Genomic DNA, 288358 nt, shown 5'->3' on the forward strand with positions numbered 1-288358 from the left:
TCGTAATTTGTCCCGCGAACTCATTGTCAAACGCCCAAAAAGACTGATCGCTCAACCTGTCCTCCATTTGGTTTCAGTCACACTTGACTCTTCCGATTTTGTCCCGCACTCACAAAAAGAAAAAAAAGGGTGTTATTTCACATCTTTTTGTCCTGTACCTCAAAATATCAGTTCAATGTACAGCGCACTATAGCAGAACAGACGGCCCTAAATTTTACGAGGGGCTTGATAACGGTGCAATATAGCTTATTAAATAGCTAAAGTACGTGTCAAAGACCACAGAAAGAAAACACTCAGGTTTTGCAGTTAGGTAGTAATACTTACTACAAAAAAAAATAGTCGGGTTTTGTCGGCCAAGAAAACCCCGACTATTTTTTTTTGTAGTCAGTAACACGTATATTAGCTATTTTATTAAGTTGTACAACACGGCTATCAAGCCCCTCGTAAAATTTGGAGCCGTCTATTCGACTATAGGGCGCTGTACACCGAACTGAAGTTTTGCGGTGTCTTTTATGGGGCAAAGGATGTAAGAATACCCTCTATTTGTCTGAGAGTACGGAACGTATACATTTGGCGCTGAAATCAGCATTATCTTGGCGACAGCTGATCCAGTGGGGAGTTACGATATAAGTTGAACAGCCGCTGAAGCCTCGATAATGTTTGAGCTTTCTGGCTGAGATTGTGCGGCAGGCCTTCTAAGACACGAGTTCGCCGGAGCTTTTTTATACCGTACGCGAGTCTACCTGGACTTGCGAGACGCAGAAGTGAAAATGTTGAGAATTATCCTATTCCTGTTTTTGCAGGATACTTTCGAGACAAGCATGGATCCTACGACGGTGTAATGCTAATCATGGCAATTTTATCTCTCATCTACGTGCTCATCTGGGAGGCAAGGTTCTTTATAAATAAAATAGCGCAACGCAGAAGAAAGGCCCAAGTGCAAGTTGAATCGGGAAAAGCAGCGGTCACTACGAAGACTTGATTTCAAAATAAGCATTGGTGCTATAACTTATGATCGGTTCCGTCGTGACAATTCTACAGCTCATGTCATCGCGCCAGTATCAGCTTGACCTAGGTAGCATCATCCAGCTGTAAATATTTCTAGACATACATGTGTCAGACTCTCTGTCACTTTAGTGATCCGGTACACCACTGCAAGTCGCGGCAGCGGCATTCCCAGTTCTGTAATAAACTTGCACATCCTGACAGTTCCTCCTGGTTCATTTTAAACCTGTTCTCATATAAGGGCCGCAAGGAGACACGGTTGCATTTTTGACCCCTCAAACTTTTTTTCAAATTCAAGAAAAGCAAAGCAATCCTAACTATAGTCTGCCCGTCCCAACGCTTGGAAAATATTGCCGCGAGCGCAGCTGACCAAGAAGGTAGCGCGCTCGTGGTCTGATTCCACTTCCGGCCTCATTCCACTTCCGGCCTCTGCCGAGTACGGACGTGTGTGCCATGAGCTCCGACGGAGCGGTAAAAACGGCCGCGTAAGGCCGTGGTACGTCTGTCGTTGATAACGCTGAAGATTACAAGATTATCCTGCCCCAACTTCCCACTGGTTATGTTGTGACGAACGCTGTATTTTTACACTGTGATGTGAAAGGAAGGCCGTATCGCGTGCAAGACTTTCGTGACGAGCTGCAGCGGCTGCAAGTGCTGAAGGACCTGGCCTCAGCCGGTCCACATCAGATGAACCACGTTTGGATGCTAAGGCTGCACTCGCTAGCGACGAAGCAAAGGTTGTTGGACGTGAAGGAGCTGACCATCAAGGGGGGGGGGGGGGGGGGGCGTTGCCTCGTCATCGACCCGGCGAACACTGCAGTGAAGCTCAAGCTTCACTGGGTACCGTACGACGTTCCCAACGGCCAGGTGAAGAAGGAGTTGGAGCGCTACGGCAAGGTATCTGAGATAACCAGGGACTTCTTCCGGGAGAAGGGGTTTGAGGCTGTTGAGTCTAACACCCGAAGTGTACGCATGACCCTCAAGGAAGGCTACACCGTGGACAGCCTCCCCCACGAGATGCGCCTGGAAGGGTGTAAGGTCCTTGTCGTGATGCCCGGACCCGCTCCGCTCTGCCTTCGCTGTCGTCGTACGGGCCACATCCGCCGGGACTGCCGCATTCCCCGCTGCTCCGACTGCCACCGCTACGGTCATGAAGCAGAAGATTGCGTCAAAACGTATGCCTCGATGGCCCGAGACCGTAAGGTCGAGGACAACTCCGACTACCTGATGGACGGTGTCGAGGCGGAGGAAGCCGTAGGAGGGTCGCCTCCAAGCGACGTGCTGCCGATAGAACAGAGTGGGGCACCCACAATCAAGGACGACGACAACCAGGACGCAGCGTCACAAGCGCGAGACTCTGAGAGGACGACACGAGGTCAAGACGCGCGCCAAGAGAGAGCCAACCACTGCCTGCCCGAGGAACAAACGCTGTCCGCAGGCGGACAACCTGCAACAGTGAACAGCAATCCCGGGTGTAAGAGCGGCGACGCAGGAGCGGCAGACGAACAGGGCTCCAAAATGGACGCCTGCCAAACGGTAAAGCGACCGAGGGAGCCAGGGGCAACACCTGACGGCACTGGCCAGGAGGCCAACCTAGCGTGGCCTACGCTCGAACCGCTCGGACCCAGGAAAGGTCGGGTCACGGTGAAGCCGCGTATCCCGCCGGATGATCGCCGGAGGAAAGACTCTTTGTGAGTGGTCTCGGTAACTACGGCATTGCGGATATACGGTTTCTTTTTGTTTGCGTTTGCATTCTACGGCGCGTACGGTCCAAAGTATTTTTTTCTGCTAGCCTACCTGTTTTTTTTTTGTCTAGCCTCCCGCTCAATCGTTGATGAACCTTGAGCGATCATTACGTGTAGGCACGTTAAACGTGCGAGGCTTATGTGCCAAACGTCGTCAGTACCAGGTAAATCGCTTATTTATAGAGACCTGGACGTCGTCGTGGTTCAAGAAACGAAAATGGAGAGCGAGGCCCAGACAGAGACTCTGGTGCGACTTTTTGAAGCAAGGTACGACGTGTGCGTCAGCCACGCTAAGGGGACGTCGGGAGGTTGTCTTTTATTTCTAAAAACGTGTAGTGGGACCGTTGAACAAGTGATTAGCTGCGATGCAGGCCGACTTGTGTTATGTGATTTTGTTATTTCTAATTTCAAGTTTCGTGTTTTGTGCATATATGCCCCTACAAAGGTGAAGGAACGCGTAGTTTTTTCGAGCATATTGAAAGGTACACTCTAAAAAGCAAGGTAGCCATAGGTGACTACCTTTGGGGTGGTAAAAAGTTGTCCCATATATAATGACCCCTAGGGTAAAAGTGACGACCTCACACGTAGTTAAAAAGGAGGTAGTCAAATTTGACTACCCCCAAAAGCAACATGGTGGACGGTTAGCGAGGCTCGGATTCCCCGGTAAGGCCTAGCGAACAGCACGGCTTTTCGGCCGAGTTAGAGAATAGGGCGCATACGCCTATTCGACGTCTTCCAGGCGCCACCAGACACTCTAAACATCCGCCCTTAAACACCGGTACCGTACCTATCAGCGGGGAGGACGGCAGCGTGTTTGCCGGAATCGTCGCGATTGCACCCGACGGCATCTCGCTAGATTGACTGTATTTCTACCGCCGGCGGAAAACGGTCAAAAAAGAAATCGTAACGCGAGGAATGGGTATGCTGACTTTATTGAAGACAACGTATGCTTGTCGTTTGCGGCGATGAATCGCTGGGCACCTTCGTCGACACGACGGGAGGCGTTCAACTCGCACCAACGCCCCGCTTTCTTTTTTTTCCCTTATCTCTTCTTGTTTGGGCCTACCTCAACCGACGTGGTTATCCATTGCTGCCTGCACTTCGCAGCTCTTCGACACAGAACAATAATTTAGGTGGCCGAGTGAAACAATTATTACGATTGTTTTCAATCTGAGAGGCACGTAGGGAGCCCAGTGGACCGCAGAGCCTGGACGGCTGGACCGTAGCCAGCTGTTTGTAATCAATAGCTACAGGACTTCACAACACTTAGCTTATTGAATCAGGCGGCAGCTTGCGCCACCTAGGAGGTGTAGTAGTAACCGCTAGATGCACTAAAAAAATGCTCATTCACTAACTCTCCTGAGGCTCTACAGCTGCACCTATGACAACTCATGCGCCAACACACACCAACCTCGATACCGAACACTGTTACGGGCACATACATATCAACAGTACAACAAGGCACAAGCAACTGCAACACCACACCACCGCGACTCTCTACTCTGACCACCCTACCGACCCGATTCGTATATATGCCCTACCCGGTTCTGACAAGGATTAGGCAAGTGACTGCCGCTGTTTAGTTGATGAATACAAAAAGTATCTGCAAGTATTATTAGTGTACAGTTGTTCTGAGTATTTAAATTGGCCGGCTAGACACCTCTCTTAATCTAACGCTTTGAAAGGCAACATGATATGAAAGTAATCAGCTAAAGTAACACCACATAGCATGCTCTCGATCAGTTTCGGTTTCAGATTCACGCAGTGATAAGCTTACTAATGCCATGTTGCCCCATGCTCGTTCCGCGCGTGTAATAGCAGCAAAGGTTACAATAATATCTGCATTCCTAGTCAGTAACCGGCTAAAGGTAACATAATTCTTAGTCTTGTGTTGTTAAATACCCCACAAAGCCCAGCGTATCATATTTGCTACGTGGAGTTTGATAACTCAAAAAGTGACAATAAATTGCGTGAAGCTGAGACCATAGAGTTATTATTGTAATAACTCTATGGCTAAGACCAAAGCCTGCAGTATCGGTTTTAATACGCTGACAGAGTTTTCCGATTTGGGAAGTTCAGCAAGGCCCCGCCAGGCTGCCGGTGGCAGCTAGAGCAAGATGGCCGTACGCAGCAGCTCGCTCGAAGGCATACCGTCGGCGTCATTTTACTCGAAAAACAGTAAGCCGTCCTATATTCGGCACTTTGTTTTTTGCTCAGAAAGTGTTGCGCAACCAGATTATTCCGTTCGCTGTTGTTTTTGAGTCCCGTCCGCTTAGTAACATTGCTTCAAATTTCTGCGTATCATTTTCGATACAGTGGATCATAATTGATGGCACAATTTTTGTACCAATTCCGATACGTTTTCTTTGTAAAGCTTTGAATGGCACAGGTTTTAACCGTTCTTTTTATTGATTTTTTCCTTCTAATTTTAGGTTCCTAAGTTAGGAACATATTGAACAACATCGTCGCCGGCGAAGATGTCAGCGATTTTAGTGATCTGTCGGAAAGTGACGAAAATTAGTCCCCCCGCCGCGGCTGAGCCCTCTGAGACAAGTGATGATGAAGAAACTGTAGAAAATTCCTTCGGACCATCTGTAGCTTCGTCTTCTCGTCCATACAACAAATGGCGAAAGGAATTGCTCCAAAACAGTCATGCTGAATTTTCCAAAGTATTCTTTGAGCCGGATGCCATAGATTCACCATTGTTCCTTTTCCGCCAGTTTCTAAGTACTGACATGCTCACTATGCCATTGGAGCAAACAAATGTGTACAGTACGCAGAAATACGGCAGCTCCTTGACACAACTCTGCAAGAGCTGGAGCAGTATATTAGAATATACTTGAAAATGGGGCTTACAAAATGCCGAACGTCATGTGCTACTGCGAGAATAGGACAAGGTATTCTGCTATCGCTGACAAGAGGTCGAGAAATCGTTTCTTGAAGCTGATTCAATGCATGCATGTTGTAAACAACATGGAAACCACCAAAGAAGCGAAGGAGGACAAGTTGTGGAGTATTACCCCTTGGATTTTATTATTCCAGCACAACCTCTAGAGCATTGAACAAGAAGAGTTCAATGCGGTGGATGAGATAATGGTGTTATTTACAGGAAGGAGCTCGCTAAAACAGTACGTCCCAAACAAACCGACGCCGTGGGGTTTCACGCTTTGGGGACGGGCAGGCACAACCGGTGTCCTTTACCAGTTCGAGGTATACCAAGGCCACTCCAAAGAAAACTACATTTTTGGACGTGGGGTGATACTGTCCTGAGCATCTGCTCTGAAATACGTTCAAATGAAGACTTCAAGGTTGCAGCTGACAATTTTTTTAGCTCTTTGAACCTTGTTGAATGGCTAACGAGAGGAATACAGTACGTTGGAACTCTGAGGCAAAATCGGTTGAGAGACTGCAAACTCCAGGATGTGAAGACTCTGAGAAAAGTTGGCCAAGGCTCACATGATTACAGAGTTGACAATGACAAAGAAATTGTGGTAGTTCGCTGGTTTGACAGGAAAGCTGTCACCCTAGTGTCAAACTTCGTCTCTGTTGAGTCAATTCAGCAAGTAAAACGGTATGACCGTAAAACCAAACTCCACATTGACATCACACGCCCGGCAATTGTTGGTATGTACAACAGTTTTAGGGGGGGGGGGGATCAACCAGCATAATTATCAGGTGTTGCTGTACAAATATACCATTCGGTCGAGGCGCTGGTACACATACCTCATATATCATGCTATCTTCATCTGTGTCGTGAATGCGCGGAATATTGACAGGCGCCAAAGCCATCAGTCAGCTGAAGGAGCGGCCGCTCAAGGTGAGAACCTTCATTGCCAGTTTATCAGAAAGCCCAATCTCTACTGGAAATGCGCCAAGAGGACGGCCGGTCAGTCTGCCTTCGCCTCCGATGAAGAAGAGGTAGTTCACGTCAATCATCCCCAAGATGACGTTCGAAAAGACGGGGTTGGGCATCTTCCAACTATGGCGAGCAACCGACTTCGATGCAGGAACTGTGTGCCCAGCGTGAACACATTTAGCACAGTTGTGTACGCGAAATGCAATATAACTTCGAGTCTGAGCAAGCGACGCAACTGTTTCTTTGAATACCACAAGCCACGAGACTGCAGCTGGCAAGGACGTAGGAGAAAAGCCCAGTGTATCATATTTGATATGTTCAATAATTTTTTACTGGTTTGAAATTTTATTGTTCTTTTTGTATGAATCTACTTACCTTAGCCATAAATAAAGGCACACAAGTTTCTACAATTTTAATTTGCCTAGAAATATGTTTGGGCTTAAATTTCTCAAGCACTTAAATTTAGTGCTTGAGAATAGGTGACAATTGTAGCGGGCAAACGCTGGCGGCACGCTTTCCCGTGTTGATCCAGTGACCGATGAGTCGCTCTACTCGCTCCACTTTAGAATCCCCTGAATTATATTCATGTGAAAAAAAAAAGGATTGGGGTACCTTTAAAAGAAACAAAAACAACTAGCATAGCCAAGGTTTTTTTTTTTTGTGCTGCTTTTGGGGAACATGTACACCGATATCAAATTATTTTAAATCTCAGTTTTCTGTTGACAACAAAAGGTTGGCACTTTTCAAGTATGGGGACACTTGATATAAACAGTGTATTAAGCTCAAAACATTAGGGCATTACAACCAAAACTATACTGTATATATATATATATATATATATATATATAAAGTGGCTATAATGAAGACAAAGTGCTCAGGTGGCAATTGTTTGTATTCTTTTATTTTCCAAGCCTGATTATACAATTTTATATTGAAAATATTTTCCTCTAAAAAATAAATAAAACTCATAAAACAACCTTGTAGGTACTTTTGACACATTGTGGAAATGGAAATCTGAAAAGGAGTCTTTTTCCAGCACCGGACTATCGAACTATAATAGTTATAGTAATGATACTTTCAAAAGCCAGAAACAACCCTTTGAATATGAAACAAACCAGAAAACGTACATGGAAACAGGAAACGTTTAACCAAAAAACAATGTTATGTAGGCATTACAAACATATTAAGTCATCAAAATATGCAACATCACAGTCACTTCACCATTCTAAAAAACAAAAATACCTGAAAATATGTATAACACAAAAAGGGATATGATTTACACCAAGCAAGATACTGGGCCATAGAACCAAAGTTTCAACAATAAAATAAAGTATGAGTGGGTACCCAAAAATAACCAGAATGAATTTTAAGAGGCCGGGCATTCGTAGTACCAGCATCCACCTCTTGCAGCACCCTTCCCAAGTTAGTTTGCCGACCAGCGTCGTCTGCTAAGGATCTAGTGGCATGTTGTGAATTTTTTCCCCAAGCGCTTCAAAATCATTCCTTGTTTTTTGCAATGTCTGACTTGAAGGACCTTCCACATCCATAAAATGATTTCCTTTCAAGACTTTTCATGCGGGTGAACAGAAAAAAGTCACACGGGGCGAGGTCCTGAGAATATGGGAGGTTGAGAAGCGGTGTCATGCCAGGACAGTGTCTGCTGAGGCATTGTTGTGATGAAACTATCATTCCCCCTTTCCCTCATATCGGGGCATTTCTGCCTTACTGAGTTTCGCAAGTGTCGCAAAATTCCCCGATAAAACACCTGGTTAACAGATTCACCAAGAGGAACAAACTCTGAGTGATCAATGCCCAAATATTTTTGTGTTCTTCTTCAGTTGAGGAGGTTAAAGGTCGCCCAGAACGAGGTTGCTCATCGATCAAAAAATCACCAGTCTTAAAGCGAGAAAACCACTTGCAATTTCTTATTAGCATCTTCCTTGTAAGCTCTCTGAAGCATTACAAGAGTTTCTGGCACAGTTTTACCTAAAGCAATAATTCACAGCCCCATGTTGTTCTTTCATATCAGACATTGAAAAAAAAAAAAAAAAAGATTTTGAAGTGCTTGGAAAAAATATTTGCAGCAGACAATGCCAGTCGGCAAACTCGCTCGGAAGGGGCGCTGCAAAGCGCCGCTAGCGCCGGAAGCTGGTACTACAAACAGCCCGCCTTTCAGAAATTCATTCCGGTTACTTTTGCATTCAACCTGGAACGAATCACTGCACCAAAAGCTTTCGATATATGCCATGTTTAAAAAAAAAAGATGGCAACCAGTCAAAGAGGCTCAATAGACCTTATGAAAAATTGTTTGGTGATCTGACAACACTGAGAGCGTCGCCATTTTAATGTTGGCAAGCGTCGTCGGTACCAAAGCACGGTGGAGGCATCAGAGAGAGCCGTACGGGCAGTGTACGATAGCGCAGCAGCTGTTTTCCGCCTTCTGACCATGTAATGTGGACAAACAGTTTAAACAACCTAAAACAACTGTCTGATGAAGCTCTAGGAGGCCTGTGCACGCTGGCAACAACCTCATCAAAGCAGCGGAGCAAGTCCTACGCCTTTGCTGTGGAAGCTTACACACTGCGGGTTGTCACCAGCATGTGCACAGCCCTCCGAAAGTTTCATCAGACAGTTGCGGTAGGTTGTTTAAACTGTTCGTCCCCGTTTCATGGTCAGAAGGCGGAAAACACAGCTGCCGCGCCATCACACACTGCCCTCCACCGTGCTTCAGTACCGACAACGCTTGCTAACATTAAAACAGTGACGCTCTCAGTGTTGTCAGACTACCAAGCAATTTCGCATGAGGTTAATTGAGATGAGGCAATTTTCTCTGTAACATCAAGCAACATCAGCCACTGTGTGTGCCCAAATAATGGCAGACTTCGATAATTGGTGCTGCAGCTACCATACTCCATTCATTTCTAAGCTGAGACTGCGGTGGAAGCTACGTCCTCGTTAGATTAGTCATACGCCTCTCTTTTGCCACATCATCACGCTCCCGGCCATACCCACGCGCAAAGAGTTGGGTCAGGTGATAAAAGCAGTGATGTGATTGGTCATAGCCATTTTGGAGCAGCTGTTTGAGCAGCCAAAAGTTCGTTTTGGAGAAGCAAAAAGAGCTCTTGGAGCACAACCGCACACTTCATTTTTATTTATATCACTGCAAACGTGAGGAAAGATGGCAAATATTAGGAGAACAAACACCAGCTGTTTAGTTGCTTGTGGAAGCACCAGACACGGCAACAAGACGACGACTGATGAAGAACAGCGCAAACGGCTGTGGGTGATTATTTTAGGTACGACATCCCACTGAAAAAATGTTAAAATACAATCATTTTGAGCACCAAGATTTATGTGTCCTTCAAGTTCTAAGCGGGGTTGTAACAAAACTGCAACTCTTAATTCAGACAAAAAAAAAACATAAAAAATAAACCTACAAGAGTCCATGCACCCCTCTTCTTGCACCCCGTCTCGCTCTGGAGGAGTACCTTTCCCCTAAGTACGCGGCTGTGCTGCGGCGAAGCAGGACACGCAACATAGCGACGCCTAATTTGCAATGGTTGCTTCACTGCAGTACACCGCGCGGTGAGAAGCGCACTCAACAAAGCTAACTAACCCACCAGGACAGACCACGAACACGAGACTTGTTGTGAAACTCCTGAGCACTGTCAGTGCTTGGTGCGAAATCAAATCGAATAGTATGTTATTTGAGACGATTATCGAAAGTCCTGAAAACCCACACGAGCCTACACTAACGATTCGCCCCGGCAGCGAGGCCTGCAGCTGTAATATTTTCAGTATTATTTAATTGAACTTAAGTTCTGGTGCAATGTTGGTGCAAATTCCTCACATTTTGATCAAATGTAGCAAGTGTAGCAGAATAAGCACTTAGGCACAGTTTGGCACAGCAATCACATCACTGGGTGATAAGAGGGAGGCGGCTGATTGGTCCGGCAGGGTGAACATAGTATAGCTGGTGCACACTTTTGAAAAGGGTCTATTAAAGGGTAGCTGACAGGCTGTTGTTGGCTGCAATACAAATAGCAGAAGCGCATACTGCGATGTTCACTCGTCTCCTATGATTTTGATATAGCCTTTGTTCTTCTCATGGGCAACACTGGATCCCACCGCTGCCGGCATGTCGTGGTCGAGACAGGTTAACGACGACAAGTGATTCATTGCATACAATACGTGGTCCTGTGGGTTGTCGGGCTGGTGGCATCTATTACATGGTGAGCCTTATCTGCTAACCCTCTTTCGTATCTTTTTGCTGGTGCTTGCCACATGAGGTGCTGCGCTCGGCGGTGGGCACTGGTGTTTCCCACAACAGTTCTAAATCACTATAAAAAACAAAACAAAAAAACAGGGTGACAAACCTGTAACAATGTAGCAAACAGATTTGTTTTAGGCTGGCTTCACACGAAAAATCTTTTTCAACATTTTGACGTTGCAAGGCGAACAGAATTCTGGAAGTTTCACGATCTAAACCAACAAGCACGCCCCCCAAAGGATTGAGGATCTATTCCACCGCCTGGCCATGGTCTGACGAGCAGCTGAAATCTCGTTACATCTTGAAGTAGCAATAGCTGCAATTCCAGTCTCCTGAGTTCACGAGCAGCAACCGCTGAAATAGCAACGTGCTATTTCTGGTATGATCACTATCCAAAAATACAATTAGTTCATGCTGTATAGACCCAAACTTTCGGAGTGATCACTTGCAACTACGCCTATGTCTTTTGCTGATGCACCTAGAACCATAAATTACAATACTAGAAAAAATAAAACAATCAAATTTTGTTGTCAATTAACCTTCTGACCCTGCAATAATAATGAAATTAAACTACAAGCATATACAGGTTTATTAAAAAATATGTTTAATATCTATCTTGAGTGAATTGCTATATTTTTATTGTGAATGTCCCATTCTTGCAAGCACATCTAATGCAGTCATTGAAATGCGACAGAGACATCTTGGGACATTTGGGATACGAGTCACCTTACCACGGCCATTGTTAGCCTGGCTACAAGCAAGCCAGTTGACAGTGTCACCAAATACTTTACCAGGAAAAATACATTTGTCTCCATTCATTTACACCAGCGCACCCACACTGCCAAATGTTGCTCTCCTAACGGTGTAGACACCACGCATCTGAGAGAATGCATGAGGATCACACCGTCCACACTGTACAGCAGTCATGCCGCACCAAGGGAGAGGGCTGCCATGGGCACGCCGAGATACCGGGTTTGCCGAGACAGCAGAGGCAGCTGTCTCGACTAGTGCTCCAGGTGTCCACAACCATAGACGGGAACAGTCATCTATTGTTGCCATCAACTGTCCCAATAGGCAGATTTCACTAAGCGTTCCACGCATGCGTGATGCCGCCATAACTTTAGTTCACAGGAGGCAGTGCACGAGACGGCTCGTGTCGTCTCGTCACGTGCAAAGCTCCAGCGAGTTCTCCGACATGCAGATTAAGTTTCTTTGATGCATTGTGGCAGCGGCGGCTTAATGAAACTGGCTGGTGAGATTGGTCTATTCAAAGGCAAAAACCCTGAGGCTGCTGCACATCCAGTCGTTCCAACCATGCAAATCCTCTTTGTGTCTAGGCCATTGGATTCTCATGGGGTGAGATATTTTGATAGTAAAGTATCTGGTGTCGTCATGTCACACCCTGGTGGTTTTCAACACCCATGGGCTATATAATTCCTCTTCACTTTCAAAGAATTATGTTACATCAGAAAGATGAGAGGTTGAAAACAGAGATGGAGAAGAACGTCAGAGGAAAGGAGTGGTGAAGCAGAGCAACTGACCGAATCGTCCTAGGCGAGCCAACGCGGGGCACCTGTTTGTGCAGGGCGTGGGCTGGGGTGGTGTGTTGCCTAACCTGGGTGGCCTTTGAAGGAAACCTAGCCTGGGCTTGGCTCAACTGCCAAGACCCCAGTTTCATCAGACACGGGGACACCTAGCACAGCCAGGCTTGCAGGGGGTCTGAACCCTTGCTGGGCTCGAGGTTCATGGTGATTGGTGACACCACTCACCAACCACCCACAAGCGCACAAGTCTCCTGTGTCAACGCAACCCTGTAAAAAGGCATTCGGTACATGAAGTAGATACTGATCAAGCCAAGCGAGAGATACACTTCAGCTGAAAAAAAAAGAAGGCTCAGCTCAGACATATGATAGATGCCCAAGTGCGGTTGTCTGTCAAAACCAATGTATTTTACATGCTCCAAGTGAACTAATAGTTATCATAGATAAACCCAAAGCTACAAAGAAAAATGTACCCAAAATACTGAAAGCTGAGCTAAAGTATGCACAGCTTTCTTAACCGAAATACCTAAGAATGCTTTTCTTTCACTTGTCTTTCTAATTAAGTGACACCTCTTTTTCAGCTACAAATGGAATGCGCTCATGTGAAACCTATAACTTCATGCTAAATCTGAATCATTCCTTCTCTGCAGTGTGCTGGCTTGCTCAAAATAAAATCAGGTGGCCTTATCTTGGTCTCAACAAAAAAAAATGTAAAGGCTAGTGCTGCCTTAGCAAAGCTTTTTCTTGAGGCTTCCTTACATAGACCGACTGAGTTACTTTCGAACAAACCAGCCAATAAATAGATTATGGACAAACAAAATCAAGATTACACATTCCACTGAAACGAGTACTAGCCAAGTGAAATCACCAATTAGCTGAATGCTCAGGCGGTTGTAACCTGCCAACTCAGTAGCCTTCAACAAAAACTCTTTTCATTGCATCAGTTGGCAAAGTAGATTTGAAACACGTGCACGACAAAGACAGGCATTGTATGATGGTTCCCACATCAATCGTAGCTGGCGTCCTACGAAACTGTGACATGGCACGTCCCGATGTCGCATTGTGGGGAGCTGGCCGACGCAAGCAGAAATTGCAACCGCATATTTTGGTCATTTCACTGCAGTGTCAGGTGTATGGAGTTTGAATGCTTTCGTGTTCTGCGAAGCTACTGCAACCACCATGAGTGACAATTAAGATGTTGTGATATCACCATCTCATCTACAAACAAACAAAGCATTGCAACAACGACAATGATGCCGAGAAGCGGTGCTAAAAGGCTGAAAGGTAGTGCATGCTTTGGTTTTGCTGCATAATTGGTTTTGTTTTAAAGTTCAGAAGGTGAGGAGGAATTGCAACAGCCAGGGTCCTCTGGTGTAACAACCGCTACAAAGTCACATAAGCACTGTGGAAGGTGTTAGCTGTGCCAGGGCTCACGTTTCGTAATGACGCACTGTGCCTGTTGTCAGGCGCCCGTCACTATATTTATTTACCTCGAGCAGTGCGAGAAAGATGTGCGTAGGTAAACAGTAACAGCCAGTCAAGCAGCACCAAAACAGGACCTGGAAGGGTACATGGGCTCATCCAGCTTTGACACCAGAGAGGCCTGAGCCAAGCTGGGCTTTGAGTGGAACCTCAGCAGAATCCACGAAGGAGGACCAGACAAGCCTTCCTTCATGTACGTCACAAAAAGGTGCCTACCACGCACTATTAAGTATATAGGAGGTCGAATTTGGGACGCAGTCTTCCCTCAAAATAAGCTTTAGTCACTTTCCATGATCCCGAGTGTTGCTTGGGGTCTCGTGAAATGACAGCCCCGGCAAGGTCTTGCCCACAGGTACCACGACAAATGCCAAAAACAGCACCAAGAATACAAGAACGCACGAGAGGCTTATTTTCATTCACATTTTCTGCCTTGTATAGGAAGGCGACACACCCTTGTAGTGATAGCTGGCAACTGGCAATTGAGCAGGCATTATCAATATACAGGAGGCTGTGCTCCATGACGCCTATCCTGGGGCCCTATGTTGCGCTTTTTGGACTTCCACGGCGACTAGGGAGAAGGAAGTGACGTCAAACACGCAGCAAACGCAGATTGGATGTTGATTGGTGAGAGTTGCTGATGACGAATTTCCGCAGAAGAAAACAAAGAAAAAGTGAGCTTTTTTTTCTTCTGCGGAAATTCGTCATCAGCGACTTTCACCAATCAACACTTAATCTGTGCTTGCTGCGTTGTTGACGTCACTTCCTTGTTCCTAGCCGCCGTGGGAGTCCACAAAGCGCGACATAGGGCCCCAGGCAGGTCAGTCATGAAGAGCTTGGCACAAACCATCTTGTGGTACCCCGGTGTTGACAAAGACATTTAAGACCATGTAAGAAGGTGTGAAACATGTGCCCAGTCCTGTTAAATGGCCCTGGTGCAGGTTCGGCTCAACTGATTGGATACCAAGCAGCGCTGAACATGGCTTATATTATGCCGTACAGCTGGAGAGTTACGTGATACTGATCGACACAAAGCAGATAGAAGCATCGGCCGAGACCACAGTGGAAGAACAGTGCGACATCTTTGATCGATTTGGACAGCCAAGGACATTTGTGTTTGACGACAACAAACCCAGATTAATAGTACTGTTTTCAAACAGTTTTTACAACAGTCATGTACATCACCCCACCACCCCTTTGTATCACCCGCAGTTCATCAGGTTATATCCGAGCATGCAATATTTGGAGACAAGGGGGAATTTATGAGGTTCAACCTCACAGTCTTGAAACCAGGCTTGCAAGCACTTCCCCGCTGTTGTTGAAGTTCCACTGCTGCAGAACCTCAGCAAAAGATAGGAAGTATTCTTTTTAACTGTTATTTGGCTACCACATCAGATCCCGGATTGATTTTTGTCTATATGCATTTGGACTCGTCCCCGCACATGGGAGGCAACCATCCTTTTGGTGTGGGACAGACTGTGTGGGCGCGCAGTTTAGGCCTATGGTGGATTCCTGAAATTGGCTTCTCACTTGATGGTATACGAATGACAACAGTAGGCACCTCAAGAGGACCGCACCAACACCAGGCAGATCAGCTCTGGACACAGCTTCCCCACAAGTGGGCCAGTCTACCTGCAGTAGTTTTTTGACGGAGAGGTAACAATGTTGGAGGTTCGGTGGTTCAATCATCAGGCTGCTCCTTGGCAGCAGGAGACATCCAAAAAGGGCTGGTAGAGCGGCCAGGTGATGGGGTACCCTGATGGGAGACGAGTAGCGGCGGGGTTCACAGTCAGCGCGAACCCTGCCAACGACAAAGCAGAGGTGATTGACTTTTAGGTTTAAATTTAATTAATTATAGAGCAGAACATCAGAACTGAAGAACAAGAATGGCAAAGAGGTGCAAGCTCGGACTCGAACTTGCACTCATAATAGTGCAAATAGTGTCTGTGACGACGTAACAAACTAGTAAAAGCCAATTATTAGATTCTCCTTTCCTTAAATTTTTTTAAACAAAACCCAAAGAAAGACATTAAAAGGGTACAGAATCAAAAATTGGAATATTTCCAGAACACTTCGAAATAAGTGAAATATGATCCACGATATCCGTAAATGATAATGGCAGGCTTGTATTTTTAGCAGATGGCTATATTTTTTGTTCCAACCGACAGATTCTGGCGAGCGCTTCAAAAACAGCCATCGAGTCGGCACGCAAATCTCGGGATATTTACCAGTGACGTCACGCTCGCAACGTCAGGGGCCGATACGAGGCCAAGGGTATAGTAATTACGATCGCCGTCACTAGGTGGCGCCAGCTTTATCGTCAGCGCATTACAATTCTGACAAGTCGCAATGCCCGAGGTACGGTGTACTAGACCTGAGACGTGCGCCAAGCGTTGCTCGCTCCCGCACGCCTCCATCGGACACGCCACACCATGGCGTAGCTCCTGATGGCCCCGTGACGTGAGTCATTCCAACAAAGCTCAGACCTCAACTACCAGGTGGTATTAGGACATTTTTTTATTTGTTTTAAAATTGCTTTTCTTGCATTTATAGAAGAAAGACAGCTGTTTGTGAGCTGCTGTCATGAAGCAGACCATGTCTACACAAAGAAGTAGGCGCTAAAATGTTGCTTCCGTACCCCATTAAAGCAGAACGAAAAACTACTGCTCTCCCATTCTTAATATTTTTTTAACAGTAGCTATAGGGAGACTACAATAATAAAAAATCCAGAACACAACACTTATCTTCTAATACACACAAGTGGTCAATGAGAAATGATATTGGAAAACCTTCCTATCCGAGGAAAGTTTGTCATATTTCAGATAGTCGCAATCAAAGGAAAATGTTGACTTAATGGCGGCTGTTGTGGTCACAGGAATTTATGATAAAAACGTTTTCTTAAAAGAAAAATCGAAAGAGAAACAATTAATTTGACAGCACTGCGATTCACCGAAAGCACCCTTTTAGAACGGAGGAGATGCTAGCTCGTCCGCGTACGGGCAGCCGTCGATAAAGCTTCGTGTCGCATGCTGGTGCACGCTGGTTCTTCAGCATACGGTTTCGAGCAAGGAGGCCAATGAAGACAGCGGCCGTCTTGTAAACACCAACTTCTTGGGAGGCCGGAGCTGGGTGGCCATCCTGCGCGCTGACTATATACTATTCATCCCTAAGCTGAAACTGCGGTGAAAGCTACGTTCTCAATGGACCAGTCATACATCCCTCTTTCGCCACGTGATCACGCTCCCGCTCATATCCACAGACCGAGAACTGGGTCAGGTGATGAAAGGGAGGTGATGAAAGGGTGGCTGATTAGTTCGGCGGGCAAGTAGTTCCCACTGCAGTCTCAGCTCAGAGCCGTGTTTAGAGAGTGTTTGGTCAGTGCTAGGCGCAGGCAGAGCCTGGGCGTGCCCCAGAAGCAGAAAGTGGGCTTGACATTCTCTCTTGGCCAACCAGAAGCCTAAAAGAATCCCTAGCGGTAGTAGCGAGAAACTGTTTTCATCATAGGTATATGTTGGTGTATGGTTTTAATAAGCACGTAAGTGTGAACTGTAGTGACCCTTCATGGTTTAAGATAGGGTGCAGAAGATGTTACAATCATGGTCGTGCAGAAAGATGTAAGAAACAAATGTGCCATCCAACTCTGTTTTTCTCGGGGAGAGTGTGACCGCTCAGACGGTAGATTCCCGGCCTTCGGCGCACGGATTATGTTGATCGTTCTGCCAGTCGCACTCTTTCACCATAATTTCGGATGACCGTGATTGAAACATCACATGCACCACATTTTCAGTCACCGAGAGTTACTCCGACGCACTTATGAATTTTGTTTCTCGCAACCACCGCCAAGGTATTATTTCCGGCTTCTGATTGGCCACATTCGAATTTGTGAAGACGCCCTGGAACACACCCAGCCTGCTTTCGGCCAATGGCACTTCCTCATTTGTCTCCTATACTTCCCAACGAATGGCCAAACTTTCTACATATATGGCTCTGTCTCAGCTTAGGGGTGAACGGAGTATAGGGCAGCATGTCTCAATGCAATGAAATTTCGTAAAGTCCAAAACCAGGTACAGCAGAGCGACCGGCCAAGGGGAAAAGATAAGAAGGTTTGAAAGGCCACCTCTTGCAAGGCAGACTGGTAAACTGAACAATCGCGAGCGTTGGAACACTGTGAAGAACATCAGGGGCTTATTTACTGTCCTAAAAGAACTGAAGGAACACAAGTGTTGGAACACTGCAAAGAACCTCAAAAGCTTACATACTGCCCTAATAAAAGAAAAAGAAAAAAATTAACGAGCACCAACGTAAGAACGTTGTTAAAAACCGCGGGGGCTCTTTTTGTGCCCAGAAAAGAGTTAAACAGTCGAAGAAACGGGACGGGCCGACGCACCAAAATATAGCGGTAGCTGACGCGCCGAAATATAGTGGTAGCTGAAGCACCAACATGTAGTTATCCTCTGGTGGAGAGGCGACGATGATGGTGATTCGACGATCCGGCTGCTACTTGGCAGCAGGAGACATCCAGGAAGGGCCGGTAGGGCGGCAGCGCTATGGGGTGTCCTGATGGGTGACGAGGCAGAGGCGATTGACCTTTAGATTTAGGTTTAATAAATTGTGGCGCTCTCCTCACCGCCAGTCACATCGAGAAGCAAAAAGTGGGGTCCGCGCGGCAAGACCAGCGCGGCCCCTTCCCTCGCGGGGTGAAAATAATGAGAACGCGGCAGCCCCAGCGGAGGGTCATAAAACAGGGCCCCGCGGGGGCTCGCCGCTCGGTCCCTTCCGCGCTGCCGCCTGAGAGGACAATAAACAGAACCGTTTTGTACAAACACGGAGTCAGACGTTTTTCCTTCGAGTCCGCAAAAATTTCGCAACACTGCCCCACAAAATCATAGAGCAGAACATCAAACCAGAAGAACGCAAACGGTGAAAGAGGCGCAAGTTCGGGCTCGCGCTGGCGCTTGTAAAAGCACAAATAGCGCCCGTGACGACACAACAATCTAGTAAAAGCCAATTACTACGCTGCCACTGAATTTCCACCTGCTACTGAATTGGAAAGTTCACGCACTACGTACGTACAGCCAGGAGATCACAACCACGACGGGTGCAGCTCAGAAGTTCAACCAGTCCGATATTTATGAAAACAGTACGGGCGACACAGTCACATATCTCTGAGCATGTTTACCCTGCCGATCATCGGTCCCAGTGTTCAATGGTTCAACACGATCAGATATACAACTAATCATTTTTTTTAAATATTATTTGCAATAAAATAGGGCAGAAAGATATCCTCACCTTAGTTTGGCAAACACCCACGCCGTTTGTTGTGTTATGTTGCCACAGCTACACCCCACCACGGTCCACGGCTGTCGAGACCAGTGTTGCTGCTCGCGCTGACAAAATGTTTATTCCACTAATTTACGCGAATTGCACAACATATGTGATGTTGGCGGATCTTAAAAGATTACGAAAGCTAAGGAAGCATATCATTTATAGTCTTCCAGTAGTTATCCAAGTTACTAATATCATTTACGACTGCCTGCACGTGAATATCGGATTCGAAAGTGACCACACCCTGTCGTCACCTGCAGAAAGGCGGTCATTCCACAGCGGTTTGGGGTCGCCACTTTGCCCAAAGGCTAGTAACTCGCCTTGTGGGGCAGTCAAAGCCTCCAAAGCGCCATTTGCCTACCCAGGGTAGTAATTTTTTCTTAGAGTGTAGGTCAAACCCACGGGGGTTTACATGGGCTGTCTAAGTCGTGCATGCCCGTTTTTCTACCGTTAGGCCCACACCCTTTCTAGATTGGCCCCCGAGAGCCGAGGCGGGACCCATGGAGGTTTTACATGGGCAGGCAAAGTTGACCATGCTCGCGATTTTCCGCCATGAAGCTCCTATATCCGTAAACTTGGCCCCCGCAGAGCCAAGGCGGGACCCACAGGAGTGTTACATGGGCAGCTCATCTTGCGCATGCCCATGCTTAACCGCCGTGGAGCCCACATAATCGTATTTGGCCCCGTAAAGCCGAGGTGAGCCCCATGGAGGTTTTGCATGGACAGCCCAAGTCGGCCATGCCCATGCTTCGCCGCCGTGGAACCCACATTATCACAACTTGGCCCCCCTACGACCGTGGAGATACCCACTGGCATTTCACGTGTGCAGCCAAACTCGGGCGTGCCCACATTTTGCCCGTATCTTCGATAAATCTGCCCCCGAATTGCTGAGGTGGGACCCACGCAGGCATGGCACCGGCGCGTGTTGGCCATGTTGGCCATGCCAAGACTGCCTCCCCGAAGCCCACATTGGCCCTTACTCTGCCCCCACAAAACCGAAGTGGTACTTACTCCGGTATTGCACGGGCAGCCCAAGTCGTCTTCGCCCGTGCTCTGCCCAACTTTGCCTTCAATATCACTAATATTGAAATATTTTTGGCTTTGGCAGTTTCATATTAACCAGTTTAGGCCAGCGTATATCCAATATCGGACAGCCATTGGCTCTAACAGTCCAATATTGTACAGGTTGTGCCGGTGTATATGGAATTTTTGAAATCCTTTGGCTTTGACAGCCCAATATTGGGCAGCTTATGCCGGCGTATAGCCAATATCACAAATCCAGTGGTTCATAGAGTCCAATATTGTAGAGCTTATGCCTGTGTATATCCAATATTGAAAAGCTATTGGCTTTAACAGTTTAATGTTGACCAGCCAATGCCAACGTATCAGCAATGTTAGAAAACCATTAGCTTTGATAGCCCATTATTGGCCAATGTGATTCTAATATTGGTAAACATATATGGCTCAGCCACGCCATTGTTGGGTCATTTTTTTCCACATGAAATTCAATGTTGGCCCAATACTGTGTGCTGCCTGAGTACCTACAGGGTGCGGCCGTAAAAACTCACATTTGACACGCCTAGAAAAATCGAATTTCAAAAGTACATACCAGAAATTGGGCACACGACCGTCGTTTATTCTAAAGTTTTTTGCCTATTTTTTTTTTCAGACCTCAACTCAAGAGTAGCGAATTATTAGAAAGATAATAAAAATGGCAGACGTGCAATTTCTATGGCCTATACCCGCCCGTTCGCCATCTGCGATCTGGTTCGCGACGGCGCTCCCAGGTGGCGCACTGAATGCAAAAACGCGGGAAACGCCGCACGAAAGCCTGGCGTCGGGCAAGATTATCGCGATAAAAAGCGATTTTAACAAAATACATGAGCGATTACGCCCTTTTACTTGAAATTTTGAAACTGGCGGACGCCCTCGTTTAATAAAAATATATTTTAAAGCAGACGAACGTGTGTCTTCATTTGTAGTCTGCTTATCTGTTGACGGGCCCGTTCCCGGTGAAAGCTCAACTTTGGAATCAAGAGTGCCGCTGCTGAGGCTTCTTGACTGCTCCTATTTATTGTTTTTGTTGCAGTATCGGGTGCAGTTATTATCAAAATCTTTTCCGCGCCGCCCTGCGACGCCGTAATACTCGGCAAATGAGTGTGGCCAGGCAGTGAAGTGGTACGTGGAACGGAACTCGGTGGCCACAGCACAACGAAAATCTCGCACAGCATTTCATAAACGCCCGCCTTCACGCCCGGCAATTTTGACTTAGACGGATCGTTTTGCGAGCGGAGAAGACTTTAAAAAGAAGAATCCAGTCAGTGAACGTAAGAGCATGCTGAAAAATGATGATCTCATTGAAGCGGTGCTTGCTGTCTTCGAGAGCGACCCGCTATTGTCAGCAACACGAGCAGCCAGGTTGTTTGGAATTGCGGAAAAACGCGTACAGCGGATTCTGCGGAAGAATAATTTGCGTCCGTACAGGATGCAAGTTGTCCAAGCCCTGCACGACGGCGACAACGTCCGACGTTCAGAATTTTGGAAGGCGGAGTTGTTGCAAAAGAGCGACCCGGGGCACCTGCAATTTCTTTTATTTGGTGACGTAGCAAACTTTCCCCTTGATGGACGTGTGAACCGCGAGAACAGCAGGATACAGGCTCGCGATAACACTTATGCCGTGGACAAACGGCATCTCCATTCACCGAAGGTGACAGTGGGGAGTGGGATCGAGCGTGCTCGGACATGCTGAAAACAGAAGTGCTCCCTGAGCTTGAAAAACGACAAAAGAAAACTGTATATTCACGCAGGATGGGGCGGCTCCCCATTACGCAAGGAGTGCGAGGGCATGGCTCAATAACACGTTCCCTCGGCGGTGGATGGGTCGGAGATAAGACTATATGAACCGGCCTCCACGATCCCCCGACTTTAATATGTGCGACTTTTTCGTATGGGGATTTATAAAAAAAACTTGTGTACAAGAAGACGATCCCCAGCATGGAAGAGCTGAAAGAAAAAAATTGAGGGCGAGTTCCTCGAGATTGACGATGGGATGCGGGAAAGGGCGTACGAAGCTCGACTTCGGCTTTGCGTCTGTGAACAACTGGCACATCGAATCGGCCAAACCTTAGTCGTTTAAAGGGCCGCTGCAGCATCAACATTGTTTCAAATCTACGTGACAGCAGAGCCGTATCAGAAGATGTATTTCTCAAGAATAAACAATTGAATGAACGCACAACTTCCGCGGAATTTAAACTATTAGTTTCCCTCTTACTTTTGTCTCTCGTGCTGCTTGCGGAACGCGGAGAGCAGAGTAGAGGCTGCTGAGGGAACCAATGGTAGAGCAGCAAAAAGACGACTATCTCTCTCAAATACCAGCCATTTTATCAACGGCCCGCCGAAATGACTCTAGCACCGTAAATATTGCTCCAATTAATATGATTTATATTTTTTTTACAAACACGTCTTGCGACATATGTATTAATTATACCCAAGCTGCATGAAAAAAATATATTACTTTATGAGTTACAGCCGCCCTGTAAAAATTAGAACGAACTTTTCTGCAACGGTAGCAGCACCACTTGCTATTCCAGGCTGTTAATAAATGATCTCGTCACATCATGGTGCCTTCTTGCTTGCATGAAGATCTGTCAAAACTTGACTTGAAAGAGGTAATTTCAACAATCGTTCATACATTTCGTTAAAATCACTTTTCATCGCTATTATCTTGCTTGACGCCAGCCTTTCGTGCGGCGTTTCCCGCGCTTTTGCGTTGAGTGCGCCAGCTGGGAGCGGCGTCGCGATTGCAGACGGCGAACGGGCGGGTATACCGTATAGGCCATAGGAAATGTACGTCTCCCATTTTTGTTATCTTTCTAATGATTCGCTACTCCCGAGTTGACATCTGAAGAAAATAGTAAAAAAACTTTGGAATAAACGACGATCGTATGCCCAATTTCAGATATGTACGTTTAAAATTCGATTTTTTCTAGGCGTGCGAAATGTGAAAGTTTTTACGGCCGCAGCCTGTATATCCTGTAAGGACGGCAGTCTGCGTGGCGGAATCGCCGCGATTGCCCCTGACAGCATCTCGCTATAGAATGACTATTTCTACAGCCCGCGAATGCTCGAAAAAGAAATCATTACGCGAGGAATGTGCATGCTGACTTTATTGAACACAATTAACGTATGATTGTCGTATGCGACGATGAATAGCTGGGAACCATCTTCAACACCTACGAGAGGCTTTTAGTTGGCACCAACTCTACCACTACTTCTTCTTTTCTTTTTTTTTAGGGGGGGGGGGTAATTCTACCGACGTGGTTATTCATTCGTGCGCAAGTGTGCCCGCACTTCGCAACTCTTGGACACAAAACGAGCATTTAGGTGGCTGAGTCGGCCGAGTGGCGCAAATGTACGATGTGTTATCTAACTGTGAGGTGGCTTGACCCCGACAGCGATATGCTGTCGGGTGCGATCGCGGGCTGTAAAAATAGCTACAGGGAGACTACAATAATAAAAATATCAAAACATGACACTTATCTTCCAATACACACAAGCAGTCAACGAGGAATGATATAGAGAAAACTTCATATTCGTGGAAAGTTACGTCATATGTGAGATTGTTGCAGTCGGAGGAAAATGACGGCTCAACGGCTGCTGTTGAGGTCACGGGCGTTTATGATGAAAAGTTTTTGCTAGAAGAAAACACCGAAAAAGAAACAATTAATTTCACAGCACTGCGAATCACCGAAAGCACCCGTCATGAACGGAGGAGGTGTCCACCCTTCCGCGTACGGGCAGCCGTCGTTGAAGTTTCGTGGCGCGTGCTGGTGCGCGCTGGTTCTTTGGCATAGGGTCCAGAGCGAGCAGGCCAAAGAAGACATCGGCCGTCTTGTAAACGCCAGCTTCTAGGGTGAACGTAGCATGGAGGCCATCTTTCGCGTCGACTACATTTCATTCATCCTTAAGCTGAGATTGCGGTGGAAGCTAAGTCCTCGTTGGAAAAGCCATACATCTCTCTTTCGCCACGTGATCACGCTCCACCTCATACCCACGCGAGAGAACCGGGCCAGGTTATGAAAAGGAGGCGGCTGATTAATTCGAAGGGCACGTAGTTCCCTCTGCTGTCTCGGTTTAGGTGCGAACAGAGAATGGGGCAGCACGTCTCAATGCAATGAAATTTCGTAAAGTCCAATATCGGGTACAGCAGAGTGACCGGCCAAAGACAAAATATCAGATGATTTGAAAGGCCATGTGTTGAAGGGCAGGTGGGTGAACTGAACGACCAGAAGCGTTAGAACACTGAAGAACCTCAGGGGCTTATTTATTGCCCTGAAATAACTGAAGCAACACAAACGTTGGGAAAATGCAAAAAACCTCAGAAGCTTGTTTACTGCCCCAAAAAGTATGAACGAGCATGAGCGCGAGAACGTCGTGAAAAAACGCATGGGCTCTTTTTCTGGCTTCGAAAGAACTAAACAGTTGAAAAAAAAAAAAAAAAGGGATGAGCCGACGCACAAAGACGTAGTAATGGCTGACGCGCCAAACATTTTGTGGTTGCTGACGCGCCTTAATATAGTGATTTTGTGATGGAGCGGCGCCAATGCTTGTGGTTCGACGATCAGGGTGCTACTTGGAAGCAGGAGACATCCAGGAAGGGCCGGTAGAGCGGCCGGGCTATCGGGTGCCGTAACGGGAGACGAGGAACAAGTGATTGACTTTTAGGTTTAGGTTTATTGAATCATGCAGCTGAACATCAAAACTGAACAACACAAACGGCGAAGGAGGCGCGAGTTTGGGCTCGGGTGGGCGCTGGTAACAGCACAAATAGCACCATTGATGATGCAGCAATTTAGTAAAAGCCAATTTTGCTATACTGCGACTGAACTAGAACCCGCTACTGAATCGGAAAGTTTACGCGCCACGTACGTACAGCCGGAACATCACAACACCGACGGGTGCAGCTCAGAAATGCAACCAAAGTACGAGATTAAGGAAAACAGTACGGGCGACACAGTCACATACCTCTGAGCACGTTTACGCTGTCGATCCTCGGTATGAATCTTCACTGGCTTAAAACAGAAAGATATACGAGTAGTGATTTTTTTTTTTTTTAATATGCTCCACAATAAGATACTGCCAAAAAAAATATTCATACCTCATTTCGGAAAACACTCACGTCAAACCAAGCGCACGGCCATTCGTTGTTATTATGCTTCGCGCTCAGCTGTCTCCAAAGGCTGTCTAGAAACAGTGTTGCTGCTCGCGCTGATAAAATTAATATTCTACCAATTTACGCGAATTGCAAAGCAGATGTCACTGACGGATCTTGAAGGATCACGAAAGCTTAAGAAGAACCTTTTTTTTTTTTTGTCTTTTTGCCAGTTATCTAAGTTACTAATATCATTTACGATTGCCTGCCATGAATATCGAATTCGAAAGTGACCACCCCCCGTTGTCACCTGCAGAAAATGTGTTCATTTACACGGCTTTATCGTCGTCCCTTTGCCCGAAGGCCAATCGCTCGCACTTTGGGGTAGTGAAAGCCTCCGAAACGCTACTTTGACTACCCAGGGTAGTCATTTGTTTCTTGGATTGTACAACACATCAAGAAAAAATGCCATTTTCTTTAGTATCGTCTAAAAAGACCACACGGCAAACATTCCGATGTAATTCCGCATAAATGTTGGTTAAACTGGCAAACAAAATTCGAGGTGCCCGAAATTACAAGAATCTGCTCAATCTAGCGAGCGAGCTGCGGCCAACCCATCAGCGCACTCAATAACACCTTGTCTGCGCTGCCCACCCCGCGCTACCTACGTCATTTTCAGGGCACTAGAAGATTTTTTTGTTTGTCTTGTACTTTATTAGGCAAAACCTACAGGCAACGCTAGCAGCAGAGTCGTTGCTGACCACGTTATTCGTGGAACGCGCGTGCGACTGTGGGCTCCCGTGGGAGCATGCGTCATCACCAGCAGCGTCCGTCGCATGCGAGAGAGCCCATTTACGACGTTGAGCACAGCATACAACAAATCCGGTCCAACGTATTCGCGTGTGGTTTACTGAACTTCACTTTGTATTAATATTTTCTTTTTCAATATAAGCCCTTGAGATGGATTGCCTTTCTTAGCGCTAAACTACAAGCCGCAGCCAGCCGTTGTCGGGTGTAGAAGACTGACGATCGTAGCAAGGGACTCTTTCACCGTCGTAGTGCCATATTATAAATGTTGCTAAAAAATAATTACAAGTTTACCCGTTTTTACCAGTTTGAATCTTTATAATAAAAAGCATACTATATCTTCGTTTTATTTCTAAGGCTGGGATTGCAAGTTTGTTTATATTCTACAACGAAAGGAACGAAATTCTGCCATCACCCAGAGGGCGACTGCCAATTGCCGCCGCCATTGGGCTCGAAAGTTGAAACCGCATGGGTGCCGACATGTCAACTCGGGGTACTCAATCGTTCCTTTCGGGGTTTTTCTTTAGTGTGTTTGCATGGTTCGAGTGTCGACGAAGAACATCAAGACGCTGCAGAAGAAGAGGACGCTCATAAAATTCACCGGAGACCTGAAGCACATCGGCGACGTCTTAGGTTATGTAACGCGCTGTCCGGATTTATAAGTGTTTTCAGTTATGCAGCAATTGCGCGTTGCTTTTTTCGCTAATATCATTTGTTCAGATTCTTCTGTGATTTTGTTATGCTACGGCTTCTTTCTTTTGTTTCGGATGTGGCTCGAGATATTAAACGAAGTTTCTCGAGCGATGTCGAGAGGCATCAATCGGCCGTTGTCTGAGGTGCTACCTAAATTTACTTCTAGAGGTGGCTTGAGTTCATGCATACATTTAAAAATAAAGAACTATTTATGCCATTTGTTTTTGTCATATGGGAATCCACGCAATGGGATCACGCGTCCCTATATCTGTTTTTATCAAGACCTTCGCTCTCGTCGGAGCTACTTGCTCAGGAAGGTTGTGCTGCTCTGTCGACGTCTCGGTTGCGGTGCAAGCTACCCATTAGACTCAAAACTATGCTTTTCGGCGGCACGTAATAAAATATTGAGTGTTCAGAAATGTCTCAGCAGTAAAGCCGCGATAAGCTTGATATTAGCAAGAAGCGATTTATGTGTAAAAAAATTGCGTTGTCCAATAAACGCATATGATCACATAAGATATCATAAGAGCACACAAGAACCGTGTAAGAACCGTAACGATATACGAATATATAAGAATCTAATAAAAACTTCTTATCACTTTCTTATAACTTGTTATACAATCGCACTTTGTTCTTCTATGTTCTTATATAGTTCTTGTGTCCTCTTATAAGATGTTATTTGATTATATGAGTTTATTGGACGAAGAAATTTCTCATACATGTAAGATTTTTTACTAGGGACTTCACTGAATTTACCTTGACTAAATAAACATGGAAGGCTAAGGTAGATATCATTTTTTTTTCTTAAAAAATAATGTTTCCCTATTTCTATTTACTGTCATTTTTCCTCCCACCAATAAAAAAAAAAAGCTTTAGGCTGTTTTATCTTGAAACAAATATCCTCAAAAACTCAGAATTGCTATTGTAGGCAATACGTTTTGGGAGCGCTTGTTTCTTTGTGTTCTACTTTGGTATATGAACGGTCTTGCAATGTCGCATCATTCGGTTTCGTGCCATTTTATGACAAATATTCTTTATAAAACCTCTCTGTTAACGAGGCATATTTTTACATTACCAAAGACATTTCCTTCAAAGCAAACCCATCTTTCCCGAGGCATCATGGTACACGTATTGCTCTTACACTGCGCCTTAATATTTATATTCGTGATAATTTACCTGTGTACAGCTTTCTAGCTTAAAGGGCAACTCCGCTTCTTTTCCAGTAGTGCAAAACTATACAGTTCTCTTTGTTATCATCTACAAAACCCCCATGGCAAATATTACGACGGAATTCCGCCTAGAAGTTCATTAAAATCGCTGTCAAAGTTTGACAAGCACGAAGCCGCTGGTTTTGGGTGAGACGTGCGGGCCAGACAACACTGCCCGGCTGCATTTCCGCTTCCTCCAAATTCCTTCTCCCGGCACGTCCGCGACGTCATCAAGCATGTACTGTTTTTTTTTTTTTTCAATTTTGTTTTTTTTCCGGGGAGAGCACGGGTGGCGCCAGCGCCGTGAGAGATGTGAGCGACGCGCTCGGCCGGCCCGGCGCTCGACTATTGATACTACTGATAAGCCGATCGCCTCGTTGAGCGCGGCTTGTGTGTTCAGTGCGCATACTTTTGAACACCAAGTAAAAGGAGGAGAGGGAAGCTGCTTTTGTAAGAATTTTGAGTGACAGGTTAATCTTCTATAATCTTCTGGGAGGAGAATAGCGACGCCTGTGCTAATCCAGGAGGCACAAAGGAGGATCCTGATAAGAGGGGAGCTCCTTCTTCCCCTTGTATATCACGTGGGTGTACATGCCTAGTGATGCCGAATATACAATGTTGTCCGGCTTTGCCACCGTATCGGTTTCGGTTTGTGATCATGGCTAGAGTAAAATTACACTAAAAATATTTTATTTTTCGCGAAACAAAGGCTTGGGGGTTGTTTTTGAGTGCTTCAAAAAGCAAAATCGGCCACTATCTCAAAATTTTTGAAATTAAGCGGAGTTGCCCTTTTGAAGGCTGAACCACGTGTAAGCGATTTAGGAAGCAACGAGACGAGCGACAGCGACAAGAGTAAGCGGCGAACGAAGGAGATTTCTCAGTGTCGCTCGTGCCGTCGCACGGTTTCTGGATTTCTAGAAAACGTCACTCATCGCCTTGGTCGCTTGCTTCCGTCGCTTTCATGTGGTCTAGCTGCCCCGTCGCGCGACCGACCCAGCGACAGCGAAGCGTGCCGCCGTCCTTTGTCTCGTCTTTCTTCAAACCGTTTACATCCGGTTGATAATTTACTGCTGTGTGTAACTATCATTTACGGTAGAAAGCGTGCCTGCGTAATAAAAATTCGTAGCTACGAATGTAAATCCACTTGTAATGCTCACATGTCGGAGCTGTTCCGCGGAACCCTATCGTTTCCCGCACTACAATGTTCGTTTAGTAGTTCATCTGATCCTTCTAAGCTACTTTATAGATAATAAAGAATGTTTGAATCAACAAAAACGTGTTTTGACGTCGATATATTCGCGCCCAATGCCTTCATATCAGAGCTATTCCGACGCACAAGGCCCGATTCCATCGCTTCATTGCCGTGACGTAATATGAGGAGAGCTCCGGCCTTGGAGTCCAGGTGGTGTTGGCTGCGCTAGGCCGACTGGTGTGGGACGTCACGCTTTGTACCGCCTGGTTGATGACGTGGGTGACGACACAAAAGCTATGTTGCCCACCACCCGCAAGCGTTCCGTTTCCGTTTGTTGTGAACTTTAACTGAAGATTGGGCAAACATATTAGACTTTTTTTTAAAGAAATAACGTAGAACCGCTTATTACTGTGTCGATATATAGAGTCCATCATTAACTCAAATGTATTGAACTTAAACGCGGTTGCCCTTTAATGTGAAGCTGAAAAACTTCTTAAAGAAAACAAAAACGATAAATGTTGATTAGAGCGTAGTTTTATCTCCCGATTCTGAATATGACACCACTTTGGTTCAAACAAAGCCCCTAAACGCATTAAAAAAAAAAAGCAAGCGCAAATCAAAAACGCATTTTGTTATTGGCGCAATCGGTCGTGACGTCACACTCCGAGCGCTTAATGATCATCTCGTATCGCTAAACGCGGCTGGGCTCGGCTCACGTTACTGGTGCGGGCCTCTTTGTCAGCCAGAATGACAAGACGGCAGAGAGTTGGGCGAGTTGGTTAAGCATCTTAATAGGTGGGAACAGCGCAGGAAAAACCGACGAAGGACGAGTAGAAGAAGTGCACAAACACAGCGCTAACAACTGAATGTTTATTTTCAAGCGAACCAGAAAGTAAACACTGGGTGTGGAGAGGAAAAAACACAGAAGCCAAAACAAGACACTACCACGCCATATCACTTTCACACACGTCTGCCACAGTTCTTGATGTGTGTGAAAGTGATATGGCGTGGTAGTGTCTTGTTTATCAAGAACTGTGGCAGACGTGTGTGAAAGTGATATGGCGTGGTAGTGTCTTGTTTTACCGGGTTCCCTCCTTTTTATTGGCTTCTGTGTTTTTTCCTCTCCACACCCAGTGTTTACTTTCTGGTTCGCTTGAAAATAAACATTCAGTTGTTAGTCAGCGCTGTGTTTGTGCACTTCTTCTACTCGTCCTTCGTCGGTTTTTCCTGCGCTGTTCCCACCTATTCAGAATGACAAGCTCCGAGGATCGGCAGGCAGAAAGTACTCCTTTGGCCAAGCCTGAGAAACACTTCCGTTGGGCGACTGGGAGTCCAGGGGAGCTGCCAAAGCTCCCAGCCCCAAGCAAGCTGCGTTGCGTCCTCCGGCCTCGTCGTCAACACGAAAAAACAAAATTCGTATGTTTATACAACCTGAACCTAGTCTGCCTCCACAGGCGACTTGTTTCCCGGCTGTAGATGAGGAATTTAGCAAGTGCGGTACGACTGCTAGCATAGGGTCTTTAACCTGCCCCGCGCAGTAGTGATACACGACCGGACGCCGGTGCAATGCTCATTCAGATCGAAACCGGCAGGGGTGGGGATTGAAAGCAGTGTTCCTGGGTTCTGCAGCGCGAGCTTCCGCTCCAGGTGCTGCAAACTGGCTTGCGTCGGCAACATGAATTGATACGTAACGCTGTGTTTTTATGTTTCGTTAGAACTCACAAGAGCAACAATTTGAAATGCGAGGCTCCACTGAATGAAGTGGCAGTAGTACTGTAATTTTATTCAGAAAATCGTGGCACCGCGCTGCGGCACCATGACAGTCCCGAGTGCGGGAGCCTCCCGTTTTGCCCGCTTGTGGTGGGTGAGCCTGGAATGTCTGACAAAAGTGTGCTCATTATACTTTTTTTTTAAATGGGGTAAATATTGCCTATGAACCCGTCGCAAGCATTTACTTTTATGGGTCTCAAAATACTGATCGCATGAATAAATCCACGTACGATTCGCGGTCGACTTCTTCCCGTGGCCCATATTACACAGGCATTATCGTGCCTGATTTATTCGCGTCAGTAAAAGAGCCAAAACCGTTAATTTTATTTAACTAATCTCGGATTATATTTGTAATCCGTGGAGAAGGGTGAGCCGGTGCAGCCTGTGTGGTGGCGGGAGGTCCCTGTGTGACGTCACGATCACCTCTGGGTCTTCCGTTCTAGTTTCAAACCGCTATGAGAACTGATCAGAGCATTAAATAAAACAAAGTTTGTTTCCATATTCGTGGTTCCGTTGGCCATTTGAAAAAAAATCAAGTTTTGTCATCTTTACAAAATTGCTTCATTTTTTCTTTAAGAGCGAACGCTACTTGCCGCTCAAGCCAATGAGGGCAACAAACGTGAACTACGTGATATTCTTTAAAAAACGAACACTCTAAAACATAGCGGGTGTAGGGGGTACACCCCTTGTCCCACATGTAACACCCCAAAACAACAACGCGACTTTCAGTCCCCAGATGTCCAACCGACGAAACCAACTTTCACTAGCGGCTTGATAGTCGAGAGAAACAACTTATAACAATAGCTAATGTACGCATTAAAGGCTAGAGTAAGACAATTAAGGTTTTTTCTTGCCTTGCTGCAAAACCTCAGTGATTTTATTTGTAATCCTTGATACGCACAATAGCCATTTAGCACATAATAGCCAACAGCTATCAAGCCGCTCGTAAAAGTTAGAATCGCCAGCTTGACGTCAGTTAACTGAACGTCGAAATGTAGTTTTGGGGTGTTACATGTGGGACAAAAGGTGTACCCACCCTACATTCTTTATTTATGAGAGTGTACAGAACCGAGGACGCAACCAAAGCAGTTGGAGAAGAGAGAAATAAGAAACTCATTTTACCCGAACCCTGTTTTGTCTGTCGCAGACGTCGCTTCTCTCCTCTGTTTCCTCTCTCTTTTCAGTACGTGGCTTCCGCAGGACTGCGCGCAACTATACTCGGAATCCACTTTCTGTGACAAGGTGATGGAGCTGACGATTTTATGTTACCTCGCTAAGTAGTTCCGGTCTTGACAAGCATTTTTGTTACCGTTCATGCCTTCGTAGTTCGTACAAGGATCTCGGTTGAGTGTGCGGATCCACGATCCTCGACCGTGCATGCATGATTGGTGGCAGCGGTTGAGCACCGTTATCTGCGATCCTTATCCGAAGGGATGAAGGGTAACAAATGCGTGTCTACACAGACATGAATATGCCTGCAGGCATATCGGCGTCTCTCCGTTCGTTTGACCTGTTTAATACAAGAGCCGACACTGAGTCCGATTTACAACTAGATTACACCTTGGTCGATCGCGTCACATTCTACTGATTTTGCGACCTACGCAGATCTGTGTCGTCGATTTGAAATATACGGTTAATCTCATCAGTGCAGCAGTTTTGGGATCATTGATACGTATATACTCAACTTTTGTTCAAAAAACTAAACTCGGGCGCGATACTCAAATTGTAGATAACACACGCTACGGCGCGAGCTAAAATCCCCTTTGGGTCGCGCTCAATTACCGCTGATGCAAGTGGAGGGGAGTCAGTGGCGCACCACTGCTCGAAACACGTGTAGCAAAAGCTCCCGATGCAGAAGTCAGGGATCCTGGACTTAATCCCCAAGAGTATTGGGAAGTAATCCGTTACTTTTTAAAGTAATTTTGTAATGCCACGTTACTTTTTTTCGAAAGTAATTTGTAACATAATTTCGTGACCAAATATTGGTAACGAATTCTTTAATTACTCGTTATTTTTTAAAAATATGAGCATAATACAGTAACTGGAGCAATACGAGCGGAACATCCAGCAGCATAAAGAAAGCAAGTTCAACAAAATGGAAAACATCAGGAAGGGGAGAATATTTAAAAAGAAAACACGATTTTTGTATGACGGGTCACTAGAACCACTAGGAAAACGGGCAAGGCATGTACAAATATACGAAAGACAAAGATCAAGTAAGATGACGCCGAGTAGACTCTCCGCCGCCCTTCAATCGTGTTTTTCTTCTTCTCCCGGGCAGGAATAAGCTGCTCGGGTTTATTTGTTTTTGTCTTTTACATCGTTTTCACCCTTTCCAACTTCTTCGACATCACTCGCCACCTGCACAAACTTCAAACGCGGGTCCCTACCCCCTCGATGCGCGGGTCACAACTCGCGTAGCCGACGATGTAGCCACTCGCGAGGGAGTCGAATTATCTTTGTCTTTGACGTGCGCTACTGTATTCTAGCACACTCTTGAGGCACGGCTAAATAGCGCCCGGCGCGAGGCTAAGAGCATCGTCTTTGAGGGTGAGGACTTAGTTTACTTGTCTGGGCATTGTGATCGAGTCCACTGCTCAATTTAGTCGACTGTCAACATAAGGAGGGGGGGGGGGGGGGGGGGTTGGCCATCTAAGGAGCGCTGACAGAGAAAGAGAGTGAGAGGGAGAACTATTAAAGGTTGTGTGATCCTCTGTTGTTTTGTGAGACCGATGGCCACCGCTTCTTTCGCTCTCTATGCCCTCTTCTCCCCTGGTCTTCACGAATATTGGTGTGAAAGTGAGAACCGATGAAGGATGGATAACCCGTAACCGTCACTTTTTTTTCTGACTGGTCGAGTTTTCGGTCATAAAGTGTCCGTCGTCTCTATGTTCATCTCTTAATGAGATGTTCAAAATTCAGGGCATTAAGGAGAACGGAAACCTAGAGTTTCAGTGCAAACTTAAAGAGCAACGAACTCTAATCTACGGAAACACATCAAGGTAAGCTGGGACTGCTGCAATCTGCATTTGCTATACATAGGATTCCGTGTTTTCGGAGATGATTTTTCGTCATATTCGGGGGGTGTTTGTCGGAGTTTATTTTCTTCCGAAAATTCGGAGTTTATAGGAGTTTATTTTTGTTTGATTCCAAAATCTCCGAAATTCGGAGCTTAATTTCTCAATGTCTTTCAATGAAAATTAAATAAATAATATCCGGGTGTAAACGCACGCAAGATAATTCAGAGCTTAATTTCTCAATGTCCTTCAATGAAAATTAAATGAAGAATATCCGTGTGTAAACGCACGCTAGATAAAGAAAAATAAAACGCGCTTATATGAATTAATATTTCTTCAGCTAGATTTGGTGTTGCTGCCACTGCCATTGGCAACACTAATTTGTCCCACGGCAAAAGTTGCACACATCTGTGGCTTCGATAGAAGTCGATACCTTAAAAATAACCTCCTGAAGGTAGTCCCTTGGAAGCACGTAGCCATCCCTTCCTATTCCATTCTACCCCGCGGCCGCGCGAGGTGGAGTGGTAATGGATATAATAGGGAATGACGAAAATAATCCAACGGGACACAGGAAAAACACAAATCTCCAAACACAGCTAGGTGTTTGGAGATTTCTGGTCATTCGCCATTCTTGTCCAGCTCGCTTGCACTTTTGCATTTTAATTGAATTATAAATATTAGAGAAGCTTCAACTGTTTCTCTTCCAGTTTTATGTAATCTCTATGGTTCGTAGCTTTAACTGTTACAAAAACACAACCTCTCCTTCCTCTTAAAACACAAATAGTATGACCCAAACTTGAAACCAATACCGAGGCTTTTGTCGCGACCCGAAAGTACAATGATATGTAGTCCTGAACATTGACGAGATAAGCGGTAAGACCACTTTTGTTAATGATTCGATATTTGAAAGATAAATGCGGCGGCATTTTCCCGGCACCATTGACCCTGTGCGCTGATTTAACTTAATCGTAAAAAAAAAGTATATTTAATTTAATGGGGGGGGGGGGGCATTGGCACATCAAAATTCTAAGTTACTCGGATAAATTCAAATTGACCAAATTTTATCGGCGGGTGTTTTTAGGAGTTTTTCGAATTTATCCGACAACATGGAACCGTATGCAATGTCACGTTAGTAGCAAGTTTTTCTTTTCTGGTGGATGATCGGCGAAATACCCGAGTCAAAACGGAGCTTTCGTACATCACTTCTTTGGCTCCGAATCTCATGGCGGAGGTAGACGCTGCTACTGAGCATGCGCACCGCCAGCTTTGTTTGCACAATTCCCGGGGCTATTTCCGGAGGCCGTAAGCTAGCGAAATGGCTAGTGTGGTCGCCGCTTTCGGTGCCTTATTGTCAGCTTGCCGGTGAACGGAGTGCACCTACACTCTTTCTCTTAAATACAATATTTTATTTTTACAAAGACTACCATAGTACGGGCGTATGAAAAATGAAAAGAAGTGTTGCAGAATTTTTTTTTTTATATCAGAATTGTTTTGAGAGTTTCCTGGATAAGTGTGCGGAAAAAGCAACGTGAAAGTAATTGGTAACGTAACGAGTGAAGTAATCTGTTACTTTTCAGCAAACGTAATTTGGAACGGTAATTCATTACATTTTAGGCTCGGTAATTTGTAATTGTAATCCATTACACTTTTTGAAGTTACGAGCGCAAGTCTGATCTCCACACCTATTCCCTTACGTTGGTGAGCTCGTCATCCCACCTGTATACGGAAACAATGAGCTCCCGCTTCCCCCTCTCCCCGCTTGTGCGTATACGTTCTTTCTTGTATCCGGAATTTTTTTTTTTCTGTATGAAAAAACGTACTTTGTGAATTGTTTTATAATATAAACTTGGCGATGATATGTGAAATATCAAGTGCATTAAAAATATCCACTATTTACCCAATCTTCAATATAATCTGAAATCGCCCAACGGTGTAAGGTGCTTTTAGCCTTCAGTTCTGTAGTGTAAACATCACTCGATGAAGAATGGCGTTACAAACTCCAAAGGCATCACTTCCGGGGCGGCGCAACGCCGGTTCAATGACTATACCTACCTTTCTTTCCGTCAATTTTGTTTCTTTTTTTAAGACGCAACCTTCTATTGTTCCATCCTCTCCACGGCCGGTATCGGTTGGGCCATAATATTCATTAACGTTTCCTGTTCATGTGCTCAGTGTTACCATAGGACGGAATACAGAGTACGCAACAAACCATACTAGTCAATCCAATGCCATGTGTGTGTTACGGGATCTCCGAGAGGGGTGCAGGGACGCGTTTTATACGATGATTTGGCTAAAATAGCTCGTAACGTTAATTATACTCTATCGTAATGGGAGACGGAGTAAACTGATGTCTAGGCAAATGAACAGAACCATTTTGTAAGTGGTCTGCCCACATTAAAGTAGTACTTTCGGAAAGTAGCGCAATGCAGTAATATCAACCAAGTACAGCGCACTGACGGCCGAACTTGCCGCAATGTTCAGATTTCGAAGCCAATATAAGCATCATCACTAATAAATATAAGCCCACTTTTTTTTGTAAAATGCTTTATGGCGTTTGGGAGATAACGCGATTAAGTACGGCCACCGTGGATGCCGTGCTCAAGTACCACTAGTGGTTGAGACAGAAATCTCCCATCCGTAATTGGCCACAAAAAGATCTGGCTAACCGTTTATTTTTTTATAATCTAAATTAATATAATGCAACATGTTCTGCAAATTTTGAATTACCAGTTTTCTATTTAAGGGTGCATCGAGACAGGCCTTCAGGGAATCGATGAAGATTACTTTTTTTAACTGCAACCTAAAACTACAATTGTTGAGCACTAACGTTTTGTAAAAGTAAACAAAGGATAGCATACTCTGTACAAAAAGTTTGAACTTAACCCTGTAATCCCTACAACGTGACTAAATATGCAAAACATTACTGGAAGATGGATTCATGCTTAAGACACTTCCATAAGTCGAACAAAAAAGTTTTCTTTTTTTCAAACATTATTTGCCTATAATACAGATCGTATCATATGTGATACACTAGACACTACTGTCAAAACTTTCAGCTGTGGTATGCGATAAAACAATTTCGATCTTTGTTGTAACAAAGGTGAACATTGCACTTAGAGCAGTATGTATATAAAAAATTGTTCAGTCTTGGTGGGCAGGATTTGCATCGGAGCCTGCTGGCACCCCACATCGGCATGTGGCCGACTCCATCCCACCGCACATCATCTTGAGGCTTGCTGACAGAGAGCTTGCGTTTTAGCAGCTGGGATAATGGACGATGGTGGCCACTTAACAGGTCTTTTTGCTACTGCAATCAGGCACTCCGCGATGTCAGCTTGGAATCGTCTCAGATTGATGTGTCTCTCATCCAGTTGGGCGCAGTGCCTCTGTACAAAAGTTATGCGTTGAAAGTGGCAACACTAAGTGTGTGGTAAAACAAGTAGATATACCATCTTCGGGATTTTATAGGAAACTTATAATGTTCAGTCAGGTAGTTCAGCAGGTCTACCCCTCCCTTGAAGGAGTTGTAGGTTGAGACAACTCCTGATTGTTCTACTTGCGTAAACATTTTTTTCCTTTTCGTCCTATCGTGGGACTGTGCAAACAGGCTCCGTGGGTGCATAATTGGAAACCAGTGTTACTGCTCTGTTGTCGAACTACCTTATCACCGAAACCCTTCTCGTGTTGTCCACAGCATAGTCAAAGGCACCACAACCCTGTCCCTTCAGATTACTTTCGGTCTTGAGGCGGCAGTCCTTCAGCCTGTTATTCATCAGCGTTCCTACAAATCCAAGACCCTTTTTGTGAAATTCCGCCGCCAAAGTTATAGAAGCGAAGAAATTGTCGGCGGCTACGTTATAGCCCTTCTGTTGCGGAAGGTGCCCCCACATTTTCGTTGCCACGTCACCACCCAGCCCAAACTGATATTGTATTTTGTCTTGGCCTTGATAAGCACCACATTGTTAGAGAAAGCCTGAAGACCCTACACGCCCCCACAATTTTATATCCCATGGGTTTGGGTTTGCTGGCATATACTGTTCTATTGGGCACCTCCTTGTAAACGAAACTATTATTTCATCAACACTGTTGTGCTGTTCAGGCTCAATCGATAACAAGTTTTCTTGAAGTGCACTTAGTCAGCTGCGTATCTTCCATGCCTTGTCACCTTCTGTCTGGTCCGTCGCTTGACTATTGTTTGTAAGGTGCAGGAGCCTCATAATCTTTTCGAACCGAATTCTCGGCATCACATCAACAATCGCTGAAAACCTAGTGCCATTTCCCAGTAGGAGCGCACACTCGGCATTTGTACGAGGCCTATCAACAGGCACATGCCGATATACTGTTTTACTTCACTTTCCGTCACGTTTAGTGAAGCTCCCGTAGTTTGAACACTGTAGAGGTTCGTCTCAGCAGCCAGAGTTGCGGTCATAATCGGGCTTACAAACTTCTGAAAATACAAAAGTGGGGACGCAATGGCGAGCGGCGGTTTAACAAGTCTTAAACTTGTTAAATAAATCGCTGAAAAATGCCTCAATATAAAAAGAACGCGCAAAAGTTAGTTTGTCATTTTATTTCTGATCGAAATATAAAATAAAATTAATATAACTACTTTATATATATGGCTTGCATTGACGTCCCATGAGCCGCCATTGCTCCATACCATGCTCCTTTGCCTGAATCTTCTGCAGTACTAATTTGGTACCGCCGAGTTTGTTCTTCTCGGCAAGGCTTGTAGAGAAGAACAACTTCGATGGTGCAAAATGTGTGCTGCGGAAGGTACCGGCACGGCAGCATGGTAAGGAGCATAGGCGGCTGGTACTGTGCTATATGACGTCACTTTCAAACATGCCTTTCGTATTTACGTTCTGGAAGGTTATTTCGAACTCCTCAGGTCCTCCAAGTTGCGTCTAAGCGCAATAGGGAAAATCGTTGTTCTACATCCCTTCAGGTGTGTTGCTTTAGTAAAACATTGAACTGTCTTCCTAAAGTAAGGTCTATTTTATTGTGTGGACATAATTTTCTGCCTCATTAAAAAATTATTAAAACAATTACGCGTGACACTTGTATGATTGTTCTTGACTGAATACGTCCAATAAGAGATGCCAAGAAGCGACAAAAGCGATGATCATCTGCTGATATCTCAGCCTTTCAGGCCGCGTTCCTCCTCGTCCCCCAACAGCGCGCAAGCTTGCAAACTTGGAATCATACGGCTCAGGAGGCGCTTGCCATTCAATTGAAAAGACTCCTCTGTGCTTAAGTTACTCACTCTTTTTAATCTAGGTTCTCTTCCCACAATCTCGGGATTAGCGGACGACATTTCAGAGCCAGGAGCAATTCACGATTCTTTTATTCTCGCCAATTAAACATAAAGAAATTACCAGAAAATGGAAAAACGAACGAAAAAGACAGAAGTGCGATTTCGTTTTTTTTAAATAATTTATTTTTTGCTGCATGCCACCCCTTCTTTTTAATTGCACGAACTTTCATTCGTGCTCTTTTGGACTCTAAGCTATTTTCGTGGTGGGCTTAACTCCCAACAAGCGAGTAAATGTTGCAACCCCCCCCCCCCCCCCCCCCCTTTCCTGATACTTGGAGTGCCAGAGGACGAAATTTGGTACGCCGAAGATTTTGGACGTCGCTTTGGCAGCGATCTTTAACATCGCCAAAACTCTTACGCCGGGTGAGGCGCTTTAAATCAAACGGAAACCTCCAAAAGATGACGCCTAAAACAAAAAAAAAAACACTGTCATCGCCGAAGGCTGACGTTGAAAAATGCGGTACTCGGAGTCTTCGCCGCCGACGTCCACCTTTCGATGCGGAGAGCACTACCGACGTCGGTCGGCTGTTATACCAATCAGACGCCTTTGGTTAGCTGACGGACGCCGTAAGTTGGGATTTCAAGTTTTTTCTATTTCTAACCTGTTACTCAGGTTCGTTTGTTCACTGAAATTTTGACCACTTAATGTATTATTTCCAGCCACCCTCGTAGAAAAGTTCAGCTGGAGAAGTTAGAAATACCCTTCGTGCGATCCTTTAAAAAAAATGAAAGCCGCTTACAACTCCCTGTAACGCCGAATTAGAGCGCAGCTCTTGAGGAGGAGGAGGGAAGGGCACTGGGGGGGAGGTTAAACTAACCAGGGGGGGGTCACGTTACCTTGGGGGTCACGTGACCCCCAATGCCGATGATGTCATCACTGACGTCACTGATGACGTCATCAGTGACGATGACGATGCGGGTACCGATGACGTCATTAGTGACGTCACTGATGACTTCACCAGTGATGATGACGATGACGATGCGAATGTCGGTGACGTCATCAGTGACGTCGCTGATGACGTCATCAGTGATGATGACGATGACGATGCGGATGCCGGTGACAACATCAGTGACGTCACTGATGACGTCATCAGTGATGATGACGATGACAATGCGGATGTCGGTGACGTCATCAGTGATGATGACGATGACGATGTGGATGCCGGTGACGTCATCAGTGATGATGACGATGACGATGTGGATGCCGGTGACGTCATCAGTGATGATGACGATGACGATGTGGATGCCGGTGACGTCATCAGTGATGATGACGATGACGATGCGGATGCCGGTGACGTCATCAGTGATGATGACGATGACGATGTGGATGCCGGTGACGTCATCAGTGATGATGACGATGACAATGTGGATGCCGGTGACGTCATCAGTGATGATGACGATGACGATGCGGATGCCGGTGACGTCATCAGTGATGACGATGACGATGTGGATGCCGGTGACGTCATCAGTGATGATGACGATGACGATGTGGATGCCGGTGACGTCATCAGTGATGATGACGATGACGATGTGGATGCCGGTGACGTCATCAGTGACGATGACGTCATCGGGGGGTCACGCGACATCGGCGGGGGTCACGTGACCTCGAGGAGGGGGCCACGTGACCTCAGGGGAGTCACGTGACTTCGGGGGGTCACGTGACCCCCCACGAGGTCACGTGACCTTGGTGGGGGGCTCGCGCGGTGCATTATGGGACATTTCCCATGATGCACCGCGCGGTTACGCCGACGCCGACGGCGACGGCGACGGCGACGCCGACGGCGATGGCGACGGCGACGCCGACGGCGACGCCGCTCAAGCCGGAAACGGGCCCCTAAGAGCTGCGCTCTAAAAAGCTTAGGCTCTCTTTAACTCAAGCTGTACGTTGTTTCCTGGTAACAGTATTATAATTGTAATAAATAAAGCTTCAGTCAAAAATTTAAAGGCCCCGTTTCCCGTTTCCGCTTGAAATATTTAACGTAAGAGAGATTTCTTTGCCGTCTTAAGTTACTACAATCGTTATCGACAGCTCCCGTGAATATGCCGGCTACAGGACCGCTACAGGCCGCTACAGGCCAGGCTGGAGCTGCTACAGGCCCAGACGGCATACCAATGAGATTGATAAAAGTTCTAGGCAAAACAAGCAAATTGAAACTAAGGCAGGTGATTGACCAGATACTTATGGGAGGGGAGGTACCCAGTGACTGGAAATTGAGCAGGATGAGATTAATATATAAGGGCAAGGGAGACAAAGACAGTATCAAATCATACCGACCAATAACAGTAACTTCAGTAATATACAGGCTAGCATGCAAATTGTAAAAAGAAGAATGGGCAGAGAGAAAGCAGGTTTTAGGGGAGCCTCTAAACGGTTTCAGGAAAGATAGACGACTAGATGATAATTTATTCATAATCACTCAGTGCATTGTCACTCAGTGCATTGTCACTTAGTGACAAGTCAAAGGCCCTTATGGGCAGTATTTTTAGACATCAAAGGGGCATATGACAATGTGAACCAGGAAAAACTTTGGAACCAACTGAAAGGATATGGACTAGATGGAACTATGGTTAAGTTTCTAGAACGGGTTTATACGGAGAATATGGTGGTTATAACATGGGAAGCCGAAACTACAAGACCAGCAGCAATAAAAAGATGTCTTAGACAGGGTTGCCCATTGTATCCCTTGCTCTTCATGATATACCTCAGTGAGATGGAAAAAGATTAGAACTGTGCAACCTAGGTTTTGACCTGACTTACATGGAGGAAGGACATAAAATAAATCAAGTATTGCCAGGGTCAATGTATGCAGATGACATTGTACTCGTATCAGAAAGTTGTGAGACAATACAGACTCTGATTAGGATTTGCAGCAGGGAAGGGGACAAGTTAGGACTAAAATTTAGTAGGGACAAGTCTGGTACAATAGTTTTCAACGACGAGAAGGGGGAGCCCCTGGAGATACAGGACACATTGATAGAACACGAGAAAAGTACAAATATCCGGGAGTATGGTTAAGTGAAGGAAGACAGTATCTAAAAGACCGTGAAGATATTGTAATAAAGGAGGCGAAACGAGATTCAGCTATTATGAAACACAGGGCACCCTGGAACTATAATAGATATGAAGTCATTAGGGGTGTATGGAAGGAAGCCATGGTGCCAGGACTGTCATTTGGGAGTGCGGTATTATGTATGAGGTCAGAAATCCAGGCAGGTTTAGAGATACAGCAAAGGAGTGTTGGTAGGTTGGCATTGGGGGCACATGGGAATACACCAAATGAGAAAGTACAGGGGGATATGGGTTGGGCATCGTTCGAGAGTACACTGTTAGCAAAAATAACACGCCCAGACGTGTAAACCGTTGTCCCATAGCGGACACGTCGAAACGTGTTCGTTTTACACGAGGCCATCTGTGTTTTTCGTCTACACATGAGTTGCTGTGTAAACTTAACACGCTACACCGTGTCTGCCTTCCGCAAAACCGTTTCGAGCGTGTTCCTTATGAAGCATGGCGGCCAGCGGCCGAGAACAGGCGAGAGACGAGCCCAGCGAGCCGCGCTCCTTTCAGCCGATTTGAAAGCACACAGGGCGCGTTAGTTCTCGTTCGATGTCTTTTATACACAGTAAAGTCTCCAAGCGGCGGACTTGCAAAGGTACGTACGTGTGTTGTCGGCGGTCGGCGGCGTCAATAGCTTCAACGAGCCGCTAGACAAAAAAAGAAAAAAAACGAATGCCGAACTCACATGGATAAATAACTTGAGCAAACTATTTAGAATCGGGCGGTAACTTGCGCCACCTATCGAGATTTCTAGCAGCCTGTTTATAAAAAAAAGACGAGTCTGTTAACACTGGGAACGACCACGGCCACACAGCAACCCTACATATAACGCAGGCAACACAGCACACAGCTACACGGCACCGACATATACACAAACACAACAACCGACACAACGCCCGACACTTCCTACTTGATATCCATTTCTCCCCGCGGCGCATATAAGCTTGACATGTGCGGGTGAGCTCCTTGGTCACTGACCATTACAGATTTATAGAAGAATACACAAAACACGGCGCAATGGACAGCCGTGTGTTAGAACTGTTTGCATTTAAAAAGTATGGAGGCAAAATCTATAATGCTAGTCCGTTGCAATAAATAATGATATGTTAACAACAAATCTTAAACCGGTCATGAAAAAGTTCAAATTTTTGTTATTTTCTTGCTTGACCAGTGTTATGAGCAGTCCGACTAGCATGAATCAGATAGAAAAAGAAATTATTGGGATTTTGTCATTACGTATACAATAATAAATGAAAATGATCCTTGCGCAAAGCATTTTTTATATATTTTTGTGAAGGACATCCGGACATCCGCCCAACACTTCACTTCCGCTAGTTGCAGCAGTTGCAGTACGGGAGCAGACGCCTTCACTTTCGGGGCGTTTTGATGCAGTTTGTTGTCGTATGTCGCGTCGGTGTCGAGAAGAGCGGTGGTGCTTGGGAGTTTGTGACCGGTGTTATTCGTGAACACTGGTGTGGGGCGCTGAAGCGTCTTTTTTTTATACTGCCACCACCCCGAACTTTGAAGATACACGGGCCCGTAGCAGCGTATTATGCTGAATCGCGAGCTCCTTCTCTGTTGACGTCGCTTTCCTGGTGCCACTCGTGGATACTGCAAGCGTTTAAACAGTGTGCCCCGTCTCGCCTACATCCCCGGTGACGTACTCGACCTAAACTTATTGCTTCCGTCATTTTAGAGTACGCAAGGCAGTTATCTCGTTATTCTGGTTTCGGTTATAAAAGCAAGGCAAAACGCTCGTAGTTCCCGCCCTCAGTACACGTTGGGCATCTTCCACACTTTGACACCGGATAACTGAATGAACGAGGATTTACATTCACTTCCGAGGTTACTCTCGCCACTTCCTCACCGTTGAGCAGCAGGATGAGCTGGCGACAAGCCGCGGATGAAAGGCTGGAGCATCAACAGCCCAAGCGCACTCGGTGCCGATGCGGGCGACGCGGGTTTCTGTCAACCGGGAGGCCAGCACAAACCGTGACCATTCCAGCTCTTCGTCATGACACGGTGTTGCAGAGAGCAGGGTAAAATACAGCTACACGGATCACCGAAGCAAACGACTGCTATCTTAAATCTTGGCTTGTGATTGCGTCTTTGTAGTAGATCATCTTATTCGTTTTGCTGGAGAGACGCAAACGACGGGCGTAACAAAATCGCTTCCATATTCCGCATATCTCACAAAAGCATTTACCCTGTCACCTTGCGAAAAGCGCGAAACACGGAGTCCGCACCGTCCTAAGCTTCCCGTTTTTTACCTGCTTTAGAGCAGTTTGTACCTGCTAGTAGATATGCCTACTGAAACTGAAACAGGGCAGTGCCAGAGAGAAAGAGACAAAGTTGAGAAAGCTTGCTCGCTCTCTAATTTCTCAACTCTCAAGTGATTGTACCATAATAAATGCGCCAACGCGTCTTCCAAAATAAAGAAAGAGCACTACGTTCACAACATAAAAAATGGTCTCAGTACATGCATCTGTGGGCAGGTAGGAAACCTTGCCCTTATTTATTCACGCCGCATGATTGCCGCAACAAACTCGTTGCAGGACCGAATCATACTCGAGCGGTGTGCGTTGCTACGCAAACGCAGTCCAACACGAAGCATAAAAAACGGCAGATTTAAGACAACATTCCGGAGTCCATTATTCAATTAAAACAACGTAATTTTGTTGAAAACGCCCGCTGCTTCTTACTCACGGTATGTGTCGGGATACTTCCACAGTTCGAAACGGAACGAGGGAAGATTTACTTTTAAAAACGCTCGCTGCGTCCTCCCGGACCAGCTGGACCGGATCAGCTGACGACGACGGGACTGTACCCGTTGAACCTCCACCACGCAACAAACAATTTGCGCTCCGTGTTAAAAGCGTGGTTCAAACAGACCCGGAATACAAAGCACCGCACCACGCACGACGAATGTTTCAGCTCTTTTTCGCATCGCCGGGTTGCACCAAACAGAACGAGATCGCCGAAGTCAACGCCGCGCTGTCGTGAACCTTGGCTTGTGGTTGCGAACTCGTGGACCCTGTGACTCCCTTCGCTTTCAAAGCACACACGACGATTACGAATGCTACTTTCCGTCTTCCAGGAACATCACTGGGGCACTTCTCCGGTCACGTCTTCACTATGTGCTCGCAAACGCCGAAGCTCTATGCGAAGCTTCTCGCGTCCCGTCAAACCCAGAGCCGTATGCCAAACAAAAACAACGAAAGCCAACCGGCGCTTGCTTCCAGCGTACATCGGCGTTGCGCGGTTGCGCTTGCGCCGTGGCCAGATCGCCAGATCGCTTGCAGTTGAAGGTTGAAGCAAAAACGAAACCAACTGCAATGTCACGTGTTCACATCGAGGACACGCTTTTTATATCCATTTTAACTGTTTGGAACGAATAATTAGACCCATAACTTTATTTGTGGTTTCTAAGAAACTGTTATCAGGACCCCTAAACTAAATACAAACATGGGTGACATGAAGCGAGCCGCATTGCTATCGACCAGAAGATGGCGGCGAGCCCGGTAAGCGTGGGTTTCGCCAACGTCCTGCGACATGGCGCAATTGCTTTTGGTGCATATCTGTCTCCGAGACATGTTTCTTTCCGCGGCATTTGTCTCGACGGTCCTTTCTAAGTGTGTCCCCAAGCATTCCGGTGCTTCGATAGCCGGCAATGCCGCGGTCGTCGCCGGGGGCGATGCGTGTTTTCGAGGTCGGCTACACGGTTATGCGTGTATGACCGAACCAAAACACGTTTTTTACAACCTCGCATGATTTCTGAACGAATTATGCGTTACTCATCGTGTAAATTTATGGTAATTTGTGTAAATGGCGTGTTTTTCACCCCAAATATTCGCCAAATACACGGGACTTGCTAACAGTGTAGAGAAGCGATCAGTAAAGTAAAATGTGAACAAAGACTAGCTGAAATGGAGGATACACGGTGAACAGCGAAAGTGTACAAGTATCTATATATGAAAAGTCTAAACACTAAGTGGACAAACCGAACCCGCAAGCTGAGATTTAAATACATTCAACGAGATGGAGCCAATCAGAGGATAACAGTAGAAAAGGGAGTAAAGGAAACAGAGGAAATTGTGGGAAAAGAGAATGCAGGGTAAATCAGCTTTAACAATATACAGGGCACAAAAACAAGAAATAAAGAAGGAACAGCTGTATGTTAATTCAGTGGGGAGCTCTTTGTTGTTTGAAGCTACAACGGGGGTGCTACGAACGAAAACGTATAGGGCTGAATTCCAAGAAGTAGACATTCTGTGCGACGTATGCAACCGCGAAAGGGAAACTATAGAACATGTAATTTTAAGGTGCACGGGGCTTCGTCCCACCCTCTTGGGGGGATGACTACGGATTTCGAGGGGGCACTGGGTTTTCCGGACATGCATGGACGAACGGATAGGGAAAGAATTGCGGTAACTAAAAGGAGATTGGAAGATTAGTGGAAGAGATCTACGGAAGGATAAAAAAAAATACAGATGAAAATAAGCAATAAAAATAAATTTAAAAGAGAAAGGGGTCTGCCCATAGAGTTATTACAATAAACGCTAGAGGCTCAGCTCGCACTAGTGTGCTGTTGCATTTTGAAGCAGACAGCAAGCAGTCAGAACTTTACTTCCTGTAATGCATTTCTATGGGAAAAAGCGAGTGCATTTTCTCTCTGCGCTCGATTATAAGAGCAAATGTCACTAATAATTTGTACGTACTAGGCACATTGAAACATTTCTCAGTCACGCAGACGAAATAATTGATCAGTTACAGTATTTTTACTTGAAATTCGTGGTACGAAAAACGGTGTTAAAACCGCTTCGTACGTATATTTATGTGCACTGTCGGACACTGTTAGCGCGAACACGGCGTCGACGCTTTCCAGCATGGGGGATATACGTGCCAAACGATCGAAGGATATGTGGAAAACCAAGAGAGACGGCAAGAACTACGCAGTAACACTGGATAAGTAACTCCTTGTGCACGTAGACGATCAAAATAAATTGAAAGCCACGTAATATAGTCAGATTTGAAATAAATAAGTACTTATTTATTCTTTCTGCTCATGAATATGTGCGAAGATGCTTGTTCTGGGTTCAAATCATCACCCGCACGCTCCAAATTTTTGCAAATATGGAGAAGCCAGAGAGCAGGTGCCCGTTAAAACTGCCCGACAAAGGTAACAATAAAAACACACACCTTTCGTAGCTCACGGGCTTTATTTTTTTGCGTTCGAATGCTTTTTTAACCGATCGTAAAGGCGCACGACGTAGTCATTTTCATCCAATGACAGGACGGGCATATTAGCAATATATAAGCACCACCGAAATGCTAGCAAACCTTGAACACATTCCTTTCGATCGTTAGTTTGCTCAGAATCGTCGCTCGTTCTTACATACCTTCCTTGCAACAGAGGTTTCGGCCTGAGATAGAGCGAAGTTTAACATTGTTCAGTAGTAAAGAACAATGTTGTAACTAAAGCAATTCCACTCTCACAATACCAATGAAGGTACATACTATCCGGTACAACCGAAATGGCAAAAGTTATTCATGTTATTTTCCGGCGAAGTGACAAAATTCACGCGCGTTTTCCCATAGGAATACACAGGAAGACTGGAAAAGTAGACTGCATGCTGTCTGCTTCAATTTGCAACCGGAAGTCCCATAGGCACTAGCGCCAGCTGAGCCTCTAGCGTTTTTTTGTAATAACTCTATGCGTCTGCCATAACAAAATTCATACAAATTTAAAAAAAAGGGATGACGAAATGTTAGGCTAGGTGACGCAAGCTGCCGCCCGTTACAAAGGGTACAGCCATTACCATCCATCCATCCATCCAGCCGTCTAAAATTTGTCCCAAATGAAAACTAAATAGATACAGCCTTATTAAAATTGCGTTGTTTGAATGCAAACTCGACATGCTGCATGACCGCGCTCGACACCGTCATTAATTTTCTTTTTTTTCTTTTTTTTTTTCATTTATCATCAAAGACCAATTTAATCATCCATAATCGTTGCACTTTAATCATCCAATGATCGCTGCAATTCCAGCTCGTTCACTGCACTCAAGGCGTTTTTTTGTTTTGTTTTGTTTTTTTGCACTTTAGACATTTTATTGAGTGCAATGAACGAGCTGCAATCGCAGCTTGTTGATTGCGCTCAGTGAGTTGCTCAAGAAAGAAAATTTACCAGATGCTATTCGCGAACTCCGGAACTGGAGATACGCTTACAAATATGATTTGTTTTGTATTCCTACATGGGTAAGGTTTCTTGCACCGTGCAAAACCGTACATGCAGTCGCGGAGAAACTAACTAGCTTCAAGTGAGCGGGCGTTCTACCCTTCATTCAGACCACGCTGAGAAGGCGGATGGGAACAGCAGTTTATTTGCGTTGATGGGATCCCCCTGTCTGCTTCACATGTGCCAATCCTGACGTCAGCAATTGTACGAAGGAAAACCACCAGGATAGCGCTCTTCAGAAACCAAACGTTCGCTCGCTTGTAGCTATTTGTTCTCTCCGTGACTGCACATATTCACAAGCCATTTGCAATCAACACAATATCTTCACAGTACGTATAAATCTTTTAAAATTTCAACTTTTCTAAAACACGTGTCATGTATAAGAATGCGTTTATGAAAACAGCCGGTCCCAATTTTGGTATGGAATTTGCCACATCAGACATGCTCTTTCGAAACATATCTTTCAAGTGATGAAAAATAAGCGTTTCATGATTTTTTTGAAAAAAAAGGCAGGATTAATATAGGGATACCTCAATGGTCTACTTATAAACTATCAACTAGAATAAGACTTACTTTACATTTAAGCTAGATTCCCTTTGTATTCATACACAACGCAGTTTCCTGGTGACTACCCATTTCTTTTCATTTGGCATATATTACTTGATATACGAAAAGCATCATGCGAGCGTTGTTCCCTAAGTGGGTAATGTCGTTTGACATTAAAAGTAATTTTAACTGGCACTCAGAAATCTCCCAGATTTCTCCGGTGCAGAAGCTTCGTTTTATATCTTGATGTGCTAAAAAGAAAAAAAAAATTCGGAAGGGACACTTTAGACTACTTACCTGTGGGAATGCGAAAGCATGACGTACGGACTGGGCACAACTTTAGTCAGCAGGAAACATAGACCCTTCATGTCGTCGGGGAAGTGTGCTCGTCTCGCACCCCGGAGGCCCGTGTTCGATTCCCGCCCAAAACAAAATGTTTTTTTATTTATATTAATTTACTTTGTGCCCAGAAACCTCCTAGAGAAATTTGACTTCAAGCCGAATATTTGTGACGTGTTTTTACTCTTTGGGCCGTCAGCCATTTTTCGTATCATCGCTCGGACGCCGCCGCCGATGCCGCCGCCGCAGTTTCGGTAATAAGTCATATTATGCTTTCGCGTTAATAAAAACGATGACGCCGTTGCTATAGATCCAAACGACGCGTCGCAGCCAAGGAATTTAGGTGCCGTTTGCCTGCTTGACTCTATGGGACAGTTAATGCTTTCGTATTAATAACATTGTGAATATTAAAGATGGTTTTAATTCGTCTCTTTTCGCCCTCCTAGTATTACTGAAATTTCTGAACCACGGAAGAGCTTAATTAAATCCACATGTTACCATCGCAACTTCATATAAAGTGATCTTAATTATTTCGTTAGTCACACCTTCGTGACCTTTATCCTAAAGTCGCATGCTTATAATGCGGTCGCTGTGGTCGCCGCGGAAACGCTTGAACACGCTTGAACACGGGTTAAAATTTCATCTACGCACCACCAACCTGAAAGCACGTGACATCACCGGCACTCTCCACCACAGTACTTGCGCCTTCTAAACATTAATGCCAGAAGCATAATAAACAAAACTGTGGAGCTTGAAAGTGTAATGCTTTGTCATGATCCTCACGTGACAGTATTAACTGAGACGTCGCTAAGCGATGAAATCGATGACCGTGATATAGTTGCTGGTTCGTACAATATATACCGAAAAGATAGACCCTCCCGTGGTGGCGGTGTAGCCGTCATTTTAAAAAGCAGCCTATCTGCTGTAGTGCTAGATCAAATGACTGATCATGAAAGCCTGTCTTCGTGTTACTTACGGGAAAAAGTCATTCATCTTGATCGCTGTATATCGCTCACCCTCATCAAGCAATGAATACCTGGCCAGGCTTTATGATTATATACTCAAGTATTCCAAGGGCTGCATGCTATTGGTTGGTGATTTTAATTTACCTAACGTTGATTGGCATAATTTATCATCCTCCTCACCCTTTGACCAAACCATTTTCGACATTGCGTTTGCCTGTGACCTTTCTCAAGCAGTTAATGTACCCACACGCGTCCAGGGTGATTCATCGTCCATTTTAGATCGTGTCCTTTATAGTAGGTCTCTGTCTGAGGTACAGGTATCAGTGGAGGATGGTTTGTCCGACCATAAGCTTGTTTCTTTCTCCTGCATCATGGGCAGCTTGGATGATTTTGTGGCCCAGAAGCGCAAAACTATTAAAGACTTTTCTAGGGCGAATGACGAATCTGTTCTAGATTACCTTGAGTTATCATTAGATACATTTTCTGGGAACGACGTTAATTATTTGTGGAATAAATGTAAATCAATCTGTCATTTTTGTCTTCGAAACTTTATTCCTATTAAAAGTAAATATGTGCGCCGCAAAAACCCCTGGATGACACGCGAAATAATTCATCTAGTACGGAAAGTAAAAAGAAACCGTAGAAGTCGAGTTCACAGTTCCTCCCTCCCCTGCCTAAAGCGAGCACTAGCAGCTAAAATTCGCACAAGTAAACAGTTCTATGATTCCAATACACTCACACGATTCCTTAAGACAGATCCAGCGAAGTTCTGGCGACACCTGAGCTCAAATCAACAAAAAACTGTCGATTATGTCAAAGTTGGGGAAATGTTGGTTCACGACAAACAACAAATAGCTACGGAGTTTAATCTTTTCTTTCAGTCAGTGTTCTCGAAGTCTTACACTAGACATTCCTCCTTTAACGAAGAAACTGAAATAAGCTCAGAGTTCATCACGTTTAAAGGTATCTTTTCTATGCTACTTAACCTCAAACCTAAATCGTCAAATGGTCCTGATGATATACCAAATGCATTTCTTCGTCGTTACGCTAAGTGGATTTCTAGATTCCTTGTTGTTATCTTCCAGATGTCATTTTCATGTGGCGTTGTTCCCTCAGATTGGCGAATTGCTCGGGTTGTACCCGTTTTTAAAAAAGGAGACCGTACAATGTTAACGAATTATCGCCCAATTTCACTCACCAGCTCTTCGTGTAAACTACTGGAACATATAATTTCTAATTACATCAATGATTTCCTCGATAAACATGAAATAATCTCGCCTTTTCAGCATGGGTTCCGAAAGGGACTTTCTACTACTACTCAGCTCATTTCAACTATTCATTCTTTTGCTTCTACACTCTCAAGAAAAAAGGGTGTCAAAAGGTGTATTCTTACACCCTTTGTCCCATATAATACACCCCCAAACTTCAATTCGACATACAGCGCCCTACAGTCGAACAGAGGGCCCGAAATTTTACGAGGGGCTTGATAGCCGTGTGGTACAACTTATTAAAATAGCTAATGTACGTTTTACTGAACACGAAAAAAATAATCCGGGTATTCTTGGCCCTACTGTAAAAACTCGGTGTTTTCTTTATGTGGCTTTTGATACTTACTTTAGCTATTTAAAATGTTGTACCACACGGCTATCAAGCCCCTCGTAAAATTTCGGGCCCTCTGTTCGACTGTAGGGCACTGTACGTCGAATTGAAATTCTGGGGTGTATTATATGGGACAAAGGGTGTAAGAATACACCTTTTGACACCCTTTTTCTTGAGAGTGTATAGTAGATAGGCCTGGTCAAGTCGACGTCATCTTCCTTGATTTTAGCAAAGCCTTCGACAGAGTTCCTTATTCCGGTCTTATATACAAGCTATATGAGATTGGTCTTCCCAGCACAGTTGTTCAATGGATTTCAGCTTATCTTCAAATGCGAAAACAATTCGTCGATGTAGTCGGTCACCATTCTGATCCTCTTCCTGTAATTTCGGGTGTTCCGCAAGGGAGTGTCCTTGGCCCTCTTCTTTTTTAAAATTTTTATTAATGACCTCACTTTTTGTATAGATAAAAGCGTGAGTATTCGTTTATTTGCGGACGACTGTCTATTGTTCAAGGATATTAACTCTACTAGGGAGCAAGTTGTTCTGAACGAAAGTTTTAGTCCAGTTTCTAGCTGGTGCGATCGTTGGGAGATGAAGCTTAACCAAGAAAAGTCCTTGTACATGCGCATCACTAACAAAAAGTCCTCTTATCAGTATGAATACTTTATTGGTGATAATTACATCTCTCGGACGATGAGCTTTGAATATCTTGGTATAACAATTTCTAGCAACTTATCTTGGTCCTCACACATTGAACACGTTTGTGCAGCTGCCCGTCGAAAACTAGGTATGATAAGGCACAAGCTTAAGCACGTGCCTTCTCATGTGAAACTTTTAGCCTATATAACACATTGATAAGAACGAAGTTAGAATACGCCTGTACAGTCTAGGATCCATTCACAAAAAAATATATCAAGATACTGGAAGATGTTCAAAAGCAAGCAGCTCGTTTTATATTTAATCGCTACCACCCGCATGACTCACCGGCTGCCTTAATTCAAAGTAACAACATCATCCCTCTTGAATCACGAAGGAAGCTAGCTAGACTAAAATTTCTTTATCAACTCTGGTTTAAAAAACTCCGGCTTGAATCGTCGTCCTTTCTTCACCCATCCTCGACTAGGCGCACAAGGCATGACCATCCGCATAAAATAACTCCAGTATTCGCTCGAACAAATGCATTTAGATAGTCCTTCTTTCCCAGAACCATAACAGAATGGAAAAACCTACCTCATCACATATTTATATCTGGCAATGTTTTGGAGTCGATTGAGCGTTTGTTTGATGTGCAACTCTTTGCATTGTGTTTTATTTTCCTGCTCTCCACTACCGCCAATCCTCCCAACTTTGTCGTGAGCTATTACATGTGCTTTATTACAATTTTTGCATAATTTTCCCCTGTTCCCCTCTCCCATTTTACCGATTACCGGGTGTTGCGTTTTTTTATTCCACTTTTGTAACCCCCAATCCTGCTTGGGCCGCAATTGGCCTGCAGTATTCCCAAATAAATAAATAAATAGATACATATTCATCGAAGTGATTGCCTCTCGGTTTTTCTAAACCAGGTTGGCTATGAATTATTGACGCAAGATATGACAACGCCACTATGACTGGCGAGTTCAACCTGACGTTTAACTTCCAATCCATGAAAAAAATAAACCTATTTATATTAATCTTGCTGTCAAAATTTAGTAAATATTCTAAAATTCTCGGGTTAGAATACGACCAGCTGTAATATAGGCTCGTGAGGAACGGCTACAAACACGCTTATGTTGCCAAGAATTTTAACTGTGTTCAAGCAACTTATTTGACACTAGTTTAGTTTAATAAGTCATGCCACTGCTTATTCGCCTGCGTTTAGTTCAAGCAGAAAAAAAAAATGAAATTTTCCACGCGTTATTAATAAACGGCACATGGTGCGCCGCAACGCGTTACAGGCTGAGGAGACGCATTCTTGAACAGGACATTGACTAACATGATGAAAAATGCCTCGCAGATCAAGGGCGCGTCAAATGGGACCGTGTGTCAAATTGATGCAACAATTGGCGAATAGAGCTGAATGCAAAGAAATGTAAAGTAGTTAGATTTTCGAGAAAAAAGAAAGACAGATGAAGTATCGGCTATACATAGGTTGCATTGACGTCACCGCGCATACTTTTGACCGCCATGTAAGAGGAGGAGAGAGAAGCTGCTTTTGTAAGAATTGCGAGTGACGGGTTAATTTTCTATAATCTTGTGGGAGCAGAATAGCGGTGCCTGAGTAAATCCGGAAGGTACAAAGGGGGGTCCTGATAAGAGGGGAGCTCCTTCTTGCCCTCGTCTCTGGTGGTCACCGGAGCCCCCTTTGAATGACGTCACGTGCAACCCATGTATAGCATTGCCAATCAACAACTTGATAAAACGGATTCAATTTGTTTTCTCGGTGTTATTTTTTCAGGCGACTTACAATAGAATAGTCATATTAATTTCATAACGAATAAGGCAAACAGCATATTAGGAGGTTTAGGTCGTACTTTTCATCATTTCCCAAAAGACTGAAAGAAAATTTATATTTTTCTTTTGTTCGTTCAGCTCTGGAATATGCATGCATAGTTTGGGACCCCCAAACTTTAAGTTTATCGGAAAGATTAGAACGAGTTCAAAGTGGGTGCGCCAGATTTTTCTTGAATAATTACACGTTCAAAGCAACCTATGCAGCATACCGATGTTGGTCCGACGTTGGCCTAACATTGGCAAACACCGGCCTCAATATTGGGCAATATTGGAAGTGATACCCCATCCAACGTTGGCCCAGTCATTGGTGACAATGTTGGGCCACTGTTCAGCCATCGTTCCAGCCAATGTCGGTCCCATCGTTGGTGCCAATGTTGGGCCATTGCTAAACCATGCTTCCAGCCAATGGTTGTCCCACATTGGCAAAGACCGGAGTAATATTGGACAATACTGGAAGTGCGACCCGATCCAATGTATGCCGTCATTGGTGCTGATTTTGGCCATCGTTGCACTCGCCCAGCTGTTTGCAAGTGCACTCGCCAAGTTGTTTGCAAAAAGGAAGGTAAACAGACACATGGGATTGTTTTGAAATCTCCTAACAGTTTATTACACACAGCCTATTCTGTAGACAAGTACAAACTAAGCAATTTGTGATATGTGACGAGTTACTACTGAGCTGTTATGCTACTGAGAAGATTGCAAAGCAAACAACAACCGGGGTAATTGTTGGGTAGTGTCCAGTCTCCCGACAGCTGGCAGAATTTTTTCCCCCAAATTCTACCGGCAGTCGCCCCTCATTGGCGGTGCAATCAGTTTATCGAACGACATTTCATCGACAGATCGTGTCATAAACACGCGATGTTTCTTAAAAAACCTCAGAATAGCCTTTGTTTTTTTCTTTCGCAAAGAATTGTTGCAGACTTACCATGAAGCGGCGTGAAAGGGTGGGCTGGTTCAGTGAGCACGCGCCCCAGGAATACGCGCGCGACGAAATGCCCCCTTGTACAGCGTGCAATTCGTGTAACGAATGTTCGAGGAAACGTTACGCCTCGGGAATACACGCGCGACGAAATGCCCTTACAGCATGCAATTCGCGTAACGAATGTCGATGAAACGTGAATGTCGACGCAACGTGTATTTACGAAAAGGTGGCCACGAAACGTGTTTTTGCGAAACGCAGGGTGAATAATGAAGTCAGTATTCTACCTGCAGTTGTGACATTATTTCAGACAGATAATGACAGGCGACCGTCGGTAAGATTGCGGGAAACTTATTTTCCCGGCTGTCAGGAGATAGGCCCTGCCTAATTCTAGAGGTTATCCGGAAGAGTACCCGTAGAAGAACGGACAATGAACACCAAGCAGGTTGCAGCACACTTACGTTGAAAATACCGGACTTGAAAGATGTAATACGAGGCAGATGTCAACACGGGCACTGCAGACCAACCACTCCAAAACAAAATCTAGCGCACGCTGCCGTTTGCCGAACCGAACAGTATACGATTCACAAGAATGTCTTGTGCTTCTTTGAACAAATCGATACGGGTAGGACTTTTCGAACGAGATACCATTTACCACAGAAGCGAAATCCACAGTAGGCCCGCAGGCCGCATCGCACGCGAAACTAGGTCCGGTCTTCGCAGGCATTCCGGGCTTGTCAACCGCTGATGAGTCATCCGTCAAACCACGTGATCACGCTTCTGCCATTTTTCGGGCACAGAGTGTCTACCACGCCTTCAGTTTAGGGGGAGAGAGAAAACGACAGAAGGAGTAGAAAGGAAGCAGGCCAGAACGGAAGTGGCGCTTACAAAGGCTAATCTTCAGGGGCGTCTCAAAAATAGACACAGGAGAGGATTATTCACTGTACCAAAGGTTGATAGTGCAGTGGATGCTATGCGTGGCTTTGGGCTGGCAGATTCCGTGCTCTGTCTTATCACCAGCTTCGAGACTGTAGTCACGTGACCCTAACCGGAGACACGATTGGCTTAAAACACGCAGAGCGTCTACCCTGCTGTCAATACCGATTGAACAGGACAGCTCTTTGAAGGCCAGCTTTTGAAGTTCTAAAGAAGCTGTCCAGCCCAAAAGTGATTCTAAACGGGGCAAGTTTGAAGACAGTATGTTTTACGCCGTACACCCCACATTATTATTTAGAATGAAGAACTAAGCGCGACTATTTTTTTGCGCACGATGTCCACAAATAAATATATAAATACATATATATATATATTTTTTATCAATAAACTTAAAATTATGTGTACAGTGTTAGGTTCGCGTGTTTAAACTTTAAAATATTTCTCGAACGAGTTACACATAAAAGACACCACGGACAGCACATCATCCGACTTCCAACACACGATGAATCGCCGACGCTCGCCGACAGAAGGTTGCGATGCTGCGCGAGCGGTTTCTGAAAGATGCTTCGTAGGGTACGCCGGGCGCAACGGCTTCGCGACCGTTCGAAGGGCAAAGGATTCGTGACGACAAAGTAGCGTCTTGCAACTTCAGTAGGCTAACGGGGCTCGAGAGTCCCACGCTCACATTTCCGCAGAGCGAGCGCGGCCGGCCAGATCGAGGCGCAGTATGCTCTCGCGTCGCGATGGCTATGTCGTCGCTCTGCCTACACTGATGACATGTGCACTGGCAGACAAAGCAGCCCTCTCGAGACTTCATTCGAGTCCAATAGACGACTTTATAGCGCTATAGACTCTCGTAAAACTAAAAGTAGGAGTCACTTCAGTTGCGGCGTAAGCGGCGGCTTTATGTTTGTTGACACCTATGTCGACAATGACGAAATATGCACAGAAACGTAAGATATAAAAAAATAGAGCACGCAGAAAGAAATACAAACATGGCAGGGGCACGAACGAAGTAGAAGACGTTAACGCTACGTAATGCATATACGTACAAAATACACTGGAAAAGACCAAAAAAAAAATGAAATCTAAGGAAAAACGGAATTAAGTTGTCAACGCCGAGGTAAGGCAATGCGAAGGGAGAGCAGCCGGCAAAAAACTGCAATAGTCCTATAGGCAGCTAATTATGTATTTGTGATCCCGGTTACAAAGCACCGGCGACGTACACCACATGAAGTTGGCTAAATAAAATTATCGCCCTGAGCGAGTGCATGAATGACTTTTTTCCACTTTCCTACCTCTGCAATGCAAAAAAAGAGGGTCCCGGGTCTATAGCCTAGAGGACACAACTATCGAAAAGCCATTGGCTATGGCAGTACAATATTGAACAGCGTATACCAAGACATCACTAATATTGGAAAACGCTTGGTTTTACAGTTTAATATTAACCAGCTTCAGCCAGCGTATATTCAATATCGGAAAGCCATTGGCTCCGACACTCCGATATTGTACAGGTTATGCCGGCGCATATCCAATATTGGAAAGATTTTGGCTTTGACAGTCCAATATTTGACAGGTTATGCCGGCGTATAGCCAATATCAGAAAGCCAGTGGCTTCGACAGTTCAATACTGGACAACTTATGCCGGCGTACCTCCAATATTGGAAAGCTATTGGCTTTGACACTCCAACGTTGACCAGCCTATGCCAACGTATCAACAATATTGGAAAGCCATTGGCAGGGATGGGCAGTATTTCAAATACAAGTATTTGAAATACGTATTTCAATTCTTTGTGTATTTTGCATTTTTATTTAATTACAAATTGGGTAATGTATTTGACGTGTGTATTTAAATACTAAAACGTGGGTATTTCACATACAGTTGTAATTAAATACAATTTTTTGGGCGAAAATACATCCCTCAAATTTGTTGTCACTGTCCAGATCGGGAAGAAAACTGCGTTCTGTACCGAATGCAGTGTCTCTCAATCAAGCACACGCGTTTAGTGACTGTGATTACGGCGCTAGTCCGGGGCAAGAGTAGTGACGAAATCGACGTTCACAGGCAGACTGGCTAAATAAGTGCCTGTGACAACTTGTGATGCTTTCCAGCCTGATTTTAATCCATATTTTCGCCTGGAACATTCTAAATGCGCGGGTCGTCCAGATTTTCGTAACTGGTGCGAGTTGCAACAATAAAAAAATCTCTAGCTAGTGCTGCGCGTCTTGGTCGTATCGGTTGCTTGTTGGCCTATACCAAAATGTAATCAACAAAAAAAGGTGCTTGAAGCTCTGTACTTTTTTCACCTTTACGTCCAAGCTTATTACATTTTTTGTGATTATATTTCTGTTACATTACTAGAGCCTCCCACACTAACTCCCGAGTGTGCGGTGCAAAACTAAAATGAGATACTCAGAAACCCTTTGCAGGTGCCCTGAAGTCGCTAACGCAAACTTTGAGGAATGTATTTGGAAAAGTATTTGGAGGAGACCAAATACATTTGGCTGTATTTGTATCTTGCACTTAAAGGCTTTTTTGGAAATGTAATTAGATTTTTTATTAAATATATTTTGACCAAGTATTTTGTATTTCTTTTTCGACACATATTTGCATGTATTTTGCCCATCCATGGCCATTGGCTTTGATAGTCCATTATTGTCCAATGTGATTCCAATATTGGGAAACATATCGCTCAGTTGGGTCATTGTTGGGCCATTCTTTGCCTCATCAAATTCATTGTTAGCTTAATACTGTGTGCTGCCTGGGAAGCGTCACGGCTATGAAAGAACAGTTACATTGGCAATTGCACTCATGCAGACAAAAAAATTTAAATTTAAAACGATTTATTGTGTATAGAATGATAAAACTTGCATCAATAAAGGAAATTACATCCGATGTCCTTTCTACGTGTCAGAAAGAATTGGCCATAAATACAAATTTGCAACTATAAACTCTTGTTGTAGGTCATTTTTTATTCGAACTGCTTTAGAATGGAACATGCTTAATGAAAATGTGTTTCCCTCTGTATTTCATCTGAAATGTTCTTTTATAACGTCTGCCTGCAATAACGCCTCCAAGGCGATAATTTAAAGTAAATAAATAAATAAATAAATACATCATGCTCTATTTTACTGCGCACATATCTTATAGTGGTATATTGCTTATCATTGCAGGCTAAGGTTTCTCTTACTATGATATACGTAACAGTTTTACCGAAGGGGCACCATGAAACTAGTAAAAAAATAGCAAACATGTACCTACAAATATTTAGATGTATTTTGCTAGAACTTCAATTTAGTGTAACTTCTGTTTGCTAATTTTGTGCACTATTACAAGAAATATGAAATTTATCTCATGGAGGTTAGTAAGAGTTAAAGCCCGAATATTAGTCGTTTCATTTCGCCTTGTTTCTTGTGTTGCAGAAAATGTATTTTCACATGAAATTCTTGAGTTAATCGTCCCTCTAATTGGCGTAGAACAGTGGTATATCGAGCACACTTCTACAGCATTTTACGAGAAATCTCTCAGCCAATTCAAAACCTCCATCATTGAAGGGGGCATAATGTTGGTAATGGTTTCAAAGAAACACGCCGACGGCAACAGGCGGAGACGGTTCATTGTTTGGCGGTTTGACAGCACCCGCCTTATTGAAACCTGAAGGACACCGGTCTGAAACATTGCGCTTTGGAAAGTTAGAATTGTGATATCAAAGTAATAAAGTTGTTTTAGGCCTCACGCTATATTTTTTTTCAACTGAACAATCGTTAGAGAACGTAGTATGTTACTATAAATCGCGGTGTATATGTTATCATATATCTTCTTGCACGTCCCTAGTGCTCGGAACTGCAGTGCACCAACAAACACTATTTATTTATTTATTTATTTACCATAAGGGCCCTTTCGGGCATTACATACACTCTCAGAAAAAAAGGAACCAAATGAGCAAAAAAGGGTTCTTTTCGCTAAAAAAGAACCGATTTCTGGGAAGATTCCTATGAAGCGTGCTTTCTCAACCAAAAGAACCCCATGCAAAATAAAAAAAGAAATGCAGAGCTAGTTTCCGGCCTGGAGAGAGCGAAAAAGGTGCTTGTTGCAGCCAGGAAAGAGATAAAGCGATCTTTCGAAAACGAAGGTCACTTAAATCTTCTACCGGATAGAGGGACACAATGACCAGGCTCGAAAGGCTTTGCACGCGAGAAATTGGGTGTGCCATTCTGTGGAAACAAAGCTGCCCGTTTGAGCTGTCAAGTCCTTGAAAGCTTAGACAGGTGGAATGCCGTAGCTATTTACCAAGTCGCGCGCAATTTGAAGCTGAGATAATCTTCGCCTCCGACCACAGATGAAACAGGCTTCGATGCCTTTGACTCCCGGACCACCTGCTTCAGCGGTCTGAACGCTGGCGTTCGTTTGCAAACGTAACTGCTCGCCGTGTTTTATTTAGCCAGAAATGTTAGTATAAAGCAAATTTTTGGTACTCATTTGTATAAACTAAACGGGTCATTGAATTAATGTTTATTTGAAGAAATCTGTACCTGCGGAAATCGCATGTGTACTTTATTCCCCGCCCTCCCCCCCCCCCCCCCCCCCGAAAAACACAAAAAAACTGCATACAAATTTGTAAAGGCGCAAAACTTCAATGAATGAGCAACACACGCACACAAAAAAAGTGCGTGTCGTGTTGAATGAGTGATACGGTGGTTAAGCGTCGTCGTGTTTTTTTAGTAACAAGAGATATTTTTTAACTTGCTTTCGTGTTTAAACAATATACGTATATTTGCGCGTATGAATGAAAAATGAATAGAACAGAGGAACGTTTTTTTCTGTTTTTTTTGTTTAGTATAGAATGCAGTTGTCCTAGCTTGTGGTCATGACACCGCCCGTCTCTAATTGTTTCGCGGCACGCGTCAAGCCGCAAAAATAGAGTTGGGACCCATCCGCGAATGGCATCAAAAATCCTGATGCGCGGAAAGTTAGTGTCATTTGCTGCAGTCATCTTTATTTTCAGAAATAAATCAGTCTGTAAATGGTGGTTTTTCGATTTCAAGGAGCAGTTATGTCTAGAAGGATACCCCGAGATAATTCCATAGGCATATTCTATAAGTGCGTTTTGAGTGAAGCGTTTTGAGTGAGTGCTCCGTCCGCCGGTGAACCCCGCTCGCTACTTTGAGGTCGCCCACCAAAAGTTAGGAGAATGAGATAGCAGAAGAAAAAAAAAAAAGAAAAAACAACAGAAACGTGGTCGCTGCTTTTCTCACAGTTTTCGCGAGCAATATGGCATGGTAGGATGCAGAACAAAATGGCCTCGGACGAAATGGCTCTGGACGAAATGGCCCCAGACAAAATGGTCCCAAGTGCAATCCCGGAGAGAATAGTCCCAAGTGATATTTAGACACTCATCCTTTAATGAGGTGCTACTCTGAAGTTCTATTAAGCATACATTCAATGCTCTTATAATCCAACTTTTGTAGAGACTATAAAAAAAAGAAGCTCGATATAGACGCGACAATGTTGAAGAAACACACACATAGGGCAGGCACCTGTTTCGTGTGTGTTTTTTTTTTTCGACTTTGTACGGTTTATTTTGCACTCGTTTTCATTATGTCAATCAACCGACTAGCCCCAAAGTCTATCTTACTGCTTGATACAACTCTTTCCCATCTCCCGCTCGAAGCTTTAAATTGATGCGGTACAGTTACATTTTGTGAACTTAATGTTTTACTTTAAAGGAGTTCCCTCGTTAGTTCAACAGAGCTACAAGAAGACGTTTTGATTGAAGCCATACGTAGCGCACATTTAAAACTAGTTTTTTTGTGTAATAAAATGTTTATTTCACAAAAAAAAATGTATTGCATTATGCGAATATTTATCTTTTTATATGTTGGGATTGTACCAATTAAGCTAACAAAAATAAGGAACAAGAAAGAATACGACAAAATTTATTTTTGTCCGAGTTTACTACTCGAACAATTTTGTCCGTGGCCATTTTTCCGCTTCTCGGGCTTGTTCTGTTTTCGATTCCAATTTCTAGTGGAAAAGGGGTAAGCGCCGACTGCACGCCCAAGCATTTGCGTGACGTGGCGCTTAACTGAGCTAATATTTGTTCAGAAGCGGCAATTGGCGGATCGGATGTCGCTCCCATTGGAATAAAAATTATTTGTCAACGACATCTATTCCCTCTGTCTGATTGTTTTATTACCTATCAGTTCTCTTTCCAGTTCCAAAATAGGCTCGATTATCATTCAATCCTGTTTTCCAGGCCTCTATTTTGGTAAATTCCTATAAAAAAACACGTTACTGACCGGACACTGAATCATCGAATCTAGGTGCGTTGTCGTATTGCCGTCACAAAAGTCGCTCAGCCACCAAATAGGCCAACACGTGTTGCTCAACACAATTTGTTGCTTCTGTCCGTTGCCGGAAGGTGTCACACCGAATCGAGAATTTCGCTTTTGTTTATTTTGTGTTTGTTTGGGCAAGAGAGTGAACTGCCAACAATTTTACCGGCGGTTGACGGACATGCTTGGTGATGTGATCGCCGTGTTTCCTGGCAGACAGGGAGGGAAAAACGATGACATGTGCATATTATCTTCGCCAGCGAACCATGGTTCGGACAGCTCAACGGCACCCCAGAAGATAAGCCATAATGTATTCAAAAGCGACGTTTCGGGGGCTAATCTGCTCACCACCGGGCTGACAGTTCGGTGGAATCGTCATGCTCGTTTGACCAGTGAACCTTCTGTCTTGCACCACGTGATCACAACCGCAGAGAAAGGTGTCAGGTGATAAAAACCAGGCGACTAATTGGTTCGGCGAGCACGTAGCTTCCACCACGCTGTCAGCTTAGCGGTGAACAGGGGTGGGTCGCTGAAGGTCACTAGAACCAACAGGATCTAGCTTCGTTGCTCGAGGGAGTGCAAGCGCTCGCTCGTCCGAGTGGTGGATCGGAACAATGCTTGACCTCCTCTCCCTTTGGGTTTGAAGGTCTAGAAGGAAGTACCTCCCTCCCTTTCCTCTTAGCCATCACTTGCAACATGTCAGGGGACGTGAGCACATGAACGATTGGAGACGTCTGCAGGTGGCCTTTTGAAAACTAAGTGCAATCGGCCTGTTCATTTCAAGGTAAAACTTCTTCTTAAGCAGGCAATATTTATAATTTCTCTTAAAAATTGCTATAAGTACAGTAGCGCTCAATATGGCCATAAATTGTTTGATGCATAGGCAGAATAAGTAGGAGAGGGGGCGGCCTCTTATTAATTAAGCTACTTGTCGATTGAAATTTGTTTTTATGCTATTTTTTGCTTGGAGTTGTCCAAACAAGCACGTTGCAAAAAAAACAAAACATTATTTTGATACTCTCGTGCGTTAAACTGCACAAGAGAAAAACTTTTTTGCAGCGAACACTGATCTCATTACTGCAATACTGACTTTATATAAGATGACAAAATACTGAGTTCAAGCTTTCCGCCAGAAAGATCTCAAGAACAGAACTTCGAATTTACAGAACTTCGAATTTACAGCGCGAATGAAATGAACAAGGATATCTCTTCGTAAATCTAAAAAAATTATGTTACCGGGCTTTAATTAGCTAATGTATCCGTATTTATAGCCGCAATACACGCGAGCGAATATGTGCTGTAAACGTTTCCGTTTTTGACCGGACATGACACTCCGAGAGCCAATCACTGCAGTTTACGGCACCGCTCAACTAATGACGATGCCGAACATTTGGTTAGACCCAAATATGCAGTCTGCGCTGTGACATTAAGGAATGCAAAACGTCACGCTTGCATCGCTTAATGTAACAACGCAGACTGCATTCCTTGGTCGAAACGTATGTTCCGCGTCGTCATTCGCTGAGCGGACTTCGCAGGTTGCGACGATTGGCTCTCGGAGTGTTGTGCGGAAATCAACAGGCGCGAACTTTTTGCGCATTTTGTGTTTGCACAAATGTGGATGTATGTTTGATGAAAAGAACTGTTTTACTTGGTCCTATATCCAGTGCCGCAACTATTATGTCAATAGCTTACATGCGTAGACGGCGCCATAAACGTAACAAATTGTTTTTCTTTTAGGGATTCGTTGATACTGACAAATGTGAAGACGCCGGGAGCGTTCGCCGTCATGTCTTGCTCACGAAAAAAGAGATAACTACAGTGCCCCTGAACGTCGACCTGATGCAAGACCGCATGATGCGGACGTTTTAGTATTGCCAAGAATTGACCCTCAGCGAGGCTGGAGTCCGCACAGTCCTTGAGGAATTTCTGGCAATGACGATTCCCGGAATGGTAATTCAACATTGTCTTCCTTATATTTAGTCTTAAAGTTTTGAGATTTTTACAGGTCATCAGGACTTCAAAAGTTTTTTACTACCCGTTTTGTCGCCTGTGAATGAGATAAGGGCTTTTGATACGTGATAAATGATAAAAATTTACCTCGTAATAAGGCTAGGCAATGAATTAATTAACATTACGATTAATTAACTATCGTTTTACTCTCAATCAAGCGCGTTTAATCGGCATATTGGTTGAATTACCAATATGCCGTTGAATTATTATATCTTATAGTTGAATACGAAAAGTCTTATAAACAAAAAAGTAAGAATACTCATTTATTCTTTTTGTGTGGTTATTACACAATCGTTTCTGATAGCTACTTAAGTGTTTTATGATTATGATCTAGAGTGGTTTTGAAGTTTAAATGATAACGTACAAATATTTTATTTTAAAGGTTTGCCATGTTTTTCTTGTGTATGAGGCACAATGGCAAGTTGCTATTTGAACTTGTTACTGTACAAATATGTACAGATATTTTATTTTAAATGTTTGCCTTGCCTTACTTCTGTACGAGGCACAGTGACAAGTAGCTATGTAGTACCCATTATAAGACGTAGTAAAAACTTGTCAAATAAAAAATCGGTTGTTATAGGCCTTTTCTGAGATACAATATCACGCCTGGAGATCAGCGGGACCTATAATTTGATTAACTAATCAATATAAAAGAAAACATAAATCGAAATTATTTTAATTGACGCGCAGCCCTACTCCACTGTAGTGACAGTGAGTGGTTTAGTTAATATATATATATATGTGTGTGTGTGTGTGTGTGTGTGTGTGTGTGTGTGTGTGTGTAAGCAATCCGTGTGTGCAAATCTATAGCGCATAAATGTACTTTTATAAACCAGCAACACTCTCCATTCGTTGTTTATTTTTCAGTTACTACAAGACGTTAAACTGCCATTCGGCAAAGACATCCGGAGGACATGAGAGCCAAGATGAAGGCATTTACAGCTTCTACACTGGTGTTGCTCAAAGGAAAAAAACGTCACTCTGAACCTCGAAGAGCTGCTTGAAGGTATACTTTAGTCGGTGTTTTTGTAATCTATCACAAGCTTCAGACTGCGACGGTCGCAGAGGTTTACCTTCGTCCACCATAAATATGCTGGGTTAACTTACTACCTCATTACGAACTGATGACCGCTTATCGGCGCCATTCGTTTAAAACAGGGTTGACTTTTACTCGGAAACAACTTTCTGTGACGTTTCTGAAGTGAAGAGTGCGTGTGCATAGCCTTGATTGGGCTATGCACACGCAGAGATGCGCGGGCGTTTTTAACTCCGACTACATTGCCAAAAAAAGTTGCCCAAGTCACCCCCGAGTATAGTGCATTGTCACAGATGGTATTGCAAGCTTGTCAGGGTTATCTTTCCAATATACGAGCCAGTAATATAAAACAAATCCTTGCTTTATTTTCTGAAAATAATTTAAAGGAAATATAAGCAACTAAAGTCAATGACAGGTTAAGAAAGATCTGAAAGAAGAAAGCCGACAGACGCTTGGAATAGAGAGAAGGTTTCTCCTCTCCCCTACAAGCTTCTGTCCGCTTCCTCCTCTCCAGCTCGTAGATTTTTTCTAACCTGTTACTGACTATAGGGCAAGAAGGATTAATAATGGGTGGAACCAACGTTTCTTGAAACATGCTTAAAATTCCTGTGAATCTATTTTCTCGCAGAACGCTCGAGAAGCCAATCACACCAATTCATGAAGAGAGCTAGGCGAATACAAAGGCCAAAGCATGTTTAGACATATGAATGAAGCGAGAGATGTTACTGAGTATGATGTTCCACGTGCTGGCTTCATGCTCAGTGTCACGTTAAAAATTTAATTTTAAGTCGCAACATATTTTCAGCTGGTCGCGCCCTCTAAATCGCACTGATTGACCCACTAAATGTTTTAAAGGAAATCACATCTGCGGGTATGTTTTAGAGCGTAAGGCTAAACGAGAAATAAAATGCTTAGTGAAACCTATACAATTATAATTGATCTAAAAGCGTCGCGAATGAGGAACTCGCAGCATAATTATACAGAGGAAAATGCATGTGGTTATATTCTTGCTTTCTTGTTGTAGGAAGTCCGGACACTGATCCATCTCCAGGAAAATAAATTTGACATCCTTTAGGACGGTGTCCTGACAGTGAGCGGCATCAGAACGACAGTAGAAGCTGTGTGCATGTTGCTGGTAGTGATAACCGTCTCGTCTTAAAACTGTTTCAAATTTTGTTAGTTTTTTTACTGCGAACAGAAGAATCAATTTTTGCGACCCAAATAAAGTATATGAATGGACATGATCTTTACTTTTCTGCCTGTCACTTAGTTAATTACGAACAGGAATGAAGTGTCTTGACGCTGGCCAGACTGATGTTTGTCAACCTGTCGAAAAGGCCCAGTGCTAGTGATTAATGAACAATCTAAAGACATTCTGGTTGGTAGAAAGAAATTCACCTTGTGGAGCAAGAAATACAAAATACGATTTACTAAACACTAACTAGGAATGTAAAAAAAAAACGATTTGTCATAAAAGAGGGTTAGAACTACAAAATATGGTTTACTAAATTAATGCTAATATCATGTAAGAAGTTGGGATTTATTGAAAGAACCAACAAGGGTTCCGGATAAAACATGAAATAGGGTTCATGAAGAAAAAACAAAGAAAAATCCGTAAAGAACCTCAACATAAGGTTCATTAAGAGCACGAAGAAGGGTTCTGGAAAGAACCCGAATATGGTTCATTAAGATGAACCAACAAAGGGTACGAAAAGAACCCTGAAATAGGGTTCATTAAGAGCACCCGAAAGGGTTCTGGAAGAACCCGAAATGGGGTTCATCAAGAGCACCAAAAAGGGTTCGGAAAAGAACCCGAAATAGGGTTGATTAGAAAGAACCGAAAAAGGATCCTAGAAGAACTCCGAAATAGGGTTCGTTAAATAGAACCCAGAAGCGTTCTGAAAAGAACCAAAAATAGGGTTCATTAAGAAGAGCCAATAAACGATCCGAAAAGAACCCCGAAATAGGGTTCATTAGAAAGAACCCTTTTCGTGGGTTCTTTTCTGCACCTTTAAGGGTGCCGCCCATTGGACAAGCGAAAGAACCCTAAAAGGTGCTTGTTGGCACTTTTTTTTTAGAGTGTAGGGGGGAATGCTTAACACCAATATTAGAAGCAATACAAACAATGAACAGATAGCCGAAACACACTGCGAGCAACGAAAAGAAAAACATAAAAGCCACGAAGAAACAATTCAAAGTTGTTATGACGAAGCAAAGCATACAAAGTGATAATGACTTAGGCTTTTTCCGAGATACAAGAAATCAAGAAGCCTAAAACACTTTGGTAATCCTGTATGACTGCAATGTTACTTGGTAAGGCGTTCCATTTATTTATTGCGAGGTTCAGCGGGGAGTATTTGTATAAGTTAGTACGCGCAAATACTGAATTTACTTTGTTAGGATGATCAAAGCGGGGAAAAATGCGAGTAGCGGACGTAATGTGCGTTTGACGGAAAGATGATAAACTATGGTAGATTTTATGAAATGACGAAAAACGTGTGATTCTCCTTCTGGTCGCGAGGGGCATTAAATCTAATGATTCTTTGATGCGGGTGATGCAACTAGTAGGAGAGTAATCGCGTGCTATAAACCTGGCTGCTTTATTTGGTAGTGACTCCAGACTGTTAATTAAGTAAGCTTGGTGTGGATTCCATATCACTGAGGTGTATTCCAGTTTGCTTCTTACGAGGGATGTATATGCAATAAGTTTCGTGTTAGTGTCAGCTAGAAATAAGTGTCTTCTCAAGAAACCTAATTTTTTTTAAGCATCTCTTAAAGTTATTTCAATATGGAGGCTCCATGAGAGGCTAGGTGTTAAATGAATTCCTAGATATTTATATGATTGTACCCTTTCGATATCTGTATGGTCAATTTTATAAGCATGTTCGGTTATCTTCTTTTTTGTAGTGAAAGGCATGCGTTTAGTTTTCTCTGTGTTAATCTGCATTTGCCAATGAGAACACCATCTTGAAATTTTCTCGAGGTCAGCTTGAAGTAAAGCACTATCAGAGGGAGAGGTTATGGTCCGATGGATGACGCAGTCGTCTGCGAAAAGCCGAATGGTAGAAGTAATGTTGGTATGAATGTCGTTAATATAAAGGAGAAAGAGTAAAGGCCCCAAAACAGAGCCCTGGGGAACACCGGATTTGACGGAGACAGGAGGAGAGACAATGTTATCTATAACAACACACTGGTATCTATTGGACAGAAAGCCTGAAATCCATTTAACGATGCCTGCTTCTATCTTTGCTCCTCTTAGTTTATGTATTAGTCGTTTGTGGGGGACACGGTCGAAAGCTTTTGAAAAGTCAATAAATACTGCATCAGTGCTGAGGGATGAGTGAATATTAGAATGAAGGTCAGTAACTAGTTCAAAAAGTTGAAGTTCACAGGAGCGTCCTCGTTGAAAAGCATGCTGATTTTGAAAAAGAAGATTGTTAGTCACTAGGTGATTCATTATCTGAGAATAAATAATGTGTTCAAGCAATTTACAAGATACGCAAGTTCACGAAATAGGCCTGTAGTTTGTGAGAGAATTAGGGTTACCGGATTTAAAGATGGGCACAACATGGGCTAGTTTCCAGTCGTCTGGTAACGTGCAAGTTGATAGTGACTGTTTGAAAAGCGCTGCTAGGAGGACGCTGGAACAATCTTTAGTTAGTTTAAGTAATTTAGTACTTATTCCATCTGGACCAGGGCTCGAATTAGTGGGAAGACGGTCTATTGCAGAGGCAACACCCTCACTGGTAATAGTGAAAGGGTTCATTTGAGCGGTCACTGTAGCCATTGGCATATTAGTATCGGTTAGAGTCCTCTCATCTGTGAATACGCTACCAAAAAATGAATTAAACGCCTCAGCCGTTTCTAAGGGGTTTAAAAGAGTTCCCGCTACTGACGGGATAGAAGGTGCTGCATTTTTGGCTTTTGGGTTTACCACACTCCAAAATTTTTTAGGATTAGAATGCAAGATGTTGTACAAATCATGATTAAATAATTTAGCTTTTGTTTTCTTGATTTTTTTTTACACCATCTTGAGTGCTCGCGATAAGACTCCCAGTCACTATGAAGATCCGAGTGTTTGGCTTTTGAGAAAAGACGTTTCTTTTTATTAATGCAACGTCTCACATTTGTCGTAAACCAAGGATTAATGGCACATGGCGAAATAGTAATTTTCGGGATACAAAGTTCAGCCACCTCATTTATTTTATTACGAAAGGCCACCCAGTTTTCATTCACGGACCGGTTGTTCAAAGTTTGCAAAAAAGTAAAAGAATAATTGGACAACAAATGAAACATTAATTGAAGGTCGGCCCTTCCATAGTCAAAAATCTGTTTCTTTAAAACTTCCCGTCTCTGAACAGGAGCAGCAAAAACACAATGTACCATTTTATGGTCACTGATGTATTCTAAGACCTTGACATCAATAGCTTCTGGGTGGGTTGTTAAAACTAAGTCTAGAACAGAGTTAATACGCGTTGGCTCCTTCACAACTTGGCGTAGCTGGAAGGCTTCCATAACATCAAGGAACCTTTTGCACTCCTGTTTATTTCCACAACTCATCTACCTCTTGTGTTGACCAGTTGATACCAGGCAGATTAAAATCACCAGTGAGCATGACGGGGGAGTTTGGAAATTCGGTATGTACTTGTTCAAGGCTAGCATTTAACTTATCTACAAAGTCAGATGATGAGTCGGGCGGACGATAACACACTCCAATCAAACAAGGTTTAAAGATTAGTCGTACAGTCACCCACAAGATTTCAAGAGAACTCTGAATATCAACTAAAGAAGAAGTTAATTCACTCTTAACAGCAATGATAACACCCCCACCTCGAGATTCAGTCCTGTCTTTCCTATAAATTTGGAACGATGCTGATATGCTGAGTTCACGGTCTGTAACTTCTTTAGAAAGCCACGTTTCAGTACCCACCACTACATCGGCTGAACAGGCCTCAATACTGCAAGACAAATTATCTTGCTTGGGAAGTAAACTTCGAAAATTCGCCAAGATCAAAGAAAGCTGATCCCGAGGTCTTATCTTGTGTTTGTTGTTTTTGTTATCACCCAGTCAAGCTCTAGTTTCGGCAGGCAGGGCCCTTGGGCTCTCCACCACACAGTCATTATCCGAGTCGTATCGATAGAAGGAATTATTTATAAGTATTTTGTCGTAGTAAAGCCTGCACTTACTAGTTCCGAATCTTTGTCTTGCGAAGTCGCGCAGTTTTTTCCTTACTAATTGCATTTTTGGTGAGAAGTCCTCCTCTATCCATACACCAGGGAGCGCAGCGTCCTTTAGTTTATGTGCGTTCTTAATTACTTCGTCTTTGCATTTAAAGTTCAAGAATTTTACGATGATTGGTCTGTTAAAACCAGGTTTCCGCATGCCCTGTCGATGTGCGCGCTCAATCTCGCCGACATTCACGTGTAGGTTGGAAGAAAGAAACGTTTTCACGATACGTTCAGAATCCGATCAGTTCTCACGTTCGTTTTCTGGGAGTCCTTTAATTATGAGGTTATTGCGTCTCATTTGGTTGTTCAGCTCATCTGACAAGACTTCACTTTCACGCTGTCTTCGAGATATTGTATTTACTTCAGTTCTTACTTCGCGAATTGCGGCATTCACGGTAACCAGGTCTTCCTTTTACTTTGCAATCTCATTCATAGATTATTCAAGATTTGAAACACGGCTGTTGATATCACTGATGCCTGCATTGATTTCGTTTAGTTTGTGTGTTGTTTCTTCCTGGTACCGTTTGTTTGATTCTAGAGATTCCTTCACAGCTGCAAGTATCTGATCTAGCTTATCGGGACCCGGGTTGGTTTCCACGTCACCAGCACAGATTAGCAGCTGTGCAACACACAGACACATCAACAAAATTTTGGCGTCCGGGCACCATGTCTGAATGTACAATGCTAAGTGGTGAAAGCATGGTCTATTAATTGTCTTCGTACTTGTAGAGAAAAGAAACGGCCAATTCGAATGCGGTAAGTTGACAAGTCGTCACCCATTCTAACTTACGCCACAGAAACACACTACTGGGATTTGCAACCGTAACAACAGAAATCACAAAGTTTTGTAGTTAGGAGGGAGTGACAGCTTACCTATAACAGAACGCAACAAGAACTGTGAATACTTCAGAAGAACGGTCGCAAATTCCGCTGTGGTAGTGGTTGTCGCTTCTTTTATGCTGATGTTGCGGTGTCGCCTCAGTCGCCGTCCGTGGTTCGTGTAGTCGATTTTGCTCCAGGGGGAGGCGCACACGGGTTGCTGAGTCGCCAATCTTCGGTTCCAACAGGGGATAACGCGGCGAAGATGGTCAGGATCGGTGAACGGCGCTATAACAGAACGCAACAAGAACTGTGAATACTTCAGAAGAACGGTCGCAAATCCCGCTGTGGTAGTGGTTGTCGCTTCTTTTATGGTGATGTTGCGGTGTCGCCTCAGTCGCCGTCTGTGGTTCGTGTAGTCGATTTTGCTCCAGGGGGGAGGCGCACACGGGTTGCTGAGTCGCCAATCTTCGGTTCCAACAGGGGATGACGCGGCGAAGATGGTCAGGATCGGTGAACGGCGCTATAACAGAACGCAACAAGAACTGTGAATACTTCAGAAGAACGGTCGCGAATCCCGCTGTGGTAGTGGTTGTCGCTTCTTTTATGGTGATGTTGCGGTGTCGCCTCAGTCGCCGTCCGTGGTTCGTGTAGTCGATTTTGCTCCAGGGGGAGGTGCACACGGGTTGCTGAGTCGCCAATCTTCGGTTCCAACAGGGGATGACGCGGCGAAGATGGTCAGGATCGGTGAACGGCGCTATAACAGAACGCAACAAGAACTGTGAATACTTCAGAAGAACGGTCGCAAATCCCGCTGTGGTAGTGGTTGTCGCTTCTTTTATGGTGATGTTGCGGTGTCGCCTCAGTCGCCGTCCGTGGTTCGTGTAGTCGATTTTGCTCCAGGGGGAGGCGCACACGGGTTGCTGAGTCGCCAATCTTCGGTTCCAACAGGGGATGACGCGGCGAAGATGGTCAGGATCGGTGAACGGCGCTATAACAGAACGCAACAAGAACTGTGAATACTTCAGAAGAACGGTCGCAAATCCCGCTATGGTAGTGGTTGTCGCTTCTTTTATGGTGATGTTGCGGTGTCGCCTCAGTCGCCGTCCGTGGTTCGTGTAGTCGATTTTGCTCCAGGGGGAGGCGCACACGGGTTGCTGAGTCGCCAATCTTCGGTTCCAACAGGGGATGACGCGGCGAAGATGGTCAGGATCGGTGAACGGCGCTATAACAGAACGCAACAAGAACTGTGAATACTTCAGAAGAACGGTCGCAAATCCCGCTATGGTAGTGGTTGTCGCTTCTTTTATGGTGATGTTGCGGTGTCGCCTCAGTCGCCGTCCGTGGTTCGTGTAGTCGATTTTGCTCCAGGGGGAGGCGCACACGGGTTGCTGAGTCGCCAATCTTCGGTTCCAACAGGGGATGACGCGGCGAAGATGGTCAGGATCGGTGAACGGCGCTATAACAGAACGCAACAAGAACTGTGAAAACTTCTGAAGAACGGTCGCAAATCCCGCTGTGGTAGTGGTTGTCGCTTCTTTTATGGTGATGTTGCGGTGTCGCCTCAGTCGCCGTCCGTGGTTCGTGTAGTCGATTTTGCTCCAGGGGGAGGCGCACACGGGTTGCTGAGTCGCCAATCTTCGGTTCCAACAGGAGATGACGCGGCGAAGATGTTCAGGATCGGTGAACGGCGCTATAACACAACGCAACAAGAACTGTGAATACTTCAGAAGAACGGTCGCAAATCCCGTTGTGGTAGTGGTTGTCGCTTCTTTTATGGTGATGTTGCGGTGTCGCCTCAGTCGCCGTCCGTGGTTCGTGTAGTCGATTTTGCTCCAGGGGGGAGGTGCACACGGGTTGCTGAGTCGCCAATCTTCGGTTCCAACAGGGGATGACGCGGCGAAGATGTTCAGGATCGGTGAACGGCGCTATAACAGAACGCAACAAGAACTGTGAATACTTCAGAAGAACGGTCGCAAATCCCGCTGTGGTAGTGGTTGTCGCTTCTTTTATGGTGATGTTGCGGTGTCGCCTCAGTCGCCGTCCGTGGTTCGTGTAGTCGATTTTGCTCCAGGGGGGAGGTGCACACGGGTTGCTGAGTCGCCAATCTTCGGTTCCAACAGGGGATGACGCGGCGAAGATGTTCAGGATCGGTGAACGGCGCTATAACAGAACGCAACAGGAACTGTGAATACATCAGAAGAACGGTCGCAAATCCCGCTGTGGTAGTGGTTGTCGCTTCTTTTATGGTGATGTTGCGGTGTCGCCTCAGTCGCCGTCCGTGGTTCGTGTAGTCGATTTTGCTCCAGGGGGGAGGCGCACACGGGTTGCTGAGTCGCCAATCTTCGGTTCCAACAGGGGATGACGCGGCGAGGATGGTCAGGATCGGTGAACGGCGCTATAACAGAACGCAACAAGAACTGTGAATACTTCAGAAGAACGGTCGCAAATCCCGCTGTGGTAGTGGTTGTCGCTTCTTTTATGGTGATGTTGCGGTGTCGCCTCAGTCGCCGTCCGTGGTTCGTGTAGTCGATTTTGCTCCAGGGGGAGGCGCACACGGGTTGCTGAGTCGCCAATCTTCGGTTCCAACAGGAGATGACGCGGCGAAGATGTTCAGGATCGGTGAACGGCGCTATAACAGAACGCAACAAGAACTGTGAATACTTCAGAAGAACGGTCGCAAATCCCGCTGTGGTAGTGGTTGTCGCTTCTTTTATGGTGATGCTGCGGTGTCGCCTCAGTCGCCGTCCGTGGTTCGTGTAGTCGATTTTGCTCCAGGGGGGAGGTGCACACGGGTTGCTGAGTCGCCAATCTTCGGTTCCAACAGGGGATGACGCGGCGAAGATGTTCAGGATCGGTGAACGGCGCTATAACAGAACGCAACAAGAACTGTGAATACTTCAGAAGAACGGTCGCAAATCCCGCTGTGGTAGTGGTTGTCGCTTCTTTTATGGTGATGTTGCGGTGTCGCCTCAGTCGCCGTCCGTGGTTCGTGTAGTCGATTTTGCTCCAGGGGGGAGGCGCACACGGGTTGCTGAGTCGCCAATCTTCGGTTCCAACAGGGGATGACGCGGCGAAGATGGTCAGGATCGGTGAACGGCGCTATAACAGAACGCAACAAGAACTGTGAATACTTCAGAAGAACGGTCGCAAATCCCGCTGTGGTAGTGGTTGTCGCTTCTTTTATGGTGATGTTGCGGTGTCGCCTCAGTTGCCGCCCGTGGTTCGTGTAGTCGATTTTGCTCCAGGGGGAGGCGCACACGGGTTGCTGAGTCGCCAATCTTCGGTTCCAACAGGAGATGACGCGGCGAAGATGTTCAGGATCGGTGAACGGCGCTATAACAGAACGCAACAAGAACTGTGAATACTTCAGAAGAACGGTCGCAAATCCCGCTGTGGTAGTGGTTGTCGCTTCTTTTATGGTGATGTTGCGGTGTCGCCTCAGTCGCCGTCCGTGGTTCGTGTAGTCGATTTGGCTCCAGGGGGGAGGCGCACACGGGTTGCTGAGTCGCCAATCTTCGGTTCCAACAGGGGATGACGCGGCGAAGATGGTCAGGATCGGTGAACGGCGCTATAACAGAACGCAACAAGAACTGTGAATACTTCAGAAGAACGGTCGCAAATCCCGCTGTGGTAGTGGTTGTCGCTTCTTTTATGGTGATGTTGCGGTGTCGCCTCAGTCGCCGTCCGTGGTTCGTGTAGTCGATTTTGCTCCAGGGGGAGGCGCACACGGGTTGCTGAGTCGCCAATCTTCGGTTCCAACAGGAGATGACGCGGCGAAGATGTTCAGGATCGGTGAACGGCGCTATAACAGAACGCAGCAAGAACTGTGAATACTTCAGAAGAACGGTCGCAAATCCCGCTGTGGTAGTGGTTGTCGCTTCTTTTATGGTGATGTTGCGGTGTCGCCTCAGTCGCCGTCCGTGGTTCGTGTAGTCGATTTTGCTCCAGGGGGGAGGTGCACACGGGTTGCTGAGTCGCCAATCTTCGGTTCCAACAGGGGATGACGCGGCGAAGATGTTCAGGATCGGTGAACGGCGCTATAACAGAACGCAACAAGAACTGTGAATACTTCAGAAGAACGGTCGCAAATCCCGCTGTGGTAGTGGTTGTCGCTTCTTTTATGGTGATGTTGCGGTGTCGCCTCAGTCGCCGTCCGTGGTTCGTGTAGTCGATTTGGCTCCAGGGAGGAGGCGCACACGGGTTGCTGAGTCGCCAATCTTCGGTTCCAACAGGGGATGACGCGGTGAAGATGGTCAGGATCGGTGAACGGCGCTATAACAGAACGCAACAAGAACTGTGAATACTTCAGAAGAACGGTCGCAAATCCCGCTATGGTAGTGGTTGTCGCTTCTTTTATGGTGATGTTGCGGTGTCGCCTCAGTCGCCGTCCGTGGTTCGTGTAGTCGATTTTGCTCCAGGGGGGAGGCGCACACGGGTTGCTGAGTCGCCAATCTTCGGTTCCAACAGGGGATGACGCGGCGAAGATGGTCAGGATGGGTGAACGGCGCTATAACAGAACGCAACAAGAACTGTGAATACTTCAGAAGAACGGTCGCAAATCCCGCTGTGGTAGTGGTTGTCGCTTCTTTTATGGTGATGTTGCGGTGTCGCCTCAGTCGCCGTCCGTGGTTCGTGTAGTCGATTTGGCTCCAGGGAGGAGGCGCACACGGGTTGCTGAGTCGCCAATCTTCGGTTCCAACAGGGGATGACGCGGTGAAGATGGTCAGGATCGGTGAACGGCGCTATAACAGAACGCAACAAGAACTGTGAATACTTCAGAAGAACGGTCGCAAATCCCGCTATGGTAGTGGTTGTCGCTTCTTTTATGGTGATGTTGCGGTGTCGCCTCAGTCGCCGTCCGTGGTTCGTGTAGTCGATTTTGCTCCAGGGGGGAGGCGCACACGGGTTGCTGAGTCGCCAATCTTCGGTTCCAACAGGGGATGACGCGGCGAAGATGGTCAGGATCGGTGAACGGCGCTATAACAGAACGCAACAAGAACTGTGAATACTTCAGAAGAACGGTCGCAAATCCCGCTGTGGTAGTGGTTGTCGCTTCTTTTATGGTGATGTTGCGGTGTCGCCTCAGTCGCCGTCCGTGGTTCGTGTAGTCGATTTGGCTCCAGGGAGGAGGCGCACACGGGTTGCTGAGTCGCCAATCTTCGGTTCCAACAGGGGATGACGCGGTGAAGATGGTCAGGATCGGTGAACGGCGCTATAACAGAACGCAACAAGAACTGTGAATACTTCAGAAGAACGGTCGCAAATCCCGCTATGGTAGTGGTTGTCGCTTCTTTTATGGTGATGTTGCGGTGTCGCCTCAGTCGCCGTCCGTGGTTCGTGTAGTCGATTTTGCTCCAGGGGGGAGGCGCACACGGGTTGCTGAGTCGCCAATCTTCGGTTCCAACAGGGGATGACGCGGCGAAGATGGTCAGGATCGGTGAACGGCGCTATAACAGAACGCAACAAGAACTGTGAATACTTCAGAAGAACGGTCGCAAATCCCGCTGTGGTAGTGGTTGTCGCTTCTTTTATGGTGATGTTGCGGTGTCGCCCCAGTCGCCGTCCGTGGTTCGTGTAGTCGATTTGGCTCCAGGGAGGAGGTGCACACGGGTTGCTGAGTCGCCAATCTTCGGTTCCAACAGGGGATGACGCGGTGAAGATGGTCAGGATCGGTGAACGGCGCTATAACATAACGCAACAAGAACTGTGAATACTTCAGAAGAACGGTCGCAAATCCCGCTATGGTAGTGGTTGTCGCTTCTTTTATGGTGATGTTGCGGTGTCGCCTCAGTCGCCGTCCGTGGTTCGTGTAGTCGATTTTGCTCCAGGGGGGAGGCGCACACGGGTTGCTGAGTCGCCAATCTTCGGTTCCAACAGGGGATGACGCGGCGAAGATGGTCAGGATCGGTGAACGGCGCTATAACAGAACGCAACAAGAACTGTGAATACTTCAGAAGAACGGTCGCAAATCCCGCTGTGGTAGTGGTTGTGGCTTCTTTTATGGTGATGTTGCGGTGTCGCCTCAGTCGCCGTCCGTGGTTCGTGTAGTCGATTTGGCTCCAGGGAGGAGGCGCACACGGGTTGCTGAGTCGCCAATCTTCGGTTCCAACAGGGGATGACGCGGTGAAGATGGTCAGGATCGGTGAACGGCGCTATAACAGAACGCAACAAGAACTGTGAATACTTCAGAAGAACGGTCGCAAATCCCGCTGTGGTAGTGGTTGTCGCTTCTTTTATGGTGATGTTGCGGTGTCGCCTCAGTCGCCGTCCGTGGTTCGTGTAGTCGATTTGGCTCCAGGGAGGAGGCGCACACGGGTTGCTGAGTCGCCAATCTTCGGTTCCAACAGGGGATGACGCGGTGAAGATGGTCAGGATCGGTGACCGGCGCTATAACAGAACGCAACAAGAACTGTGAATACTTCAGAAGAACGGTCGCAAATCCCGCTGTGGTAGTGGTTGTCGCTTCTTTTATGGTGATGTTGCGGTGTCGCCTCAGTCGCCGTCCGTGGTTCGTGTAGTCGATTTTGCTCCAGGGGGGAGGCGCACACGGGTTGCTGAGTCGCCAATCTTCGGTTCCAACAGGGGATGACGCGGCGAAGATGGTCAGGATCGGTGAACGGCGCTATAACAGAACGCAACAAGAACTGTGAATACTTCAGAAGAGCGGTCGCAGATCCCGCTATGGTAGTGGTTGTCGCTTCTTTTATGGTGATGTTGCGGTGTCGCCTCAGTCGCCGTCCGTGGTTCGTGTAGTCGATTTGGCTCCAGGGAGGAGGCGCACACGGGTTGCTGAGTCGCCAATCTTCGGTTCCAACAGGGGATGACGCGGTGAAGATGGTCAGGATCGGTGAACGGCGCTATAACAGAACGCAACAAGAACTGTGAATACTTCAGAAGAACGGTCGCAAATCCCGCTGTGGTAGTGGTTGTCGCTTCTTTTATGGTGATGTTGCGGTGTCGCCTCAGTCGCCGTCCGTGGTTCGTGTAGTCGATTTGGCTCCAGGGAGGAGGCGCACACGGGTTGCTGAGTCGCCAATCTTCGGTTCCAACAGGGGATGACGCGGTGAAGATGGTCAGGATCGGTGAACGGCGCTATAACAGAACGCAACAAGAACTGTGAATACTTCAGAAGAACGGTCGCAAATCCCGCTATGGTAGTGGTTGTCGCTTCTTTTATGGTGATGTTGCGGTGTCGCCTCAGTCGCCGTCCGTGGTTCGTGTAGTCGATTTTGCTCCAGGGGGGAGGCGCACACGGGTTGCTGAGTCGCCAATCTTCGGTTCCAACAGATGATGACGCGGCGAAGATGGTCAGGATCGGTGAACGGCGCTATAACAGAACGCAACAAGAACTGTGAATACTTCAGAAGAACGGTCGCAAATCCCGCTGTGGTAGTGGTTGTCGCTTCTTTTATGGTGATGTTGCGGTGTCGCCTCAGTCGCCGTCCGTGGTTCGTGTAGTCGATTTGGCTCCAGGGAGGAGGCGCACACGGGTTGCTGAGTCGCCAATCTTCGGTTCCAACAGGGGATGACGCGGTGAAGATGGTCAGGATCGGTGAACGGCGCTATAACAGAACGCAACAAGAACTGTGAATACTTCAGAAGAACGGTCGCAAATCCCGCTATGGTAGTGGTTGTCGCTTCTTTTATGGTGATGTTGCGGTGTCGCCTCAGTCGCCGTCCGTGGTTCGTGTAGTCGATTTTGCTCCAGGGGGGAGGTGCACACGGGTTGCTGAGTCGCCAATCTTCGGTTCCAACAGGGGATGACGCGGTGAAGATGGTCAGGATCGGTGAACGGCGCTATAACAGAACGCAACAAGAACTGTGAATACTTCAGAAGAACGGTCGCAAATCCCGCTATGGTAGTGGTTGTCGCTTCTTTTATGGTGATGTTGCGGTGTCGCCTCAGTCGCCGTCCGTGGTTCGTGTAGTCGATTTTGCTCCAGGGGGGAGGTGCACACGGGTTGCTGAGTCGCCAATCTTCGGTTCCAACAGGGGATGACGCGGTGAAGATGGTCAGGATCGGTGAACGGCGCTATAACAGAACGCAACAAGAACTGTGAATACTTCAGAAGAACGGTCGCAAATCCCGCTGTGGTAGTGGTTGTCGCTTCTTTTATGGTGATGTTGCGGTGTCGCCTCAGTCGCCGTCTGTGGTTCGTGTAGTCGATTTTGCTCCAGGGGGGAGGTGCACACGGGTTGCTGAGTCGCCAATCTTCGGTTCCAGCAGGGGATGACGCGGTGAAGATGGTCAGGATCGGTGAACGGCGCTATAACAGAACGCAACAAGAACTGTGAATACTTCAGAAGAACGGTCGCAAATCCCGCTATGGTAGTGGTTGTCGCTTCTTTTATGGTGATGTTGCGGTGTCGCCTCAGTCGCCGTCCGTGGTTCGTGTAGTCGATTTTGCTCCAGGGGGGAGGCGCACACGGGTTGCTGAGTCGCCAATCTTCGGTTCTAACAGGGGATGACGCGGCGAAGATGGTCAGGATCGGTGAACGGCGCTATAACAGAACGCAACAAGAACTGTGAATACTTCAGAAGAACGGTCGCAAATCCCGCTGTGGTAGTGGTTGTCGCTTCTTTTATGGTGATGTTGCGGTGTCGCCTCAGTCGCCGTCCGTGGTTCGTGTAGTCGATTTTGCTCCAGGGGGGAGGCGCACACAGGTTGCTGAGTCGCCAATCTTCGGTTCCAACAGGGGATGACGCGGCGAAGATGGTCAGGATCGGTGAACGGCGCTATAACAGAACGCAACAAGAACTGTGAATACTTCAGAAGAACGGTCGCAAATCCCGCTGTGGTAGTGGTTGTCGCTTCTTTTATGGTGATGTTGCGGTGTCGCCTCAGTCGCCGTCCGTGGTTCGTGTAGTCGATTTGGCTCCAGGGAGGAGGCGCACACGGGTTGCTGAGTTGCCAATCTCCGGTTCCAACAGGGGATGACGCGGCGAAGATGGTCAGGATCGGTGAACGGCGCTATAACAGAACGCAACAAGAACTGTGAATACTTCAGAAGAACGGTCGCAAATCCCGCTGTGGAAGTGGTTGTCGCTTCTTTTATGGTGATGTTGCGGTGTCGCCTCAGTCGCCGTCCGTGGTTCGTGTAGTCGATTTTCCTCCAGGGGGGAGGTGCACACGGGTTGCTGAGTCGCCAATCTTCGGTTCCAACAGGGGATGACGCGGCTAAGATGGTCAGGATCGGTGAACGGCGCTATAACAGAACGCAACAAGAACTGTGAATACTTCAGAAGAACGGTCGCAAATCCCGCTATGGTAGTGGTTGTCGCTTCTTTTATGGTGATGTTGCGGTGTCGCCTCAGTCGCCGTCCGTGGTTCGTGTAGTCGATTTTGCTCCAGGGGGGAGGCGCACACAGGTTGCTGAGTCGCCAATCTTCGGTTCCAACAGGGGATGAAGCGGCGAAGATGGTCAGGATCGGTGAACGGCGCTATAACAGAACGCAACAAGAACTGTGAATACTTCAGAAGAACGGTCGCAAATCCCGCTATGGTAGTGGTTGTCGCTTCTTTTATGGTGATGTTGCGGTGTCGCCTCAGTCGCCGTCCGTGGTTCGTGTAGTCGATTTGGCTCCAGGGAGGAGGCGCACACGGGTTGCTGAGTTGCCAATCTTCGTTTCCAACAGGGGATGACGCGGCGAAGATGGTCAGGATCGGTGAACGGCGCTATAACAGAACGCAACAAGAACTGTGAATACTTCAGAAGAACGGTCGCAAATCCCGCTGTGGTAGTGGTTGTCGCTTCTTTTATGGTGATGTGGCGGTGTCGCCTCAGTCGCCGTCCGTGGTTCGTGTAGTCGATTTGGCTCCAGGGAGGAGGCGCACACGGGTTGCTGAGTTGCCAATCTTCGGTTCCAACAGGGGATGACGCGGCGAAGATGGTCAGGATCGGTGAACGGCGCTATAACAGAACGCAACAAGAACTGTGAATACTTCAGAAGAACGGTCGCAAATCCCGCTGTGGTAGTGGTTGTCGCTTCTTTTATGGTGATGTTGCGGTGTCGCCTCAGTCGCCGTCCGTGGTTCGTGTAGTCGATTTTGCTCCAGGGGGGAGGTGCACACGGGTTGCTGAGTCGCCAATCTTCGGTTCCAACAGGGGATGACGCGGCGAAGATGGTCAGGATCGGTGAACGGCGCTATAACAGAACGCAACAAGAACTGTGAATACTTCAGAAGAACGGTCGCAAATCCCGCTATGGTAGTGGTTGTCGCTTCTTTTATGGTGATGTTGCGGTGTCGCCTCAGTCGCCGTCCGTGGTTCGTGTAGTCGATTTTGCTCCAGGGGGGAGGTGCACACGGGTTGCTGAGTCGCCAATCTTCGGTTCCAACAGGGGATGACGCGGCGAAGATGGTCAGGATCGGTGAACGGCGGTATAACAGAACGCAACAAGAACTGTGAATACTTCAGAAGAACGGTCGCAAATCCCGCTGTGGTAGTGGTTGTCGGTTCTTTTATGGTGATGTTGCGGTGTCGCCTCAGTCGCCGTCCGTGGTTCGTGTAGTCGATTTGGCTCCAGGGAGGAGGCGCACACGGGTTGCTGAGTTGCCAATCTTCGGTTCCAACAGGGGATGACGCGGCGAAGATGGTCAGGATCGGTGAACGGCGCTATAACAGAACGCAACAAGAACTGTGAATACTTCAGAAGAACGGTCGCAAATCCCGCTATGGTAGTGGTTGTCGCTTCTTTTATGGTGATGTTGCGGTGTCGCCTCAGTCGCCGTCCGTGGTTCGTGTAGTCGATTTTGCTCCAGGGGGGAGGTGCACACGGGTTGCTGAGTCGCCAATCTTCGGTTCCAACAGGGGATGACGCGGCTAAGATGGTCAGGATCGGTGAACGGCGCTATAACAGAACGCAACAAGAACTGTGAATACTTCAGAAGAACGGTCGCAAATCCCGCTGTGGTAGTGGTTGTCGCTTCTTTTATGGTGATGTTGCGGTGTCGCCTCAGTCGCCGTCCGTGGTTCGTGTAGTCGATTTGGCTCCAGGGAGGAGGCGCACACGGGTTGCTGAGTCGCCAATCTTCGGTTCCAACAGGGGATGACGCGGCGAAGATGGTCAAGATCGGTGAACGGCGCTATAACATAACGCAACAAGAACTGTGAATACTTCAGAAGAACGGTCGCAAATCCCGCTATGGTAGTGGTTGTCGCTTCTTTTATGGTGATGTTGCGGTGTCGCCTCAGTCGCCGTCCGTGGTTCGTGTAGTCGATTTTGCTCCAGGGGGGAGGTGCACACGGGTTGCTGAGTCGCCAATCTTCGGTTCCAACAGGGGATGACGCGGCGAAGATGGTCAGGATCGGTGAACGGCGCTATAACAGAACGCAACAAGAACTGTGAATACTTCAGAAGAACGGTCGCAAATCCCGCTGTGGTAGTGGTTGTCGCTTCTTTTATGGTGATGTTGCGGTGTCGCCTCAGTCGCCGTCCGTGGTTCGTGTAGTCGATTTGGCTCCAGGGAGGAGGCGCACACGGGTTGCTGAGTCGCCAATCTTCGGTTCCAACAGGGGATGACGCGGCGAAGATGGTCAGGATCGGTGAACGGCGCTATAACAGAACGCAACAAGAACTGTGAATACTTCAGAAGAACGGTCGCAAATCCCGCTGTGGTAGTGGTTGTCGCTTCTTTTATGGTGATGTTGCGGTGTCGCCTCAGTCGCCGTCCGTGGTTCGTGTAGTCGATTTGGCTCCAGGGAGGAGGCGCACACGGGTTGCTGAGTCGCCAATCTTCGGTTCCAACAGGGGATGACGCGGTGAAGATGGTCAGGATCGGTGAACGGCGCTATAACAGAACGCAACAAGAACTGTGAATACTTCAGAAGAACGGTCGCAAATCCCGCTATGGTAGTGGTTGTCGCTTCTTTTATGGTGATGTTGCGGTGTCGCCTCAGTCGCCGTCCGTGGTTCGTGTAGTCGATTTTGCTCCAGGGGGGAGGCGCACACGGGTTGCTGAGTCGCCAATCTTCGGTTCCAACAGGAGATGACGCGGCGAAGATGGTCAGGATCGGTGAACGGCGCTATAACAGAACGCAACAAGAACTGTGAATACTTCAGAAGAACGGTCGCAAATCCCGCTGTGGTAGTGGTTGTCGCTTCTTTTATGGTGATGTTGCGGTGTCGCCTCAGTCGCCGTCCGTGGTTCGTGTAGTCGATTTGGCTCCAGGGAGGAGGCGCACACGGGTTGCTGAGTCGCCAATCTTCGGTTCCAACAGGGGATGACGCGGTGAAGATGGTCAGGATCGGTGAACGGCGCTATAACAGAACGCAACAAGAACTGTGAATACTTCAGAAGAACGGTCGCAAATCCCGCTATGGTAGTGGTTGTCGCTTCTTTTATGGTGATGTTGCGGTGTCGCCTCAGTCGCCGTCCGTGGTTCGTGTAGTCGATTTTGCTCCAGGGGGGAGGCGCACACGGGTTGCTGAGTCGCCAATCTTCGGTTCCAACAGGGGATGACGCGGCGAAGATGGTCAGGATCGGTGAACGGCGCTATAACAGAACGCAACAAGAACTGTGAATACTTCAGAAGAACGGTCGCAAATCCCGCTGTGGTAGTGGTTGTCGCTTCTTTTATGGTGATGTTGCGGTGTCGCCTCAGTCGCCGTCCGTGGTTCGTGTAGTCGATTTGGCTCCAGGGAGGAGGTGCACACGGGTTGCTGAGTCGCCAATCTTCGGTTCCAACAGGGGATGACGCGGTGAAGATGGTCAGGATCGGTGAACGGCGCTATAACAGAACGCAACAAGAACTGTGAATACTTCAGAAGAACGGTCGCAAATCCCGCTATGGTAGTGGTTGTCGCTTCTTTTATGGTGATGTTGCGGTGTCGCCTCAGTCGCCGTCCGTGGTTCGTGTAGTCGATTTTGCTCCAGGGGGGAGGCGCACACGGGTTGCTGAGTCGCCAATCTTCGGTTCCAACAGGGGATGACGCGGCGAAGATGGTCAGGATCGGTGAACGGCGCTATAACAGAACGCAACAAGAACTGTGAATACTTCAGAAGAACGGTCGCAAATCCCGCTGTGGTAGTGGTTGTCGCTTCTTTTATGGTGATGTTGCGGTGTCGCCTCAGTCGCCGTCCGTGGTTCGTGTAGTCGATTTTGCTCCAGGGGGGAGGTGCACACGGGTTGCTGAGTCGCCAATCTTCGGTTCCAACAGGGGATGACGCGGTGAAGATGGTCAGGATCGGTGAACGGCGCCATAACAGAACGCAACAAGAACTGTGAATACTTCAGAAGAACGGTCGCAAATCCCGCTATGGTAGTGGTTGTCGCTTCTTTTATGGTGATGTTGCGGTGTCGCCTCAGTCGCCGTCCGTGGTTCGTGTAGTCGATTTTGCTCCAGGGGGGAGGCGCACACGGGTTGCTGAGTCGCCAATCTTCGGTTCCAACAGGAGATGACGCGGCGAAGACGGTCAGGATCGGTGAACGGCGCTATAACAGAACGCAACAAGAACTGTGAATACTTCAGAAGAACGGTCGCAAATCCCGCTGTGGTAGTGGTTGTCGCTTCTTTTATGGTGATGTTGCGGTGTCGCCTCAGTCGCCGTCCGTGGTTCGTGTAGTCGATTTGGCTCCAGGGAGGAGGCGCACACGGGTTGCTGAGTCGCCAATCTTCGGTTCCAACAGGGGATGTCGCGGTGAAGATGGTCAGGATCGGTGAACGGCGCTATAACAGAACGCAACAAGAACTGTGAATACTTCAGAAGAACGGTCGCAAATCCCGCTATGGTAGTGGTTGTCGCTTCTTTTATGGTGATGTTGCGGTGTCGCCTCAGTCGCCGTCCGTGGTTCGTGTAGTCGATTTTGCTCCAGGGGGGAGGCGCACACGGGTTGCTGAGTCGCCAATCTTCGGTTCCAACAGGGGATGTCGCGGTGAAGATGGTCAGGATCGGTGAACGGCGCTATAACAGAACGCAACAAGAACTGTGAATACTTCAGAAGAACGGTCGCAAATCCCGCTGTGGTAGTGGTTGTCGCTTCTTTTATGGTGATGTTGCGGTGTCGCCTCAGTCGCCGTCCGTGGTTCGTGTAGTCGATTTTGCTCCAGGGGGGAGGCGCACACGGGTTGCTGAGTCGCCAATCTTCGGTTCCAACAGGGGATGACGCGGCGAAGATGGTCAGGATCGGTGAACGGCGCTATAACAGAACGCAACAAGAACTGTGAATACTTCAGAAGAACGGTCGCAAATCCCGCTGTGGTAGTGGTTGTCGCTTCTTTTATGGTGATGTTGCGGTGTCGCCTCAGTCGCCGTCCGTGGTTCGTGTAGTCGATTTGGCTCCAGGGAGGAGGCGCACACGGATTGCTGAGTCGCCAATCTTCGGTTCCAACAGGGGATGACGCGGTGAAGATGGTCAGGATCGGTGAACGGCGCTATAACAGAACGCAACAAGAACTGTGAATACTTCAGAAGAACGGTCGCAAATCCCGCTGTGGTAGTGGTTGTCGCTTCTTTTATGGTGATGTTGCGGTGTCGCCTTAGTCGCCGTCCGTGGTTCGTGTAGTCGATTTTGCTCCAGGGGGAGGTGCACACGGGTTGCTGAGTCGCCAATCTTCGGTTCCAACAGGGGATGACGCGGCGAAGATGGTCAGGATCGGTGAACGGCGCTATAACAGAACGCAACAAGAACTGTGAATGCTTCAGAAGAACGGTCGCAAATCCCGCTGTGGTAGTGGTTGTCGCTTCTTTTATGGTGATGTTGCGGTGTCGCCTCAGTCGCCGTCCGTGGTTCGTGTAGTCGATTTGGCTCCAGGGAGGAGGTGCACACGGGTTGCTGAGTCGCCAATCTTCGGTTCCAACAGGGGATGACGCGGTGAAGATGGTCAGGATCGGTGAACGGCGCTATAACAGAACGCAACAAGAACTGTGAATACTTCAGAAGAACGGTCGCAAATCCCGCTATGGTAGTGGTTGTCGCTTCTTTTATGGTGATGTTGCGGTGTCGCCTCAGTCGCCGTCCGTGGTTCGTGTAGTCGATTTTGCTCCAGGGGGGAGGCGCACACGGGTTGCTGAGTCGCCAATCTTCGGTTCCAACAGGGGATGACGCGGCGAAGATGGTCAGGATCGGTGAACGGCGCTATAACAGAACGCAACAAGAACTGTGAATACTTGAGAAGAACGGTTGCAAATCCCGCTGTGGTAGTGGTTGTCGCTTCTTTTATGGTGATGTTGCGGTGTCGCCTCAGTCGCCGTCCGTGGTTCGTGTAGTCGATTTTGCTCCAGGGGGGAGGCGCACACGGGTTGCTGAGTCGCCAATCTTCGGTTCCAACAGGGGATGACGCGGCGAAGATGGTCAGGATCGGTGAACGGCGCTATAACAGAACGCAACAAGAACTGTGAATACTTCAGAAGAACGGTCGCAAATCCCGCTATGGTAGTGGTTGTCGCTTCTTTTATGGTGATGTTGCGGTGTCGCCTCAGTCGCCGTCCGTGGTTCGTGTAGTCGATTTGGCTCCAGGGAGGAGGCGCACACGGGTTGCTGAGTCGCCAATCTTCGGTTCCAACAGGGGATGACGCGGTGAAGATGGTCAGGATCGGTGAACGGCGCTATAACAGAACGCAAAAAGAACTGTGAATACTTCAAAAGAACGGTCGCAAATCCCGCTGTGGTAGTGGTTGTCGCTTCTTTTATGGTGATGTTGCGGTGTCGCCTCAGTCGCCGTCCGTGGTTCGTGTAGTCGATTTGGCTCCAGGGAGGAGGCGCACACGGGTTGCTGAGTCGCCAATCTTCGGTTCCAACAGGGGATGACGCGGTGAAGATGGTCAGGATCGGTGAACGGCGCTATAACAGAACGCAACAAGAACTGTGAATACTTCAGAAGAACGGTCGCAAATCCCGCTATGGTAGTGGTTGTCGCTTCTTTTATGGTGATGTTGCGGTGTCGCCTCAGTCGCCGTCCGTGGTTCGTGTAGTCGATTTTGCTCCAGGGGGGAGGCGCACACGGGTTGCTGAGTCGCCAATCTTCGGTTCCAACAGGGGATGACGCGGCGAAGATGGTCAGGATCGGTGAACGGCGCTATAACAGAACGCAACAAGAACTGTGAATACTTCAGAAGAACGGTCGCAAATCCCGCTGTGGTAGTGGTTGTCGCTTCTTTTATGGTGATGTTGCGGTGTCGCCTCAGTCGCCGTCCGTGGTTCGTGTAGTCGATTTTGCTCCAGGGGGGAGGTACACACGGGTTGCTGAGTCGCCAATCTTCGGTTCCAACAGGGGATGACGCGGTGAAGATGGTCAGGATCGGTGAACGGCGCTATAACAGAACGCAACAAGAACTGTGAATACTTCAGAAGAACGGTCGCAAATCCCGCTATGGTAGTGGTTGTCGCTTCTTTTATGGTGATGTTGCGGTGTCGCCTCAGTCGCCGTCCGTGGTTCGTGTAGTCGATTTTGCTCCAGGGGGGAGGCGCACACGGGTTGCTGAGTCGCCAATCTTCGGTTCCAACAGGGGATGACGCGGCGAAGATGGTCAGGATCGGTGAACGGCGCTATAACAGAACGCAACAAGAACTGTGAATACTTCAGAAGAACGGTCGCAAATCCCGCTGTGGTAGTGGTTGTCGCTTCTTTTATGGTGATGTTGCGGTGTCGCCTCAGTCGCCGTCCGTGGTTCGTGTAGTCGATTTGGCTCCAGGGAGGAGGTGCACACGGGTTGCTGAGTCGCCAATCTTCGGTTCCAACAGGGGATGACGCGGTGAAGATGGTCAGGATCGGTGAACGGCGCTATAACAGAACGCAACAAGAACTGTGAATACTTCAGAAGAACGGTCGCAAATCCCGCTATGGTAGTGGTTGTCGCTTCTTTTATGGTGATGTTGCGGTGTCGCCTCAGTCGCCGTCCGTGGTTCGTGTAGTCGATTTTGCTCCAGGGGGGAGGCGCACACGGGTTGCTGAGTCGCCAATCTTCGGTTCCAACAGGGGATGACGCGGCGAAGATGGTCAGGATCGGTGAACGGCGCTATAACAGAACGCAACAAGAACTGTGAATACTTCAGAAGAACGGTCGCAAATCCCGCTGTGGTAGTGGTTGTCGCTTCTTTTATGGTGATGTTGCGGTGTCGCCTCAGTCGCCGTCCGTGGTTCGTGTAGTCGATTTTGCTCCAGGGGGGAGGTGCACACGGGTTGCTGAGTCGCCAATCTTCGGTTCCAACAGGGGATGACGCGGTGAAGATGGTCAGGATCGGTGAACGGCGCCATAACAGAACGCAACAAGAACTGTGAATACTTCAGAAGAACGGTCGCAAATCCCGCTATGGTAGTGGTTGTCGCTTCTTTTATGGTGATGTTGCGGTGTCGCCTCAGTCGCCGTCCGTGGTTCGTGTAGTCGATTTTGCTCCAGGGGGGAGGCGCACACGGGTTGCTGAGTCGCCAATCTTCGGTTCCAACAGGAGATGACGCGGCGAAGATGGTCAGGATCGGTGAACGGCGCTATAACAGAACGCAACAAGAACTGTGAATACTTCAGAAGAACGGTCGCAAATCCCGCTGTGGTAGTGGTTGTCGCTTCTTTTATGGTGATGTTGCGGTGTCGCCTCAGTCGCCGTCCGTGGTTCGTGTAGTCGATTTGGCTCCAGGGAGGAGGCGCACACGGGTTGCTGAGTCGCCAATCTTCGGTTCCAACAGGGGATGTCGCGGTGAAGATGGTCAGGATCGGTGAACGGCGCTATAACAGAACGCAACAAGAACTGTGAATACTTCAGAAGAACGGTCGCAAATCCCGCTATGGTAGTGGTTGTCGCTTCTTTTATGGTGATGTTGCGGTGTCGCCTCAGTCGCCGTCCGTGGTTCGTGTAGTCGATTTTGCTCCAGGGGGGAGGCGCACACGGGTTGCTGAGTCGCCAATCTTCGGTTCCAACAGGGGATGTCGCGGTGAAGATGGTCAGGATCGGTGAACGGCGCTATAACAGAACGCAACAAGAACTGTGAATACTTCAGAAGAACGGTCGCAAATCCCGCTGTGGTAGTGGTTGTCGCTTCTTTTATGGTGATGTTGCGGTGTCGCCTCAGTCGCCGTCCGTGGTTCGTGTAGTCGATTTTGCTCCAGGGGGGAGGCGCACACGGGTTGCTGAGTCGCCAATCTTCGGTTCCAACAGGGGATGACGCGGCGAAGATGGTCAGGATCGGTGAACGGCGCTATAACAGAACGCAACAAGAACTGTGAATACTTCAGAAGAACGGTCGCAAATCCCGCTGTGGTAGTGGTTGTCGCTTCTTTTATGGTGATGTTGCGGTGTCGCCTCAGTCGCCGTCCGTGGTTCGTGTAGTCGATTTGGCTCCAGGGAGGAGGCGCACACGGATTGCTGAGTCGCCAATCTTCGGTTCCAACAGGGGATGACGCGGTGAAGATGGTCAGGATCGGTGAACGGCGCTATAACAGAACGCAACAAGAACTGTGAATACTTCAGAAGAACGGTCGCAAATCCCGCTGTGGTAGTGGTTGTCGCTTCTTTTATGGTGATGTTGCGGTGTCGCCTTAGTCGCCGTCCGTGGTTCGTGTAGTCGATTTTGCTCCAGGGGGAGGTGCACACGGGTTGCTGAGTCGCCAATCTTCGGTTCCAACAGGGGATGACGCGGCGAAGATGGTCAGGATCGGTGAACGGCGCTATAACAGAACGCAACAAGAACTGTGAATGCTTCAGAAGAACGGTCGCAAATCCCGCTGTGGTAGTGGTTGTCGCTTCTTTTATGGTGATGTTGCGGTGTCGCCTCAGTCGCCGTCCGTGGTTCGTGTAGTCGATTTGGCTCCAGGGAGGAGGTGCACACGGGTTGCTGAGTCGCCAATCTTCGGTTCCAACAGGGGATGACGCGGTGAAGATGGTCAGGATCGGTGAACGGCGCTATAACAGAACGCAACAAGAACTGTGAATACTTCAGAAGAACGGTCGCAAATCCCGCTATGGTAGTGGTTGTCGCTTCTTTTATGGTGATGTTGCGGTGTCGCCTCAGTCGCCGTCCGTGGTTCGTGTAGTCGATTTTGCTCCAGGGGGGAGGCGCACACGGGTTGCTGAGTCGCCAATCTTCGGTTCCAACAGGGGATGACGCGGCGAAGATGGTCAGGATCGGTGAACGGCGCTATAACAGAACGCAACAAGAACTGTGAATACTTGAGAAGAACGGTTGCAAATCCCGCTGTGGTAGTGGTTGTCGCTTCTTTTATGGTGATGTTGCGGTGTCGCCTCAGTCGCCGTCCGTGGTTCGTGTAGTCGATTTTGCTCCAGGGGGGAGGCGCACACGGGTTGCTGAGTCGCCAATCTTCGGTTCCAACAGGGGATGACGCGGCGAAGATGGTCAGGATCGGTGAACGGCGCTATAACAGAACGCAACAAGAACTGTGAATACTTCAGAAGAACGGTCGCAAATCCCGCTATGGTAGTGGTTGTCGCTTCTTTTATGGTGATGTTGCGGTGTCGCCTCAGTCGCCGTCCGTGGTTCGTGTAGTCGATTTGGCTCCAGGGAGGAGGCGCACACGGGTTGCTGAGTCGCCAATCTTCGGTTCCAACAGGGGATGACGCGGTGAAGATGGTCAGGATCGGTGAACGGCGCTATAACAGAACGCAAAAAGAACTGTGAATACTTCAAAAGAACGGTCGCAAATCCCGCTGTGGTAGTGGTTGTCGCTTCTTTTATGGTGATGTTGCGGTGTCGCCTCAGTCGCCGTCCGTGGTTCGTGTAGTCGATTTGGCTCCAGGGAGGAGGCGCACACGGGTTGCTGAGTCGCCAATCTTCGGTTCCAACAGGGGATGACGCGGTGAAGATGGTCAGGATCGGTGAACGGCGCTATAACAGAACGCAACAAGAACTGTGAATACTTCAGAAGAACGGTCGCAAATCCCGCTATGGTAGTGGTTGTCGCTTCTTTTATGGTGATGTTGCGGTGTCGCCTCAGTCGCCGTCCGTGGTTCGTGTAGTCGATTTTGCTCCAGGGGGGAGGCGCACACGGGTTGCTGAGTCGCCAATCTTCGGTTCCAACAGGGGATGACGCGGCGAAGATGGTCAGGATCGGTGAACGGCGCTATAACAGAACGCAACAAGAACTGTGAATACTTCAGAAGAACGGTCGCAAATCCCGCTGTGGTAGTGGTTGTCGCTTCTTTTATGGTGATGTTGCGGTGTCGCCTCAGTCGCCGTCCGTGGTTCGTGTAGTCGATTTTGCTCCAGGGGGAGGCGCACACGGGTTGCTGAGTCGCCAATCTTCGGTTCCAACAGGGGATGACGCGGCGAAGATGGTCAGGATCGGTGAACGGCGCTATAACAGAACGCAACAAGAACTGTGAATACTTCAGAAGAACGGTCGCAAATCCCGCTATGGTAGTGGTTGTCGCTTCTTTTATGGTGATGTTGCGGTGTCGCCTCAGTCGCCGTCCGTGGTTCGTGTAGTCGATTTTGCTCCAGGGGGAGGCGCACACGGGTTGCTGAGTCGCCAATCTTCGGTTCCAACAGGGGATGACGCGGCGAAGATGGTCAGGATCGGTGAACGGCGCTATAACAGAACGCAACAAGAACTGTGAATACTTCAGAAGAACGGTCGCAAATCCCGCTATGGTAGTGGTTGTCGCTTCTTTTATGGTGATGTTGCGGTGTCGCCTCAGTCGCCGTCCGTGGTTCGTGTAGTCGATTTTGCTCCAGGGGGAGGCGCACACGGGTTGCTGAGTCGCCAATCTTCGGTTCCAACAGGGGATGACGCGGCGAAGATGGTCAGGATCGGTGAACGGCGCTATAACAGAACGCAACAAGAACTGTGAAAACTTCTGAAGAACGGTCGCAAATCCCGCTGTGGTAGTGGTTGTCGCTTCTTTTATGGTGATGTTGCGGTGTCGCCTCAGTCGCCGTCCGTGGTTCGTGTAGTCGATTTTGCTCCAGGGGGAGGCGCACACGGGTTGCTGAGTCGCCAATCTTCGGTTCCAACAGGAGATGACGCGGCGAAGATGTTCAGGATCGGTGAACGGCGCTATAACACAACGCAACAAGAACTGTGAATACTTCAGAAGAACGGTCGCAAATCCCGTTGTGGTAGTGGTTGTCGCTTCTTTTATGGTGATGTTGCGGTGTCGCCTCAGTCGCCGTCCGTGGTTCGTGTAGTCGATTTTGCTCCAGGGGGGAGGTGCACACGGGTTGCTGAGTCGCCAATCTTCGGTTCCAACAGGGGATGACGCGGCGAAGATGTTCAGGATCGGTGAACGGCGCTATAACAGAACGCAACAAGAACTGTGAATACTTCAGAAGAACGGTCGCAAATCCCGCTGTGGTAGTGGTTGTCGCTTCTTTTATGGTGATGTTGCGGTGTCGCCTCAGTCGCCGTCCGTGGTTCGTGTAGTCGATTTTGCTCCAGGGGGGAGGTGCACACGGGTTGCTGAGTCGCCAATCTTCGGTTCCAACAGGGGATGACGCGGCGAAGATGTTCAGGATCGGTGAACGGCGCTATAACAGAACGCAACAGGAACTGTGAATACATCAGAAGAACGGTCGCAAATCCCGCTGTGGTAGTGGTTGTCGCTTCTTTTATGGTGATGTTGCGGTGTCGCCTCAGTCGCCGTCCGTGGTTCGTGTAGTCGATTTTGCTCCAGGGGGGAGGCGCACACGGGTTGCTGAGTCGCCAATCTTCGGTTCCAACAGGGGATGACGCGGCGAGGATGGTCAGGATCGGTGAACGGCGCTATAACAGAACGCAACAAGAACTGTGAATACTTCAGAAGAACGGTCGCAAATCCCGCTGTGGTAGTGGTTGTCGCTTCTTTTATGGTGATGTTGCGGTGTCGCCTCAGTCGCCGTCCGTGGTTCGTGTAGTCGATTTTGCTCCAGGGGGAGGCGCACACGGGTTGCTGAGTCGCCAATCTTCGGTTCCAACAGGAGATGACGCGGCGAAGATGTTCAGGATCGGTGAACGGCGCTATAACAGAACGCAACAAGAACTGTGAATACTTCAGAAGAACGGTCGCAAATCCCGCTGTGGTAGTGGTTGTCGCTTCTTTTATGGTGATGCTGCGGTGTCGCCTCAGTCGCCATCCGTGGTTCGTGTAGTCGATTTTGCTCCAGGGGGGAGGTGCACACGGGTTGCTGAGTCGCCAATCTTCGGTTCCAACAGGGGATGACGCGGCGAAGATGTTCAGGATCGGTGAACGGCGCTATAACAGAACGCAACAAGAACTGTGAATACTTCAGAAGAACGGTCGCAAATCCCGCTGTGGTAGTGGTTGTCGCTTCTTTTATGGTGATGTTGCGGTGTCGCCTCAGTCGCCGTCCGTGGTTCGTGTAGTCGATTTTGCTCCAGGGGGGAGGCGCACACGGGTTGCTGAGTCGCCAATCTTCGGTTCCAACAGGGGATGACGCGGCGAAGATGGTCAGGATCGGTGAACGGCGCTATAACAGAACGCAACAAGAACTGTGAATACTTCAGAAGAACGGTCGCAAATCCCGCTGTGGTAGTGGTTGTCGCTTCTTTTATGGTGATGTTGCGGTGTCGCCTCAGTTGCCGCCCGTGGTTCGTGTAGTCGATTTTGCTCCAGGGGGAGGCGCACACGGGTTGCTGAGTCGCCAATCTTCGGTTCCAACAGGAGATGACGCGGCGAAGATGTTCAGGATCGGTGAACGGCGCTATAACAGAACGCAACAAGAACTGTGAATACTTCAGAAGAACGGTCGCAAATCCCGCTGTGGTAGTGGTTGTCGCTTCTTTTATGGTGATGTTGCGGTGTCGCCTCAGTCGCCGTCCGTGGTTCGTGTAGTCGATTTGGCTCCAGGGGGGAGGCGCACACGGGTTGCTGAGTCGCCAATCTTCGGTTCCAACAGGGGATGACGCGGCGAAGATGGTCAGGATCGGTGAACGGCGCTATAACAGAACGCAACAAGAACTGTGAATACTTCAGAAGAACGGTCGCAAATCCCGCTGTGGTAGTGGTTGTCGCTTCTTTTATGGTGATGTTGCGGTGTCGCCTCAGTCGCCGTCCGTGGTTCGTGTAGTCGATTTTGCTCCAGGGGGAGGCGCACACGGGTTGCTGAGTCGCCAATCTTCGGTTCCAACAGGAGATGACGCGGCGAAGATGTTCAGGATCGGTGAACGGCGCTATAACAGAACGCAGCAAGAACTGTGAATACTTCAGAAGAACGGTCGCAAATCCCGCTGTGGTAGTGGTTGTCGCTTCTTTTATGGTGATGTTGCGGTGTCGCCTCAGTCGCCGTCCGTGGTTCGTGTAGTCGATTTTGCTCCAGGGGGGAGGTGCACACGGGTTGCTGAGTCGCCAATCTTCGGTTCCAACAGGGGATGACGCGGCGAAGATGTTCAGGATCGGTGAACGGCGCTATAACAGAACGCAACAAGAACTGTGAATACTTCAGAAGAACGGTCGCAAATCCCGCTGTGGTAGTGGTTGTCGCTTCTTTTATGGTGATGTTGCGGTGTCGCCTCAGTCGCCGTCCGTGGTTCGTGTAGTCGATTTGGCTCCAGGGAGGAGGCGCACACGGGTTGCTGAGTCGCCAATCTTCGGTTCCAACAGGGGATGACGCGGTGAAGATGGTCAGGATCGGTGAACGGCGCTATAACAGAACGCAACAAGAACTGTGAATACTTCAGAAGAACGGTCGCAAATCCCGCTATGGTAGTGGTTGTCGCTTCTTTTATGGTGATGTTGCGGTGTCGCCTCAGTCGCCGTCCGTGGTTCGTGTAGTCGATTTTGCTCCAGGGGGGAGGCGCACACGGGTTGCTGAGTCGCCAATCTTCGGTTCCAACAGGGGATGACGCGGCGAAGATGGTCAGGATGGGTGAACGGCGCTATAACAGAACGCAACAAGAACTGTGAATACTTCAGAAGAACGGTCGCAAATCCCGCTGTGGTAGTGGTTGTCGCTTCTTTTATGGTGATGTTGCGGTGTCGCCTCAGTCGCCGTCCGTGGTTCGTGTAGTCGATTTGGCTCCAGGGAGGAGGCGCACACGGGTTGCTGAGTCGCCAATCTTCGGTTCCAACAGGGGATGACGCGGTGAAGATGGTCAGGATCGGTGAACGGCGCTATAACAGAACGCAACAAGAACTGTGAATACTTCAGAAGAACGGTCGCAAATCCCGCTATGGTAGTGGTTGTCGCTTCTTTTATGGTGATGTTGCGGTGTCGCCTCAGTCGCCGTCCGTGGTTCGTGTAGTCGATTTTGCTCCAGGGGGGAGGCGCACACGGGTTGCTGAGTCGCCAATCTTCGGTTCCAACAGGGGATGACGCGGCGAAGATGGTCAGGATCGGTGAACGGCGCTATAACAGAACGCAACAAGAACTGTGAATACTTCAGAAGAACGGTCGCAAATCCCGCTGTGGTAGTGGTTGTCGCTTCTTTTATGGTGATGTTGCGGTGTCGCCTCAGTCGCCGTCCGTGGTTCGTGTAGTCGATTTGGCTCCAGGGAGGAGGCGCACACGGGTTGCTGAGTCGCCAATCTTCGGTTCCAACAGGGGATGACGCGGTGAAGATGGTCAGGATCGGTGAACGGCGCTATAACAGAACGCAACAAGAACTGTGAATACTTCAGAAGAACGGTCGCAAATCCCGCTATGGTAGTGGTTGTCGCTTCTTTTATGGTGATGTTGCGGTGTCGCCTCAGTCGCCGTCCGTGGTTCGTGTAGTCGATTTTGCTCCAGGGGGGAGGCGCACACGGGTTGCTGAGTCGCCAATCTTCGGTTCCAACAGGGGATGACGCGGCGAAGATGGTCAGGATCGGTGAACGGCGCTATAACAGAACGCAACAAGAACTGTGAATACTTCAGAAGAACGGTCGCAAATCCCGCTGTGGTAGTGGTTGTCGCTTCTTTTATGGTGATGTTGCGGTGTCGCCCCAGTCGCCGTCCGTGGTTCGTGTAGTCGATTTGGCTCCAGGGAGGAGGTGCACACGGGTTGCTGAGTCGCCAATCTTCGGTTCCAACAGGGGATGACGCGGTGAAGATGGTCAGGATCGGTGAACGGCGCTATAACATAACGCAACAAGAACTGTGAATACTTCAGAAGAACGGTCGCAAATCCCGCTATGGTAGTGGTTGTCGCTTCTTTTATGGTGATGTTGCGGTGTCGCCTCAGTCGCCGTCCGTGGTTCGTGTAGTCGATTTTGCTCCAGGGGGGAGGCGCACACGGGTTGCTGAGTCGCCAATCTTCGGTTCCAACAGGGGATGACGCGGCGAAGATGGTCAGGATCGGTGAACGGCGCTATAACAGAACGCAACAAGAACTGTGAATACTTCAGAAGAACGGTCGCAAATCCCGCTGTGGTAGTGGTTGTGGCTTCTTTTATGGTGATGTTGCGGTGTCGCCTCAGTCGCCGTCCGTGGTTCGTGTAGTCGATTTGGCTCCAGGGAGGAGGCGCACACGGGTTGCTGAGTCGCCAATCTTCGGTTCCAACAGGGGATGACGCGGTGAAGATGGTCAGGATCGGTGAACGGCGCTATAACAGAACGCAACAAGAACTGTGAATACTTCAGAAGAACGGTCGCAAATCCCGCTGTGGTAGTGGTTGTCGCTTCTTTTATGGTGATGTTGCGGTGTCGCCTCAGTCGCCGTCCGTGGTTCGTGTAGTCGATTTGGCTCCAGGGAGGAGGCGCACACGGGTTGCTGAGTCGCCAATCTTCGGTTCCAACAGGGGATGACGCGGTGAAGATGGTCAGGATCGGTGACCGGCGCTATAACAGAACGCAACAAGAACTGTGAATACTTCAGAAGAACGGTCGCAAATCCCGCTGTGGTAGTGGTTGTCGCTTCTTTTATGGTGATGTTGCGGTGTCGCCTCAGTCGCCGTCCGTGGTTCGTGTAGTCGATTTTGCTCCAGGGGGGAGGCGCACACGGGTTGCTGAGTCGCCAATCTTCGGTTCCAACAGGGGATGACGCGGCGAAGATGGTCAGGATCGGTGAACGGCGCTATAACAGAACGCAACAAGAACTGTGAATACTTCAGAAGAGCGGTCGCAGATCCCGCTATGGTAGTGGTTGTCGCTTCTTTTATGGTGATGTTGCGGTGTCGCCTCAGTCGCCGTCCGTGGTTCGTGTAGTCGATTTGGCTCCAGGGAGGAGGCGCACACGGGTTGCTGAGTCGCCAATCTTCGGTTCCAACAGGGGATGACGCGGTGAAGATGGTCAGGATCGGTGAACGGCGCTATAACAGAACGCAACAAGAACTGTGAATACTTCAGAAGAACGGTCGCAAATCCCGCTGTGGTAGTGGTTGTCGCTTCTTTTATGGTGATGTTGCGGTGTCGCCTCAGTCGCCGTCCGTGGTTCGTGTAGTCGATTTGGCTCCAGGGAGGAGGCGCACACGGGTTGCTGAGTCGCCAATCTTCGGTTCCAACAGGGGATGACGCGGTGAAGATGGTCAGGATCGGTGAACGGCGCTATAACAGAACGCAACAAGAACTGTGAATACTTCAGAAGAACGGTCGCAAATCCCGCTATGGTAGTGGTTGTCGCTTCTTTTATGGTGATGTTGCGGTGTCGCCTCAGTCGCCGTCCGTGGTTCGTGTAGTCGATTTTGCTCCAGGGGGGAGGCGCACACGGGTTGCTGAGTCGCCAATCTTCGGTTCCAACAGATGATGACGCGGCGAAGATGGTCAGGATCGGTGAACGGCGCTATAACAGAACGCAACAAGAACTGTGAATACTTCAGAAGAACGGTCGCAAATCCCGCTGTGGTAGTGGTTGTCGCTTCTTTTATGGTGATGTTGCGGTGTCGCCTCAGTCGCCGTCCGTGGTTCGTGTAGTCGATTTGGCTCCAGGGAGGAGGCGCACAACGGGTTGCTGAGTCGCCAATCTTCGGTTCCAACAGGGGATGACGCGGTGAAGATGGTCAGGATCGGTGAACGGCGCTATAACAGAACGCAACAAGAACTGTGAATACTTCAGAAGAACGGTCGCAAATCCCGCTATGGTAGTGGTTGTCGCTTCTTTTATGGTGATGTTGCGGTGTCGCCTCAGTCGCCGTCCGTGGTTCGTGTAGTCGATTTTGCTCCAGGGGGGAGGTGCACACGGGTTGCTGAGTCGCCAATCTTCGGTTCCAACAGGGGATGACGCGGTGAAGATGGTCAGGATCGGTGAACGGCGCTATAACAGAACGCAACAAGAACTGTGAATACTTCAGAAGAACGGTCGCAAATCCCGCTATGGTAGTGGTTGTCGCTTCTTTTATGGTGATGTTGCGGTGTCGCCTCAGTCGCCGTCCGTGGTTCGTGTAGTCGATTTTGCTCCAGGGGGGAGGTGCACACGGGTTGCTGAGTCGCCAATCTTCGGTTCCAACAGGGGATGACGCGGTGAAGATGGTCAGGATCGGTGAACGGCGCTATAACAGAACGCAACAAGAACTGTGAATACATCAGAAGAACGGTCGCAAATCCCGCTGTGGTAGTGGTTGTCGCTTCTTTTATGGTGATGTTGCGGTGTCGCCTCAGTCGCCGTCTGTGGTTCGTGTAGTCGATTTTGCTCCAGGGGGGAGGTGCACACGGGTTGCTGAGTCGCCAATCTTCGGTTCCAGCAGGGGATGACGCGGTGAAGATGGTCAGGATCGGTGAACGGCGCTATAACAGAACGCAACAAGAACTGTGAATACTTCAGAAGAACGGTCGCAAATCCCGCTATGGTAGTGGTTGTCGCTTCTTTTATGGTGATGTTGCGGTGTCGCCTCAGTCGCCGTCCGTGGTTCGTGTAGTCGATTTTGCTCCAGGGGGGAGGCGCACACGGGTTGCTGGAGTCGCCAATCTTCGGTTCTAACAGGGGATGACGCGGCGAAGATGGTCAGGATCGGTGAACGGCGCTATAACAGAACGCAACAAGAACTGTGAATACTTCAGAAGAACGGTCGCAAATCCCGCTGTGGTAGTGGTTGTCGCTTCTTTTATGGTGATGTTGCGGTGTCGCCTCAGTCGCCGTCCGTGGTTCGTGTAGTCGATTTTGCTCCAGGGGGGAGGCGCACACAGGTTGCTGAGTCGCCAATCTTCGGTTCCAACAGGGGATGACGCGGCGAAGATGGTCAGGATCGGTGAACGGCGCTATAAACAGAACGCAACAAGAACTGTGAATACTTCAGAAGAACGGTCGCAAATCCCGCTGTGGTAGTGGTTGTCGCTTCTTTTATGGTGATGTTGCGGTGTCGCCCTCAGTCGCCGTCCGTGGTTCGTGTAGTCGATTTGGCTCCAGGGAGGAGGCGCACACGGGTTGCTGAGTTGCCAATCTCCGGTTCCAACAGGGGATGACGCGGCGAAGATGGTCAGGATCGGTGAACGGCGCTATAACAGAACGCAACAAGAACTGTGAATACTTCAGAAGAACGGTCGCAAATCCCGCTGTGGAAGTGGTTGTCGCTTCTTTTATGGTGATGTTGCGGTGTCGCCTCAGTCGCCGTCCGTGGTTCGTGTAGTCGATTTTCCTCCAGGGGGGAGGTGCACACGGGTTGCTGAGTCGCCAATCTTCGGTTCCAACAGGGGATGACGCGGCTAAGATGGTCAGGATCGGTGAACGGCGCTATAACAGAACGCAACAAGAACTGTGAATACTTCAGAAGAACGGTCGCAAATCCCGCTATGGTAGTGGTTGTCGCTTCTTTTATGGTGATGTTGCGGTGTCGCCTCAGTCGCCGTCCGTGGTTCGTGTAGTCGATTTTGCTCCAGGGGGGAGGCGCACACAGGTTGCTGAGTCGCCAATCTTCGGTTCCAACAGGGGATGAAGCGGCGAAGATGGTCAGGATCGGTGAACGGCGCTATAACAGAACGCAACAAGAACTGTGAATACTTCAGAAGAACGGTCGCAAATCCCGCTATGGTAGTGGTTGTCGCTTCTTTTATGGTGATGTTGCGGTGTCGCCTCAGTCGCCGTCCGTGGTTCGTGTAGTCGATTTGGCTCCAGGGAGGAGGCGCACACGGGTTGCTGAGTTGCCAATCTTCGTTTCCAACAGGGGATGACGCGGCGAAGATGGTCAGGATCGGTGAACGGCGCTATAACAGAACGCAACAAGAACTGTGAATACTTCAGAAGAACGGTCGCAAATCCCGCTGTGGTAGTGGTTGTCGCTTCTTTTATGGTGATGTGGCGGTGTCGCCTCAGTCGCCGTCCGTGGTTCGTGTAGTCGATTTGGCTCCAGGGAGGAGGCGCACACGGGTTGCTGAGTTGCCAATCTTCGGTTCCAACAGGGGATGACGCGGCGAAGATGGTCAGGATCGGTGAACGGCGCTATAACAGAACGCAACAAGAACTGTGAATACTTCAGAAGAACGGTCGCAAATCCCGCTGTGGTAGTGGTTGTCGCTTCTTTTATGGTGATGTTGCGGTGTCGCCTCAGTCGCCGTCCGTGGTTCGTGTAGTCGATTTTGCTCCAGGGGGGAGGTGCACACGGGTTGCTGAGTCGCCAATCTTCGGTTCCAACAGGGGATGACGCGGCGAAGATGGTCAGGATCGGTGAACGGCGCTATAACAGAACGCAACAAGAACTGTGAATACTTCAGAAGAACGGTCGCAAATCCCGCTATGGTAGTGGTTGTCGCTTCTTTTATGGTGATGTTGCGGTGTCGCCTCAGTCGCCGTCCGTGGTTCGTGTAGTCGATTTTGCTCCAGGGGGGAGGTGCACACGGGTTGCTGAGTCGCCAATCTTCGGTTCCAACAGGGGATGACGCGGCGAAGATGGTCAGGATCGGTGAACGGCGGTATAACAGAACGCAACAAGAACTGTGAATACTTCAGAAGAACGGTCGCAAATCCCGCTGTGGTAGTGGTTGTCGGTTCTTTTATGGTGATGTTGCGGTGTCGCCTCAGTCGCCGTCCGTGGTTCGTGTAGTCGATTTGGCTCCAGGGAGGAGGCGCACAACGGGTTGCTGAGTTGCCAATCTTCGGTTCCAACAGGGGATGACGCGGCGAAGATGGTCAGGATCGGTGAACGGCGCTATAACAGAACGCAACAAGAACTGTGAATACTTCAGAAGAACGGTCGCAAATCCCGCTATGGTAGTGGTTGTCGCTTCTTTTATGGTGATGTTGCGGTGTCGCCTCAGTCGCCGTCCGTGGTTCGTGTAGTCGATTTTGCTCCAGGGGGGAGGTGCACACGGGTTGCTGAGTCGCCAATCTTCGGTTCCAACAGGGGATGACGCGGCTAAGATGGTCAGGATCGGTGAACGGCGCTATAACAGAACGCAACAAGAACTGTGAATACTTCAGAAGAACGGTCGCAAATCCCGCTGTGGTAGTGGTTGTCGCTTCTTTTATGGTGATGTTGCGGTGTCGCCTCAGTCGCCGTCCGTGGTTCGTGTAGTCGATTTGGCTCCAGGGAGGAGGCGCACACGGGTTGCTGAGTCGCCAATCTTCGGTTCCAACAGGGGATGACGCGGCGAAGATGGTCAAGATCGGTGAACGGCGCTATAACATAACGCAACAAGAACTGTGAATACTTCAGAAGAACGGTCGCAAATCCCGCTATGGTAGTGGTTGTCGCTTCTTTTATGGTGATGTTGCGGTGTCGCCTCAGTCGCCGTCCGTGGTTCGTGTAGTCGATTTTGCTCCAGGGGGGAGGTGCACACGGGTTGCTGAGTCGCCAATCTTCGGTTCCAACAGGGGATGACGCGGCGAAGATGGTCAGGATCGGTGAACGGCGCTATAACAGAACGCAACAAGAACTGTGAATACTTCAGAAGAACGGTCGCAAATCCCGCTGTGGTAGTGGTTGTCGCTTCTTTTATGGTGATGTTGCGGTGTCGCCTCAGTCGCCGTCCGTGGTTCGTGTAGTCGATTTGGCTCCAGGGAGGAGGCGCACACGGGTTGCTGAGTCGCCAATCTTCGGTTCCAACAGGGGATGACGCGGCGAAGATGGTCAGGATCGGTGAACGGCGCTATAACAGAACGCAACAAGAACTGTGAATACTTCAGAAGAACGGTCGCAAATCCCGCTGTGGTAGTGGTTGTCGCTTCTTTTATGGTGATGTTGCGGTGTCGCCTCAGTCGCCGTCCGTGGTTCGTGTAGTCGATTTGGCTCCAGGGAGGAGGCGCACACGGGTTGCTGAGTCGCCAATCTTCGGTTCCAACAGGGGATGACGCGGTGAAGATGGTCAGGATCGGTGAACGGCGCTATAACAGAACGCAACAAGAACTGTGAATACTTCAGAAGAACGGTCGCAAATCCCGCTATGGTAGTGGTTGTCGCTTCTTTTATGGTGATGTTGCGGTGTCGCCTCAGTCGCCGTCCGTGGTTCGTGTAGTCGATTTTGCTCCAGGGGGGAGGCGCACACGGGTTGCTGAGTCGCCAATCTTCGGTTCCAACAGGAGATGACGCGGCGAAGATGGTCAGGATCGGTGAACGGCGCTATAACAGAACGCAACAAGAACTGTGAATACTTCAGAAGAACGGTCGCAAATCCCGCTGTGGTAGTGGTTGTCGCTTCTTTTATGGTGATGTTGCGGTGTCGCCTCAGTCGCCGTCCGTGGTTCGTGTAGTCGATTTGGCTCCAGGGAGGAGGCGCACACGGGTTGCTGAGTCGCCAATCTTCGGTTCCAACAGGGGATGACGCGGTGAAGATGGTCAGGATCGGTGAACGGCGCTATAACAGAACGCAACAAGAACTGTGAATACTTCAGAAGAACGGTCGCAAATCCCGCTATGGTAGTGGTTGTCGCTTCTTTTATGGTGATGTTGCGGTGTCGCCTCAGTCGCCGTCCGTGGTTCGTGTAGTCGATTTTGCTCCAGGGGGGAGGCGCACACGGGTTGCTGAGTCGCCAATCTTCGGTTCCAACAGGGGATGACGCGGCGAAGATGGTCAGGATCGGTGAACGGCGCTATAACAGAACGCAACAAGAACTGTGAATACTTCAGAAGAACGGTCGCAAATCCCGCTGTGGTAGTGGTTGTCGCTTCTTTTATGGTGATGTTGCGGTGTCGCCTCAGTCGCCGTCCGTGGTTCGTGTAGTCGATTTGGCTCCAGGGAGGAGGTGCACACGGGTTGCTGAGTCGCCAATCTTCGGTTCCAACAGGGGATGACGCGGTGAAGATGGTCAGGATCGGTGAACGGCGCTATAACAGAACGCAACAAGAACTGTGAATACTTCAGAAGAACGGTCGCAAATCCCGCTATGGTAGTGGTTGTCGCTTCTTTTATGGTGATGTTGCGGTGTCGCCTCAGTCGCCGTCCGTGGTTCGTGTAGTCGATTTTGCTCCAGGGGGGAGGCGCACACGGGTTGCTGAGTCGCCAATCTTCGGTTCCAACAGGGGATGACGCGGCGAAGATGGTCAGGATCGGTGAACGGCGCTATAACAGAACGCAACAAGAACTGTGAATACTTCAGAAGAACGGTCGCAAATCCCGCTGTGGTAGTGGTTGTCGCTTCTTTTATGGTGATGTTGCGGTGTCGCCTCAGTCGCCGTCCGTGGTTCGTGTAGTCGATTTTGCTCCAGGGGGGAGGTGCACACGGGTTGCTGAGTCGCCAATCTTCGGTTCCAACAGGGGATGACGCGGTGAAGATGGTCAGGATCGGTGAACGGCGCCATAACAGAACGCAACAAGAACTGTGAATACTTCAGAAGAACGGTCGCAAATCCCGCTATGGTAGTGGTTGTCGCTTCTTTTATGGTGATGTTGCGGTGTCGCCTCAGTCGCCGTCCGTGGTTCGTGTAGTCGATTTTGCTCCAGGGGGGAGGCGCACACGGGTTGCTGAGTCGCCAATCTTCGGTTCCAACAGGAGATGACGCGGCGAAGACGGTCAGGATCGGTGAACGGCGCTATAACAGAACGCAACAAGAACTGTGAATACTTCAGAAGAACGGTCGCAAATCCCGCTGTGGTAGTGGTTGTCGCTTCTTTTATGGTGATGTTGCGGTGTCGCCTCAGTCGCCGTCCGTGGTTCGTGTAGTCGATTTGGCTCCAGGGAGGAGGCGCACACGGGTTGCTGAGTCGCCAATCTTCGGTTCCAACAGGGGATGTCGCGGTGAAGATGGTCAGGATCGGTGAACGGCGCTATAACAGAACGCAACAAGAACTGTGAATACTTCAGAAGAACGGTCGCAAATCCCGCTATGGTAGTGGTTGTCGCTTCTTTTATGGTGATGTTGCGGTGTCGCCTCAGTCGCCGTCCGTGGTTCGTGTAGTCGATTTTGCTCCAGGGGGGAGGCGCACACGGGTTGCTGAGTCGCCAATCTTCGGTTCCAACAGGGGATGTCGCGGTGAAGATGGTCAGGATCGGTGAACGGCGCTATAACAGAACGCAACAAGAACTGTGAATACTTCAGAAGAACGGTCGCAAATCCCGCTGTGGTAGTGGTTGTCGCTTCTTTTATGGTGATGTTGCGGTGTCGCCTCAGTCGCCGTCCGTGGTTCGTGTAGTCGATTTTGCTCCAGGGGGGAGGCGCACACGGGTTGCTGAGTCGCCAATCTTCGGTTCCAACAGGGGATGACGCGGCGAAGATGGTCAGGATCGGTGAACGGCGCTATAACAGAACGCAACAAGAACTGTGAATACTTCAGAAGAACGGTCGCAAATCCCGCTGTGGTAGTGGTTGTCGCTTCTTTTATGGTGATGTTGCGGTGTCGCCTCAGTCGCCGTCCGTGGTTCGTGTAGTCGATTTGGCTCCAGGGAGGAGGCGCACACGGATTGCTGAGTCGCCAATCTTCGGTTCCAACAGGGGATGACGCGGTGAAGATGGTCAGGATCGGTGAACGGCGCTATAACAGAACGCAACAAGAACTGTGAATACTTCAGAAGAACGGTCGCAAATCCCGCTGTGGTAGTGGTTGTCGCTTCTTTTATGGTGATGTTGCGGTGTCGCCTTAGTCGCCGTCCGTGGTTCGTGTAGTCGATTTTGCTCCAGGGGGAGGTGCACACGGGTTGCTGAGTCGCCAATCTTCGGTTCCAACAGGGGATGACGCGGCGAAGATGGTCAGGATCGGTGAACGGCGCTATAACAGAACGCAACAAGAACTGTGAATGCTTCAGAAGAACGGTCGCAAATCCCGCTGTGGTAGTGGTTGTCGCTTCTTTTATGGTGATGTTGCGGTGTCGCCTCAGTCGCCGTCCGTGGTTCGTGTAGTCGATTTGGCTCCAGGGAGGAGGTGCACACGGGTTGCTGAGTCGCCAATCTTCGGTTCCAACAGGGGATGACGCGGTGAAGATGGTCAGGATCGGTGAACGGCGCTATAACAGAACGCAACAAGAACTGTGAATACTTCAGAAGAACGGTCGCAAATCCCGCTATGGTAGTGGTTGTCGCTTCTTTTATGGTGATGTTGCGGTGTCGCCTCAGTCGCCGTCCGTGGTTCGTGTAGTCGATTTTGCTCCAGGGGGGAGGCGCACACGGGTTGCTGAGTCGCCAATCTTCGGTTCCAACAGGGGATGACGCGGCGAAGATGGTCAGGATCGGTGAACGGCGCTATAACAGAACGCAACAAGAACTGTGAATACTTGAGAAGAACGGTTGCAAATCCCGCTGTGGTAGTGGTTGTCGCTTCTTTTATGGTGATGTTGCGGTGTCGCCTCAGTCGCCGTCCGTGGTTCGTGTAGTCGATTTTGCTCCAGGGGGGAGGCGCACACGGGTTGCTGAGTCGCCAATCTTCGGTTCCAACAGGGGATGACGCGGCGAAGATGGTCAGGATCGGTGAACGGCGCTATAACAGAACGCAACAAGAACTGTGAATACTTCAGAAGAACGGTCGCAAATCCCGCTATGGTAGTGGTTGTCGCTTCTTTTATGGTGATGTTGCGGTGTCGCCTCAGTCGCCGTCCGTGGTTCGTGTAGTCGATTTGGCTCCAGGGAGGAGGCGCACACGGGTTGCTGAGTCGCCAATCTTCGGTTCCAACAGGGGATGACGCGGTGAAGATGGTCAGGATCGGTGAACGGCGCTATAACAGAACGCAAAAAGAACTGTGAATACTTCAAAAGAACGGTCGCAAATCCCGCTGTGGTAGTGGTTGTCGCTTCTTTTATGGTGATGTTGCGGTGTCGCCTCAGTCGCCGTCCGTGGTTCGTGTAGTCGATTTGGCTCCAGGGAGGAGGCGCACACGGGTTGCTGAGTCGCCAATCTTCGGTTCCAACAGGGGATGACGCGGTGAAGATGGTCAGGATCGGTGAACGGCGCTATAACAGAACGCAACAAGAACTGTGAATACTTCAGAAGAACGGTCGCAAATCCCGCTATGGTAGTGGTTGTCGCTTCTTTTATGGTGATGTTGCGGTGTCGCCTCAGTCGCCGTCCGTGGTTCGTGTAGTCGATTTTGCTCCAGGGGGGAGGCGCACACGGGTTGCTGAGTCGCCAATCTTCGGTTCCAACAGGGGATGACGCGGCGAAGATGGTCAGGATCGGTGAACGGCGCTATAACAGAACGCAACAAGAACTGTGAATACTTCAGAAGAACGGTCGCAAATCCCGCTGTGGTAGTGGTTGTCGCTTCTTTTATGGTGATGTTGCGGTGTCGCCTCAGTCGCCGTCCGTGGTTCGTGTAGTCGATTTTGCTCCAGGGGGGAGGTGCACACGGGTTGCTGAGTCGCCAATCTTCGGTTCCAACAGGGGATGACGCGGTGAAGATGGTCAGGATCGGTGAACGGCGCTATAACAGAACGCAACAAGAACTGTGAATACTTCAGAAGAACGGTCGCAAATCCCGCTATGGTAGTGGTTGTCGCTTCTTTTATGGTGATGTTGCGGTGTCGCCTCAGTCGCCGTCCTTGGTTCGTGTAGTCGATTTTGCTCCAGGGGGGAGGTGCACACGGGTTGCTGAGTCGCCAATCTTCGGTTCCAACAGGGGATGACGCAGTGAAGATGGTCAGGATCGGTGAACGGCGCTATAACAGAACGCAACAAGAACTGTGAATACTTCAGAAGAACGGTCGCAAATCCCGCTGTGGTAGTGGTTGTCGCTTCTTTTATGGTGATGTTGCGGTGTCGCCTCAGTCGCCGTCCGTGGTTCGTGTAGTCGATTTGGCTCCAGGGAGGGGGCGCACACGGGTTGCTGAGTCGCCAATCTTCGTTTCCAACAGGGGATGACGCGGTGAAGATGGTCAGGATCGGTGAACGGCGCTATAACAGAACGCAACAAGAACTGTGAATACTTCAGAAGAACGGTCGCAAATCCCGCTGTGGTAGTGGTTGTCGCTTCTTTTATGGTGATGTTGCGGTGTCGCCTCAGTCGCCGTCCGTGGTTCGTGTAGTCGATTTTGCTCCAGGGGGGAGGCGCACACGGGTTGCTGAGTCGCCAATCTTCGGTTCCAACAGGGGATGACGCGGCGAAGATGGTCAGGATCGGTGAACGGCGCTATAACAGAACGCAACAAGAACTGTGAATACTTCAGAAGAACGGTCGCAAATCCCGCTATGGTAGTGGTTGTCGCTTCTTTTATGGTGATGTTGCGGTGTCGCCTCAGTCGCCGTCCGTGGTTCGTGTAGTCGATTTGGCTCCAGGGAGGAGGCGCACACGGGTTGCTGAGTCGCCAATCTTCGGTTCCAACAGGGGATGACGCGGTGAAGATGGTCAGGATCGGTGAACGGCGCTATAACAGAACGCAACAAGAACTGTGAATACTTCAGAAGAACGGTCGCAAATCCCGCTGTGGTAGTGGTTGTCGCTTCTTTTATGGTGATGTTGCGGTGTCGCCTCAGTCGCCGTCCGTGGTTCGTGTAGTCGATTTGGCTCCAGGGAGGAGGCGCACACGGCTTGCTGAGTCGCCAATCTTCGATTCCAACAGGGGATGACGCGGTGAAGATGGTCAGGATCGGTGAACGGCGCTATAACAGAACGCAACAAGAACTGTGAATACTTCAGAAGAACGGTCGCAAATCCCGCTATGGTAGTGGTTGTCGCTTCTTTTATGGTGATGTTGCGGTGTCGCCTCAGTCGCCGTCCGTGGTTCGTGTAGTCGATTTTGCTCCAGGGGGGAGGCGCACACGGGTTGCTGAGTCGCCAATCTTCGGTTCCAACAGGGGATGAGGCGGCGAAGATGGTCAGGATCGGTGAACGGCGCTATAACAGAACGCAACAAGAACTGTGAATACTTCAGAAGAACGGTCGCAAATCCCGCTGTGGTAGTGGTTGTCGCTTCTTTTATGGTGATGTTGCGGTGTCGCCTCAGTCGCCGTCCGTGGTTCGTGTAGTCGATTTGGCTCCAGGGAGGAGGCGCACACGGGTTGCTGAGTCGCCAATCTTCGGTTCCAACAGGGGATGACGCGGTGAAGATGGTCAGGATCGGTGAACGGCGCTATAACAGAACGCAACAAGAACTGTGAATACTTCAGAAGAACGGTCGCAAATCCCGCTATGGTAGTGGTTGTCGCTTCTTTTATGGTGATGTTGCGGTGTCGCCTCAGTCGCCGTCCGTGGTTCGTGTAGTCGATTTTGCTCCAGGGGGGAGGTGCACACGGGTTGCTGAGTCGCCAATCTTCGGTTCCAACAGGGGATGACGCGGTGAAGATGGTCAGGATCGGTGAACGGCGCTATAACAGAACGCAACAAGAACTGTGAATACTTCAGAAGAACGGTCGCAAATCCCGCTGTGGTAGTGGTTGTCGCTTCTTTTATGGTGATGTTGCGGTGTCGCCTCAGTCGCCGTCCGTGGTTCGTGTAGTCGATTTGGCTCCAGGGAGGAGGCGCACACGGGTTGCTGAGTCGCCAATCTTCGGTTCCAACAGGGGATGACGCGGTGAAGATGGTCAGGATCGGTGAACGGCGCTATAACAGAACGCAACAAGAACTGTGAATACTTCAGAAGAACGGTCGCAAATCCCGCTATGGTAGTGGTTGTCGCTTCTTTTATGGTGATGTTGCGGTGTCGCCTCAGTCGCCGTCCGTGGTTCGTGTAGTCGATTTTGCTCCAGGGGGGAGGCGCACACGGGTTGCTGAGTCGCCAATCTTCGGTTCCAACAGGAGATGACGCGGCGAAGATGGTCAGGATCGGTGAACGGCGCTATAACAGAACGCAACAAGAACTGTGAATACTTCAGAAGAACGGTCGCAAATCCCGCTGTGGTAGTGGTTGTCGCTTCTTTTATGGTGATGTTGCGGTGTCGCCTCAGTCGCCGTCCGTGGTTCGTGTAGTCGATTTGGCTCCAGGGAGGAGGCGCACACGGGTTGCTGAGTCGCCAATCTTCGGTTCCAACAGGGGATGACGCGGTGAAGATGGTCAGGATCGGTGAACGGCGCCATAACAGAACGCAACAAGAACTGTGAATACTTCAGAAGAACGGTCGCAAATCCCGCTATGGTAGTGGTTGTCGCTTCTTTTATGGTGATGTTGCGGTGTCGCCTCAGTCGCCGTCCGTGGTTCGTGTAGTCGATTTTGCTCCAGGGGGGAGGCGCACACGGGTTGCTGAGTCGCCAATCTTCGGTTCCAACAGGGGATGACGCGGCGAAGATGGTCAGGATCGGTGAACGGCGCTATAACAGAACGCAACAAGAACTGTGAATACTTCAGAAGAACGGTCGCAAATCCCGCTGTGGTAGTGGTTGTCGCTTCTTTTATGGTGATGTTGCGGTGTCGCCTCAGTCGCCGTCCGTGGTTCGTGTAGTCGATTTGGCTCCAGGGAGGAGGTGCACACGGGTTGCTGAGTCGCCAATCTTCGGTTCCAACAGGGGATGACGCGGTGAAGATGGTCAGGATCGGTGAACGGCGCTATAACAGAACGCAACAAGAACTGTGAATACTTCAGAAGAACGGTCGCAAATCCCGCTATGGTAGTGGTTGTCGCTTCTTTTATGGTGATGTTGCGGTGTCGCCTCAGTCGCCGTCCGTGGTTCGTGTAGTCGATTTTGCTCCAGGGGGGAGGCGCACACGGGTTGCTGAGTCGCCAATCTTCGGTTCCAACAGGGGATGACGCGGCGAAGATGGTCAGGATCGGTGAACGGCGCTATAACAGAACGCAACAAGAACTGTGAATACTTCAGAAGAACGGTCGCAAATCCCGCTGTGGTAGTGGTTGTCGCTTCTTTTATGGTGATGTTGCGGTGTCGCCTCAGTCGCCGTCCGTGGTTCGTGTAGTCGATTTTGCTCCAGGGGGGAGGTGCACACGGGTTGCTGAGTCGCCAATCTTCGGTTCCAACAGGGGATGACGCGGTGAAGATGGTCAGGATCGGTGAACGGCGCCATAACAGAACGCAACAAGAACTGTGAATACTTCAGAAGAACGGTCGCAAATCCCGCTATGGTAGTGGTTGTCGCTTCTTTTATGGTGATGTTGCGGTGTCGCCTCAGTCGCCGTCCGTGGTTCGTGTAGTCGATTTTGCTCCAGGGGGGAGGCGCACACGGGTTGCTGAGTCGCCAATCTTCGGTTCCAACAGGAGATGACGCGGCGAAGATGGTCAGGATCGGTGAACGGCGCTATAACAGAACGCAACAAGAACTGTGAATACTTCAGAAGAACGGTCGCAAATCCCGCTGTGGTAGTGGTTGTCGCTTCTTTTATGGTGATGTTGCGGTGTCGCCTCAGTCGCCGTCCGTGGTTCGTGTAGTCGATTTGGCTCCAGGGAGGAGGCGCACACGGGTTGCTGAGTCGCCAATCTTCGGTTCCAACAGGGGATGTCGCGGTGAAGATGGTCAGGATCGGTGAACGGCGCTATAACAGAACGCAACAAGAACTGTGAATACTTCAGAAGAACGGTCGCAAATCCCGCTATGGTAGTGGTTGTCGCTTCTTTTATGGTGATGTTGCGGTGTCGCCTCAGTCGCCGTCCGTGGTTCGTGTAGTCGATTTTGCTCCAGGGGGGAGGCGCACACGGGTTGCTGAGTCGCCAATCTTCGGTTCCAACAGGGGATGTCGCGGTGAAGATGGTCAGGATCGGTGAACGGCGCTATAACAGAACGCAACAAGAACTGTGAATACTTCAGAAGAACGGTCGCAAATCCCGCTGTGGTAGTGGTTGTCGCTTCTTTTATGGTGATGTTGCGGTGTCGCCTCAGTCGCCGTCCGTGGTTCGTGTAGTCGATTTTGCTCCAGGGGGGAGGCGCACACGGGTTGCTGAGTCGCCAATCTTCGGTTCCAACAGGGGATGACGCGGCGAAGATGGTCAGGATCGGTGAACGGCGCTATAACAGAACGCAACAAGAACTGTGAATACTTCAGAAGAACGGTCGCAAATCCCGCTGTGGTAGTGGTTGTCGCTTCTTTTATGGTGATGTTGCGGTGTCGCCTCAGTCGCCGTCCGTGGTTCGTGTAGTCGATTTGGCTCCAGGGAGGAGGCGCACACGGATTGCTGAGTCGCCAATCTTCGGTTCCAACAGGGGATGACGCGGTGAAGATGGTCAGGATCGGTGAACGGCGCTATAACAGAACGCAACAAGAACTGTGAATACTTCAGAAGAACGGTCGCAAATCCCGCTGTGGTAGTGGTTGTCGCTTCTTTTATGGTGATGTTGCGGTGTCGCCTTAGTCGCCGTCCGTGGTTCGTGTAGTCGATTTTGCTCCAGGGGGAGGTGCACACGGGTTGCTGAGTCGCCAATCTTCGGTTCCAACAGGGGATGACGCGGCGAAGATGGTCAGGATCGGTGAACGGCGCTATAACAGAACGCAACAAGAACTGTGAATGCTTCAGAAGAACGGTCGCAAATCCCGCTGTGGTAGTGGTTGTCGCTTCTTTTATGGTGATGTTGCGGTGTCGCCTCAGTCGCCGTCCGTGGTTCGTGTAGTCGATTTGGCTCCAGGGAGGAGGTGCACACGGGTTGCTGAGTCGCCAATCTTCGGTTCCAACAGGGGATGACGCGGTGAAGATGGTCAGGATCGGTGAACGGCGCTATAACAGAACGCAACAAGAACTGTGAATACTTCAGAAGAACGGTCGCAAATCCCGCTATGGTAGTGGTTGTCGCTTCTTTTATGGTGATGTTGCGGTGTCGCCTCAGTCGCCGTCCGTGGTTCGTGTAGTCGATTTTGCTCCAGGGGGGAGGCGCACACGGGTTGCTGAGTCGCCAATCTTCGGTTCCAACAGGGGATGACGCGGCGAAGATGGTCAGGATCGGTGAACGGCGCTATAACAGAACGCAACAAGAACTGTGAATACTTGAGAAGAACGGTTGCAAATCCCGCTGTGGTAGTGGTTGTCGCTTCTTTTATGGTGATGTTGCGGTGTCGCCTCAGTCGCCGTCCGTGGTTCGTGTAGTCGATTTTGCTCCAGGGGGGAGGCGCACACGGGTTGCTGAGTCGCCAATCTTCGGTTCCAACAGGGGATGACGCGGCGAAGATGGTCAGGATCGGTGAACGGCGCTATAACAGAACGCAACAAGAACTGTGAATACTTCAGAAGAACGGTCGCAAATCCCGCTATGGTAGTGGTTGTCGCTTCTTTTATGGTGATGTTGCGGTGTCGCCTCAGTCGCCGTCCGTGGTTCGTGTAGTCGATTTGGCTCCAGGGAGGAGGCGCACACGGGTTGCTGAGTCGCCAATCTTCGGTTCCAACAGGGGATGACGCGGTGAAGATGGTCAGGATCGGTGAACGGCGCTATAACAGAACGCAAAAAGAACTGTGAATACTTCAAAAGAACGGTCGCAAATCCCGCTGTGGTAGTGGTTGTCGCTTCTTTTATGGTGATGTTGCGGTGTCGCCTCAGTCGCCGTCCGTGGTTCGTGTAGTCGATTTGGCTCCAGGGAGGAGGCGCACACGTTTTGCTGAGTCGCCAATCTTCGGTTCCAACAGGGGATGACGCGGTGAAGATGGTCAGGATCGGTGAACGGCGCTATAACAGAACGCAACAAGAACTGTGAATACTTCAGAAGAACGGTCGCAAATCCCGCTATGGTAGTGGTTGTCGCTTCTTTTATGGTGATGTTGCGGTGTCGCCTCAGTCGCCGTCCGTGGTTCGTGTAGTCGATTTTGCTCCAGGGGGGAGGCGCACACGGGTTGCTGAGTCGCCAATCTTCGGTTCCAACAGGGGATGACGCGGCGAAGATGGTCAGGATCGGTGAACGGCGCTATAACAGAACGCAACAAGAACTGTGAATACTTCAGAAGAACGGTCGCAAATCCCGCTGTGGTAGTGGTTGTCGCTTCTTTTATGGTGATGTTGCGGTGTCGCCTCAGTCGCCGTCCGTGGTTCGTGTAGTCGATTTTGCTCCAGGGGGGAGGTGCACACGGGTTGCTGAGTCGCCAATCTTCGGTTCCAACGGGGGGTGACGCGGTGAAGATGGTCAGGATCGGTGAACGGCGCTATAACAGAACGCAACAAGAACTGTGAATACTTCAGAAGAACGGTCGCAAATCCCGCTATGGTAGTGGTTGTCGCTTCTTTTATGGTGATGTTGCGGTGTCGCCTCAGTCGCCGTCCTTGGTTCGTGTAGTCGATTTTGCTCCAGGGGGGAGGTGCACACGGGTTGCTGAGTCGCCAATCTTCGGTTCCAACAGGGGATGACGCAGTGAAGATGGTCAGGATCGGTGAACGGCGCTATAACAGAACGCAACAAGAACTGTGAATACTTCAGAAGAACGGTCGCAAATCCCGCTGTGGTAGTGGTTGTCGCTTCTTTTATGGTGATGTTGCGGTGTCGCCTCAGTCGCCGTCCGTGGTTCGTGTAGTCGATTTGGCTCCAGGGAGGGGGCGCACACGGGTTGCTGAGTCGCCAATCTTCGTTTCCAACAGGGGATGACGCGGTGAAGATGGTCAGGATCGGTGAACGGCGCTATAACAGAACGCAACAAGAACTGTGAATACTTCAGAAGAACGGTCGCAAATCCCGCTGTGGTAGTGGTTGTCGCTTCTTTTATGGTGATGTTGCGGTGTCGCCTCAGTCGCCGTCCGTGGTTCGTGTAGTCGATTTTGCTCCAGGGGGGAGGCGCACACGGGTTGCTGAGTCGCCAATCTTCGGTTCCAACAGGGGATGACGCGGCGAAGATGGTCAGGATCGGTGAACGGCGCTATAACAGAACGCAACAAGAACTGTGAATACTTCAGAAGAACGGTCGCAAATCCCGCTATGGTAGTGGTTGTCGCTTCTTTTATGGTGATGTTGCGGTGTCGCCTCAGTCGCCGTCCGTGGTTCGTGTAGTCGATTTGGCTCCAGGGAGGAGGCGCACACGGGTTGCTGAGTCGCCAATCTTCGGTTCCAACAGGGGATGACGCGGTGAAGATGGTCAGGATCGGTGAACGGCGCTATAACAGAACGCAACAAGAACTGTGAATACTTCAGAAGAACGGTCGCAAATCCCGCTGTGGTAGTGGTTGTCGCTTCTTTTATGGTGATGTTGCGGTGTCGCCTCAGTCGCCGTCCGTGGTTCGTGTAGTCGATTTGGCTCCAGGGAGGAGGCGCACACGGCTTGCTGAGTCGCCAATCTTCGGTTCCAACAGGGGATGACGCGGTGAAGATGGTCAGGATCGGTGAACGGCGCTATAACAGAACGCAACAAGAACTGTGAATACTTCAGAAGAACGGTCGCAAATCCCGCTATGGTAGTGGTTGTCGCTTCTTTTATGGTGATGTTGCGGTGTCGCCTCAGTCGCCGTCCGTGGTTCGTGTAGTCGATTTTGCTCCAGGGGGGAGGCGCACACGGGTTGCTGAGTCGCCAATCTTCGGTTCCAACAGGGGATGAGGCGGCGAAGATGGTCAGGATCGGTGAACGGCGCTATAACAGAACGCAACAAGAACTGTGAATACTTCAGAAGAACGGTCGCAAATCCCGCTGTGGTAGTGGTTGTCGCTTCTTTTATGGTGATGTTGCGGTGTCGCCTCAGTCGCCGTCCGTGGTTCGTGTAGTCGATTTGGCTCCAGGGAGGAGGCGCACACGGGTTGCTGAGTCGCCAATCTTCGGTTCCAACAGGGGATGACGCGGTGAAGATGGTCAGGATCGGTGAACGGCGCTATAACAGAACGCAACAAGAACTGTGAATACTTCAGAAGAACGGTCGCAAATCCCGCTATGGTAGTGGTTGTCGCTTCTTTTATGGTGATGTTGCGGTGTCGCCTCAGTCGCCGTCCGTGGTTCGTGTAGTCGATTTTGCTCCAGGGGGGAGGTGCACACGGGTTGCTGAGTCGCCAATCTTCGGTTCCAACAGGGGATGACGCGGTGAAGATGGTCAGGATCGGTGAACGGCGCTATAACAGAACGCAACAAGAACTGTGAATACTTCAGAAGAACGGTCGCAAATCCCGCTATGGTAGTGGTTGTCGCTTCTTTTATGGTGATGTTGCGGTGTCGCCTCAGTCGCCGTCCGTGGTTCGTGTAGTCGATTTTGCTCCAGGGGGGAGGTGCACACGGGTTGCTGAGTCGCCAATCTTCGGTTCCAACAGGGGATGACGCGGTGAAGATGGTCAGGATCGGTGAACGGCGCTACATCAGAACGCAACAAGAACTGTGAATACTTCAGAAGAACGGTCGCAAATCCCGCTATGGTAGTGGTTGTCGCTTCTTTTATGGTGATGTTGCGGTGTCGCCTCAGTCGCCGTCCGTGGTTCGTGTAGTCGATTTTGCTCCAGGGGGGAGGTGCACACGGGTTGCTGAGTCGCCAATCTTCGGTTCCAACAGGGGATGACGCGGTGAAGATGGTCAGGATCGGTGAACGGCGCTATAACAGAACGCAACAAGAACTGTGAATACTTCAGAAGAACGGTCGCAAATCCCGCTATGGTAGTGGTTGTCGCTTCTTTTATGGTGATGTTGCGGTGTCGCCTCAGTCGCCGTCCGTGGTTCGTGTAGTCGATTTTGCTCCAGGGGGGAGGCGCACACAGGTTGCTGAGTCGCCAATCTTCGGTTCCAACAGGGGGATGACGCGGCGAAGATGGTCAGGATCGGTGAACGGCGCTATAACAGAACGCAACAAGAACTGTGAATACTTCAGAAGAACGGTCGCAAATCCCGCTGTGGTAGTGGTTGTCGCTTCTTTTATGGTGATGTTGCGGTGTCGCCTCAGTCGCCGTCCGTGGTTCGTGTAGTCGATTTGGCTCCAGGGAGGAGGCGCACACGGGTTGCTGAGTCGCCAATCTTCGGTTCCAACAGGGGATGACGCGGCGAAGATGGTCAGGATCGGTGAACGGCGCTATAACAGAACGCAACAAGAACTGTGAATACTTCAGAAGAACGGTCGCAAATCCCGCTATGGTAGTGGTTGTCGCTTTTTTTATGGTGATGTTGCGGTGTCGCCTCAGTCGCCGTCCGTGGTTCGTGTAGTCAATTTTGCTCCAGGGAGGAGGCGCACACGGGTTGCTGAGTCGCCAATCTTCGGTTCCAGCAGGGGATGACGCGGTGAAGATGGTCAGGATCGGTGAACGGCGCTATAACAGAACGCAACAAGAACTGTGAATACTTCAGAAGAACGGTCGCAAATCCCGCTATGGTAGTGGTTGTCGCTTCTTTTATGGTGATGTTGCGGTGTCGCCTCAGTCGCCGTCCGTGGTTCGTGTAGTCGATTTTGCTCCAGGGGGGAGGCGCACACAGGTTGCTGAGTCGCCAATCTTCGGTTCCAACAGGGGATGACGCGGCGAAGATGGTCAGGATCGGTGAACGGCGCTATAACAGAACGCAACAAGAACTGTGAATACTTCAGAAGAACGGTCGCAAATCCCGCTGTGGTAGTGGTTGTCGCTTCTTTTATGGTGATGTTGCGGTGTCGCCTCAGTCGCCGTCCGTGGTTCATGTAGTCGATTTTGCTCCAGGGGGGAGGCGCACACAGGTTGCTGAGTCGCCAATCTTCGGTTCCAACAGGGGATGACGCGGCGAAGATGGTCAGGATCGGTGAACGGCGCTATAACAGAACGCAACAAGAACTGTGAATACTTCAGAAGAACGGTCGCAAATCCCGCTGTGGTAGTGGTTGTCGCTTCTTTTATGGTGATGTTGCGGTGTCGCCTCAGTCGCCGTCCGTGGTTCGTGTAGTCGATTTGGCTCCAGGGAGGAGGCGCACACGGGTTGCTGAGTTGCCAATCTCCGGTTCCAACAGGGGATGACGCGGCGAAGATGGTCAGGATCGGTTAACGGCGCTATAACAGAACGCAACAAGAACTGTGAATACTTCAGAAGAACGGTCGCAAATCCCGCTGTGGTAGTGGTTGTCGCTTCTTTTATGGTGATGTTGCGGTGTCGCCTCAGTCGCCGTCCGTGGTTCGTGTAGTCGATTTTCCTCCAGGGTGGAGGTGCGCACGGGTTGCTGAGTCGCCAATCTTCGGTTCCAACAGGGGATGACGCGGCTAAGATGGTCAGGATCGGTGAACGGCGCTATAACAGAACGCAACAAGAACTGTGAATACTTCAGAAGAACGGTCGCAAATCCCGCTATGGTAGTGGTTGTCGCTTCTTTTATGGTGATGTTGCGGTGTCGCCTCAGTCGCCGTCCGTGGTTCGTGTAGTCGATTTTGCTCCAGGGGGGAGGCGCACACAGGTTGCTGAGTCGCCAATCTTCGGTTCCAACAGGGGATGACGCGGCGAAGATGGTCAGGATCGGTGAACGGCGCTATAACAGAACGCAACAAGAACTGTGAATACTTCAGAAGAACGGTCGCAAATCCCGCTGTGGTAGTGGTTGTCGCTTCTTTTATGGTGATGTTGCGGTGTCGCCTCAGTCGCCGTCCGTGGTTCGTGTAGTCGATTTGGCTCCAGGGAGGAGGCGCACACGGGTTGCTGAGTTGCCAATCTTCGGTTCCAACAGGGGATGACGCGGCGAAGATGGTCAGGATCGGTGAACGGCGCTATAACAGAACGCAACAAGAACTGTGAATACTTCAGAAGAACGGTCGCAAATCCCGCTGTGGTAGTGGTTGTCGCTTCTTTTATGGTGATGTTGCGGTGTCGCCTCAGTCGCCGTCCGTGGTTCGTGTAGTCGATTTGGCTCCAGGGAGGAGGCGCACACGGGTTGCTGAGTTGCCAATGTTCGTTTCCAACAGGGGATGACGCGGCGAAGATGGTCAGGATCGGTGAACGGCGCTATAACAGAACGCAACAAGAACTGTGAATACTTCAGAAGAACGGTCGCAAATCCCGCTGTGGTAGTCGTTGTCGCTTCTTTTATGGTGATGCTGCGGTGTCGCCTCAGTCGCCGTCCGTGGTTCGTGTAGTCGATTTTGCTCCAGGGGGGAGGTGCACACGGGTTGCTGAGTCGCCAATCTTCGGTTCCAACAGGGGATGACGCGGCGAAGATGGTCAGGATCGGTGAACGGCGCTATAACAGAACGCAACAAGAACTGTGAATACTTCAGAAGGACGGTCGCAAATCCCGCTATGGTAGTGGTTGTCGCTTCTTTTATGGTGATGTTGCGGTGTCGCCTCAGTCGCCGTCCGTGGTTCGTGTAGTCGATTTTGCTCCAGGGGGGAGGTGCACACGGGTTGCTGAGTCGCCAATCTTCGGTTCCAACAGGGGATGACGCGGCGAAGATGGTCAGGATCGGTGAACGGCGCTATAACAGAACGCAACAAGAACTGTGAATACTTCAGAAGAACGGTCGCAAATCCCGCTGTGGTAGTGGTTGTCGCTTCTTTTATGGTGATGTTGCGGTGTCGCCTCAGTCGCCGTCCGTGGTTCGTGTAGTCGATTTGGCTCCAGGGAGGAGGCGCACACGGGTTGCTGAGTTGCCAATCTTCGGTTCCAACAGGGGATGACGCGGCGAAGATGGTCAGGATCGGTGAACGGCGCTATAACAGAACGCAACAAGAACTGTGAATACTTCAGAAGAACGGCCGCAAATCCCGCTATGGTAGTGGTTGTCGCTTCTTTTATGGTGATGTTGCGGTGTCGCCTCAGTCGCCGTCCGTGGTTCGTGTAGTCGATTTTGCTCCAGGGGGGAGGTGCACACGGGTTGCTGAGTCGCCAATCTTCGGTTCCAACAGGGGATGACGCGGCTAAGATGGTCAGGATCGGTGAACGGCGCTATAACAGAACGCAACAAGAACTGTGAATACTTCAGAAGAACGGTCGCAAATCCCGCTGTGGTAGTGGTTGCCGCTTCTTTTATGGTGATGTTGCGGTGTCGCCTCAGTCGCCGTCCGTGGTTCGTGTAGTCGATTTGGCTCCAGGGAGGAGGCGCACACGGGTTGCTGAGTCGCCAATCTTCGGTTCCAACAGGGGATGACGCGGCGAAGATGGTCAAGATCGGTGAACGGCGCTATAACAGAACGCAACAAGAACTGTGAATACTTCAGAAGAACGGTCGCAAATCCCGCTATGGTAGTGGTTGTCGCTTCTTTTATGGTGATGTTGCGGTGTCGCCTCAGTCGCCGTCCGTGGTTCGTGTAGTCGATTTTGCTCCAGGGGGGAGGTGCACACGGGTTGCTGAGTCGCCAATCTTCGGTTCCAACAGGGGATGACGCGGCGAAGATGGTCAGGATCGGTGAACGGCGCTATAACAGAACGCAACAAGAACTGTGAATACTTCAGAAGAACGGTCGCAAATCCCGCTGTGGTAGTGGTTGTCGCTTCTTTTATGGTGATGTTGCGGTGTCGCCTCAGTCGCCGTCCGTGGTTCGTGTAGTCGATTTGGCTCCAGGGAGGAGGCGCACACGGGTTGCTGAGTTGCCAATCTTCGGTTCCAACAGGGGATGACGCGGCGAAGATGGTCAGGATCGGTGAACGGCGCTATAACAGAACGCAACAAGAACTGTGAATACTTCAGAAGAACGGTCGCAAATCCCGCTATGGTAGTGGTTGTCGCTTCTTTTATGGTGATGTTGCGGTGTCGCCTCAGTCGCCGTCCGTGGTTCGTGTAGTCGATTTTGCTCCAGGGGGAGGTGCACACGGGTTGCTGAGTCGCCAATCTTCGGTTCCAACAGGGGATGACGCGGCGAAGATGGTCAGGATCGGTGAACGGCGCTATAACAGAACGCAACAAGAACTGTGAATACTTCAGAAGAACGGTCGCAAATCCCGCTGTGGTAGTGGTTGTCGCTTCTTTTATGGTGATGTTGCGGTGTCGCCTCAGTCGCCGTCCGTGGTTCGTGTAGTCGATTTGGCTCCAGGGAGGAGGCGCACACGGGTTGCTGAGTTGCCAATCTTCGCTTCCAACAGGCGATGACGCGGCGAAGATGGTCAGGATTGGTGAACGACGCTATAACAGAACGCAACAAGAACTGTGAATACTTCAGAAGAACGGTCGCAAATCCCGCTGTGGTAGTGGTTGTCGCTTCTTTTATGGTGATGTTGCGGTGTCGCCTCAGTCGCCGTCCGTGGTTCGTGTAGTCGATTTTGCTCCAGGGGGGAGGTGCACACGGGTTGCTGAGTCGCCAATCTTCGGTTCCAACAGGGGATGACGCGGCGAAGATGGTCAGGATCGGTGAACGGCGCTATAACAGAACGCAACAAGAACTGTGAATACTTCAGAAGAACGGTCGCAAATCCCGCTGTGGTAGTGGTTGTCGCTTCTTTTATGGTGATGTTGCGGTGTCGCCTCAGTCGCCGTCCGTGGTTCGTGTAGTCGATTTGGCTCCAGGGAGGAGGCGCACACGGGTTGCTGAGTTGCCAATCTTCGGTTCCAACAGGGGATGACGCGGCGAAGATGGTCAGGATCGGTGAACGGCGCTATAACAGAACGCAACAAGAACTGTGAATACTTCAGAAGAACGGTCGCAAATCCCGCTGTGGTAGTGGTTGTCGCTTCTTTTATGGTGATGTTGCGGTGTCGCCTCAGTCGCCGTCCGTGGTTCGTGTAGTCGATTTTGCTCCAGGGGGGAGGTGCACACGGGTTGCTGAGTCGCCAATCTTCGGTTCCAACAGGGGATGACGCGGCGAAGATGGTCAGGATCGGTGAACGGCGCTATAACAGAACGCAACAAGAACTGTGAATACTTCAGAAGAACGGTCGCAAATCCCGCTGTGGTAGTGGTTGTCGCTTCTTTTATGGTGATGTTGCGGTGTCGCCTCAGTCGCCGTCCGTGGTTCGTGTAGTCGATTTGGCTCCAGGGAGGAGGCGCACAAGGGTTGCTGAGTTGCCAATCTTCGGTTCCAACAGGGGATGACGCGGCGAAGATGGTCAGGATCGGTGAACGGCGCTATAACAGAACGCAACAAGAACTGTGAATACTTCAGAAGAACGGTCGCAAATCCCGCTGTGGTAGTGGTTGTCGCTTCTTTTATGGTGATGTTGCGGTGTCGCCTCAGTCGCCGTCCGTGGTTCGTCTAGTCGATTTTGCTCCAGGGGGGAGGTGCACACGGGTTGCTGAGTCGCCAATCTTCGGTTCCAACAGGGGATGACGCGGCGAAGATGGTCAGGATCGGTGAACGGCGCTATAACAGAACGCAACAAGAACTGTGAATACTTCAGAAGAACGGTCGCAAATCCCGCTGTGGTAGTGGTTGTCGCTTCTTTTATGGTGATGTTGCGGTGTCGCCTCAGTCGCCGTCCGTGGTTCGTGTAGTCGATTTGGCTCCAGGGAGGAGGCGCACACGGGTTGCTGAGTTGCCAATCTTCGGTTCCAACAGGGGATGACGCGGCGAAGATGGTCAGGATCGGTGAACGGCGCTATAACAGAACGCATCAAGAACTGTGAATACTTCAGAAGAACGGTCGCAAATCCCGCTGTGGTAGTGGTTGTCGCTTCTTTTATGGTGATGTTGCGGTGTCGCCTCAGTCGCCGTCCGTGGTTCGTGTAGTCGATTTTGCTCCAGGGGGGAGGTGCACACGGGTTGCTGAGTCGCCAATCTTCGGTTCCAACAGGGGATGACGCGGCGAAGATGGTCAGGATCGGTGAACGGCGCTATAACAGAACGCAACAAGAACTGTGAATACTTCAGAAGAACGGTCGCAAATCCCGCTGTGGTAGTGGTTGTCGCTTCTTTTATGGTGATGTTGCGGTGTCGCCTCAGTCGCCGTCCGTGGTTCGTGTAGTCGATTTGGCTCCAGGGAGGAGGCGCACACGGGTTGCTGAGTTGCCAGTCTTCGGTTCCAACAGGGGATGACGCGGCGAAGATGGTCAGGATCGGTGAACGGCGCTATAACAGAACGCAACAAGAACTGTGAATACTTCAGAAGAACGGTCGCAAATCCCGCTGTGGTAGTGGTTGTCGCTTCTTTTATGGTGATGTTGCGGTGTCGCCTCAGTCGCCGTCCGTGGTTCGTGTAGTCGATTTGGCTCCAGGGAGGAGGCGCACACGGGTTGCTGAGTTGCCAATCTTCGGTTCCAACAGGGGATGACGCGGCGAAGATGGTCAGGATCGGTGAACGGCGCTATAACAGAACGCAACAAGAACTGTGAATACTTCAGAAGAACGGTCGCAAATGCCGCTATGGTAGTGGTTGTCGCTTCTTTTATGGTGATGTTGCGGTGTCGCCTCAGTCGCCGTCCGTGGTTCGTGTAGTCGATTTTGCTCCAGGGGGGAGGTGCACACGGGTTGCTGAGTCGCCAATCTTCGGTTCCAACAGGGGATGACGCGGCTAAGATGGTCAGGATCGGTGAACGGCGCTATAACAGAACGCAACAAGAACTGTGAATACTTCAGAAGAACGGTCGCAAATCCCTATTACTCGTAATTTGACTTGGCAATCATATATAATCATCGCATCACGGTGAAAATAAGTATAATTTTAGAATTGTAAAAATAAAGAACTGCAACACAAGAAAATAAAAATCTGGAAGTAGGAATTCAAAAAGGTGTAAAAGTAAAGCTCACCAAAACACTGAGGATGCGGGGTTATTAACTCCAGGATGTTTGAAATATTCCATTGAACTTCCGAAGACCACACCGAATTCCTCTTGCGCGTGGAATCCGCTGAAAGTAGTTGAGCTATCAAAATTCAAACGCATGATTGTGTCAAATGCATCATACTATGCACCCGAATAACAATCATTGACCTGTCATTGACGTTTCGGGCGGCGGAGAAAAGCTCACCGGAGAAAAGCTCACCGGAGAAAAGCTCACCGGAGATAAGCTCACCGGAGAAAAGCTCACCGCAAAACCGGCAGATGCGGAGAAAAGCTCACCGATATTTTTTTGGCTTAGCTTGATTCTCTGTAAAACGTGGCAATTTAACACAATTCGCACTCGTCACTTCATTAAAATATGTCCTCGTTTTTGTGAATAGCGGTGTGGTGAATCGCTTGAGGTCCAAATATTGTGTAGTGCCTAATTGATAAGTAGGTGTTTGTGGATGTAATAAGTGTCGGCTACGCTGTTTTCTTTCTGTTAATTTCACTAACAAAACTTTTGTTGCGAGAACAGCTTCGTCGTGTCGTGTTTGTTGTCTTCACTCCGTCGTCGTCGTTTGAGTGGTTTTTATCATGTATACGTTTACCAACTCGCCCAATTCGCTACCCACCTTACAAATGACTAGTTCTTATATTGCTCACGAATAACAACAGAGACAGAGTGCACCTGTGAAGGTCATAGCTGGCGCACCGGAGAAGGACACTATCACACAAAAGGAACGTGTGGAAACACCAGCACGAACGGTTAGAAAGCGTGCATGTCCGTGAAAGAAAGAAGCCTCGATATCCTATTGACTGTTTTATCCTGTGTTCATAGGTTAATAAAAGCTTCAAAGAGAATTTCAGGCACCGCGGTGTTGCGCGTGCACTTTTGAATTTTCGGCATTCACACCTTTGATTTTTAGGTTTTAGGCAGTCATCATTACCTTTTTTTTAACTTTTTCCTGTTCTTCAAGTTCATAAAGATTTTAGTTAGGCTTTCGTTGCCTAGAGAGTAAGCCACAAAAAACACTGGCCCGCGATTATTAATTTGGGAGCAATATACCCATTAAGCTTAACAAATATTACAAAAGAGGACATTTTATTTTTTACAAAGCTGACGAATTTTAATGATAATAAATTTATATATGTTACGCACGATCCAACAGCCTCCACATAAAAAGAAGAAAAAATATCGGTGAGCTTTTCTGCGCATACGCTAAATGGCCGGTGAGCTTTTCTCGGCATCCGCCGGTTTTGCGGTGAGCTTTTCTCCGGTGAGCTTATCTCCGGTGAGCTTTTCTCCGGTGAGCTTTTCTCCGGTGAGCTTTTCTCCGGGATTCGACGTTTCATGGTCATTCTTAATTGAGAGAAAGGCACTTAATCGATTACCCCATATGCCCCGACAAGGTTTGCATGCATCACGACAGATTTTCATTTCCATCCAGCAGAAGGTATGATGCTAAGCTCGATTGAATTTTCCAAAAAAAGATGTGAAGGCAAGTAAACAAAGAAGAAATTATTCGGCTGTCATGCGGAAATTAGCTGCTTCGCGTTTTCGGAGTTTATTTTTCCCAAACATGGAAACTGTATATACTTAATTTTTTTTCTAAAATTGGGGGTTTATTTTAATATACTAATGATAGGTACTTAGTTCATTGAAATATAAAATTTCATTCAGCTGTTCTCCCAATTTTTTAAATCTTAAATAAGAATAACAATGCATAGCAAATTTCTGGGCAATTATGTTGCACTTGAAACGTGTGGCGTCTACACTCTCTACACTCTTCATCGGTTAGTTTAATGACTGGCTTAGCGCGTGGCATGTACACTCACTAGAAATTCCTGAGATGGAGATACAGGCGTCAACACGGGGTTTGAAAACCTCGGATATGGTTTCAAGTTGCAATCCGCCGGACGCAAAGCAGATCTGCTTCGCAGGGCTTTCCCGCCAAATTGCACCTCAATGGAAGGCAATGTGTCGTGTCATGCTGTTTTACGAGCCATGGTCGACAAACTGTGTTCTATGTTTAACCCCTAAAACGCTAAAGCACGTTTTTTTGTTTTTTTTTTATATACTGCACAAACTCTTAAGAGGATATCTCAGTAGAATTTCATCTCCGATAGGAATTTTTCAGAATCCAGATGGCTCTGGGGAGGACGCCTTTCCACTCCACTGCTTACGCAATATAGTGCTACTTCCAAAGAAAAATAAAAAAAAAAGCTCGAATTTTTGTTTCGGTTCTCAGCGGACGGCTTGACCCTGAAAGCCCCCCACCCCACCCATCCTGTCCCACCACCCTGCGAGCTGCGAGAATGGCTTTTTTTTTTTTTTTTGTCCGTTCAAAAAGAGGATAGCGGGGAGTGTTGTGGGCGTCCGAGGCCATCGCCAAGGGGGCCCTTTGTTCTATTCTTACCGGATTAGGAAGAAAAAAAAAAAAAAAACGCGCTTAGAGAACGCCTTTTTTAGCTGTCTGATACTTTGGATTCATTTGGCTTGGTTCTTCGCGTTCCGAGATTTTTCGTACGATACAATTTCCATATAATATGTAGACTGTTGACATTGTCATTACGAAACGAAATTCACCATGTGTCGTGTCATGATCTTGCGAAACAGTCTACCACAAGTCAGAATGGCGTTGCGTCCTAAATAGCGGCCCCTCAGAGCCTTCTTTTCATTACTGCGAAGCAGTGCTTAGAAAAATAAAGCTAGTTACTCTAAAAAGTGCCTGATCTCCCAGTGTGAAAAAAGAAACGAAATGAACCAGCACCCGATACCATCAGCAGCCATTAGAGTCAAAACGTTTTTTCTAGAGCACCGGATTTCAACGGTCACCCCGATTCCTAAATCGGTGTGCATTTTCGAAGTGGCACGGTATCAGAAATATGTTGCACTGCCGAAATTCCAAAAAAAAATTAATAACCACAAGTTTAGATAGTGTTGTGTCTTATATGCGTACTGATCAAAGCGTAGTTCTAGAGTCACAAAGCTATGCTTTAAAAAAATATTAAAACAATAACTTCCATGATTACGTGTTCCGATTAATCACTCCGCAAAAGTGAATTGCCACTAAGGCTCTAGCATGTTTTACCGAGCACCGCACTCGTTCTTGTATTGTTTTGTTCGCCTGGACAAAACGCCGCCACCGCAAATCACTCAAATAAGTAAACGCTGTTGCACATAGTAAAAGAGTGAAAGTGCGCTGGTTGATTTTCGGGTCATGTTATTATATTTTTTACAAAAAATATAAATATTTTTTTTTTTCGAAATGAGCCATTTCTATGTCAAGCGAAACTGCGATAAAGTCGAATGTTTGCGTATCAGTGAGCCATGTACTGCGGCCACCTCCGCAGTGGTCTTCGCCGCATACTACGACCGATTCAAGTTTAAAAACATAAGATCGGTGCACCGACGGGTATAGTTCTTGTTTCAGCAGAAAATACCTTATTTCTGTTCCTAGATTCACCAAATTTAGAAGAAAATAAGAGGTTGGCGTCGCAAGCGTCGATGTCGGCGAAACAGTAGGATCGGGACTGACTCCGGCTCTCCACGCGGAGCTCGTTACGTACACGCGTTTGCTTCTGGAACAACCGGCGTAGTAGGTTCGGCGCGCAGAACGTTCTAACCTCGAATAAGCAACAGGGTTCTGGAATTCACCAGAACGCAACATTACAGAAACAATAAAAAAAAGGTGTATCCGCGGCCAGGCATCGAACCTCGGCTACTTGCGTGGAAGATAAGCACGGTAACCGTTAGGCCACGGGCGTGCTGCCTGGTTGGCAAGCCGCGCACGCGGTAATATTATGTTCTGCTTTTCTTTTGCTTTGTAGTAAACAATTACTTCCTTTGGTTATGAGGCCTAAGACGAACTTGATACTTTTTGGGGGCCAGGAGTTGTCGGGTGCCGAGACGGGGGTCACATTGTTGTTTCTCGTAGTACACAACTTTGAGGCAATGTCCTGTCTCCACGTAAAAGTTATATAAAAAAAAAGCGTTCCCCACTTTTTCATGTGTTCGCATTCTGCAAAACTGTAGATTCGTCTGCCTCTTCCCCATTTTTCTTAGAAAGTAAGCTGTTCTTCTGGGGCTGAACGAGAACACTTGGTTTTACAAATATACGAACGCGCAAAAAGCGCGCGAGCGCTGAGCAAAGTGCGGACATGAGTTTTAAGTATAAACACCGACGTACGAACAGTAATAAAATATTTCGTAAATGAGCTTTTCTTTGAATTTGTCGATTTTACAGTGAGCATTCCAGTGGTGAGCTTCTCTCCGGTGAGCTTTTTTCCGCCGCCCGTTCTCCGGTGAAATTTTTTGTCCGCCGCTCAATAGTAACCGCCGACCAAGGGCTCATCGCTGCCAAGACAGTGCAATCGACGAACACCATAATAAAAGGCTTGCGGGTTCTAGCCTAATACATTTGCCTCTATTTCATAAAATACTGAATCAAGAGTGTGTTGGTTCGGGGCGGCGGAGACAAGCTCACCGGAGAAAAGCTCGCCGGAGTAAAGCTCACCGGAGAAAAACTCACCGGAGAAAAGCTCACCGCAAAACCGGCAGATGCGGAGGAAAGCTCACCGGCCTTTGAGCGAATGCCGAGAAAAGCTCACCGACGTCTTTTTTTTTAAATTTTTCCTTAGCTTAGCAGATTCTGCGTCACACGTGGCCATTTAACACAATTCGAATTCGTCACTTCATTGAAAATATGTCATTCGTTTGTAATATTCTTCAAATTCGTTGGGCATATTTACTAATTCCTCAGAAACTAGTATACTCCAATTTTGTATATTAATGAAGCCGCTAGGGGGTATGCAATCAGAACATTGCACAGCGCTAAGAAAAACAACAATGTATTGAAAGCTGACAGTGCGCCGTTGGTAGCTTTGTAAAAATAAAAAAATAAAAATGAAGAGGTGTATTCTTTGCGAGTTAATATGAATAGCGGTGTATGAACCGCTTCAGCTCCAAAGGGTGAGTAGTGCCTGCTAGATAAATATATGTTTGTTGATGTAATCAGTGGCGGCTACGTTGTTTTCTTTCTGTTAATTTCACTAGCAAAACTTTAGTTGCGAAAGCAGCTTCGTCCTGTCGTATTTGTTGTCTTCACTCTGTCGTCGTCGTTTAAGCGGTTTTCATCATGTATAACGTTTACCAACTCGCCCAATTCGCTTCCTTACATAATACGAGTTCTTATATAGGTCACGAGTAACAACGGCGACAGTGTGCAGCTCTAAAGGTCATGGGTAGCTCGCCGTAGAAGGGCTCTATCACTCAAAGGCAACGTGTGGAAACACCAGCACGAACGGCCAGAAAACGTGCATGTCCGTGGAAGAAAGAAACCTTGATATATTACTGAGTGTGTTATACCGTTATCTAAGGTTAGCAGAAGAAGAAAATTTCAGGCACCGCGCTGTTGCTCATGCACTTTCGGATTTTCGGAAATTCAGTTTTGATTTTTAGGTTTCAGAAAAACATTATTAAGTTTTCGAACTTTTTCCTCTCCTTCAAGTTCATAAAGTATTCAGTTAGGCTTTCGTTGCCTAGAGAGTAAACCCCCAAAAACACTGGCCCGCAATTATAAATTTGAAAGCAATATACCCAGTAAGCTTAAGAAATATTACAAAAAAGGACATTTCCTTTTTTAGAAAGTTGACGAATTTTCATGGTAATAAACTGGGGGGGACGGGGGGACTTATGTTACGCTGTTACGCATGATCCAACAACCTCCATATAAAAAAAAGCAGAAAAAACGGTGAGCTTTTCTCCGCTTCCGCCAGTTTTGTGGTGAGCTTATCTCCGGTGAGCTTTTCTCCGGTGAGCTTTTCTCCGGGATTCATTGGTTCGAGTCAAACAAAGGATCTTCAGCGCGACTTTCACAACTTCCAAATTGCTGCATGCCCTATTGGAAAAACGTACAAGAAACAAACCTGCTGCTTGTACAGTTCTGGTGTGACACCATCTTAATTTCTTTGTGTTATGGATGCAGCTAGTTTGGTTTGGCGTTCTGCATAACTGGAGATACCGGCACCGCTATGGCTCCGGGTCTGTCTATACTGGCAGCCACTTTGCTTGCCGATATGATTCGGTGTGGCTGGTATGATTTTGCGTCCGATGACGTAGGCGACTGCCGACTTTCCAAAAAAATGCTTATACCACAGGACCACCGGTATAACCAAATCATACATGCAGAAAGACGACCGCCATCTTCCAACAAAAACGTCCATCGTTCACCACCGCTATCGTTACATACACCATACATGTCGAAAAAGAACATAAGCCACGTTTACACGAATGCGACTTAGTCGCATTGAATCCAGTTGCCGCATTCAATATGCGGTCATGTAAACGGCATAATGCGCAAAGCGCATCGCATTTTGGAACGGGGAGGATTATCGGAAGGCGCTCGCTGCGGGAGCGAGTGAACAGCTGAGAACATGGCGGCGGCCAACCTCGTCGGCGGCGCGGAGAGCGGTCCCGCAATTTTTTTCCCGAGAACGCAAGCTTTTATTGCGATCATAAGTAAGCGGAATATAGCGGAGCTGCTCGGTGAGGGCGGCCCCGTCCAAACCTTTGCGAAGTACGACTTGCGCGTCCGAAGGGGTCACAAAGGCTTCGGTGCAAGCACGAATGACACCGAGAGCTCCGAGCACTGTAGGGCACTGCATGGTAGCGCAGAACGAGCAGCTCCTACCTCGGTGCAGTTCCTGGCTCCGCAAGAGCCTCTCGGACTCGGGGTCCGGTTGGTCCGGTCGCGATCGGCGAGGTCTAGCGCGGCGAAACGCGGAGGCTTCCTCAAAGCGTGCACACACACGTCGCCTCTCGTTCAGAGTGAACCGGCGGCCCGGCCTGGAGTCCTAAACGCCTTCCGTCTCCCAACTTCTTCCACAGCACCGAAGACAGCGGGCACGATCTTTACGTTCACTGAATACGTCGAAAGGCCTCCACGTGCGATGCACCGGAAAACGTGGTGCGGCTGGTGCCGGAACGGAGCTGAATAACTTCGAGCTTTGGGTCAACGTGCACGGCAACAAACCGATCGTGACACCAAGCCGCGGATACCGCATCGCCGGTCGACAGCGGCAAACGGCCCGTTGCATGCTCGTATCGTGGGCCGTGACTCGTACTCGGCCAACTTGGCGTCTTTTCGTGGCCCCTCGCGTCGTCGCAACCAGCCACAAACCCGACAAACCCACCAGCCCGAAACCGTAGCGACCGTAGCCTGCGTTGGAGAAAAGCGAAACCGAAACTTAAAGCTTCCGCCCAGTGGCTTCCGCTGCCGCGGCTTTTCTAACTTCGCGGCTTCCACTTCCGGTCTTCGCGGAGATGGCGAAGATAGAGCGGTGTGGAGGGTCGTTGGCTCGTTTACGGTTACGGGACATGTTTTGCGGTCCGTTTCTACTGCGTCTCTGGCTCTCAACTGGACGGCGCCTCTCATAGTTCAACCAGGCGTGGTCAGCCTGCGTCAGGCCGGCTCGACTCGTCCGATCGCCGGACCGCAGGCGACTTCCAAGTACGGCCGTTAGGCCTAGGATCCGTGAAGCGGTAAGCGAATCTCGTCCCGTTTTCGTTCTGTTTTTAAATTACGTTAGGTGCGCTACAGTATAAGCATGCGTGCCAAGTGTTCGTGACAATTTTGAACTAGAATAATTGTGCTTCATTGCAGTCATTTGCCGAAAATGTAAATCGAGCAATGAACGAGGAGCCATGCTTGAAAACGGTGTATGTACGATGTTAACTTCTACCTGGGCGGCTAAAAAAAAAAAAAAAGTCAAGACTGGTTACGGTTGGATACGAGGCTGGTCCCAATGCAATGGTAAGCACTTAGAGCGCCTTTCTGAACGGCATGTTAGCAATATAGCGATCAACGAGACGAGCGACGGCGAGAAGCTACGAGAGCCGGCGCCGAGCGCCGAAGATTTCTCACTCTCGCTGCTTGCGCCGCTCGGTTCTTGGGCTTCTAGAAAACGTCGCTCGTCGCCTTGGTCGCTCGCACCAATCGCTTTCATAATGCGTGTCTCGTCGCGCGGCTGACTGCCGTGTTTATTCGAATATAAGTCGACCTTTTTTTTTTTCCCTGAAATTGTGACTAAAGAATTTTGACACCTACATTCGCGACCAAATTTTGCGACCCTACCGGAGGCATGAAGCTATCGAGTCACCGAGCCGGCGTTGCCGTAGAGCCGCGCCGCTTCTTGTTTCAAAAAGCTTTTGGTTGCCGAAATGGCTCGCCGCTCGCGGTGGCCGGTGCCGCTATCGCGCGCACCCTTCGGGCGTCGGATTTCGACATCGCGCCTCTAGCGTTCCCCTTGCTGGGCAACGGGTAAGGAGAGGAACGCGATGCGCCATGCACTTTACCCTCCATCCTCGCAAACGCGCACAAAAAAAAAAAAAATGTTATTTTTGTTAGTTGCTTGAGGCGGCTCGGCTCGCGTGTTGCTCATGGCGACACGGCGGCTTTGCTTGCGTCTTTGTAGTTTGTCTTCCGTCGCTTCGCACCTTTTTTCGTTTCTTGTCGTCATTTTACAACGGTGTCAGTGAAGTATTGCTGCGAATTTGCGAGGAGGTCTACCCAGCTGACGAAGTTTCGGACGATGATAACATGTCCAGAAGTTCTGACGGTGATGAAGTTTTTGGCATCGCCCCGTGATTCAGCTGAGAGTGATGTAAATAAAGTTTTTTTTTCCTTTCTTTTGCCCAAAATTTCCCCTGTTCTTAAAAATAAAAAAAAGTTCGACCTATATTTGAATTTTTATTTTATTTTTTTTTTGTTCTTGGTGGATCCAATAAATAGGGTTCGACCTATTTTCGAGTAAATACGGTAACTTTAATTTTTATTTTGGGTTACGTCGGACGCAACTCGAATGCTTGACAGTTACGTTGGGCGTAACTTTAATTTTTATTTCGGGTTCCGTCGGACGTAACGTTAGACACTCCGTTACACTTAAGGAAAATAGGGGCTGCTGGTTCATCATATAAACCAACCATTTATGTTTAATTAAAATGCATCACTGACCTCAAAAAAAATACTGCTATCCTAGAGTTTATGCTATAGGAATGTAGCGCTTCAGATAAATTTGTTAATTCTTACTTTTAGTCCCTGCCCCCTCCAGATACAACATCTGGCCTAAAGCAGTGTTCCGGATCTCCTTCCAAGACCTCAGGCGGGTCGTCATTCAATCCATGAGTCGGCGGCGTCTCATGGGCGTGTTGCTGGTGCTTACTGGATGGTGCTACCGAGGGAAAAGTGGTCATGCTTGGGAAAGGCAAGTATGGCCGCCGTAAGTATACATATTGTCTTTACCTTTGCTCGAATCCACTTTTAAGAAATGCACAGTTCGCATGTGTGCATCTCTCAATGTTTCCACAGTCGGCTGTTGTTTTTTTTTTTTTTTGAGTGCTCCAACTCTGGCAGCGCTAGTTTCTCTAGATCATGCAAATGGGATGCAACACTAAACCACATATGCTCTCGCAACAAACAGTGCTGTGCAGAAGCACAGTGGAATTTACTCTAGCTTTATAATGCAGCACAAAATAGTTGACTCCAAGTATAGCTACTTTTGTGACTCCGTTTAACCAAAAGCTCTGCCGAAACACACTCTAAGAAAAAAGGGTGTATACGGGTACTCCCCTCAGGGGAGTTCGACCGTGTCCCATATGCGACTCCCCTGGGGTGTTTGTGGTATCCTCTCAAGTTGGGGATTTCAAGTACTCCCCAGATATACGGGATCAAGTAGCACCCCCCTCAAAGTCCACGGGCCTCAACCGACACCCCTTACTTCGGGTGCTGTTTGGCGCCCTCTGTCACATTCAGGTACTTATGTTACACCGCTAATTAGAGGAATTGTTTGGAACCATTTTCAACTCTTAGGGAGTCAACGGATCCCTTGTGAATAGGGTGCTTTTCGACGCCTTTTGTTACACCCAGGTACTCATGTGACACCCGTAAATTCAGGCATTATTGAGAACCGCGTGTAACTCTCAGGGAATCACTTGATCCCCCCTAAATTGGGTGCTTTTTGGTGCCCCTTTTTACACCTAGAGACTCGCGTGATCCCCATAATTGCGAGTGCCGTCGGACACTATACATAACCCCCGAGGTTTTCCGCGACTCCCCACTTTGGGGTCACTTTTGTACACCATGGATCTCGCGGAGCTCCAAACAGTGAGGGCACTTTTTCAGACCCCGAGATTCAGCTAACTGGCTCGTTCAGGTGTGCTGGAGGGGCGATGATTCCTGAAATCAGCTGTCATTCGAGAGAGTTCTGAATTCTTTGCGTGTCAAGTTCCTTAAGGAGGCACTTCGAGGAGGTTTCAGGGATAAGAGAATAATACCCACGGGCAACGTGCCGGCATCAAAATTTAACTGAAAACTTCTAGAAACACAATCCAGATATTTGAAAAAAGTCCTGCCAGTCATGTCAGGCAACAATATTGTCAACCACGTTTTTATTGTAAAATCAAAAACTTGATACAGGTCAAAAGCTTAAAAAATAATTAGTAAAAGCTAGTAGCCTGCCAAGAAGCTTCAGGGCAACCTTTTCCAGTGGTGTTTCTTCCAGCCCGATCGTACGTTCAAAAAGAGCCAATGCGGACTTGATCCCCGTTGCATATTGAATATCCAAAGTTCAATAGATCATGAGGCCGAAGCCATGGATGACGTCGCCAACATCCACCGACAGGTCCTCCACCTGGACTTGGACAGCTGCAGAATAGAAGACGTCCTCTGTAGAGAATAGGACCGTCGGATGAGTTTATCTTTCTCCTGGAACCTGCAATATAATAAAGTACCACACTTAAAAAAAAGTATGCAAACATGGGTCATGATTATACGTTCTATTATTTTTCATATTTAGATATAATAATCAGTGATTGCCTGCTTCCGTATGCTGTGTGAGTGCATAATTCTTTTAATGTCACGTAATGATTTCGATGTTCGCAGCCATTAACTTTGCATAGACTGTTGAGGCCTTTCACCAAATGCTCACATATCACAAGATGAAGTGAACAGGCAGTGTTTAAATTATTTTAACATACATATGACCTACATGTGCCTAGTACGAAGCGGGCACATGTTTAGGGGAGGCATATAATTCGAATATGAATTTAGCTCAATTTGGACAATTAGTGCTACGCCAATTCTCGAAACGTCGCACACGATTTGGTCATGTACTAAGCTAGAAAGCTGGGCCAGTTTAACTTCGTAATTTGTCAGGACTCGTAAGGAACCCCGCCAGGTACGCACAGGAAAAGGAAAATATTGTCCTGCGCAGATCGCGTTTTCGATTCAAACAGAGTTATAAGCTGCGTCATTCGCTTGAAGAGCTTTGTAGATCGAAGTGAATAACCCACCGCGTATTCTGTGAGGACATCGACACGAGTTTCGCTGCATTTTTGTGATGGGTAGGTTTTCTTGGTTGGTTGCTTTAGCTATACTCTGCTCCAGCTGCGCATGTCTGAGGAATAGCGAGGCGTCCTTCGTGAGCCCACCTTCTCCATGTCAGTTCAAGGATCTGCTAGGACTTTGGCTCAAAAAAAACAAACTGAGGCTTTCATAAGGCATCTTATCACTGCGCTGCTCAAATTTGTTGAGAATCAGTGGAAACAAAAATGATTGTCTGAAATTAATATTGTTGTTAGAAATAATTAGTATAAATCTGAAGAAGCGTAAAAGGTTGAATATAGTAGATGTTAAGCATAGATAAAACAAGGACCCTACTACCTAGTGAATAAAACAACAATCTCTTCGCATTCCCTCAAAGTCCTGAAGAGATCACCAACGATAAACACTTCTTCGCCGTAATGCAAGTGGAAGATACATGTGTCCCAGTAACGTACAGCGCCTGGCGAGAGTCCGTTTAGCGCATAATCAAAGCAGTTCGCTATTGCCGGAGAATATGAAGGAACCTCTTTGCCTCCGCGGCTGGAGTAATAAATTGGGAGTGTGAATGCCTTTTGGCTGATTTCAACTACACATCAAGGTTGATTTAAAATCCTGAATTGTATATTGCGCCGTTTATAACAATATTCAGCGAAAGCAAAATATCCCATTTTGACTTTTTTAGTCTATTATTCATGGTAATAAACGAAACCGATTAATCAATTAGTTAATTGAATAAGAGAAAATATTTAATCGTGCTAACATGTTTTTTTACCGACGTTTTGCCCTGCTAGTAACCAAGCGATTGAGATGCTTTGAAAGACTAATACATGAATGGTTTACTGAATTTCCCCTGAGAGCTCTTTCATTTTGTAGTCTTTTTATTTAAGCAAGAATTTTCTAGACAAGCCAATATCTATGTCAATATTTCGGTATTTAACATTTTGGAACCTAAATAAATATTCCGAGAATATTCCTGCTCACAACATGAGCTCGCCAATTTCGGCAAGCCATTGACTATGCGACTTTTGTTTTCTAGCACGAATTATTCGACTATAACACCAGTCGACACCAGACTATTCCAATGGCCTTAAATATAATTTGACGGAACCAGTACGCTCTAAGCAATTTGTACTAAGAGAAATATGAAGCGCCACATCTTACCTGAATCATCAGTCTCGTTGACGAGCACCTTGAGGGCCGATTCTAAAAACGCTTGGCGCACTCCTTTCTCTGTTCGACTGCCACCAACAACGATAATTTTTGTAGATGTCTTGGAAGTCACGAACAAGTGACACTGGTGCACGCCGTTGAAGGTAGGACGGGAGGAGGAAGCAGACGGATTGCTGGAGCGGAGAAGAGGGAACATCCCCTTTCTCCACCATTCCGCCTGCTTCCCCCTCCCCAGCGTACTTTTCCCTCGCCCTGAACCTCTAGTTGTTGCTTTTTTATTTTTTATAACTTTTTTTTTCTTTTATTACAACACCCGTAGCCGTACCACGTCGCCGGTGACGCCATAAGGGTACGGGATGACACGGCTGTGAACCGGACTTTAGAGGAAAGTCAATGCTCATCCAAGGGCAGAAGGGAACAACAAACCTGTCGAGTCCGTCCTTCCCCTAGCTTAGCGAAATCGGGTTGGAGGACGTAAGGGATTATAGAGGAGCGGACGGGTGCTGGCGCACCTGCCTCCATTGTGAGCGTACGCTGGGAAAGCTTGAGCGAAAATATTTTAGAGCCTCGGGAGAGATCACCTTGACGTTAGTTTTCATAATTACTTCGTCTTCCTTAGGCCGCGCTCTGTATTCTCCATCGTGATTTTATGGGAGAGCAGAGCAATTAATAAAACATTGACCAGACTTGTTCTGACGTTTTGTATATGGAACCACGCCTGTGTAAAAAAAAAGTTTTTGCTTTGAGAAGCAAATATTTATGGAAGTTTTAAAATTATTTTTAGCTTTTATTAATTATTACAAAAATTATTTTTTTAGAATTACTGAGTTACATCCCGGCCACTGCCCGTTTGGATTCGGATTATCACCGTACAGGAGTGCGATAAAGGGACCATAAAGCTGCTTCCTACTATCGTCGGATACCTCCAGTTTATAACCTATCAAACACTTATTAGCTTTTCTGGCCACGCACGTGTAGTCGCAAAAAATGTTGAATAAAAACAACTTGCTCTTGCACTTTGAACCGAAAAAGCGGCCACGAGTTTGAGTCTATGAGCAGTGTTGTCTGTTTTTTTTTTCTATTTTCTCCGTCCCAGGGTTTACAAATACAGCATGTTCTTTTCAAACCAGCTCGCCTGCCCTATGTATTTCTCTCAGATGATGTGCCGTGAATGATCATTACGGCAATGCGCAGCGGTTGTCAATAAACGGTGCACGAGCCGCACTCCGCGCTCCGTACATTTGGCTGTTCCTGCCGTCACTGCAGTGATTGGGCTCCAGCCAATATTTGAATGTCCCGCAAGGCATCGACTGCGGCTAAGCCCAAGTGCAGTGTCAACGCAGTGCTCAAGTCCAACACATGAACCGCATTCAAATATCAGTCACGACAGTTCAGAAGGTATACCCGTGGTATATCAACGTCGTGGTTTCCCGAAACTGCGTCAGCAAGCTTTGCGTAGGAGCGACTGCAAGAGAAGTTCGCTTGTACTTTTGAAACTAAACGAAGAAAAAAAAACGCACCGTTCAGAGGCACTGTATGTTAGAATACAGTTCACATACTTCTGTCAGCATTATTTTTGAAGTGCTTAATCTTTAAGTTCAATATCGTTTCATGGCAAAATTTATAATTATTGCATCATGAACGTTAAGATCCCACGTTAGCTTCCGCACTGCGGTGGCAAAACTGTCAGTCTACAGTAGGGACAGTTTCATTCCAGAACAACTTTTCACTGCCTAGACCTCCTCACAGAAAATATGTCCTTTTGAGTTTGTGACATGTCAAATAGAGTGCATTGCAGCAAACACCCGAAAACATAAACTGAATTTTTTCAACTTAATCACGGTGTTGTTTTTGTTTTGTTTATGGAGCATGTGTTTCGAACTTTCGATGAATGCGTGGGATTCCTAGATTGCTGTAAAATAAGCATCTGAATAGCCGGTCATCGCACTAAAGCGAAATGTTCTAAAAATAATGGCGTTAAGTACGCAGAAAACATTACGTCATCCAAATTGTCTCCTTTCAGCGGACACATAAGAAGCCTTGTTCCTTATAATGAACGCCGTGTAAATATTCTGATATTTCCCATCTCCTATCACAGCTTATATTACCAGAAATAATAGCCGAAGCTAAAGTAGTGGAGACAGTGTATGAAACTCACAAGTAGCACAAAATTAGATGATTTTATTTGCATTTTAACATGGTTGTTTATGGGGTCCTTTGAGTGGCAAAAAGAAAGTATGGGACGGCCCAGTACCTCAAATGAAATAACAATTAATATATTGCCCACAAGCAGTGCCCGTAATGGACGGAGTGACGTTGATCGGCCGCTACAGGCTGCATCTCTCCCGAAAGCAGTTGTCAAAAAATGTGAGCTTGACCCACTTCGGCCTTTATGCTGAGCAGGTGCTGGACAGATCCACCGCGCATGCTGCATTGTTCATACAGGCTGGAGGGCCCCTCGCGCGTTCCCCCCAGGCGACGGGAGAATACAAGTCTGAGCCGACGCTCACTCAGCGGTCGGGTATGTCAGCCGAGCGCTGCGCCATTTTTGTTGTCCTCATCGGTTTAGTTCTAAAATAAGCCACCTGGGAAAATACCCGCATTATTATTTGCCCACACGGTCATTATGTCGTGGTTGTAAACACATATGACCTCGAAATATCTTATCTGAGTCAAGAGGTGTCCTCACTAAACAGGACAGTCTTCAACTTTCGTCAGGATTTTTTTTTTCTCTCCGCTGGTGCGTACGCAAAGCGGAACGACGTCCAGGGAGCACACTTGCACGCGCTCCCATGAAGCTTGAAGTCTTTTTTGGCAGAAGTCAGAATAAACTGTATTCTGTGTCGACATTTTTTTTACGCGAGACAGCAAATCCCAGTAAATATGACATGTAAAACTTTTTTTTTTTTTGCTTCGGAAAGATGATATCGCTTGAGCAGTTGTAGTAGATTGGTGTTTTATGGCGCAAAAGTAACATCGCTTGAGAGTTTGAGCAATTCAAGCAAATGTTATTTGTGCACAAATCCACCATTCTAGAAATAACTGGTGCAACCTGACCGAAAGCGAGGTTCGGGAATTTTCAGGACGAAACAATACTCTCATTAGAAAGGAGAAGAAGCGTTCCAGAACGACCTCGGGGGCCAAAGATAGCCAACAATAAGCAGACTTGGACGTAGTTCAACTACTCTACTCAAACTACTGTAGTTTAACTACTTTTTTAGTAACTTGGTAACTTTCAATTGCAATTTGATTTGGGTAATTAGTAGTTTAATTTAACTACTTTTTTCAGGTAACTTCTACTCAAATTACTAACTACTTTCGAAATTATATATTGCTAATTTTGCCCATCACGAAGGTTTGAGCGCAGAAATGAATAAGACGCCGGCAGATGAAGAGGCATTCCGAAACATGGAGCCCCCTTGTTCGGGAAGGCGTCCTTGGTTCAAGGTGGCGACGAGCAGCCGAAAAATAATACCCCACGCACGAATGCAGGAAGAGATGCTTAACAAGCCTTGGTCGGGTATTGACCTAATCCGGTAATGCACGCAGGCGCCGCGTTTCCAGCTGCAACCGTGAAAGACGGGGGCACTCCGAGAGTGGTTGTCTGTCTTTAATGAGTTCTGACTCAAGCGGTAGGTTCCACGGGAGGCGCCACTGGAATGACCTCGCAGCTGGGCGCCTGTTCCCATGGTCGCCTTGTCGTCAGTGCATACGCCTTTGCAAAGCCGGACTCCCCCGCGCACAAACCCTGGCACGGATAATCCGTTCATGGAAGCACGTTCCCGCTTCCAGTTGCAACTGTATACGAGCGACGATGCTTGTTCACGTAATCCTTCAAGTTCTTCCGACCATCCACGCCAGGGAGACCTCCTCTTTGTTAAAAAAGATTTACTTGTCAGGCGTGTCAGACGCGTCAGAATATTGTAGACGCCGGCGAGGATTGCGAGTTACCCTTGGGAAATCCTTTCGTTGAACCCGGCGTCAGCGGCGAAGTATACTTCCGTTCATCTTCTGTTAGACCAAAATATTTCTTTTTTCAGTAGCGTAGCACTAGCACTACAACGGGACGCGCAGATGACCTCATCGTCGTGGCGCGAGACTTGAACCCTTGACGGTCTTCTGCACTCGCTCAGCGTACTCTCAGAACGACGTCGGAATAAGGAGGGGCCAGTCATAACAATCTCAACTTGACGAAGAAAAAAGAAAAAAGGAGGAAAGTTTGTTATAAAAGACCCTCTACCCGAGGCAAACCTCACATGTTTCGTCATGGACACCTAAGATGCCGACACTCGCTTACTCGACCCTGCACAGCCTGTTTCTCAAATTCAACGCTGCCGTTCCATTCAGTGCCACGGTAGAACGTCTATTTAGCTTGGCTGGGGACTTCTTTAAAAGGAAAAGGGGAAAACTGTCCTATCAAGAACTTTGAAAGTCAATTGCTTCTGCGAGCGAATAAACTATTTTGGCGAAAACGCAAGCTATAAATAGACTGCATTTATTTTAGGCTCGCAGGGTTTTTCATTGATCAAAACTGCTGTTCATTTCGCTACCACAAAAATATAAAGAAGCAACTTCGAAGGTAACTTGAAAGTAACTCGCTACTTTTTAGAGTAGTTAGTAGTTTACTCGATTACTATTACCAATGCGTAATTTCTACTCTACTCCAATTACTTTTGGCGTCGATACAAGTAACTTAACTTAACTACCTTTTTTGAGTAATTTGTACATGTCTGGCACAAAGGGATGTTGGGGGTCACTGCAGCTCAATAGAGCCAATGGGATCTAGCTTTCATAATCGAGGGAGTGCCCGCGCTCGCTTGAACACGTACTTACATATTTATTTCTTGCACCGGCGATTTTATAAAATGGTCCACTGTGGAATACGCCCACAACTGTTGAAACCATTGCAATTTTTAATAATTAAAAATAATCATATTTCTTATCTTGGTTGCAACACCACAGCAAAAAGGTTTCCCGTTGTCGAGGCCAAACTTAGAGATGGGTTCCTAGTTAATGTGACTTAGGGATTATTCTTAAGCAGCCTGCTCCCCGACTCGATGAGGAAAGGCGTTCTGTTAACGTTATAATATTGAACGGGACGCAGAAAAGACGGTTGGCGGACATGAACGCCTGAGAAGCTGGGAAGACTGAACTTGCGGGGCTCGGGCCCTTTGTTTCTTTTGGGGAATGCTCGCCTGCAGGCCACCTTCTATCGTCGAGGAGCGCCTTCCCTGTGCTGCATGCCGCACCCCCACGTTGTAAGCCTTTTTCCTAGCCATGACTCATCGAAAACTTAGAGAGACAAGCCCTAACAGACCCCGGAATCGTGAAGCAAAAAATAAAAAAAAACACAACCATGCAGAAAAAGAAAAAGTAATGTTTTGCATTTTGGACACTTTATTCCCTAAAAATGGCCCCAACCACAACTTTAGAGTTGCTTATGAACACGTTTAGCTATTTCAGAGGCCGTTGTATTGGTCTTGGCATTCCTTTTATGCTCATTTAATCTGTCGTTAATGCGTCTTTATGTTTGACCTACATACGTAGACCCACAGGCTAAAGATATTTCATACACGACACTGTTCCTGCAACAAACTGATTTTTCAAGGTGAGCCTTTTCCATTCATTCGTACCCGCGTGGAATGGCGTCATCCTGTTCTACTTAAAAACCGAAATAGACACAGGTATCTACACCAAAGTCATTCGCATAAAAACAGGCGCACAGCTTTAACCTGTTTGTCTGGGTTCTGTAAATAGTATTTTTAAGGTCGAGCCCCCTTTCATCTTCCCTTTTGTGTCTGAACGTGTGTTTGTGTTCGCATCAAACTTGGACGTAGTTCAACTACTCTACTGAAACTACTGTAGTTTAACTACTTTTCCGAGTAACTTGGTAACTTTCAATTACAACATTATTTGGGTAATTAGTAGTTTAATTTAACTACATTTTTCAAGTAACTTCTGCTCAAACTACTAACTACTTCCGAAATCTACCGCTAATTTTGCTCATCACGAAAGTGTGAGCGCAGAAATAAATAAGACGCCAGCAGATGAAGTGGCATTCCGGAACAAGGGACCCCTTCCCATTCCAGAAACTGCATCACAGGTGTCCTTGAGCCAAGGTGGTGACGAGCAGCCAAAACATAACACCGGCGCGCACGAACGCAGGCGAAGATGCTTAACAAGCCTTGGTCGGGTATTGACCTAATCCGGTAATGCACGCAGGCGCCCGCCTCCAGCTGCAACTGTGAAAGACGGGGACACTCCCAGGGTTATTGTTGTTTTCATGTTGTCTGCCTTTAGTGACCTCTGCCTCAAGTAGTTTGGGGGTTCCACGGAGAGCGCCGCTGGAATGACTTCGCAGCTGGGCGCCTGTTCCCATGGTCGCCTTGTCGTCAGCGCGTGCTCCTTTGCGAAGCCCGACTCCCCCGCGCACAAACGCAGACGCGGATAATCCGTTCATGAAAGCACGTTCCCGCTTCCAGCTGCAACTGTTCGAGCAACGATGCTTGTTCACGTAGTTGGACTACGCGTCCTTCCGACTTTCCACGCTAAGGAGGCCTCCTCTTTGTTGGAAACGATTTACTTGTCAGGCGTGTCAGGCGCGTCAAAATACCGTAGTCGCCGGCGAGGATTGCGAGTCACCCTTGGGAGATCCGTTTGTTGGACCCGACATCAGCGGCGTAATATACTTCGTTTCATCTTCTGTCAAACGAAAGCAATTTTTTTTTTTTTTTTCAGTAGCGTAGCACTGCACAGTCGTCCGAATGATCTCATCGTCGTGGCGCGAGACTTGAACACTTGACGGTCAGATTCACTCGCTCAGCGTACTCTCCTAACATCGTGGGATAAAGAAGGGCCATTCATAACAATCTCAACTTGCCGAAGAAAAAAGAAAAAAACACGAGATTTTTTTATAAAAGACCTTCTAGCCTAGGCAAACCTCACATGTTTCGTCCCGGACACCTAAGATCGACACTCGCTTACCCGACCCTGCACAGCCTCTTTCTCAAATTCAACGCTGCCGTTCCATCCAGCGCGTCGATGGGACGTATTTTAGCTTGGCTGGGGACGTCTTTAGGAGGAAAAGGGGAAAACTCTCGTATCAAGAACTTTGAAACTCAATTGCTTCTGCGGGCGAATAATCTATTTTGGCGAAAACGCAAGCCATTAAATGACTGCATTTATTTTAGGCTCCCTTGGTTTTTCACGGATCAAAACTGATGTTCATTTCGCTACCACAAAAATATAAAAAAGTAACTTCGAAAGTAACTTCGAAAGTAACTTCAGAGTAACTCGCTACTTTTTACAGTAGTTAGTATTTTACTCAATTACTATTACAAATTTGTAATTTCTACTCTATTCTCATTACTTTTGGCGTCGATACTCAGTAACTTAACTTAACTACCTTTTTTGAGTAATTTGTGCATGTCTGGTTCGCATTCTTTCACCACAGCATCATAGGGAATGGTTTTGTGCGCCTCATGCAGATGGCGTCACGGAGACTCACCCAGATGTACCCAGATATCCGTCACACCGGCCGCCGCGCGTGGTTTGAAGACCCGAGATATTACCGTTTTTTGCTTTGCATTTTACGAAACGAAATTGCGGTATTTATAAAAAAAAAAAAATAGACGTGATTTTTATCTTTCTTTTTAAGATAAACGATACAAAAATTACGAGCTACAAATTCCTTCAGCATTAAAATCATTGCATCGCCCCTTTGAATATTCTTGTTTTCGATCCACCACCCAACCCGTCTCACGTTGTATTGTTACCTCTATTCGGTCGGATCTCTCGTACAACAGAGACATAATAAACGAAATCGACCTAAACTCCGCTCGCAGTTTACGGCGGGGCCGTAAGCTTGTCGAAACTGGAACACACAAAATGCAATTTACGGAATGGCGTCTCGGCCCATCAGGCAGTGCGCCAGAGCCGTACACGAAGCAGTCAAGAAACTTCTCAAACTGACAAAATGAAAAAAAAAAAAGATGACTCCCAGAAATTTTTACTCTAAAATATCCTAACGCGAACAGAAGGGTCGTCATACCAAGTGAAAAATTCCGACGATGTCCTGACTCCCCAGCACTAGTAACTTCGGTTGAGCGAGTTAGGGCGCTGTGTAACAAAAACTTTGTGGAAAGTTGTGCCTCGAATGAGTATGTTCGCGGGCTTTCTATTTCGCAATTTATTTGTACGATATATAAAACGCGGCATAAATTTAATATTGGTTAAGCTTTGAGAGTTCGCAAAGGTTGTGCCCGCGGAACTTCAACTCTAGAATAAATATTGTCTTCACGCTTTCTCCGCGATTTTATTTTTTTGCTATACAGTTCCTATGTTAAAAGCTTTTCGATCGCCAGCGCGTGCAGCTGACTAAATTTGTTGTCACCGGGCTGCACCTTTCAGTGTCTCCCACCGCTAAACAAATTAATGGCGAGATATTTTTATTTTCGTTTTAGCTACCCAGATTGTCTCACATTGGTTTGCGTCCTCTATCTTACCGGATCAGACCTGCGACAAAAACATTTGTATCAGAAGCCTAAACAAAACCGATCTAAACCTTCTTTGAAGGTTACATGCCCAATCATAACCTTGTAAAAACTCGAACTCGCAAAATGTAAGCCACAGCATGGTGTGTCGGTCTGTCGACCTGCCCGCCAGCGCCCTCCATGAAACAGTCAGGTAACTTCTCGAACTTGAAAGTAAATAAGAAAATGTAAAAAAAAAACGAAGAAAAAGGGGACGTCAACAATTTCAAAGAATCTATGAAGCAAAAAAGAAAAAAAGAAGTAAAGTAAAAGCATAAACTCCAGGGTCGAATTTAACTCTCACAAGGCTATTCGCGTCTCCAGCTCGACGCTCGCCCTCCCGCGGCGGAAACGGGAAGCGCTCTAGTGAGGGTCCCCCGATTATCTCGCTCAACGGGCACGGCGGAACTGCTCGCGATCATGGTTCGCTAAATGTCATTTTCGAATGCAAACAACAACCTTCACTGTCCCAACGTGGTACTGCAGCCGGTGTGGGATTGTACCTTACTAGAAAGTTTTAGTGTGGCGTATAGAAGCAAACCCATGCGCTGTGCGTTTGCGTTAAGGCCCGTTCCCACTCTTGCGACCGAGTACGACTGCGAGAGACGAGATCTCTTAAAACTTCTTAAATGTTTTTAGAATGAGGGAACACACTGGCGTTGTGGCGCCATCTATGCGGTGACCCTGGAACTGCATTTCACAAGAGCGAAGGTTTTGCGGGATTTCTGAGGTCAAATGTGCGTAATACCCATAGAAAGGCTCGTTTATACCATTGACAAAAGTTTTTCGAGCCAAAAAAGAAAGGATAATGCGCGAGAAATAAAAAAAAAAATATGCCGGACCGAAGAGTTTACACTGCTTCCGAATAGATGGCGCCAGTGTGTTCTCTGGTTTAAGAAGTTGTAAGGAGCCCAGGTTTAAGAGGTCGCAAGAGTGTGAACGGGCCTTTAGGGTTGCGTGCTACACGTTCCGCGTACGCATCGTTGACATGCTCCGATTCGAGACCGCCATTTAGGGCTCCGCGCACGCGCAGAGTGGAACACGCAAAGCTAACGCAAACACACAGCGCTTGCGTTCGTTCGTATATGCAATACTAAAACTCACTACTGTTTCACCGGCTTCCGACGCCAACAAAACGTGCTGCATTGAGCACACGCGCAAGCAGGTCGTTCCTTCGATCTGGAAAGGCTGAAATGGGCAAAACGACGGCGCATAAATACGAAAGTAAATAGATTTAAAAAAATTGGTAATTAAGAAAAATAATATCCGTTTTTGTAGTTCGGGGGGGGGCGGGGGGGGGGGGGGGGGGAGGAGAAGGAATTGGTTCGGAAGGATATTGACGGTGACTTTAGAAGTTTTGCCGGTTGCCAAAAGTCGCTACTTTGACACCGCCTTCAATGAATCTCATTTACATGAATTTCTCACAGTAGCTAGAAAATTTTAATTGATTTCAGACAATATTTATTCTCTAACTTGGTAATTGAAAATGCTGCAATTGGTAGAAGTGATGACAGTTAGCACGCTTTAGATTGTCATACTTGTTCGTGCGTTTCAAATGAGATCATAGGCAACTAATTATTTTAGAGCTTGAAAAATTGCATATTAAAATATCTTAATTTTAATATTCATATTATTATTAATACAAATCGTGGCAATGTATGCCCCCGAGTAAAGCCACGATCACAAAAATACTCCATTTAACCATAATAGTATTTCCAGAAAGGTGTCTTTTTGTTTTCTTTTTAGCACATGAAAACCTCTGACATCGTTATCAAGATAGACAAACAGTCAAACACTGGATGCAATATAAACTCCTATGCCCGTCACGCGTCCCTTTAAAAAAAAAAAAAGACACGCACACTTCAGCAGCCTGACTCGGACGCCGTCTTTGAATTTTTTTAGTGAGAACAGCGTTTCTTAATTCATACGTTTTGTGAATATATTGTATAGATTAGATTTATTTTGTTATTCTTGTGGTGGGTAAATGTTAAAGCAATTAATCATCCAAAAACCCATTGAAAGGCCCGCACTTCATTGTTTCACATAACAATTATCTGAGCGAGAAAAGGCAGCGAGAACGTACAAATATCAGCACATATTTTGTCAACAAATAATAATATTCTATGTTACCTCTATGGTGTATGAAAAACCCTGTCTTTAAAGGGACAAAAGTTTCCGCGAACAACTTCTTTAAGTAAATAATTGCTGTGTGTGACCCATTTTGAGTTATGAAAGAATCTGAAATTAAGACCTATATCGAGAAATTAAATCCATAATAGAGGATAGTTTCGGTTTCGCTCCAGAATTAAAACGTACCTCCTGGCGTAAATTTCGAGCTAAAATTCCTTTGTTGTTTTCAGGATAAAGAGGTGACCTGCGCTCATAACACCCTAGGTTCCTCGTATAAGCAGAAATAATTTGTGTCGCTCAGTGAAGCCAGCAAAGCAGACAGGCTCAGCAGCGGCATGCATCTCCGACCCTCACTAAACCCGCCATTTTTGAAATCGAGTGGCGCCACCTATAGTGAATTGGAGTCGCGAATACTCCGTTCCACCTTCAGTCTGAGCGCAGTGGACGCCACAGGCCATCCCAGCCGATCCAGCGTCGGGAGAAAATCGCGTGACCTACCGGCTGGGCAGAGGGACACAGGGAGCTCAAGGTCACATGACACTCTCTCCACGCTGGATTGGCTGGGATTACTCCTAGTGTCCGCTGCGGTCGGACTGAAGGTGAAGCGGAGTATAGTCATCCACTTTCCCCTTCGCAAAGGAAGCCTGGCCCGAGGGCAGGCTTCCCTGCCCATAATCCTTTCGAATCCCCAGGGGACTCTTGTAGCACCCTATTCTCTTTCCCCTTGCTCGCTCCTTCTCTTTGAGAGAGAATATTCCTTCCGAAGGGGTGCTAGCGCACGCTGTGGATGTTGTCACGCCGTCTAACTCCCTCGAACTCCCCTCCTTTCTTAGAGTGCAAACTTGCCGCCTTAAAGGTAGTGCAAAAGAACCTCGCGTGCCTAACCTGGAGAAGGGCATTTTTTTTCATGGGTCAATTTTTTCTTAAACCAATACCTTCAGCCTCCTTGAAATGTTAACATCATGTGACACACGGAAGAACTGTAAACTCTTTAATGTTCGCGAACCTTTAATTTTCGTGGCCTTTAATTTTGCAGAATTCAGTGGCTGCGATTATGTCCTCTGTGACCGATTCGAGAAGAAATAGGGGCCACGAAGATAAGGGGGTTTTACTGTACATCGGAGGAAAGAGGAAGTCACTTATGTTTGTATGCAGGAGTAAAACCAACAACAACAATCATGGTGTCGACACTTTGTAAGCCTATCTGTGTCTATTGAATGATATCAATTTTGTTTTAGACATTCCTATAATATTTTGCTGGGGCCTATACATCCTTTCACCCTTCGTCCGAGCGTGGCGGACACTACCAGCCAATCCAGCGTCGAGAGAGCGTCATATTACCTTGAACTCCACATAACCAAAACTTCGCGTGATACTCTCCCGGCGCCGGCTTGGCTGGAGTGGCCCGCACCCCAGCAGGCGCGCATCCATGCCAAGCGCCCTTTTCCAAAGGTGTTATCACGCACCCATTATGATGGGTGCTTGCCTGAACATTATGAGGGTGTTAGCCCTGGTACAAACTGATTTCCACCCTTAAGTGTGTAAAAACTTTACTGTGTACTGAAGGCTTCGCTTTCCCATTAGTGCCAGTAAGCTTGTGTAAAGTGAAAAATATTGTAACTGAATATCGTTGCACTGTCCCTTCACCTAAAGTTACTTTTTTTCTTTTTTTTACTGCTGCGTTATCGGGGGATCTTAATGGTGGGACCAAGGACGACTGAAATGGTGGTCGCAACCAGTGTCGTAAGACGTAGTGCTCAAAACGTCCAATAAATATTGAGCAAACTTGCAGCAGCTTCGCTTGTCATTAATAGGAAAAAGTTCTTGGGGTTCAGTTCTCTAACTTGAGCGCCCGAAATTGTTGACAATCGTCTGAGGAACACCAAAATTTTCTGGCAGTCTGTGATAAATTATAAATGAAGCGTATAACTACAGCCACTTTCTGCCAGTGACTGGCCGAAAGTCAATGGCCATTGGCTGGCCAAACGGGAATGGCCAGGGGCTGGTCAAACGTGAATGGCCACTGGCTGACCGAAAGTGACTGGCCAGTGGCTGGCCAAACTCGCATGGCCAGTGGCTGGTCAAAAGTGACTGGCCAGAGATGAATGGCCAGTGACTGGCCAAAAGGGAATGGCCATGTTACTGGCCAAAGGGGATTGGCCAGTCACTGGCCTAAAGTGAATGGCCAGCGACTGGCATAAAATGAATATTTACCATGATGGAACTTAACCCGAGACTGGGGTAGAAACAGAAACTTAAAAGTAGAAGGGACAGAGAACAAGTGAAGAAGAGAAAGTCTCAGACGTTCTCTTCTTCACTTCACTTCAAAACGCGTCTGCATAACGGCGGCGGTTTTGCTGCCAACGGATTTCGTCTGCCTGTCGTCTGCTATCTTTCGCTAGTCGGCTGCACCTTCAGACGCTGCTCCCGACGCCATCTATCAATACGAATGCCAAACACACCCCGCTACTGGGCTTGGCCGTCTGGGTCGCCGCCGGCCGTAGACCCTGGCAAGTTTCTTGGCCCTAGTTTTTACTAAAAGAGAACTATGCTTTGTAATTTTACAAGAAAATACCGACCTGTGAAATACACCTTTGACGAAAAGTTATGATGGCAACGTGCAGGCGTCGATATTTACGGTCCATTTTAGATCGAGCCTGGTGACATGAACCATCCTATATACTTCACTCTCTGGAAGGCACACCACGCACTTGGTTCAAAAACCACGAAGCGCCGATTTCGACGAGGAGAGACTTCCAGGCCGAGCTTTGACGGACCTTTGCCAGCCAGCAGCGACGTCACCGGGCCGAAGAACTTCTCTAAGCAAGAAGCCAGGGGTCGAACGAGAGCATCACAAGCTTCGTCGAAGATTTTCTCCGCCTCATGAACCGCACCGACGCAAACGTTCCCGAAGAGAAAAAGCTGCGGGTCTTGATACGGGGAGTGAAAGAAAACATCATCGAAGGCTTTTTGCGGAGCCCGCTTACCGCCGCCGAAGGTTTCATCATTGAGGCCACAAACATCGAACGTGCCATTCAAGCACGGGCCTCCCACTATGACGAATCTTTTTTGGTCTGAGATCGATGCTTTGATTTAAGGAAAAGAAACTAATTTAATTGTCCGACATCGGGTACAGAATTGTCAACGTGGTTCGGGAGTCATTTCATCTTCTTTCTTGTCGTCGTAGTGCACATCTCGTGATCAAGCGGTGGATGTCGTGGCAGCTCCAATGCTTGGGTCACGTGCTTGCTCACTTTTTCCGGTTTCCTTGCGCGCCCTGAATAGTTCCAACACCCACCCCCCGGAAAACGCACGTAGTCCGTTTTTTTCATACTCGGAGGATTCCAGGCAGTACAACAGCTGTACAGGGCGCTTCACTGTAGTTCCGTCAGGTACTCTCACAACCAACGTTGCCAAAAGCTCTTCATGACTTCTTGTCTCTGTTTCCAGAGCTTCCGTAGCGTCTCAGCTTCTACGCCCTTTAGGTTCGGAACTGTCGGGTTAGGTAACAACGTCAGTCACTTGCCAACAAGAAAGTATGATGGGGACAGGGGCTGAGACTCTTGACTTTCGTTGTAGGTGAAAGTCTGTGGTTTCGAATTAATGACAGCCTCTATCTCACTAAGCAGGGTTCCAAGTTCTTCCTCGATCAAGAGTCTTCGGCGATGACCTTTTTCAGTGATGTCTTTACCGACCGCACGAGACGCTCATAGAACCCGCCCCACCATTGGACAGGCTCCGCAATAAACTTTCATCGAATTCTGTTGTTGCTGAAGTGATCCTTGAACTCTTCGTCGCGAAACATGTCTTTTATTTCAGTCAGTTTGAATGATAGCTCTCGTTTCTCCTGGTTCGTCCTCTCTAGCTCTTTGCGAGCGGTCACTTTTTCGGCTTGTAGTCTGCTGAGCTCCTTAATCATTTCTTTCTCTTTTTGCTTACCCGTGTGCTGTGCTTCGCACAATGCACTAAAGTTCCTTTCTTTGACAGCGTGTCGCTCCTTGCTTCCAGAGACCTCCATCTCTTCCCTTAGCGAAAACTAGGTTACTTTAAGTATACTTTACGGTCTTTTAAGATACTCATTCTCAAGAAGTATACTAAAATTGTCCTTAAAGGATGCTAGCCAGAAGTAGGCTTGTACTATTAGTGTCCTTTCTTAGTATGCTTGAAGTAAGTACTGTAATAGTATACTTTTAGTAAACTAGCTAAGACCTAAGTAGCTTCTAAGTTCATGCGAAGCGTCTTACTAGTAGCCTGCCCTGGGTATCTTTTAGTGCACTAGAAGAACGTTATGGAAGTAAGCTGGAAGGATCTTGTAAGTATTCGTGCAGTGACTTATCAGTTGCCTCTCTAAGGTTTCTTTTAGTGAAGGAAAAGTTTACTATGGAAGTGCGCTGAAAGGATAATCGGAGCATGCACCGAGTATGCTTAGCTGCGCTCACCATGAAATGAGGACAACATTGGGCTTCGTCGCTGTGTCTGTGTCATGAAATGGCGTCAGCAGCTCGCGTTGTTTCGAGCGCTGTGGCGTTTCAGTGCTGTACGTGAGCCCCCTGATCAAGTTCTCAGCGTTCCGGTGGCAGGCGTGACCGACTACGTCTGCGATTGCACCGTGCCAAAATGAGTGTAGTGACCATTATAAGTTGCGCACACGCTGTGGACGCGTAGCTTCCCGGCGTGGCGATCAAGAAATGAGCCGCCTGGAAACGACAACAATAGTGGCGTTGACGCAGTGGTTACCCCTCACAAGAGCGCAAGAAAAACTGTGAAAGGTACGTTCAGTTGATATCTTCAGGAATATGAAAGGTAGCCGCTGCAGTCTCAGCGTAGTTGTTGTCGTTTCCAGTTCGTTCTGGTTACACGGACGCGGTGAGCAGCCTGCAACAGCGAGTGAGATACGCTATTACCGTTTGATCCACCAGCTTCGGGAGGCTGATATCACATCGCAACCCGCAAAAGTCAGGAGCTTGGCGGATGAATCCGAACACCGCGTACAAAGAAAGTGATTCCTTGGTGACAATCAACAAATATGCGAGCATGACCGACTACGTCTGTGATTCCATCGTTTAATCATCAGTGCTACGTGTTATTTGCCCCACCAACATCGACGAGCAATCTTCTGTCGTCGATAGTTCTCAGTCGTGCAGTTTGTGTAGTGGTGCACCGGGTCGCGAAATCGATGCTCCTGAGTTTCGTCGACGCAGAAAAAACAAGCTTCATCGTGTCTGCGTCTGAGAGCTCCGCGTGGTTTCATTGCAGTGTTAAAATTCGAATGATTTGGGGTGTGTTGCTGTCGTGACGCGTTTGAGTTCTTAATATTTCTATCAGTCGTGAGCCTGACCGACCACGTTTGCAAATACGTCGCTTTTTAGACTTAAGCTAGGTGGCGCAAGCTACCGCCCGTTACAAAGTGCGTTGCAAGGTGCCGCAGTAATATCCATACCCGTACAATCATCCAGATGGTGCCGGATTGATCAGCCGTCAGTTTTGTTGTCTTTAAATAAACCAGTTTTTTTTTATGAACGTTCGATGATGTTACTTCGAAAACTTTAGCATTCAGAAGTGGGATTACCGCTGAGCCTTCCCGGAACAGTGGTGGCTGCGACAGCCACGTTCACGCCGACGAACGTGAGTCTTCTTCGCGGGCGGTGGTGCGCGTCCATTGTATCCGCCACCGACGAGAGGCCGTTCAGTGTTCCCGTTGACTCGACGAGAAAGCACAGCCATGGCCGCGGACCGTGAGCTCGTACGGACCCTAGCGTCGCAACCGGGCTTCGCATCGGTGACCGCAGACTTGACGGCGTCCATTCCCGCCTTCTCTGACTCGTCGTCGGCAGCGAGCGCCATGAAGTGCGCGGGACTGGGAGGCGCATATCAACACGGTGGCGGCGCAGCGCAGTCCGGGTGAGCGACGGAATAACGCTCGCTGTTGCTTCATCGAAGGTGAGCGGGACGGCTTGAGTGGCATCCAACGACCGGGAAGCGACTGGAAACTTGGTCGAAATGGGCTGAAGAACTACAGATGGTGTTCCCCGATGATGAGGATTCGCACTCTACGAGATGATGCTCCGGCGGACACGGACCGGGTGAGTCCGTCGCTGATTATTTTTTCGACAAGAGCTTCTTCTGCTCGAAGTGTGACGTCAAGGAAATGAGTTTACAACGGCGCAGCTTATAATTGCGGAACTTCGGAACATGAACCACGCTGTGATCCTGCGGCTTCAACAGCGACGTTCGCAACGTCTTTCGAAATTTTGCAAAAACTTGCTGATTTTTTTTTTCTTGAAATCACTCGTTGCAGCACAAGCAGCCCACAAGAAAAAAAAAAAAAAAGACACTGTGGAGGACAAGCTTCTCAAAAAGCTTCGCCAGGAGCTGAAAGGTCACAGGGTATGTATAACAACATTTTTGTTAGAAAGTGTTAGCTTTATGGAGAGCACATCAGATTTATATAATGTTGCCATTTTGGTGCTTGGTTAGATATATTTTAATCAATGTCATTATTGCTTTTTCAAGTGTACTTATCAATTATTCATTCATGCAAACTGTAAGCTGTTCAGAATGCTGAAGTAATTGGAGACTAGATATACTGTTTCAGTAACCTTTGCACTGTGAGGGCAGATGACATATGATGTTATTTTCCTCAGCATTAGAAAAAGTTGGTGGGCAACGGGAATGCAACTTTGCGGGTCAGTCAGAGGTCACTTCTGGGAAGCAGTTGCTTAGGACTTCCAATGTTATACTTTGTTGTACAACTCTGATAATCTATCATTACTGCTTATATTTTCTGTTTATAGCTCCGTGCATCTTCTGGGGATCCTGAGGACGTTGCATCACAAGCTCGAGGACCTGTCTTCGCTGTACCTGCCCTGGCCTCTGCTGAAGAGGCCTCTGCTAGGTCCAAGGAGGCCCGGATAAAGGAGGGCGAGACCTGGGCCAACAATGTCGAGACCAGGGCCAGTGAGCCTCAGACCGGGGCCGAAGCCAGGGCTAATAAGGTCAAAGCCTGGGCCAACGAGGCCGAAACCAGGGCAGGGCCACCGAGGCTGAAGCCAGCATGGAGCAGGTTGAGACCAGGACCGACCTGACTGGGGGACGCTGAGGCTAGGGCGGCCGAGGCCAGAGCACAGGAGGTCGAGGTTGTAACGTAGCGTCCTCTGCATCCGGATGTAAGGTGAAACAGTATAACCTATTTGTCCAGGCCTAACTGCTCGATGTCGCAAATTTGCAACCTAAAAGATTTTTGCTTAGAAGTTCATTTGCACCAAAAATAACTTTAGTGATCGATTACATATACACATTTGCAGGTACGTCCCCTGGGCACCGCCATCTTCCTAGCTGGAGAGCGCGTGAGCTGCGCCATAACCTAATTACGATGCCTTGAGAAGAAGACGTAGTCAGATTATGGCGCGGCCCACAGTGTACCTAAGTACCCCCCAGTAAGCAAGATGGCGGCGCCCATAGGCCATACTTACAAAGATGTATACAAAGCAAAAAAATAAAGTTTAAAACATTTTTCTTATCTACACTTTGCTTTAATTCCCTGCGTTAAATGGTCAACAAGCTTCTTCATATCCCAAAATGAGTACTACTGCTGCTACTATTCTTTGTGATTCCGTAAGTTTTTTTAGTTAAACTGAATGCTGATACAGGAGAGACTTTTTCAAAATCAGGGTAGGCAATATCTGTGATGGTAAAGCACTGAATCGTGATGCGAGAGCTGACCCTGCTTGGGTTTGGAGTTTGACTGTCTCTATGTTTACACACAGTGTCAATTTTCATGCCTCAATTTGCTGTTCTCCTTACAGGAATAGCTTGTGCATTTCTCTTTAAAGTTGTAGCTGTACATAGGTGAAATGGGGCCACTCATAATATGATATAGAGTGGCAGCAGCATTCTTACTCGATTTGGGAGCGGTTTGTGAAGCGGCGTGTTGACAGTGAGTGCCCGTGTCGAAAGCAGGAAATATGCACAAAAATACTGAATGTGCACTAGGAGAGAAATTTTTAAAATAAAAGTGACAGCCACTGAACTGAGCTGACTAAGATCAGGGAATGAGATTTGAGGGGTATTGGGGTGGCGAAGCAGTCTGAAGGGAGATTAATATTTCTAGTGCAAGTTAAAGGGCTCGGATAATTTCACGAATGGTTTCTTTATGGTGAGTATACACATGTCCAGCATGGGATTTCAGGCTTGGATTTCACAGCTTCATGCTTTCCCACCATTCATATTAAAAGTTTGAAGTCTAGGAGCAAGTTTGGTGCAGTGTTTGCTTTAATCGTGTGCACTTTTAATTTTCCTTAATGTTAAACCAGGTGTCACATGTGTGTAACTTCAAAGCGCCTGTGATTTCAGTGTTGACTGTTGAACCAGTAATTTTCTTATAATTTGATGCTTCCTACCGGCAGGTGTGCCACCCCTTGTTGCGGCTATGGAGACTCATGGAGTGGCAGGCCCTGTGGTTCAAGAGGATATTGTGTAGAATATGGTATGTAACAATTTTTTTTCTTCACATCGCAGTTAAAGGTGTGAATCTTTTATCTTGTCTTTTTCCTAACCGTAATGGCTCATTCACACGAAATTTTGACCCTGGGCGTCAAAATTTGATCAGATTATTTTGATGCTCGAACCACAATCGCAGACTTTTGACGCTGGGTGTCAGAACTCTGTGGAATATCCTGTGGCAAGCGGATCGATCAAAGACCTTTTTGATCTTTTTTTTCTTTTTTGCTGGAGAAAACTTTTTAATTAGAACAAAAGGCAGGAGTTCTATTGCCGTATGTCACACCAGGGAATGTCAGCTTATGTGCAGCAAGAAAATGAATTTCGGCGACGCGAGGATGTCTCGTGCAAGGCTCTGTCACATGCCTCCTCAGCTTGCAATGGCCTTGCCGCTTGCCTTCCTTGTCTTGCTCGGCCTTTTCTGTCCTCAGCTACAGTTGGTTTGCGACAGCACACTGCCTTTTGGTGCCAGGGTAGGTTGGTGCAGCTTTTAAAAAAGGTCTATTGCATCCTTTGTGATATAGCAGACGTTCACAAATCATTTTAAATCTCGTTTAGCAGACGATACATCAATGTCTTTTTTGTTGTGTTTTCGTCGGTGATTGACACTTCATGGCAAGCGAAACCAACACAATTTAGACGAACTTGAGGTTTTAGCACCGATTTTCCATGTCACCTAAAAGGAGTCAGTGTGAAGCGCGGATTGAACACGAGTGTCATGTCAGCCTTGACTGCCCATTCGGTGAGAACACGAGTCGCACCTGATTGATGATGCTTCACTAATTATTAATCTTAAATCTGTGCTCTGCTTGGTCCCCCTTTTGGTCACAGAAAATCCAGTGCGTTGACTTCCCAAACTCTTCTTTTTCTCGCACTGACAGGCAACATATTTGCAAACAGTCTTTTAGCTCCTTCACTCTCGCCAAGACGAAAATCAGACCCCGTGCTGTGGACAGCTTTCGTTCGGTGCTCGCATATTTCTTGGTTGTCACTGAGCAATGAGCATAGGTAACCCACTCAAAGTAATGCATGGTGTTTGTCAAAAGTTGACCTCCTAACTTTATCCGCCGACGCACACTGGCACGGCAGGGTTGTACTAAGGAAACTGATTTCCCAGATACATCATATGGGAACGGCAGGGAGTAGTAAGCCTCAACATTATAACTTACAGTGCGACTAGGACAAAGACAGACAGAGGAGAAAACACAGGACAAGCGCTGAACTAGCAACTGATTCTATTGAAAAGAAAATACATATGATGCTGCTGCTGCTCAGGCAGGCATGCCCCTCCGTGGCCCTGGCGCTTCTTCTTTTACTCAACACGATACCAGCCGAGTTATCCGAGATCCGAAAAGCCGATCTCGCTCTTCATCAAAATCACTGTGGGCTGGCTCACACACAGATATCCGTTTCGTGTTATGTAGTATGTCTCCATCATTTCTCGGGGTAGTTTTTGGTTGTGTCGGAAAATGCGATGCCTTGTTTGACAAGTTTAGAGTGGGCTGACTGAAAGTTTAGAAGAGCGTTTGCTGTTCTGAAACTGTAACACCAGCAAACATGATCATCCCCCTCTTTGATGCGGAGATCCAGGAACTCAATAAGGTTCTTTTTTGGGGCTTCATAGGTGAATCGAAGTCCTTGCCTTTTTTTCGTGAAGATCTTCAGCACATCGTCAAGCTTCTGATGGAAATTAGCCCTCTCAACGAACACCAAATAATCGTCTACGTACCTAAACACTTTTTTGGTGTTTTTCTCCAAGCAAGGTTCCAGATCCCGATGGATCTTGCCTAGGAAGATGTTACTGAGCACAGAGGCTACCCTCGACCCTATGCATACTCCGGACTTCTGTATGTACACCTTGTCCTGCCATCCGATGAATGTGGACTTCAGCCCACTCCAAACTCGTCACACAAGGCATCGCATTTTCCTGTCTGAGGACAGCTTTAACAAGCACATGTATCCACAAATTGAGTTCCAGCTTCATGTCCCAAATTCAACGGTTCAAGGATTCGGGGTATCCTAATTCGGTCATTACTTCAGCTTGCGAAAAAATCGTGATATACCTTAAAACAGATCCAGAGATCGAGCAATGTGACCTCGAGCAGAAAGAGAAAATTAAAACTTCAGTCATACCGTACATCCACCGTCTTTCCCACGGACTCAAGAAAGCTGCCATGAGATACAATGTGAATGTTGTTTTTTTCCGCCCGCCACAAGCTTAGATCTGTGTGCTCCACAGTCAACAAACGTGCGAGAAATGACGATCCTACATCTCACAGCCGCTGCAGCATCAAACACGGAATGCAGTTTGTCGCCTGCATAAAAGGTGTGGTCTACAAGATCCCGTTTTCCTGCGGGCGTGCCTACATAGGACAAACTGGGAGTTGCCTCAACATAAGACTACGAAAACACCACAGTTCTATGAAAGGAACCGCTCACACACATCTCGCAATGCATTGCCGGGATTGCGGATGCCAACCCCTTTTGAACAACACGACAGTGATGTTCCGACACAACCAGAAACTACCCCGAGAAATGATGCAGACGTACTACATAACACAAAACGGATCCTTGTGTGTGAGCCAGCCCACAGTGACTTTGATGAAGAGCGAGATAGGCTTTTTGTATCTCGGATAATTCGGCTGGTATCGTGTTGAGGGAAAGAAAAAGCGCCAGGACCACGGAGGGGCATGCCTGGACGAGCAGCAGCATCATCATATGTATTTCCTTTTCGATCGAATCAGTTGCTCGTTAAGCGCTTGGCCTGTGTTTTCTCCTCTGTCTCTCTTTGTCCTAGTCGCACTGTAAGTTATAATGATCTCTACGGTAAACTCGCCCAATTGTCCATTCTGCTAGGCCTGAACAGTTCGGTCTTTTTTTGGTGACCAAATTCGGTCGGCAGCAAGACTGCTTTTTAAAAGTGTGAACGAACCATATGTTCTAGCAAAAAATGTGCCTATTAGAGAGGTTCAACTATTAGAACCATAGCTATACTTACTGACCTTATAATGTGAGGCCTAAGTTTCCACATTCCACCAGGATGTGCGAAGAGGTAAGCATTGGAATCTATGGAAGAAGCTTAGCAATGTTGAGGCATAGAAAGGTAATGGTTCTTCAAACAGCACTAACCGTATTGTTGGTTTCATTTCTGAATTGTTTTGTGTTGTCTCTGTTTCTGTCGTGTCCTTAAATCTCAGTGATTTGCTTTGTTCGTGGTTTGCAAGGTTTCAGCAGACCCGTCCTCTTTTTTAAAAGGTTCTTTTTTTTAATTAGATGCTGTATATGGGGTGTCTGTTCATGCAGGCTTAGGCCATCCCAACAATGTCAGGACTGCTTTCTGCTGATCATTTTCATAACCTAAATATAATTCCGTTAGAACCCAGGGAACAATTTTTGCAACAGATATATCCCTCATTGCCTCTACGCACGCCTTCTAAATTCTGGGAACTGGATGGAAATAGTGTATTAGGTTCACCACTATCTTTCGATGATTTTCCGAGTGATGTGCCACACTCCACGAATGCGGCCAGCGGAAGTTCTCATTCAGCCACTGTAGGGCGCGCAGCATTCAATCGGTTGAGGCGTTTTCAAAGCTGGAGGATATAGTGGTGCCTCGATTATGTGACTTTCAGGAGACTGCGCGACAACATTGGATAATCCAAAAAACAACAGTTACGGGACAAAGACATGCAGAACTTCCAAAAGAGCCTTTAAGCTGATAATCTGCTGGAATCTGAAGAAGCTAGAACCCTCATGCAACTATGAATGTAACCTAGAAATTGTGTAATAGAGGTGCCAATCAATCTTTATTATCACATTGGAACTTCAAAAGAAATCAGTGAGTTTCTGCTGACTCGTCCAGTTGTGCATAAACCGGGGACGCATAATTGGGGTTTTACTGTATCCACTGTGGGACACATTTAATTCTCGATCGCATAATGTGTAGAAGTTTCTTAAAAATTTCTGGGCGTTGCCTTTAAGGACTAGCATTTTCAAAATAAAAAAAAACAATCAGAAAACTGCTTTAATAACCCTACTGAAAAAAACCATTTGAAATTCAAACGGGTGGCAAACTGGTAAATCAAACGGGTGCCAACTTGTCGACCCGTTTGGATCAAACGTGATTATGGGATACGGGTAGCCGTTTGAAACGGTACCCGCTCGAAACGGTACCCATTTGATACAGGTGCCCGTTTGATACGGGTGCCCGTTTGATACAGGTGCCCGTTCGACCTTGCACGTGACCACACGTTTGAACGTGCCATTCGAATCGGGAAATTATGCGCTAGCCCTAAACGGGGATCGTCTGGTAGGTTGGTTATCTTAAACTTATTTAAGACGTTCCGAAACTCATAAACCTATTTATAACATGGAGGAAACACGTAAAACAAATGTGCTCACATAGGTGCTTGCAATGGACAGGAAAACAGACACAAAAGATTGTTCTCAATTCTCCTCAAAGTTTATTACGTTTTCTGTAGCCAAGTACAAACGTGCAAGCGATCTGTGAAATGTGAGAGGCACCCTAAGCTTTTATACAACTGAGAAGTTAGAAAACCAAACAAGAACCGAGGTAATTCTAGACTATGAAGGTATACTTTCGGGAAATTATTCGCCCGGCTGCCGCGAGAATAGTGGCTGCATAATTATATAGATAACCTGGAAGAGTACGAGTAGAAGAACGGTCAATCGTTGCCAAGAAGTAGGTTGCAGTGCACTTACCATAAAAATAGCGGACTTGAAAGATGTAATCCGTGATATTTGTCGACACGGTCGAAGTAGGACAACCACACAAACACAAATGAGAGGGAACGGCTTCTTGTAAGTTTCAACACGATGTGGCGCACAAGCTGTCAGTTGCCGAACCCAACCAAAAAGCAAGAATTCCTGACTTCTTCGAAGAATCGCTTGTTGCCGATATAGACGTAGGACTTTTCGAACACTGATAGCTTTGGTGCACATCCAATACGTTCTCGAGAGACATCCTAATAAGACCGCAGGGTTAGGCGACAAATCGAAGGAGGTGGACGCGCTAAGTTCGAGCTGGAACTGACAACAAGCAGACAAAGAAAAAAGCGGCTGCTAGGCGCACCCTTCCGGATCTTGACGCTTATCAGCGTGTAGCTCGCGCGCGGGTGCGGGTCACGTGACGGGTGACAAGAGAGGAGGGAGGGGGCGAGGACCACAGGGACAGCCCCTCTCCCTCTCCCCAGGCATTCCAGAGAAATGTGTTTCTGTAACGTCGAAAAAAAAAACAAAAAAAAAAAAAACACGCGCGCGCATTTTAGCACGCTCGAATTTTGGAAATGGCGGCGCGGCGGCCAGAAGCTCCGCTTGCGCCCGAGCGAACTCAGCGCGAGCTCGTAGTTTGACTGCTGCAACGGCGGGCGTGCTCTCGCAGTGCTCGATGTTCTTGCAGCCGCGTGTACGCGTGCTACCTTCGCTGCGTCTTGAATTAAAGTGAAACGGAGTCTAGACGTACATTCTTTCACGCGGTCGCGTCTTCTGCGAGAGAGATTCGAGCTGAATAAGTAAATTGAGGCAACAATGATGGACGAAGTTTTAAAGGTCTGTCAAAAATATCGGCTTAACAATGTCGCGCGTTTACGTAAAACAGCAACAAAAAAAAAAGATTTTAGTTTTAGCTGCAGTATAAGCGAACATCAGCGCAATTGCAATATAAATATAATTACTTGCATTACGCGGACGATCTGAAATCGATGAAGCGGCGCTCCCAGCCTTCCGGAAACATTGGCTGCCACGGCTGAAACGCTAGGCGTGCCCACGCCACCGATCTGTACGTTCAATATCAAACGGGCAACGGAGAGCCGTTTGATTAAACCGGTGCAGTTTGCAACATGGTCACCGGTTTGAGCAAACGTGCGACAACTTTGCCCAAGCGAGTCACCCATTTGCCCAAACGAGCGACCCATTTGCCCAGACGAGCGACCCGTTTGCCAAAGGAGTGACCTGTTTGTCCAAATAGGTGACCGTTATGGCTCATACGGGGGACCCCTTTGAGCCATACGGACGACCCCTTTGACAAACTGGTGACCGGTATGGTTAAACTGTTACCGGTATGGACCCGTTTATATTCATATAGGCGCCAAATGGTTTTTTTCAGTAGGGAAACGACGCAGATCAAGCCTGGAATGTGCTCGACAGCGGATGTTTTCTTCAGCTTCGAGAATACTTCCCCAGTCGACTGCTGCATGCTGCAAGATTGCCAATTCAGAACTTCCGGAGGCTGCAATCACAGAGTGAAGCGTAATTATAGTTGGAGGCACCTACTACAGTCCATGTGCATGTTCTCTTAAAGGGACACTTGCATGGCTGTTAGGGATATAGCTAATAGTAATCAATAATATTGATTACTATTAGCCTTGGCACACTCCCAACTGTTGTTTATTTGGAAAGACAATTTACTATATAGGCCCCTTTGGCCAGCCTAGTCATCATCACTTCGTGCGAAGCATTTTTGTTTAATAGTGCGATTGATGCCTCACTTACACACTCTTTTCCTTTTTCCTAAATATCATATTCCTCATGCAGTTCTCTGCTTGTTTTGTCATTGTATCTGGCAAGAATCTTAACATCGTGCAACACCAAGGAACAGGGGCATCTACCGCAGTGAATGGCGAGGTGGCCAGACAGGCTAGCTCACGTGGCAGCCACGTGCTCATGGGCACGTTCATTCATGCATCCACAAATTTATTCTTGTGTTTTATGCTGCAAGGCTCAGACGGCTGCTCTATGATGTTGATTCTGTGGCAGAGCCGAGCCATCTTATTGGATGCCAAGGACACCACAGGAAAGCGGTGGCGCTGACCGACTTCCCTTAATTGTGTGAAACTGAGGGTATGGTATCAGAGCTGGTCTTACATTGGACCTCTCACGAGTGGGTTTGTTTATCCAGAAGCAAGCTACCTGCAGATGTGTATAATTCAGGTCGCCAAAAGCTTGTTAAATAAAGTTGAGGCATAAACAAACCTGCTCGTGAGAGGTCCAATGTGAGACCAGATGTGGTACCATACTTACACTCATACCTGCCAACTCTTCCGAATTTTTCGTAAAATGTACAAATTGGGACTAATTTTACGATTTTACAAATCTTGCTTCAGATCTTACAAAAAAAATTTTTTTTTATTTTTTTTGTTGTTTTTGTAACTCCGTTGTTGGTGGTATCTTGTATTGCCACAAGAGGGCGATAGGTACCGTCCACAGCAGCGTCGTGGTTTTTACTATCCGTCTATCCGGTGGCCACGAATCGAAAACCAATCCAAAGCTCAAAGCCTTTGTTTGTGTGTTCGGCGGTGCACAGGTGCAAGTTGGTTCGGCGTGTTCAGACGTTGTTGGGGCCTCATTGTTTCGGCCAGTTTCGAGGCAAAACGTATGGCGTCTGTGTTTGTTGCACGTGTAACTGTAGCATTCTCCTGGTCACTGTAACTTCGCGGCGCAATGCCGAACTCGAAACCTCAAAAGAGGTACTTTCAGGTGTTCCTGAAGTCCTACACGTCGAAATTTCCGTGCTTCATGCCGCCCAAAAAGCAAGAGAAGTTTGGATTGTGTAGCACGTACACGTGTGATGTAAGCGTTTTGCACGCTGGCCAGGCTGCCATTAAGCTGCACATCGTTTCGCGTAACCCCCCCCCCCCCCCCGGCCGCAGCCGCCCGACTTTTACGAATTTGAAATTCCACAGGTTGGCAGGTATGTACACTCAGTGTCACACAATTCAAGGAAGTCGGTCAGCGGTACCGCACTCCTGTGATGTCTTCGGCACACAATAGGATGGCTTGGCTCTGCCACAGAATCAACAGGCCCAAGCCCCGCCGTCTTAGCCTTCCAGCATAAAACACAAGGGTAAAATTGCTCGGTGTGTTTTGGGCGTTGTGTATCAGATACCAATATTGTGAGGGGCAGTGTGTATGGGCCAGATGTGGGAATGACCCTGCCCGTGAGCATGTGGCTGCCACGACAGCCAGCCTGTCTGGCCACCTCGCCATTCACTGCAGCAGATGCCTCTGTTCCCCGGTATTGCATTATGTTAAGATTCTCGCAAATACAATGACAGAACAAGCAGAGAACTGCATGAAGCATATGAAATTTGGGAAAAAGGAAAAAAGCGTGTGAGTGAGGCATCAATCGCCCTATTAAACAAAAATGCTTTGCGCCAATGTGATGGTGACTAGCCTGACCAGTGGACTTCATATAGTAAATGTTCAAACTAGCCTTATTACCCTCTTTACTATTAGCTAGCTCTCTTCATCAAACACTTCCTTACCACCAGCATGTCACGGCCATTCGTGCACATGCGCTCATCTAAAAGGCATTCATATGGATGTAAGGACCGTATTTGGTTCTATTTTTATGTTTCAGATAACCTTTGGAGACATTGCGCTTCCTGAAGCGCAGTTGAAGCATGTCGACACGAAGCAGCCATCCATTTACGTTCAGGAACTCGCGGTCATGGTATTTGGAACTGAGGCCCTAACAAACTGCTGCCTTACGGGGTCGGCAATGAAGGGAAAGCTTCCTAAAAAGGGAGTTAAGGACTTGATAGGTGCGTAAATTGCCGTAAAGAGGAAATGGCAAGGCACTATTGCAATCAAACTTAACAGGAACAAATACTAAGTTTACTCTTGACATATATTGGACTTAAATCTTGGACAAAAGCTCACCAGACAGAAGTTCACCGGTCAAAAGCTCACCACGTGAAAATTTCATGTTGGTCTTAAAACGAGTGCAGACAACTTAGGTGCATGTGTGCGACACTAAAACACAACAATGAATTAAATCTGATAGGCACATGGTTTGTTGATTAGACTGGAAACAAGTTTATCGATTGGTTAGAAGGAAATGCAGTCCCGTACAGGCTGTCTCCAGCAGTCTTGGTAGATCTCGGTGCACCTGGAAACCCTTGCAAATATTTTCCAGACGGTTGTGGCATACCTTGAGTCAACCCAGATTGATCTTATCAGCTTCAGCTCCACTCATTTTGGTGACCTAAATTTTTGTCCCAAATCGTTGCTTCTGTGCCTGTTATGGCTTACCTGTCGACACCGTTGCATGAGATGGGGTACCACTTCTTCTAAAAATAGTGCAATGTCCATTGCGTCCGCACTTTGGCCCAGCTCGTGACTCACCGGGTAGCCAAAAAAAGGGGGTGAGCAATTGTGTGGGTCTACGAAAAAAACGGGTGAGCTTCTGTCCGGTGAGCTTTTGTCTGGTCACCATTGGACTTGTGTCTCGGTACTCATGGATGGTTGTTTCTTTTTGGCTTATGTTGGGGGAGGTATTTGTCTTTTTGTGTCATTACGTCTTGCGCTACACCTCTGGTTTGCAATAATGTGCCCCAGTTCTAGCATACTTTAATTTTTGCCTAGATTATAATTCACTCTGATGTTCCTTCTGCTTAATTTTGATCGTCGATTTATATCAGCGATTAAACTTAACGAAACTTCAGTATTGTTTACTTTTGTGTACAATTTTCTGAAGATAGCTGACTGTTTACCCCAGCTTTAGGCTGCTGAATCTTTCAAAAACTTTCAGCTTGTTCAGTTGTTTTTAAAGTAATTGTTTGGTACAGTATGGCCTCAGTTGGTTTTATATCAGTAAACCCTGAATTATAATATAAAATAGATGTCAGAATCAAAATTAAAAAAATGTGGTCATCTGTGTGTTTAAAATTATTGTCTAGCTACGCTATCTCCGACGTTTTAGCCAAATATCCTGAGGCACTGGTTCTCGAACAGGGTTCCTAGTACAGTATACTGAGGGTTCTTTCAGCAGCTGAACTTCCTCAATTGTTCCTACACCATTGTCATACACTCAATTGCAACAATGCCAAGAGTGGAAGGGGCTCCTCGGCTAACAATAACATTAGTAAATTTTTGTTCGCTGATGTCAGAAAGTTTGAGAGTCCCTGTCACAAAGAATGTTATGTTTTCAGGCTTTTAAAGGGGTTATGAAATAGTCTTCAGACTTCGGCCAAGTAAGTGTGGCAGTATCTCACCATCGCATGTGCAGTGAAGATCAAAAAACAATTTTTTCCAAGGTGCACTAGTTTTATTAAAAAAATTAAATAGACTTAAGCTTGGGGGGCCCCTCAACCTTTAGAGTCCTTTCCAGGTCACGTGCGTGTGACATGAATTGGGGGCCAAATGAGTGAATGACAACTTTTATAAAAACCTTAGCTTCAAATTGGGCAGATACCTGCTCAACCCGCAAACTCGACCACTATTGGCGCCAAGCCAGTAGTTCCTGTGGCCACCATAAGCTGCATGATGAAAAATGGACCCTTTTTTCCTTTCTGATTACGCAGTGCACTCGCGACATTTTGAGGGATCACGGTGTGTTTTCTCATACTTGTGATAAGGTAAAAGAAATAAAAGTAACGAGCTCCAGACTGTTTCCACAGTAAACTTGTTTCATGATCCCTTTAATGCATTGCAAATTGACGAAATGCCTTGTTTTACATTATTTCACAGCAGCAATATTTCACAGTTGCCAATAAACATAGTCATTGGTCCCCGTGCTCAATATATTTAGATGATTAACTTTTTGTTGTTGGTTTCTTTTTGTGAAATTTTCTAAAATTATGTGGACCTGAAGTATAATTTTATGTAGTATTAAGTAAATATGGAGTCTTAAGGCAAGTTCCTTAATTGTCTATTGTCTTCTCTTTTCAGCTTTTGTTACTGCCAATTCCCTGGAGAAACTCGGAAGTCCGTGAAAGAATACCTGTAAAGGAAGTGCTGCAATGCTTCCTACACTCAAAACAAAGCCTCCAACAAACAAAAGAAAACTGCAGAATGAAAAAAAAAAAATTAGCTTTCATTTTCATTCATTTTGCGCATTGGCTTTTTTTTTCTCTTAAATCTGATTAGCGATTAATTTAGATTTTATTTAACAAGTGCATTAACTTTTTTCATTCATTTTACTTCAGTCATGTAGGTGATGTTCCTTCAGTCATGGTAGATGATAAATATTGTAGGTTTTATATTAACAGGTGCAATACTATTTTTGCTCGTTTTTCTTCAGCATGATAGTTTGTAATTATATTTTCTAATAAGAGCTTGTTTATAAAGCTTTAAGTGCATCTGTGATATTTGTAAGCCACTAAAAGTATTACGTTTTTTGTTCCATCGTAAGTGTTTGTTGTAGGCAACATGTGTTCATTCTATTGAAAAAAATATTTGTTTAATAAAAAGTTCTTACTTTAATTTGTCATCACTTTGAACTCGTCTACATTAAAGCCTGTAACATAATGCATTTCAGTTTCGATAAGTGCAAACCACTGCAATTGCTAAATCAATATAATTTTCTACTTTTCTTATCTGGAATTGGTCAGGAATAAATTGGTGAAATGCTTTAAAAGTTCTATTAAGTGTACCCCCGATTATATTTGAAAGCCTGCTTCCAAGTTTAATCCGGGGTACAATTTATAGTACTAAAGGCCTGCATAAAAGCATACTAAAATTCTCCTCAGAGAAGTGTACTAGAAGAAGTATCCTAAAAGGATGGCGAAATGTTACTTCTGAAGTGCGTAAGAAGTGTACTAAAATGCCTCTTACAGGCATGCTTAGAAGTATCCTAAAAGTATAGCGAAATGTTACTTTTGAAGTGCGTAAGAAGTATACTAAAATGCCTCTTACAGGTATGCTTAGAAGTATACTAAAAGTATGGCGAAATGTTACTTTGAAGTGCGTCAGAAGTATACTAAAAACCGGCCAATTTAGAGCATCAAGCATACTTCTGGAAGTGCAAATAAAGTATACTCTAAGAGCCCCGGTTTTTCGCTAAGGGTTGCTTGACATTCTGCAACACTGAGCTGCGCTTTCATGGAAGTGCATGCATCTTTCAGTTAAGCCAGTGCAGCCTGAGAACTCTTCAGGTCTGCGGTGACGGTACTCAGCGAGAGCTCTAGCTGTTTCCGCTCATCTTGAGCCTTTTGCAGTCCATCCTCGACTCAAACCCAAACCAAACCGGCATAATGGCAGGTTCAACAGCCTGCTCAGAATGCACACCAATAGAAGGCAAGCAACAAAGGATGTACCTGACATCAGGTGAATCTGTGCTGTTGCCCAGACTCATGCTATCGATGTCCTGTGCCAACTTTTTCAGGGCATCATTGTCTTGTCAACAGAGTCTTTCTCAGCCTTCATTGTTTCCAAGCTGCTTCTAAGGCCCACCAACTCTGTCTGCAACCTCGAAGATGTATGAACACTTGTCACCAAGCTTTTTTGAAAAGAAATCATCTCTGAATCCGCTTTTTGAACAGCCGTGCTCAGCTGCTCTCGCAATGTCGAGAGTTCCTGTTTTTTGTCCTGTAGCTGCTGTATCAGCCCATCAATCTGAGCCTCAGCGGCTGCTTTCGTTGCGGCAAGTTCCCGCATGGTTTCTTCCATTTGAGAGCACTTCGAATCGAGAGCATCTTGGACGCTCTCCAGCAGTTGACACTTCTCTCCCAGCTGCGACTGCAAAATAGGCAGATCTTTTTCGATATCACTGTTTTGCTCGAGCAACACCTTGAACTTCACTTCCGTCTTCTTTTTAGAAGTCGAAAGAGCTTTCTTGAGCTGACCCACGTCGTCGTGAGCTTCTGTAAGTGCCAACTTTTTAGAGCGTAGCTCTTACGGCCCGTTTCCGGCTTGAGCGGTGTCGGCGTCGCCGTCGGCGTCGCCGTCGGCGTCGCCGTCGGCGTCGGCGTCGGCGTCTGCGTCGGCGTAACCGCGCGGTGCATCATGGGAACTGTCCCATAATGCACCGCGCGAGCCCCCCACCGGGGTCACGTGACCTCGTGGGGGGGGCACGTGACCCCCCGAGGTCACGTGACCCCGGTGCATCATGGGAAATGTCCCATAATGCACCGCGCGAGCCCCCCACCGGGGTCACGTGACCTCGTGGGGGCACGTGACCCCCCCGAGGTCACGTGACTCCCCTGAGGTCACGTGACCCCCGCCGATGTCGCGTGACCCCCAATGACGTCATCGTCACTCATGACGTCACCGGCATCCACATCGTCATCGTCATCATCACTGATGATGTCACCGGCATCCACATCGTCACCGTCATCATCACTGATGACGTCACCGGCATCCACATCGTCATCGTCATCATCACTGATGACGTCACCGGCATCCGCATCGTCATCGTCATCATCACTGATGACGTCACCGGCATCCGCATCGTCATCGTCATCATCACTGATGACGTTACCGACATCCGCATCGTCATCGTCATCATCACTGATGACGTCATCAGTGACGTCACTGATGTCGTCACCGGCATCCACATCGTCATCGTCATCGTCACTGATGACGTCACCGGCATCCGCATCGTCATCGTCATCATCACTGATGACGTCACCGGCATCCGCATCGTAATCGTCATCATCACTGATGACGTTACCGACATCCGCATCGTCATCATAATCATCACTGATGACGTCATCAGCGACGTCACTGATGACGTCACCGACATTCGCATCGTCATCGTCATCATCACTGGTGAAGTCATCAGTGACGTCACTAATGACGTCATCGGTACCCGCATCGTCATCGTCACTGATGACGTCATCAGTGACGTCAGTGATGACATCATCGGCATTGGGGGTCACGTGACCCCCAAAGTCACGTGACCCCCAAAGTCACGTGACCCCCCCTGGTTAGTTTAACCCCCCCCCAATGCCCTTCCCTCCTCCTCCTCAAGAGCTGCGCCCTAATTCGGCGTTACAGGGAGTTGTAAGCAGCTTTCACTTTTTTTGTGCCGTTGCTGACTCGGCTTCTGAGCTCCAAACTGTAGCTGTTTGCAGCAGTACCGTCGTCTTTGCTTCACCAGTGACAGCGGCTTCAAGTGTCATGGGACTGGTGGAAACTTTTCTCTTCCGTGGTGCTTCCGGTTTCTCACTTGATCTCGAGAGGAATTCGGGATCGCACATAACGATGGCGTGTCGACCTGGGCACTCAGAACATGCGATCTTGCTTCTGCATTTCTTGGCGCGATTGTTTCGTTTTGTACATTTAAAGCATCGTCCAACCTTCTGAAGGATCTGTCGTTTTTCAGTGAGAAACATGGTTTCACTGCACACCTCGGTGTCATAGTTTGGCGACTTGCAGAACGCACACTCCTGGTTGTCTGTTCGTTGTAGGAGTGCTGCTGCCGTCCCTCTGTTTATCCACGACCTCGCCGGTTATTTTGATTTAGCAGACGTAAGCTGTTTTTCGTCTGAACTGTCTTTGAGGCGATGATCCGTTTTCTTTGTGCAGGAAGTCCTCTCTCTGCTTTCTACTTTTACGCTTAGAAACCCCAGGAGAATTGGCAGTTGTGTCTGTTGACCTCGGTCTTGGTCACTGCTGTTACTCGACAGGGCAGCAGATTGGGTGTTCAGTGGACGGTGCTCCTTGTCGAGTACAGCAGTTCTTTGGTAGGCAAGAGAAGGTCTTCCCGAAGCAGCCGAAGTATTAATTGGTGCAGAAGTGTAGAAAAGGTTTCTTCGCTCACCCCTAGAGTCCTGAGCCCATCGATGTTTCCTTGTAGGCGGTCGTGTAGTCGCCTGAGCCCTCGGACATCGGACGATGATCGGATCCGCTGTCTCTCCAATAGCCTGATCATGTATCGTCGATCAACCGCTTTTCGTCGCCGAACCGGGTTTGGAGGATGTCTCGGGTGTTCTCGTAGCAGCTAGCTGTCGCTGGTAGTCCGGCGATCGCCTCAGTGGCGTCTTCAGAGAGAGAAGCTCTGAAGTAGTTGAACTTGTCGGTCGGCGATAACTCTCGGTTACTATGGACCACTTGTTCAAACTGCGCCCAGAAGGGCTGCCACTGTAGGCTACCTCCGTTGAACCTCAAAAGCTCCAGCTTGGGGAGCTTCACTTTCGCAGATGACCCAGAGGACTCGTTACCGCTTCGTCTTGTTCGATCAAAGGTTGGTCGAGCTTCAAGATCAAAATCTTGAGGCTCAGGCGAGTGGAATATGCGACGACACGGTCGTTGTACTCAATAGTGCGCGCGTACTCCTGTTCCGCTTCCCCGTCTGTCAACAATGGCTCGATGGCAGCTTCCGTTTTGTTCAGTTGGCCATGTTTGATTTTGAAACGAGCGATAAGGATCCCGAGCTCCTCTTCAAGACGCACTTCGCGTTGCACAGTCGCGTCTATCTCCGACAGTACTTTTGTTACTTGCGAGCGTTGGGTCTTCCGCTCCTGTTTGAGACTCTCCATCGCCGCGTTGTTAGGCCTCGCTGTCTTGCTTTTCCGATGTCGAAACTGGAAGCTCTGTTTAATTGACCATCAGACTCACCGTCCAGTCCGGTAAATAAAGGTCCCGGGTTTCGGCACCAAAGGTTGACGGATCTTTTTTTGGTCTGAGGTCGATGCTTTGATATAATAAAAACAAACTAATTTAATTGTCCGGCTTGTGGTACAGAATTGTCAACGGGGTTCGGGAGCCATTTCATCGTCTTTCTTTTCTTCTCGTCGTAGTGAACATCTCGTCATCAAGCGGCCGAGGTCGTGGCAGCTCCAATGCTTTGGTCGCGTGCTTGCTCACTTTTTCCGGTGTCCTCGCGCGCTCTGAATAGTTTGAGCAGACTACAAGAGACTTACCGGCTTCGCTGCCCTCTCTCCGTCCAGCTGCAATACACCGGACATCCGTAAGATCATCCGGGGCGTCGTCCGAAAGGAAATCAAGCAGCTCCTGCCTGCTGCCTGCCAGCCTGCTTTGCTGTCGAAAGCCAAAGTTGTCCGCGAGGAAGTTCAGCGGGCATTCCAACTGAAGGCTCCTGCCAGCTTAGCAGCGCCCGAGCAGCCCTTTCTGAACAGCGCCGCAGTAGCTCGGAGACCAGCGCTAGCTGCCCGGCTGTATTCGACGCCACCTCGACGCTACCAGAACCGCAGACTTTCCGATGTCGAGAAGGGCACCCCCCAGCTCGTCCGCACTAAACAACTGGCGCCTAAGAAGACGGATCTGTGGCGCTCGGCCAATCAACGACCGTTGTGTTATCACTGCGGCGAGGCCGATCACGTCTACCGCAGGTGCCCGTACCGACAACAGGCCTGCGAAGTTTTGCGCCAAGCGACCTGCAACCCCACCTTGGGGAGCGACAGATGGACATCGAAGAGTACCTCGGACGACCCTTATTTCCGTTGCCGTCTCCGCCCGAGGTTTCCGTTCGTCTTCGCCTCGACGTGCGCTCTCGCCCTTCCGCCGTTCTCGTCGAGACAGCCTGTCCACCCTATCTCCTCGGAAAAACTAATTGCGGCAACGCCTCGAGGTGGCGTTGCCGAAGACGACCGAAGGAAAGAGCCTCCAAGAACACCGGAGCGCTCCTACTCTCTCGACGCAATGCATTGCAACGACAGCCCTGCAACGGTGCCCAACAACCTAAACGTTGTTATCGACGGCCACGACACATCGGCACTCCTGGGCACCGGAGCAGACAACTCAGTCTTGAGTGGAAGGCTCTCTCGCCGCCTTTGAAAAGTCACGACGCCGTGGGATAGACCTCAAATACGAACCGCCGGAGGACACCTGATTACACCAGTCGGGAGATGCACTCTTCGCGTTGAGATCCACGGTGAGAATTACCCGGTGAAGTTTGTCGTTTCGCAACGTTGACGCTGCGAAAGCCTGTTCTGCCGCCGGTGGAGACCAACACGACGTCAACCGCGATCCGAGTTATTGCCAACTATGTGAACCTGCCGCCGCGGTGAAGTGTTTTCGTAACCGTCATAACCGACGCAGCCATGCATGGTGACGCTATTCTGGAAGGCAGCGTCCAACTGCTCATTGAAAATAGAGCTCCGTTACGAGGCGTAACGGAGCTTTATGAAGCGCGTACAACTGTTCTCGTGACAAACGTTCGATAGAAGCCGCAGCACCATCGAAGGGTACCACCATGGGCCACGTTGAGGAGCTTCAAACGCCAGCCGTGGTCACCGCAATCTCCGAGGAAACCTCATCGTCACAGCAGAAGAGCACGTCGCCACCGCAGCTCGACATGAACCCCAAGCTCCCAGCACCAAAGCGCCGGCAACTGGTTGATCGCCTCGCTGAATACAGTAACTGTTTTGCCACGTCGTTGAAAGTAACTCCAAACATCAGTGGCGAAACATCGCATTGCTACCGACAGCGATGTGCACCCAGTCTAGAGTGTACCCAGTCCACCACTCGCCGTACCGTGTTTCTTTGAAAGAGAGGGAAGTTATTCAAAAACAGGTTCAGGAAATGCTCGATGATGACATCATTCAGCCGTCAAGCAGTCAATGGGCTTCACCTGTCTGGTTTGTAAAGAAGAGGTACAGAACCCTGAAATTCTGCGTGGACTATCGTCGACTCAATGCTGTGACAAAGAAAGATGTCTACCCGCTCTCCCGTATCCACGATACTCTAGACCGTCTGCGCCACTCCCGATACTTTTACTCGATGGACTTGAAGAGTGGCTACTGGCAGATCGAGGTTGACGAACGGAACCGAGAGAAAACTGCCTTCGTCACGCCCGACAAACTGTACGAATTTAAAGTGATGCTCTTCGGACTATGCACAGCGCCAGCGACATTCTAGCGTGTCGTAGACACCGTGCTTGCAGGCTTAAAATGGCAGAATTGTCTCGTCTACCGCGACGGCCTTGTAATGTTCGCCAACAGCTTCGACGAGAACTTACGACGATTTTGTGCCGTATTTCAAGCCCTCAAGGCCACGAGACTAACTCTCAAGCCAATGAAATGTCGGTTCGCTTATGGTGAACTCAAGTTTCTAGGCCACATCGTGAGCAGCAAGGGAGTTCGTCCTGACCTCTAAAATACGCACACCGTAGCCACATTTTTCCCGCCGTTGGATAAAAAAGCCAGAATAAGATTTCTATGCCTCTGCGCCTACCACAAGCGCTTCGTTCGAAATTTTGCGAGGGTTTCTGCGCCACTGACATACCTACAAAAGACGCCGTAAAGTTTCAGTGGACGGGAGAGCACCAGCATATGTTTGACGAACTTAAACGAAGACTTCAAACACCTCCTATCTTTGGTCATTTTGACCAGCATACACAAACATAAATTCACGCGGACACAGACACGGTGCTGGTCCATACACAAGAGGGAACAGAGCGGGTAGTCACCTAGGCAAACCGGACACTTTCGACGGCGGAGGGTAGTTAATCTACGACGGATAGGGAATGCGTCGCCATCGTCTGGGCCATCACCAAGCTGTGCCCGTACTTGTACGGAAGTACGTTGCGAGTGGTTACGTACTATCACTCGCACACGGTATGCTGGCTCGTAAATCTGAAGGGCCTCTCAGAACGCCTCGCCTGGTGGAATCTACGGCTGCAGGAGTTCGACGTGACTGTGGTGTACAAGTCCGCCGGAAAGCACAGCGACGCCAATTGTTTGTCAAGGGCCCCCATCGAGGCCGGTCCTTTCTGCACTAAAGACTAGGACGACAAGTGTTTCCTCGGTGCACTAGATGCCAGTGACATGGCAGCACTCCAAAGTGGTGATCTTGAACTCCGAGGAGTCATCGAGCACCTATAGAGCGAAAAGGAAGTGTATTTCCCCGACTATTCCTACGAACACCACCAACCTTCTCCATACAACAAGGTATGCTGGGCAAGGAGAGCTTCAGCGACACAGCGTGAATGTTGGTGATCCCTTTCAGTCTTCAAGAAAAGAAAATTTCGAGCATACTTACGCATTTGACCAAAAACCCCGAGACTGGAGCGAGAAGGGACGGACAAACACTAAGTATGGAATAGTCGTGACTCGTTGTGGCTTTACATCGCCTAGGTTGGCCTAGCTATTGACACTGGCACTGGCAGGCTACGAGCCTTGAAAAGGCCATTTTATGATTATAAAAAGAAACCAAAAAACCCCCCCGGTGTTGTTAATTTTTTGGGTGCTGGCTTGAGGGCGGTTGCAGTCTGTCTCTGGGCCCTGCACATGTGATGAACCCTACTAAAGCCTTAAACGACCTCCTGAAGGTTCTCCGCGTGCCGTCTGGAAACAGTGCGTCTTGAGGTGATACTCCTGAACAGTATGACAGTCTTTGGAGCATTTTTGCCCTGTTTGTCTCATACTCCGTGCATACTGACAGTATGTGCTCTACTGACTCTACCTTGTTGCAACTGCACTCTCAACAAAAGGGTTGTCGTGGGGTACTAGCTTCGGGGTAGTCAGAAGCCGTCACAGATATCGCTACCCCACCTTCGTGGGGTAGCGATAGCACAAGACTGGTTACGGTTGGATACGAGGCTGGTCCCAATGCAATGGTAAGCACTTAGAGCGCCTTTCTGAACGGCATGTTAGCAATATAGCGATCAACGAGACGAGCGACGGCGAGAAGCTACGAGAGCCGGCGCCGAGCGCCGAAGATTTCTCACTCTCGCTGCTTGCGCCGCTCGGTTCTTGGGCTTCTAGAAAACGTCGCTCGTCGCCTTGGTCGCTCGCACCAATCGCTTTCATAATGCGTGTCTCGTCGCGCGGCTGACTGCCGTGTTTATTCGAATATAAGTCGACCTTTTTTTTTTTCCCCTGAAATTGTGACTAAAGAATTTTGACACCTACATTCGCGACCAAATTTTGCGACCCTACCGGAGGCATGAAGCTATCGAGTCACCGAGCCGGCGTTGCCGTAGAGCCGCGCCGCTTCTTGTTTCAAAAAGCTTTTGGTTGCCGAAATGGCTCGCCGCTCGCGGTGGCCGGTGCCGCTATCGCGCGCACCCTTCGGGCGTCGGATTTCGACATCGCGCCTCTAGCGTTCCCCTTGCTGGGCAACGGGTAAGGAGAGGAACGCGATGCGCCATGCACTTTACCCTCCATCCTCGCAAACGCGCACAAAAAAAAAATGTTATTTTTGTTAGTTGCTTGAGGCGGCTCGGCTCGCGTGTTGCTCATGGCGACACGGCGGCTTTGCTTGCGTCTTTGTAGTTTGTCTTCCGTCGCTTCGCACCTTTTTTCGTTTCTTGTCGTCATTTTACAACGGTGTCAGTGAAGTATTGCTGCGAATTTGCGAGGAGGTCTACCCAGCTGACGAAGTTTCGGACGATGATAACATGTCCAGAAGTTCTGACGGTGATGAAGTTTTTGGCATCGCCCCGTGATTCAGCTGAGAGTGATGTAAATAAAGTTTTTTTTTCCTTTTTTTGCCCAAAATTTCCCCTGTTCTTAAAAATAAAAAAAAAGTTCGACCTATATTTGAATTTTTATTTTATTTTTTTTTTTGTTCTTGGTGGATCCAATAAATAGGGTTCGACCTATTTTCGAGTAAATACGGTAACTTTAATTTTTATTTTGGGTTACGTCGGACGCAACTCGCATGCTTGACAGTTACGTTGGGCGTAACTTTAATTTTTATTTCGGGTTCCGTCGGACGTAACGTTAGACACTCCGTTACACTTAAGGAAAATAGGGGCTGCTAGGTTCATCATATAAACCAACCATTTATGTTTAATTAAAATGCATCACTGACCTCAAAAAAAATACTGCTATCCTAGAGTTTATGCTATAGGAATGTAGCGCTTCAGATAAATTTGTTAATTCTTACTTTTAGTCCCTGCCCCCTCCAGATACAACATCTGGCCTAAAGCAGTGTTCCGGATCTCCTTCCAAGACCTCAGGCGGGTCGTCATTCAATCCATGAGTCGGCGGCGTCTCATGGGCGTGTTGCTGGTGCTTACTGGATGGTGCTACCGAGGGAAAAGTGGTCATGCTTGGGAAAGGCAAGTATGGCCGCCGCAAGTATACATATTGTCTTTACCTTTGCTCGAATCCACTTTTAAGAAATGCACAGTTCGCATGTGTGCATCTCTCAGTGTTTCCACAGTCGGCTGTTGTTTTTTTTTTTTTTGAGTGCTCCAACTCTGGCAGCGCTAGTTTCTCTAGATCATGCAAATGGGATGCAACACTAAACCACATATGCTCTCGCAACAAACAGTGCTGTGCAGAAGCACAGTGGAATTTACTCTAGCTTTATAATGCAGCACAAAATAGTTGACTCCAAGTATAGCTACTTTTGTGACTCCGTTTAACCAAAAGCTCTGCCGAAACACACTCTAAGAAAAAAGGGTGTATACGGGTACTCCCCTCAGGGGAGTTCGACCGTGTCCCATATGCGACTCCCCTGGGGTGTTTGTGGTATCCTCTCAAGTTGGGGATTTCAAGTACTCCCCAGATATACGGGATCAAGTAGCACCCCCCTCAAAGTCCACGGGCCTCAACCGACACCCCTTACTTCGGGTGCTGTTTGGCGCCCTCTGTCACATTCAGGTACTTATGTTACACCGCTAATTAGAGGAATTGTTTGGAACCATTTTCAACTCTCAGGGAGTCAACGGATCCCTTGTGAATAGGGTGCTTTTCAACGCCTTTTGTTACACCCAGGTACTCATGTGACACCCGTAAATTCAGGCATTATTGAGAACCGCGTGTAACTCTCAGGGAATCACTTGATCCCCCCTAAATTGGGTGCTTTTTGGTGCCCCTTTTTACACCTAGAGACTCGCGTGATCCCCATAATTGCGAGTGCCGTCGGACACTATACATAACCCCCGAGGTTTTCCGCGACTCCCCACTTTGGGGTCACTTTTGTACACCATGGATCTCGCGGAGCTCCAAACAGTGAGGGCACTTTTTCAGACCCCGAGATTCAGCTAACTGGCTCGTTCAGGTGTGCTGGAGGGGCGATGATTCCTGAAATCAGCTGTCATTCGAGAGAGTTCTGAATTCTTTGCGTGTCAAGTTCCTTAAGGAGGCACTTCGAGGAGGTTTCAGGGATAAGAGAATAATACCCACGGGCAACGTGCCGGCATCAAAATTTAACTGAAAACTTCTAGAAACACACAATCCAGATATTTGAAAAAAGTCCTGCCAGTCATGTCAGGCAACAATATTGTCAACCACGTTTTTATTGTAAAATCAAAAACTTGATACAGGTCAAAAGCTTAAAAAATAATTAGTAAAAGCTTGTAGCCTGCCAAGAAGCTTCAGGGCAACCTTTTCCAGTGGTGTTTCTTTCAGCCCGATCGTACGTTCAAAAAGAGCCAATGCGGACTTGATCCCCGTTGCATATTGAATATCCAAAGTTCAATAGATCATGAGGCCGAAGCCATGGATGACGTCGCCAACATCCACCGACAGGTCCTCCACCTGGACTTGGACAGCTGCAGAATAGAAGACGTCCTCTGTAGAGAATAGGACCGTCGGATGAGTTTATCTTTCTCCTGGAACCTGCAATATAATAAAGTACCACACTTAAAAAAAAGTATGCAAACATGGGTCATGATTATACGTTCTATTATTTTTCATATTTAGATAGAATAATCAGTGATTGCCTGCTTCCGTATGCTGTGTGAGTGCATAATTCTTCTTTTAATGTCACGTAATGATTTCGATGTTCGCAGCCATTAACTTTGCATAGACTGTTGAGGCCTTTCACCAAATGCTCACATATCACAAGATGAAGTGAACAGGCAGTGTTTAAATTATTTTAACATACATATGACCTACATGTGCCTAGTACGAAGCGGGCACATGTTTAGGGGAGGCATATAATTCGAATATGAATTTAGCTCAATTTGGACAATTAGTGCGACGCCAATTCGCGAAACGTCGCACACGATTTGGTCATGTACTAAGCTAGAAAACTGGGCCAGTTTAACTTCGTAATTTGTCAGGACTCGTAAGGAACCCCGCCAGGTACGCACAGGAAAAGGAAAATATTGTCCTGCGCAGATCGCGTTTTCGATTCAAACAGAGTTATAAGCTGCGTCATTCGCTTGAAGAGCTTTGTAGATCGAAGTGAATAACCCACCGCGTATTCTGTGAGGACATCGACACGAGTTTCGCTGCATTTTTGTGATGGGTAGGTTTTCTTGGTTGGTTGCTTTAGCTATACTCTGCTCCAGCTGCGCATGTCTGAGGAATAGCGAGGCGTCCTTCGTGAGCCCACCTTCTCCATGTCAGTTCAAGGATCTGCTAGGACTTTGGCTCAAAAAAAAAAAAGTGAGGCTTTCATAAGGCATCTTATCACTGCGCTGCTCAAATTTGTTGAGAATCTGTGGAAACAAAAATGATTGTCTGAAATTAATATTGTTGTTAGAAATAATTAGTATAAATCTGAAGAAGCGTAAAAGGTTGAATATAGTAGATGTTAAGCATAGATAAAACAAGGACCCTACTACCTAGTGAATAAAACAACAATCTCTTCGCATTCCCTCAAAGTCCTGAAGAGATCACCAACGATAAACACTTCTTCGCCGTAATGCAAGTGGAAGATACACGTGTCCCAGTAACGTACAGCGCCTGGCGAGAGTCCGTTTAGCGCATAATCAAAGCAGTTCGCTATTGCCGGAGAATATGAAGGAACCTCTTTGCCTCTGCGGCTGGAGTAATAAATTGGGAGTGTGAATGCCTTTTGGCTGATTTCAACTACACAACAAGGTTGATTTAAAATCCTGAATTGTATATTGCGCCGTTTATAACAATATTCAGCGAAAGCAAAATATCCCATTTTGACTTTTTTAGTCTATTATTCATGGTAATAAACGAAACCGATTAATCAATTAGTTAATTGAATAAGCGAAAATATTTAATCGTGCTAACATGTTTTTTTACCGACGTTTTGCCATGCTAGTATCCAAGCGATTGAGATGCTTTGAAAGACTAATACATGAATGGTTTACTGAATTTCCCCTGAGAGCTCTTTCATTTTGTAGTCTTTTTATTTAAGCAAGAATTTTCTAGACAAGCCAATATCTATGTCAATATTTCGGTATTTAACATTTTGGAACCTAAATAAATATTCCGAGAATATTCCTGCTCACAACATGAGCTCGCCAATTTCGGCAAGCCATTGACTATGCGACTTTTGTTTTCTAGCACGAATTATTCGAATATAACACCAGTCGACACCAGACTATTCCAATGGCCTTAAATATAATTTGACGGAACCAGTACGCTCTAAGCAATTTGTACTAAGAGAAATATGAAGCGCCACATCTTACCTGAATCATCAGTCTCGTTGACGAGCACCTTGAGGGCCGATTCTAAAAACGCTTGGCGCACTCCTTTCTCTGTTCGACTGCCACCAACAACGATAATTTTTGTAGATGTCTTGGAAGTCACGAACAAGTGACACTGGTGCACGCCGTTGAAGGTAGGACGGGAGGAGGAAGCAGACGGATTGCTGGAGCGGAGAAGAGGGAACATCCCCTTTCTCCACCATTCCGCCTGCTTCCCCCTCCCCAGCGTACTTTTCCCTCGCCCTGAACCTCTAATTGTTGCTTTTTTATTTTTTATAACTTTTTTTTTCTTTTATTACAACACCCGTAGCCGTACCACGTCGCCGGTGACGCCATAAGGGTACGGGATGACACGGCTGTGAACCGGACTTTAGAGGAAAGTCAATGCTCATCCAAGGGCAGAAGGGAACAACAAACCTGTCGAGTCCGTCCTTCCCCTAGCTTAGCGAAATCGGGTTGGAGGACGTAAGGGATTATAGAGGAGCGGACGGGTGCTAGCGCACCTGCCTCCATTGTGAGCGTACGCTGGGAAAGCTTGAGCGAAAACATTTTAGAGCCTCGGGAGAGATCACCTTGACGTTAGTTTTCATAATTACTTCGTCTTCTTTAGGCCGCGCTCTGTATTCTCCATCGTGATTTTATGGGAGAGCAGAGCAATTAATAAAACATTGACCAGACTTGTTCTGACGTTTTGTATATGGAACCACGCCTGTGTAAAAAAAAAGTTTTTGCTTTGAGAAGCAAATATTTATGGAAGTTTTAAAATTATTTTTAGCTTTTATTAATTATTACAAAAATTATTTTTGTAGAATTACTGAGTTACATCCCGGCCACTGCCCGTTTGGATTCGGATTATCACCGTACAGGAGTGCGATAAAGGGACCATAAAGCTGCTTCCTACTATCGTCGGATACCTCCAGTTTATAACCTATCAAACACTTATTAGCTTTTCTGGCCACGCACGTGTAGTCGCAAAAAATGTTGAATAAAAACAACTTGCTCTTGCACTTTGAACCGAAAAAGCGGCCACGAGTTTGAGTCTATGAGCAGTGTTGTCTGTTTTTTTTTTCTATTTTCTCCGTCCCAGGGTTTACAAATACAGCATGTTCTTTTCAAACCAGCTCGCCTGCCCTATGTATTTCTCTCAGATGATGTGCCGTGAATGATCATTACGGCAATGCGCAGCGGTTGTCAATAAACGGTGCACGCGCCGCACTCCGCGCTCCGTACATTTGGCTGTTCCTGCCGTCACTGCAGTGATTGGGCTCCAGCCAATATTTGAATGTCCCGCAAGGCATCGACTGCGGCTAAGCCCAAGTGCAGTGTCAACGCAGTGCTCAAGTCCAACACATGAACCGCATTCAAATATCAGTCACGACAGTTCAGAAGGTATACCCGTGGTATATCAACGTCGTGGTTTCCCGAAACTGCGTCAGCAAGCTTTGCGTAGGAGCGACTGCAAGAGAAGTTCGCTTGTACTTTTGAAACTAAACGAAGAAAAAAAAAACGCACCGTTCAGAGGCACTGTATGTTAGAATACAGTTCACATACTTCTGTCAGCATTATTTTTGAAGTGCTTAATCTTTAAGTTCAGTATCGTTTCATGGCAAAATTTATAATTATTGCATCATGAACGTTAAGATCCCACGTTAGCTTCCGCACTGCGGTGGCAAAACTGTCAGTCTACAGTAGGGACAGTTTCATTCCAGAACAACTTTTCACTGCCTAGACCTCCTCACAGAAAATATGTCCTTTTGAGTTTGTGACATGTCAAATAGAGTGCATTGCAGCAAACACCCGAAAACATAAACTGAATTTTTTCAACTTAATCACGGTGTTGTTTTTGTTTTGTTTATGGAGCATGTGTTTCGAACTTTCGATGAATGCGTGGGATTCCTAGATTGCTGTAAAATAAGCATCTGAATAGCCGGTCATCGCACTAAAGCGAAATGTTCTAAAAATAATGGCGTTAAGTACGCAGAAAACATTACGTCATCCAAATTGTCTCCTTTCAGCGGACACATAAGAAGCCTTGTTCCTTATAATGAACGCCGTGTAAATATTCTGATATTTCCCATCTCCTATCACAGCTTATATTACCAGAAATAATAGCCGAAGCTAAAGTAGTGGAGACAGTGTATGAAACTCACAAGTAGCACAAAATTAGATGATTTTATTTGCATTTTAACATGGTTGTTTATGGGGTCCTTTGAGTGGCAAAAAGAAAGTATGGGACGGCCCAGTACCTCAAATGAAATAACAATTAATATATTGCCCACAAGCAGTGCCCGTAATGGACGGAGTGACGTTGATCGGCCGCTACAGGCTGCATCTCTCCCGAAAGCAGTTGTCAAAAAATGTGAGCTTGACCCACTTCGGCCTTTATGCTGAGCAGGTGCTGGACAGATCCACCGCGCATGCTGCATTGTTCATACAGGCTGGAGGGCCCCTCGCGCGTTCCCCCCAGGCGACGGGAGAATACAAGTCTGAGCCGACGCTCACTCAGCGGTCGGGTATGTCAGCCGAGCGCTGCGCCATTTTTGTTGTCCTCATCGGTTTAGTTCTAAAATAAGCCACCTGGGAAAATACCCGCATTATTATTTGCCCACACGGTCATTATGTCGTGGTTGTAAACACATATGACCTCGAAATATCTTATCTGAGTCAAGAGGTGTCCTCACTAAACAGGACAGTCTTCAACTTTCGCCAGGATTTTTTTTTTCTCTCCGCTGGTGCGTACGCAAAGCGGAACGACGTCCAGGGAGCACACTTGCACGCGCTCCCATGAAGCTTGAAGTCTTTTTTGGCAGAAGTCAGAATAAACTGTATTCTGTGTCGACATTTTTTTTACGCGAGACAGCAAATCCCAGTAAATATGACATGTAAAACTTTTTTTTTTTTTGCTTCGGAAAGATGATATCGCTTGAGCAGTTGTAGTAGATTGGTGTTTTATGGCGCAAAAGTAACATCGCTTGAGAGTTTGAGCAATTCAAGCAAATGTTATTTGTGCACAAATCCACCATTCTAGAAATAACTGGTGCAACCTGACCGAAAGCGAGGTTCGGGAATTTTCAGGACGAAACAATACTCTCATTAGAAAGGAGAAGAAGCGTTCCAGAACGACCTCGGGGGCCAAAGATAGCCAACAATAAGCAGACTTGGACGTAGTTCAACTACTCTACTCAAACTACTGTAGTTTAACTACTTTTTTAGTAACTTGGTAACTTTCAATTGCAATTTGATTTGGGTAATTAGTAGTTTAATTTAACTACTTTTTTCAGGTAACTTCTACTCAAATTACTAACTACTTTCGAAATTATATATTGCTAATTTTGCCCATCACGAAGGTTTGAGCGCAGAAATGAATAAGACGCCGGCAGATGAAGAGGCATTCCGAAACATGGAGCCCCCTTGTTCGGGAAGGCGTCCTTGGTTCAAGGTGGCGACGAGCAGCCGAAAAATAATACCCCACGCACGAATGCAGGAAGAGATGCTTAACAAGCCTTGGTCGGGTATTGACCTAATCCGGTAATGCACGCAGGCGCCGCGTTTCCAGCTGCAACCGTGAAAGACGGGGGCACTCCGAGAGTGGTTGTCTGTCTTTAATGAGTTCTGACTCAAGCGGTAGGTTCCACGGGAGGCGCCACTGGAATGACCTCGCAGCTGGGCGCCTGTTCCCATGGTCGCCTTGTCGTCAGTGCATACGCCTTTGCAAAGCCGGACTCCCCCGCGCACAAACCCTGGCACGGATAATCCGTTCATGGAAGCACGTTCCCGCTTCCAGTTGCAACTGTATACGAGCGACGATGCTTGTTCACGTAATCCTTCAAGTTCTTCCGACCATCCACGCCAGGGAGACCTCCTCTTTGTTAAAAAAGATTTACTTGTCAGGCGTGTCAGACGCGTCAGAATATTGTAGACGCCGGCGAGGATTGCGAGTTACCCTTGGGAAATCCTTTCGTTGAACCCGGCGTCAGCGGCGAAGTATACTTCCGTTCATCTTCTGTTAGACCAAAATATTTCTTTTTTCAGTAGCGTAGCACTAGCACTACAACGGGACGCGCAGATGACCTCATCGTCGTGGCGCGAGACTTGAACCCTTGACGGTCTTCTGCACTCGCTCAGCGTACTCTCAGAACGACGTCGGAATAAGGAGGGGCCAGTCATAACAATCTCAACTTGACGAAGAAAAAAGAAAAAAGGAGGAAAGTTTGTTATAAAAGACCCTCTACCCGAGGCAAACCTCACATGTTTCGTCATGGACACCTAAGATGCCGACACTCGCTTACTCGACCCTGCACAGCCTGTTTCTCAAATTCAACGCTGCCGTTCCATTCAGTGCCACGGTAGAACGTCTATTTAGCTTGGCTGGGGACGTCTTTAAAAGGAAAAGGGGAAAACTGTCCTATCAAGAACTTTGAAAGTCAATTGCTTCTGCGAGCGAATAAACTATTTTGGCGAAAACGCAAGCTATAAATAGACTGCATTTATTTTAGGCTCGCAGGGTTTTTCATTGATCAAAACTGCTGTTCATTTCGCTACCACAAAAATATAAAGAAGCAACTTCGAAGGTAACTTGAAAGTAACTCGCTACTTTTTAGAGTAGTTAGTAGTTTACTCGATTACTATTACCAATGCGTAATTTCTACTCTACTCCAATTACTTTTGGCGTCGATACAAGTAACTTAACTTAACTACCTTTTTTGAGTAATTTGTACATGTCTGGCACAAAGGGATGTTGGGGGTCACTGCAGCTCAATAGAGCCAATGGGATCTAGCTTTCATAATCGAGGGAGTGCCCGCGCTAGCTTGAACACGTACTTACATATTTATTTCTTGCACCGGCGATTTTATAAAATGGTCCACTGTGGAATACGCCCACAACTGTTGAAACCATTGCAATTTTTAATAATTAAAAATAATCATATTTCTTATCTTGGTTGCAACACCACAGCAAAAAGGTTTCCCGTTGTCGAGGCCAAACTTAGAGATGGGTTCCTAGTTAATGTGACTTAGGGATTATTCTTAAGCAGCCTGCTCCCCGACTCGATGAGGAAAGGCGTTCTGTTAACGTTATAATATTGAACGGGACGCAGAAAAGACGGTGGGCGGACATGAACGCCTGAGAAGCTGGGAAGACTGAACTTGCGGGGCTCGGGCCCTTTGTTTCTTTTGGGGAATGCTCGCCTGCAGGCCACCTTCTATCGTCGAGGAGCGCCTTCCCTGTGCTGCATGCCGCACCCCCACGTTGTAAGCCTTTTTCCTAGCCATGACTCATCGAAAACTTAGAGAGACAAGCCCTAACAGACCCCGGAATCGTGAAGCAAAAAATAAAAAAAACACAACCATGCAGAAAAAGAAAAAGTAATGTTTTGCATTTTGGACACTTTATTCCCTAAAAATGGCCCCAACCACAACTTTAGAGTTGCTTATGAACACGTTTAGCTATTTCAGAGGCCGTTGTATTGGTCTTGGCATTCCTTTTATGCTCATTTAATCTGTCGTTAATGCGTCTTTATGTTTGACCTACATACGTAGACCCACAGGCTAAAGATATTTCATACACGACACTGTTCCTGCAACAAACTGATTTTTCAAGGTGAGCCTTTTCCATTCATTCGTACCCGCGTGGAATGGCGTCATCCTGTTCTACTTAAAAACCGAAATAGACACAGGTATCTACACCAAAGTCATTCGCATAAAAACAGGCGCACAGCTTTAACCTGTTTGTCTGGGTTCTGTAAATAGTATTTTTAAGGTCGAGCCCCCTTTCATCTTCCCTTTTGTGTCTGAACGTGTGTTTGTGTTCGCATCAAACTTGGACGTAGTTCAACTACTCTACTGAAACTACTGTAGTTTAACTACTTTTCCGAGTAACTTGGTAACTTTCAATTACAACATTATTTGGGTAATTAGTAGTTTAATTTAACTACATTTTTCAAGTAACTTCTGCTCAAACTACTAACTACTTCCGAAATCTACCGCTAATTTTGCTCATCACGAAAGTGTGAGCGCAGAAATAAATAAGACGCCAGCAGATGAAGTGGCATTCCGGAACAAGGGACCCCTTCCCATTCCAGAAACTGCATCACAGGTGTCCTTGAGCCAAGGTGGTGACGAGCAGCCAAAACATAACACCGGCGCGCACGAACGCAGGCGAAGATGCTTAACAAGCCTTGGTCGGGTATTGACCTAATCCGGTAATGCACGCAGGCGCCCGCCTCCAGCTGCAACTGTGAAAGACGGGGACAGTCCAAGGGTTATTGTCGTTTTCATGTTGTCTGCCTTTAGTGACCTCTGCCTCAAGTAGTTTGGGGGTTCCACGGAGAGCGCCGCTGGAATGACTTCGCAGCTGGGCGCCTGTTCCCATGGCCGCCTTGTCGTCAGCGCGTGCTCCCTTGCGAAGCCCGACTCCCCCGCGCACAAACGCAGACGCGGATAATCCGTTCATGAAAGCACGTTCCCGCTTCCAGCTGCAACTGTTCGAGCAACGATGCTTGTTCACGTAGTTGGACTACGCGTCCTTCCGACTTTCCACGCTAAGGAGGCCTCCTCTTTGTTGGAAACGATTTACTTGTCAGGCGTGTCAGGCGCGTCAAAATACCGTAGTCGCCGGCGAGGATTGCGAGTCACCCTTGGGAGATCCGTTTGTTGGACCCGACATCAGCGGCGTAATATACTTCGTTTCATCTTCTGTCAAACGAAAGCAATTTTTTTTTTTTTTCAGTAGCGTAGCACTGCACAGTCGTCCGAATGATCTCATCGTCGTGGCGCGAGACTTGAACACTTGACGGTCAGATTCACTCGCTCAGCGTACTCTCCTAACATCGTGGGATAAAGAAGGGCCATTCATAACAATCTCAACTTGCCGAAGAAAAAAGAAAAAAACACGAGATTTTTTTATAAAAGACCCTCTAGCCTAGGCAAACCTCACATGTTTCGTCCCGGACACCTAAGATCGACACTCGCTTACCCGACCCTGCACAGCCTCTTTCTCAAATTCAACGCTGCCGTTCCATCCAGCGCGTCGATGGGACGTATTTTAGCTTGGCTGGGGACGTCTTTAGGAGGAAAAGGGGAAAACTCTCGTATCAAGAACTTTGAAACCCAATTGCTTCTGCGGGCGAATAATCTATTTTGGCGAAAACGCAAGCCATTAAATGACTGCATTTATTTTAGGCTCGCTGGGTTTTTCACGGATCAAAACTGATGTTCATTTCGCTACCACAAAAATATAAAAAAGTAACTTCGAAAGTAACTTCAGAGTAACTCGCTACTTTTTACAGTAGTTAGTATTTTACTCAATTACTATTACAAATTTGTAATTTCTACTCTATTCTCATTACTTTTGGCGTCGATACTCAGTAACTTAACTTAACTACCTTTTTTGAGTAATTTGTGCATGTCTGGTTCGCATTCTTTCACCACAGCATCATAGGGAATGGTTTTGTGCGCCTCATGCAGATGGCGTCACGGAGACTCACCCAGATGTACCCAGATATCCGTCACACCGGCCGCGGCGCGTGGTTTGAAGACCCGAGATATTACCGTTTTTTGCTTTGCATTTTACGAAACGAAATTGCGGTATTTATAAAAAAAAAAAAATAGACGTGATTTTTATCTTTCTTTTTAAGATAAACGATACAAAAATTACGAGCTACAAATTCCTTCAGCATTAAAATCATTGCATCGCCCCTTTGAATATTCTTGTTTTCGATCCACCACCCAACCCGTCTCACGTTGTATTGTTACCTCTATTCGGTCGGATCTCTCGTACAACAGAGACATAATAAACGAAATCGACCTAAACTCCGCTCGCAGTTTACGGCAGGGCCGTAAGCTTGTCGAAACTGGAACACACAAAATGCAATTTACGGAATTGCGTCTCGGCCCATCAGGCAGTGCGCCAGAGCCGTACACGAAGCAGTCAAGAAACTTCTCAAACTGACAAAATGAAAAAAAAAAAAAGATGACTCCCAGAAATTTTTACTCTAAAATATCCTAACGCGAACAGAAGGGTCGTCATACCAAGTGAAAAATTCCGACGATGTCCTGACTCCCCAGCACTAGTAACTTCGGTTGAGCGAGTTAGGGCGCTGTGTAACAAAAACTTTGTGGAAAGTTGTGCCTCGAATGAGTATGTTCGCGGGCTTTCTATTTCGCAATTTATTTGTACGATATATAAAACGCGGCATAAATTTAATATTGGTTAAGCTTTGAGAGTTCGCAAAGACGTTGTGCCCGCGGAACTTCAACTCTAGAATAAATATTGTCTTCACGCTTTCTCCGCGATTTTATTTTTTTGCTATACAGTTCCTATGTTAAAAGCTTTTCGATCGCCAGCGCGTGCAGCTGACTAAATTTGTTGTCACCGGGCTGCACCTTTCAGTGTCTCCCACCGCTAAACAAATTAATGGCGAGATATTTTTATTTTCGTTTTAGCTACCCAGATTGTCTCACATTGGTTTGCGTCCTCTATCTTACCGGATCAGACCTGCGACAAAAACATTTGTATCAGAAGCCTAAACAAAACCGATCTAAACCTTCTTTGAAGGTTACATGCCCAATCATAACCTTGTAAAAACTCGAACTCGCAAAATGTAAGCCACAGCATGGTGTGTCGGTCTGTCGACCTAGAGTTCCTGTATAGGCTCCCTACGGGAGCCAGAGTTGCGCATTTGTTTTCCCCGCGCCGCCACGCCGCTATTCGCCGAGATCCATCACGTGAGGAGCAAAGCATCCGTTGGCGTGCAAGAAAGCCACCTTTACGGTCGCTCCGCCGACGTTTCTCTTGCCCCGGCGTATGTTTCCCTGCTTTCCGCCTCCTTTTCCTCCTCTCCTCTTTTCCATGCGCGGCGGCGCGCGCGGCTCCGCTATTCGCCAAATTTAGTCACGTGAGGAGCAAAGCATCCAGCTCGTGCGGGAAAGCCGGCGCTACGGCCACGCGCCGAGGCTGAATGCGCAACTCTGCTACCGTAGGTAGCTATACAGGAACTCTATGTCGACCTGCCCGCCAGCGCCCTCCATGAAACAGTCAGGTAACTTCTCGAACTTGAAAGTAAATAAGAAAATGTAAAAAAAAAACGAAGAAAAAGGGGACGTCAACAATTTCAAAGAATCTATGAAGCAAAAAAGAAAAAAAGAAGTAAAGTAAAAGCATAAACTCCAGGGTCGAATTTAACTTTTACAAGGCTATACTCCGTTCCACCTTCAGTCTGAGCGCAGTGGACGCCACAGGCCATCCCAGCCGATCCAGCGTCGGGAGAAAATCGCGTGACCTACCGGCTGGGCAGAGGGACACAGGGAGCTCAAGGTCACATGACTCTCTCTCCACGCTGGATTGGCTGGGATTACTCCTAGTGTCCGCTGCGGTCGGACTGAAGGTGAAGCGGAGTATAGTCATCCACTTTCCCCTTCGCAAAGGAAGCCTGGCCCGAGGGCAGGCTTCCCTGCCCATAATCCTTTCGAATCCCCAGGGGACTCTTGTAGCACCCTATTCTCTTTCCCCTTGCTCGCTCCTTCTCTTTGAGAGAGAATATTCCTTCCGAAGGGGTGCTAGCGCACGCTGTGGATGTTGTCACGCCGTCTAACTCCCTCGAACTCCCCTCCTTTCTTAGAGTGCAAACTTGCCGCCTTAAAGGTAGTGCAAAAGAACCTCGCGTGCCTAACCTGGAGAAGGGCATTTTTTTTCATGGGTCAATTTTTTCTTAAACCAATACCTTCAGCCTCCTTGAAATGTTAACATCATGTGACACACGGAAGAACTGTAAACTCTTTAATGTTGGCGAACCTTTAATTTTCGTGGCCTTTAATTTTGCAGAATTCAGTGGCTGTGATTATGTCCTCTGTGACCGATTCGAGAAGAAATAGGGGCCACGAAGATAAGGGGGTTTTACTGTACATCGGAGGAAAGAGGAAGTCACTTATGTTTGTATGCAGGAGTAAAACCAACAACAACAATCATGGTGTCGACACTTTGTAAGCCTATCTGTGTCTATTGAATGATATCAATTTTGTTTTAGACATTCCTATAATATTTTGCTGGGGCCTATACATCCTTTCACCCTTCGTCCGAGCGTGGCGGACACTACCAGCCAATCCAGCGTCGAGAGAGCGTCATATTACCTTGAACTCCACATAACCAAAACTTCGCGTGATACTCTCCCGGCGCCGGCTTGGCTGGAGTGGCCCGCACCCCAGCAGGCGCGCATCCATGCCAAGCACCCTTTTCCAAAGGTGTTATCACGCACCCATTATGATGGGTGCTTGCCTGAACATTATGAGGGTGTTAGCCCTGGTACAAACTGATTTACACCCTTAAGTGTGTAAAAACTTTACTGTGTACTGAAGGCTTCGCTTTCCCATTAGTGCCAGTAAGCTTGTGTAAAGTGAAAAATATTGTAACTGAATATCGTTGCACTGTCCCTTCACCTAAAGTTACTTTTTTCTTTTTTTTACTGCTGCGTTATCGGGGGATCTTAATGGTGGGACCAAGGACGACTGAAATGGTGGTCGCAACCAGTGTCGTAAGACGTAGTGCTCAAAACGTCCAATAAATATTGAGCAAACTTGCAGCAGCTTCGCTTGTCATTAATAGGAAAAAGTTCTTGGGGTTCAGTTCTCTAACTTGAGCGCCCGAAATTGTTGACAATCGTCTGAGGAACACCAAAATTTTCTGGCAGTCTGTGATAAATTATAAATGAAGCGTATAACTACAGCCACTTTCTGCCAGTGACTGGCCGAAAGTCAATGGCCATTGGCTGGCCAAACGGGAATGGCCAGGGGCTGGTCAAACGTGAATGGCCACTGGCTGACCGAAAGTGACTGGCCAATGGCTGGCCAAACTCGCATGGCCAGTGGCTGGTCAAAAGTGACTGGCCAGAGATGAATGGCCAGTGACTGGCCAAAAGGGAATGGCCATGTTACTGGCCAAAGGGGATTGGCCAGTCACTGGCCTAAAGTGAATGGCCAGCGACTGGCATAAAATGAATATTTACCATGATGGAACTTAACCCGAGACTGGGGTAGAAACAGAAACTTAAAAGTAGAAGGGACAGAGAACAAGTGAAGAAGAGAAAGTCTCAGACGTTCTCTTCTTCACTTCACTTCAAAACGCGTCTGCATAACGGCGGCGGTTTTGCTGCCAACGGATTTCGTCTGCCTGTCGTCTGCTATCTTTCGCTGGTCGGCTGCACCTTCAGACGCTGCTCCCGACGCCATCTATCAATACGAATGCCAAACACACCCCGCTACTGGGCTTGGCCGTCTGGGTCGCCGCCGGCCGTAGACCCTGGCAAGTTTCTTGGCCCTAGTTTTTACTAAAAGAGAACTATGCTTTGTAATTTTACAAGAAAATACCGACCTGTGAAATACACCTTTGACGAAAAGTTATGATGGCAACGTGCAGGCGTCGATATTTACGGTCCATTTTAGATCGAGCCTGGTGACATGAACCATCCTATATACTTCACTCTCTGGAAGGCACACCACGCACTTGGTTCAAAAACCACGAAGCGCCGATTTCGACGAGGAGAGACTTCCAGGCCGAGCTTTGACGGACCTTTGCCAGCCAGCAGCGACGTCACCGGGCCGAAGAACTTCTCTAAGCAAGAAGCCAGGGGTCGAACGAGAGCATCACAAGCTTCGTCGAAGATTTTCTCCGCCTCATGAACCGCACCGACGCAAACGTTCCCGAAGAGAAAAAGCTGCGGGTCTTGATACGGGGAGTGAAAGAAAACATCATCGAAGGCTTTTTGCGGAGCCCGCTTACCGCCGCCGAAGGTTTCATCATTGAGGACACAAACATCGAACGTGCCATTCAAGCACGGGCCTCCCACTATGACGAATCTTTTTTGGTCTGAGATCGATGCTTTGATTTAAGGAAAAGAAACTAATTTAATTGTCCGACATCGGGTACAGAATTGTCAACGTGGTTCGGGAGTCATTTCATCTTCTTTCTTGTCGTCGTAGTGCACATCTCGTGATCAAGCGGTGGATGTCGTGGCAGCTCCAATGCTTGGGTCACGTGCTTGCTCACTTTTTCCGGTTTCCTTGCGCGCCCTGAATAGTTCCAACACCCACCCCCCGGAAAACGCACGTAGTCCGTTTTTTTCATACTCGGAGGATTCCAGGCAGTACAACAGCTGTACAGGGCGCTTCACTGTAGTTCCGTCAGGTACTCTCACAACCAACGTTGCCAAAAGCTCTTCATGACTTCTTGTCTCTGTTTCCAGAGCTTCCGTAGCGTCTCAGCTTCTACGCCCTTTAGGTTCGGAACTGTCGGGTTAGGTAACAACGTCAGTCACTTGCCAACAAGAAAGTATGATGGGGACAGGGGCTGAGACTCTTGACTTTCGTTGTAGGTGAAAGTCTGTGGTTTCGAATTAATGACAGCCTCTATCTCACTAAGCAGGGTTCCAAGTTCTTCCTCGATCAAGAGTCTTCGGCGATGACCTTTTTCAATGATGTCTTTACCGACCGCACGAGACGCTCATAGAACCCGCCCCACCATTGGACAGGCTCCGCAATAAACTTTCATCGAATTCTGTTGTTGCTGAAGTGATCCTTGAACTCTTCGTCGCGAAACATGTCTTTTATTTCAGTCAGTTTGAATGATAGCTCTCGTTTCTCCTGGTTCGTCCTCTCTAGCTCTTTGCGAGCGGTCACTTTTTCGGCTTGTAGTCTGCTGAGCTCCTTAATCATTTCTTTCTCTTTTTGCTTACCCGTGTGCTGTGCTTCGCACAATGCACTAAAGTTCCTTTCTTTGACAGCGTGTCGCTCCTTGCTTCCAGAGACCTCCATCTCTTGCTTGACATTCTGCAACACTGAGCTGCGCTTTCATGGAAGTGCATGCATCTTTCAGTTAAGCCAGTGCAGCCTGAGAACTCTTCAGGTCTGCGGTGACGGTACTCAGCGAGAGCTCTAGCTGTTTCCGCTCATCTTGAGCCTTTTGCAGTCCATCCTCGACTCAAACCCAAACCAAACCGGCATAATGGCAGGTTCAACAGCCTGCTCAGAATGCACACCAATAGAAGGCAAGCAACAAAGGATGTACCTGACATCAGGTGAATCTGTGCTGTTGCCCAGACTCATGCTATCGATGTCCTGTGCCAACTTTTTCAGGGCATCATTGTCTTGTCAACAGAGTCTTTCTCAGCCTTCATTGTTTCCAAGCTGCTTCTAAGGCCCACCAACTCTGTCTGCAACCTCGAAGATGTATGAACACTTGTCACCAAGCTTTTTTGAAAAGAAATCATCTCTGAATCCGCTTTTTGAACAGCCGTGCTCAGCTGCTCTCGCAATGTCGAGAGTTCCTGTTTTTTGTCCTGTAGCTGCTGTATCAGCCCATCAATCTGAGCCTCAGCGGCTGCTTTCGTTGCGGCAAGTTCCCGCATGGTTTCTTCCATTTGAGAGCACTTCGAATCGAGAGCATCTTGGACGCTCTCCAGCAGTTGACACTTCTCTCCCAGCTGCGACTGCAAAATAGGCAGATCTTTTTCGATATCACTGTTTTGCTCGAGCAACACCTTGAACTTCACTTCCGTCTTCTTTTTAGAAGTCGAAAGAGCTTTCTTGAGCTGACTCACGTCGTCGTGAGCTTCTGTAAGTGCCAACTTTTTAGAGCGTAGCTCTTACGGCCCGTTTCCGGCTTGAGCGGTGTCGGCGTCGCCGTCGGCGTCGCCGTCGGCGTCGGCGTCGGCGTCTGCGTCGGCGTAACCGCGCGGTGCATCATGGGAAATGTCCCATAATGCACCGCGCGAGCCCCCCACCGGGGTCACGTGACCTCGTGGGGGGGGGGCACGTGACCCCCCGAGGTCACGTGACCCCGGTGCATCATGGGAAATGTCCCATAATGCACCGCGCGAGCCCCCCACCGGGGTCACGTGACCTCGTGGGGGCACGTGACCCCCGCCGATGTCGCGTGACCTCCCAATGACGTCATCGTCACTCATGACGTCACCGGCATCCACATCGTCATCGTCATCATCACTGATGATGTCACCGGCATCCACATCGTCACCGTCATCATCACTGATGACGTCACCGGCATCCACATCGTCATCGTCATCATCACTGATGACGTCACCGGCATCCGCATCGTCATCGTCATCATCACTGATGACGTCATCGGCATCCGCATCGTCATCGTCATCATCACTGATGACGTTACCGACATCCGCATCGTCATCGTCATCATCACTGATGACGTCATCAGTGACGTCACTGATGTCGTCACCGGCATCCACATCGTCATCGTCATCGTCACTGATGACGTCACCGGCATCCGCATCGTCATCGTCATCATCACTGATGACGTCACCGGCATCCGCATCGTAATCGTCATCATCACTGATGACGTTACCGACATCCGCATCGTCATCATAATCATCACTGATCACGTCATCAGCGACGTCACTGATGACGTCACCGACATTCGCATCGTCATCGTCATCATCACTGGTGAAGTCATCAGTGACGTCACTAATGACGTCATCGGTACCCGCATCGTCATCGTCACTGATGACGTCATCAGTGACGTCAGTGATGACATCATCGGCATTGGGGGTCACGTGACCCCCAAAGTCACGTGACCCCCAAAGTCACGTGACCCCCCCTGGTTAGTTGAACCCCCCCCCCCCCCCCAATGCCCTTCCCTCCTCCTCCTCAAGAGCTGCGCCCTAATTCGGCGTTACAGGGAGTTGTAAGCAGCTTTCACTTTTTTTGTGCCGTTGCTGACTCGGCTTCTGAGCTCCAAACTGTAGGGTGATTTCAGATAAGATCGACCAAAGGGTGGCTGGTCGACATTTTTAAATCGACTGATGTTTTTATATGACATTGTCTAGTGTCTGGTATAAACGAATCCACACTTAATTTTGACCAGAAAAAAAATTTGGAGACAAGAAAAATCGTAAGGCAGGTAGAGGTGGACAGTTGCAATAACGCGCACTGATGGAGGGGGCAAGTTTGAAAGTGAATAATTAAAACAATAAAATTAGGAGAATTTTAAAACTTTTTACAAACAAACCATGGGTACAACTTGCTTGTAATATAAAGTAATATTATTTATTAAAATTTATTTAGTTTTCTAAAAATTGCCAAACATGCCTGCTCGAACGACAAATGGCAAATTTTGGAAATCTGTATCTCATGAAATAATTTAATCATTATTACATAACTTGCAGACATTATTTTACTAATATATGGCTATTATTGAAGAAATAAATAAGGTATCTGAGTGACACAATAGTTACAATATATTTAGGCAAACATGGGGAAAAAATCAAACAAAGAAAAATTCCAATGCGAATAAAAAAAAACACCACCTTCGATTTCTTTTAAAATTTGGGTACCCTGTTATACTCTATTTCGGCATTCATTTCTATTAAAAACATGCTGCATCATTGCACTGTGAAAGAAGAAACAACTCCCCAAAGTAGGGTCCTTTTTCAAAGCCTACACTTAGCAGTGTCCTATACAAGAAGTGACTCTGAGTTCCAGTTTCATGAAACTTGCACAAATCTTTTATATACATTTATTCAGATGAGGTCATTGATAAAAAGAGCGATCGGTCACACAGTAAAAGGGAGGAGAAACTATATACAGCATTTTACATAAGCGTACAAAGTGGTATCATATTAGAGACTAATGATTTGAGAAAAGATGATGCAGTGTGAAGTTGTACCTTCCGGTATATTTTACATCTAGAGTAAAATAAATAACTTTACTTCCACACACAAAAACAAAGATATAATAGTAAGATATTTAGGTTGGCTGTGTATTTACGATTACAAACAATTTCAGGTGACGGATGCCATAGTGCCTAACTGGAGCAGCTTCGATGCTCTCGGTGTATGAATGAATCGTGGCAAGCCGATATATTTTATCCTGCTCGAGGATAACATTTTCGGATTTTTTTTATAGTGATCAGATAAAAATTATTAGTAACCACCAACAAAAACAGTAGGTTAAATACCCCGTGAAGAAAAATGTGATAAATAATATGTCCCTGCATTCAAAATGAGCAGTCCTTGGGAAATCAAATTCGGCAATTTACGCTAAGGTTTTCCTCGCTGTACCCATTTAATAAAGTTGCTTCCAAGCAGATCCGACTGTCCGTGCTACATATACGTCACAGGTCCATTCTGTTGATGACTTGCTGAGCCGCCACGCGTGCCAAGACTGAATGCCAGGGAAGGCGCGCACCGTCAGCCACTCTTCTTTTTTTTGTTCACGATACCGAACAACCTCATTTTCGTCCAGATATACAAGATGCACGCCTTTCAGTTTCTTTGATAGAACGCTCACCATTGTCCTGGCCGTCTGAACTGCGCTTGCTGAACGTTCTCTCAGGTTGTTCAGCGTGGCCTGGTGCTTCACGAGTCCGCCAACTCCGTCACATGCATTTTTCCCATGTCCAGATGCAGAAAATAACCACTGGGCTTGTGGGCAATCGTCCTTTGCAAATTGGTGAAGCTGGTAGCGATTCTTGAAATGACTGGCGGCGCCGTCACTTACGTACGTCACGTACGAGTATACCGCAACGTTGTCTTCAACCCACTCCTTCACTTTTTCTAGAGCCAAGCAAGCGTGAGCGGCGTCGTGACACAGGTCCTCACTGATGATGGCAAAGCTGTTTGTAGATTTTCTTGTCGTCACTACACATGTAAATATCGAAACTTGTTTTTTTTTCCAGTGATATGCTTGCACTTCGTCAGGAAGCACGATGGTCCAGTTTTGAGCAAAGTCAAAATGAAAGACAATGCTCCCGCGTTGCATGCACTGCTTTTCATCGTAGATCGCTTTACCTTGCGTTTGCCGGATATGGTTGTGAAGTAACCAACTTCCAACCGTCACTTGGATGACTCTTAGGAAAGTCTCAGGTTCCAAAGTTTTTTTCACAAGGTCGCCGGACTCCCATGTGGCAAGCACAATCTCTTCATCCTCCGGGATATCAAGTTCCTGGAGTGTAAGAAACTGGCCTTTTGGGCAGTGATCACAGTCTCCTTGAAGGCACAGTTCTGTTGCTGGGTCGCACAGAAATGCCGAGTTCATTTCACCAGTGTTGAATGTTGAGCCTGTAACGTTCTCTAGAGCGGCAATACAAAGATAATAATTGGCGCAGCGCACACAAACGCACACTTCCTGGTGTGGAATACATTGGACCCATCTAGGGCGCAACGAATAAAATTTCGTTAGCCCAACGCCGGAATCGGGATGCTTGTCTTTGTATATACGGAAGGCCTCTCGTATTGAGCGTGTCATGAAGCGCTTTGGCACGAACGTTTTCTCTCCGTTGAGCATGACAGAGATGACGTCCTTCTGGTTGGGACTTTGGCGCGAACATTGTAGCTCGTCTTTCGTGAAGTACTCTAGGGCAGCAGACAGGTTCTCAGGGCTCACCTTGCACCTCGTGTAAGGATCCGGCTCATACCACACGCCATGCTTTTCCTTGAGTTTTCGGGATTTACTGATGAGGTACATTGAGGCCTGTGGAATCATCTTTTGAACCTCATTCTTCGTCAGTGTTGACGGCAGGAGTGTAAGCAGTTGACAACGTTCCCGGAGAGAGGTGGCGGTTTCAAAGGTCTGCCGAAAGTTGTCCACCCACTCAGTGCATGTGGAGCATGTTGGTTCGGACGACCCCGATGGTGTGTCCCTGTCGTACGCAATACGTAGCCTTGAGCGTATATTCTTGACAGCAACCTGCTCCAGTTCTGTCTGCTTTCTCTTGACATAGGCAGGCCTGTCCCGACTTCTTACGACGCTTGGTTGTCTCAGCGGCGACACATCTGTAGGTAGTATGCTGCGATTTAGATCTTCAATTGCTTCTTCAGCTGGCACAAATATGTCAGGGCACTGCTCTGAGCTTCGCATCGAGATCTCTTAGTGATGTGCATGAAGCAATGGTAGCATAGGTAGTCGGTCGCACTCACTTTGGTGGAACAGTCAGGCGGAAGAATTTGCTTCAACGAGTTTAGGTCCAACTCGCCAACACTTCGAAAATTCCGCTGGCTTTGGTATAGTCTTTTTGTGTTTGCAAAAGTAATCTGCACAAAACACTCGTTCGGAGCTCCAGGACGTCTTCATAATGTATACATAAATAATAGAAATTAAACCCCAACTGATGGCATATAATTGCAAAGTGAAAGAACTATTGGGTGCACAAGTGACAAGTCCGAGGCTGAGGAGCTCACTCACTGCAAACGTACATTTGAAAAGAGAGGTCACAACTGAGGCTGTCGGCAAAGCTTGATCCACGTCAAAGGAAGAAAGAGGGAAAGTCTCCAGACAAAAAATTGTGGTCAGCGGCCTTGGAAAAAACTTTCCGGAATCGCACTGTCGTCCCTCCACGCGCTGATATGAAAGCACCCGAGCTTCTACCACGTGGTTCATGACACAGCCTGAGCCATGTCGGCGACCGGTTCGCGAGGGGTTGGCGGTGGGGTTACGTTGATGGTCACTCGGATTAGCCCTTGCTGTACTGAGCTACCGCCTGCAGTGCCTTATCGCCGGCTGGTGTCAACAACGAGAACACACACACCCTGTCTACACCAAAACTACAAGCGTTCACCGCACACGCGTCGCCGCCGCTTTTAAGCTTTTGTGAAATTGCTTTCTTTTGCCGCGGAGAACCGCCTTATCTTAACTACGCGCCTGAAATCCTTCCAGGCGGGCGTACACAATATCAAGCGTTTCGAGAAATGCCCGTGGAGTAGAACTATGGGAAAATTCGGAGCCCGCGATGTCGATATCGTCGCCGTTGTGTTAGTACGCCGTCGCGTACTGCAGTCCCCCGTTGGGGGAGGGGGGGGGGCGGTCTTACTACGATAACATGGCGACAGCGTTTACACTCTATGTATTTACGCGAGGCTCGAGTATTTGGGGATAATGCTGCCGGTTGGTGTGCCCCTTTGTGCCTGATATTATCGCCCGTGACACCAGCGAGTGAGATGGCGACAGGCATGACTGCTCAGTAAACAGGCGTCGGCGGCCATGTTTTGCTGGTTGAAGCGAACCCCCTTGTCCTTGACAGCGAGCGGGGAAATGCGAAAAAAAGATTGTATCGGTCGTTTTGCCAGAACTAGCGACGAGTGTCGTCTGCGGTTTCCGGCAACTATTTTGCCATAATCGTGAGCTTAGCGAGGAAATGATTTTTGCTAGCCACAGAACACTACCTCGCAGAAAGGGAATGCTTGAACATGTTTTTGTTCTGGATATATATCAGGAATATATATGAGAGAGAGAGAGAGAGAGAGAGAGATGAAGGTAGAGCGTAAGAGGGAATAGCATATAGTGTCGCAGGAGAATAAAGTAAACAAAGTTCCTAGTGGCCGATGGCTGCATGATCTTTTCTCGGATCACTAGTCCGCAATATGATACCTCTTTGTACACAGTAGTTTCTCCTTAATTTAAGTGTGTGAACGATTTCTTTAGTTATCATTGGCCTCATCTGAATAAAAATATATAAAAGATGTGTGTTGGTTTCATGAAACTGGAACTCAGAGTCAGTCCTTGTATAAAACACTGCTAATTGTAGGCTTTGAAAAAGGACCCTACTTTGGGGAGTTGTATCTTCTTTCTCAATAAAATGATGCAACATGTTTTTAATGGAAATGAATGCCGAAATAGAGTATAACTGGTTACCTAAATTTAAAAAAAATCGAGGGTGGTGTTTTTTTTTTTATTCGCATCGGAATTTTTCTTTGTTTGATTTGTTTTCCATGTTTGACTAAATATATCCTAACTATTGTATCACACAGATACCTTAGTTATTTTTTACATATTAGCTATATATTAGTAGAATAATATCTGCAAATTATATCATAATGATTAAATTATTTCATGAGATACAGACCTCCAAAGTTTGCCATTTGTCGTTCGAGCCGGCATGTTTGTCAATTTTTAGAAAAATAAATAAATTTTAAATAAATATGATTACTTTATATTACAAGCAAGCTATACCCATAGTTTGCGCCTAAAACGTATTAGAGTTCTCCTAATGGTATCGCTTTAGTTATTCACTCTCAAACGGGCCCCCTCCATCAGTGCGCGTTAATGCAACTGTCCACCACCTCATGCATTACGATTTTTCCTGTCCCCAAGTATTTTTTCTAGTCAAAACTAAGTTTGGATTCGTTCACACCAGACACTAGACAATAACATATAAAAACATCAGTTGATTTGAAAATGTCGACTAGCCATCCTTTGGTCGATCTTATCTGAAATCACCCTGTAGCTGTTTGCAGCAGTACCGTCGTCTTTGCTTCACCAGTGACAGCGGCTTCAAGTGTCATGGGACTGGTGGAAACTTTTCTCTTCCGTGGTGCTTCCGGTTTCTCACTTGATCTCGAGAGGAATTCGGGATCGCACATAACGATGGCGTGTCGACCTGGGCACTCAGAACATGCGATCTTGCTTCTGCATTTCTTGGCGCGATTGTTTCGTTTTGTACATTTAAAGCATCGTCCAACCTTCTGAAGGATCTGTCGTTTTTCAGTGAGAAACATGGTTTCACTGCACACCTCGGTGTCATAGTTTGGCGACTTGCAGAACGCACACTCCTGGTTGTCTGTTCGTTGTAGGAGTGCTGCTGCCCTCCCTCTGTTTATCCACGACCTCGCCGGTTATTTTGATTTAGCAGACGTAAGCTGTTTTTCGTCTGAACTGTCTTTGAGGCGATGATCCGTTTTCTTTGTGCAGGAAGTCCTCTCTCTGCTTTCTACTTTTACGCTTAGAAACCCCAGGAGAATTGGCAGTTGTGTCTGTTGACCTCGGTCTTGGTCACTGCTGTTACTCGACAGGGCAGCAGATTGGGTGTTCAGTGGTCGGTGCTCCTTGTCGAGTACAGCAGTTCTTTGGTAGGCAAGAGAAGGTCTTCCCGAAGCAGCCGAAGTATTAATTGGTGCAGAAGTGTAGAAAAGGTTTCTTCGCTCACCCCTAGAGCCCTGAGCCCATCGATGTTTCCTTGTAGGCGGTCGTGTAGTCGCCTGAGCCCTCGGACATCGGACGATGATCGGATCCGCTGTCTCTCCAATAGCCTGATCATGTATCGTCGATCAACCGCTTTTCGTCGCCGAACCGGGTTTGGAGGATGTCTCGGGTGTTCTCGTAGCAGCTAGCTGTCGCTGGTAGTCCGGCGATCGCCTCAGTGGCGTCTTCAGAGAGAGAAGCTCTGAAGTAGTTGAACTTGTCGGTCGGCGATAACTCTCGGTTACTATGGACCACTTGTTCAAACTGCGCCCAGAAGGGCTGCCACTGTAGGCTACCTCCGTTGAACCTCAAAAGCTCCAGCTTGGGGAGCTTCACTTTCGCAGATGACCCAGAGGACTCGTTACCGCTTCGTCTTGTTCGATCAAAGGTTGGTCGAGCTTCAAGATCAAAATCTTGAGGCTCAGGCGAGTGGAATATGCGACGACACGGTCGTTGTACTCAATAGTGCGCGCGTACTCCTGTTCCGCTTCCCCGTCTGTCAACAATGGCTCGATGGCAGCTTCCGTTTTGTTCAGTTGGCCATGTTTGATTTTGAAACGAGCGATAAGGATCCCGAGCTCCTCTTCAAGACGCACTTCGCGTTGCACAGTCGCGTCTATCTCCGACAGTACTTTTGTTACTTGCGAGCGTTGGGTCTTCCGCTCCTGTTTGAGACTCTCCATCGCCGCGTTGTTAGGCCTCGCTGTCTTGCTTTTCCGATGTCGAAACTGGAAGCTCTGTTTAATTGACCATCAGACTCACCGTCCAGTCCGGTAAATAAAGGTCCCGGGTTTCGGCACCAAAGGTTGACGGATCTTTTTTTGGTCTGAGGTCGATGCTTTGATATAATAAAAACAAACTAATTTAATTGTCCGGCTTGTGGTACAGAATTGTCAACGGGGTTCGGGAGCCATTTCATCGTCTTTCTTTTCTTCTCGTCGTAGTGAACATCTCGTCATCAAGCGGCCGAGGTCGTGGCAGCTCCAATGCTTTGGTCGCGTGCTTGCTCACTTTTTCCGGTGTCCTCGCGCGCTCTGAATAGTTTGAGCAGACTACAAGAGACTTACCGGCTTCGCTGCCCTCTCTCCGTCCAGCTGCAATACACCGGACATCCGTAAGATCATCCGGGGCGTCGTCCGAAATGAAATCAAGCAGCTCCTGCCTGCTGCCTGCCAGCCTGCTTTGCTGTCGAAAGCCAAAGTTGTCCGCGAGGAAGTTCAGCGGGCATTCCAACTGAAGGCTCCTGCCAGCTTAGCAGCGCCCGAGCAGCCCTTTCTGAACAGCGCCGCAGTAGCTCGGAGACCAGCGCTAGCTGCCCGGCTGTATTCGACGCCACCTCGACGCTACCAGAACCGCAGACTTTCCGATGTCGAGAAGGGCACCCCCCAGCTCGTCCGCACTAAACAACTGGCGCCTAAGAAGACGGATCTGTGGCGCTCGGCCAATCAACGACCGTTGTGTTATCACTGCGGCGAGGCCGATCACGTCTACCGCAGGTGCCCGTACCGACAACAGGCCTGCGAAGTTTTGCGCCAAGCGACCTGCAACCCCACCTTGGGGAGCGACAGATGGACATCGAAGAGTACCTCGGACGACCCTTATTTCCGTTGCCGTCTCCGCCCGAGGTTTCCGTTCGTCTTCGCCTCGACGTGCGCTCTCGCCCTTCCGCCGTTCTCGTCGAGACAGCCTGTCCACCCTATCTCCTCGGAAAAACTAATTGCGGCAACGCCTCGAGGTGGCGTTGCCGAAGACGACCGAAGGAAAGAGCCTCCAAGAACACCGGAGCGCTCCTACTCTCTCGACGCAATGCATTGCAACGACAGCCCTGCAACGGTGCCCAACAACCTAAACGTTGTTATCGACGGCCACGACACATCGGCACTCCTGGGCACCGGAGCCGACAACTCAGTCTTGAGTGGAAGGCTCTCTCGCCGCCTTTGAAAAGTCACGACGCCGTGGGATAGACCTCAAATACGAACCGCCGGAGGACACCTGATTACACCAGTCGGGAGATGCACTCTTCGCGTTGAGATCCACGGTGAGAATTACCCGGTGAAGTTTGTCGTTTCGCAAGACTGTGCGAGGGATGTTATCCTCGGAATGGACTTTCTCTGCGAGTATGATGCCGTCTTTGACCTCGGGGCGAACCAGTTGACGCTGCGAAAGCCTGTTCTGCCGCCGGTGGAGACCAACACGACGTCAACCGCGATCCGAGTTTTTGCCAACTATGTGAACCTGCCGCCGCGGTGAAGTGTTTTCGTAACCGTCATAACCGACGCAGCCATGCATGGTGACGCTATTCTGGAAGGCAGCGTCCAACTGCTCATTGAAAATAGAGCTCCGTTACGAGGCGTAACGGAGCTTTATGAAGCGCGTACAACTGTTCTCGTGACAAACGTTCGATAGAAGCCGCAGCACCATCGAAGGGTACCACCATGGGCCACGTTGAGGAGCTTCAAACGCCAGCCGTGGTCACCGCAATCTCCGAGGAAACCTCATCGTCACAGCAGAAGAGCACGTCGCCACCGCAGCTCGACATGAACCCCAAGCTCCCAGCACCAAAGCGCCGGCAACTGGTTGATCGCCTCGCTGAATACAGTAACTGTTTTGCCACGTCGTTGAAAGTAACTCCAAACATCAGTGGCGAAACATCGCATTGCTACCGACAGCGATGTGCACCCAGTCTAGAGTGTACCCAGTCCACCACTCGCCGTACCGTGTTTCTTTGAAAGAGAGGGAAGTTATTCAAAAACAGGTTCAGGAAATGCTCGATGATGACATCATTCAGCCGTCAAGCAGTCAATGGGCTTCACCTGTCTGGTTTGTAAAGAAGAGGTACAGAACCCTGAAATTCTGCGTGGACTATCGTCGACTCAATGCTGTGACAAAGAAAGATGTCTACCCGCTCTCCCGTATCCACGATACTCTAGACCGTCTGCGCCACTCCCGATACTTTTACTCGATGGACTTGAAGAGTGGCTACTGGCAGATCGAGGTTGACGAACGGAACCGAGAGAAAACTGCCTTCGTCACGCCCGACAAACTGTACGAATTTAAAGTGATGCTCTTCGGACTATGCACAGCGCCAGCGACATTCTAGCGTGTCGTAGACACCGTGCTTGCAGGCTTAAAATGGCAGAATTGTCTCGTCTACCGCGACGGCCTTGTAATGTTCGCCAACAGCTTCGACGAGAACTTACGACGATTTTGTGCCGTATTTCAAGCCCTCAAGGCCACGAGACTAACTCTCAAGCCAATGAAATGTCGGTTCGCTTATGGTGAACTCAAGTTTCTAGGCCACATCGTGAGCAGCAAGGGAGTTCGTCCTGACCTCTAAAATACGCACACCGTAGCCACATTTTTCCCGCCGTTGGATAAAAAAGCCAGAATAAGATTTCTATGCCTCTGCGCCTACCACAAGCGCTTCGTTCGAAATTTTGCGAGGGTTTCTGCGCCACTGACATACCTACAAAAGACGCCGTAAAGTTTCAGTGGACGGAAGAGCACCAGCATATGTTTGACGAACTTAAACGAAGACTTCAAACACCTCCTATCTTTGGTCATTTTGACCAGCATACACAAACATAAATTCACGCGGACACAGACACGGTGCTGGTCCATATACAAGAGGGAACAGAGCGGGTAGTCACCTAGGCAAACCGGACACTTTCGACGGCGGAGGGTAGTACGACGGATAGGGAATGCGTCGCCATCGTCTGGGCCATCCCCAAGCTGTGCCCGTACTTGTACGGAAGTACGTTGCGAGTGGTTACGTACTATCACTCGCACACGGTATGCTGGCTCGTAAATCTGAAGGGCCTCTCAGAACGCCTCGCCTGGTGGAATCTACGGCTGCAGGAGTTCGACGTGACTGTGGTGTACAAGTCCGCCGGAAAGCACAGCGACGCCAATTGTTTGTCAAGGGCCCCCATCGAGGCCGGTCCTTTCTGCACTAAAGACTAGGACGACAAGTGTTTCCTCGGTGCACTAGATGCCAGTGACATGGCAGCACTCCAAAGTGGTGATCTTGAACTCCGAGGACTCATCGAGCACCTATAGAGCGAAAAGGAAGTGTATTTCCCCGACTATTCCTACGAACACCACCAACCTTCTCCATACAACAAGGTATGCTGGGCAAGGAGAGCTTCAGCGACACAGCATGAATGTTGGTGATCCCTTTCAGTCTTCAAGAAAAGAAAATTTCGAGCATACTTACGCATTTGACCAAAAACCCCGAGACTGGAGCGAGAAGGGACGGACAAACACTAAGTATGGAATAGTCGTGACTCGTTGTGGCTTTACATCGCCTAGGTTGGCCTAGCTATTGACACTGGCACTGGCAGGCTACGAGCCTTGAAAAGGCCATTTTATGATTATAAAAAGAAACCAAAAAACCCCCCCGGTGTGTTAATTTTTTGGGTGCTGGCTTGAGGGCGGTTGCAGTCTGTCTCTCGGCCCTGCACATGTGATGAACCCTACTAAAGCCTTAAACGACCTCCTGAAGGTTCTCCGCGTGCCGTCTGGAAACAGTGCGTCTTGAGGTGATACTCCTGAACAGTATGACAGTCTTTGGAGCATTTTTGCCCTGTTTGTCTCATACTCCGTGCATACTGACAGTATGTGCTCTACTGACTCTACCTTGTTGCAACTGCACTCTCAACAAAAGGGTTGTCGTGGGGTACTAGCTTCGGGGTAGTCAGAAGCCGTCACAGATATCGCTACCCCACCTTCGTTATACTGACAACCCCACGGGTAATCACACGGCAGGCAATCAACAGGTTGCCAAAGTGAGCACCCCCAAAAGCAACATGGCGGCTGGCAAGCGACAGTGGAGCAGTACGAGTAAGGCCTAGCGAGCTGGACTGCTTTTTGCTAAAATACGATTCTCAAGTGCGTGCGCCCGTTCCCGGCCTTCCGTGCGCACCGAAGCACTCCAAAACGCGCCTCGAACCACGGACACCGCACGTATTACGAGTAGAGGCGACGATGTGAAAGGAAGGGGAGGGGGGGGGGGGGGGCATTTGAGGGGGTTGTCCGCGACTGCTTTCGCGCGGCCGGCTGCATTTACTTCGCGACCAGAAACCATTCAAGAAAGGAATCGTATAGCGACAAATGGAATGATATCTTTATTGAACAGAGCGTCTCCTTGCAGTGTTTGCCGCAAGTGATCCGGCGGTTTCGGTTGACAGCGGCGAGGCGAAGCATCACCGATTTAAGCGGCGTCGGTTCCGATCGTTCAATGCTCCTGCTCACCTATTAGCATTCGTTATCCACTTCCAAGTCCCTGGTAATCCTCACCGTGTTTGTGCACGCACTTCGCGCTATTCACCGCACGGAACACCCATTCAACTGGCTATGAGACTGATCCCACTGGGACGAGAGGCTGAGAACCGAACCCTTTGGGGCTGCCCCGTCAGCTCCGTAGAGCCATGGAACGCCTCCATGTTTTTCACTCAAATAAGCAGACACCTAAACGCGCGACTCCTTGAATTGGGCGGCGCCACGCGCCACCTAACGGACAGGGCTCAAACTAGAAAAAAACGAAACCAACAGTCTCTGTGTTCAGCGCTTCGCCAGACATTCACGTATGTACATATTCTACTACACACTTCACACATACCCGACATACAGACACCATAGCATTCTACACAAGAACGCGTTCAGACAGAGCACAAGGTACTATATGAGACATTGTCACTCTACATTCCTATACACACGTCTAGTCGACACCGCCACCTTATATACTGCTGTATTTTCTGTGACCGATTAGGATCGTGACCACTGTCATATTTTGCATAAATACGAAAAGACTGTGCAAGGTTTACGTGTATATATTATTTTCCTCTACTGCCCTTAGGAAAGCGCTCGTATCTCTAATGTAATCCATTGCAAAAGTGAACTGCAGGTTATGAATAAATTTGAATAGTTGCTACACGTCACGTTTTGATCAGTTTCGTTTTCTCGCTAGCCTACACTTTAAGTATACAGAAGCCTGTTTGATTAATTGTATTATTTATTGAAAACAATTTCTGCAATCACAACTTTCTGAACACGCTGATGCATTTTCTTTTCTCTTTTTACATATCCGAATGACTTCAGCGGCGGTTGAGTAAATGTTGAGTACACTGAGCGCGCGCAGGTGATTCTAGCGAAGCCCGTCCGCCGGTCCTCCCCGAAGCGTTGTTTCAGTTTTCTTCTTTTCGCTACAATTGTTTCTGCTCAAGCGTGTGTCTTTCAAATATGCGTTCTATGCGCTCGCGCTCGCGCCAAGAGGACAGTGCAGAATTGCCGCTTTCGGGCCCGTGCCTTCACCTGCAACGAACGCGAAATACGTATGCTAAATTATGTAAAGCCTGGTTCAGACAGTGGCGTTTGACTGCGTCTGACTGCGTTGCGGCAGCCAGAAACCAGGGCATCCGTGCTGCTTACATCGCGTGCGAAGATGATTCCTTGAATTGGATTCCTCGCTTCATACGAAGCACAGTCGTGCCGGTGAGTCGCTTTCGGTTCTCGACGCAAAGCTGTCAAACTCATTCAAACGCAAGTGTCTGAACCGGCCTTACCGCTCATTCACACTGGAAGCGGATCCGCGTTTGCAAAGCGGTTGCGAACGCGGTTGTATAAATATCCAGTACGATTGCACGCGCACTCCATGACATCAAGTGCGCGTGCAATTGGACTGGGTCTTTATACAACCGCGCTCACAACCGCTTTGCGAATGCGGATCCGCTTCCAGTGTGAATGAGCTGTTGAGCATCAAAGAACGCCGAGAACATAGTTCTCTGCGCTGCACCAGGATAGCTAGGTTCGACATTGTACATGTACCTTTTTTTAGTACACGGAAGTGACGTCATCACGTCTGATTGGTTGGAAACAAAAGTGACGTAATTTCCCTAGAAAAATGTGGGCGGAGTCGGCAAAACTGGGCGGAGTCGGCTACCGGACGTGACAACAAAATGACGTTTCGTTTTGTACCGAGTACGTTTCAAAAGGTACTTGCTCGGAACTAGGTGTCATTGGCAGCATGTGTTCGGCGGCGAGGCGTCGCCGTCTCGTCAATTCGTCTTTTTCTTTAATAGAGCTTTTTTTTTCGCCAGAAAGGCTGTATCGGGAACACCGCGATGCATTCGAGCTCGCGGAGGAGATCTTTTGGAAGCAATACCGCCTGCCCAAGATCGTGGTGCGGTGGTTGTGCGACGAACTTCGCGAGGAACCGGAGGTGAGGAGAGTGCGTACCTCGTGAACGGTCATGACTGTGGAGCTTCAAGTGTTGTGTGCACTGCACTTCTACGGCACGGGGAGCTTCCAAGGCGTGGTGGCGAGCGACGAACACGTAGCGCGGGACCAAAAGACAGTCAGCGTTGCGGTCCGCGCCGTGTCCGTCGCTATGGTGCGTCGTCTCGGGGTCCAGCGTGGCTGGATCCACTTCCCCGAGACGCCGAGCGAGAGGTTCGACGCGGAGAAGGGCTTCAGGCTGCTCGGCAGGATACCCGGCGTCATCGGTTGCGTGGACGGGACCATGGTCTCCATCGTCGGCCCGTCCAAGAACGACCCCACCGTCACGAAGGCGGCGTACTGGTGCCGCAAGTACTTCTACGCCCTCAACGTGATGGTGGTAAGTACACTCATGTTACGTTGTCAAAACGCGCCCCAAATCTGTAGAAAAAAAAAAAACGTATTGCCGATACCGTTTAAGTATGCCGTTTTATGACTGCGGGCTGTGGGGTCTCACGACTGCGCGAGCGTGTGCTCTACGTAGCATGTGAGCCGTGAGACTCTTCTCCCAAAAATAATATTTGTCTGTTAAAACGTGCAAGCTTCCGTAAAAAAAAAAAACACGTTATTTTTGTTTTAAGGTAGTTAGTTGCACCTTGCATCCAGGAAGGTGTGTTGACATGCATGTGTCAGACAAAATAACTTAAAAGGTTCTGAAATTGCGACTGCTTTGTGAACCATAAGTACAATCTACTACTTGTGGATTCAGGTAATTACATGTCAATATCTCTCTCACTTTCAGGTGTGTGACGCCGACTGCCGGATAATGTGCATCGACCCACGGTATCTCGGGTCGGTGCACGACTCCTTCGTGTGGCAATTTTCCTGGCTCCGAAACCAACTCGAGCAAGGGCAGGTGCCACGCGACGGCCGGTTCCTGCTAGGTGAGCATATTAATTCATTCCTTACGCACACGGTGGCTCCCACTGCTTGAAAGCCACAGTACCACACGTACTGTGCTTGTTGTGAGGCACACAGACACAGTTGCTGGAACTCCTTGAAGTGAGACAACACCCAAAGTTTGGCCATTAATCTCTGTTTATGTCCACATAACTCTCACACTCTGCAGGCTACGAAAGCCACACTACACCAATCTCACGACAGTGAAAGACTATGCAAGGAATGCGACCGCAGTGCGAGTCGCTGTCCGGTTCGGCCCACTCACTGTTACTGTCTGCCTGTACCCGCTTGCTGGTTGGTTTTTGCATGAAGTTGGAGCTCTTTCGCTGATCCCTGGGGGCTCGCCTGGTCGCTTTGACGGTCGTCAGTTTGTACGGAATGGGATCAATTCCTCCTTGGCCTCTTGGGGCTCGCCAAATCTGTCGTCGGGTCGTCTCTGTCCCACACACTGGATTCTTTTCCTTGACCCTTCTTCTTCGGTCTGCCCATATAGCTCCTCCTATTAGACCCTCCGTGTCCCAACAGGACCTGACTCCTTTCCAATCTAACCACCCCCTTTTTTTTCCCCATCTCCAACTCCACTGAGGATTAGGAAAGAGGTTCGTCGAACTGGCGCCTTATCCCCTTGCTTGCCAAAGACAAGGCCAGCGTGTTCTGCTCTGCCCGTGCCTAAGATCACGGCCACACTCCCAAAAGCAACAGAGCTTTTATCTGTCGGATGCAAGGGCCTAATAATGCACTTGCATACAACACAGCACCCCTAAGGAATCGTGCACACATCCCACACAACCCACCAGGAAAACACATAGTTACATGAAATAACAGGGAGTTTGCAGGCAAGCTGGTGCTAATTAATCATAATGTAAACTGATACTGTAGTGCAGAAATATTAACACACTTAAGTTACATTATAATTGACATAGTTGCACACAGCTGTTTTCTTGCCTTTTATTTTAAAAAGTAAAGAATGTAATATGTTCCATCCTCTACAAGTGCAGGTGACAGCGGCTACCCCTTGGAGCCTTGGCTCATCACCCCCGTCCCCGGGAACCACGCGACCTCCACCGCTTGCGGCCGGTTTAATAAGGCGCATTCCTCGATCAGGTCTGTTGTGGAGCGCTGCATCGGGCTGTTGAAAAACAGATTCCGGTGTCTGTAAAGGCACCGGGCTCTGTATTACCACCCTTCAACAGCCACCGCCATTATTTCGGCATGTGCAGTGCTCCACAACATCTGCCTTGCATCGAGCGAGCCAGAACCGGAGTCAGAGTCCGACCCTGAAGAGTCAGAGTTGGAGTCTGAGCCGAGCTCGGACGGTTCTGAGCCGAGCTCGGAGAGGTCAGCGTCGGCTCCCGAGAGGCTGGCTCCTGCCGGCCCTCCGGTCGGCCTTCCGGTCGGCCTCTCGGACAGGGGGAAGGCTCTGAGGCAGCGCCTTGTCGCCCGGTTCGGAACCCGCCGCAGACGTGCCCGTGCGGAGCGCCACACGCAAGGGGTCCGCCGCCACGACGGTAGTCCGGACCACCAGGGACACCGTCGGGGAGCCCCCCAGCGACCTCGCTGCGGTGGTGCCCAGCACGGACGCCGCCAGCGACAGGGAGCCTCTCGCCACCACGACTCAGGTCCTGACCACCAAGGACCCCGTCACATCCTTGCCCTCAGTGAAGCCCTCCCCGTGGAAGCTGTAAAGTGCACACTTCGCTTCCTGCTCCACAGTCATGGCCGTCCACAAGCTACATACTCTCTTCAGCTCCTACACCTTGTGAAGTTCGTCGCACAGCCAGCGTGCTGCCTCCGGATACGTGTCGAGTGCATCGCGGTGAAATCGATACAGCCTTTTTTTTAATTTGTATGAGCAGAAGGCACGAGACGCAGTCGACAGTGACAGAAAAGGTTCGGAGGTTTAATTGCCAGACCAACAGGTCATCTGGATTGCCCCAGTATAAAAGGCTCTGGATTGCCCCTGCAAAGAACTCAGAAGTAATTTAGACTACCTCTAGAAAGAAATGCTTGCTTTTGCAGAGATTGCTTTCTTAGTTGCTGATTGAACCAGGGATATTGTTGTCATGGACATTGTTTCATTTTACAAATACTTCAAAGCGCCTTGCCTTCTGCTCCATTTTATTATCTCTTTTATGGTACTACATCAAAGTTAGGTGATTGTGTTATCTCAAGACAGTGCACATGTAGTTTGTTTTGAAAATTGCTTTATTTCTTAAAGAAAAACCTGTGACTTCATGAATAAAAGTGTGATAACATGGAATGTAATATTTCATTCTTGGAAGTAAAACTGAGCATCGACTGGAACCATGTAAGCAATTGGGCAATCTTAAGTATATATCACAGATATCTTGTTGAACACTCTGGTCTTATTTGAGCACAATAGTTAAATTTCGAAAGGAAAAAAAATATATATTCTCTGACTAGCATACCACCATATAAACACTGGACCACTTTGAAAGAATTATCACAGATGTTGCGCCAAACACTCTTATCTGAGCACAGCAATAGCAAGTACTCGAAAGATAAAAAAATTGTTTCTGACTAAAGCAGCCGTCACTCGCGCGCTCCCCGTTGGTTCCGCCGACCCCTCCGCTGCCCCCGGCACACCCGGCTCCTCGTGGTTCGACATTTTGGTTTGAAGAAGGCGCGTAGCGCACATCCCGCATATTGGAACAACTTTCTCTCCAATTAATTCTTAAATGTATTGCAAAAGGGCACAAGAAAGAGGTTTGTTTTAACAACGCCCAAAAGGTTTTGATTGTTTTTCAATACTTTTACCTGTACTAGAACAGATGCGACGGCCAGCGACGCACAAGATTGGCTGCCGTTCCTTCGCTAAACGCAGGAACTGCTCCCCGCGTCGTAGTAAATCCTACCCCGTATCCCGCGCGTAGGGACGCCTCAGGGAATGCGTAGCTACTTCCGCTCGTCGGTGGTTGGCTCCGGACGTCGCTGAAACGGGTGACGGGTGTCAGGTTTGCGATGACGTAGCGGCGTCAAAGTGGGCAGAGCCGCCACGTGAGTGTTGCTAGGATACGCTCCTCCTTTGCATTACGTCACTTCCATGTACCTTTTCTCAAATGTCCAACCTAGCGATCCTGCTGTCGTCTCCAGCAATACTTTTTCTAAAAAAAAAAAAAAATCTAGAACAAATAGCACGTATATGTTTGTCATTGCCTTATTTTTTGGAAATTTACTTGGAATCTTTTATATAGATAAAAGGAACGCGTGCTGGAAGGCCTGAAATCCTAGTCCCTTTCGAAGTACTCCGCCTTGGATGACACATACTTGTTTGAGCTTTTTTTTTTTTATCGAGAATGCTCGATGAAATCATGTATCCCGAGACATGCGAATCATGTATCCCGAGACAGAGAAATAGTGAAATACACGAACATGATCGCAGATATCTGTGTAGGTTCGTCCCGTCCGGCCTGAGTCGTGGTGTGCAATGCTTCATACTTCACTGCACTTGCAAGCAAAAAAATTGGGTACGACAGGAGCGCAAGTTCGGCGGAACGGGCGGAACCGAGGAGGCCACTTGCAACTGAACTGCACGCAGAACTGACCGATCACACCTTTATTGAGAGCACGCTCTTTACTGAACCGCACAATAAAAGACGACAAGAGTATCTCGTCCGACGAACATTCAAGTCAACTCACGCCTGTGCGTAGCTTTCTGTGCTTTTCTAGAGATTTGGTTAAATTCCTCGAGCACGACGCCAGCTGCCAGCTGTTATTTACTGTTGTACATCGTAAAACCCGCGACGGAACCAAAAAGGACAACCGCGATACTTTTTATCTGCCTCGGGTTTTAGTAGGTGCGTACCAATGTTGCCTGTACTTGTTTGTTTTCTGCCAGTTTAGGCGAAATGAGCCACACGCTTGTTTCGAGCGGTTTAAATTTAAATAAATAATAACCAACGCACAAAGAAAACAAGTTTTAAGTACTTTTTGAGATTTTTGAAGTGACTTTTACTATTAAACGACTGCATGCACTTGAATGTTCAATTTAAGAGTTTATAAAACGTGACTACCCCATGCTTGTCACCTTCCAACAGGGTGCTAACTCTCAATGGCTCGAGCCCAGTGGGTCGTTAGGTAAGCCTGTGGGGTAGTTACAGCCGTCAAAACGCACGATGACTAGAGGGGGGTGCTCACTTTTTCTTAGAGTGTGGGGCAGCTAGGGTCCGGTATTCTCCCAGTTGTGTGCAGAAACTCGTTGGTGTAAGCCGTGTTTGTTCGAAGGCGACGCACGAGGTGAGAACCCGACCAGTGTCCCTCTGGGCAAGGCCGGTTCCGGTCTCTGGCTTTTTACGTTCCACTGCACATCTTATGGCGAATTCCACTGGTCGTTTTGGAGCGCGCCGGGATCGACTTTTCTGGAGCGAGCCTATTTCAACGGGCGATCGGGATCGAGACCAACGTGTTTCACTGGTCGTTTTGGATTAGCTTCCGCTCCAGATCTCGATCTGGATTCGAGAAAAGTCGCTCCCACGATTTCGGCAGATTCAACCGGAAGCCAGCCGGACCAGCCCTCGGCGCACACACGTGACTTCCTTTCTCGTGGGGCATCTCGCCTGATCTCGCCCATCTCGCCTCAGAAGAAGAAGAAGCACGTCGCGGCTTGGGCTCCTTGATTGTCTCGACATCAGAAGAATTCGTAATGGCCGCTTGCTTACCCCTTGGCTCGACAGCCGGTTCGTTTTCCAGGAAGGAGAAGAGAAGGTATTAGCCGCGCTACGGGCCTTCCGGCAATCTTTGCTAGAAGCGCCTGAGCCATTCCTGCCGCTCGTGCGTCGAACTTAGCACCGCGATTGCGAAAACGTCTTCGAAACGACCGCGACGGCCGCGGAAAGGGGATTCCCGGGCAGTTGAATGACAAGAAGGCATCCGCCGATCCCGGAGCAGTGGTCATGTTCCACTGGGGATCCGTAGGAGGTGCGACCCTGTTCGGATCGTGTGCTCCAGTCCGGATCTGGGGTGCTATGTTGCGCTTTTTGCACTCCCAGGAGACTTGGAAGAGGGAAGTGACGTCAACGACATAGCAAACGCAGATTGGATGTTGACAGAAGAAAACGAAATCAACACCCAATCTGCGTTTGCAGTGTCGTTGACGTCACTTCCCTCTCCCTAGTCTCCTGGGAGTCCAAAAAGCGCAACATAGCCCCCCTGGGGGGCTATGTTGCGCTTTTTGCACTCCCAGGAGGCTAGGGAGAGGGAAGTGACGTCAACGACACAGCAAACGCAGATTGGGTGTTGATTTCATTTTCTTCTGTCAACATCCAATCTCCATTTGCTGTGTCGTTGACGTCACTTCCCTCTTCCAAGTCTCCTGGGAGTGAAAAAAAGCGCAACATAGCACCCCTGGATCGCTAGGTTGGACATTTGAGAAAAAGGTACATGGAAGTGACGTAATGCAAAGGAGGAGCGTATCCTAGCAATACTCACGTGGCGGCTCTGCCCACTTTGACGCCGCTACGTCATCGCAAACTTGACACCCGTCACCCGTTTCAGCGACGTCCGGAGCCAACCACCGACGAGCGGAGGTAGCTACGCATTCCCTGAGGCGTCCCTACGCGCGGGATACGGGGTAGGATTTACTACGACGCGGGGAGCAGTTCCTGCGTTTAGCGAAGGAACGGCAACCAATCCTGTGCGTCGCTGGCCGTCGCATCTGTTCTAGTACAGGTAAAAGTATTGAAAAACAATCAAAACCTTTTGGGCGTTGTTAAAACAAACCGCTTTTTTGTCCTCTTTTGCAATACATTCAAGAATTAATGGGAGAGAAAGTTGTTCCAATATTATGCGGGATGTGCGCTACGCGACTTCTTCAAACCAAAATGTCGAACCACGAGGAGCCGGGTGTGCCGGGGGCAGCGGACGGGTCGGCGGAACCAACGGGGAGCGCGCGAGTAACGGCTGCTTTAGTCAGAAACAATTTTTTTATCTTTCGAGAACTTGCTATTGCTGTGCTCAAATAAGAATGTTTGGCGCAACATCTGTGATAATTCTTTCAAAGTGGTCCAGTGTTTATATGGTGGTATGCTAGTCAGAGAATATATATATTTTTTTCCTTTCAAAATTTAACTATTGTGCTCAAATAAGACGAGAGTGTTCAACAAGATATCTGTGATATATACTTAAGATTGCCCAATTGCTTACATGGTTCCAGTCGATGCTCAGTTTTACTTCCAAGAATGAAATATTACATTCCATGTTATCACACTTTTATTCATGAAGTCACAGGTTTTTCTTTAAGAAATAAAGCAATTTCAAAACAAACTACATGTGCACTGTCTTGAGATAACACAATCACCTAACTTTGATAAAGTACCATAAAAGAGATAAAAAAATGGAGCAGAAGGCAAGACGCTTTGAAGCATTTGTAAAATGAAACAATGTCCATGACAACAATATCCCTGGTTCAATCAGCAACTAAGAAAGCAATCTCTGCAAAAGCAAGCATTTCCTTCTAGAGGTAGTCTAAATTGCTTCTGAGTTCTTTGCAGGGGCAATCCAGATGATCTGTTGGTCTGGCAACTAAACCTCCGAACCTTTTCTGTCACTGTCGACTGCGTCTCGTGCCTTCTGCTCATAAAAATAAAAAAAAGGCTGTATCGATTTCACCGCGATGCACTCGACACGTATCCGGAGGCAGCACGCTGGCTGTGCGACGAACTTCACAAGGTGTAGGAGCTGAAAAGAGTATGTAGCTTGTGGACGGCCATGACTGTGGAGCAGGAAGCGAAGTGTGCACTTTACGGCTTCCACGGGGAGGGCTTCACTGAGGGCAAGGATGTGACGGGGTCCTTGGTGGTCAGGACCTCAGTCGTGGTGGCGAGAGGTTCCCTGTCGCTGGCGGCGTCCGTGCTGGGCACCACCGCAGCGAGGGCGCTGAGGGGCTTCCCGACGGTGTCCCTGGTGGTCGCGACTACCGTCGTGGCGGCGGACCCCTTGCGTGTGGCGCTCCGCACGGGCACGTCTGCGGCGGGTTCCGAACCGGGCGACAAGGCGCTGCCTCAGAGCCTTCCCCCTGTCCGAGAGGCCGACCGGAAGGCCGACCGGAGGGCCGGCAGGAGCCAGCCTCTCGGGAGCCGACGCTGACCTCTCCGAGCTCGACTCAGAACCGTCCGAGCTCGGCTCAGACTCCAACTCTGACTCTTCAGCGTCGGAGTCTGACTCCGGTTCTGGCTCGCTCGGTGCAAGGCAGATGTTGTGGAGCACTGCACATGCCGAAATAATGGCGGTGGCTGTTGAAGGGTGGTAATACAGAGCCCGGTGCCTTTGCAGACACCGGAATCTGTTTCTAAATAGCCCGATGCAGCGCTCCACAACAGACCTGATCGAGGAATGCGCCTTATTAAACCGGCCGCAAGCGGTGGAGGTCGCGTGGTTCCCGGGGACAGGGGTGATGAGCCAAGGCCCCAAGGGGTAGCCGCTGTCACCTGCACATGTAGAGGATGGAACATATTACATTCTTTACTTTTTAAAATAAAAGGCAAAAAAACAGCTGTGTGCAACTATGTCAATTATAATGTAACTTAAGTGTGACTTAAAAGTGTGTTAATATTTCTGCACTACAGTATCAGTTTACATTATGATTAATTAGCACCAGCTTGCCTGCAAAGTCCCTGTTATTTCATGTAACTATGTGTTTTCCTGGTGGGTTGTATGGGATGTGTGCACGATTCCTTAGGGGTGCTGTGTTGTATGCAAGTGCATTATTAGGCCCTTGCATCCGACAGATAAAAGCTCTGTTGCTTTTGGGAGTGTGGCCGTGACCTTAGGCACGGGCAGAGCAGAACACGCTGGCCTTGTCTTTGGCAAGCAAGGGGATAAGGCGCCAGTTCGACGAACCTCTTTCCTAATCCTCGGTGGAGTTGGAGATGGGGAAAAGAGAGGGGGTGGTTAGATTGGAAAGGAGTCAGGTCCTGTTGGGACACGGAGGGTCTAATAGGAGGAGCTATATAGGCAGACCGAAGAAGAAGGGTCAGGGAAAAGAATCCAGTGTGTGGGACAGAGACGACCCGAGGACAGATTTGGCGAGCCCCAAGTGGCCAAGTAGGAATTGATCCCATCCCGTACAAACTTGCGACCGTCAAAGCGACCAGGCGAGCCCCCAGGTATCAGTGAAAGAGCTCCAACGTCATGCAAAAACCAACCAGCAAGAGGTTACAGGCAGACAGTAACAGTGAGTGGGCCGAACCGGACAGCGACTCGCACTGCGGTCGCATGCCTTGCATAGTCTATCACTGTCGTGAGATTGGTGTAGTGTGGCTTTCGTAGCCTGCAGAGTGTGAGAGTTATGTGGACATAAACAGAGATTAATGGCCAAACTTTGGGTGTTGTCTCACTTCAAGGAGTTCCAGCAACTGTGTCTCTGTGCCTCACAACAAGCACACTACGTGCGGTACTGTGGCTTTCAAGCAGTGGGAGCCACCGTGTGCGTAAGGAATGAATTTAGTATGCTCACCAAGCAGAAACCGGCCGTCGCGTGGCAGCTGCCCTTGCTCGAGTTGGTTTCGGAGCCAGGAAAATTGCCACACGAAGGAGTCGTGCACCGACCCGGGATACCGTAGGTCGATGCACATTATCCGGCAGTCGGCGTCACATACCTGAAAGTGAGAGAGATATTGACATGTAATTACCTGAATCCACAAGTAGTAGATTGTACTTATGGTTCACAAAGCAGTCGCAATTTCAGAACCTTTTAAGTTATTTTGTCTGACACATGCATGTCAACACACCTTCCTGGATGCAAGGTACAACTAACTACCTCGAAACAAAAATAATGTTTTTTTTGTTTTTTTTTTTTACGGAAGCTTGCACGTTTTAACAGACAAGTATTATTTTTGGGAGAAGAGTCTCACGGCTCACATGCTACGTAGAGCACACGCTCGCGCAGTCGTGAGACCCCACAGCCCGCAGTCATAAAACGGCATACTTAAACCGTATCGGCAATACGTTTTTTTTTTTCTACAGATTTGGGGCGCGTTTTGACAACGGAACATGAGTGTACTTACCACCATCACGTTGAGGGCGTAGAAGTACTTGCGGCACCAGTACGCCGCCTTCGTGACGGTGGGGTCGTTCTTGGACGGGCCGACGATGGAGACCATGGTCCCGTCCACGCAACCGATGACGCCGGGTATCCTGCCGAGCAGCCTGAAGCCCTTCACCGCGTCGAACCTCTCGCTCGGCGTCTCGGGGAAGTGGATCCAGCCACGCTGGACCCCGAGACGACGCACGATAGCGACGGACACGGCGCGGACCGCAACGCTGACTGTCTTTTGGTCCCGCGCTACGTGTTCGTCGCTCGCCACCATGCCTTGGAAGCTCCCCGTGCCGTAGAAGCGCAGTGCACACAACACTTGAAGCTCCACAGTCATGACCGTCCACGAGGTACGCACTCTCCTCACCTCCGGTTCCTCTCGAAGTTCGTCGCACAACCACCGCACCACGATCTTGGGCAGGCGGTATTGCTTCCGAAAGATCTCCTCCGGGAGCTCGAATGCATCGCGGTGTTCCCGATACAGCCTTTTGGGCGAAAAAAAAAAGCTCTATTAAAAAAAAAGTCGAATTGACGAGACGACGACGCCTCGCCGCCGAAAACATGCTGCCAATGACACCTAGTTCCGAGCAAGTACCTTTTGAAACGTACTCGGTACAAAACGAAACGTCATTTTGTTGTCACGTCCGGTAGCCGACTCCGCCCAGTTTTGCCGACTCCGCCCACATTTTTCTAGGGAAATTACGTCACTTTTGTTTCCAACCAATCAGACGTGATGACGTCACTTCCGTGTACTAAAAAAAGGTACATGTACAATGTCGAACCTAGCTATCCTGGTCAACTAATCCCGGCGCGATCCAAAACGCCCAGGTAATTCGCCGTTAGATCACTTTTCGTGGGTCCGCTGGTATGGTGATGCTGGAAGTCGTTTTGTGAGCTTCCGTTGCCAGGCTGTCTGACTTCTCGTTTCCCTTGACTCCGACATGTCCTGGTATCCACTGGAGGTAGACCGCTGTGCCTTGCTCTTCCAGTTCGCCAACTGTGTTCCTTACAGCCGTGGTCAGTGGGTCGCCGAAGGCCCGATTGACCAATCTTTGTAAGGCGCACTTGGAGTCTGCGTTTAGGGCCTTCTCAATGGCCACTAGTTCCGCTGTCGTGGACGACGTTGCCACCTCGAGTTTTCCGCTCCACTTTGCGCCTGTCTTGGGAATGTAAAAAGCCGCCGTGCTTGATGTTCTCGCCCTGTTTACAGACCCGTGTGTGTAGATGTGCAGCTTCCCACCATGCTTCCTTTCCAGCTGGTCTTCCACCGCTGACTTGGCTAGCAGCGATGGTTTGGTTTTCTTGAATCTCATACCCCTGTCAGACGGTCTAGTTTAGTGTCACTACAAGGGAGTGCACTCCAACCCGTCGAAACACACTCCAAGTGTGTTGGTGCTACACGGGAAAACTTACTCCAGAATGATGGCAATAACGATGGGTAAGTAATGGGCACGCAAAATATTACAGTGCATACACATTTCTTCATAAATAACTTCGTCGTCTTATTAGAAACACGTTACCACACATTGTTGCGCTAAGTCCCGAGCTTTAATCCAAATTTAAATCCAATTTGATCATTACGATCAGCCATTACAAGCCAGTGATACACGTCCGCACGCCGGTACGATGCTCATCTATAGACGCTTTGCAGCAGTTGTGCATGGGCGCCGCCATAACTGACCTTCAGTTATTGTTTCCTCTTATTCCATTTTCTTCACTTCGTCATTACCATAACAGTTCAGGTTTTTGCCATCTTAGATTCCATTGTGTCCTTCTCCCCAGCATTGGCATTTCTGGAGGCTCGTCAACACCCGCTTCAGTGGCTCGGTATCTCGGGAAAACAAGAGAAGGTCAGCAATGGCGACTGTATTCTGGCGTGTGTGTAAAGCCTCAGCTGTGCATGAACGCCGCCATAACTGACCTTCAGTTTTTGTTTCCTCTTATTTCGTTTATTTCACTTCATCATTACCATAGCAGGCCAGGTTATTGCCATATTAGATTCAACTGTGTCCTTTTCTAAAGCATCTGCCTTTGTAGAGGATCGTCAACTACCGTTTCAGTTGCTCGGCATCTCGGTAAGACAAGAGAAGGTCAGCAATGGCGGCTGTAATTTGGCGCGTGTGTAAAGCGCCTATACTCTGTTTCACCTTATGATGTACCGCAGGAAAGGCTACTAGCGCGAGCTCCTTGCTCTAGGGCCCATCTCGGAGGCACAAGCTCTTGTCCGTAAAGAGTAGCTCCCAAAGCTATGACCTCGCGCTTCTAGCCTTGTCTGCGGTACAACATAAGGTGAAACGGAGTATAAATCGAAACGAGCAGAAGTAGGGTTTGAACCCAGGATTATTGGGTTCGGCAGCGCGAGCTTTCTTTCGCTCCGTGTGCTCCGAGCTGGTGTGCGCGAGCCCACTCGGCCACTCAACCAATCGCCACTCGCCACAACGAAACATCATGGAGTGTGTGGATGACGAGCTGGAGGGCGATATCCGCGATTTTGGACAGTGGAAGCGCGTGGCTAGGGCACTTTTCTCCGTGAGAGCCCAACGCCTTTCAGATGAGAAGCAGCGGGACCTGGATGCCGACGCACAGGCAAGAATTTCAAGTGACATCGATCAGCAGCTGCAGGCCAATGCCTTCACCATAGCCGCCCTCATGATTAACAACCTACCCGTGATCAGTCGAGAACGGTGGACTTTCCAGAGGAACGAACGGTGGTTCGAAGACAACTTGCCCCATTTGGGCGAGTTCCATTTCAAGCAAGCCTTTCGCGTCTCTCCTGTCACCTTCAGATTCCTGGTGGAGTCTTGCAGGTGCCTCCCGGCCGTCGCTGGCCGTCGCGCAGGGGCCAAGGCTCGGAAATAGATTAGCCGCTTGTTTTTCTACACTGCACTATTTTCCTGCCAAAAGAATACAAGTGCGCATCTAATATTACTCCTATCTAAATAATACTAATTTTACGCAGCGTTAATTTCTTCTATTATTTTTACTCCTTGAACACTGCTATCGAGATTACACACTAGTTCTACCGGAGCGAGCGTAGTGTGCTCCCCGAACTCACTTCATAGGAAGTGTGTTCTTCGGGCAGAGCTGGGGATTGAGCTGAGGATCACTGGGTTCTCCAGCGCGAGTTTTCTCCCCACGTACTCTAATCTGGTGAGCGCTATCCCACTCGGCCACCAATACCCCTTAGTAAGGACACGTTAAAAAAAATTAGGCGTTTACGATTCTCTGTAATTCCGAATTGGAGCGCAGCTCTTGAGGAGGAGGGAGGAAGGGTACGAAGGGGAGGGTATGCCAGCTGCTCCCCCTCCGTACCCTCCCATCCTCCTCTCCTGTTCCCATCCCACTTAGCGTAAAAATTTGGCGAAATTTTCCGCTAAATTTAGCCTGGAAATTTTCCCGCTGAATTGACGTGTGACGTTACATTACACGTCATCTGAAATTTTAAGTGTGACGTCACGTGACGTCACACGGGTAAAATTTTTCCTCTAAGTTTAGCGGAAAAAGTTTCTGCCAAACTTAGCAAAAAACAATTACCGCAAAATTTAGCGGGAAACTTTTACCCTCGTGACGTCACACGTGACGACACACGTGACGTCACGTGCGACGTCATTTTGGGAAACAGTCATTAATGCAACGCGCGGTTACGCCGACGCCGCTCAACTCAGAAACGGGTGCCTAGGAGCTGTGCTCTAAAACTACGTTACATTAAATAAGATAAAGAACGAAGCATATCCAACTTTGGCGTTCCGCTTCGTTCCACGGAAGTCTACGAAAAAGCCCTGACACTGCCTAATCAGATCATAATTATCGTGTTGTCTCGAGTAGTTACATGCTGAAACAAAAGTGGGCTCTATAATTCTCTGCTAACCAAGATAGCCATGAATGACTGACTTTGTCGTCGTCTTTTATCAATTCACCGCTGCGTTAATCTTGATTCAGATCAGCCTAAACTCCAAGTCCACCTCACTATTTTTCTGCAATGCCACTCTTCTAAATGTCGTTTCTTTCACGAATTTCTTTTTCTTTATAAAATAAAACATACTCCACGCTTTTGGTTTCTGTGTTGTTATGTTTTACTGTTGAAACACTCCTATCGATGCCACGCGCTCGATCGAGCGAAGTTAGTTCGTCAAACTCACTCCAAGCCAAGTGTCTTCCTCAGGAAGGAGCCGTGTGACACACTACAGATATAACACTATGGGCGAAGTGCACTCGCTTGTAGTGACACTAAACTAGCTCGTCTAACAGGGGTATCAGGTGTTCAATTTTGATCTCACATGAAATCTCTGCCACTTCCCAGGGGGTCACTCTTGCGTCGTTGGTTACAGCTGGCAACGGGGATGCCACACCTAGGAACTCGTCTATCACCGTCCTCCATCTGGACTCCTTTCGGTTTTGTAGTCGTGTGAGCAGCCATCTACCTGGGGTGGAGGTTGAAAGTCTTCCTAATTGTTGCAGCTGTCTCACTGTTGATTGTTTCGAAAGGGGGTCTACGCCCATCTCTCTTAAAACTGCCTCATTTCCTGCGGCTTGAGGAACGCCCATTGCTGTGTGTAGTCCGCATCTGTGCACCCGCTCCAGCTTGTCCCTGCCCGTTTGTGACGGCATCATGTATGGAAGTGTGTATAAAACTCGTGATGATACCAAGGCTCTGTGGGCGGCTGCAAGTGTCCGTTCTGAGCATCCCCAAGAGGTCCCTGTCATGCAGCGGATTTCATTTGCGGCCGGTCTGCAGACATCCATTACAGCTTTCACGACACTAAGTCTCAAATACAGCTGAAATTTATTCGAAAACGAAAGGGCCTATATAGGCATCAAATCCTACATATAACACTAGAGAGGAGAGAGAGAGAAAGAGAGGAGAAATGGGGAATCCCGTGCCACAAGTAGTAAAACAAAGCAACCTTTACAATAGAACTGAGAAGCAGTGACCTCCTTTACACATTAAAAACAAAAACAAAAGACAATTTCTATCTTTAACATTCTTCCCACCATCAGTGCCCCCAAAAAACCCCAAAAGAAAGACGTTTCAAGGATCACTCAAAACGTACACTTTTCTTGTGAAAACCGGAACACTATACTTCGTTTCAGCTTCCGTCCGAGCGCAGCCAAAGCTACGTGTGGCCGGAGCCAATAAAACACGCCGGCAATAGGTCACGCGATCTCGCCTGCATTTTTTTGTATCACTCCGCTCCGCTGCTCGCGCTCGCCGAGTATTTCGTCTGCTGCGGGTGTATCAATGATATCCTCTGCTACGGGTTTGAAAAGTGCCCTTTCACATTCTGAAACTTAGTCACAGGTTATGTCAGTCCGCAGGCTGGTCGCTGGCATCTGTGTCCGAGCTTTCCACCTGTTCGGCATAATTTCGAGCTGTAAGTGCAGGGTGTCACAAAAGAAAATTTACACGGTCTTTTTTACCGCAAAAATAAACTAGGCATCGCCGAACGCTCATTATCCGCCCAAAGGTAGAGCTAGAGGTCACAACCAGATGCCAAAGTTTCAGCCCGATCCGAAAATTTAATCAAAAGTTATAAGTGATTTTCTGAAAAATTCAATGGGAAAATGAAGCCCATTTTTGCCCGTTTTCGGTTTCTGGCGCCATAGCGCCCCATTTGTTAGAAAACTCCGTCGGCCGCCATTTTCCCATTGAAATTTTCTGAAAATCACTTATAACTGTTGATTAAGTTATCGGATCGGGCTGAAACTTTGGCATCTGGTTGTGACCTCTAGCGCTACCTTTGGGCGGAGAAAGAGCGCCCGGCGATGCCTAGTTTATTTTTGCGGTAAAAAAGACCGTGTACACGTTGCAAGGTCCCCGATGACCCGGCCGTTGATATTTCCTTGTATTGTTTGGATATACTAGGGCTCGAGGCGCAGTCCTTTCCACCAGCTTCTCGGCGTTCAATGTGATCGGCAGGTAAAGGGGTGCCCTGATTTCGCCGCGTATATGCATTGTAGTGGCCCGGACGCTTTGCTTGTTTGCAACGCATTCGCGGTACGACGCGGCCGGAGTCTCCTGCCGAATTTGAAAGTAGACATTCATCACGACTTCTCGCACCTGACGCCCAAACGTGCCTTTGCGAAAGGGCGTTTTAAAGCGACTCGGTGAGGAAAGCAGCGAAGCATATGATTCGGCGATTACGGGAACGAAATCACACAGAAAAACCGAGCACTGCAGCCGTGTTGCCAGCGGGAATATTTCACCAAACCAGATGCATTTACATATATTAATAGAAACATAAACTTCATAGATTTGATTCCTTTAGTTGCAAATCATTCTCAGCAGTACACATCTGGAACATTGTGCAGTTTTTACGCACAAAACAGTTATTTCAAAAGAAATTACTTTTGTGAACTACTTTGTGGTGCGTAAGAATGTTTTTCTCGAAGTTGCGAACCGTCCCTCAGCCTTTGGCAGCGCTCGGACTGAAGCTGAAACAAAGTATAGAAAAAGGAAGGACGCAACGACCAAACGACCAGGACTCAGACAGAATGCGAACTGATCTTGATAAAACTTGATATCAGACAAAAGCAACGAAAGCCACATAGGCCACAACAAAATACTTGGCCTAACGCGCCAAGACATGAAATTTGTAGGAACCTTCTCTCTTTTGTATTTAAAGGGAGGGATGGCTTAGCAAAATGGACAATTGGGCGAGTTGGTAAGATTTCATTATAACTTACAGCGAGACTGGGACAAGGACAGACCGCGGAGAAAACACAGGACAAGAACTAAACTAGCAACTGATTCCATTGAAAAGAAAAAATATACATATGATGCTGGTGCTGCTCGTGCAGGCATGGCCCTCCGTGGCCCTGGCGCTTCTTTCACTCAACACGAAACCAGACGAGTCATCACAGACCCAAAAAGCCGATCTCACTGCTTGTCAAAATCAGTGTGGGCTGGCTCGCACACAAGGATCCGTTCTGTGTTATGGGGTGCGTCTCCATCATTTCTCGGGGTAGTTTGTGCTTGTGTCGGAACATCACTGTCCTGTTGGTGAAAAGGGGCTGGCATCCGGAATTCCGGTGATGCATTGCGAGATATGTGTATCTGGTTCCTTTCATAGAACTGTGGTGTTCTCGTGGTCGTATGTTAAGGAAACAGCCAGTCTGTCCCATATATGCACGCCCGCAGGAAAACGAAATCTTGTATACCGCGCCTTCAACGCAGGCGATAAATGGCATTCCATGTTTGACGCTGCAGCCGCTGTGAGACGTTGGATTGTCCTTTCTCGCGTGTTTGTTGACTGCGGAGCTCACTGAGCTGAGCTTGTGGCGGGCGGAAAGAACATTCACATTGTATCTCGAGGCGACTTTTTTGAGTCCGTGGGAAAGGCTTGCGAAAAAATTGTAAAACACGTTAAAACAAGTCCAAAGATAGAACAACATGACCTCGAGCAAAAAGAGAAGAAGAAAATTTTAGTCATACCGTACATCCGTACACGGACACAAAAAAGTCGCCTCGAGATACATTGTGAATGTTGCTTTTCCCGCCCGCCACTGTGCAGAGCCCATTGCAGAAGAAAAGAATTGTACCAAAATGAGTTGCTGGGTGAGTTGGTTAGACGTATTGACTTAAACAGCGCTAATAAGTTAAGGGAGGAGGAGACAGCAAGAAGGAAAGAGCGTTCTTTCCTCCCTCAACCTATTTACGCTGTTTAGGTCGATATGTCTAACCAACTTTCCCAGCAACTCATTTTGGAATAATGACAGCCTTTACATGTTTTAAGTGACACCTGTGAAACGGTAGGAGGGGTTTCGCAGTTGGCTTGCCGTATTTATTTCCAGCACAAACTGAACGGATGTTTCAGCTGTAGATCTAAAAATTGCAAGCTACCCCTTCCGGTCTATCTACAGAAAGCTTTAATTCCGGAGAACTGTCAAAAGCAGCCTTTTCAAGTGATGCCGCTAACATGAGTCGGTACTGCAGATCAAAAGGTCGTCAACGTTTCGCCTTACAAGAATTTCGCTAGGAGAACGGTTCCGGATGATATCATGCAGCTTTAGATCTAGATAACTTAAATAAATCTCTGACAAAATTGGAGAATCTGCCTAGCCGATGCATATTCCACGTTTCTTAATGAAATCTCGATTATTGTGTTGAACCACTGTTACTTGTAAATATAGTCCAAGAATCCCGAGGAAGTCAATTACCCCAATCCCTGACTGTGACTGGAATCTAATAAGGTTGTTTTCAAGAAACTGACCTACGCTTTCAAGTTATGGCTTAGGTTATAACGAGTAATAGAAGTCTTTGATGTCCATCGAGAATAGAGTGCAATGCTTTCCATAAAACGGCTGTAATTATGCAACCAAGCCAATCTGAGCAACGAAGGGTTAACGGACCTCCGACACCCAAAACACTCAGGGCCTTCTGAAGAAAGGACGACACCAGGTTTTGTCAAGTGCCGTTCTTATTTAACACAAATCGAAGAGGAAGCCCCACCTTATAGTCCTTCAAGAAAAACTTGAATCCAAAAGCGTCTCTTAAGGTTACATACATCTTGGAAACCAAGGACGGAAATTCACCGTCCTTCATTATACCACCAACAACCTCCCGCTTGATCTGTCCATGGTTTCCATAGAGCTGCCTAAACAACCCCTCTATGGCTAAGTCTAGTTTTTTTCGGAACTCATTCATTGGTAATACAGCAAGCAGGGTAGCCACTAATGCAGTGTGGCTACCGTACTTGGCGTTCGTGCGGAGGCCCCGGGTTCAATTCCTGGGAGCAACGCGTCTTTTATTTATTCTTTAAATTTAGTGTTCTCGTAAGTTCGAGTACCTTGTCGTCGAATTGTGGTACAAATGTTGTACGCGCAAATCGTTCTAGACCGAATGTTCCAGATAACCACACTGGTACATAAGAAACTCCGTATGGCGAGCTGGGGGCAGTCTCGCCCCAGCGTTCGATCCTGCTGTTTCGCCGCCATTCACACCTGCGACACTAGCATTTTCCTATTTTGATTTTGGCTCAAATTCACCCCATTAAACGTTTAGTTCGTTTCAGTTGTCATTCGTGACAATATTTTGTTGATTTCAGCTCACGTAATCCGAAAGCTCAACTCAAACTCCTTCGGATTCATGGTTTTGCGCAAAAATGACGGACACAAGAGAGAGAATCAAACACGAGCGCAACTTTAAACTGTATTGAAGAAACCTTTAGAAAACATATATATATCGTCGATTTCAATGCGTCCACGCATGCGTCGTGTCACTATCACACGCTCGTCACGGAAACTTATCAAGGAAGCGTTTTTCACCATTATACAAACTTACCGAGGTATCGCTCACACATAGGTCGCCTTTCTTTTTGATAAAGAAGGCTTCCAACAGCTCACGTGCTTTTTGTCTCTTACTTCCACCCAAAATTGCAGTGTCAGAAAAACGTGGCTCACACTTACAGTTTCTGCAGTGTGCAGGCAAATGTGCCCCGTCTGTGAGCCACGTTTTTCTGACACTGCAATTTTGGGTGGAAGTAAGAGACAAAAAGCACGTGAGCTGTTGGAAGCCTTCTTTATCAAAAAGAAAGGCGACCTATGAGTGAGCGATACCTCGAGACGTTTGTATAATGCTGAAAAACGCTTCCTTGATAAGTTTCTGTGACGTGCGTGGGATAGTGATACGACGCATGCGTGGACGCATTGAAATCGACGATATATCTATGTTTTCTAAAGGTTTCTTCAATACAGTTTAAAGTTGCGCTCGTGTTTGTTTCTCTGTTGTGTCCGTCATTTTTGCGCAAAACCATCAATCCAAACGTTCACCAACTCGCCCAACAACAAACTATTTTCAAACTCCTTCGATTGATTATAAACTAGATATCGAGTTTTAGTTATGTAATGCGTTACATGTAATGCGTTACGTTATAAAAAACATTAAAAAAACTTGGCAGATTGCATATATATAAAAAGTCGTATTTTTATGTATTTCTTTATTTGCAGTTAGGTGTTATGGTGATATATAGAGAAATATAAACGAACGGTAATATTTTGCTGTATGGGCCGTATATAAGCTAAAATATTTTTATTTGTGTGTCTTTTATGTCGAAAAATGAACGGCTCGCTACAATACACCTTTCCAAAGCTAACAGATTCTCGCCTTTCAATTTCATACGTGCTGTTTTAATTATACGACGGATACTCATATTGACTACTTTGTCATAAGCAAGACATAATACTGACGTCCAGGGAACCTTCCTGCTGACGTTCCTACCAATGTAGACGGGAACACAGTAAAACTTGTATTAGAGGCATACAGTTAATATATTACGGTTTTGTAGGCAATTCCCCATAGGCCATTAGAATATATATACTTTTTTAAAATACTCGTTTTCGGACAAAAGCAGTGGAATATATCTGGCCCAAAATGTTCCTTTTACAATTGTTATTGTTAATATATATTTTTATAATCGTTACTTAAAATTATAAAATATATACAAAATATTATATAGTATAACATAATATAATATAAGTATTGTAATATTTATATTATATTAATATAATAACACAAACAACATATGACCAGCGTTGTCATCTGTGGTGTTTATAGGGTGCTTTTATCACAAGGGGTCGACAAGGTAGGTAAGGGTGTTCACGCATATTGTGCTGGGTTGACTGGCCCGATTAAATCAGTTGAAAGTTAGCGTCCGCGCTTGTCGTAGATGTCTCTTTCTTGTCCGTGTTATTTTAGCGATTTTAAGTACTCTAGATCACAGAGAACCAACTAGCCCAATACAAAGTTCCAATTAAAAATATTGTGCATTATTTTAGTTTGAAAAACGAAGTTTTCTAAACTCTCAATATGTTGCCACCGCGTTTTTGTTTCTTAAAAAAAGAGCTTTATTTAAATAATATAGATAATATAGTGGCCTATTGGGAATTGCCAACAAGAATTTTAATAAATTGTCGGGTAGAAAATAGGTTCTTCTCAGTTGCTGATGATGCTGATATTAAAAAAAAAAACGTATTTTTATTTAACGGAAATAGGAGGAACTCTTTTTTAACACCAATGACAACCCGCCAATAAACTTTCGAGGAAATATGCTCCTAAGCTCTGACGACCTCGCCTGCCATCCTCCTCGGCCACATTCCTAGCGGGCGCCCCGACCCCAGCCAAACTCGGCAAACAAAGGCCACTCAAAGGGAAGCCAGTCGAACTCCTCCGCAGCTATAAGGGGGCTGAAGTTTGCGAGCTAGCGGACGATCTAGCGGGCAGTTATATTCCGACCTAAAAATAAACATATTAATATTACCAAGGATATTTTTATAATTTTTTTCCGAAATAGAAATTGTTCCCGCGTTTAAAACTTGAGGCGTTATTTTTGAAGAAAACTTGTCATGGGAAGACTATATTAATCATATCATATCAAAATTATCTAGCATTGTTGGCATTCTATATCGTCATAAACAAATTCTAGCCCTTAGAACAAAGTTAATATTATATAAATCATTATTTCTTTCACATTTAGATTATTGTCAACTGATATGGGGCACTACGACCTATACCGGCCTCAACAAAATCTTTATGTTACAAAAAAGATACTAAGAAGTATCTCGAATGGGCCACTAGAACATCGAACTGATGATCTTTTTAATAAAATTGGTGTGATGAAAATTTTGGACTTATATAAATATCGTTTATGTGCAAGGTATAAAATTAAAACAAATTTATCTCAATATCACCCTAAAGACTTAACAAAGCTAACAGACACAATTTATAGATACCCAATATGATTTAAAGAACCTTGGAAAGTACCCTTTTTTAGAAGAAACTACGGCCACCAAAGTTTAAAATATACTTTGCCAACTACCCTTAACTAGCTTAGTTGGCAAGACATTGTGCTTAGCAATATATCGGTGAGTATCTTACGGAAAATGCTTATTTCAAATGTTTATTTCCAGCCAAATTGTCCGCAATAAGCACGAAAATTCTCTTGAATCGGTGTTTTCTTTCGCGTTTATTTCAGTGATGCTCTAACGTTCTGTGCATGTTTTCACTATTGTGTAAATTGTATCAATATGCTACTTATCTTGTTCTTTTTTTTCTTTTTTTTTTGTAAAGTTTCTCAAACGTGTAATACACGTCATGTTTTATTTTTGCATATTTTTCTTTGGTGCCTGCATCAAGCTGTTTTTACAGCTTTTTTTCCGTGTCACCTTTTCAACATTGTTTTTGTTGAAAAAAAATAAATAAAGGTGCTATTATTATTATAAGACTCCACAACTGAAGGGGTTCGGGCGTGCAACATGGTTTCCAGAGGCAGGATGATGGCCAGACCATGGTATCCGGGTGCCGACATCTTTGCGGGTGGGGGGAAGCGTTTGAGCAGTCGAAAAGTGGACTTACTCAAGCAGATTTGGAACCAAGTTCACAAGAATGGCTAAAAACAATACAAAACAGATGAGAAGCTATGAACATAAGTCCAGGCACGTACAATACAAGTCAGTAACCAAAAGAAAGTACGCAAGCACACTCTCCGGCGGTATGAAAGACCCACTCGGAGCGCGTGGCAGAGGCGGTGGCTGAGGGGGGCGCTGCTCGCGCTTGGGGCATAAAGTCCCTCGATGTTTTTTCACTGCGTTTTACAAGTACCGTCATTCTTTGCCGCGCCGACATCCGTTTCTATTGGAGGCGAGCGATGTCACGTGATTTCCGGAATTGTCGCCACTTCCGTCCGCCATTTGCTTCCAAGCTGCTCGGCTGCTCCGTCCGCTCGCGTGTTTCGTGATACTCGCCGACGACTTTAGCTCGACGACCTGGTGTTTCTCGACCTTAATGAGGCAAGTCAAGTAGTAAGCGTTTGTGTTAGGTGACGGGGTGTTGCGCTTTTGGGTGCAGCCAGAGTTCTGGTAGTGGAAAAAAGTTGTTCGCCGTTCCGGTTCGGAAAGCCGATCTGAAGAGGCAGAAGGCATGGCTCCACATGATTGGGAGGAAAAACTTTGTCCCTACCAGAATCAGCAAGCTTTGTGAGATCAGCATTTCTGAGCTAGTTACCTCTTCCGCACACGTTCACATAGGTACACATGCAATGTTATTTCCTGACGCGCCTGACTGCCGAACTCGGTCTCAGCTGAAATGCGGCATCGGTGCTCTGCCGTTTTAGCCTGTTGTTTTTCACTCGAAAACCCGGTTGTTCACCGGCAAAGTTTTTCGCGTAAGCTGAGTTTTTAAGGGACACGATATGAATGGATGAAGCCGCCGATTGGCCGCTTCAGCTGTGAGTGTCTCGCAGTGAACCTCTACGAAACACGAAAAGCTACTACCGAGGACAATATGAGCCGAAAATGCCTTTCATGCTTCTTTGGCTTACCACCTGTTTTTGAGAGAGCTGTTGTCCGAACTAGTAATAGAAAGCGAAGTTGAGGCATAATGGAGCTTGTGGGAGTAGAACACTTATCTTTCGAGATATATATATATAATCGCACGACAAGAGCTGAAATAAACAAAAATGTCTGCACAATGGATGTGCTTCGTGTTGTGTTGTCCTTCCTTCCCCCCAGTCTCGGGGGTTCTGTCTAAACAAATATCTAAGTGGATGTTACAGTGGAAGCTAGGCAGAAAAAAGTAGACAGAGACAGTAAACACGTTAATAACGAATTCCTTGAACGCGATCTAATAAAATTGGTCTTGGATTCACCGTTTAATGCAGCAAAATAGTAAAAGCTGTACGCAACATTTCTTCACTGCACGCTGAAGGTATGCTATCCAGCAATCAAAAACAGCGAAAGTTGCCAGCTAGAATCCTTCACAGAGTTATTTGAGACCAAACACGGCTCCGCAGTAGAGGTTCGAGGACGAGATTGCCCGTTATAGTATGTGGGGATAACACGTGCGATGGTGTGACTTCACCCCAAATATTGTTTGGGACTGGTGTGTTAAGTGCTCTAAATTCATCCGCACGGATCTCGCACCGTCCAAACTCGTCAAAGTCATTACTTTGCACGACGTTTGTTTTCCATCCAAACACTGCTACTCGTACTTATAACAAAATGCGTGTTGAAGTCATGGAGATACACCCCAAAATAATGAGTTCCAGACGCGTTTGCGTCTACACCGTGCACACGTCTGCGTAGCATTACTAACGCTCGCCACGAGGGAGAATGGTTGTAAACAAACAAAATAGAGTACTCACAATAGCTTAATTATGCGGCTCTATCGACGACGGAATTAAATTTTCACAAGGCATTTGCTTTTGTTACAAATATATATAGTTTATTGTAACGCAGGCGCGCGCATATCTAGCATCGCCGAGAGCATTGCTCGTGAAAGCTCTCGCTGCGGTATAATAAAGCCTGCGGAAAAAAAAAATATATATATATATATATATATAAATATATACATATATATATATATATATATATATATATATATATATATATATGTGTGTGTGTGTGTGTGTGCTTTTGCGGGAATAACAGCTTACCATCGATTCACGTAAGTAACCCGATGATATCCAAATTAATTTCACGCGCTGGAAATTACCAAAACAAGGAAGACTACGCTACTGCTAACCACATAACAACACAGCGGAACCGCCCTCCCGTCTGACGTTAGGAAGCGAATGGCGGCGCTAGAGAGGGAGAGGGAAAACATTTTTGGGGGAAGGAGGAATCGTAGATGGAAAGGAGGAAAGTTGTCGCTACCTGTAAAAAGGAAAACATATCCAGGGACGTTATTTGGGCAATTCCATGTCTCTCGGAGGGGAGGCCTCACTCGGTGCTCAGCCGCGCCATTGGCGAGCCTCGTCGAGACGTGCTTAAATTTTGATTTCGGTTCGTGCTCGGTCAAACTGCGATACCCGCTGCATTCTTTTAACAAACTAAGGAACAAACGCGCTCTTCAACACATTTTATTTGTGCAGTACAGGGCATCAGCACAACTGTAATCTTTGTTTTTTCGCAGTGCTTGATTTGATAATTTGCACAAAAAAATTGATAAAAGCGTCCGTGATAATGGGACTTCATTCGAGCCTCCTTTACAATACTCCCAGGCGTGCCGCGTAAGAAGCGCTCTCCCGCCAAACCGAAATCAAATCTGTTAAGCACGTCTCGGCGCGACTGGGGCAGCTGAGCACCGAGTGAGGCCTCCCCTCCGAGCGACATGGAATTGCCCAAAGCGCGCGCAGCGCCCCCCTCAGCCACCGCCTCTGCCACGCGCTCCCAGTGGGTCTTTCATATTGCCGGAGAGTGTAGATAATGAACCAAATAGCACCAAAAGCCAACCCCACTCAACACGTGGAAACCGTTCCAAAATTCCCTGAACGTTTCGGTTAACACGGACCGTGTCATCTTACACCCCGAGCGGGGGCCTTCGTGAACCGCTCCGCGGGAGGCACTTCATCCGCCTGCGGCCGCGAGCAGCGGCCCACCACACTGGGGAACCCTCGGAGGGGCCCCCAAAACAAAGTAAAACTAAAACAACAAAGCCGCGAAGGCATAACTTCGCGAACATATTGAAAGTATGGCTCTTTTAAGGGGTATTCAGACGAGGGAGAAATCCCGGGGGGGATTTCTCCACGGCACGCGCATCCCGCGACGAAAACGTCAGGCTTTGCAATGTGCAAAAGCCTCGCGTTTTCGTCTCGTGATGCGCGCGTGCCGTGGAGAAATCATGGCGATTTCTCCCTCGTGTGAATGCCCTTTTACGAGGGATTCAACCGCTATTTATTTGTACCCTTTTCCTCATAGATGGCGTCAAATTTTTGCGGAACAAACGAGTTGCATGTTCGCAGCTGCGCATGCAGGTCGTGTGCTCGAGGTGGGCTCGGGCCACGTGCTGTTCGCGCTGCATTCGCCCTGCGTCCGCCGCTGCCGGAAGCGGCCAACGGGCGGCGCGAGGTACGAGCCAGTACATACGTAGATTATAGCGGCTAACCTAACGTAGAATGAGCTCTGATTTCCGAATGGATTTGAAGTTCCAACCATATTCGAATTTATCGAAAGCACGGGGTGCGGAGTTGCGGCCGTTTGGACCACCAGATTTCGCACGCAAACGTTGTTTTGCAAAAAAAAAAAAAAAGATATATATATATATATATATATATACGTCGAAGATTAAATCGTCCGTTGTTGCTGTTTTTCACTAAGGGTTTTTTTCTTCTCAGTTTTATACCCACGCCTTCGGCCTCCCGCCACCATGCCCGTTGTATATATATATATATATATATATATATATATATATATATATATATATATATTAGAGCTTAATCTAAAGGTAGACATAAAAAAAAGACCTAGAAATTAAGCGGGAGTTTTGCTTGCTCTTCCGATGTCCTATATCGGCCTGCTCTTCGTCTAAACACTGGTTTGCAAACCCGCTCTTTGCAGGAGTTGTGGAGTAAAGCCCCTCTGTCCTGGGAAAGGTGGCGCCATTCATTGTTGTGGAAATGCTCGAGACACGTGCCGCCCATGTTCTTCCCGTGCTGGGAAGAACATGGCGTCTGAAACCTAGCTCAGTTAAGGCCGGTTCAGACACTTGCGTTTGAGTGCGTTTGACTGCGTTGCGTCGAGTGCGGAAAGCTAGTCACCGGCACATCTGTGCTTCGTATGAAGCGTGGAATCCAATCCAAGGAACCATCTTGGCACGCGATATAAGCAGCAGGGATGTCCTGGTTTCTCGCTGCCGCAACGCAGTCAAACGCAGTCAGACGCAACTGTCTGAACCAGGCTTGACACTGTATCAGTGCTGCGCTGTTGCGCCATGATTTTCCCAAGGGCTGCACGTCGCACGTGCCTCGTGCATCGACGCACCTTGCGCAACTTTTAAAACATGAAGGGGCTTTAGTGTGAAGAGCGCATAACGCCCAGAGAGAGACTGGCGGCGAGCAGGATGAACGGGATAAATAATGATTTTAAGAGATATATGAACGATAATGCCCTTTCAGTTAGCATTTAGAAACAAACTTTTCTGTTCGCTAAAAGGTATTATAATGCAGACAAATGTTTGTTTTATTTTGTCGTCTGCTCATCGTTCGTGTATCTCTGCTGGGCATGGGAGACGCGTAGGGAGGACCTAAAAATGTTATACAAATAGTCACATACAAAGTTTCCCCCCCCCCCCCCCGCCGCCCCCCCCCCCCCCCCCCCCCCCCCCCGAGGGGCACCCTGTATTCCAAAAAAAGAAGTTAAAACACATTTAACGTAAAATAAAATTATGCATCGCCGAGCTCTGATTCTCCACCCAAATATAGTGCTAGAGGTTCGTACCAGATTCCAAAGTTTCAGCACTAACCCTTATCGTATTAAAAAGTTATGAGTGATTTTCTAAAATTTTAATTGGGAAAATGACTGCAGACCAACCTCTAAGATACATGGGGGATCGGTGGCCGAGTGGGTTGGCGCCCACCAGCTTGGAGCACGTGGAGTGAGAGGTCACGTAGAGAACCCAGGGATCCTGGGCTCAATCCCCACCCATGCTCGTTTTGATCTATATGAGCATCGTGCCGGCGTGCGGTCGTGTATCACTACTGCACGGTGCACGTTAAAGTGGGTTACCGAAAGTCGCAGCTAACTCTACGCTGAAACAACTTGCAATCCGCTTCTTTAAAGACGCAATGGTTTTACGTAAGGGAAGGGTAATGTAGCTTGTACCCTCCAACACATTGAAGCATCATGTTGCTAACAATCGTGCCGCGGCGTAATTGATGCCGCGGTACGACCGCTGCCGTAGCTGTATCAGAAATCCCATGTGCACTCCACTAAAGCGGCACCAAAGATTCATATTTTCGCGCGTGCAGCCGCGCATGCGCACACCTTCTGGATAACGCGCCGGTGTCGACACCTGTCGCGATCAATACCACGCGCTTCAGGCGAGCCCCTCCGGTCCCAACACTACCCAAGTATTCTAGTACACTGTAACTTTACTGAGCCAAGGCCGGACTGGAAGCGCGGGCTCTCTCTTCTTACGGCCTTTGCAATCGCCCGGGAGCACGGTGTAAGAAACACTCTTTAGGTGAGGACACGGCGGGGCTGAACGCGCGGCGCGAGGAATCAGATAGTGTTCGTTCGACGGGCATCCGAAAGGCTGCATCATTCCGCGGCCACCGTGCCCGCGGCTGAGAGTGTCGCCGGCGGCCAAACGGCGAACCTGTGTGAGAGCGGAAAAAATTATCTCGTTGCCATTACACATCGGTACACCGTGGTCTTTCTGCACGAGCGACAACCTCGCTGGAGCTCTGCGCGTGTGGAGCATGAGGCGGCACGAGCCGTCTTTGCCGTGCCCACGGGTCGACGAGTCATCTGCCGGCGCCGCTTGAAACCATAGTGAGAGAGGGAAAGAGAGAGAGTGAAAAGCGAACTTTATCTGCTGTGCGCGAGTAGCGCGCTGACCTCATCTGAAGAGCATTATCTTACACCGTGCCCGGGAGTCAAGGGCATTTTTTCTCCGTATGTAGTTCACTTGCTTGCCGTCAGGGGCGCAACCACATCACCCCACCTCACCCTACTCGGTGGGTCCCTTCCAGCTGCTTTGCGCTGGTGTTCGAGCTTCGTAGGTTGTTGTTTTGGCAACGGTTTATTGAACTTCGCTCCGATTTAAATCATGCAAGGGATGTCACAGCAGCCCTTGATCACATTGTCGAAGAGAAGGCCCATTTTCAGTAAATACAGATGTCAGACACTGATTCTGAGCAGTTGGCAGCGGCTGTGTCCGACTCGGTTACCACTGACCTGAAAAAACTGAAAGAGCCTTGCGTTCCCTCTCCATCCGTGACATACTCTGGTCTGGTGTACGTCGGTGGCTATCTGGCGAAACTCATTAGTGAGTTTGGGCGCGACACCTGTGTTATGCTGTTGACTACAAGTAACAGAGGTGATCCTCTGTTCGTCTTACTGCAAGGCCAGGATAAAAGCGGACTTCATTATCCAAATCCTAGGTTCCTCGCACTTCTGAACAACATTGTTGCTTTTTTTTTTTTTAAAGGCTGTTAAGCACCCTCTGCGTACAAAGGTGCACGAAGTTCTGCAACTACTCATTGCACCCTATCTCGAAGACGCGCCAATCCTAAGTTTCCCAGAGGGCATAGACGACAGTAACTCAAAAGCGCCTAGCTGGTTTAATATGCAACAAGTTTTTCAGAATACATCTGATTAACCATGCAAAGACGGTCACGGACAGAAACGAAAAATTAGCTGGATATGTGCACAAGCCCTCGAGGAAGCACTTTAGGCTGTAATATGCACTGTTCGAAAAATTGTACAGACTACTACACCCTCGTCTAGAGCAGTTGACCGACTTCATGTGCGGCCTATGAAATGATGATGCAGACCACGGGAATGGATATATTGGGCCTGCTTACATTTCACGAGAGTGTACGACTTATTTATCATTTAAAGTTCCTCCACGTAGAAGGGGCCCGTCTCCTCCTGTTCTTGAGTTGCAACAGAAGTCCTGGAGGTAAAGACAAGTATAGTTTTTCCGCAATTGCATTCGCTGTCTCTACTAACTACTTTTTACTTCCGAATCTCTCGGAGATGTGCGTCAAATATTCACTGTTTTGGGCTCATCAGAAGCGCATTAGATAGTTGCTGAGGGACTAAACATAAGGATCAGGTGTCAAAGGCTATAAGCATCTCGGCCGCAGGTTGCGACAGCGCTGAGATACACTGTCAGACGCGCTCTATGCAAACGGCAAAGGGTAGCCCAGGGGTTAAGGCCCCTCGATATGTTTCCGTTTGTCTTGCAAGTAGCGTCAAATGCGCGAGCGCACCTGACCCGTGTCTCGAGCGGCCCTTGGAAGCAAGTGGCGGCCCAGCACTGAAATGAGCGGGCCTTGGAAGCGAATGGTGGCTTAGCGCCCGCTCGTGGCACGTGTCTCGCGCGTTTCCACAACAATGGTTGGCGGTACTTGTAAAAAACGACTTTATCAAGGGGCTTTACCAGGGGTTAGAGTGCCTTCATACACACGTGCGCTTTTGCTTGAGTGGTGACATATCAGCCATTTTTCCGCCCAAACGTTTTTTTTATGCATTTTGAAGTGCGCGCAATCCGGTGTCACTCAGCTCGAGCGCTTAGCTTTGGCTAATGCATGGACGCCATTTTACCGCCCAAGTCACGCACCGAGTGCGCGAGAGCGTCACGCGCTAGCACTTTCAGGGCAACAATGGATGTCTTCACCCTGAGACAGACAGACATGTAGGCACCCTACCAGGGGTTAAAGCCCCTTGATAAAAGCAAGCGCAAACATATCGAGGGACTTTACCAGGGGTGAGGTGACAGCGCCCCCCGCGAATTGCGGCGGGAGGTGGCGATTGCCACAATTGCAAAGGCCGTAAGAAGAGAAAGAGAGCGCGTGCTTCCAGTCCGGTCGTGACTGAGCTAGATTTCAGAAGCCATGCTCTTCCCAGAGGTGGCACGCGGCACGTGTCTCGAGCATTTTCACAACAATGAACGGCGCCATTTTTCCCAGGATAGAGGGGCTTTAGGGAACACCGGAAAGACGACGCACAAGCGCCGCTGACACGAGACTGACCGGTTTCTTTTTCTGTAAAGAAAAGGAAGTATAAATGGAAAAGGACAAACGAAGACGAAATGACCGTTTTAGAGTGATATTTCGTTTTAATAAAGTAAAATTAAGGAGGAAACTGAAGCCTCATGCTGCCTTCACACTGGCGGTCGAATCGCTTGTTTAAACAATCACGTTCGCAACCGCTTTGCGATTGCGGTTCAGCCGCCAGTGCGAATGTGGCGTAAGGCCTTCGAGACCGCTAAAACTCATTGTGCACGCCCGCTTGCTGCAAGTGACGTTGGGCGTCGCAGCGGAAAAAAAAAAACGCTCACGGACTACGCATGCCAAATGAAACCTTGCGACTTGTGCCCCGGCGCTTCTGCCGGTAACAGTTTTGGCCGCGCAACTGATGGATGTAAAAAGCGCATAACTCGGACCCCAATCCATTGATCGATCCCCCGCCACCCCCTCACAACAATGGCTACCAGTTAATACTGCTACTGCGAAAAGTAGACTCTAAATAGAGGAAGAAGAAAGAAACGGCCCTCTCACGCAACGCGTGCAGCGGATCGAAAACATACACCATTCACGATGCTCTGCGATCAGAACCGTACATATCATACGCTGTCTATCTGAAACATTTCTGTTTTCGAAACGTTCCAGTCTCTTGAAGAGGACAAAATGGCAGCTCCCCGTCTTCAACGCCTCCCTGCAACGTATACGCAAGACACGGGTCCAGGTGAGATTTTCCAACAGCTTCGTTCTTCCGGTATAAAAATAACGATGCACAGTGGGTGCGACAAAATGTGATTACGGGAAGTTGCGCGTATCGCTTTGTCATCCGCTTGGGCTTGGCACATCTGTTGTCCCTTTTGTGATTGTTTTACACCGTCACCTTCACCGTGGTGCCAACACGTCTATGACCTGGGTGTCTGCCGCGTTCTAAAAAGTCCTCGCTCGATTTCCGCCTGATGTCGCCATAGAAGTGCTCTGTGGTCGCCGGTCACGATCCTGGCGGTGCTCCAGCAGAGGGGGTGGATGTGGCAAGACGCCTGTAGCTAGCATACCTCCGCAAACTCACTCATGACTGCAATCAGTCACCTCACTCACCCACACCGATCAGGCATGAGGTGAGGGTGAGGGAGCTCGTAATCCTCGAAAACGCATGAGTTCGCGATTGAGTGAGGGGCGTGAGTTCGGCGAGAGGCGTAAGTTCGGTAAGTTCAGTGAGTCCGTGAGTCCAGTGTTCGGTGAGTTTGTGAGCTCGGTGAATTCATGAGTTCGATGAGGGGCGTGAGTTTATGAGGTTGGTGAGTGCATGAGTTCGGTCATAGCCTCCTTTATACTCAGAATGCCTGCCCAATCGCCAGTTGCCAGCTTTCACCACGAGGGTGAGCCCCTTCCCCATAGAAGACAGAAAACGTAAACGTCGTGAACGAAGTGACTTAGCCTCTCTTATGCCTCCTTGCATTTTTGGTACTATTTTTCACATTGGGCGAGATAGTCTGGGTCCCATTTAGGTTTTTTTACCACGCTTTTTGCCGCGTTTTATGCAGACTCGCAAAAGGAGGTGCCGGGATTGTCATGTCCCGAGACGCCAAGCGATTCTTGGAACGATGAAAGTGACTTAAGCCCGTTTTGAGGAAAAACTGCGTCCTAAGTTCTGCTTTCTGCTACTCCAAAGTATGAAGTAGGCGCTTTTTTGCACCAGACATTAAGACAAGCCTGTCTAGACAGACGTTCCTTAAAGCTCATTTGAGTGAAGCCTCATCATCCTGTTGAAGCTTCCCTTAAAGCCCAGCTTGGTGCGGGCCTCCGTGTCTCTCAAAGCTGGATCAGATCACATACCCTTCGACGGCATCTTTTGGTGCTGTTGAGTGATTGACTTGCCAGGCGCGCTCTCGCAGCTTGAGGTAGTGACGGGCGGCTGACGAAAGGCACGGCACGTCATTACGAAACGTGAGTCCTGACACAGCTAACACCTACCAGAATAATTAGGGATTTCGTTGCGATTATAATTCCAGAAAACCCTGGCCATTGCAAATCCTCTTCACCTGCTCTTCGCATGGTCCGTGACCTCAGCAATACAAAGTTTCAGTGTGTGCGGTTTGAACAATGTGAAAGTTTACCACTTGCTCGTCCGTCTGCCTTGTAATTGGTGCTGACTCGTACCTACTGTCCTCTGCATTTGTTCCCTTTTGGAAACTACATATTGTTATCACAGGAGACAAGTTGAAGGCCTTGCTTCGTCAGTTTCTCTCGTCAAGCTCTAATCGCGTTCATTCCTTCACACACCCACTGTTTGCACGACATTGTTTGCGGTGTGAGCCTTCGTCTTGCACAACACTCTTTGCGGTGCTAGCACTCGTGTTCTTCAAAAATATGTTGCCTCTCCCCCGCTATGAAATACGCGTTCCGAAGTATTGGAATTACGTACGTTCCGGTAGTAGCAGTGCGCACGAAACAATAATTATCTTTTTTGCATGGGGAGGTGACGCCCCTGGCGGTGATTTTGCGAAGCAGGCGCAACAGCGCCAAAGCATGGGGAAGCCAGAAATTGAGCAGGAATACTCAGTATAAAGGAGACCATGGTTCGGTGAAGAACGCGATTTCGTGAGTTGGCTGAATTCGTGAGTTTCGTGAGATCATGAGTCTAGCAAGGCGTAAGGTTCCTGAGGGGTCATGGGTTTGATGAGGTTTTGCGGGGTGACTTCAAGGAAAGGCTGGTGATGTGACTTCTCTGTGCATTTCCGGGGAGGTTGTGTCCCTCGCTTCGCTCTGGCGCTCTTAGCCTGTACGGCTGATTCTCTACGAGTGATGAGAAAGGAGGAAAGGTGCCCATTAATTTATCTGCGATCTTCAGCTCCGGCTCGCTTCGCGGCGGCTTGGCGTGGTTTTTTGCAGCTGGTCGCTGCTTCGTGGTGAGATGACAATAGAGATGGCAGGGCTCTCCCGCTCGCCTCGACCGCTCTCGTGTAGACTGCGAGTCAACAATATACGCGCTGTGTTTTGTTGTTTTGTGAAGGAGGCAAAGAGGCGCTACGTGGGTGCGCCTCAAGGCAGACGTTGCCATTTCAAATGCGATCGTCTTATGCACGGTTGCTAATCCTGAATTCAATATTAAAATTAAAGCCGTCTGCTAAGTGTCGCCGTTCGCTTGAATGCTTGTTCAAGTTGTAGCTTAGGGTTCTGTAAAGAAATACGCAGACAGGTCTTTGTGCTGAAGTACCTCCCAAACACAGGACCTGTTCGCAAAAGACCGATCTCACTAAGCCTTCGGCGCATGCGTGACGTCGCCATACCTGTAGTTAACAGAAAGCATACCACTCTGTATACGAGAGATTCTGCCGTCTCGTGCTCTACACTCGCGCAGAGCTCCAGCGGGGTTTTCGCACGTACAAAAAACGAAAGTTCCCTCGATGCATTGCGGCAGCGGTGGCGTAGTAAAGCTGGCTGGTGAGATCGTACTATTGGCTTTACAGGCTGCTACATTTATTTTGTAGGATATAGAAGTTAATTCAGTTGTGGATTGTCATTGAACAATCGCAGACGATACGTTTCTAGTTTACATTCCAAGAGATATGAAAGGATATTTTTACTTTCACTTAATATTGGTGATAACAAATATACGTCGCTAACGTGTTACTCGACATTCCTTTAGCCCCTCAAGTAGGGCCATTGAGCGTAGTTGGAATACTGGCTGCACCCGAAAACGTTTCGCGTGCCGTAAAGATGTGGTTCTTGCTAGCTCCAGTTGCATTTAGATATCAGTTATGATTCCTATATATTAATATTTATCGACCGGTACAGCTCGCGCCGGAGCTTGTCTCAGTCGTTTACGAGGAGTGCTATATGACCTCTTCGCAGCTTGATTTATATTTATACAAATAAATAAAAGGGGGGAGGGCATAGGCATAGCCATTCTTCGAAACGATTGTACAGAGTAGATTATTCTGTCTACAGGCGAGTATATAATGGAATCTATTCGTGAATAGGTCGGTGATGTCATCATGGGGTGTATATCAGTAACGAGAAAAACAAATATTTATGCTGTGATCGAGACGTTCTCTTACTGCTGTATTTTTATTTGACTTAATAGTTTCTTACTATTTTTCGAACCACAGTCGCATGTGTTATTTTACAATTAATTATACGGCAGCTCTTCTGCGCACTCCTATTATTTTGTAAACTATATAAAATTTCTGCAAAAGTTTCTGCTAAAAGAGTGTCATTCAGAAACGGTCCTTCTTCGTTGCCCGGGTAGGCCCGACAGCTAAAGGCGCTAGGAACGCTATCCACCCTCGCGTGCAGGCAAAAAAAAAAAAAAAATGTTTTCGAAGGGCACTTTTTTGTAGAGCTTGTCAAATGACAGATCAAAGAACGTTGATAGTGACTTTATAATGTATTTGCGTGAATTGTGAATATATGTGACAGCACCAAGTCTGCATGTCTTTTGCCGTTACTACAAATGTTGGTTTATTCTTAACTGTATTTTCAGGCACAATGACACTCATATACGACCCCGATGAAAAACCGGGCATCTGGAACACTCGTGTAATCCTAGGCTATCTCTTGCCCATCATTCTTTCGCCGATGATCTGGCTTACTGAGAAACCGGTGAGTTCTTGTTTTCTTAAAGTTAACTATGCTCCTTCATGGTGCAAAATATGTCTCTCATAGGAGAGCGCCTAAAGTGGTCTAATAATAAAACGTTTATATCAAAAATTCCTTATTTTAATTGTGAACCGTACATGTATTAGTCAAAACTTTCATCCCACTTACTCCATTGTACCAGACCTCCTTTAAAATCTTACTTTTCCCGCGCAATCAGCAACGTTTCAAAGAAGTTGATGAGTACCAATTTCAACATCTGGTTGTGTCCTTGGTGCTACTATACCATAAAAATAGTTCTCTCATATATATTAAACAATGATACAAAGTTTGCTCAATATGTATTCACTGATGGTATGTTAAACGTTTAGTTGAAGTTTGAGTTATTCTCACAGTAGACTGATTAAACAAGCTGTGGACCGTTGCTCGTTTCTCCGAGATTCGAAAAAAAACACAGCTCAAAATTTTCAAGAAGCCGTCACGGAAATTCGTAAAGCACATCACGATAATATAATCATTTATTCACCAACAACGTAACGACGCTAAATCAAAGGATCGTCTTTTCAATATCATCGGGGCAAGGTCAGTGTATCGGCGTAGTCATATCGTCGGATAATCAGCGCAGCTGACACCGTCTAAGCGCGTAACGTTATGTGATGACCTACCCATATTCATCAAACGTCTTTATGAGCTGTTTGCCTTCAACTGGCTAAGTTGCAGACCCAACTAGTCGCTGAATGAATGACCGCCTAGTCGGAAATACCGTTGCTCACGTGACCACTAGGCTTATTAGGGTAACGAGAAAGCTGCTAAATGGACACTCCTCATGCAGGGTGAACATAAAAGCGCCTGAGCACTTCAAATGATAGGAAGTTCTTGAGCCACAAACACGCTCTCAAAAAGCATGCCGATCACTCATTCCTAGTATTTCTCAACACACCGCAGAAACACTAACAGAGCGTGCCGCAGATGTGCCTGAAAAAGAAAAAGTATTCCAGGTTTCGAAGGTGCGTCGGCTGCGAGCAAATTTCGCGATGCAATTTGAGATGGTATTTCTATTGTAATTACCCTCAAATATTCTTACCGAAAGCTACAAATTTGTCGGCATCTGCAAGTGTTTCTCGATAAAAGGATTTACTCCCTCGTTTTGGTCTCATCCTTGGTCTATTTGAGGCCATCAAGCGCCAATATCGTGCCCGTCACTCTGGCACAATCGTGGACAGCGATACACGGAAAACAAAGGCATCTAGCAAACAATCCGCGCTTTATTGATCTATGCTCTTAGCACTACCCTGGCATATACACGCAGGTGACACAAAAAAAACATTGCACAGGCTTCTCATCGCCCATTGAACAGTTTTTTCTTATCCCTTAAAAACACGCTGTTAACAGTTGTCGCTTTTTTTCATTTTGTGTGTGTGTGTGTGGTGCTCTCTCGCTTTACACGCACCGGAAAAACAAAAATTATGCTAATATGAGTGTCCAGCTGCGTTAAAAAATTCGAAATAAAGGATTACTAAGTTTTTACTCGTTTGCTTTAAGTGAAGCCAAGACGAGGAGAAGCACGGGTGTAGAAGTAGAACAGAGAGCGTGGACGGTGCTCACCGCGAGTGAGGACTTTAATCGACTTTATCGGAGAATAATGAGCACGGACTTTCATTATTTTACCTTTTCCCTTGCCGTTGGGAGAGTTCCCTTTCACCATTCACTCAATGTGTGTTTTAAGCCAATAAAAACAGCCTGGAATTAAAAAAAAAAAAAAAAAAACAAATTGGTGAATTAACGTCAAGTGTGGCGGCAAACCTTTCGTTCTTAGATTTTATTCTATCTTTTTTTCCGCATTCAGACATTTTTCGGGGTTTTCCAGACTTTGCCTTTGTAGCTTCTTAATTTTATATACACAGGGTGTTTCAGAGAACGCAGGCCAAATCGCTCCTGCGAAAACTACTCATCGCAACGAAAAAAGGCTTGTGGCGTCTTGGTCCTGGTCCAAGGGCCCATTTAGGAAAATTATTGAAGTGCGGGATAATTAGGTTGTTAATTATTTATGCATAATTAACTTTTTAATATTGTGTTTAAGGGCATGGTTTCAATTAGAAAATTGCTGAGCATCGTTGAAAAACACTAAATCAACAAATTGCAGGACGATAGAAGGCACGCGAGGCATTTCACTGCTTTCTGAAAAACCGCACAAATTCGACGGGTGTTTAAGTTTCGGTTTGCTATCGGAGCGCATCTTGACCCCGGCGGCACCGCGCTCAGTGGAGAGATAGTGCAACCAGCCTCTGCTGCGTAGCGCGATGGCAGCGGAGCAGAGGTTGGTTGCACTATCTCTCCACGAGGCACGGTGCCGCCGGGGTCGACATGCGCTCCGATAGCAAACCGAAACTTAAAAACCCGTCGAACTTGTGCGGTTTTTCAGAAAGCCGTAAAATGCTTCGCGTGCCTTCTATCGTTCTGCAATTTGTTGATTTAGTGTTTTCCAATGATGCTGAGCAATTTTCTAATTGAAACCATGCCCTTAAACACATTATTTAAAAAGTTAATTACGCAAAAATAACTAACAGCGTAATTATCCCGCACTTTAATGATTTTCCTAAACGGGCCCCTGGACCAGGATCAAAACACCACAAGCCTTTTTTTATTGCGATGAGTAATTTTCGCAGGAGCGATTTGGCCAGAGTTTTCTGAAACACCCTGTATATATATGCTGAGGCTTTGATTTTTTTGGGCTGCAAGGTTGCTCTGAGACATGTGGTTGTGGCTGATCAATCTGTGTGTACTTTAGCAGAGAGATACCAACAAAGTCAAGCGTAAGGGCAATTAAGCGAGAGCTATGAATGAATGTATCGATGGATGGATGCTAACAACTGTACCCTTTGTAACGGGTGTTAGCTTGCACCACCTAGCTTAAACTCCCCTTTGCCAGTTACCCTCAACTTTATCTGAAATCTAGGTGAAGATTTTCCGTCCTCCAGAAATTTGAAAGCAGTCCGCGACAGAGTGAGACATGCATGAGCTTGCTCCACTTTCTACTTAAAGCTCAAGCAGTTGGAATTTCGAAACATGACTATTATCAGTTACGCCCGATTCACAATGGGTAACAATGGCGGTGCCTACAAGACAATTGGTGAGTAGGAAGTCGAAGCTCTAGGCCTACCTTATTTGGAGACACCACGTCAGACGTCACAAAGCCGAACAGATACAATGACAGGATGAGTTCCTGCACAAAATCGGACACTCCTTTATCTGTACCAGAAATTTGTGCCTAAATCACCATAAAGCTTCGCTCTCAGTGCCCAGCAATAAGGTATGTGCCTGTTGTCAGACACCATGCACAGTATTGCGCATATCCTAATGTAAACGACGTCCGTACTCGACATTCGCAGGAAGCCGCGCGCTGCCTCTTCTGCATCTGCGTCATGGCCCTGTCCTGGTCTCTGGAGATGGCACCGTTCATGGCCACCTCCATGCTGCCGCTCTTGGCACTGCCCGTGTTGGGCGTTATGTCTACTGATGACATGGCCAATCAATACTTCTCGGTCGGTGCCCATGAATTCAAGCCCTTTGGAAAAGTCCAGAGTAATTTATGTATCACTGATAACAGCGTTATAACTTTCAGCATACAAAGGGCCGCGGACGATCGTGTTAAGGAAAAGTGTGCCTTAAATCGCCTTGTGATAACATTTAAAGAGTAATACGTTTCTTCTTTCAAAGGAGATATATTCGATGGAGGCGCTGCATGAAAATTGCCATTTTGATGTTAGTGATTTTCTTCGTACCCAGAAAATGTTCTGCTACTCTCTAAAAAAAAGTATGTTCGTTACTTTCCCGCACAACACTCGATTAGCCAATCACCACAACTTAAAGAGGCAGCTCAGCGAATGACGATGCGGAAACAAATGATTAGACCAAAAACGCACCCTGAGTTGTGGAATAAGGCAATGCAAGCGTGACGTTTTGCATTGCTTAATGTCCCAACTCAGACTGCGTTTTTTAGTCTGAACATATGTTTCGACACCATCATTCGCTGAGCTGCCTCCTTAAGTTGCGGTGATTGGCTATCCGATTGTTGTGCGGGGAAAGTAGACGGACACGCTTTTTTTTTAAAAGTGTTATTAAAACTGTCAGGCTTTAGAAACGCTCGACACGGCGAGTCTAGACATCTTATTATCTCTCGTCGGCCAATGAGAGTGCGGCATTCTCCGATATGAAGTTCAAAGAACCAATCACGAAACAAGAAGCGTTAACATAATAAGCCAAATTCTGCTTGTTTTTCTTTTTTAAATGTGCCAGTTACTAGTGTCTGATATCTATTCATCCGTGTAGCAAAAATACAAGCTATGAAGTGGCTATATGTTTCTTCCTGCAAACAGAAGTGTTTTATTTGTTATCTGTTCTTTTTTTTATCAAGACAGTCGCGCAACCGTAGTCCCCGACAGATTAAAGAACGCAGGGCGTGAGCAAGCCGCGACTCTCGGAACATCATTCCCATGCTACGCAGCCAATCAGATTGCTACATTACCTGATCAGAAAACCAGACAACGAATCACGAAGCAAAGAACATAAAGGGGCCATGAAACGATTTTCCTACTTCTTCCTCCTCAGATTTAGTCCTCAACTCAAACGCGAATTGTGAAATCACGTCGTCGTGACATTCTTCGGCACTTGTGCGATGACTCCTATAGCTTCCACCGTGCTTTTTATGCACACCATGGAATTTGTCACTCGAATGTGACGATAAGTTCCGCCAGGGCACTGATTGGTCACGAACGCGAATCCAAATATTCGCCGACGGATTAATTGTTGACGAGCGCATACGTCCGAGTGACGCAGTTCTCGTGTCCAATGCGTGAGCTGGGCTCGGCTGACGTCAGGTTGGCACCGCTGACGCGCTTTGGGAACCGCGGATGTATCATAGTGAAAAGGCGGAGAGCTTTGGAAGGAAAGAAGGTACAAAATAGTCCGCTATGTTTTCAAATGTTCGTACCAAAAAGCTGGATTTTGACTTTCTACCCTCTTCCTTATGGCCAACTAAACGATATGCGATTAGTAAAGCCCCAATTTAAAATCATTTATAACAGTCCAAAATTCGTTTCATGGCACCTATGAGCATGCTAAGCCATGCTCAGTGTTTCTCAGGATGCGGGTGATTGTTAGAAGAAATAATCTACATTTCGTTTCACCTTAACTCGAAGAACAGGCGACGTTTCAGACGACGATGCCAATCAACACCAAAAGCGCAATGTCACGACATTCGTAATATTTCTGTGTGAGAGCTGTTAGCGACTGAGCCAACCAATCGAACTTAATGCCCCGTGACTTGCACTTTTAGAATGTGTGTCCGTGTTTGTATGCATTGGAGAATTTGACTTATGGGGGGGGGGGGGCTACAACTTGCGATTCGCCGAAGTAAAGAAGTAATATAGCTGTAGTGGCCGCGGTATTCATGCGTCACAGGTTCTATGACAGCGTGTCGAAAGTCGACCGTGTTTCACATGAGCTTAAAAACAAACGAGGATCTTCAAATCATCAGATAGCGCTGACTTTGTGATGAAGCTTGCGAAGTAAGGTAGCCTCGGTAGAAAGGAAGCTAATTACACTATATTGCGATAAAACATTTGTTTTGGGCCCGGTGACATAAATTATTATTTTATTCGGCCAGAACACTAGTCTTTTGCGCTTCTCTCTTCACAAACATATTATTTCGTGGTCAGTTAGTGTCGGTCGAGCGTAAAATAACTCGCTAAAGAAGTGCATTTTGAAAATTGAATGATAAAAAGCCTGAAGGGCTACTCCCGGCAAAACTAGAAACAAAGTAAATTACTGATATCAATTTACGGAGACGAAATATGAGCACTGCCAAAGTGCCTTGACGAGAAGCCGCGATGCACTCAAAAAACCAATATTAAAAATGCTACCGCCAGCTTCTCAGCCGGCATTCAGCGGGTTGGCTGTTTGTGAAGCCAACTTGTGCCCTGATGTCTTCTTCGTGTTGAAGGATTCATGTTAGTACTGCCACTTCTTTCGTCGTGTTTTCTGTTGCGTTCTCAACCATCTCGACGGACGATTTCGTGCTTGCTATATATTTAGCGGCTGTAGTTTGTAAGTTCTCTTCGGCTATCGCATACGACGAACATTGACTCCCTGCTCGCTCAAGCGCGTCGTGGTGCCGAAGGTGGCATTCACTGGCGGCCATTGTTTAGCCCTTTCCTGCTCAACGCGAGCTTACAATTAGCTTCCACAACGCTTCTGCAACGTACATTGCCCATCACCAAGATTGTGGCCCTCAGAAGATAAGCGTGAGTTGGTTCTGAGCCTGCGTTCGTCGGGGCAAACTCGCTTTTCGGTTGGTATCTTTATGAATGTGTATTAAGATGTTTGATATCTATAAAGCAAAGCAAAAAAGAGCCCTAGCATCTTACCCGACTGATCAGAACTGCTCTTTTGAATATGCAAGTAGTCCGTTTTGCGGTACACCAAAACCTACTACTGGCCTAGTCCATCATTTACGCCATCGTTTACGCCATCAATTACGTCATCGTGTGCCACCCTACGCACGCCATCGTGTCACTAACTTCGCGTCGAACGGTTGCCTTGCAGCTCATAACAAGGGTTGCCATCATTCTTGAGCGAGTAATTAGGGTTTCGCCATAGACCCCCGAAATGCAACTTTGACATAGGACATCTACGAAACTACTAAAAGCATAAAAAAACAAAAAACGGAGACCTCGTAATTGAGGCACATTTCATTCGCTAAAGATTGCCGTGACCCTAAAATTTGAAAAAAATGTCCGAGTGACCCTAAAGAGCTCATGTGCATAGCCCTGCTTCATACATATACCGATAAAGTGGATGCGTCATATTACTTTTAGCTGCTATGTCAGCACGAGAGCATCATAACCATTTCGAGCCACGTACGAGAAATTGAAAAAAAAAAAACACGAATAGTTCAAATGAACCATAGACCAACTCAAGCGTCTGACGTCACACCACTGCGGTGGCGCTGCCGTCGGCACTGCGCATGCGCACAAGCTTCGCCTAACGCAAAATTTGGGTTCTGCAATCGCGCAATGCCTACTCCCCGTGTGGACGAACGTGGGCTTGTTTGTAAGTACTGTGTTGGTGAACAGGGCACTCGAGCTCAGTATGGTGTTTTCACCGAACGCGAAAACTGGACTCGCGTTCATTAGGTACCAGGTTTCGGAAAGTTCTTAGTTGACCAATGCCGACAAAGCATCGAGCTGCTAATCACGTGTGATTAGTCTCAGTGCAGAGTACACTGCATAACAGTTTTAACGCGAACACGACATCGGCGCTTATTTTATTTTGCTCATGCAGGTTCTTGACTATAGATGCTCACTCAGTTTTATGGATCGCCAGAGCGTCCCCAACGAGACCTTTTACCTAGAGTAACGCTGTAAATTATAGCCATTGAATAAACAAAAAACAGCAAGCAAACAATATACAAGCTTTATCATTTCTACAAAGAGTGGTAAGCACGGAATGTGTGATTGGCCTTACACTTATCGGCATCCGTCTGTGGGGCCTCTGGTGAAGGCTCTTTCTGCTGCTTCTGCGTTTTCTTATGGTCCCGATAAGCTCGCACACGCTCTGCAAAGATCTGCATCGTAGGAGCCGTGGTCACGGTGGAAGAAGACGAAGCTGTCCGAACGGAGCTCGAGGAGCCATCCCGATTCTCCCACGCGTGTTTAATGCTGCGCGGCGCGTGAATGCGTCTGCGCACCGCTCCTCAGCCTGACAGTGCCTGCGCGGGCGATGCACAAAGTCGTTTCCTTTCGCTTGCGAGAGTAAACTTTTTTTCACACTAATGCGGTGGTTCAAGCACTTGGGTCATAATCTTATTATTGGGGGGGGGGGGGGGGGGTTCAAATCCCGCCAGAATCTTTCTTCTTTCACCTGTTTCATATGGTTTTCTATACACTTTGTATTACTTTAATGGACATAACGCATTTTGATATTGAATTTTTGTTACAGTGAAACGTTCCATTAAAGCTTTGCACGTTTTCATAAAATCAGGTTAATGAAACAGTCTTCTTCGAAAAATAAGTGGTGGTAATTGTTTGTTCATGCTAACAGTGTTGCGCTATGTACGTGTTTGTCGCCCTTCTCAGAAACCCGTGCTGGAAAAGTTCCTGTACTTCTCGTTCGCGCTGGTGTTGCGCGAGGCGACGTTGGTGTACACCCGGGCCGCCTTCTTCATGCTTCGGCGCTTCGGAACCAGGGTGCGCTCGCTGCTCATCAGCTTCCTCATCCTCACCCTCGTGCTCGTCCAGGTGGCCGATGCGGGCCTCGTCGCGCTCGTCCTTGTCTTCACGGCCGTGATTGTCATAAGCGAGATACAGAACGACATCATCCGAGAGGAGCAGTTCAAGGTATCTGCTCGCGTCCCCGTTTCGAAACAAACTTCCGGTTGTCCATGATCACCGGACCCTGACTTCTTTCCTGGTGTTCTCTGACCACACAGCGAGAGCCAAATAGGTCTAACGAACGAGGTAGAGGAGCCTAGAGCGATAAACTGGAGCTCCGGTCTGCACGCAGAAGTGACCCCCCCCCTCCTCCTTCCCCCCAGGCCGCTGCCATTGCACGCAAAAGTGACTACTCGTCACGTGACCAAACCAACAAAAACGTGACGTTACAGGAAAGATGGCAGCGCCCTGGCAGGGGCTTACCCAAGCATTGGCCGGATCTTGTCGGATAGGTTGTTCGCCGTCGTTGGTCTGAGGAAGCTGATATCAGATGTGAAGCCGTCAAATAAAACCGGTCGATAGCGACTTCAGCATGCAGATGCGAGGGCTAAAAAAAAAAAAAAAAACTAGAATTTTGAAAAAAGAAAGAAAGCTTTTTTAGGTTATTATTTTCTAAACACAAAAACCGAAAAACAAAAAAAAAACAAAAAAACCACAAGATTCAGTTTATTCAAGTAATAACAAACCTGCTAAGCTAAATTTGCCAGCGAATGTCGACATAGAAAGTAATGATTGTGTCACAACTAAAAATAGTGATGGCACGCAAATCTTCATTTTGTTTCGTTGAGAAAGCAGATGGAAGAAGAATAATCATAGTCTACTAAATACCGGGTTCTTTAGAGAATATAAAACCCAGTTGGTCCGGCTGGCATAAATGAATTGCACATCGCAGAAAGCTGGAAATTCTTGAGAATGCGGCGCTAGTGGTTGTGATGAAATGCGTAAGTTTGGGAACATTACGTTATCTTTATCAAAAGATAAAACAGGCGAGAACATTTTTTCAGCCGACATCCACGTAAGATAGTATATTTTAAACCAAAAAGAGGGCACTATGGGAGAGAGCCTGTGACATTTATTTCCTTAAAAACACTACTTCATGCAAGAAAGGCAGTATTGCTTTCTTGTTTTCTGGTAGGTGTTTGCATTGAAAAAAAAATGGCGCATGGAGCCGGAATCCCATTTTTCGCTTTGACGTTTCTCAGGCGTAGGAAACTCTGTTTCCCGGTCTTATTTTTGATCCGGGTAACGTCATGTTCTCAAACTTTCGCACTCGATCACCATCGCTATCCCCAAATTAGCGCGGAGCTCGAGCTTTCTACGCGTTATTTTCGCCGACAAATAAATTGGATATAATTTTTTATCCCGAAGCTGTGTATATTGGTTTGCTCAGTCGATAAGAAAGACAAACAGTACAGTAGCGATGTGAGGTAGGAAACTCAAGCGCTTGTGGTAGTGTGCTCCTCGTTCTTTGGTGGTGTTGCTTGCGCTGCGCTAAAAATTATATACCATTTTTCGCTGTCCGACGTTGTTCGCGTGCCAGTATAGCAAAACGTTTTCAAGAAGGTTAAATCAAAAGTTTTGAAAACGCTGAAAATAAAGGGACTATTACTTATACAGATGTTTTAAGTTTGTTGCTGTAATGTGTGCATGCATCTAAGAAGCAAATTTTTACGCATCATCCATGGCATGTTTCCCAAACAACACGGCCCCGACTTTTCTGTCAACAGCAGAACCCGATGTTAGTGAGCGAATACATTGTTCGCATAATACACAATGAAGCATTCACTATTGCCCAGACAAATGCATACCTTTGAGTAAGATAAGATCATGCTTGACGAACTATTGATTCATGTCAATCATTCAAGTAAAAGCAATACATGATTGTTATAAGGAATAGTGCAAGCTGAACGTTGATATATTAACTCAACTCCCCTTCTTCCAAGGGTACAGCTGTAAATATTACGGACAAGACACAATCAAACTTGAAACAAACAACGATTAACGAAGTACATATTTGCTTATTAGATTCACTCTCTCAAGCAGGAACAACATTCCAAGGCAGTAGGCTCATGGGGGCTACTCTGACTCCATGCAAAAGTCATTTCCGTCGTCATATATCAGATCAAGACCCTTCAAATTGAGGTTGGAGTGCACGAACACCAGCTTTTGCACTGTCTCTCTTAAGCCTGCTTCTGCTTTTTGTGTGGAGAGTGTCGAACTTCGATCAGTTTTGTTCCCACGCAGCGGTGGATGGTGGAACATAAATTAGGCGACCGGCAATTAGTGTCAGGGGCTCAGATGCGCACAGCTGTGGTAACCACGTGGATGGTTGAATATGCTTTGCCGATTCGCCCATTTCCTTCCTTGACCACGCGCATGGCAGAGTTTTGTGTTCAGCGAGATTGGAGAGTACCTTTCCCGCATCAAGACCTAGCCTCTCTGCCACTTCGGTGATGTAATCCATTGCATGGCATACATCTTCTTTACTCAAGCACCGTCCCCTGTATTTCGGGTTAAGATGATGTGGGATCGCATGCGCTGGACGACAAATAAAGTTGCGTCGTTAACGCAGGATTTCTACTCCTCTTTCCTTTTCGTTGGTAGTCAAGGCAGAGTCTGGAAGGGCCTCTTCGACTTGTCTTTTTCCTTTAAACGAGATTTTGTAAACATCTGACAGAGCAGCAGTGCCGGACTCGGAGACGGAAATAACGCGGCCAACTTGCTTCAACACGCGGAAAGCGCTCTGCACAAATTTGCCTGGAGTAACATTCTTCTAACACCATTGTTTTTATTTCTCTAGCTCAGTGGCGTTAACGATTTTTTAACCTTCCTTGTTCCTCTTAAGACCCTCCAGTGATATCGAGATGCCTGCCCAGCGAGTTTCAGCGGGTGACTTAAGTGTTGTGTGATCTTCAGCATAGCACTCTTCTTGCCTCTTTGCAAAGCGGCCGCAAACACGTGAGAATTATTTGCATACTTGATTACAGACCTGGACTACTTATGAACTTCCTGCAATGTCACCAACTTGAACAAGTCCACCAACAGAAATTTTACTCCAAGAGCACAGCTTTCCAAAGTACAGGGTGTCACAAAAGAAAATTTACACGGTCTTTTTCACCGCAAAAACAAACTAGGCATCGCCGAACGCTCATTCTCCGCCCAAAAATAGAGCTAGAGGTCACAACCAGATGCCAAAGTTTCAGCCCGATCCGTTAATTTAATCGAAAGTTATAAGTGATTTTCTGAAAAGTTCAATAGGAAAATGGAGCCCATTTTTGCCCGTTTTCGGTTTCTGGTGCCATAGAGCCCCATGTGTTTGAAAACTCCGTCGGCCGCCATTTTCCCATTGAAATTTTCAGAAAATCACTTATAACTTTTGATTAAGTTATCAGATCGGGCTGAAATTTTGGCATCTGGTTGTGACCTCTAGTTGTACCTTTGGGCGGAGAATGAGCGTTCGGCGATGCCTAGTTTATTTTAGCGGTAAAAAAGACCGTGTAAATTTTCTTTTGTGACACCCTGTACACTCTCAACAAAAGGGTAGTCGTAAGGTACTACATTTAGGGTATTCAGAAGCCGTCACAGATATCGCTACCCCCCCCCCCCCCCTTAGTAATACTAACGACCCCATGGGTAGTCACACAGCACGCAATCAACAGGTAGTCAGAGTGACCACCCCCAAAAGCAACATGGCGGCTGGCTAGCGACACTGGAGCAATACTAGTAAGGCCTAGCGAGCTGGACTGCTTTTTGCTAAAATACGATTCTCATGTGCGTGCGCCCTTTCGCTGCCTTCCGTGCGCACTAAAGCACTCCAAAACGCGCCCCGATGCACCAACGTCGCACATATTACGAGTAGGGGCGACGATGTGAGGGGGGACATTCGAGGGGGTTTGTCCGCGACTGCTTTCGCGCGGCCAGAAAACATTCAAAGAAAGAATCGTATAGCGACAAATAGAATAATGTCTTTATTGAACAGAGAATCTGCTAGCTGTGCTTGCCGCAAGTGGTCTGGCGTTTCCGGTTGACAGCGGTGAGGCGAAGCATCACCGATTATAGCAGCGTCGGTACCGATCGTTCAACGCTCCTGCTCACCTGTTAGCATTCGTTATCCACTTTCAAGTCCCTGTAATCCCCGCCGCGTCTGTGCACGCACTATTCACCGCATGGAAGACCCATTCAACTGGCTATGGGACTGATCCCACTGGGACGATAGGCCGAGAACCGAACCCTTTGTGGCTGCTCCGTGGAGCCATGAAAAGCCTCCATGTTTTTGACTCAAATAAGTAGACACATAGACGCGCGACTGCTTGAATTGGGCGGCGACACGCGCAACCTAACAAACGGCGTCCAAACTAAGAAAAAAGAAATCAACAGTCATTGCTCTGAGCGCCTCGCCAGACATGCACGTACGTACATATTCCACACCACATTTCACACATACGCGACATACAGACACCATAGGACATTATACGTGAACGCGTTCACAAACAGCACAAGGTACAACATTAGATATTGACACTATTCCTATACACACGACTAGTCGACACCACCAGCTTATATACCGCTGCATTTTCTGTGACCAATTAGGATGGTGACCATTGTCATATTTTGCATAAATACGAATAGACTGTGCAAGATTTATCCTTATATATTATTTTTCTCTACTGCCCTTGGGAAAGCACTCGTATCTCTAATGTAATCCATTGCAAAAGTGAACTCCAGGTTATAAATCAATTTGAATAGTCGCTACACGTCACGTTTTGAAGTTTCGTTTTCTCGCTTGCCTACACTTCCAAGTATACAGAAGCCTGTTTAATTAATTTTATTAATTATCGAAACCAATTTCTATCACAACTTTCTGAACACGCTGATGCATTTTCTTTTCTCTTTTTACATATCCGAATAACTTCAGTGGCGGTTGAGTAAATGTTGAGTGCACTGAGCACGCGCAAGTTATTCTGGCGAAGCCCGTCTGCCGGTCCTCCCCGAAGCGTTGTTTCAGTTTTCTTCTTTTCGCTACAATTGTTTCTGCTCAAGCGCGTGTCTTTCAAATCTGCGTTTTATGCGCTCGCGCTCGCGCCAAGAGGACAATGCACAATTGCCGTTTTCGGACCCGTGCCTTCACCCGCAACGAACGCGAAATACGTTTGCTAAATTATCTAAAGCCTGGTTCAGACAGTTGCGTTTGACTGCGTCTGACTGCGTCGCGGCAGCGAGAAACCAGGACATCCCTGCTGCTTATATCGCTTGCCAAGATGATTCCTTGAATAGGATTCCACCGCTTCATACGAAGCACATATGTGCTGGTGACTCGCTTTCGGTTCTCGACGCTACGCTGTCAAACGCATTCAAACGCAAGTGTCTGAACCGGCCTTAAGCATCAAAGAACGCCGAGAACATTGCGCTGCACCTGCTGGCGTCTCCAGCAGTACTTTTTTCTGAAAAAAAAATCTAAAACAAGTAGCACGTGTATGTTTGCCAACGCCTTATTTTTGGTAATTTACTTGGAATCTTCTATATAGGTAAAAGGAACGCGTGCCGGAAGGCCTCAAATCCTAGTCCCCTTCAAAGAACTCCACCTTGGATGACACACTTGTTTGAAGCATTTTTTATCGAGTATGCTTGATGAAATGTGCCAAATGAACCAGTGAAGGCGAATCATATATCCCGGGACAGAAAAATACTGAAATACACGGACATGATCCCAAATATCTGTGTACGTTCGTCCTGTCCGGCCTCAGTCGTGGTAATCAACGCTTCATACTTCGCTGCACTTGAAAGCAAAAAAAAAAAAAAAAATATATGGGTGTGACAGGCGTGCAAGTTTGGCGGAACCGAGGAGGCCATTTGCAACTGATATGCATGCAGAACTGACCGATCACACCTTTAATGAAAGCACGCTCTTTACTGAACCGCACAATAAGAGACGACAAGAGTATCTCGTCCGACGAACATTCAAGTCAACTCACGCCTGTGCGCAGCTTCCTGTGCTTTTTTAGAGATTTGGTTAAATTCCTCGAGCACGACTCCAGCTGCCAGCTGTTTACTAGCAGTACATGGTAAAACCCGCGACAGAACGAAAAAGGACAACCGCGATACTTCTTATCTGCCTCGCGTCTTAGTAGGTGCCTACCAAGGTTGCCTGTACTCTTTGGCAATGTTTGTTTTCTACCAGTTTAGGCGAACTGAGCCACACGCCTGTTTCGACCGGTTCATATTTGAGTAAATGGTAACCAACGGGCACAAAGAAAACAAGTTTCAAGTACTTTTTTGAGATTTTTGAAGTGACTTTTACTATTGAACGACTGCATTCATTTGAATGTTGAATTCAAGAGTTTATAAAGCGTGACTGCCCCATGTATGTCACCTTCCAACAGGGTGGTAACGCTCAATGGCTCGAGCCCAATGGGTAGTTAAGTAAGCCTGTGGGGTAGTTACAGCCGTCAAAGCGCATGATGACTAGGGGGGGGGGGGGGTGCTCACTTTTTCTTAGAGTGTAGTGATGCGAGGAAAATGTTGACTTACGATCGTCCATGTGGCCCTCATGTTGCTGACGTTGTTTGTAACCAGGGCAAATTTTTTTTTTGTTACAAGTTCTTCTATAACCTTTGAAATCTCTCCTGTAATGTATTATCCGGTGTGCCTTTTATCTTCCGTCTCTATGATGCTGTAGACTATGGGCTTTGGCGTGGCCACAACGAAGTTCAAGATGCTCTCGCCTTGTACGTTCGTCCAACCGTTCGTAAAAATGGTGACGCTAAGTGAAAAGGTGATTTTGTCTTCTACTGTGTCATCACTCGGGCGTACTCCCCCTTCTATAGTCGCCCACCTAATGAGTGCCTGGTGGGCGGTGTATATGCGGGCCTGGGAAGCTTGAACGCTTCTCACCAGTGTCTGTTTTCGGTGACTGGAAAGGGAGTTCCACTAGAATATATCGCTCGCGCGAGTTCCTTATCAAGCTTCCTTTGACACTCCGGTGTCATTCCCTCAAGAAATGCTTGCATAGCATTTCTTGACAGGTTGATAGCATATGTTTGCATAGCATTTGTTGAATAATTGCTAGGTCTGCCAGCTTTCTTTTTGAAAGTTCTCGCTTTCGTGTACCGGCGGTGGACGTTCTGGCCACACAACTTCCACGAAAGGGCCTCCTTTTGAGGGACCCATCATTTCAAATGCTGAGCTTGTAGATATGGCTGATGCCATAGCAGTTCGAATGTCCAGAGGGCACTTTGAACATCTTGCAATGTGAAGCCCCCAAACGAGTTGCGTTTCGAAATTCGTACTTTAAACAACAAAATATACGCACAGCTTGTCCTTTACAATTACTGAGCACATCGAAGTTCACCCAGATATTTGAACGGGGTCTTACCATGTTACGCAGCGGAAAGTTGAAACAGATCCGAAGAAAATGCCGCTCCCAGGTTTCGAGAACTAATCGCGTTGCGTATGAGGGTCTGCGAAGCTAAAGCGATCTACCGGTGGATTGAACTAAATTCTTTTAGATTTCCCTTTAGATAGAGTTTTCTCTGCAGACAGTTGCCAGATGAGTAGCGAAAAATCCCCCCAACAGACAAAGGTTCGCATTAATGCTAAAAAAATAATATAATTTGATAATACACCACGATAATTCGCAAAAACCTATTGCCTTTAATAAACCTTGTCGCTTTCTTTTAGATTTTTGCAGAATTACTCCTGCTCAGACAAGCTTTCTAATGTCTCTAAAAGTTCCGGGGAAAAAAACTTTTTTTTTGTAGTTTTTTTAAGCCTTCAAAATTTCCGGAAACTTTCCATCCCTACTTCAGAGTTCAGTGTGGTCTCTCACGTAGGTGTATACGGTGCGCCTCTCGCTGGCTGTCGACAGGGATATTGCCAAAAAAAGAGACAATCGGCCCTTTGTTGCTCGGACCTAGGATTAATTCAGATATCGCTAAGATACATTTTAGCGTGACGTTTTTTTGCTCGCGTCGACCATCGGAGTCTTTGAGGTATGCAGTGAAGCGTGTGCAGTGTATTCAGATACACAGTTTAGCTACGGAAATTGCCTGAGTCGTGCTCGGCAGTGTGCAATCGTGGTGCCGCTTCGTCCAAGTGACCGAAGTCTAACTTTGACTGTGCGTCGCACCAAAGAGCTGCTTTGAAGTTGGTAGTTTCCGTGCCGTACTAGATGACGCTGTGCCGTTTCCTAAATTGTTCTTACGTAGCCGTGTGTCTCGCGGGGAAGGAGCGACCAGCCACACCAAAGTCCGGAACCCAAGTGTTTTATTATCACTTATCTCGAACTGAGGATAACCCCGAGCATGCGCACTAGCATAGAAGGAAGTACGCCTCACCGCGGGGCACGCGAGTGAAAACTGTCGAGTGATCACTACGTCCCCCCTCCTAAGTTTTACACGTCCAGACGTACCGGTCCCCTAACTTGGCGGCCCGACCAAGTCACTCTTATCGGCGTATTGTCCGCCGTCGACGTCTCCGTCGACGTTGATGTTGAAGAGGAGTTCGTGAAGGTCGTCGGCGCTGCTGTTGGCGCAGGCTCAACTGCGGTCGGCTGTTGTTGGCTCCCTGCTCTTGCCGTTGAGATCGCCGGACTGGCTGGAGCCGTAGCCGTAGTCTCATTGGTCGAACCGCCGGAATCCGGAGCGTCGAAGCCCGCCGGAGACGCATCGAATGGTACCAGGTGCCGGCGGTTGCGTTGCAGGACTCCTGTCCCGGTCTCGACTACGTAGGCCGCTTCGCTGGACTGAGGACTGTTGCTCGGCACCGCACGTCTTGTATCCACACGTCCTCTCCTACGGACAGCGGGCGAAGTTGACGAGCGGCGTGACGGCGATTGAAGTCCTTTCGCTGGCGTCTTCGGGCCTCCCCGTCTTTCCTTTTGAAGTCCCGACGTGACGGCCACCCCGGCTGCAACGTCTCTGGCATCTTCGGTACTTTTGTGTGCAACCGTCGGCCCATTAGCAGTTGGGACGGGCTGTAACCGGTCACTCCAGGGGTGTCTCGATACAGCAGGAGGGCCATGTGAGGGTCCCTTGATTTGTAGAACAGCTCTCTCATGGTCCGCACCATACGCTCCGCTTCCCCATTCGCCTGTGGGTAGCGTGGGCTGCTCGTGACGTGCTGGAAACCGTAGCTCTGGGCGAACTCGGCGAACTGTCTCGAAGAGAACTGCGGCCCATTGTTCGATACCATCACGTCGGGGATCCCAAACCGGGCGAATGGGCTGTTGACTGCTGCGACGAGGACGTTGGCGTCGTCGACGTCAAGCTGATGACCTCTGAGAAGCGGGAGTAATAGTCCACGACGAGCACGTAGTCTCCCCTCGAGCTCGAATAGATCCGCACCGACTCTCTGCCACAGACGACTGGGAGTCGGTGTGCTGATGAGTGGCTCGGAGCGTTGTACTCTTGTTCGGGCGCACCGCTCGATGCCCTGATGGCGTTCATGTATCAGCTGCAGTATCTCGTGTCGCAGCCAGCGCGAAATGAAGATGCGGCGGTCTTTGAGTGATAAGCCATTGCACACGGTGATGTTCCCACGTTCCTTGCAGTACTCTCGTAGATGCACAGGAACTCTTGACACATGTTCTGGTCACCCCTTTTCGCAGAAGCGTTGCAAGCCCGAGCAGATGCCGTCTTCCGCTTGGTGCTTTCGTAGGGCTTCCAGGCGGGATGACACAAAATCAGCGGCTGCTGAAACCACTTCGCCGACGAAGAGTTCTATGGAGTCCACCCGACGTTGGCACTGCTGATCCAGTTCCTGCACCGGGGCCCCTGACAGGGTGTCCGCCGTAGCTAAAAGTTTGCCGGGGACATAAAGGACGGTGAACTGGTAGCGCATGAAGCGGATGCGTAGTCGCTGTATTCGAGGTGGCATCAGATACAACTCCGCAGATCCCAAAAGCGTGACCAGAGGGCGGTGATCCGTTTCGACTTGGAAGTCGATGCCTCTCAAACACTGATCGAGGTGCTCGACCGCCCACGTTACGGTCAGGGCTTCTTTTTCGGTCTAGCTGTAGCGAGTTTCGGGGTTTATTAGAACCCTTGATACATATGTCACTGCCCGTCTCTCGCCGGAGGACTGATCTTGAAGCATGACTGCCCCGAGTCCGTAAGAGCTTGCATCAGCTGAAACTACTGTTGGGTAGGACGGGTCGTATTTGGCCAAGCAGATACAGTGAGAGCTAAGCATGCTCTTTAGCTTCTCAAAGGCAGCTTGCTGGCTTGGTCCCCAGTACCACGAGTTGCGCTGTTTCAGCAGTTCTCTGATTGGCGCCATGACGTCCGAGAGATGTGGGATGAAGCTCCCCACGTGGTTCGCCATTCCCAGCAGTCTTCGTACCCCGCTAACGTCCGAGGGTATCGGCAACTTCTACAGGGCCTCGATCTTTTCGGGGTCCGGGCTGATTCCTCTCGCGCTGACCAATACGCCGAGGAACGACTTCTGAGACAGCGAAGCTGCAGTTCTTGTTCAGTTTGACGCCTTGCTCGTCGAGCCTTTGCCGCACTTGCTGGAGTCGACAATCGTGCTCGCCCTTTGATGCGCCGAAGACGAGAATGTCGTCGATCATGCTCACAACTCCTTCCAGTCCCTCTAGAATGCGACTCATTTGACGCTCGAAGTGCTCTGGCGCTGAGCAAATGCCAAAAGGCAGCCTGCGGAAACAGAACCTTCCCATCGGGGTTATGAACGTCGTCAGCTCCTGACTTTCTTCAGGAAGCCTCACTTGGTGGAAGCTTGTAGTGGCGTCCAGCTTCGAGAAAACCTTTGCTGCCTGAGACATCCGAGGATGTTCTCAACTAAAGGTAAAATGTGACATTCCCTTAGTACGACTTCGTTGAGGCGCGTGAGGTCTACGCAGATGCGGTAGCCTCCTCCTGTCTTTGGAACTACGACCATGCCCGCGCACCAGTCTGCGGGGCGGTCAACCTTGCGGTTGACTTCTTCAGACTCTAGCTTCTGGAGCTCCCCACGAACGACGTCGTGCAGCGGGAGCGGACCATCCTCGGTACGCTCAGAGCGAAGGGCTTGGCGCCAGGTCGAAGTCGGATGACGTACTCCCCCTTTAGCTCCCCCAAACCGTCCAAAAGCCTGTCTCTCCACAGCACCGCTGCTGTCGCCACATTGTCGACAAACTGAATGACTCCCAGCGCTTGTATTGCTGGGAAGCCGAGAAGAGGGGGGTGTTGTGATGGCATAATGTAAATGTCCTGCACGGACGACTTGTCCCTCCATTGCAGCGTTGCGGGGAACGTCCCCAGTACTTTAAGGGTGTGGTTTCCGGGGCGCCATGGCTTTTTTCTCGCAGACGGTTTCGAAGTGTCTAATTTTCTTGCACCACCTGCATCTTGCCTCTTTTGTGGGACAGTCGGAGCGGGGGTGAGGTGCCCTGCCGCAGAACCTGCAGCGTCCGTTGCTTGAGCAAGGCTTGGAAGTCCTCGCTGCGCCTTCCCCCGCCCAGTCGGAACGCCGTTGTGACTTCGGAAGATGTGTTCGGACTTTTGCTTCGGAGACTACAATGCCAGGGTTTGGTTCCTTCCGGTAAACTTCAGAACGGGCCTTCACGGCGTCTTCGTGAATACGGGCCTGAAGTCTCCAACCTTCGAGCGTGAGCCTTGGCGTGCGACATAACTTGTCTACCAACTTTGAGTCCAGAAGACCGACGACGAATCTATCGCGGACGAGGCGTTCTTCGACTTCCGCGGAGGCGTAATTGCACTTTTTGACGAGCGTACGTGGGGCAGTGTAAAAGTCGTCTACCGACTCGCCTTCAGCCTGGACGCGACGGTGGAAGCGCACGCTTTCGTAGACTTCGTTGACCGGGTGTATGAAGTGGTCGGTGAGCTTCGTCTTCACCGCTTGAAGAGAGCACCAGTCGTCGCTTGTCAAGGCCAACCTGTCCAGGAGTCGACGAGCCTCACGGGAGCGGTGTCCTGACTTGCACTTCGCCCGGCGCCTGGTAGAGCCCAGAAGCGTAGCAGTGGTCGTCGAACAGGAAAACCCATTCCTTCCACTCGCCCGGATTCGAAAAGTCGAACTTCGGAGGCGGCTGGATACCGGCGGCGCAGAACTGCGTAGGCTTCGCGTCTTCGTCCGCCATGGCGGGCGTTGCAGGATGCGCCACGTCGACGGCTCACTCACTGCGTCGCTCCTTCGGGACGGATCCCACTTCTGACACCATGTCTCGCGAAGAAAGAGCGACCAGTCACCCCGGAGTCCGGAACCGAAGTGTTTTATTATCACTTATCTCGAACTGAGGATAACCCCGAGCAAGCGCACTAGTATGGAAGGAAGTACGCGTCGCCGCGGGGCACGCGAGTGAAAACTGTCGTGTCATTACTACACCGTGCACATTCATGGATACATTTCTTTCTGCGCGCGTATTACTGGGGTGCGTGTTACCTACCCTGAAAACCCACTCACGCCATTTTGCGGCAATAGTCTGCAGCGCCTCATCACCAAAAGTGTGGTCCAACGTCCATTTCAGTTCAGTTCGTCCACGGCAGTCGCCGAAACCCCGAAGGAGTTGCCTTACTCGGAGAGAATGCCACTACAGCAATGAAGGTTCTGTGCTGGTCAGGATAGACTCTTTAATGTCAGTTTTGTTGGCTGCACAACACTTGAGCGCACTACACAAGAGCACCGATATTAGAGCGCCGACAGTAGAGCCCCACGACGCTAGCGCTCGTGACACGAGAGCGCTGCGACGTTAGAGCGCACGACTCGGGAGTAGAGATGTAAAGGTGTTGAAAAAGAACCATTTGTTTTGTGTTTTTTTTTCAAAGAACCAAAAGTCGAAAAAAACCTTCAAAACTTCCAGTAATATTTTTGCTTCACAGTAACACTATTTTGAGCAGTCCTACTTTTCATTTTATTTTAGAAAAGCAATAATGTGACTCAAATAAATAGCAGACAATAATTAAAGTTCTCATTTTCAAAAGTGCAAGCTCTGTAACTCTTTAAAATGGCGTTTATATATTTCGTTACGTCGAAGTGGTAAATTTTCGTCGATTTTGACGGTGTGTTTCACGCGCACTTTAACATTTTCAAACCTCTTACGTTGTGGAAATTGTCTACTGCAACCAATTATGAGCTATTTTTATTACTACAAACCATCTCACGGAACCGTAAAAAATAGTGGGAGAAAAAAAAACTTTTTTTTTTGTTACATTACAAAACTGAACATGTAAAAAAATATCAAAATTTCCATTCCCAACTGTGTTTTCACAATATCACATTTTGTGCAGTTCGGGTTTCGGTTTTGTTTTGCGAATACGAAGCGTACTTCAATAAAATCGCGGCCAGAAATCGCTATCGCCATTTTATATGGTGTTAATCTAAACCAACGTGGCTAAAACACTCAGTTGGGAAACTTGCCGTCAAAACCTGGGCCGCCATAGAGAAATATAGTTCTACGTAAAGAGGGGGTCACTTCCATAGGCCCCAGCGACTTAATTCAGCGTCAGCGAGCGTACACAGCGGTCAGTATAGTCCCTAGTTGAAAGTTAAATGGATGGATACACGCAGTAACCGCTGGCCAGATGAATGAATGAATTCAAGGCGAATTATGGCGGTATTTTTGTATCAGACAGTAGCATGCGCCCTCTATTTTATCGAACCAGTGTTTTTGTAACTGGCATGGTTTTTGTTTAAAATAGAATTGTTTTATAAGTATGCGTTAATTTTACTGCAGAAGAAAAGTTATCCAGCGCTACATATAATTCAAACTGACCGCACACTGAAAAGGATATCTTTACATTTGTGCTAACTCTCTTGAAGGGACGACATGGGACGACAGCAGGGATTGACACACAGAAGTATTTATTTTTGTAACTATGACAAGCAAAACGAACATCAGCTCTGAAGACAATGAGCGATGTATGTTATTCATACATTGAAAAAATAAGAATACACATGCACAGTGGCGTACCAACTTGTTTCTTGAGTGTGTGTGTGTGTGTGTGGGGGGGGGGGGGGGCAAACCAGACCCCTACACCACTTGCCGGGGGACGGTACCTTTGGTTTCCCTTGGGCGCAGCCGGCCAGTGTTCACCCTGCCCATTGGTGGCTGTTAAGGGGGGGGGGGGCAACCACATGCCTTGCAACCCCCCCGAAGAACTGGGAGCGCAAGCGCCCCCCTTGCCCCCCCCCCCCCGGGTTGGTACGCCCATGTACATGCAAGATGTATGACTACCGCGTCAACAGTGCAACACTGGAAAAAAAGTACTGTATTACAGCGAGACTTACAGCGACAAATGCATTATCATGGAGGGCATTCAAATCAATTACCTTCCAAGTTCCATGAAAACCGCTTGCACATATGACCATGTGACTAAACAGCAACAATAAAAGAACAATCTGGCCCAGTGGCTTCTAAATTCAGTGACTGAATGCAAATATCCGTCAACAAAGAAACTGCAGTCACAGTACTTCTTACGTATACCGTATACCATGACCGCGACGGAAGAATGACTAAAAAGCCTCACGAGACACCAAGCCGGAAAACCAACTCAACCCACGCAACGAGGCAAGACTCAAGAGACACAGACCAAGCAGCCGAAGTTTCCGCTCTCCGTCAAGTCCACGACTCCGAAACCAACCGTCGCGCCTCAGCCGTAGCCAAAACCGTTGAAGTCGTTTTGGAAACCTTTCAAAGTTCCTAATAATTTAAAAAGTTTACTCTATACAACAAAGTTATTTATTAATATTATATATTTGACAAATGTTCAGGATAAGTGGCACTGTTGTGCCTACTAACGGGCAGTAGAGTCTCTAACTCCTGGGCCGCGGAACGGCTTGAGTGGCCACTCTTTACGTAGTTCTATATTTCTCTATGGATCCGCTGGCATCCGCCGAAACCGAGCTAAATACGAGAAGAGCGCCACTCTTTATCATTTGTCTGTACTGTGGTCGCCTTGAGCTTCTAGAAAGCCTGTTTTTGCGTAAAACAAACGGAAAAGACTTGTTTTGTTTTAAATTTGTTGGAGTTTAATACAAAATGGAAGGCGCGTGATGTTTTAAAATCTTTAGTTTGCAAGGTTTTGCGGCACAATTAATATTGTTTTTATACAACCATGCCTCAGCGGTGCTTTCAGGTAGCGCGTCCCGGCCTAGGTGCATTTTAACTTCGGTAGTAAGACGCGGCGCGTTCGCTGGGGAGATGGGGGTGGCACCTCTGTCACCTCTCCACTGTATCTATTTCGGCGCTAAAATGGCCGATTAAAGCTAAAATAGAAGTAACGTGCGGTTCCTCAAATGGCCGCTGCGGGAGAAATTGTGGCGTTGTGATCGTCATTAGCTCGGTGCTAGAGGACAAATAGGGGCCACTTTTTCAAAGTAGTCTCTATGGCAGTTTCCCAACTGAGTGGTTTAATAACGTCGATCTAAACTATCTCAACCAACGTCTATCTCATCGGAGAACGCGCAACGTGAAGAATTTCACAACATGGTTGGTCCGCAGTCTTGCGTTTGGAAGCATTTTAAAGTCTTACAAACGTCGACCGCGGGAAAAAACAAGCACTATGTAAATACTGCCAAGTGTCGCATGGATTTTCGAATGCTACACGCCTTACAAGGCATCTGCTGTCGTGCGAGAAGTGTCCTCAATACGTCAAGGAGGCGTGTTTAAAAGAATATGGAAAAAATCTCTCTGGGAGCTCATCAGTGCCCGCATCAAGTGGGTCAGAGGCTAGCCGACGCGCACCGGAATCTACGTCGTCAAAATAAAATGCGCGAGTATTTCTTCGTTTGTTGACAAAATAACCCCTGCGCTTCAAAACCAAATTTACGCAGCTTTGGCTAGGGCGATGTACTCAGCCAACACACCATTCTCAGCGGAAAACGAGCATTGGCAAGCGGCCTTCAAGATGCTTCGACCATCGTACACACCACCTAGCCGATACCTATTGAGCGGGCCTCACTTGACGCAGAGCATGAGCGTGTGACAAGTCATGTGGAGGAGACTTTGAAAGACGCTACGTGCCTCACACCGCTGACTGATGGGTGGACCAACATTCGAGGGGAATCGGTGATAAACTTTGTCGTAGCTACGCCGCAGCCAGTGTTATACACGTCAATTGAAACAGGCACAAACCGGCATACTGCGTCTTATATCAGCGGCGAAATATATGATGTCATTGATTCCCTAGAAAGTGAAAAGGTAGTGGCACTGGTCACGAACAACGCTAGCAACATGCAAGCGGCATGTCAAATGGTTACATGCAAATTTCCGCACATCGCAACGATCGGATGTGCTGCTTACGGGCTGAATCTGCTCCTGAATGATCTCATGAGGCTAGAAACCTTGGAGAAGGTTCATCAGACATCCAGAGAAGTGATCAAGTGCGTGAAGCAGACTCACGTAGTTGCTGCTACGTTCCAACAAAAGCAAGAGTCCAGAGATGGCAAAGGAAGCTCCATGACCCTCAAGCTGCCCAGCAAGACAAGATGGGGCGGCGTTACTCTCCACTTCAAAGCTTGCTCAGGAACAAAGAAGCTCTGCAAGAGACGGTGATATCGGAAGATGCGAAAGTAAACAAATCAGTGCGGCAAGCTGTCTTGGACGAGGATGGATTCTGGAAACCCTTGCGCAGCTGTTTGGAACTGGTGACACACATTTCTTCTGCCATTACAGAATTGGAGTCGGACAAGGCTTTGCTGTCGGACGTTTCGGAAGTTCTCCATTCCGTAAAAACCGAAGTAATCACGAAACTGGCGACCAGCACTTTAACAGACCAGGAGAAGGCTCGCGCAAAAGAGATCATGCGCAAGCGCGGACAGTTTTGCTTGCGACCCATTCACGTCGCTGCTAACTTGCTGGATGCAAGATATAGGGGGAGGAACCTTGATGACGCACAGATTGCAGGCACATTTGACTGGATCTCCAAGCAGGTTAAGCACCTTTCGCTTGACATCGGGAAGCTGCTTTCTAATCTCACAGAATACGGGGATTTGGTCCAGGGCAGCACTTTGGGAGTCTGCGAAGCACGTGGAACCATCCACCTGGTGGCAAGGACTCTGCACTAACCAGCCATCGACGCCCCTGGCATGTCGGCTTTTGCAGATTCCCCCATCGTCTACAACGTGTGAACGAAACTGGTCTCCGTTTGGGAATGTACACAAAAAAGTGCGCAACCGGCTTGCAGGTGAACGTGTAAAAAAACTTGTGTATGTGCACTCGAATCTGAACCTGAAAAAATCTTCGACCGACGTGAACGCGAGTGTTCCTCTATCGAGCGATTCCGACTCGGGATAACAAGTGCTCAGGGACATATGCAACGATTTTTAGCCTTACCGAAGTATGGTATTTCTGCTTGGTAAGCTGTTGATATTACATACACCTTAATTTGAAGTATTTCAGATATTGAAACTTTCCAAATTGTCCTGCCTTATCATATTGTGTTGATGTAATAAATCCGTACGCGCCAGCAATCTCAATTTTTCCTAAAAAAAAAACCTAAAAAAACTGTTTTCTTTTCCGGGCCATTCAATATTTCACGAAATCTTACATCTCTACTCGGGAGGGCTGCGACGTTAGCACGCGCGACTCGAGAGCGCTGCGTCATTGGCTCGCGTGCCATTAGAGCGCCGGTCACGAGAGCGCACAACCAGACCAGCGCGACTGGCCCGACCAGACCGACTACTTGTTCGGACATGGCGTGTTTTATGTGAAATTCGAGGGGATTTACACCGCGGCATTCATATGTAGTAACTACAGTCACAAGAAAGAAGAGAAGGACGCAGGGATGCGCGAGAGGCGCGCGAAGAGAGCACGAGAGTGAATCAACGAACAACCCTCACGTTTATTTTCTTTTTTTTTTTTGTAAATATGTAAATATAATATATTGTGGCGCTCGCGACTCCTCGCGTTCATACAAACCCACAAATTGGTGACCCGGCATCTCGGACTCAAATATCGAGCTCATCCGTCAAGGCAAGTACTTCCTTGGCGTTCAAATCCTTGGAGCCGCCCCGTCACCCGACGCACATTCACTCAGTCAATCATGAGTCACTCAGAAGACAGCTCAGTAGCTGCCGCAGTTGCTTCAATAAATTTCAAACTGCCGGAATTGTGGTCGTCGGACTCGGAACTTTGGTTCTTGACTATCGAGTGCTCGTTCCGGAAAAATAAGATAACTTCCCAACAGTCCAAATTTGACCAGGTCGTCTCGTCACTGCCCCAAATAGTGGCGGCGGTTGTCCGGGATATCCTGCGTGCACCCCCTCAATGTATGCCGTACGACATGCTCAAGGCCGAGCTTATACGGCGTACGACGGAGTCCGAACAACGGCGACTTCAACAGCTTCTGACATCAGAGGAACTTGGAGACAGGAAACCATCGGGGCTACTTCGTCGTAGGGAGCAACTTCTGTGTGACAAGGCAAATACCTTGGACGCAAGCATACTCCGAGAATTATTTCTCCAGAGACTGCCCACTCAAGTCCGCATGATTCTCTTCACCTCAGCAACAGACTCCGTCGAAACTCCAGCTCGAATGGCGGACCAAATCATGGACGTTAACACGCCCAACGTTTGCCAACTAGCTCATCCAAACCCGTCACAGCGAACATCTCTGTTGGATGAGAATCTTCCCCAGCTGCCGGAGTCTAACAAAGTGCTCACATCGACTGTCGCACACCTCTCAAAAATTCTCAAGCAGCTGCGGCCGGACACTCGTCGTCCGAAAACGCGTCAGGTCTCCGACAGCCCACCACGACGTCGTCGATCTAGGTCTGCAAACAGCAGCGGTACATGCTGGTACCACCGCACCTTTGGTAACCGTGCTAGAAGATGTGAGTCACCCTGCACGTTCCAGGAAAACAGGCAGGCCCGGCGCTGACGGCGGCTGGCGTTGCGGACCACAAAACAAGCCGTCTATTCTTTGTGACTGACCGCACCACTAAGCATCATTACCTCGTTGATACTGGCGCGGAAGTCAGCGTGATTCCACCAACAAAACAGGACCGACGGTGCCCCGCAGAAACACCCCCCCCCCCCCCCTTGCGAGCTGTCAACGGCTCCGCCATCAAGACCTATGGACAACGGTCGCTCACTCTCAACCTAGGTCTGAAGAGGACGTTTTGTTGGGTGTTTTATGTGGCTGACGTACAGCAGTCCATCCTGGGAGCATATGTTTTACGCAATTTCAGCCTACTTGTCGATCTGTGGAGGAACGTACTCCTGGACGCGGAAACGCATCTCTACGTTCACGGAATCGCGTCCAAGACCGAGTCTCTCAACCTCACCATATCGACACCCGTACTTGAGGCTCCGTGGAAGTTCCTTCTAGAGAGATTTAACTAGACAGATCCTCGTGGAGGATGTCCTGTGCCTGAGTGCCTGCGCTAAACGTCAGGCCACCAAGGAGAAGAAGCTTTGCGCCCTCATGAAGGGCGTGGAGAGTGAAATATTCGGCGGTCTTGTCCGACACCCGCCAACAGCTGTTGGCGACTTTGTAGTGTAAGCCACAAACATTAGGCGTGCACCGTTGGCCCAGGCAAGGTACTACCACCGACTCGTCGGCACCTCTGTTGCGTCAACTGACGCATTATCGCGGCTTGACTTGGACATTGCTGTGTGGAAAACATTCGGCACATCATCCGTGACGTCGTTCGAGAAGAGCTCCGAAAGCTGCTACCCGCCGCTGACCGACTAGTTTCGCTCTCCATCGCCGAGGTCGTGTGACAAGAAGTTTAGAGACTTATCCAACCAGAGGCTCCCATCGGCGTGGCAGACCCCGAAGAACCCACGCTAACTTACGCCCCAACGGCCAGGCAGGCACCGCCTCCTTCTCGCGTCTATGTCGCGCCGCCCCGACGTCAGCCTTCTGCGCCGCAGTACGGCCGACGCCACGACGACCAGGTCCAGTACGCTTTCATGAAACCCAGCCAACCCCGGAAAACAGACATCTGGCGAACGGCCGGCCGGCGCCCTATTAGTTACCACTGCGGTAAAGCCGGCCACGTGTACAGTCGGTGCAGCTCCCGCCAGATGAGGCTGAGAGTGTTTGCTCCGAACAACCCTCGGCACCGCCTGGGACAACGACCAAGAGACATCGAGGAGTACTGCACCGTCCGCCGTTTTCAGTGCAGGGTACTTCCCGGGGATCCCGCTCACCACCCCTACGACGTCCGGCATCGGCCCTTCGTCGGTCCCGCCGGCAAAGCTTGCCACCCCTGCGTCTACGGGAAAACAAATTGCGGCCACGCCTGGAGGTGACGACGTTCCCGAAGACGACCGAGGTAAAGAGCCCCCAAGAACGCCGGAGCGCTCCCACCCTCCCGACGCCACGCATCGCAACGACTCTCCTGAAGTGGTGCCCAACAACCTAAAAGTTGTTATCGACGGCCACGAGACTTCGGCCGTCGTGGAAAGCGGAGCAGATTACTCAGCCTTAAGTGGGAGGATCTCTAGCAACCTGAGAAATGTTGCGACGCCCTGGGGTGGACCAGAAAGCCGAACCGTCAGAGGACAGCTTATTACAGCCGTCGGAAAGTGCGCTGCCCGATTCGAGATTCATGGCGAGACGTGCCCTGTAAAATTCGTCGTTTTACAAAACTCTGCCAGAGACGTCATTCTCTGCATGAACTTTCTCTGTGAATACGGCGCCGTCACCAACCTTGGGAAGAACAGATTGACGCCGCGGACACCTGTTCTGCATTCAGACGACATTGAAACAGCGCAAGTCGCCGTCCGAGTCGATGCTGACCACGCGAACCTGCCGCTGCAATCAAATGTTGTAGTACCCGCCATGACCGACGCAGCCACCTCCGGCGAAGTTTTTCTAGAAGGTAACGTTCAATTTCTCCTTGGAAGATGAATCGGCAACACAAGGGGGGTAACTGAACTTCAAAATGGACGCACTGTGGTCCTCGCAGCGAATTTCGGACAAGAAACAACACCTCACAAAAGGTGCCACTGTGCGCCCTGTCGAGAAACTCCGGAACTCCGCCGAGATTGCGCGATCGCTGATGAATCCTCGCCGCCTCAGCAAAACAGTGCGCCACCAGCGCAGCTCGATATTAACCCAAAGCTTCCAGGCCCGAAACGACGGCAGCTGATTAACCTTCTCGCCGAACACAGCGACTGCTTCACGACATCGTCGAAGGTGCGCCGTACCGCCATTGCGAAGCACCGCATCGTTACCGAGGACGACGCGCTCCCTGTGCATCGTTCGCCGTACAGAGTCTCCATAGAAGAACGCGAGGTCTTCAAGCAGCAAGTGGAAGAAATGCTGAACGACGACATAATCCAACCATACGCAGTCCGTGGGCCTCTTGAGTCATCCTGGTTAAGAAGGATGGAACGCTTAGGTTCTGCGCGTACTACTGGCAGCTGAACGCGGTGGCGAAGTAAGACATAAACTGTATCTACTCCCCCACATATACAACACGCTCGACCGGCTGCGCCACTCTCAAGATTTTTCATCGATGGACCTGAAAAGCGGCTACTGGCAGATCGAAGTCGACAAACAGGGCCGAGAGAATACAGCTTTCGTGACGCCGGATGGACTGTACGAGTTCAAGGTGATACCATTTGGACCATGCACGAAACCAGCAGCAGCTTGTCATGGACACCGTACAGTCAGGACTGAAATGGCAGAGCTGTCTCGTTTACCTGGACGGCGACGTAGTATTTTCAAGTGATTTCGACAAGCACTTGTGACGAAACCGAGTTGTTCTCCAAGCCGTACAGACTGCTGGACTCGCTCTCAATCCATCGAAATGTCGGTTCGCCTATGACGAACTGAAGGTCCTAGGTCACGTGTTTAGTACCAAAGGCGCTCGTCCAGACCCAGAAAGGATTCGAGCTGCCGTGGCATTTCCAGCGCCGACAGACAAGAAGGCCGTGCGAAGATTTCTTGAACTTTGTGCCTACTATCGGCGCTTCGTTCGGGATTTTGCAGGGATACCCACACCGCCCACAAACCTCACGAAGGACGCCTAGATGTTTGAATTGACGGAGGAGCAGCAGCAGGCATTCGACAAGCTGAAGCGAAGACTCCAGACTCCTCCTGTTGTTGGACAATTCGATCAGGATGCGGAAACCGAGATTCACACGGACGATAGTAACGCACGACTTGGAGCGATACTGGTTCAAGTGCAAGAAGGCACCGAGCGAGTCATCGCCTTACCAAATCTGACACTATTCAACGTAAAGAGAAATTTCTCCATGACTAAAAAATAATGCCTTGCGGTTGTCTGGGCAATCACGAAGTTTCGTCCGTATACTTGTAAGGGAGCCAGTTCCGCGTAGTTACGGACCACTACTTGCTCTGCTGGCTTGCGAACCTCAAGGACCGCTCAAGACGCCTCGCTTGATAAAGTCGCCGACTGAAGGAGTTCAACATGACTGTGGTCTACAAGTCCGCCCGTAATCACAGCGACGCCGACTGCCTCTCCAGAGCCCCTATTGAGACACCTGCCGGCATCAGAGACGACGATGACGAAGAGTGCTTTCTAGGCGTAATGAACACAGACGACATGGCACGACGCCAAAAAGACGATGCTGAGAGGCGCGTGCTAATCAAGCACCTTGAAGGACAAGGGGGTACTATCCCCTGTGTCTTCTCGAGAGTCCTGTCGACCTTCGCCATTCGTCCAAGGTGTACTTTACAAGATGAACTACGGGAACAAGTCCCCGTGGCTGCTGGTAATACCGACCTACGTATGACAGGAGATCTTTCACGCCTGCCACGACGATCCGACGTTTGGACACCTTGGTTACAGTCGGACACTGGCCTGTATTCCTGAAAAGCATTTCTTGCCCAAGCTACCCACACCCGTTCCCCCTCTAAGCACGATCACCAGCGACTCAAGAAACCGCCGACGAAGCCTGCAGGTCTCCTGCAGCCAATTACTCCGCCAACTGCACCGTTCCAGCAGACAGGAATGGATCTTTTTGGGCCTTTTCCGCAGTCAACTCTGGGAAACCGTTTAATAATCGTAGCCACTGATTACCTAACACGATACGCCGAGACAAAAGCCCTTCGGTCGGGAACTGCAGCGGAAGTCGCTAAGTTCTTCCTGGAGTCCGTCGTCCTACGACATGGCGCTCCTCAAGCTCTCTATACAGATTGGGGGTCATGCTCATGGCGCAGTTGATTCCAGAAAGTGTTCATCTCAGCCACACCAAAAACCGTCGCACCACGGCATACCAACCTCAGACCAACGGGCTGGCGGAGTGGCTTAGCAAGACAATCGCAGACATGATCTCCATGCATGCCGACGTAGAGCACAAGACGTGGGATGAGGTGTTGCCCTACGTCACGTTCGCCTGCAACACTGCGGTTCAAGAAACCACCGGCATTGCATTTTTCCAGCTGGTACATCGTCGGAAGGTAACGACGATGCTCGACGCGATGATGCCCAACGAGCCAGCTGACGATGGGAGTGACGACGCCCAGGTAGTTGCGCACCGGGCCGCCGAAGTCCGCCAGCTCGCCTGACTCCGGATTCAAGGCCAGCAACGTAGCGACGCTGGCCGCTACAACCTTCGTCGTCGCGACGTTCACTTTCAGTCCGGAGACAGAGAGTGGGTGAGGACACCGATTCGCCGCCGCGGTTTCAGCGAGAAGCTGCTAAAACGGTACTTTGGACGTTACGAGGTGCCTCGTCGACTCGCGGATCTGAACTACGAGGTAATGCCCGACGGAACACGGACTCCTCACGCCGCCCTCCACGACCGGTTGGTGTCTACGTCGTGCACCTCAAGCCTTAGATGCTCTATAGGACTGTGAATTGCGTTTCTGTAGTACGCTCGATAGGACTGTGTTTTACAAGCCTCCGCAGTTTTTCTTTTTTTCTGCTTTGCTTTCTGGCCCGTTGCATCGGAATCATGCGCTTCTAAAAGGGGGAGTAATGCGCGCGTCGCGGAGCGAATGCGCGTGTTGCCGAATAGTTACCGTGCTTGGCACTCACGCGGAGGCTTCAGGTTAGATTCCTGGAACCGGAAACTGCTTTTATTTATTCTTCAACTTAGCGTTCTCGTAAGTTCGAGAACCTTGTCGTACGATCGAGGTTCGAATGTTCTATGCGCCGAACGTTCTACGCTGAATGTTCCAGAAATACACGCGTGTACAAAAGGTACTCCGCGTGGCGGTCGGGGGTCAGTTTCGCTCTTGCGCTCGATCGTTTTACTCCTTCTACGTAAAACATATAAAATAGCGCAACAGAAACAAGGACAAGAAGTAAACAGGACAGGCGCTATTTTATATGTTTCTGTTGTGCTATTTTATATGTTTTACTAAGATGAACCAACTAGCCCAACAACGTACCTTACTATACTCCTTCTACCTTCGACGCCTGCGACGCTACCCCTTCGTAACACTGTTTTGGGCACAAGTTCTCCCCTAATAAACGTTTAGTCTTCTACTGCGCCCTACAAAGCCATAACATTGTTTTGAATCACTGATTCATAGAGCTGTACGAAGTGTATTATACCGCGTATCGTATGTACGAACTGCAATAAGGACAGAGACCTTCGTCAGTAATTGTTTTGCCTTTAGACTCTGTTAACTTTTTTTCTGATTCGAAAGAAATAAACTTGGAACTTCAAACCAACCGTCTCTCTGCCAGTAATTCGTGACAATATGTCCGGGTTGCCCGCCACAACGAATGGACAGACGACCAGCACCTACAGAACCTATACGTGTCGTGTAAACAACTGCCAGTCACAGGTTTTGAGAACCACAAGTCCTTCGTAACGTCGTGGATAGTTTGCGAGATCCAGAGTAAGCGCACGTTCACCAGCCAACATCGGCTAAAGAAAGCCAAATGCATGATTCGGTCCAGGGCACGGTCCTAAGGAGAGCAACACTGCCTTAGTGGAGGATAATTTACGCCTGATCTAACGCCCGGCTGCGCCGACCCTCATGCTACAAAGGACGAGAAGCTGAGAATCGTCATATCCTTCAGGTGAGGGACGACATCTTCGGCACCCTTATTGTCAGCCCTCCGACAACAGTCGAAGGGTTCATCACCGAGGCTTCCAACATTAATCGTGCACTGCATGCCTGAGCCCGTCACTATCAACAACTCCCCGGCGTCTCGACACTCAAGTCGTCCAGCCCCCCAGGCAATCGCGACTTCATCTACGTCGTTGTCAAGGAGGATATTAGGAATCTACGTCCTGCCACCAATCGCCCGGCTTTTATTTAAATTGCCGAGAGTATTCGGGAAGAAGTTCAACACGCATTTCAACCGGAGACGTCTGCGAGCGAAGAGGCATCTGACAAACCGAGAGTGACCTACGCCGGAATGGCGCGACGACCGCCACCGGCTTTCCGTTAGTGTTCAATTCTAATTCAACGGGGCACCCCAACGTCGCAGTATTCCAGACGGCGGGAAGATCCACTGTAGGTCCGCGCTGAACAATGTACGCACACCGAGATGTGGTGAACGGCCGACCGACGACCACTCTGTTACCCCTGCCGTGAGGCCGACCACGTTTACCGGAGGTGCCCGTACACATTAATGGGTCTGCGAGGGTTCGTGCTGAACGACCCTCGACCACGTCTCGAGGAGCGACCGTGGGACATTGAAAAATATCTTCGGCGGTCTCTGTCCCTTGTGCCTACAATAGCCCGAAGCTCCCGGTCCTCATCACCTGTACGGGAGGTAAGCACGCCACATGCTTTTATACTAAGCACGAGTAAGCAGCTGAGCGACAGTGCAATGACAGTTGATTTGGTGTCGGTCTTCGTCCAAGGGCAATAACTTGCCGGCACCAATTACGTGTGTCTACTCCACAAAGCACACGATTCCCGACTTTGAGAGAGAATGACGCTGAGTGACTTGAAAAAAGTAAATGGTTGGTTCTTCTCAAAACTGTACACCAAGCATCACCAGACTTTACCTTGCCACACAAGACTTACACAAGTTGCAGCGGTCTCGGGATGCAGAAGAAATCGTCATTGCCGAATGGAAGTAAAGTGGCTTAGATAGAAAACAAACACTCTTTCCAGCCATCAAGTCAACAGTACATTAAAAGGCAGAACCACGTAGGCAATACGTTCCCGAACTTGCTACATTGACTCAGAAAACTACCAGGAAAATTTCCTCATTAGGAGCCAGCACTGCAGCTTTAGTGGATCAGATGTTAGTGGCGGCACATGAAGTATGATCACAAGACGGCATCGGTGAGAAAAAGTCGACACTCGACCAAACTGAACAACGACGTGGCAGGAATGTCATCTGACAACAAGGAGCACAAGCACCAGGACTCGACGCCTGACATGATACTGTCGCAGAAAAAAAAAAACTTGCTATGGAACCGATTGATAAGAATCAATAATTATGTACTCAAGCGGGAATAAACATATTTTAAATACTAACCAAGTACGTATCATAGGTGGAAATTTTGAGGACACTTGGATCTCTGACCCCCCAATAATATTAAAGGGGGCAAACCAGACTGGCAGACATGTCACATGGGGCTGCACTCCGGCCACCTCTCCTGAACATGTGTTGCATTCGAAAACAAACTCCAGTAACGTGAAAAAGGTTATGTATTACTTTATTCCTACCAATGGCCTTTGATTTGCAGGTATTGCAGAGAGAGTATTTCAGGCTATACACGCATGATAAAAACAAACTCCAGTAACGTGAAAAAGGTTATGTATTACTTTATTCCTACCAATGGCCTTTGATTTGCAGGTATTGCAGAGAGAGTATTTCAGGCTATACACGCATGATAATAACATATAGCACCCTGGCTTTAATGAGCACAAAATGGGCCCAGCTACTAAAAATAAATATTACACTCGTAAGAAATAATTATCTCTGTAACTTGTTAAATACAAAGACGAACACAACCCTAAGCACCTAGATTGTTATGTGTTGATGCATTGTTATATAGCTGGACATTTCACATACATATAATACAATAGGCCCTCTGAAAACTCCATCATGCAACACTGACTGTCAGCATTTGTTCTGAGTAAAGCACGTGAATAAGCCCCAGTTCACATTCAACACTAATGCAGCTCTCGCGTCCAAATGGTGCTTAGCCGAGTTCACAGTAATTTCTGACATAACAATCTTGTCGAACAAATGCCCAAAGTAGGAAGGCCTTGGGTAATTAGCGTAGCAGCTACTGTACTTCGTTTCATCATAATTTGGCAAATGGCGAAAGCTACAGTCCCAGTGAGCAAATATGCACGTTGCTTAGAGGCACGTGATGACATATCAGAGCGCTCTCCTTCTGCAGAGATTTGTCACATACCTTCACTCCGTCTCTCGGATTGGCTCGAGGGACTGTGGCTTTTGATAAATAATTGGGGTTGTGTGGGTATATACACATTATGTAGTTGGGTGGACATTTTCAAAGTTGCGACGAGTCACTCGCTGTAGATTAGCAATTTAGCCAGTGCAGTACAACCGCGAGCCTGGGGTCTTTAACATGCACAACGCAGTAGTGATACACGACCGCACGCCGGTACAATGCTCATCCAGATCGAAATGGGCAGGGGAGGGGGGGGGATTAAACCCTGGGTTCTGCAGCGCGATCTTTCGCTCCACGTGCTCCGAGCTGGTGTGCGCTAGCCCACTTGGCCACCGATCCCCCACTGTGATGTTTGCACTTTGCCGAGCTATGGTGAAATGAAGTATACGTAGCACACAATTTTGAAAAAAAAAGTGTATTGAAAAGACTCAAAGGAATGTTAATCAACAATTTGCAGCAAGACTGCTTCTTCGGCCAAGGGACGAACACAAAAACAAGTTATCTTATCCAGACACATTATAACACGTAAATAATCCACCAACTGATACAATGCACTCTCAGTAAAAAAAAACTTATGGCTGCAATAAATCCCACGAAAGGGAAAAATGCGCAGTTAATCTACTATTTCCGAGTTGCATTAAATTTAACGTGTGGTGCTATCTCTGGATAGCACCACACCGCGGAATGAGCACCGCAGGAGCTCATTCCTACTCCCTACCACCCCGCAACAGGCCAAAGTGCGATCCTCGACAACCCTCCGCCCGCACTTATTCAAGACGACTCTGATGACGAAGAGGAGCCTGACTGGGACGAGGAGGGGACCCTTGCCCGCCTCAAGCGGAGAAGGGTCCTGCGCAATAAGCTACCTGAAGACGAGGACCCACTGCCAAACGGGTACGGTCGGTGGGCTACAGTGCGTCTTCGGAGACTCCGAACCGGAACGGCCGTCTCCCCAGCAGTCCGGGCTAAGTTCGAGAGATGTGCACTCAAGACAGATCTAGAAAGAGAACACGCCGACGATAGATCTTGCAGACGGTGCGCAACTGGTCAACAAGCCACAAGTGCCCATCTCTTATGGGATTGTGTGGAGCTCAGCCGGACGCGGGAAGAAGCCATTCGAAAACTGCAACCTAAGCTGCGGCCGGGGTGCCTTCGGGACTGGATACACCCGGGGGGCGCACCGCAGCACCGCAAAGCCATATTAGACTCGCTTCTTGACTTTGTCACGACCGCAAACATCCAGGATTCCATCTGAATAGAGACATTTCTGGTACCCCCCCTACCTATCCACACCCCATTCCCCCACCCCGTCCTCTCTCCGATATCTGTGGACAATTGATTAGAGAGAGTCGTACGCGTTTTACTTATTTTTTATTAATAAAACATGTTCAATCAATCAATCTAAATGTTGGAATAATTTATTAGACAACCATCAAGAGGAGTGTGATCATAAATGTTGGAATAATTTATTAGACAACCATCAAGAGGAGTGTGATCATACACTGGAAGTTAGTGTGGACTATTGATACCGATCGGCAAGGCCAAGAACCTACTAACACTAAGTTCTAAGGGACGTTGGATGCAGTAATTTGTGCACTGATCAATCAAAACTTTGAAGACTTACTAACTGTGTTTTGAATTTCAAGGGGTTAAATGAGCTGTATAATGAATGTCAGTTATGAAATTTCTTCCGAATGATTAGTTCGAATGCTTTGTAATAGTTCGCGTGCACGTCACTTGAGCAAACGCCAGTTTTTCACTTAAAAAAAAGTATTAATATCGAATGCAACCTACTGCACTAAATGCACATTATATCAAAATCTTTAGAACCGCTAATTCCTAAAATCTTCGATTAGTGCTAAAGGTTAAAGATCGCAGGATCTTGCTCGCTAAAAGTTGTTGATTCTTCGGTGAACCAGGGCTGCAACAACTTCAGCTAGGCCCTACATGCGACGCACATTTCGCATCGATTCTCAGACATTCCAACGTTCAAACAAAGCTAGGGGAATGGGAACATTTCATGGTACAATTTATATCGATCCACGAACGCATCCGGGCATCCGAGAACCTCTACGGCGATACGACTGATGCTGTCTCACAGGTGCTAATATGCAGGGCGATTCAAAGTCTCATTCCTTCAGGTCTTCGCGTTATAACTGCGTCAGAAAACACAAAGAAGCCCGAAATTGTTTGGAAGAAGCGGCACATCACGACTACCGCGCACCGAAAAAACTCGCACCCACCAGTTCTGGGCGCTGCCATCTTATCGGTGACGTCACTGCTCTTATGAGGTCGCATTCATGACTAGTCACTTTTGCGTGCAACATGGCGGCAACCGAAGGGGGTGCCACTTTCGAGCTTCCGGTTTATCACTTTGAGCCCCTCTACCTCGTTGAATCTAACCTACCTTATTTCGATTTAGAAACACTCAGTTTCTCGTGTTCCGACGTAGTGATTTAGAAAACCGGTAAGGCAGAATAGGGTATTTTCTATATTAAAGAGCGAACTCCCCAGATTCGGAGGTTGAAAATAAAAGCCGTATTTTGTTAGGGCCAACACCAAGTTAAAGAAGTCAGGCGCTGTTGAATACTTTATTACTGGAATCGCTGCTTTCTTTACTATTCTTCGCGACAACCTTTCTTGGCATTTCCGCGGAGAGGAGAGCCGGCTCACAGCTTTATTCAGCACTCAAAATGGGAGAGGGAACGCGTGCATGTACATACCTTATATTCCATTGCCAAGAAAAGTTGCCGCCGTGTATAAACTATGTTTATTTTTGTTATAACTGTAAACATGTGTGTCCTTATTGCATTCTATATTGGGTGTAGTTTTATTTTAATGTCTTAAACCATCTTTACATTTTTTTTTGATGCAGAATTTTATTGTCGTTGTTTTACCTGTAATTTTTGGTGTCAGTGTTAAAAAAGAAAAAGTTGTCGGCGTTTGGACGTTTGACGTAGCGGTAACAAAAAAGGGAGTGAAAAGAATTCATATTTAATTTATTCTCGTTCCCTCTTTTGTGCAACAAAAAGACCCAATCAACCAGCAGGAATGCTTTTTAACTTTTAACTTAGAAGTGCTTAACTCTATATTTAGCCATAGGAACACTGTGGTTTTTCTATGTAACTTTTTATTGAGACAAGAGTGTACTTTTGTATTTTCGCCAAACAAATGTACCCCTTAACCATACTTTGGTGGTAAATGACAGTGTCCGAGCTTTCGAACTGGGTTTTTTTTTTAAGTTGTTTAAATTGGGTTAGATCTATGCGGAAACTCCGCCTAGAAAATCCAAGCACTCCCCACACGGATGAGGTCTAATGTTCCCGTAGCCCTCTTCTGGCAAGAAATTACACAGTGACAGGTGCTGAGCACAATTGATCGATGTTTATAAATCGTATATTTTTTTAGTTTTAAGCTATTTTGTGTAGTTATAGATATGCATATGTTTCGAAGAGTCCCATTCTGTGACGCCAGGAAGCTTGCGTGCTTTTATAGGGCAGAGGATTTTCTTCTGGGAATCTGGGGGCTGAGCTATTCCTGCCAGAGGTCGGCATTTTAGGTCGCCCTCACTCACCCTCGCCCTCAAAGCTACACTCACCTTCAGCCCCTCAATCACCCTCATCCTCAGAGTCACACTCAACTTCAGTCCTTCACTCACCCTCACTGAACCTCACGGCCCTCACGCACTCATGGCCCTCACTCCCCTCACCGCCCTCACGGCCCTCATGCACTCATACCCCTCACGCACTCATGGCCCTCACGCCACTCACCGCCCTCACACCCTTCACGCACTCATGGCCCTCACGCCACTCAGGCCCGCTTCATATTGGGCAATTTCGCCCAGAAACTTGACGTCGCAACACCACGCAGCAACACGAGCCGCCCACATTCACACGCAGCAACCAATTGCTGCAATTTTCCATCATCATCATGAACATATTTTGCACTATTTAGACACAATTACGCGCTATAACCGTGTTTTTATGAATTTTAATCTTGTTGAGAATACTAAGGCATATTTCTGAAACAGTTTATTTCCAAAAACGATTAAATTCAAACCAGAACCAAGTTTTTGTTGTCATCATCACCGGCACGAGGTAACACGTGGAAATATTGCGTCCCTTATTGGATGCAGCCGCTTCAAACGTCTTCGAATTGCTCCGAGTTGCTCGCTTGTTTCGAGCCGGACCCGATTTAAGAAATTCGTGTTGATCTAGGGAAAGCTAGGGAACAACCCGCTAGCAACACCAAAATTGCTGAGAAAGTTGCTCCGTCTGAAGGGGGCCTCACGCACACACCGCCCTCACGCCCCTCACGCACTCATGGCCCTCACACCCCTCACGCACTCACCGCCCTCACACCCCTCACGCACTCATGCCACTCACACACTTACCGCACTCACGCCCTTCACGCACTCATGGCCCATACAACCCTCACGCACTCACTACCCTCACTGCCCTCATACCCCTCACGCACTCATGGCCCTCACGCCACTCACCGCCCTCGCGCCCCTCATGCACTCATGGCCCTCACTCCCCTCACGCACCCACCGCCCTCACGGCCCTCACGGTCCTCAGAGCCCTGACGGCCCTCACTCACCCTCACACTCAAGAATTTTCCCTGTTCAGAAACCCACTCACCCTCACCTCATTTGTGAAGACGAGGGTGAGTGAGGGCCCTCATGAGTGAGGTTTGACAAGGTATGATTCCTGCACATCTTATTTGAAACAGCCTATCGAACCTCTTCGTGATTAGAAAAATAAGTCGTCTTTTGAATTCCAACCAATATTCAGCCACTCCGTTTCGGCAGGCGTTACTGTCTTGTTTATGCCATTATTGCTAAAACATGCATGTTAAAAGGGGGAATATACTAAAGTATTCACTGTAGAGCACCGGCCCCCATATTTGAGTTCATAGCTTCCATAATTCACCCGCAACGTACATTTCAAAACATCATTAGTGTGGTTCTATAGAAAAGGGGAATCTTGCTTTGAGCAAGCGCTTGAACAATCCATTCAAATACACATTAAAAGCTTTCATACCTTCAACGGAATAAATCAGCTTGCCCCAGACCTAGCAACCTAAGGATGCTACAGGCAACCTAAGGGTGCCTTTAAATGCTTTCGGACATCCCAAATATAGAATGCTGTCGATCTTAGCAGCCCTTAATGAATTTTTTTACGAACAAGCACCACGTACAGCTCTCAACTGCGCAGAGACAGTAAATACAGGCACAATGCATCACCTACGGCAGTGAAGCCACGAGCCTTGCGACCTCTCCGCCCACTCATGAACTCAAACATACAACTAGGGGCAGTTTTGTAATTGAGTTAATCTGGTAATGTTGCACTACCTGGCCCGGGGATGCCGAAGATGACGTCACGACGCTTTGGACAGATAACAGTCGCCAGAGATGCCCTGCGGCAATCGCTGCATGTGTTTGACAAAATAAATGCGGATTAGGCTTACTTCTGCCTAAGTTAAGCGCCATTGCTGAGTTTGCGGGCAAAAAGCTTTAGAAGTCCGCTACTAACCCAGAGGTCTGGAAAAGTGCGTCAGCTACCCATTTAAGGTTGTCAAATATCTTAGTGTTTATGGCGTCAGATAAAAATAACCAGCAGAGAGTGTTGAATAGTATAACAATACACATTTTTGAGCTCACAACTATAGGTGATATGTTGGATCTCCAATTGAATTCTCATTCACGCCTTCAATATTTCCCTTTGCTTTGCACACAGTGCCACCCTAGATGAGTCACCAACATGGTGTGAATATTCCATAAAAAGATGTTCTGACCACTTAGCGCATTAGGCGTCGACCATTAAACGGGAACGAAAGAGGTCGGTTTAAATGAAGAATGTCAGTTAGTAGTTTTCACGGGAGCGATTCGTCCTCGAACGACTCACCAATAACATTGCGCATGCGAGAAAATGTTTTTGCGTCTAAGGAAACCATTTGTTTCTACTTCATTGAACTCCGAATGCTAGAACTCTTTTTGCTCGAATCGTGAAGATTCAGAGGAAACCACTAGATGACCTTCGACACGACAACGCGGCACGGCGTAAGGCTTAGAAGCGCGGTATCTGCGGTACAGTATCGCAGACATATTTGAAAATAAATAGTTATTTACCGTCCTGGTACCTTCCAGTTTATTTGACAGGTTAAAAACAATCGTTTCAAAGACGACTTACGATAGAAAGTGAGTAGTGATGACTTGCCACCACGGAAGTCCTAAGCAGCCGGCTGGACGGCGCAATGCGTGAACGATCGTTCACCTTTTAAGACCAAACCTATACAGCACATCTTCGCCATCTTTCAAGCGTTTATTATACCACCGTTTAGAGCTTTTACAATTCCTACTGGTTAATATTACCTTGGCTATCGTACTGCGTCGGCCCTAAAATGCGAGCGCCTGTTTTTTTTTTCACTTTGGAAAGCCTTGCTAATGTCATTTACGAGACAGCGGTGTAAGCTAAACGACGTCACCACACCCTTAATCGTGTGCACGATTGTTATACATTTACGATTCACTAAAATTATTTACATTGCACACAGTTTTTTTTTTTTTTTTTTTTTCTCGGAACGGTTTAGATAGACCGTTCGCTTTCGGATAACGTTAGAACCAAAAATCACTCCCCAGAACTCGCTAATAATGAGTTAATGCTGCGACCACATTGAGCTAACTGAGATGCTCTCCCGCTTCGGCACTTCTTCGAGGACGCCATAAAAAAACGGTAAAGATTAACACCAGCCGTGCAACTCGAGTGCCGCTGTTTGTACGCATGTGGTTGATCGTTCTGGAAGTTCGGACGCTGCCGTGACTAGACAAGTCAGTTTTAGATTGGACAACTAGACTCGTTGTGAAGTTAATGTTTCCACGATTTTTTTTGCTTTTCGCTGCTTTACAAATCAGGATCGGCTTATATTTGAATAGCTCTCACTGCTCTAAGCGAGTACATGGTTTGAATCGAATCTGCTGTTGATCTATAATAGAGTGAATACAGTGTAGCGTCTTGGGCTGTTCCAGACTAGAAGTTAAACTGGTTGGAAACAGTTGGTAGGAACACTAACTTTTTATTTAGTTGTGAGCGAGTCCACGTCGTATGAAGTCAGAGTCGACCACGTGCCCCCGTCCGTGGGCTCTACGGTCTCCCCACCGCAAGACCGCAACGCCAAACCACCAGTTCACCGCGCTCACTATGCTTCCCAAGCCTTTCCCTCTCGTCCGTATACTCTCGCCGCCGCCATCTCAAGTGCCTCCCCTCCGCATTCCCACACTGTTAGCGAAAATGTAATATTTCGCCTGTTTACACCCCATTTTCACTCGTTAGCATATTTTTACACGCTCTGCTAGTCATAAATCGTCAAAAAATTACTTGGGGTAGTAAAAATTGGTGTTTCGGTTTCGGTTTACACGACTAGGCGTGTAAGCAGCACTGAAAACACCCCAGCCCAACACCCCAAAACCGCCAAAACGTCGAGCGCCATGTTGCTTCTGCCTTGAAGCGGTACGGCGGACGTAGCAGCCGAAGGTGAGTGTTTGATTTTTTTTATCAAGTTTGTATAGAATGTAGCACGTCTCAGATTTTTATTACATGACATTCAAGAACGTTAGATTTGCTTTGAGCAAGCCAGCTCAGGCGTTAAGCCCGATTCACACAACCGGCGTTTAGCCACCCCGTCGATTGGAAACGACTCGACTGCTCGCCGGTCCTTTTGCGCGAGCTTTCGCTCGGGCGCTGTGAACCCTATGAACTGCGGTGCTCAAAGCTAGCAAAATTAGGCACGGCTAGCGTCCCGGTGGAAGCTGCAGAGAGCGGAAACCGAAGACACCGACGCATAAGAGTGGCGAAGCCGCGATCCTGCGCTGATCGTTGTCCCGCCGCTCTCTCCGGCAATATCGACATTTCGCTGCTGGGTGTCTCGTATTTCGACGTTTTAGAGAAACTTGGCATTGGCAAGCGCGAGGAGTCTCTATATCGTTTTCTCCGTCGCCTGCGTGGAGGAAACACGGTGGCGATAGAAACATATGCTCATGCAGTCAGTCAACTTGGACAATCCCCCTGTTCCCTCAATCCTATCGCATTCTTTGACTGCGTTTGTGACAACAACGTTTCCCCAGTGTGAAAGCTTTCAGTCACAACGGGCTACAAACTGGGTTGTGCATTGCATGTAGCCCTGAGGGAATTCTTCGCCGGAGACACCAGCACATTAGTTTCATTGGTAAGGTGACCGGCCACTAACGTGTTTGGCAAATGAAGCGATCACGGGTAAGTAGAAATGCAAACAATGTTGAATGAATATTAAGGTGGTTGTAGCCAGAGCCTGCCAGTTGAAATCAACCTTTAACAATATAGTCTGCGGTAACTTCTTTTTGCACTTAGGATTGCAATTTTAAACACAAAGCCACTCCACATAGCTGTCGAAAATCGTGTAAACAACAGCAGTCACCGTCCCCGGTTCGGATGAGCGAAGCCTTAGCTTGATGAAAAGAATGGCGGTCTATGCTTCTTGGTTGTTTCAATCACAACCTCGCACAGCTGAACAGATAAACAAATCAAGGAAATATATCCCGCGCTGGCTTGCAAATCACAGCACACAAGCAGGGTACATAGCAGAGCAGAAAACACTGGCAATGAGCACACGGAGGCATGCAGCTTCCTTTCTTTTTCCCTCGGCGAATGATTGGTTTGCTGCAGCATTCCGTAAGCACGTCGACATTCAAAAGTTGAGCCTGATCTGTCTTGCAGTGCCTTGCGGAACGGCAAGTATCGCCCACCATTCCACAAGGCACTGCAGGACTCGCAAATGTGTGAACAGTGCTTTGCAATAAAGGCCATGATCGGGCAGCAGGTGCCCATCTAAAGACATTTAATATTGATTGGCATTGAACTAACCTTTGGGCTTCATCACGTAGCAAGCATGGGTGAGGTATAATTCAAGAACATTTAATGTTCGACGAGTTTAATACGTTGTGGTGCTTTCCCATCTGTTTCGGTGTCACGGAGTGGGGTTCAAATTAATAAAAATAATTCAATGATCCACTCTGAGAATAAACGAGAAATTACGGGAAAAGAACAAGAGAGCTAAGTTCGACCATTGACTAGCGCTAGGTCCACGCCTGGTGTATAATCAGTAGAGAAAGGTGATGACACAGGGAGGATAAGCAAACAAAAGATTAGATTTAATAAAGTGAAAAACTAAGCTGTACACGGCAATAGAGCACTCAACACAAACCACACTCCAGCTCAAAGCTATGGAGCCCTGCGAGCCAGAAACTAATACTAAAAAGACTCGACGCTCATAAAACCGGAATAAGCCAACAAAACAGTGACGAAAACCCGACACTAACAACGAGAGCAAACCGAGATGGAGCTCGAACGTTACCGCTACACACATGGGATAATCCCCCAAAACAGTCGCGACAGAAAGTAGCACTGTGTAAAAATCTTCCCAACATTCAACAACTCGTACTTCAGAGCCAGAGAATGCAGTAGACAAGTCCTAGAAAACCAGGCTTAGCTTTCCGGTAGGTGCCGAGTCCAGAGCAGTCCGTAGTCTGGAGTTGTCGGCCGAAGAACGGCGTCTCGAAGTCCAGCGGTCCAATTAGAGGCTTGATGAGGTCGACACCGCGCACCACACAGCCACACACGCTTCAGCACAACGAACTCAAACACTTGTCCGACAGGCAGGGCAGAAGCCAAAAATTACACGTTCCAAGACTCATCTGCAGGGAGTAACCGCGTTGAGTAGCGACCCGGCCAGCTCTGGGGTTGGACTACCTTCTTTGTTCCCGAACCCCCCTTTTATAGGCTCATCTACCGACCAACCTCCCGTTTCCCCGCCTTTCGGGTCAGTCAACTTTCAAGAAAAACAAAGCTACACAGCAACGACCCAAATGGCAAAACCTATTACACTTTTCAGACAACCAAACATATGTGCCCATCCATTCCCCCGTACGAGTCCAAAAACATCAATTATCGCCGATACATAGAACACGACAGGCGGCAGACTGAGCAAAGCCGCCGCCTTCAAAAAGCGCGCTAACCAGCGTAAACATCTTTGTATCCAGGCGGCGCCCGTGCATGTCAAATCGGCACCATACGCGAGCCAGCATACGCACCCCTCCGTCCGCGAGGTCAAGGCCACAAACTGTGACTTGGGATGATCTATGTCGCCCGTTAACAAAAACCCATTCCGCAAACGAGCAAATTCGTTGGGGACTTAGAAAGGAACTACGACGGGACGAACTGAGATTAAAAGTGGCACCACACTCCCCCTTTTTGACCGTACCAACACTTAAAGTTGTCCAAAAAAAAGATTTAAAGTTGTCCAAAAAAAAGATCATAAAAGTATTTAAAAAAATGAAGAGAAGCCTGAATTTGTGACACCGGGTTTCTCCATCCTGTGTTTTTTTTGTGCTTTTTCTATTACGAAGCCAGACATTATTCCAGCCGTAGGCACCAGATGTAATTCCCGTCTGCGATCATAAGATTATAGGA

General features: G+C 47.7%; 1 protein-coding gene across 1 annotated transcript in view; it reads left to right on the forward strand.

The window, feature by feature from the left end:
• The window catches only part of LOC120838678 (monocarboxylate transporter 12-like), a 20752-nt gene extending 19770 nt beyond the window's left edge, over window positions 1-982 (forward strand). Inside the window, exon 4 of the mRNA XM_040208696.1 lies at window positions 804-982. Within this exon, the coding sequence (XP_040064630.1) occupies window positions 804-982 (179 nt within the window). The remainder of the gene's footprint in view (window positions 1-803) is intronic.
• Window positions 983-288358: the final 287376 nt, after the last annotated feature.

Source organism: Ixodes scapularis, unplaced genomic scaffold, assembly GCF_016920785.2.
Source record: "Ixodes scapularis isolate PalLabHiFi unplaced genomic scaffold, ASM1692078v2 PGA_scaffold1__304_contigs__length_218370807, whole genome shotgun sequence".
NCBI classification, from domain to species: domain Eukaryota; kingdom Metazoa; phylum Arthropoda; class Arachnida; order Ixodida; family Ixodidae; genus Ixodes; species Ixodes scapularis.